Genomic DNA, 288,358 nt, shown 5'->3' on the forward strand with positions numbered 1-288,358 from the left:
AAATTCCTGACCAGAACTCCTGCGGACATGCTGACAGAGAAGCAAAACAAAGCCACGAACACAGCCAGAACAAAAACGACGGATATGGCCCTCAGAAAAGGCTAGCGAGAGGAGTAAATAGCCTCCTGATATTTCAGTCTCACAATGTTCAGGGAAGCAGGACTTCACATACATTCTTTGTAAATAAACAGGTTAACCTGTAGGGGTTAATTGCAGAAGAACTTTGTACGCAAAAGTTTAGGGGTGTTTTGGCAACTCACTCCCCCATATCTGATGAGCCTGGGATATGCCTCAGGAATATCCACCACTTGAGAAAAGCAGTGGCATTGTAGCATAACATGTAGCTAAGGATAAGGGGAAGGGAACAAACATGTCGTGATCTAGTGTAACCAGATGTAACAATCACACATAAGCAAAGAAGGAAATGCATTAAATGCTAATGAGTGACCTAATGGAACTGAATAGCAAGGCAGAAAAAAACTGTATATAAGCAGCACAGAAATCAATGCAATTTGGACTTCACCAATGGTGTCTCAGAACTGTGAGAACTCCCACTCCACCACAGCTGCCTGGGGTCTCCAGCTGCTGAAGGGATGGAAGAAACCACTTTCTTACTATGCTTGAGAAACGGTTAGTTATGGGGTTTGTTTAAACTTGTCAGGCAATAAACTGCCTGTGTTAACAGATATGTGGTCAGCATTTTTGTACTCAGAGAACCCAGGTCAAACCTAAATTACCTGTGCCTGTAACAACTCCATCACCAATTTCTCCTAACAGAAACAACCTTCTAGATCCTGAATTGACCAGAGAGACAAACTGCAAAATGCTCACATCAAAAAGAGGTAATATTAAATGTATTTGAAACCTCATGAAACAACCTAATTTCTCTTTTATATTCATACTTGTTGTCTTTTGCCAGTGCCTAAGGCCCTGAATGATTTAAATCCCCAAATATGAACATGAGAAATGAAAAAACCACAAAGGAAAAGCAAAGTCTATGCCCTAATAATAAACAAGAAACTGATGAACTATCAAATTCTCTGTTCTGAAATTATATGCTGTCAAGCAAAAAAGATGATGCCTATTGGGATTATAATCATGACTTCTGGTCCTTGAAAGAATGATGTGTCTCATATGGTATCTTTCTCAGATAAGCAACGAAAACCAACAGGAATATGTAATCACTAAAATGAGCGGACTGTAGCAACAAGCCATTTGTTACATAGGACAGCCCTCAAACAGGAATGCACTCTGGCATTCAGAGAATGCACTGGATTGTTAAAGTTTGGATGGAGTATGTTCATCTTCTGAGTTCTAAATATGCAATTTTCAGTGTACTCTCCTGGCAGCCGCTCTGTCGTTCTCTTTTGGCAATGGAAATAAATATATTAATCTAATAATCTTTTCCCAAAGGTCAAATGTGTTAAATCTTTTTAAAGCAAATCTGGTAAGGCGATTACAAATGATTCCTAGATTTATGTTTATGGAACATTCCACCTGACCTCAGAGTTCAGCTAATCAGTTACTCTGAGGCCACTTCAAAGCTGAAACACAGCAGGGTTCAGATTGCAGAGACCTGGAATGAGATATTCTTCATTCATTGTATTTTATTTGATTCTACTTATATTATAAAAAGTAAAAGTCCCTCTACTTACTATCTATAAACAACAGTATTGGGTTAAGAACATTTCTCCAAAATATATCTAGATTAATATGAATGTAATTCTGGTGAACAGTGACAGATAGAGTGTACTGGAGAATGAAGCATTCTTCACTCACGTGAGGCACAGGACTGCCAATGGCAGACAGAGAACTTCAGCTTCTCATAATCTCAGTCACAAAACAGACTGAATCAAGACCCCAGAGATTCTAGAATTCTGATCCAGGCTGATCACAGTGTAACCCCAGTGCTCTCCATGTCTCTGGTGTTAAAGCAGAACAACTTACCTCAGGTCAGAGAGAGTCCTTGTTCCTCACTGAACCCTGATAGAAAACAAAACAGCACAACTGTCCCAAAAAAGCCCAAAGGGGTGCTTCCTTGGATAAATAATTTCCTTTAAAAAAGAACTTTGATCTGAGCATGACAATGCTGGTACAACTCTAATAGATCTATACACAGGAATTGTGTAGTTATACTGAAGTCATCAGAAAGATACATTCTTTTTGGAAGATTTTGTTCTGTGCACAGTACAGTAAATAAATCCATTTAAAGTACTGCTCATTCAAAAGCAACTGTTTTATTGTTTTGTGGACCCAGGAGTCTACCTATAGGCTGCACAAACCTTAGTATGGGTTAGCTGACAAGTGTCAGTAGAGTCAAGGCAATATTCAAAACATTTTCTGTGCAACCATTGCATCACTTGAGAACATGCCTGAACATTTGGCGGCTATGTCTATACAGAAGTGTTATTGTGAAAGAAGCTATTCTAGGAGAGATTTTGCAGAATTGTTCATTTTGAAATAACACAGCTACACACAAAATGCATTTGAAAATAGAGCTCAGCTATTTCAAAATAGTGTCTACAAACAAGAGCCTTTTTCAAAGTAGAGCCATTGGATGCACTGTCGAAATAGGCTCTATTCCCTGGCTACACAGTCCCTGTTTTGAAACATCTATTTCCCCCTCTACACAGCCTCTATTTCAAAATAGGTGCTATTTCTCTTACAATAAGGTTTATCAATTTTGAAATCAGATGCCTGCTTTTTCACATTTATTTTGAAATAGTGGTTTCATTGAGTATATGATTACAAAGTTATTTTGGAATAGCAGCTGTTATTCTGAAATAACTTTGCTGCGTAGACATACCCTATGTGGTCTACTTGAAATGTCAGCACATGATTGAGGATTCATATCTGGTTTCCCACTGCTGCAGCAGATTGAGAAAACTCATGATAAATTTGCAAAACTGAATTCAGACCATTTATGTGGGAATTTACTACGGTGTTTGGGTAACAAATAACTTACCTTAGCAACCTCTGCATCCTACAATGCACAGCCCCGAAAAACATCTTTACATCATTTAAAATGAAAGGTAGCCATTTCTCAGAACACAGTGATTGCTTTAAAATGGGTTAAACAAAATGGAGAGGAAGGAGAGCATAAATTACACCTTATCTTGGATTCATCCATCCACACATTTGTCTTTATGGCAGTTGACAGCGCACATATTTATGCAGCAAGTAACACGTAAAACCCTTCACCCACACGCAGTACAGATAACTGCTTGAGTTAATGCTTTTCTACAGCAGCAGCTGACAAGCAACTCAGTCACAAATTGAACAAAAGTAACACATCCTGTAATCTACGATTAACCTAGGATTCTATGATTAATCTGATAACTGTACTCACAATAAGTCCCAGGTGGAAAAGGGGAAGATGAGACAAAAAGGGTTTAATACTGATATATCCACATGGTCTGAACATGCTCAACCATTCCTTATTACAAGAATGAATCATTTTTAGGCCTTGAGTTTCATCCTTTTCTCCAGAGATATGGTATTTCACTTTGTATCACTATAAATTGAGATCAGAAATGGAAAAAATGTGCTGATATTTAAATATATGTTGAAGAAATCATTACAATTTTTGAAGAATCTTTAGGTTTTGCCCATTTTGGATCTCTTACAAACACTAAAAAGCACACATTTGGGTCCTCCCAGCTCCTTTATAAATCTGTAGTTTTCTATTCCCAGTGGAAACTTGTGCACCCATCACTATAAATCACTACAGCATACGAACGGTTTCTTCCCACAGTGTCCCAGGTAGTTTTCTAGATAAAAACCTCAAAGGTAAACATTTCTTCCAAAAATTTTAGTTACACAAAGGAGTAAATACAAATCATTTTACTTCTCTCCTTTAAAGTTTATACACATAACCTTTCAAAATGTACATGAAACGGGATTTTAAAGGGCTATTGTTAATATTGGAAGATGAAAAAAAAAAAAAACCCTCGAACTTGGACCTTGTCCTAAAGAAAAATGCAAATAAACTTTTAGTCAAGTTTATATGATACAATTAGTCCTCCCTTTGTACTGCATAAACTTATGAATGCCTCAAAAAGAGACGATAATGAGCCCATTGCAATTGACAGTGAAAGAAGGTCTCTTTCGCCCAGCCAAGGGAGACCCACGGTTATGGAATTAGTTTCATGAGTTCTGTTTTTCACATACTTTACATGCAAAGGTAAGTTTGTCCACAGACAGCTCCTGACTGGCTGTTAAGACTGAACTCATGCAAATTATAGATTATGCAAGGACAAATTTGGCCTTTACACAGGGAACAGAAGGAAGAACAAATACGCAGTGCTATGGTTCTTATGGACAGCAGTAGACATACATGCCTGAGTTTTTTAAGAAGTGTCAGACCTACTGAAGAATACTTTTTATTATTATCCTCTTGAGCAACAGATAAGCTGTTCTTCCATTTCCATCCTCTTATACATCCCAAAATACTGTTTTGAAAGAATTTTCCATGTCTTTTGTACATCACCTTATATTGCTTCCTTATGCACCATCTTTGAACAGAATAAAATCTACTAGAGAATCAGTGGATGAATACATAGCATTAGCTCACCAACTATCAGTTCTTTCTTAAATCATTTTACTGTTACTTTTCAACCTGTTTCACTGATTTTCTCTAGCTTCATATTTTCCCTCTTTAAAATTATTTTAAATTATATCATAAACCACATTTTGGAACATGAAATCTGCCACTTTAAAATGAAACATGTTAACCTTCTGCAGCAATAATATTCAATGATTACATCCATGACATAGACCTGTTTAAAAAAAAAAAAAAAAAAGACAATGCTCTCCAATTAGGTCCTAATTCAGCAAAGTGTAGTCAGATCCTGCGACTGGTGTGGTGCTCTGGCATCTGTTCTGCTCCCTTCAGTATTAACTGTTCAGCTGTGTGCATGTGCTCTCTTTGGAATGCAATGCAGGCTCTGCAGTTAGGCCACACCGCAGACTTCTGAAAGCCCCCAATAACAACAAATCACATAAAGTATGAATGCACTGGAAACAGGTTTATTGTCAGGCAACGTAAGTTCTCTAGCATCCTGGGCATCTGAACCAGAGGTCAACAGTTTACATTAGTACACGCATATGCTGTGACAATGGACGCAGCTCAAAATGATGATATGCCGGCTCCGTCATCCCCTAGGTCACTCAACACAGCCCCTCTGATATACACTTTTCTACACAGGTACAAACAAATTATGTGTCCATTATGTAGTCAGATGCAACCCTTAAACATATTAGGCTAACACCCCTTGAAATCACTGGATACCACCCATTACCTTGTACACGATGGTTCAATCACAACAACGCTACCCATCATGCTGTCATCATGAGCCTGTGCTGAACCTGGTACCAAGCGAGATGTTCTGCTACCTTCCTGGAAGGTTCAAGTACATATTGTCAAGCCCTCTTATTGCTACACAAAGCACTCAAGAATGTGCTCAAATTTCACTGACTTCAATGGGACTTAAGAAAACAAGTAAGCATACACTTATGAGGTTTGCTGAATTATGGATTGCTATGCTAACACCACTGGTCGAATACATTTATTTTATTTATTACAGGCACTAATATCTGACAGAAGGACTATTCACAGAGGCTAACTTCCATGTGTAACACCCATTTCATTTCTGTCCATTTTCAAATGTCTCATCTTATATTTCCCTGATCAGCCAGTTTTGACCATTTGCAGTGATGATATCAGAAAAGTGGGACAGATGTATGAGTAATTTTTTGCACAGCACAGATGACTGTTGCTAACTGGAAGATACATACACACATAAATTAAACTCAAGAAGAAGCTAACAGATTGGTATTTGAAAACAGTAGAAGGTTCCTATGACAAAGGCCTATTATTTGGTACAGACATGTTTTTGGTGATTAAGTGTGATTGGCTTGTTGTGGCCATAGGTAACAAAGAAATCAAAACCTCCACGTTTAAAAATTAATTGATGTTCTACTCCATGAGTTGACCTTGCCAAGAGGAGGGGGATGTTAGTCTTTGACACACTCAAGAAAATAATTATATTCTGCATGTATCTACTACATTCATTGCAAATGGGTATCTTCTGAAAGATCAAATGCAATGCCGACAAGCAAATATTCCAGATAAGAATCTTACTAACATAATAGAGTATTATAATGTAAAACTATCTCTCTCATTAAAAAGCTTCATTCAATGTATACACAACTGCAACTCTTAAGAAGAAACACTGAAGCTATGTCTACGCTACAGGCTTTTCTTGACAAAACTGGAGTTTTATTGACAAAACCCAGGGAGCGTCCAGATTCCCAAGGTGTTCTGTTGACAGCAAATTGACAGAATACAGCACTTTTGTCAACAGTCTTCTCCTGCTCCCCACAAGGCACAACGCCTCTGTTTACAGATCTCTATCGACAGAAAGGTGGTCTGGACAATCTGTGGGGCCCTCTGTCAAAAGACAGGGCTTCCAGGACACCAAGCAGCCCTGTCTGCTGTGCTTCCGGTTAGCCATTTTGTCAAGATAGCACCCATGCAGTCTGGCGACTCTCTGTCGATACAGCAGATCGCTCTTGCAATCCACGTGGCAGTTTGGCTGCAATCTGTTGACAGAAACTTCTGTTGATAAATCGCTGTAATCTAGACCTAGCCCGAATGCTTAGGATGTACAATGGAGTTTCAGGAGGAGAATGATCTCAGCTAATGAAAGATAAGCCAAAGATACACCGTACACCTCAAATGCTGGTTTTCATTGTTTTCATATTGTTTACTTCATTAGTGAATCTATCGCTCCTTTTCTCTGAGCTCTAGGCTTTCCTTCCTCCCAAATGAGATGTTCAGTGGCCACAAGAGAGCCTGCAGCACTGCTTTGTTTGAAAACAAATGCTAGTTCTTCCTTAGAATTATATTATGGATCAACTCACAATGCTTCAGCATACAAAGTTTGTCATTTTTCCTGCTCAAATGTTGTTGCAAATTGTCTAATAACTAGAGACTGTAAGAGATTGCTTTACACGTGTTGTGCCGCAAGTAAATTGGCTCATAAATCAGCTAACTAATAAAGAATAATATCCTGTCTAATCCCAGCAGACGCTCACCTCCCCTCAGTCAGTTTTTTGTTAATTTCCTTTTGAGTGCATAGTGTGTATCAGTAACAGTCAGGCCACTGCATACAGCTGTACTGGAACACAGTATCATTCCTTCTCATCAAGAATGAAAGTGAGCCAGCTAATTAATATTCCTGGTTTTTCATTACAAAACAGGAAGGACAGCAGAAAATTTGGTAATAAATACAAGATCTATTTTGTTTGGTTTAGGTTTGTTTTAAAGCAAAAAGAAAGGTATAAAAGCGCATGATTTCAAGTATAACACCAATTATAAGTTCCCTATCAATATGTGAAGGCCATGGACTCGGGTCATCAGCAGGAGGGAATGAACCTGCACCCGTAGGGGCTAAAGGCCCGTGTTCTACCACAAGAGCTAAAAGCCAGCTAGCTCCCAGCCAAGGCTGTACAGCAGAGACTTCACTCTCCCTTGTCAGTGGTCACAGTACCTCTGGGGTTACAAATACATGAGGCAGATGACACAGATGCTTCTCTCTCGAGTCTCAGTTAAAGTTACTCCTTCAACAGCTCCTACACAGAGAAGTTAAAAAGAATGCATTGCATGATGGCATTTTTCCTGTACCACCATATTTCCTACACAAAATGTGAAATACTATGAAGAACACAGGTAAACCTCTGAGGGGTGGGAATTATTTTTAAGGCACTCAACATACTAATGTGAGAATATAGTTTACCTTCCCAGGGTAGGGACCCATTTACTACTTTTTCTTCATCACAGTGCTATTTCTGTTAACTCATATCTGTAGTTTAATTTGAGATGGGATTGGGGATGCTGATTCAGCAGTCTATTTTCATACTCACATTCAAACTGTACATGATATAAATATTTCATTTATATTATAGATGCATATAAGCAACCAAATGGCCATCTATCTTGAATTGAACATGAAAGCTAAATGAGGAAATACCCGTAAGCCTGCAGCAGGTGTCTTTGCCATTATGAGTTGGCCCATATTTCAGGTCACCTATCTGTATATATGTAAGGATGGAAATGTTTTCTCTTAACGCCTTTTCAGGGTCTGACTGAACTTATTTCAAACAGCATGCACCACAGAACAGCAGGTAGTGTTGCATAAATGCTCCTTAGAAAACTCATTCATAGATCAGTAATCTTTAGAAGATACTAAAGCTGTGAACTGTCTAACTGGTTAGATAGTGAGGGATCAGAAAACAGACTACAGTATTGCCTAATATCATCCCTGAACCCAGCTCTCAGAGCCTCTGACTCACAAAGTATGATCACTTCACTGAGCAAACATTGTTTTCCTACTCAGTACCCTTGGAGCTCTTGATTTGTGGCTTATTTTTAGGACTATATACGAACCGTCCTAGATTGCATCCTTTGAGAAGAATACATTATTTCTCCCATTACAAGACAATGAATCAGCAAGTACAACACATATTAAACACTACTCCCAACTCCTTCCTCTTTATAGCATGGTGAATTGTTAAGTTACGCTTTCCAAATATTAACGCATGTTTACGCTAACAGTGTATGATTCATTTAGAGAATGCGTTTCAGTGTCCCGCAGGCAAAGTATTGCGCTTTCTGTGAATTACCCCTCACTCTAACAGATGTGCTTAACAATCATCGACATCTGGAGTTCATCCAGAAATTAGACCAACAAGACCTAAAGGCCAGATTCTCCTTCACACCTGCCAGATTTGCATAGACGTTGCTGTACGTAACGCTGCTGAAATCAAAGGTTTATACTGATATACATGAGGAAGAATCAGACCCATAGTTTTGCGTTCTAAATACTAGATACAAGCCTGATTAATATCTTGTTTAACATGGCCACTTCACCCTGCCATTCTCCTCCTTTTTATCACCTCTCTCACCACTGCAAACACACAGAGCAAACACTGGTATTTTTTAGAAAGCTGGATTGGGAATTGGAGAGACTGACTTGCACTATAGTATAGGGGAATAAAAATTGGGGATAAGAAAATGGAAAGACTATAAAGTGTATGAAACACACACTCTGACCATACACAGAAAGGGACTTCTTATGCATGGTCAAACCATGCACCCTATTTAAGAGGTATCCCATTTTCTGTTCAGATTTGTGTGTAATAAACCAAAGGAGACATCTGAAGGCATGCAATGCATAAATAGTACTTTATTAAAGCAAATATATTTCTATTTTATGAATAAATACAAATTATGTGCTAATCACCAGAAGAGTCTGGTTGTCGAGAAAAATATGTATTTCTTTTTACCTGTACACATCTGCAAAAAATAAAACATTTGCATAGATTTCACAGGGCTGCCCTTCTAAGCTGTCTGGAAGAGCCCTACAATACACAGCTCTTGAATATTATTTTGAATGCTTTGGTGTTTGTGCTAACTACAGTAAACAAGACAACATGAATTAAATAGTGAGTGCATTTATTCCAAACCACATTACCCTACTGGTATATTCTGCTTTCTACAGTTTGGACTAACACAAAATGGCCCATAAACAATAATGCCCTTTGCTCGAAACAAGAATGTTACAGTTTGAAAAATCTGCATGTTCCACCAAAAGCTTTGTCTAGCTGTCTTGTTTATATCTCCCAATTTTTCAATTAGAAAAATTCTGAAAGACATCTGCCACCTCAAGCCAGTTTCGGAAGCAGGTGAGCCCTCTTTCTCTGATCTGTTTTCTTCCCTTGTCAGTAATGACTTCTCCAGTTTGTTTCACAATCACCAGTTTGGGGATGGCTGTTATATTGTATTTCTTCTTCAAATCACTGGAAACAAAACACAAAGGTAAACATACCGTTAGAAACATTTCAGAAAGCCCTCCCCTATTTTTGAAGGAGTGGTCTATGCCAGTGTTTCCTAAACTTAAAAGAGTCATGTACCCTTTTCAGAGCTTTGGCCTTACTGGCGTACCCCCATCTTCCAGGGCTTAGCTCCTGATTTTTAGTAATTTATTTTCTGCTGCATACCCCTTGAAATCCTTTTGCATACCACCAGTGGCATGCGTACTGCACTTTGGGAAACACTGGTCTATGCAATCCAAACTGAACTCACACAAGTAGTGAGATTCTGCACTGGATCTTTCAGAGGCACAAACAGGTAGAGCTGAGAAGATGAAAGGGCTACGTCTACACTAGCCCAAAACTTCGAAATGGCCATTTGCATTTCGAAATGGCCATTTCAAAGTTTACTAATGAAGCATTGAAATACATATTCAGTGCCTCATTAGCATGCTGGCAGCCGCAGCACTTTGAAATTGCTGCGGCTTGCGGCCACGTGGCTTGCCCAGACGGGGCTCCTTTTCGAAAGGACCCCAGCAAGGCAGCTCGGCTGTTTAGGTCATTGACCTAAAGTTATATGTTATTGAAGAAGAATTATTGCACTGTTCTGGAAAGGGAAACAGCTGAGCTGGCTTTTATATTCAAATTCGGCACATTAACACATGGTTTAAATCGTGATGGGAACTTTCTGAGACACTATTGGGGCTCGTCTACATACTTGGCTCAATCTAATTCTTGACCTTCCCCCCCACTCTCTGATTTGCTCACCTTGATTATCTTTTTCTGATTTGTCCTCCTTGCTTACTGTTTTTGGTTCTCTGTGCCTTAAATATTGAGTCTGTTCTGGTCTGGCTATGGTCTGAAGAAGTGGGTCTGTCCCACGAACGCTCACCTAATAAACCATTGTGCTAGTCTTTAAAGTGCTACTTGACTGCTTTTTGTTTTGATAGTGTATAGACTAGTACGGCTTCCTCTCTGTTACAATAACCTGTGAGTAAGACTTGTTTCTCCTGTAAGCCTGAACTGTGTTTCGTCCTGCCAGGACACGTGGCCAGGCCATTTGGATCTTGTATTTTTCCTCTCACAAAGAACTCCCACCGTGGGCAGAGGGGATACAAAAAGTGGGAAACCAAACAATAAGGACAGGTGGCATAGACCAGTAGACCCAGCAACTTACTACTCAAGATGCTTGTGGAAAAATCTAACACTGAATGGGAGAAGGATTGGGCCTCAGCTCAGAGGTTGCCTAGCTTGTGAAAAAGGGATTAGAACAACTCTTAAGAATTTGCACCTAACTTTTTTCTGGGTAGATTAGTTGGTGTGTTTTGTTTTTCATTTGGCTGTTTTCACTTGCCATTGCTTTTCATTCTTAATAAAAAGCACCTGTACTATTGAACACAGTCAACAGCTATAACCTGGGATGGGAAGAAGCCAAGATGTGTCTCTCTCTCATTGACAAAGAAATTGTATCCTCCGAGCTTTCTCTATGTAAAACTTTCATAAAGAGTAGGATGGATTGATCTGGGTTTCTGTTCTCTGGGAGGCTGGTTTCCTGGGTGCTGACAAGTACCCATAGCTAAGCCTCCCAGAGCTGAACTAGTTCAGCATCTATGTTGCTCTGCTGAGGAGACAGTTATCCCAATTCTGTGCCTTTCCTGGGGGACAAGGGCGCCATTTATGGGAGAGTATAGAGGTCTATAGTCCCTGCCCCTGAAGTCTGAATCCCTGGATTTCATACTTGAGTTTGCCTAAAGAACATGCTCTAGCTCCAGAGACAGCTCTTACCTGCAACAGCGCTTAGAAAGTCAGCAATTCTTAGCACTCATTATGCTCTTTCACTAAGTGTGATGTGGCTGGAATCGCGGTGAGGATCTCACCTCAGGAGTTGTCTTTTAAATTCCTCATTGAAACAAGTTTCATAGTCGATCATAAAGAAAGGCTGTACTCTAACCACTACCTTAAAATTAACCCGAAATGACACTGTTGCTCAGCTTACACATGAATGTAAATTACACAAAGGCACAGGCTGATGGCAACTGACCAAACCTGAGGAAATTCAGATCTAGTTATTCTGGTGTCCTTTTAACAAACAAAAAGCAAACAAACAAACTGAAAACCACATTTTTAATATTTAGAGACAGATGCAGGGGTCCGCATGAATGTATGTGTTTTCAGACAGGTACCATTAAACTTCAGGAATAAACCTGGACTTGAGTGGGCATTTTCTGATGGGACGCACTAACAACCATAACGACTGTGGCTGCCTCTCAACCCAAATGAGGCTGAACATGCCAACCCCCTCATAAAATCAATACTGATTCCTTCCCCTGTGTAATTAACGTTGGTCCCCTCTTTTCCCTCAATACAGTCAGTGTTGGCTTGGCTCTTTCCTATTACTGGCACGCGACAAAACTTTGCTTTGTTTTCTTTAAAGGAATGGCAAGATGAAAGGGAGGGAACAGACTAGCCCAGGAGCCAATGGCTGTTTGTAGGGAGTGGGGAGGCAAGGCAAGTTGTGAGAACTGCAGAGCAGTGCAGGAACCCACTTTACTTTTGGGAACTTGGAAGTTCTGCAGAAATTGAGAGCAAGGGTTGGGTCCACCTTGCAGAAAGAGAGACAGGGACAGAGTTCGGAAGCCTGGAGAGACTAGATATGGAAGAGATATTGTGAAGATCCAAAGCTCCTCAACAGCCCCACAAATTTAAAATCACAAAAACTAAGACAAAGACTGCGTTAACTAGAAAACTTAACTTGAAACCAAGGTAACTGTAAGGTTGAAACTTATCGGGATACTACGGAACATCACAGTTAAAAAACATAGCTAAGCATCTGATATATGGCAGTGAACAGTTAAGTGAAGGGAAAGAAACTTTCAGGTACTTTCCCAGAGAGTACCATCACTTAGGTAACAGTATGCATGTAAGATGCCACTTTACATGCTCAAGGAAGAAACATTTCTGCCAGTACCTGCCTACCTTCTGTCTGCTGGACATGCTTATCATAGCTACACATTTCTAACCTCTGACACGAAATGAAAATGTACAACATTCCACAGATGTCAACTTTCCTCTCTCCTTGGTAAAATGAATACGTAAGATTTAAAACATGATAATCTAGGATGATTAGCTCACAGGGTACTTTGAAGTCCGTGACCTAGCTATTTACAGTGTACTGTGTTGAGGTATGTATGTGGTCTGCTTCTAGAGGATGGGGTCCCCAGCTCAAGCTGGGGAAGTAAATAAGGAAGAGAAAAATGAGATTTTCAACCTTTATAGAAAGGGAAGTTGGGACTGATTGGGATATCTACCCTGAACTTGGATATCAGTGTGCCATCAGAGGTAACAACCAATCATCAACCTTATTCTACACCTAATTTGCAAGAAACAACATCACTGATCATGAGAGAGACTGCAGATATGGTGTATTACTTGGCCTAAATAGCACACTTTCTGCAACAAACATGGGCTTTCAGCTGCTAAGAAGATATAATGTGCCATTTGGTCAATGATTCCAACCACTACAACAACTGTACAAACTTACAGCATGTACACTTGACTGGACTGCAGGCCGACAACACATTTTACTAAGTTGGCTTTAGCTGTTTCTGACGATGATTCATTACAAAAACTGCTTTTACTGTATAACATGTTTTACTCAACTATCTGCCTTTGTGTTTTCCAAAGTTTCTTCCATTATATCAAAGTCTTCAGCAGATACATCTGATTAAAATGAACTACAATGAAAAATGAGCTCAGTTTAATTCACTAAAAGCAAAAAGGACTTCACAGCCACTAGTTATTTTTCAGTTCTCCTAAAATATATAATTCGTGCATTCATGGAAAACACAATGTTAGTGGAAGCAATAGCATGCTATATACTACAATTCGTAAAGAGAAGAAGTTACTCACCTGTGTAGTAACGATGGTTCTTCAAGATGTGTCCCCGTGGGTGCTCCACCATAGGTATCGGGTTCGCCCCGGCGCCGCAGCTTGGAAAATCTTCAGCAGTCTCCATCGGGTCGCACATGCGCCGATGTGCGTCGGTCCTTTGCGCGCTTATGGTCACGTGCGCGATCCGGTTCCCGCCAGTTCCTGATCAACTGCTCTGGATGCCCCTAAAAAATACGAAAACAGAGCTCCGAAGTGGGGAGGAATGGGTGGGTAGCGGAGCACCCATGGGGACACATCTCGAAGAACCATCGTTACTACACAGGTGAGTAACTTCTCTTTCTTCTTCAAGTGCTCCCCGTAGGTGCTCCACCGTAGATGACTACCCAGCAGTAACCCCCACCAAAAAAGGAGGTGGGTACCTGATTTATGTGCAGCTTGCCCTTGAAAGGACTGCTGTCGACAGGCGTGTATCCTCATCAAACATCCGGTGCATGGTGTAGTGCTTGGCAAAAGTGTCGTAGGATGACCAAGTCGCCGCTCTGCAGATGTCTCTCAGCGCGATTCCCTTGAAGAAGGCTGTCGATGCCGCCATCGCTCTAGTGGAGTGAGCCCTGGGCAGAACTGGTAGAGGAGTCTAGCGAAGCTCATAGCACAGTCTTATGCATGACACAATGTGGCTTGAAATCCTTTGTGAAGATAGGCCTTCCCCTTTCGAGCTGGGTGCAAGGGACACCAGGAGTCTGTCCGTTTTCCGGAAAGGTTGAGTTCTATCTATGTAAAAGGCCAACGCCCTTCTCACATCTAATAAGTGTAGCCGTGCCTCTTTGCTTGAGTTGTGAGGCTTAGGATAAAACGAGGGTAGTACTATCGGTTCGTTAATGTGGAAGTCTGAAGAGACCTTTGGAAAGAAGGCTGGGTGTAATCGCAAGACCACCGCTTCCTTTGAGAACACTGCAGGGCGGTGTGGTCATTATTGCTGCAAGCTCACTCACCCGACGAGCTGACGTAATTGCAAGAAGGAAGGTTGTCTTCATGGTAAGTAACCGGAGGGGGACCGTGGCCAATGGCTCAAAGGGCGGTCCCGACAGCGTGTGGAGGACCAAGTCCAAACTCCATGACGGCGGTATCGGTTTCCGAGGGGGATACACATTTGTCAACCCCTTTAAGAAGCGTGTGACAACAGGATGGGCAAATATGGTTGATCCCTCCTCTTCGTGTCGAAAAGCTGATATAGCCGCGAGATGAACCTTTATTGAGGATAGAGAGAGCCCCTTTTGTTTGAGTTCTAGTAGGTAGTCCAGAATTGTGGTTATAGGGGTGTCCAGAGGCGTCAACTGCTTGGAAGAGCACCAGGAGGTAACTCGTGTCTGCTTGTGCTCGTAAGTCCTTCTGGTGGAAGTCCTCTGACTGCACTCCAGGACTTGCTTCACTCCCTCTGAACATGTACTCTCTAGGGCACTGAGCCATGGATTAGCCATGCCTGTAGGCGGAGTCCCTGCGCGTGCGGGTGCAGTATTGAGCCTCAAGCGTGTGTGAGAAGGTCCGGTACTGCTGGTAGGGAAAACAGCCAGTGATGTGCCATGCGTAGAAGCAGTGGGAACCATTGTTGTCGATCCCAGGTTGGAACTATGAGTATCATGCGTGCTCTCTCCCTTTTGGCTTTCTCCAAAACCTTGTGTATGAGTGCTGTGGGAGGGAACGCATAGAGTAGAGGGACCTTCCATGGGATCATGAAGGTGTCCCCCAAGGATCCCTGTCCTGTGCCCGCTCTGGAGCAGTACTGGGGAGATTTCTTGTTGTTGTGAGTGGCGAACAAATCGATTTGGGGAAACTCCCATTTGTGAAACACTCGGTGGAGCAGGTCGGAACGGATCTGCCACTTGTGCGTGGGTGCAAAGTGTCTGCTGAGTTGGTCCGCCTTTACGTTGTGGACACCCGGCAAGTATGAAGCTCTTAGGGTTATGTTGTTGGCAATGCACCAGTTCCACAACCGGACAGCCTCCGCACAGAGTGCACGAGATCTAGCCCCTCCTTGTAGGTTTATATAAAACATGGTGGAGGTGTTGTCGGTATTTACCCCAACTACTTTCCCGTGCAGGTAATTCCGAAAATGTCTGCACGCATTGAACACTGCTCTGAGCTCTAGTATGTTTATATGCAGTGTCTTCTCCACGGGGGACCATAAACCTTGAGTGGCTTTGTTGCCCATGTGCGCTCCCCATCCCATATGGGATGCATCTGTTGTGAGAAAAACGGTAATTTGTGGTTGGCGGAAAGGAACCCCCTACTAGTAGGTTCTTGGGGTTTGCCCACCATGCTAGTGACCTTCGCACCTCCGTTGTGGGTGATACCATCCTGTGAACGGTATGGGCTGATGGTTTGTACACGGTCGCCAGCCAATGCTGCAAGCCTCACATGTGCAGTCTGGCAGTTTGCACCACAAATGTGGTGGTGGCCATGTGCCCCAGTAACTGTAAGCATGTTAGGATTGGCACAGTGGGGCTGTATGTTGTTAGTTGTACTGGAGATTCGATGGCGCGAAAACAGGCATCGGGCAAGTATACCCTTGATGTGGCAGAGTCTATCCGGGCTCCTATAAATTCTATATTTTGTGTGGGCTCGGTTTTTGACTTTGAGAAGTTGATGATGAGGCCCAGGGAGGCAAATGTGCTTGTGGTGATGCGTATCATCTGCAAGACCTCCGTTTTGGAAGTTCCTTTCAGCAGGCAATCGTCCAAGTACGGAAAAATGAAGACGCCCTGTCTGTGCAGGTACGCTGACACAACCGCCAGGGTTTTGGTGAAAACTCTGGATGCCAAAGAGAGACCGAATGGAAGGACTCTGTATTGGAAATGATCTTTGCCTACTGTGAACCAGAGGAGATGCCTGTGCGCCGGATGAATTGTGATATGGAAATACGCATCCTGTAAGTCGAGGGCTGCAAACCAGTCTCCATCGTCTAGTGCCGTGATTATGGAAGCCATTGTAGTCATTTTGAAGCGTTGTTTGCGCAGATACTGGTTGAGGGCCCGTAAATCCAGGATGGGCCTCCAACCTCCTGTCGTCTTCTCTGTCAAGAAGTACCGGGAGTAGAAGCCTTTGCCTTGGAATTGTTCCGGTACTCTCTCCACCGCCCCTATCAACAAGAGGTGGGCCACCTCCTGTTTTAGTTTCATGTGGTGAGAGGGATCCCTGAGAAGGGGCGTGGTGGGAGGATTCGGTGGTGGTAACGATTGAAAACGGATTGTGTACCCCATGGCTATAATCTCCAACACCCATTTGTCCGTGGTGATGCTTTTCCATTGAGAGTAGAACGGCTTGAGTCGATGATGAAACATGTGTTGAGATTGGCACTGAGAGATGGTCTTGGGTTTTGCAATCGCCGACACACCCATCAAACCTGCTGTCTTATGTTTTGTCAGGAGGGGGCGCGGCCCTGCTGTGGTCGACGTTTAGGGGCCTTGTACTGTTGTGGCTGTTGTTGGCGCCCCTGATCGTACCTCCATTGAAAATGGGTGCGCTGTGGTTGATAACTATAACGCCATTGCTGAGGGTAGAACTTCTTTCTCCTGTATGGTGGGGTATATATACCCAGGGTCCTAAGTGTAGCTCTCGAGTCCTTACTAGAGTGTAGAACTGAGTCAGTTGATTCTGCAAATAATTTCAGTCTGTCAAAAGGAAGATCTGCGATTTTTACTTGCAGATCTTTGGGAATGCCCGACGTCTGGAGCCACGATTCTCTGCGCATTACCACCGCGGTGGCTGCGCAACAAGCTGCTGTGTCCACTACGTCTAAGGCAATCTGGACTCCTGCTCGTGAAGCTGTGTATCCTTCTTGGACGATTGCCTTGAGGACCAGCTTTTTATCCTCCGGGAGGAAGTCCATGAGGGAGGTAAGTTTAGAATAGTTGTCGAAATTGTGGTTCGACAAATGGGCAGCGTAGTTCGCCATCTGTAGCAGTAAGGTAGATGATGAATAAACCTTTCTGCCGAGGAGGTCCAACTTCTTTATATCCTTGTCTGATCCCCCGGATTTGAACTGGGACGTTTTGGCTCTGTGTTGGGAGGACTCAACCACTAGTGAATTAGGCTGTGGGTGACTGAACAGAAATTCCATGCCTTTGGCAGGGACAAAGTACTTCTTATCCGCCCTCTTGTTAGTAGGAGGGATGGAGGCTGGAGTCTGCCATATGTTAGTGGCTGACTCCATAATTGCATCGTCCAGTGGTATGGCTATCTTAGATGAAGCCGGAGGTCTGAGGTTTTTGAGGAGCTTATGGTGTTTCTCCTGTACCTCTGCCACTTGAATGTCTTGTGATTGAGCCACCCTTTTGAACAGTTCTTGAAATTGCTTTAGGTCATCTGGGGGAGAGATGTCTCCAGGAACGACAGCTTCGTCTGGGGAGGATGAGGAGGCATCGCTGTGATACCTCTCCTCCAAGTCCTCGGACTCCGGACTATGTTCATATGGTTGCACTTTTGAGGTTTCTAAATGAGGTTCCAAATCCTTTGAACCAGTCTCTGACTGTGAAACCTGTGGTGTTCCCCCAGGTTGAGGCTGTGTGCTGTGATGCTGACGAGGTGTTGATGGGGATCTACATTGGGATGCAGAACTCCTGTGTCGATGTCCCGTGTAATAATGATGGCCATAGCAACAAGGGCAAGGTCCCGGTGATGGGGACCTGAACCACGACCTGAAAGCGTAGGGATGATGTGAAGAATGACGTGACCATCGAGATGACACTGACATAGGCGGAGATCCTCTGCGATAATATTCATAGGGATCCCTGCTTGAAGTTGGTGAAAAATGTCCAAGTCCAGGAAATGGCTGTTGAAGAAATGGAGATGGAAGCCTGAGGCAGGCTGATGGAGTTGCTGCCTGCTGAATCTCTGGGGGAGAGCGAGGTGATAATGGCAGCGCAATTACCTCAGGGGAGGGGCTGCGATGCCGAGTCTTTGCTTTGGCTTTCCCCCGCTCGGGCGCCGCAGGTAGTCTGATCAGTGCCGGGGGGCTCGGCACCGTAGTCTGTGCCGTGCTGGGTTCTATTGCCCCCGGTGCCGCGGTCCTCGGTGCCGCTCGGGGAGTCTCGTCCGGCACCGTTGGGCTCCGTGCTGGCTGCTCTCGCTCCGGTGCCGTCGGAGCCGCAAGGCTCGGTGCCGCAGAAGCTGGTGCTGACCTTTCCGGTGCCTGCACGGCCCTTGGTGCCGCCTCCTTAAGAGCCAGAGGCCCCTGCACAGATACATGCGCTGCGGCCTTCCCAGCAGAAGAGGCCAGCGGGCCCGGGCCCCGTGTGCCACTCGTCCCGCTCATAGGAGGTAACTGGCAGGGATCGAGCTGGTGAAGTCTTTTTCTTCTTCTGCACAGAGGAGGTCAGAGAGGCCGCCTTCCTCTTGTGCAAACCTGAGGAGCCCTTCTTATGGGGCTTTTCCGATGTCGCAGGCTGAAGGGCCTTGTCAAAAAGGAACATTTTGAGCCTCATCTCCCTATCTTTTCGAGCTCTAGTTGTTAACTTAGAGCAATGAGAGCACTTCTGGGGGACATGGGCTTCCCTGAGGCATCGAATGCATTTACTGTGCCCATCTGAGGCAGGCATGGCCTCCCGGCACGACTCACACTTTTTAAAACCCAGAGAGGACATTGTTAATCTTTAAGTCTTTAAAGTTCTTAAGTGATAACAGGGCACTTAGCAGTCTATTAACGTGGCAATCGGCAACCGTTAACAGTTGAAGGTTTTCAAATAGCGGGCCCGCCCGAAGGCGGCCGCCTCGGTCGTTTTTCTCACTCTCTTCCCTTTAAAAACTATATACACGGTAAAACTAATATACTATAATAACTAAATAACAATTAACTATAACTACAACTATTATCAACTAATAAAACAGAGTTTATCAGTCTCAGGCGTTGGAGCCGGAGAGGATTCCGTCTGCAGCCGTTGGCGGTTGAGAATGAACTGGCGGGGACCGGATCGCGCACGTGACCGTAAGCGCACGAAGGACCGACGCACATCGGCGCATGCGCGACCCGACGGAGACTGCTGAAGATTTTCCGAGCTGCGGCGCCGGGGCGAACCCGACATCCACGGTGGAGCACCCACGGGGACCACTCGAAGAAGAACATGCAATTTCTCTCCAACTGGGAGAACAGGACTCATTACTCAAATAATACCTATCCATGTATCTGGTGGCAATCTTGCTAACCTTTATTAGCAGAGGTATATAAATAGGAGTTCGGCATTATTCTATTCTTACCACTCACTGCATGTTTCTAACAAGTTTAAGAACTGTCTACATTATTAAGCATTACAGATCTATCCTCCAGAGTATCACAAGTTAGGAGTCTGATTTTGTCCAGTAGGGCCTGGACCGGTGTTCCCTCGAATTTATATCCTTCTGCAGAATGAATTTTGTTATAGGCACCAATATGGAGGTGAAATGTCATACTCCATCTCCATATAGACGCACATAATAGAATTCATTCTGCATATGGATGGTCTGTGGCAGGGGTGGGAATGATGGCTCTGGCTGAATGTGCAAGCTCTGGGGTGGGGCTGGAGATAAGGGGGCCGAGGGAAGAGGGTGAGGGGGCTGGATGACAGGTTTGCAGTGTGGCAGGGGGCTCAGGACAGTGCAGAGTTTTGAGGCTGGGGGTATGGGCTCTGGGGTGGCAGAGGGGATGAGCGGTTTCACTTACAGGCTTCCCCCGGAGAAAAGTGCTGCCCCCCACAGTCCCGCCCTCACTCACCTCAGCCGCTGTGGCCGAGATAAGAGGCATCTCTCCTGCAGCCGCAGCCATGCCCCTGGCCACTGCAGCTCCGTGCTGTGACCAGAAGGGTTCCTCCCTGCCACAGGTGTGTCATCTCCATGCTGGGGTGACAGAAAGAAAGGTTACTCACCGTAGTAACGGTGGTTCTTCGAGATGTGTCCCCGTGGGTGCTCCACATTAGGTGTCGGGCTCGCCTGGCGCCGCAGATCGGATCTTCCAAGCAGTTTTTGCCGGACCGCGCATGCGCCGGTGCGCGCCGCTCCCTTGAGTGCTCCTGGCCACATGCGCGATCCGGTCCCCGCCAGTTCCTTGACCAACCGCCTCGGATGCTCCTGCAAAACACTAAACAGAGATCCGAAGTGGGGAGGATGGGCGGGTAGTGGAGCACCCACAGGGACACATCTCGAAGAACCACCGTTACTACGGTGAGAAACCTTGCTTTCTTCTTCGAGTGTCCCCGTGGGTGCTCCACATTAGGTGACTACCCAGCAGTAACCCAAGATAGGAGGTGGGTAATCGGATCACGTGCAGCTTGTCCCCGAGAGGACTGCTGTCGAGAGACAGGTATCCTCTTGGAATACCCTGTGAAGGGCGTAGTGCTTGGCGAAGGTGTCATAGGATGACCAGGTCGCCGCTCTGCAAATGTCTTTTAGCGCAACGCCCTTGAAAAAGGCTGTTGATGCCGCCACCGCCCTAGTGGAGTGAGCCCTGGGCGTGGCCAGTAAAGGAGTCTTTTTGAGTTCGTAGCACATTTTTATGCAGGATACGACGTGCTTCGAGATTCTCTGCGAAGAGAGACCTTCTCCTTTCGATTTGGGAGCGAGAGAGACTAGGAGTCTATCCATTTTGCAGAAGGACTTGGTCCTGTCTATATGGAAGGATAGCGCCCTCCTCACGTCCAGGAGGTGTAGGCGCGCCTCTTTGTTAGAGTTATGAGGCTTTGGATGAAACGAGGGTAAAACAATAGGTTTGTAAATATGAAACTCAGAAGAAACTTTAGGAACAAAGGCTGGATGCAGCCGTATGGTTACCGCCTCCTTGGAAAATACTGTGCAAGGTGGCGTTGCCATAACTGCCGCAAGCTCGCTCACCCTGCGAGCTGACGTGATTGTGAGAAGGAAGGTCGTCTTTATCGTAAGGAGGCGGAGGGAAACCGTGGCCAAAGGCTCGAACAGTGGTCCCGCTGGCACATTAAGCACCAGGTCCAAGTTCCATGAAGGTGGAAGCGGTTTCCGAGGGGGGTATAGGTTTACCAACCCTTTGAGGAAGCTGGTAACCATGGGATGGGCGAACACCGTGCCCCCTTCCTCTTCGTGTCTGAACGCCGAAATGGCGACAAGGTGGACCTTTAACGAGGATAGTGAGAGTCCTCCTCTCTTGAGGTCCAGTAAATACTCTAATATTACAGGTATAGGCACCGAAAGAGGGGCTAGCTGTTTGGTAGAACACCATGCTGTGAAGCGAGTCCATTTCTGCTTGTAGGTCTTCCTGGTGGAAGTCCTTCTGCTACTTTCTAGGACTTGTTGCACTTCCTCCGTACATGTGCTCTCTAGGGAGCTGAGCCATGGATTAACCACGCTTGTAGTCGCAGGCCTTGGGGGTGCAGATGCACTATGGACCCCTGGGCTTGCGTGAGCAGATCCGGCGCCACCGGAAGGGGCACTGGTGGACGGTCCGACATGCGCAGGAGTAGGGGGAACCATTGCTGTCGATCCCACTTTGGGACTATCAGGATCATTCGGGCTCCTTCCCTCCTGGCTTTCTGCAAGACTTTGTGGATGAGCACTGTGGGAGGAAAAGTGTAAAGCAGGGGGCCCCTCCAGGAGATCGCGAATGCGTCCCCCAGGGACCCCCGTCCCAGTCCTGCCCTGGAGCAGTATCGTGGGCACTTCTTGTTGTGTTGAGTGGCAAACAGGTCTATCTGGGGAAAGCCCCATGCGTGAAAAATCGGTCGTAGCACATCGGGACGGATCTGCCACTTGTGCGTGAGTGCGAAACGCCTGCTCAGCTGGTCTGCCTTCACATTATGAGTGCCTGGTAAGTACGAGGCTTTCAAGATTATATTGTTGGCGATGCACCAGTTCCATAACCGGACTGCTTCCGCACATAAGGCACGGGACCGAGCTCCTCCTTGCCGATTAATATAAAACATGGTGGAGGTATTGTCTGTACTGATCCTGACTACTTTCCCTTGTACATGGTCTCGAAAGTGTCTGCAGGCGTTGAACACTGCTCTGAGCTCCAGTATATTTATGTGCAGTGACTGCTCCGTGGAGGACCACAGTCCTTGCGTCACCTCTTCGCCCATATGTGCTCCCCACCCTATGAGGGAGGCATCTGTAGTAAGAAAAAACGATATTTGTGGTTGGTGGAACGGTACCCCTGTTAGTAAGTTCTTGGGGTTTACCCACCATTGCAGGGATTTGCGCACCTCTGTTGTGGGCGACACCACCCTGTAAACGGTGTGTGCTGCCGGTTTGTATACGCTCGCCAGCCAGTGCTGCATGCTGCGCATATGCAACCTGGCGTTCTGTACTACGAACGTCGCCGCTGCCATGTGGCCCAGCAGCTGTAAGCACGTCAGAACCGGCACCGTAGGGCTGAAGGTGATGACTTGCATGAGGGAGCCGATGGCCCGAAAGCGTGTCTCTGGTAGATACACTCTCGCTGTAATAGAATTTATGTGTGCCCCTATGAACTCTATGTCCTGTGTGGGGTCTATCTTTGATTTTCCCAGATTGATAACCAGGCCGAGCGAAGAGAACGTGCCTGCTGTGACGCATATCATGCGTAGTACCTCTTCCTTCGAGGCCCCTTTGAGTAGGCAGTTGTCCAGATACAGGAATATAAATACCCCCTGTCTGTGCAGGTAGGCTGACACCACTGCCAAGGTCTTGGTGAAGACTCTGGGGGCCGAGGAGAGGCCAAACGGTAGGACCTTGTATTGAAAATGTTCTTTGCCTACCATGAACCGGAGGAATCGTCGGTGAGCCGGATGGATAGTTATGTGAAAATACGCGTCTTGTAACTCGAGGGCTGCGAACCAATCTCCATCGTCTAGTGCCGTAAGGATGGAGGCGATTGTGATCATCCGAAAGTGTTGCTTGCGCAGGTACCGGTTGAGGCCTCGAAGATCTAAAATGGGCCTCCAGCCTCCTGTCTTTTTCTCCGTGAGGAAGTACCTCGAGTAGAACCCTTTCCCTTGCAGTTGCTCCGGCACTCTTTCCACTGCCCCTATGAGCATGAGATGGTCTACCTCGTGCTTGAGCCTCGCTATGTGGGAGGCCTCCTGGAGGTGGGGCCTGGGTGGAGGTCGTGGCGGTGGGAGCGACTGGAAGGGGATGGCGTACCCCGTGGCTATGATCTCCAGCACCCATTTGTCTGTGGTGATCCTTTGCCACTGGTCGTAGAATGGTCGGAGGCGATGGTGGAATAACAGCTTCGGATGACCTTGTGCGATGGTAGTGATGGCGCAGCCCTGGATCTGTGTGTCAAACTTGTGGCCTTTGGCCCTGCCCCGAGGACGCACGGCTCTGTTGGGAACGTCGCCTGGAAGTTCTGTACTGCTGGTGCTGTTGATGTCGCCCTTGCTCGTAACCCCTGTGGTACTGGGGACGCTGTGGCTGGTACTGGTACCGTCTTTGTTGAGGGTAGTATTTTTTCTTTCTGTACGGAGGGGTGTAAATCCCCAGGGTCCTAAGTGTGGCTCTTGAATCTTTACTGGAATGAAGGACCGGGTCAGTTGATTCAGCAAACAGCTTCTGCATGTCGAAGGGAAGATCGACGATCTTTGCCTGCAGATCCTTCGGTATACCCGAAGTCTGGAGCCAGGACTCCCTTCGCATCACCACTGCCGTAGTTGTGGAGCGTGCTGCTGTGTCCGCAACATCCAGGGCGATCTGAACTCCCGTCCTCGAGGCCGCATAGCCTTCTTGCATGATGGCCTTGAGCACCGGTTTCTTGTCCTCTGGAAGCGAGTCCATGAGGGAGGTTAACCTACTGTAGTTGTCGAAATTGTGGTTCGGTAGATGCGCTGCGTAATTTGCCATTCGCAACAGTAGTATGGAGGAGGAGTAGACCTTTCTGCCGAACAGCTCTAGCTTCTTGGCATCTTTGTCTGTTCCCCGTCTTGAATTGAGATGTCTTTGATCTTTGTTGCGATGACTCTACCACCAAGGAATTTGGTTGTGGGTGGCTGAACAGGAACTCCATGCCCTTCACCGGCACGAAGTATTTCTTGTCCGCTCTCTTGTGGACAGGCGGAATAGTCGCAGGTGTCTGCCATATCGTAGTGGCGGACTCCAAGATTGCTTTGTCAAGCGGTATTGCTATTTTGGAGGAGGCCGGAGGTCTCAGATTTTTGAGGAGCTTATGGTGTTTCTCTTGCACCTCCGCTGTCTGGATGCCTTGCGTGAAGGCCACCCTTTTAAACAGCCCTTGAAACTGTTTGAGATTGTCCGGAGGATGGACGTCCCCCGGGGCCGTAGCCTCGTCTGGGGAGGAGAGCGAGGAACCACTAGGATACGCCTCTCTGGACCCTTCCGGTTCCTGTTGGCAATGGTACATCCGCTTGCTGGAAGCTTGCGAGGGAAAATCTCGGGGTTCCATAACCAGTTCCCCCTGAGATACTCGAGTCTCTGTCCCCGTTCACGATTGCCCTCGGGGATACGGGACCGTCTGTGGGGATCTTTCCCTGGTAGAATGCCGGTGGTGTCTATGCCCCGCGTGATAGGGGCGACCATGGCAGCATGGGCACTGTTCTTGGGAAGGTGACCTGGACCACGCCCTTGGTGCCCCTGCGTCTGGGGGAGCGAGATCGTCGAGAGACATGGGACACTGGAGAGAGCGATTTGTGATAGTACTCCAGCGGCTCAAACCCCGAGAAGGGCGAGGGTGCTCCCAGCCAAGGCAAGGCTGGTTGTAAAAATGGAGACGGGGGCTCCGGGTAGGCTAGGGGGGGACCCTGCCTTCTAGTTGGAGTCCGCAGCATGAGCGGAGGGCTGAGAGAAAGCAACTCTGCAGCCCTGTCTGGAGAGGGGCTGCGGTGCCTTGTTTTCTGTGCAGCCTTCCCCCTCCCTTGAGGGGGTGGCACCGCCCCCCGACGTGCAGGGGATCTCGACCCTGTCCGCGCCGCGCTCGGCACGCTCTTGGGCGGTGCCGCGCGGGCGGTGTCCTCCAGTGCCTGCAGGCTGCATGCCTGCGCACTCTGCACCGCCGGTTCCCCGGGGGTCGGTGCCGCCGGTACCGGTGCTTGTTCAGCCGCTGCCCTGCCTGCGGTGCAGGGTGGCTGTTTGATCATCAGAGGGTGAGCCGCCTCCACGTGGCTCTCCGTGCCGTCGCCAATCAGCTGTTGCTGCTGGCAGGGATCGGGTTGGGGAGACCTTCCTCTGTTTTTGCGCTGATGGGGTGAGGGAGACAGCTTTCCTTTTATGGGCCCCGGAGGGTCCCTCCTGCTGTGGCCGCTCCGGCACGTCTGGCTGGAGGGCCTTGTCGAATAGCAGCATTTTAAGCCGCATCTCCCTGTCCTTCCTTGCTCTGGCTGTTAATTTTGCACAGAAGGAGCATTTGTGCGTGACATGGGACTCCCCAAGGCACCTTATACAGTGACTGTGCCCATCAGACGTTGGCATTGCCTCTCGGCAAGACTCACATTTCTTGAATCCTGAAGAGGACATTGTTGGTGAGTCTTTTAGTTGTTAATGGGGTACTTAGCACCTTCTCTGTGCTGTTTTCCCCCTCTCCGATAGCCTGCCGCGGCAGGAGGGCTAATGGCCCTAGGCTCCTGGCCTCCGGTGCTCCGCTTGTTACTAGGACTGGGCTGAATTCCGTCCCGCTTGTTGTTTCTTGTTTTTTTTTTTTTTGTTGAAAATAACAACTGGCTAACTTAACAACAGACTAAGAACTTGAAAACTTTAAAGAAAACAGCTAAAAACCATTGAATATGCTAACTTGGCCATAGCCTAGTCAGATTCCGTCTGCAGCCGATGGCGGTTAAGAGGAACTGGCGGGGACCGGATCGCGCACGTGGCCAGGAGCGCACAAGGGAGCGGCGCGCACCGGTGCATGCGCGGTCCGGCAGAAACTGCTTGGAAGATCTGATCTGCGGCGCCAGGCGAGCCCGACACCTAATGTGGAGCACCCACGGGGACACTCGAAGAAGAAGTGCCCCTTCCCTGGTGCCAGCAGCTTGCGTTGGGGCTGGTGGGAAGACGCGGCACTCTGTACTAGGGAAGAGGTATCTTCTCTGTAGCAGCCCAGAGCCAGGCAGCTTATAGGGAATTTAGAGCTTGGCTCAAAAATTCAAAGGAAGGAATGGAAAAGCTTTATTTCCGAGTTTCCTTCAACTGTCACTCAATCACTTGCACAAAGGTAAGCAAAGCCCTCTGCCCCTTTCCCATGCAATCCTCCACCTTCCCTGTCATGTGCACTTCTTGCCTCATTCATACCTCCTCATACGCCACTCTCTTCCCAGATCCATACACCTCAGACCGCAGGGAGGAGCTCAGCATAAAGACATAGCTAGGGTTGGTCCTTCCACCGTTCTGGCTCCTACCTACCTTCCATCTTCCTTTTTAGACAGTTTTTAGGGATCCCGCTCTCCCTGCCCCAAAGGCTTCGACTTGTAAGACTTCACTCCAATTAAGCTGGACTGAACATGGAGTCTGTTGAAGCTGGTCTGCCTTTTTTCTAGAGGCAATTGCCAAAGCGTGATACAAACAGCCCCATCTCTCTAGGGGCAGAATAAGCTGCTTCTACAGGGGTTTCAGGCCAGCTGGCAAGTGATAATAGACTCCTGCCTATTAAAGCCTTAGTCCTGTACTGCGGTACAGATGGATGAACTGCTGTGCCCATGTGGAGTCTGTGGGGGTGCAGAACAGGCATAGCCACATGCCTGTACAGATCATGATGCTAAAACTGGGGCTAATTTGACTCTAGCAGAGTGCCTGTTTGTGCCTCTTCCTACCTGTTAAACCAAGTGGGGGGCAAACTCTGGCCCTTAAGCCTTTGGATCCAGCTCACATCCCACTAAGCCTTTGGATCCAGCTTGCTGGGACTCTCAAGCAGGCTCCCTGCATGCCACAGACCCAGGCCACTCAAAGCAGATGACTGCTGAGGCACCACACATCCCTGACAAGGAGAGAGGGATCTTGCATGCTGTCCTCGACTCCCAGCAAATTCCTTGCAGTTCCCATTAGCTAGAACAAATGAGAGCCACCTGGGCCGTGAATGTGGCTGTGTACAGTATGTGGCGTTCCTCTCCTCCCACCTGAGGGCCACATGCTGAAGAGAGACACGTTTCCAGCAGCCAGCCTCTGAGTGGTGTGCAGAGAATCAGCAGGCATAGACTCATAGAATACTAGGACTGGAAGGGACCTCAAGAGGCCATTGAGCCCAGCCTCCTGTCCTAATGGCAGGACCAAGTACTGTCTAAACCATCCCTGATAGACATTTATCTAACCTGTTCTTAAATATCTCCAATAATGGAGATTCCACAGCCTCCCTAAGCAATTTATTCCACTGTTTGACCACCCTGACATCTAGGAACTTTTTCCTAATGTCCAACCTAAACCTCCCTTGCTGCAGTTTAAGTCCATTGCCTCTTGTTCTATCCTCAGAGGCCAAGAAGAACAAATTTTCTCCCTCCTCCTCATGACACCCTTTCAGATACCTGAAAACCGCTATCATGTCGCCCCACAATCTTCTCTTTTCCAAACTAAACATGTCACATTCTTTCAGCCTCTCTTCATAGGCCACATTCTCTTGACCTTTAATCATTGTTGTTGCTCTTTTCTGGACCCTCTCTAATTTCTCCGCATCCCAGAACTGGACACAACACTCCATCTGAGGCCTAACCAGCGCAGAGTAGAGAAGAAGAATGACTTCTCGTGTCTTGTTCACAACACACCTGTTAATGCACCCCAGAATCATGTTTGCTTTTTTTGCAACAGCATCACACTGTTGACTCATATTTAGCTTGTGGTCCACTATAACCCCTAGATCCCTTTCTGCTGTAGTCGTTCCTAGACAGTCTCTCCCCATTCTGCATGTGTGAAACTGATTGTTCCTTCCCAGCTGGAGTGCTTTGCATTTGTCCTTATTAAACTTCATCCTATTTACCTAGATCATTTCTCCAAATCATTTTGAATTATGACCCTATCCTCCAAAGTAGTTGCAACTCCTTCCAGCTTGGTATCATCTGCAAACATAAGCAGCGTACTTTCTATGCCAATATCTAAATCGTTGATTAAGATATTGAATAGAATCGGTCCTAAAACAGACCCCTGTGGAACCCCACTTGTTATACTTTTCCACCAGGATTGAGAACCATTAAGAAGTACTCTCTGAGTACAGTTATCCAGCCAATTATGCACCCATCTTATAGTAGCCTCATCTAAATTGTATTTGCCTTGTTTTTTTTATAAGAATATCATGCGAGACTGCATCAAATGCTTTACTAAAGTCTGGGTATACCACATCTATTGCCTCTCGCCTATCCACAAGGCTCATTATCCTATCAAAGAAAGCTGTCAAGACTGGTTTGACATGATCTGTACTTTACAAATCCATGCTCACTGCTCCCTATCACCTTACCACCTTCCAAGTGCTTGCAGGTGATTTCTTTTATTACCTGCTCCATTATCTTTCCTGGCACAGAAGTTAAACTGACTGGCCTATAGTTTCCTGGGTTATTCTTATTCCCCTTTTTATAGATGGGCACTATATTTGCCCTTCTCCAGGCTTCTGGAATCTCTCCTGTCTCCCACGATTTTCCAAAGGTGACAGATAAAGGCTCAGATACCTCTTCCGTCAGCTCCTTGAGTATTCTAGGATGCATTTCTTCAGGCCCTGGTGACTTGCAAACATCTAATTTTGTAAGTGATTTTTAACTTGTTCTTTTTTTATTTCAACTTCTAACCCTTCCCCTTTCCCACTAGCATTCACTATGTTGGGCATTCCTTCATCAGACTTCTCAGTGAAGACCAAAACAAAGAAGTCATTAAGCATCTCTGCCATTTCCAAGTCCCCTGTTACTTTTTCTCCCTTCTCACTGAGCAATGACCCTACCCTGTCCCTGGTCTTCCTCTTGTTTCTAATGTATTTATAAAAAGCCTTCTTGTTTCCCTTTATGCCTGCAGCTAGTTTGAGCTCATTTTGTGCCTTTGCCTTTCTAATCTTGCTCCTGCATTCTTGTGTTGTTTGCCTATATTCATCCTTTGTAATTTGTCCTTGTTCCCATTTCTCATGATTCCTTTTTATATTTTGAGATCATACAAGATCTCCTGGTTAAGCCAAAGCGGTCTTTTGCCATATTTTCTATCCTTCCTATGCAGTGGGATAGCTTGCTTTAGGGCCCTTAATAATGTCCCTTTGAAAAACTGCCAGCTCTCCTCAGCTGTTTTTCCCCTCAGTTTTGCTTCCCATGGGACCTTACCTACCAGCTCTCTGATTTTACCAAAATCTGTCCTCCTGAAATCCATTATCTCTGTTTTGCTGTTTTCCCTTCTACCCTTCCTTAGAATTGTGAACTCTATGATTTCATGATCACTTTCACCCAACCTGCCTTCCACTTTCAAGTTCTCTACCAATTCCTCCCTATTTGTTAAAATCAAATCTAGAACAGCTTCCCCCTGGTAGCTTTTTCAACCTTTCAGAATAAAAAATTGTCTCCAATGCAATCCAAGAACTTACTGGATAGTCTGTGCCCCGCTGTACTAGTTTCCCAACATATATCTGGATAGTTGAATTCCCCCATCACCACCAAATCCGGGGCCCTGCATGACTGTGGTAGTTGTTTAAAGAAAGCCTCTTCCACCTGGGTAGGTGGCCTGTAGTAGACTCCTAGCATGACATCACCCTTGTTTTTTACCCCTATTAGTCTAACCCAGAGACTCTCAACACTTCCATCTCCACCCTCAGTCCAAGTGTGTACATTTTTAATATATAAGGTAACACCTCCCCCCTTTCTTCCCTGTCTGTCCTTCCTAAGCAGGCTGTACCCTTCAATACCAACATGCCAATCATATGTATTATCCCACCAGGTTTCCATGATGCCAACGATGTCATCGTTGTATTTATTTATTAGCACTTCCAGTTCTTCCTGCTTATTACCCATACTTCTTGCATTTGTATATAGGCATCTAAGATACTGATTTGATCTTGTCTCTGTTTTGCCCTGACACTCTTTTTACTCTGACATTGTTGCTCATGTTCCCTCCCATTTCTGACCCATCTCCCAGGTTTTCATGTTCTCCACTTACCCATGGGCTTTGCTCCCCTGCCCCCGTTGAACCTAGTTTAAAGCCCTCCTCACTAGGTTGCTGGCCAGAAACCACTTAGATAAGGACCTGCACACCAGTGCCTGCACCTGGCATCCCACAACCTCCTGCATCCCAACAATCTGTCCAAGTTCACCACCCAAACACTCTGTACTCCCACACCTCCTGCCTCAGGTCACAACTCCCCGCCAGGTCCTGCATCCACTACTTACTCTGCTCCCCCAGATCAGAGTCTGTTCTCACCACCCCCTCCTTTCACCCAACTCCTACTCAGGTCCCACACCCTCTCCTGCACCCCATTTCTCTACCCAGAGCTCCCTTCTGAACCCAACCTCCATCCCACACCTGGCACCCCTTCATAGAAAAGTGTGGCCCCGAACCACTTTCCAAAATCTTGGCATGTCCACCATGTGTTAATTACTTATTTTTCTTCTATTTACTTCATCTCCTGCCATTTTGTTCCCACACCCTCCTGCTGTACCAGGACCAGAAGGTTTCCACTAGCAACTGCAACACAAAGCCAATAAGCACAAGTCCTGAGGGAATGCTGCACCAAAAAATTGGAAAAAAAATTCTCCAAATTTTATTTGTCAAAATAACACAATCATGCCAGTTTCCACTATTTGGTAATTTATTTCCAACTACTTGACAGTCAGTATACCCATAACAATACAAACATACAAATTCTCCCAGGAATAGAGTTAAGGAAACCCCTACAACAACTGTTTCTCCCTGTCTTCCCCCGAGCCTAACTCAGGGCCAGACACTCATACCCACTTCTGCATAGAGCCCAGCCATAGTTCTCCACCTCCACTGCAGACCTCCTACTCCCAGAGGCCAGCCCTGAGGCCCACCCAGCCCAGACACACCACCTATTCCCAGTACTCAGCCGTCCTCCCTGGCCAGCCCAGTCACTCATATCTGCTACCAACCAGAGCCCAGGCATCCAGAAGAAATAACCTGATGCTGTGTCCTGGACTTGCAGAGTTTCTTGGACACTACCACCTCCTTCCTACAGGGTGTAAGTGAGAAGTGCAGCTGTTGGTGACACTCCAGTTCCCTTCCCCTTGCCTTGTCTTCTACTTGTGAGCTGGATTCTGCCAGGTCCAGTAGCCCCCTAGTGGCAGCTAACATCTCTGTAGCCCATGGGTGTCCAACCTTTTGGCTTGCCTGGGCCGCACTGAGTGAAGAGGAATTGTCTTGGGCCGCATATAAAATATATAATATAGTTAATGTATATAAATCACATAATAATGTTAAAGGTTTACGATCTTGTGGGGCCGCATTACTAGCTGTCCAGGGCCGCATGTGGCCTGCAGGTTGGACACACCTGCTGTAGCCCATTTCTGTGGGTGGAAAAAGGAAACTCTGTGTATGTCAGTTTAGTTTCTGCAAAATTCTGCACTGTGCAGTGGCACAGAACTCCCTCGGGAGGAAAACGCATGATCAAGAATTATATTTTGCTGTTGCCTACACCCCTAACCATGGCCTAACTCAGAGACAAGTTTAAGATGCACAGCCCTGAGAGACCACAGCTACTGGAACTAGTGGTACGTCTTAAAGTGGTTTCTATACGAATTGTTTCAGCACCCCTGTAAGGGATGAGGGGGCAGTGGAAAGTCCCACCACTGTGACCTCACTTTGAATTTAAATTCTTGCATCTATGCGAATACAGTAAATATTGAGCTCACCAGCTAAACCAGTTTAAGATATTATAGCATCTGGTTGTACGCTCCAAAAACAAGCGGCTATGTTATTTAGCATTAATTTCCAAACACCCACAATGAGCCACATGATTTACTAACACTTAACACTTTTTCTTTATTGCTTTTAATATTTTCTTACAATACACTCATGGCATTATTTGACATTTCATTTGAGGATTCCTGAAAATATGACAAAACATCAGCCTTCCCAGTTCTTCCATGAGAAAGAAGTAAATGTAATTCTCTACCTCAATTTCTGGATGATGGGCACAGATAAAGTGGCTTGCCAATATCAAGAGAGCAAGACACCTGGTTTCAGGAACAGAACCCTGGTCTCATAACTGAGACTGGAACTTTAATCACTAGAGTTACTCCTTCCCATGATGCATGCTGAATGACCTGTGCAGTATAAAATCTTTCCTCTTTAGGTCACTTGCCTGAGTCCTGGTAATGATGGTAGTGACCAGATATTGTTAGTACTTGGGGGCTGTTCAATAAATTGCATAAAATTATTCTGACACTTCAATCTAGATCTAAGTAGAAACAAGTCAATGATATAAAACCATCACCAGAATTAGCATCACTTGTCAGTGGTCTCAAACAGATAGATCTAGCACTGAATAGGCAAACTTCAAAGCACCTTCACCACTGTAGAATGTCTCCTTCTAGGTCAACATCAAAGTACATTGGTGAAGCAGTGTGGGGAAATTTACTATATGAGATGTAATAGCATATTGGTCTGTGCAGGAGCATCATAAATCTAGCAAATTCACATGAAGTTCATTCACTTTATCAAAGCTGGTCCTAAGTATCAGAGTGGTAGCTGTGTCCATCTGTATTTTCAAAAACAACAAGAAGTCCTGTGGCACCTTATAGACTAACAGATATTTTGGAGCATAAGCTTTTGTGGGCAAAGACCTGCTTCATCAGATGCATGAGTGTGGGGGGGGGGGTTTCAGAGGAGGAGTTAAAGATACGGTCTCAATAAAGGAGAGGGCTAGAGCTGACAAGGTCTATTCAGTTAGGGTGGAAAAAGCCCACTATCAGCAGTTAATGTGGAGTTGTGAACATCAAGAGAGGAGAAAACAAGTCAGTTCATTGGGGGGATGTGAAGGTGTGAACATCAAGAGCAAAGAAACTGCTTTTGTAATGGGCCAACCACTCCCAGTCTCTGTTCAATCCTTGGTTGATGGAGTCAAATTTGCAAATGAATTGCAGCTCAGAAATTTCTCTTTCCATTTTATTTTTGAAATATTTTTGTTGTAGGACTGCCACATTTAAGTCTGTTACTGAGTGTCCAGGGAGACTGAAATGTTCTCCTACAGGTTTTTGTATGTTACCCTCCCCTAAAACCCCCTCCCACCCCCACTCATGTATCTGACGAAGCAGGTCTTTGCCCACAAAAGCTTATGCTCCAAAGTATATGTTAACCTGGTCCTAGTTATATCATTATATAGCATAGGATTGGTATTGAATTGTGCTGGAAAGTGTATTAACATGGAGAAAGATAGTCCCTGACTCAAAGTCTAATTTAGAAGAGGACACTACAAGTGACGATAACAAAGGCATGAGAGTGAAATGACAGATACAGTTCCCTCTAACCATAGACTAGCTATGCAATAAAATCTCCCACTTTTGCACACAGAGTTGGCAACTAAAATATCGTTCACCAACAATGCAGATACTGTGTTTAATAAAGGATATGTCTACACTAGGAACTAACTTTAGCGTTAACTTAGAAGTTATGTGCTACTTTGAAGTAGTCGGTAGAGAGTTTACACACGTTCTCCCTTACTTCGAAGTTAAGGGAGCCCACCTTCGAAGTCCTTACTCCATTCCCGGGAATGGAGTAGTGCCCTAATTCAAAGTTTAACTGCCACGTAGGGTGTGTGCAGACACTCAACTTTAAAGTTGTACTTAGGACTAAGCAACTTCGAAGTTAGTTTTGTAGCATAGACATGGCCAAACAGAATGGAACTTATTCTTTGTATGAATATCAAATCTCGACCTACAGTTCCAAATCATTCAATTAATTTCAAATACTTTTGATTCACTCTGCTTACAATGACCATTGGGTTCTCTAGAAAAAGGTTCCACTGTGTGAATGCTATTGGAATGCCACAAATAATTTACCAGATCCGTTTCGACGTTATATTCGTAAGATAGTACCATTGACCCCTTCCCCCTATTCTGAGAGACCAAATGAGGAAAAGGAGAAAAGAAGTCACCACTACCCACTGAGAAAGGGGTGAAGAGGGTCCTTCTGCGGCTACTCTATAGGAACTGTGTTTTTTATAGTGTAGGCCTTGTACGAATAATGGAAGAAAGGAAATAGGAATGTACAAAGCATGAATTCAGAAGTGCCCTCTTAAATAATGTGTGCCTAGTAGAAAAAGAAATAATAAGAAGGGGAGTACTGTGTGATGAGCTTGCAGCTTTGCTTACTAGCACACTGCAGAGTATGGATGGCTCATGATCTACACAGTTGTTGGTTCATAAAATAAGTAAGCCAATCAAAGCATGCAATGCATGTGTGAAGTCTACTTCAGAATGATCCGTGTTAAGTTCTGGTTTATAATTATGTACTCTGAAAGTTGTGGTGCACCTTAAAACACACCCCTAACACCCGAGCCTGATCACGGCAGGTGTAGCTTTACAAAACATCACTAAAAACCTCAGAAATAGGCCACATTGGAACCTAGGTTTTGGATGATAGGGAACTTGATCAAGTTTTCTCCCAGAACTGGATAAGGAGTTCTGAAAGAGGTCTTAAGAGAGAATCCCAAGAAGGCTTTTTACAGGTGGTCTTTTATATTTTAGAAATGTCTCTCTCCATCCCATTATTGACACTCATTGTTCACAATGTTGTGAACCTTCATAGGCATAACCCACCAGCTGTCAACAGAGTTTTAGGCACTAGCCCAATTAGACCTAGTGAGAGCAAAACCCACAAAGAAGTCTGCCATTGACTTTAACGGAGTCTGGATTTCAGTCCAGGGGTGTAAAGGCTGCTAAAAATCACCTTTGGCTCCTGTTCACTAGCCTTGTGCAGGTTCACCATCCAACCTGGCTGTCTAGTCAGCATTCATAAAATCAGGACTAGACAGACTATTAAAATTAACAGAAATTTTTCCTATCAGAAGTCCTAGCAGAGGAAGTCTCAGTCATTTCTGTTTTTCAAAACTGCTAATGATTAAAATCTCTCTTTTGTATAATACTTTACATAATTTCAGCGTTCAGAATTCACTCCAACATAAAATTCAATCATCTGTTATCCATGCCTTTCTGAAAAAAAAAGAGGAGCCAGTGCTCAGCTGGCTCCCTGCCTCCCACCCACAGCCGATCTCATGGCTGGTGCTGGTACCCTCACACTCACACACACAACCCCTCCCCCCCACTGCACCACTGCTTGTTATGTTTAAACACTTCTAAATGTGGTATTGCTGGCTTTAATACAGAAACATTAAAGCTGTTTGGAACTTTTAAAGAGAAAGACCTCGATTAGCCATGAGAGAGGTTACTAGTTCTATAATCTGGAAGAAAATTGTTACTTAAAACAATCAGATCAATTAACTAACTGCAGCAAATACTCACTTGGTTTAATAAGTCAGCTACTTTTAAATGCAAAACATGTTTTGATACATGTTTTAAAAAGTTTATCAGGAATTTTAAAGTAGTTTAATCACAAATTTTAAATGCTGTTCTGTGAATTAAATTTCCATCCAAATAGATCTTGACACAAATCACAAGTTAAATATTAACCTAGTAAATAAGAAACGCATTGGTCACCATTTTCTGACATAATAAAAAATTAATAACTTGAATAAATTAAGCCATATAACTGCTTAAATAAATATGTACAGCTGTAGTGTATCCTCCTGGCTAGCAAAAAGCAAATTTAGCATAAATGCTATGTTCAGTTTAAATAATATGCTTTAATGGTTAGCAACTAATAAGAATGAACAATATAAAACTGACTATATCAATGTTTTTGCTTTCTGATTTAAATTGATTAAAACTGATTAAATTGCTTTGACTAAAATCATTGCACAGTTAGTCCTGATAGCAGTAAGCCAACTAAGCAAAATATCATCATCAGACTCACAAGCTAACTTTAAAAGATCACTGTCATATCCAGCAAACCTGTTACAACAGCGATATTTCTGAATTTCCTTTCCCTTTGTAATTAAAAAGCTTAGTGCACCCACAGTCCCACTTGGTGGAAAACTGCTACACCATGAGGCAGCCAAGACAGACATTTCCAGTGTCTATTATTCCCGAAAGTCTGTTAAATGCAAGGATTTACTGCTCCCAGGCTCTCCCAGCTCCTGTTTCCTTCCCACCCAAAAACAAAACAAATAAAAACAAAAATAAATAAAAAGACACTCCAAAAAAAAAACACAACACCCCCCCCCCCCCCCTGCCACCCACCAAAGCTGCTGCTGAAGGAGCCCACGGACCCTGCTCAGGCTCAGATCCCACCATGCATCTGGGAACCCGCTGTTGTGTGCTACTGGAGGGGCCACCTTGTGGCCTGCAAGAGCTGGAGCTGGCCAGGGGTGGGGAACATATGGAGTGCAGTCTGTGGCAGTGGTAAGTCCTAGCTTTCTTTTTTTTTTTTTGGTGGGTGGGGATTTAGTATTTTACAGACCCCAGCATACTTCAGGAACAACGGGGCAGGGAGGGGAGGAGACACACCACACCTCTGTTGTTCCTGAAGTCCACTAAATCAGGGTGCATAAAATTGAGAGTTTACTGTATTCTTCATAGGAAATTTTGTTTTGTTTACACTGAGCAGGCTACAGGGATACCTGGGTGGCTTTCTTGAGATGATACAATTAGTTTAGAACCCTGTAAAACATACATACTAATAGTTCAAACTTTTCCCTGCAATATGCATTACCTTATTTTGTTTATATTGAACTTCATGTTGCCCATTTGCCTAGCTTGTTTCTGTCTTTTTTCCATTCCTCTGGCTCTCCTCTGGACTTGAGTCAGGTTAGTAACTTTTATGTTACCAGCAGAGTGTTTCTTTGCTCCCCTTTCCACACGGTGAATAAATATATAAAACAATACAAGCCCTTAGGCACTGGCCATGAAGAAAAGGGCATTATTCCCCTAGAGACAAGGTAATATCTTTCAGTGCACCAAGTGCCCTAGCAACAGAGAGAAAGCCCTGCTAGTTTATATACTATCAAAACAAAAAAGCAGTCAAGTAGCACTTTCAAGACTAACAAAATAATTTATTAGGTGAGCTTTCCCGGGACAGACCCACCAAGTACCCTAGCGAGGGCGACAAGTTCCCCTGCAGGGGACCTGGTACAACGGGAGGGCTATTTGGTCGCTATTTAGGTGGAAGCATGTGCCTGTCCCAGCCAGATCCGGGTACAGGATGTGAGGTGCGGGGGCGCCGGGGTGCCGTGGGCTCACTGGGTGCAAGAAAGAGGGGAGATTTCTTCTAGGCTCTTGGGCCCGGCGCTCTTGGGCCCGGCTCCCGCCAGACCCATACGCCCAGGCGGGGGTTTGGGCCCGGCTGAAGTCGGGGACTTGGCTGCCAACCTGGCAGGTTCTAGCTCCGATTGGAGCCCAGCCTGAAGCACCCGCCCGGCCCGGACCGCGGCGCACTCACTGCTTGTAGGGGTCGTGGAAGGGCAGCGCCAGCCAGTCCCCGTGCATCTCGTGCATGTAGGCGGCCATCTCCTCCGGGCTGCGGTCGGACGAGATGAAGACGATCTCGAAGGGGGCGGGCGCGGCGCCGCCCTCCAGCAGCTCCGTGTAGAAGTCGCACAGGAGCGGGGTGAAGTCGCGGCACGGGGAGCACCAGCCGGCCGAGAAGTACAAGCCCACGAGCTTGTTCTGCAGCGCCTCCTCGGGGTCCACGGCCTGGCCCTCCCTGGTGAGCAGCGCCCGCCCGCTGAACACGTCCACCATCCTGCCCGCGGCCGAGGCGCGAGCGGTGCTGCCGGACCGCGGGGCGGGGCGGGGCGGGGCGCGCTGGCAGAGGGCTCGCCGGCGCGTGTGGGGCGGCGGGGCAGCTAAGCAGAGCAGCCCTGAGGTTCCTTCGGCCCATGGAAGGTAAAGCGAGGTCCAGCCCAGCCCGCGTCCCACCACAGCGCCTCGCTTCCCGCTGGCCGCACCGGCACAGCGCCGTCCCCGGGCGGACCCTCCCTCGCCACGACGGCCCGTGGCAGCCCCGGCTCCTGCCAGCCCCCACTGACAGCTGCAGTTGCCAGGCGGCGCTCGGGGCGGGACTGGCCTCAGGTCCCGTTGGCGGGAAGACACTGAATTCCCAAACGAGTAGCGCTGGAAAAACAAACAGGTCCAGTCGTGTCCTGCCCCGTCTGAGCCGCCTCCCTCGGCTGGCCAGGCAGCCCGGGCGGGGTAGAGCTGCACAGCGCGCCAGGCGGGATTTTCATGGGGGACACCTGTGAATGTTGTCTTCAAAAATCCTGTCAGACCCAACCAAACCCCAACAGTCACACACCCAGCAACCCTCCCCCGAGGGAACTTAATCAGGGGCCATAGCAGTGACGTAGGAGCATTGTAGCTGGCTTCAACAACAGAAAGGCCGGGTCTCCCCTAGGAGCGTCTGTCTACTGCAGTTACTGGCGGAAGAGATGGTCTGACAAAACTTCTGTCCACCCATCACTTTTACGCATAACAGCAGATTGAGCTTTTGATCTGCTCTGTCGACAAAAGACCCCAGCAGTGTCTACCCAGCTTTTTTGTCAACAGTTTCTGTTGACAAGAGGCATTTGGGGTGTAGATGCACCACAAGACTTGTTGTCTACAAAACTATCTGGTATAAACATAGCCAGAATATCTACCATTAGTGTATTTTCCCCAAATACTCCCAGCCCAGCTGAGAGCTGTTCATGGAACACCTGTGTTCCATGGAACATGGCTTGAGAAACACTGGTATAGAAAATGCAGCCAGTGGACTAACCCTGGCACTGGATTATGGAGAAATTGAAAACTTTGATGAAAGAACCAATGACTCGTTCCCCCATGCTTGCAGTAATGAATGATTTTAATTAGGCTAACCTGACAGACAGAGTGCAACCCCCACCCCCCCCCCAATCTAGAGTAAAAGCAAATGGTTTAAACAAGAGCCACAGAGATATTTGTGCATGCCAATTCTAGATGTATTCATGTAAATTAGGTATTAACACATGACCTTTCAAATAACCATACACGTGCAATTACATTATTTTGCAGCAAACACCTCTACTGCTTGTGCATACACCAGTCCCTAAGCACTTTGGAAAAACGAGAAAGCCTGTAGCACCTTATAGATTAACAGATTTATTGAACCATAAACTTTCTTGGGCAAACACCTACTTCTTCAGACGCAACTGACGATGCAGCTGATAAAGTGGGTCTTTACCCATGAAAGCTTATGCACCAATCAATCAGTTAGTCTACAAGGTGCCACAGGACTTCTCGTTGTTTTTGCAGATACAGACTAACATGGCCACCCCTCTGATAACTTCATAAAACAACTTGCAAGAATGTTCAATTCCTGCACAATGCACTATTTTCTTTCTAGTGGAATTATTAACAAGAGAGGTGGCAAAAGATCACATTTGCACCTCTGAAGCATCTCCCAATTAAACAAAATTCCCTTGGCTCCTGTTCAGTTATTACATACCCCAGTTTTGAATCCCACACCACACAGTAAAGTACAAACTAGAGAAGAGGTGTCCATATTGAGATGGCCGGATCCATACCTGGACACCCAAAGAGAGGAGTGACTTTGGATCCAGTCCAGGGCTTTTACTACCATGCTCACTCAACCACTCTTTTCATCTCCTCTTTCCTCCAGCCAAAAACAAATGGAAGTTATGCCTCAAAATTTCAAACCCAACTGGGTTCCTAAAGATAGGTGGCTAATTCTGGATTTGGGCACCTACTCAAAAATAACATAATATTCATGAAAAGTTAACCAGTAAAACAAACCTGTTAATAGGAACAACACAGTCCTATTGCTAAAAGGCCAGCTTGTATGAATGCTGTTTGTCGATGAAATATTTCCGCTTGCAGCAAGGGGTGGGGGTTGCATTGTTGACAGCAGAACACTCCTAGAGACAAAACAGAATTCACGCTTTAACTTGCCACAGCTGAACTTTGCTGAAGGGCAGAAGAGTTTAAGCATCTGTGAAGGAGAAAGTTGTCCTTTGTCCTCACCCACAACTGTTTCAGATGTGAGGACAAATTATACCTTCAAATCAGTGGCACTGTTATGGGCACCCGCATGGCCCCACAGTATGCCAACATTTTTATGGCTGACCTGGAACAACCATTTCTCAGTTCTCATCTCCTAGTGCCCCTCCTCTACCTGCATTACACTGATGACATCTTCATCATCTGGACCCATGGGAAGGAGGCTCTTGAAGAGTTCCACCGTGATTTCAACAGTTTCCACCCCACCATCAGCCTTAGCCTGGACCAGTCCCCACAAGAGATTCACTTTCTGAACACTACTGTGCAGATAAGCGATGGTCACATAAATACCACCCTATACCGAAAAGCCACGGACCGCTATGTTTATCTACACACCTCCAACATCCACCCAGGGCATACTACACAATCTGCTGTTTACAGCCAGGCACTAAGGTATAAACATATTTGCTCTGATCCATCAGACAGAGACAAACATCTACAAGACATTTGCCAAGCTTTCCTCAAACTACAATACTTCCCTAAGGAAGTGAGGAAACAGGTTGACAGAGCCAGATGGGTACCCAGAAGCCACCTGCTACAAGACAGGCCTCGCAAGGAAAACAAGAGAACACCACTGACCATCACATACAGCCCCCACCTAAGGCCTCTCCAACGCATCATTGGTGATCTGCGACCCATCCTGAATAATGATCTTTCACTCTCACAGACCTTGGGAGGCAGGCCTGTCCTTGCCTACAGACAACCTGCCAACCTTAAACAAATCCTCACCAGCCACTACAAATGGCAAACCAGTGGCTCTAGGTCTGGAACCAGCCCTTGCAATGGTCCTCGCTGCCAACTCTGCTCACATATCTACACCAGTGACATCATCACAGGACCTAACATGAACCAAACCATCAGGGGCTCCTTTACCTGCACATCTACTAATATAATGTATGCCATCATGTGCCAGCAATGCCCTACTGCAATTATATTGGCCAGATTGGACAGTCTCTACGTAAAAGAATAAATTGACATAAATCAGACATCAGGAACTGTATTGTACAGAAGCCTGTGGGGGAACATTTAATCTCCCTGGACACTCAGTAGCAGATTTAAGGGTGGCAGTCCTGAAACAAAGAAATTTCAAAAATCAAATGGAGAGAGAAATCTCTGAGCTGCAATTTATTTGCAATTTGACTCCATTAACCAAGGATTAAACAGACTAGGAGTGGCTCACAGCTTCCAAAGGCAGCTTCTCTGCCCTGGGTGTTAAGGTCTCCCCATTAAACTCTGACAATGGCTCATATCCCACTTGTTTTTTCCTCTTTTGATACCTACTATTGACACTGGGCCATTTCTACCTTGCTGAATAGACCTTGTCTAGCCCTCCCTTTTTCTGGGACCACATTCTTTAAATACCCCTCTGAAACCACCCCACCCCACTCCACTCATGCATCTGATGAAGTGGGTCTTTGCCTACGAAAGCTTATGCTCCAAAATATCTGTTAGTCTATAAGGTGCCACAAGCCTTCTTGTTGTTGACAAAAGTTGTGTTGCTCAAGAGCAAGTGTAGAGATAGATATCCTCAGAAGAAAAACTTCCAACCTGTAAGAATAGTAGGACAACATAACAGGCTGCCTGGAGAGGTTGTAGAAACTACTTCACTAGAGGTTATTAAAAGAAGGCTGGATAATCATTTGTCTTGGCTGGTTTAGAGGCACTTGGCAGTTGGTTAGACTTGGGCTATACATACTCAGCGGCCTAAACTTGAAATAAGCGATGCAATTGCACTATGCAAATTGAGTAGCTTATTTCAATTGTAGTTTGAAATAGGCTATTTTGTCTAAACAGCACCAAATGTTGAAATAATGCGCTATTTCCAGACATCCCTGTTAGCCAACACAAAAGGGGTGGCTGATCAGGATAGTACCTAGTGTCAGAAGGAGTCCCTTTTACATCCGAGTCTTCAACTGCCTGGACAGACTGTCCCTTCACAGTGGGCAGCCAGGGTGGCTGATGGATGCCCCAGGAGTTTGCCGCTTGGCGGGTGGCCAAACTCAACACCCAGTTTCCAGTACACTAGCACCACCGACCCTAAGGGGTTAATTAGCCAAAAGCCAGCTAGGGTTCTTTGGTTGTGTATGGTTTGATGCAATCACTGGAGGAGTCAGGCTTAGCGTAGTGGTTACTATGATTTATTACAGTGAAAAGTTTAGCATTTAAGAGACGTAAACTTACACGTAATTTAGATTGTTAAACTTAAACTTAACTTTAGTTACAACAACAACGACACAACCTATTAAATGCATGCAAAATAATACATAGCAGGTATAATTCTCACCCCTGCATCATCTGACTCCAGCGTTGCCAGCGTCTGTCACTCAATCCCTCGAGAAGAAGAGTACGAGGAGGGCATCCCCTTATCTCGGGAGGCAAAGGCCTGTTCTGACCAGCAGGTCAGGCAATTGGAACTCAGCTCATGTCTGCTGGTAGGCCCTACTTTATACCCCTTGGGTCACGCACACATCTTCTTTAACACTGGTTGTGCTAGTATGTCTCAGTGACGCCATTCTCAAAAGATGGTTACTAGATTAATTTGCATTTGTTAGGTGAAGATAGCTGAATGTTAGCCAAATCATTAAGACAGAACATTCTTTTCACATGGGCGTAGGATTCCTCTCCTGGAACGTTATGTGGGCATATCACTATCAGTACTGTTCAAGGGTAGCCCGAGGCCCCCAGTTCCAGGAACAGTCTGCTTGTCCCCTTTGTCTATTCTTCTGTGCTTCCCATTATTTCAACAACTCAGCACATCCGTGCTTTGAAGCAGTTACAGTGAGAGGAGAAGGGGAGGGGGGTTGTCTGGCTACAATCCCTTACTCCTGCAACAAGGAGTACAGGGAGGCAGAAATAGTGTGCCCAGTATTTTGAAAACTATTTTGAAATGACAGGCATGTATCAAAGACCCAGAGTAGTTATTTCAGGATACCTCCAGTACCCTGAAAGAGCTCTGCCATGCAGACATAGCCTAGATGACCCACATGGTCTCTTCTATGCCTATGAATCTATAAGGGCATTGAGTTGCAATTGCTGAATTTCTGTCATTTTCACAGAAAATTTGTGTCATCCAGAATCTCAGCTGTTTTTCATTGAGATTGTTTTTGCATTTTGCACATATAAGTTTACAACAATAGCGTTGCTGGTGCGAGTTCACCTTCCTAGATCAACAGGGCATATCAAGGAAGTAGTTGAAAATGATTGACTAGTGTTATCTCTCAGAGGGGCCGACAGCTACCATGTGCCCTGGGACAAAGCTAGAGGGGCAGTGCCAAGGATAGAAGGGGCATAGCCTTCAGCAGTAAGCTCTCAGCACCACCTAGACTGGGGTGGTCCCCCTCCTCTCCATCCTACCCCTTGACAGCTGTGAACAGCAGAGCTGCTGCAGCACTTCAAAGGGGTCCAGAGCTCCTGCTGCCACCACTGCTAAAATAGAGGCCACAAGCCCCTTTGAAAGGCTGGGTCCCAAGGCAACTGCTCCTTTGCCTCTTCCTGTCAGCAGGTCTTATATTTCCTCTGCATCACTTCCTATCCGAGGGAACACATACAGATTTATTCAGCATTGTTTTGTTTTGAGTGTAGTGGCTGTTTTATCATTGTTACTAAATTTTTAGATGCAGGATGAATCTGTTTTCACAAAACAAAAACAAACACACACAAAAAAAACAACCCAGTGGATCCTAGGAGGTAATTATTCTCATAGGGACCCCGGCCAAGTTAAGTGATTTTAAAATCGGGGGAGGGGGAAGGTGCAATGATGCAAGGGAACACCTGATGGTTAATTTCTGTTTAGACTAACATGTGGAGGAGGATGGGCTTGCTTTGTATTCTTTCAACACAGGATGTTAAAGTGTATTTATTGGAAAGAGGTTTTATCCTCCTGAACCTTTCCAGACAAATACAAGTAAAACATAAGCAACAGTGAAATCAGGATGGCTGTATCACATAGACATAGCAGGAGGTTACCACAAGAACAGCAAAGTATTCATGGGTCAGCAAAATATGCAGGGACTATATTCCGTGAAGGTTATACGTTTTCTAGTTGCCTAGAACACTAAAAACTCTGAAGCCAGTCCTGAATACTTACACAAAGAATTAAGTATGCTTGTGTTTATAGAAGGCTTATGCTAAACAATACAAACCGCAAACTGAAATGCAAGCTGTTTTGTTTCCCCTCCAGTAAAATATACAAAAATCCTTTATACATACAATGAATAGTTTGATTATACCATTTGGATAACATCCAACAAATAAATGCCTCATGTACACTGTACAATTACTTCACAGCTTGCACTTCTCAATCTTTTTCTCTGTTTGTTCATTCTATAAATGTACATCATACTCTTTCAGATGCTTGATTTACCTTTTTTTTTTTTTTTTTTTTTTTTAAAAGCTGTAGGACTCAATCCTGACCTCAGTGCTCAGACACCCCGACCCCCACAATATCTGGTGTGGTTGTAACATGCACTCTCTGCCCCCCACTCATTCAATGGATGTCCTATCTTAAGGCTCAGTGACTATTAAAGTCTCTGAATGTGGAGTGCAAATATTTATCAGACACAATCCAATACTTTTGCTTTAAAAACATATTGGACTTGTCTACACTACCTCCCTATTATTTATTTATGAAGTTCTGTGCTGCATATAATTGGAGATACTCATCTCCTAGAACTGGAAGGGACCTCGGGAGATCATCTAGTCCAGGCCCCTGCCCTCTTGGCAGGACTACGCACCATCCCTGACATCTATTTGCCCTAATTCCTAAATGGCCTCCTAAAGGATTGAACTCACAGCCCTGGGTTTAGCAGGCCAATGTGATATGCAGCACTTCACTAATCAAATTCACCCCCCATGCAGTGCCAGCTCGTGTCTAGCCATGGCTCACCCGCTGGTACTTCGAAGTGCCTGGGCAACTTCGAAGTCCCTTTACTTCTCAAAATTCTGAGGAGTAAAGGGACTTCAAAGTACCCTGGGCACGTCAAAGTACCCGCAGGTGAGCCACGGCTAGACACGAGCCGGCACTTTGAAATTTAAAACTTCAAAGTTGCTGCTGGGGTGGGAATTTGCTTAATGAAGTGCTGCATATGCAACGCAGCACTTCATTAATAAACTCCCAACACCCTACTTACCATACTGCCTTCGAAGTAGGGAGGTAGTGTAGACACAGCCATTGTGTAGTAATAGAACATGCATTTTCTAGAGCTTTCTAAACATTTAGAGGCAATTTTTGAGCATCAACTATACATTCAGAGTTATGCAAACTACAAAGCTAGGTACCTGTTGAAGAGTAAATATTGATGGTACAGTAGAACCTAAGGAGAAAAACTGGAATTGGAAGGATGCAATCTGGAAACAAGGTCAGAAGAAGCCAAGATGGTACAGTGCAGTAGGGTTTCAACATTCACAAGGGTTCCGTGTTTAGAACCCTCGCAAATATTGAATTTTGTGAATATGGCAGCCACTCTGCCTGGAGCCCGGCTGCCAGCGCTCCCTGCCCTGGACCTTGGGGGAAGCAGTGGCCACTGGTGCTCCCTGCCCCAGACCTTGGGGGAGGCAGCGGCCAACAGCTTGGGGGCAGCTGCTCAGGGCTGCTCATGAATAATTGAATTTGCGAACTCTAAGTTCGCAAATGTTGAGACCCTACTGTACTATGTTGAATGTAAGCTACTAAAACCAGGAAAGTGTGAAAAAAAAAGATTTGACAATAGAAGGAAACTGTTTCTGTGCTTGTTTTGTTTAAATTAGGTTGATTAAACACAGCATTTTTCTCCTAGACAGAAGTTTCAAAGTTGTATTAAGTCATTGTTCAGTTGTAAAGCTTTGAATTAACAATATTTTGTCTAGCCTTACAAGCAACATTCATGGGGTATTCATTACTCTTAGATTCTATTGCATGCGCAAATTGAGTTGAGCCTAGATTGTACTTCAGATATTTCTGGAGAGATCTTCCAGGCATCCCACCCCTTTTAGTTCTCTCAAAGGTCTTTTATTGGGCTGATCCAACATTCTAGCTGAGAAAAGGCAGACACTTTCTTCTGGTGGCTACCACCACCACTTTTGGGTGGAAGAGAAAAACAAGGTAGTCTCTTTCAAAGCTTGAGAATGTCAGGCACTCAGAGACATAGTTTTGGTTATTACCATGGCAATATACTGATAAGAGGTTTTAGATGCACAAATTAGTCATCAGTGTAGTTCCTTTCCAAGACTTATGACTAATCGTTAATTTCTGTGCTGATACTCTGCTATAGCCACTCAGGAATTCATTAGGTGGTTAGAAATGTTTCGGGTTCAAGTATGATAGTTCTCTATTTTTTTCCAGATTCTTGACAACTAGGCATCCTACTTTTCTTAACCTAAACCTCTAATCCTGTAGGTATTACTGTGAAGTTCCAGTTGGAAACGGTGATTTTAAAAAGAGAACTTGATAGTACAAAGAAGTAACTCTCCCGTGCTATGGATGCTTCACTTCTCTGGACTTCTCACTATTCTCTATGGTTTTTTTTGTTTTTATCTCCCTGGCCCCCATCCCTCTACTGCTTTTTGCATTCTAAAAAACAAGCAGTCCTATAGCATCTTAAAGACCAACATTTTTATTTATATGGTAATAAGCTTTCATGGGTAAGACCCACTTCTTCAGATTTTCAGAATTATGTTTCATTGTCATGAGAGGGGAGTACACATTGTAGACTAACTATTTTAACTCTTCGTTCCTTTCTTCTGATCATGCAGGTAGAATTCCCACATATGTGGGCAGGGAGGAGAGGTTTCAGTTGTCATGCTACAAAGATTGCTTTAAAGATAGCTAGTCTGTACAAAAGTACCCACACCAAGCTAGCTGGTAAATAAGACACGATAAGCAGTAGGAGGAATTCTAAAGTGTGTCGTGTATAGTAGCTAAGACACTTTGAGACTTTTGTTTTCTGAGTCCTACGCCTTTAAATTGCTGGAAATCTGCATACAAGGGTAGCAACCAGTTTGTTCTGAGAGTTCAGCAGCGTGGACACAGAAGACACATCCATGAACAACTGGCCATATTTTCTTTCATCTAAAATAAAAGTCCATTTGGGCTGAACTTGCATGGCCACTTTGTATGGAAAACAAAGAGAATAATAAAGGCAATTTTTAGACACAGTCTGGTAGCTGTGACACGGTCTTGTAGCTCCACCTTGTTCTTGGTTAAATTTAAAGTGAAAATAGTTAGATCCTTGTTGGCTGACTAATACTCCAGTTCGTAAATCTCAGCCTTTTAAAAGAGGTTGTGGTGAACCTCAGTGCTTGGGCAGGGACTGACAACACAGTACTGGGTATGTCTACACTAGGAGCTAACTTTGAAATTAACTTTGAAGTTAGGCACTACTTCGAAGTAGCCAACAGAGAGTCTACACACATTTTCCCTTACTTTGAAATTAACTTCAAACTAGGGAACCCAACTTCGAAGTCCTTACTCCATTCCCGGGAGTGGAATAGTGCCCTACTTTAAAGTTTAACTTCAAAGTAGCGTGTGTGTAAATGCTTAATTTCAAAGTTGCTTACTTCTAAGTTGTACTTCAAAGTAAGTAACTTCAAACTTATTTTTGTAGTGTAGACACAGCCACTGTCTCACAAAAACTTAGCTTGTAAGGTACCTTTGAGCACAGCTGTCCATGACATTAACCTAAGTTTTGTTTCCATTTACAACCAAAACAAGGAGACTGCCGTATTTATTGAATGATATTAACCTTTATTCATGGCAGATATTGTCTGGCATTCTTCCCTTCTATTTTCATTAAGGGCATTAACATTATCGCTTTACTTAGTTCTCTAATCCTTTCTCAGATTCATAATCATGGAGCTAAATATAGAGTGCCCCTGCGCTTTCCTCACCAGAGCATATTAGCTTTGGACAGAGATTACATTGCCACTTGAAAGCTTGTAAACAATATCTGGTTAATGAAATCCTCTGACAAATATCAAATTTTAACACAATTCAGCATAAGACACTTTCCATCCTAAAACGTGCCCTGAATATCAGGTTGACCATATTATTTTAATATGTTGGTAGATAGTTTTGATTTGTTTATTTTAACATAGTGACAAGTTTAAAATTTTCAGCTAATGCATGCCACAGTGGGCCTGATCCCACTCCCTTGCACATCAAAGGGAGTCATCCTATTAATTTCAGTGGGAGCAGGAACAGGCCCTGGACTTGGGGAATAGAATGGGAACATGCAAGATGTGCTAACAGTTGGCCTGAGTAACACCTTATACTAAATCACATCTAAGATAGCAGTTCCAAGTCAAAGCACCCCTCAGCTTGAACACAGAAGAAATGAAAATGCAATCAAATACCAGCCAAAACTGACTAAAATGTTCTTTTTACAATGCACTTAAGTAGTTTCCTTCCCAAGCCCTTACATTTAAAATTACTGGTCTGATAAGCTACATGCACAAATTAAAAGAACTGAGACGAAATATGTAATCAAACTATATTATATTTTACTCATAGTCCTTGTGGTTTCTAAACATATTCTGCACTCTATTCTCTGTCACCTCTTGCTGTGTCCCATGTAATGCTTCTACCTCCATTTTCAGTGTGTGCCTCTGTGAATAGTCCCACTGAAGTCAACAGGACAGCTCACAGTAGTAAGCACTGTGTCTGATCATGAACACTTCTTGCTTACCTGTCAGGCCATACTGTAAGCTTCTCAGAACATGGATGCATCTTTTTAATTTACATTTGTAATGCTGACCGGGAGGATGGACCTTGGGACCTCTGTAGCGTAGACCATGTCTGTCTACCATATGACCTAAAAGCCAACTGGCTGCTAACAAAGGCTGTAGAGAAGATACATTCTCTCCCTCTGTAAGTGGTCTAAGTGCCACTAGATGGAAGAAAGAGCCATACCCAGTAGGTGTGTATGTTACCCTTGCAAAGAAGCATGCAGGAACACAGAATCTGGGTCTACACTTGAGCACCCTTTCGAAAGGGTGAAAATCAACATTCGGTGGTTGAAATAGCGGCCGTCAGGAGGGAGCACCCGACGCCATTACCGGATTGGCATTTCAATCTGCTCTTTCGAAGTGCTGCTTCAGTCTTTCAAAAGAGAGCATCCACATGGCTCCAAGCCCTCTTTCAAAAGAAGGGAGGCAGGAAACGCTGTGGATGGGATCCCATGGCCGACAAGCCCTTCTGGGGCCACAGCCAGCCGCTCCCTTTAAAGGGTCCCTCCCTCCACTCAACTTGAGCCAGGTGCTGCCCAGCTTTTCCCAGCCCAGCAGAGCCTGCTCGTGCCCAAGAGGGAGGCACAACAACAGCTCCTGCAAGAGGACACTCATTATGGACACCCTGCTGGCAGTTCTGAGCACCATTGCCACAGCTGCACCTGATCTCATTGGATGGCTGGGCGGTCCCCCTGGGGCCACGGGGCTGCCCACCCAGGACACTGCCAGGTGCCCTGATGCCTCTGGACCCACCCCAGCAGCACTGACTGGTGGGAGTGCCTGGTGCTGGGGAGTGGGACGAGGAAAGGTGGCTGCAGAACTTCTGCACATCAAGGCAGACCTTTGAGGAGATCTGCCACCAGCTCACCCCCACACTCCGGCACTGGGACACCTGCATGCGGCCAGCCCTCACCCTGGAGAAGTGGGTCGTAATCGCCATCTGGAAGCTGGCCACCCCGGACTCCTACCGCCCCGTGGGACAACAGTTTGGGGTGGGCCAGGCCACCGTCAGGGCTGTACTTATGGAGGTAAGGTAGGGGTGGGTCACACATCCCCCACGGGTGGGTAGGGGGGCTGGGGCAAAGGGAACCCACCACTGCAAGGGTCCAGATGGGAGATGGGGTGGGGGCCGGACGGGAGGGGGCAGAATGGGCCCAAGGCGGGAGGGGAGATAGCCTCCAGACCTGCACAAGAGCACGTGTCCCCCCTCCCCCACATGCAGGTTGTCAGAGCCATCAACGCTATGCTGCTCCATAGGGACGTCCGCCTGGGGATCTGGACAAAACTGTTGCCAGCTTCCAGGACCTGGGCTGTTCGAACTGCATAAGTGCTTTGGATGGCATGCACATCCCCATCCGCGCCCCGCCACACAGTGCCAGCCAGCATGTCAACAGGAAGGGCTACAATTCGGTGGTGCTCCAGGCCCTGGTGGACGTGAGGATCCGGTTCACTGACATCTATGTGGGCTGGGCTGACTGCACCCATGATGCCCGGGTCTTCTGGAACTCCAGCCTCTGCTGGCGCATGGGGGCCAGCACGTTCATACCCCAGCAGAAGATTCCGGTGGCAGAGGATGTCACCATGACACTCTGCATGGTGGCAGATGCAGCATACCCCCTGCAGCCGTGGCTCATGAGGCCATACACAGTACACCTCGACCCCACCCTGGAGGCATTCAATCATCACTGCAACCATGCCCACAATGTTGTGGAGTGGGCCTTTGGGCGCCTAAAGGGGCGGTGGAGGTGCCTCCACATGTGGCTGGAGGTGGGGGTCCTGAATGTGCCCCAGGTGGTGGGCACCTCTTGCATCCTCCACAATGTTGTGGAGGAAAAGGGGGATGCCTATGTCCCCAAGGGAATCCTCCAGCTGGTGCGACTATGAGCAACCAGGCACCGCGCCCATCTGCCAGGCCCACCGGGACGGCCACTGCATATGGGAGGCCTTCAGGCAGGCCTTTGCCAACGGCCACCTCAGACTCGCATGCACACCCACCTGCCACCCCGTCCCCGCCACTCCCACCCATCATCCCCCTGAGGAACACAGGACGGAGTGTTGAACATTAAAATAAACATTTATCGAGACCATTGTCGGTAACTGTACGGCGGAGGGGAACCTAACTTGGAAGGGGGTGGGGTGCTTATTCCGGGGCAAGGGTGGTGGGCCGCGAGCCCCATCAGCCCCTGGAGCCCCGGCCTCTCCAGGTGTGGGGTCCCCAGTGGGTAGGAGAGGATGTGGGGAGCACCGGCAGGTGAGGCCGAAGGGGGCAGGCTTGGCGGGGGGGGCTCAGCAGGGGGAGCTGCCGGGGGGACCAGGAGGCGGGCAGTGTAGGCCGCATGGTCACAGAGGGTGTGGCCAATGCCCTCCAGAGTGATCAGCAGCCTCTCCCAGGCTGCCGTCCACCACTCCATCTCCATCTCGGTGAGCCTCAGGTGCTGCTCGGCCGCCTCGGCCTGGCACTGGCTGGCTGGGTCCTCCTTGGCCCAGCGGGGGCCCTCCAGCCCCGACGGCGCACTGTGTGGTGTGGCGTCCAGGCACGTTCGAGGGGTGTGGGGGGCGGCTCTCGAGGACAAGGGATGGCTCAGGGCTCTCCTGGACCACAGATGGTGTGGCTGTATGGAGATGGGAACAGCATGTCAGCAATGTGCCCTGGATGGAGGGGACCTGGCTGTGGCCTGTCCACCGACCCGAGCCCACTCCATGGGGCCCCTGCCCCCTCAAAGGACACTGACTCCCCAAGGGGCACTGACCCAACCCCCACAGTCTGGGCCTCCCAGCCTGGGGGTGCGTCCAGGGGTGTCTCATGCAGGTGGCCCTTCCTGGCCTGTGGTACGGAGGCCCCAGGTGCTGTCCAGCACTGATCAGCTGCCACCCTGCGCAGCTTGCAACTCTGTCCACTGAAGGGGGGTGCTGGGTATCACTGGTGGGCCACCGCAGGGTGCTACATACCATGTGGGTGCTAGCCTGTGTGGGCCCAGGACCACCAGTCCTGTGTGTGGGTGACTAGCCGTTGTGTCGCTCCCACCCTGTGAAGCAGGTGTGCACCCCTCCATGTACGTACCAGAGGGTCCTTCAATGACATATGAGGATGGCCGGCTCCCAGTCGCCTAGCTGGAGGAGCGGGAGGGGATGATGATGGTGAGGTCCCCCTCCTCACTCGACCACTCCATGGTTCCCTCGCCCTCCCAGGTCCCCGGTCCAGGCTGCTTCTCCTCCTCCAGCTGCAGGTCCTTGGCTGAGGTGTCCAGGAATGCTGAGGGTGGGGAGCTGTCCTGGAGCCCCAGGATGCCTTGGAGCTCGCGGAAGAAGGGGCATGTGGCTGTAGCTGCCGTGGAGCGGCCAGCCTGGTCCCTGGCCTGGGCATAGCCCTGATGCAGCTCTTCTACCTTGGAGCTTACCTGCTCTGTGGTACGCTCCAGGTGGCCCCTGGTCTGGAGGCCCTGAGCCAGGCAGCTGAAGGCAGCGGCATTGCGCCGCTTGACCCCCATCTCATGCAGGACCTTCTCCTCCTTCCACAGGCCAAGGAGGTCCCGCAGCTCCTGCTCTGTCCAGGAGGGGGCCCTTTTTTTCCTCCCCCTGGGAGCCCTGCGGGGGCTTGGAAGGGGGACCATGGGGCTCGCAGGTGGGTGGGTTGGCTACTGGCCATGCTGCGGTGCTGGAGCGTGGGGCAGGAGTACATGCAGAGGCTGCTCCTAGCACTCTCTCAGCTTCCTGCCATGGGTTTCCTGCATGCGTGTAGCTTTAAGGCAGCTGGACACAGGGACCATAGAGCCCTGCTGCTGCTGGCTGGACTGGCCTCGTACTCCAGCTGACTGGCACCGTAGCGGACCTGTATTTCGAAAAAGCTGACTGTGGAGTGTCTACACATATACTCTTTCGATTTAATATTTCAAAAGGGGCTGATCTTTGTGATCTGGAATCGGGGTTCGGATTTTGATGTCTGCGCCCCATTCTTTCAATTTCCTGTCGAAAGACGGCGTTACGCATGTGGATGCTCCTCCCGCTCTTTCGAAAGAGAGCCTCTTATTTCGATGTTTTGTGCACGTGTAGACACAGCTAGAGTTGGGTAGTACAAATGAGTGAGCATATTATGCATGAATGGTGAAGCCATCCTCAAATGAGTGCCAATATGTTTTTTATGCCAGGCCTCACTATAATATATTTTGCATGCCACGAGTATTACAAAAATGGGGTTTAGGATGATTTAAGAGAGAATTAATGCACTAGCCCAATGCTCTCCAATTTACAAAAAAATTCTGCAGGAGTTTCATGAATTATGTCCCTTTCACTCTTTTTCAAACAAGAGTGTATCAAACAAAGCGTATCCATAAAAGGCTAACAGCAAGTTAACTGGGAGCAAATTCCCTTCCCTTGGAAATGATAGCTCTTTGGCCACATTGTGTAATTCTTACTCAAAAGGGATAAAGTTAATGTCAAATAAGGAATGAGTAAGGACTGTAGGATTTGGCCCTTTACTAAAGTACTTCAAGATGGTAGGGCTCTTTGCGCAAATGAAATCCATTCCTTTTGAACAACAGATTTTCTGCAAGTGTGACAGCTCTATCCAATTTATTGCTTGCGTACTAAATTTTAGCCCCAAAACGCTGTTGAACTCAATAACTGAGAGGAAGATAGATGCAAGGAAAGGGAGAAAAGGCAGCCATTACAGTAAACCCACAATTTAATGGACTGCTGGGGGATAGGGTGTCCATTAATGCCGAAAGTCTCTTACATCCGAATCTGCAGGACTGGAGGCACCTTGCAAGGCACACTAGGGAACGCTCCGTCTGAGACTGTTCCAGTGATTCCTCCAGCCCCCATGGCCCCAGATGCTCCACAACTAGCACCTCCAGCCTCGGCAGCTTGGGCCCAAGAAGCTCTGGTGAGTTACCCACATTTATTTGGGGGACAAGCGGGGGCAGTCTGCATCTCTTATATCCAAGTCCGTTAAATTGGGGTTCATTACATCGAGGGTTTACTGTATAAACATTTACAAGCCATCTGGATTTGACACAGAAGGAACAATTTGTTTAAATACAGAAGTACACACAGAGGATAAATAAGCATATTGCACATTTTATAAAGCATAGCTAGACTCAGGATTGAATTTCCAGCAGTGCTAATTAGCGCTGGAAATTACAGAAGTGACTTTGAGCCTCAAGATAGCCTTGGGAAATGAGGTGATCATAGCACTTTCTCTCTGGAGAAAAGTGAGGCTAGTTAAGGGCGTTTTGATAACCATGTCCTGCATTAATAGACATGAAGCTGCCAATTACTGGCAGATATTCTAGACTTCAGAAGTCAAGAATGCTGATGCAATGAGCAGGTATGATTAGGGAGCAACTCTGCATGATTTAATGCAGCCTTAGCCTCACAATAAGCATCAACAATGTTAGTGCCTGCAGGAACGGAAAAACAGTAGTATAAAACTCTTCACAAGTTAATTTGCCTTCAGTCATTCTCTTATACCCCCTCCTCTCTTTGCCCTTATAGAAATTTAACATAATTATGTTAAATGATCCTTTCTCTGCAATGCCATCCTGTGAGTGCTTCTATCTCTTCTCCAAGTCAGACACAGGAGCTCGCACTTCTAACGCTATTTCTTTGCTGGGACTTTGGAAAACGGTATGGTCTGGGGGCATCTACTGTTTGGGGAGGACCGAAGATAGATATTTTGATGAGGAATATTCTAGGTGTTTTGGAGATGACGTTTTTCATGGGGTTTGCTGCTGGTTCCTGTTGCCTGGTATCTTTAAATAATACCGCAGGCACCCAGAGTGACAGATGGGCTCCTTTTTAAAGGTTGCCTATATAGCTTTATATCTAGCAGCTGAGAGTTTTGTCTGAGAAAGGATATCTGGATTGACATGGGTGAGACCTTAATGTAGATTCGTCCTTTCCTCCGTGCCGGGGGACTAAATTTCATTTTTCCACATGGCTCATATTCTACTTAGATGAACTTAAGCATTCTAATTAGATGAATTTAAATTATGCTGAATAGGACCATTTTGCTGGATAATCCTCAACTCTTAAGAAATGTGCCTCCTATCAATTTAAAAAGCCTTTTGTTCTGTATAATATATTCAAATTATGGCACTCCTTCCTATAATTTTAAATAAGGCAATTTATCTGACCATTTTCACTATGTATCATGTTTCTTAATTATATAGACTTCAGTAATAATCTCCAAGTTTTGCCTAACATTTCATCATTTGTAATTTCTGCATTTGGTGAACAATTAGACTGGATCAGACAACTCAGTCCTCTCAGTAGGTCCTCGCAAATTAAAAACTACAGGAAACATAGACAAGAAAATATCTTGATAACCTGCTGGAGAGCAGTGCTTTCATATGAAGGTTAATGTGCTCGAATAGGGCTATGTAGAGAAGTCTGCTTGACTCCTTCCTAAGAGACATAGACCTTTTAGCTCAAGAGGTGGTCTATTAGGTCTTTAAAAAAAGAATTTTGGTAAAGTGATAAAAAATAGGAGATGTCACTAATTTCAGTAGATGAGGTGATTACATTATAGAACAAAAATGTGCACAGTGAAGATTACTTTAATTATAGTTAACATGACTGAAATAGTCAAGACTGATCAACGTCAACATTTTTTCAACCCCACTATTAAATAAAAGGTTCATTTAACTTCAATTCTATATCTTCACATTTGTTAGATGTGTTCATTAGAAAAAAATTTGCAGTTTTGGGCAAGAAGAGAATGAGTCACAATGCTTCCATATAGTCAGTTCAGAGGTGACCAGATCCCTTCAAGTCTTCAAAGAAAAAAGGGGGATAATTTGCATTTAAGAATTTTCTTTAAAGAAATGTTTTCCTTAAGAACAGTTTGCGTATATATGCATAGATAATTTAGTATGGTCCATGGATGCTGAGGGTTGAGATTGCCCAATGATTAAACAATGCAGAAATCTGTTATTTCTCCATGGAGAGGTGAAATTTATAGAGCAAAGGCCATTTACTCAATTATTTGAGAGAACTAATCCTGCTGAGAGAACACAATTCATGCAAAACAATCTTCACCAGATTTTAGGAGTGTGATTAAGCTCTGGCTTCAAAGCAATATCAGATAAAGTACTAAATCTATACCAAATAAATATGACCTTAAGTATGAAAAATTAAAATAAGATTGTCACCAGATATACTTATTGAATCCGTTAAATGGATTCTGCACATCATTTGCTCTTGTGGTGGACAGTTGGTAATAAATCCTCTCAAGGAATCACACATTGTACCCCAGAGCAGTATGTTCAGAACATCTCCATTGGCTCTATACGTACCCAAGGGGATGGGAGAAGGAAAACTGTGCAGTAAAACTCTAAGGTCAGTTTATAATATTATAGTCAGTATTTTAGAAGATTGAAGATTATTTAATGGGTACCTCTAACAATACATTCTTAATAATACACTCACATCTCTTAAAAAAATACATAGGTTTGTGAACTGCCCCCATCACTGGGGTATAGTTCAAATGCAGAAGAATACTACAGGTTGAACCTCTCTTGTCCAGCGCCAAGCCAGAGAATTTCCCAGACCTTGGGAGGTCAATACTGTCTAGCAGCATTACCAAAACTTCCACTACTTACTGGGCTTTTACAAGACATTTAGGGGTAAATTAGATAAGTGCTCAGCAGCCTTTATCACCTTGTGGCATACTTCATCACTCGTTACAATTTAATGGCATACCCAATATATATAACCAGATCCCCCTCCCCTCCTCCAGAAAGCAAAGCTACTCACCTCAGTGGCATAACTATCATTTTTTGAGACATTTGTCCCCCTGGGTGCTCTATGGTAGGTGCTGGACTTCTCCCAGTGCTGCAGATTGGAGACTCTTCCAGCTGGTCTGCACGTGTGCTGCCACTGCACCTCTCTCTTCATGCTTTGATCACATGCACAGACCAGCTCAAGCCCTTTCCTCAAAACCGATCTGGAATCTGTAAAACATGCAGACAAGGCGTACTTCAAAGTGGGCAGGAGGGTGGGTAATGGAGCACCCACAGGGGCACACATCTCAAAAAATGATAGTTTGCTTTCTTCTTTGAGTGATGTCCCCATGGGTGCTCCACTGTAGGTGACTGACAAGCAGTTTCCCACTGATTAGGAGGAGGGTGAAGGAGTCACCATGTAATTGATTTGGAGAGGACTTCTGAGACCAGCAAAGTGTCTGCAGTCCATTGGTTCTGGATTGTGTAATGCCTCATTAAAGTGTCATGGGATGACCATGTAGCCGTCCTGCAGATGTCTCTGAGGGCGACTCCCTGCAGGAAGGCCATAGAAGCTGCCAGTGTTCTCATGGAATGACCTCACGGCTGAGTTGGAAGAGGCACCCCACTGGAAATATAGCACTGGACAGTGCACGCCATGATGATGCGCACTATGCATTTGAATGAGGGGGATTCACCCTTGGAGCATTCTGCTACAGAAACTAACAGTCAGTCTGTTTTCCATAAGGATTTGGTTTGGTACACATCCAAAGATGGCGCTGTTTCCTACAGCAAAGCATGTGGCTTGGGGTAAAACCAAGGTAGGACTATTGGTTCATTAACATGAAAATCTGAACAACCTTATGGGATAAAAGCCAGATGATCTCCGAGGGTTCCTCCCTCCTTAGCAAAGATAGCATATGGAGACTCCTCCATGAGTGCCGACATCTTGCTAACTCTGTGTGCAGATGTGATAGTTAGGAGGAATGCCACCTTCATAGTAAGTAACCGGAGGGAAGTTGTAGCCGGGGTTCAAAAGGCAGTTTCATTAATGCCATCCAGATTCCAAGGAGGAGGAGTTGGTTTACGTGGGGGATACATATTTGTAAGCCCCTTAAGAAATCTTTTGGTGATTGGGTAGGCGAATACCAAGAACACTTCAATGTATCCTCTAAATGCCATAATGGCCACCAGATGCACTTAAAGGGAGGTTAGCACCAGTCCTGAATCTTTTAGATGCACTATATAGTCTAGAGTAGTCTGAAGAGGAGAAGACAGTGGGTCCACGTGATACCTTTCCAAGTGGCACAGATTTGTGGTCTGGTGCTCAGGGTAAGTAGTCCTGGTAGTTCATCTTCTACTGCACATTAAGATGTCCCTGACTTGCACAGAGCAAGTGAGTTCAGAGTCATGGAACCAATTAGGAGCCAAGCCATGAGGCATAATGTCTGCACCTGTGGATGTTGCAGGTTTCCCATGGTTCTGAGTAAGGTCTGGCAGAAAGGGCAGGGGAAAGGGTGGGTATGGCAACATTCACTGTAGAAGAGGAAACCAATGTTGTTGAGACCACATGGGGGCCACTAGTATCATAGTGGTGCCGTCCACCCTGACTTTATGAAGTACCTTGGGAATTAGCATCTGGGGAGGAAAGGCATAGAATAGGGGCCCTTCCGCATTAGCAAGAATGTGTCGCCCAACAGTCTGCGCCCCACTTCCTTTCTGGAGCAATACTGATGACACTTCCTGTTGTGACAGGTGGCCAATAGATTGACAAGGGGTGCACCCCAGTGATGGAACAAGGAACAAACCACTCTGTCGTGGAGTTCCCATTAGCGGTCCAGTGTGAATTGTCTTCTCAACGAGTCTGCAGCTACATTGTTGAGCCCAGGTAAGTTAAGATGACACAATTCTGGTATCATTTCGAATGCACCAGTTCCAAAGTCAGATTGACTCTGCACAGAGGGAGCTTGAGCAAACTCCTCCCTGGCAGTTGATATAATACACTGTTGCAACAGTGTCTGTTGGTACTTTGCCTGTGAAACCCTGTATGCGCTGTTGGAAATGTTGGCAAGCCCCATGGGCACCTCTGAGTTCCAACAGGTTGAAGTGTAGGAGTCACTCCTGAGGGATGCAGCATCCCTGAATAGAAAGATTGTCCATGAGGGCTCCCCAGCCCAGTAAGGAAGTGTCCATAGTGATGAGCCAGGAGGGTTGCTTGGGATGGAACATGACCCCGGATAATAGGTTCTTCCTGCTCTGCCACCACTGAAGAGAAGAGAGGACTACGGGTGGAGGCACCACAAAGCAGTGGAGACTGCTGTGCACAATGTTGCAAATCGTTATCACCCAATGTTGCAGTGATCCGAGATGGAACCTCGCATATTGCGCAACAACTGAGGTGTCTGCCATATGGCCCAGAAGCTTTAGGCATGTGGCCACTTGAACTGTAGGGCTGCCCCTGAGGACATCAATAAGATCCTGGATAGCTTGAAACCTAGAAAGGGGCAGGTAGGCTCCTGCCATAGTTGCACTGAGGCAAGTCCCAATAAATTCCAGTTCCTGTCTGGGTTGGAGAGTAGACTTCTTGTTGACAGGAGACCTACAGAGTGGAACACAGCCCTTGTGGTATGTATCCTCAGTGCTGTCTCCCCTTTACTGAGACCGCCTCTTTAAATCCTTCTCTGAAACCCTCCAACTCATGCATCTGACAGACCAGGCCTTTGCCCATGAAAGCTTATGCTGCAAAAGATCTGTTAGTCTGTAAGGTGCCACAGGACTTCTTGTTTTTATAGATAGGAGTGCAACTGGTGAGAGCACGGCTGATTGTAAGGCCTGGCAGGTTGTTGGAAGTTTCATAGCATCTCTGGTATGAGTGGTAGCACTGCTTACTATAAGGAGAGGCATACATGCCCAGAGTATGTAGTGTCATTCCTGAGTCCTTGCTAGAGTGGAGGACCTCATCTGTGTTCTTGGCAAAAGTTTCTTTTTATCGAAGGGCAGAGCTTTGACTTTCATCTGTAACTCTTTGGGTGTGGTGGAACCTTGGAAGTATGAAGCTCACCGCATTACTGTGGTGGTGGCTGGGGCCATTGCCACCATATCCGCTACATCCAGGGCCAGCTGAACCACTGTCCTGGCCATGGTATAGCCTTCCTTCACTATCGACTTCAGAATTGGTCTCTCAGACACAGGTAGATAGTCTGAAAGAGGCATCAAATTAACGTAGCCGCCGAAATCATGATTAGAGTGTAGGGCCACATAGTTTGCTATGTGGAGAAGCAAGGTCACTGAGGAGTACAACTTCCTGCCAAAAAGATATCTAAGTGTTTGGCTTTTTTGTCTGATGTCATCCTCCTGAACTGCAGTGTGCATGACCTATGCAACTCAGCATCCACCACTAGTGAATTGGGCTGTAAATGTGTGAACAAGAACCCCTTAGGAGGGACGAAGTATTTTTTTGTCGAGCTTCTTGTTGGTAGGCGGAACCAAGACAGGGGTCTGCCATATGTCATTGACCACCTCCATGATGTCTTCTTCCATGGGGATGGCCACTTTGGAAGAAAGAGTTGGTTGTAAATTCTTTAGAAGCCTATGTTGCTTTTCCTGCACTTCAGCCAGCAGAATGTCCTGGCTGATAGCCACTCTTCTGAATAGATCATGGAAGTATTTCAAATCATCCAGGGCGGGGAGGGGGGGAGCATCCCTGGGGATAACGGCCTCGTCAGGTGTTGAGGACCAGTCCATACGAGATACAGGAGGCCCTTGTTCCTCTGCATCTGATGCTAGTGCAACTTCCAATTCCAGCCACTGAAGTGTTGGAAATTGTGGCAGCGGAGACAGGACCATAAGCAGGGAGAGGCATAGCCTGCAGTAGAAGGGACCCATGATCGAGATCTGCCAACTTCCTTCTAGGGGAGTACCTGCAGGAAGAGTATTAACAATGATGGTCTCAATGGCAAGAACTGCTAGGGTGGAGAGAACATGGCAAGTCTACAGTCACCTGTGCCAGTTCCAGAACAAATCTCCATGGTGGGAAGAGAACACTGACATCCTGGACGATGGTGACAGGGAGGGCGATCTGTATCTGTGGTGTGCCCTCTGCTCATGCTTTGGGGTCAGGAAAGGGATGGTATCCTGCCCAGCTCATAATATCTAAGGCTACAACTTTGCCATCTGCCAGAGCACCACCACCACCACTATAACTCGATGCTGACAAGTCACCAGTTGCTGCTGCCATTGCCCCAGAGTCATCGCCACTGCCGCCATGCACTTCTCCCACCAGTGGGGCTCATGCACAGAGTAGCAGACAGCACTCCCTTCTGCAGCTCTGAGGCATACTCAGTGCTGCTTTGTGGCATGCCAGTGTGCCATGGCACACCAGTTGCAGCAACCAAATTAGATGACAGCACAGAACACAGAGTCAGTACTGATAACGGGGAACAAACTTTATGGGACCAAGAGAAACTTGGCCACACCTGTAAGTGGACATCTGGCTAACTAAAATCATGCTGGCTCATGGGATGTTGCCAGCTGAAAGCGTTTCAGACTGGAGGGGTTCAACCTATACTTAAATTTTTCTCCCTCAACTATGCGAACTCTTTAAATATCAAACCTGTTTACATTCTGCTCTGCCAAACATGCACTTAAGTAGATGATCAGATCTCAGCCCTCTCACTTCAAGACACAACTGACAGTTTTCCATAAATATAGGGAGTCTATACAAAAATTATATCAAGTAAGTGTCAAAGTCAGACTCAGGACTCAAATTTGTCAGACCACTCTGTTTATTAGCAAAGCTGCTCTGCTAAGGCACCCAGAAAATGTGAGTGCCATATAGGGCTCAAACCCCTTGATTTATACAGATGAAAGAAAGCAAAATTAACAAGATTACAAAAGGGAATTCCCATGAGACTAGTCACATATCTTCATTTCCATATCAAGCCTCAGCAATCTCCTGTCCATATCTCCCTGGTTATCTCAATTACTTTCTGTCTAACACCTAATGTTCCTTTTTCTGTTATCCCAGACACACCTGGCTCCACTCTGATCCATCCTGCATACCTACAAACAACATTAACATAATCTTCTCTCTCCTGTTCTTGAATTTATACTATTATTACAGTATAATTCATCTATCTCTTACAATATAATTCTTTCTACTTTCACACAAGTATGTTCATCAGCAGGTTCCACTGTAACGAACAATTCAGAAAGCTCTGTAGAGATGAACGTAATGCATCTGAAGTCCATACATAGAAACTAGTATCTTGTGTATAGGGCTTAGAATTGTGTGTGTACCTACACATAGAAAAACCGGGGTGTTGTGTGACCCTACTGCCCTTCATTAAAAAAGTTTTTAGCCTGTATGACTAAAACAAACCTAGCATGTCTGCCGCAGTGATATTCACTTGAGTCTGCAGATATCATGAAATGGATCAAAATAAAATGCCCCTTCATCCTAGTGGTTAACTCTGAATCCTGCTACTTTTACAGTCCTAGGCCAAGATCATCCCAGCAGAGAAATAAGAAGGGTAACCTCAGGGAGATTGGGGCTGGAAATAATCATTAAGGCTTTGCTGGTGTGACCATTGCAACAACCACAGTCTCTGAGCAGGTGAACCCTCTCTTGCCAGAAGGCAGAGGGAAATAGGATGGGATAGGGTAAGCCTCATCTTGCCCAAATAGGAGTTGTGATGACTTTCTGTGGGTCACTGTCACCCCAAGCAGGAAGAACGCCATGATTTGGAGCCCAGCTTGACCACATCCAGACAGGGATTACGGGGGACTGTTGTGTTCTGATCAGGTGTTCCACCTATTACTACTGAGGTGTAGATGGGGCCTAACATACCTACTCCTTTATTCTGTCACTGTTCCTGAATCATCAAAGTTTTGAGCATGAGCTTTCGTGAGCACAGACTCACTTCATCAGATGCTGGTGATGTCCAGCATCTGATGAAATGAGTCTGTGCTCACGAAAGCTCATGCTCAAAACTTTTCTGTTAGTCTATAAGGTGCCACAGGACCCTTCGTTGCTGTTACAGATCCAGACTAACACGGCTACCACTCCAATACTTGAATCATCAGAGTTGCCCATCAGGCAGTTTAGAATTTGAGAGAACTCTGGTCCTGTGACACTTCTATTCCATTTCCTGTTCTCTGCTCTCCCACAGAAATCCATTAGAACACCTTGTTTAATTCCATTTGTATTGAAGACTGTTTCCACTCCATAACACAAAACAAGAAAATAGTATTGCATTGTTCATTTTGCTTTTTTCTAAATTTGACTTAGTTTGTGTGTTACATATTTGCATGATATTTAACCTAACAGGTTTATGGTAAACCTTGGCAGAAATTTCAGTAACAGCTCACCCCTTACAGGACTTAAACCTTTGTTTTATGATCCACACCCTCCATTCACATCAGGAATGCAAGATGTTTCACAACAGGAGATGCAAGATGTTTTGCTGGAAGATGTTAATGGCTGCCACAGTCGCAAACCAAATTATAGCTAGAGGGCATACTGAGCAAGCACTCTTCATTCAGGATAAAAGGAAGGCGCAATTAAATATCACTTGATATAATGATAGCTGAAGTAGAAGCTACCAGCCAAGGTAATGACTTGCTTGGCAAGGCCAGAGCAGCATAGCCAAGCCATATGGAAATAGTGTTAATATAGTTAAGACTGAGAATTCAACAAGGCAATTCAACAAATCTGTTCCATTACATGTCTCTCTGCACCTGGTCACAATGCCAAGCAATATCACATCCCATTTGATAAAAAATGATCATCAAACATTTTACCATCAAGCTCCACTTTTATCAAAGTCAATGAACTTGCCTCTTTACTTCCCTGTTGTGTGCATCTCCACATGTGAAACGTCTCACCAGTGACAAAATCACACCTGAGGTGGGCATCTGTATTGTTGCCTGTGCTTAGCTTATAGTGCTAGAACTAGGGTAGATATAAGGAAGCCATGATAGTTTGGCTAATTGAGGCCTAGAAGAATCTATGCTTATCTTCTTTCCTGTCAGCAGAAACACAAGGGGCCTGCCCAGTGAGTAGGGCATGAGGGGGAAAAGCTTGGGCAAATTATCTTTTTATAAGTAGGTTTAAGGTCAGGTCAGTAATGGTGCATCATTTCAGTCTGTGCCATCTAAAAACACCTCTCAAATAGCAAAATACGCCCAAACCTTCTCTCACTTACGGGAAAGAATAAAAGGTCATCCAATATATTCAGGTAAAAGGACTAAGATGGGAATTTCCCTTTTAAACTCTGTTTCAAGAAAAACAGGATGAATAGAATAGGTCATCATACATACGGGGGTCTCCGTAGGTATTCAAGATTTGATTAGGTCAGACCCTAATTTAGTCAACATGAGGGAAAAGGGTATAAAACAATCCTTTGGGAAAACAGAAGGGCGCGTAATGAACACCCAGCGCAATGCATGTGAAGCTGTGCCAGACAGATCCGCACCAACAGGGTGCCTATCACCCCAACTCTTTCTCTGTCTCTCTCTCTCTTCTTGTTATATTCTACTCTTGTTATTTCTTAGAACTCTTAACTAACTTCCTCCTTTTTCTGAACCACTGCAGTAACTCCCTTTTGACAGGTAGAAGCAAGCTGGTCTCTGCTTCTAAAGAGTTCAAAAGAAGTCAGTGAGTACTTCATCCTGTTTGCTAGACATAGGATAAAACCATAAGATTAATCAGTAAAACAATAGGTATTGCTTAGTAATATTAAGTAAGATCTTTGATTGTAATCTAAGTACTAACCGCGATATATTTTTATCGTAGTGTCTTGGCTAAGTGCTGCATATGTATTATTGTACTATTAAATAAAGCATAGGTATTGTTAAGATCATTGTCTGTGTTGTGACTGGGAATCCTGAAAACTCACCTCCGGCTTTGGCCTAAGGCTTTGCCTCAGATCTCACCGTTAACTTGGTGGAGGGGGTGTATGCGAACCTATAATCTTTAACTTTAAGTCAGACTGGCGAGCCTTCCCAAATTTATATACCTACATATCTTGCTACCTTTCACCCAGGTCAACAGGTTTGGTGAGCCAGGCAGGAGTTTTCGTGGAGTTCCCAGGTCCCTAGGAATTTTTGGAAGTCTAATTGGCTTTAATTACATCCTTAGGCCTTAATTGCAGCACTGTAAGGGTTAAAATTCAAAGAACTAGGACACTAATAAGTGACTTGTGCTTTTCATTTTGTCAGTTCCTGCCCCCACAGTACTAGCAGGCATAGGTGCTTGTTGGCACTACGCCCAGACCTTGTGGCTTACCTCTCCTGGGGTTGAGCACTCTATGAGCTAGGGTGTGGAAACAGGTGGTTCCCCTTCTTTAGAGAGAGAAGAACAATTTTGTTTAGGCACACTTAACGTCTTAACCCTCTTTTGGGGGAGTATATGTACGTTTTGGGGTACTGTTGTATCTTAGTGCACTTGTCCAGTTGTCTAGCTGATTGCATGTGGATCCTGTGGCCGCATACGGCTGCAGGGAGACTGTTTTGCCCCACCAACTGGTAGGGAGCCTTTTGTCCTCGCAGTCTCTACTGGGTCAGCGGCCGTAAGCCAACTGAAGTGGCTCCCCACCACTTCCGGACCACATTGTATAGGGTTTTGACACCCCTCGGTCAGTCTCTTGAGACAGAGACAAGGGAAGAGAAGGATTGTTAGCCCTCATCCTTCTAGTGGGACTTTTCTTTTCTCCAGAGTTATTTGTGACTGGTCCGGGGTAGTGTGTGTGTGTGTCTTTAAGACTAGCACAGTGTCATAAGTGGCATGGAGTGGCCTGTTAGGCTGCTAGATTGTTTCTGCCATATATTTTGTCACAAGGGGGGGACACCTTCCTAGGTAGACGAACCATGGCGGAATGGTTCAAGAAACTGAGGAGAACAGACATAGAAAAAGAACAGTTAGAGGCGTATGTAGACCAATATTTCCAGCAGCACGCCCCTGACCCCACCTCTTTGAAGGTAGTAAGGATATTAACAGATAACAAGGATCCTTGGGGTCTAGTCAGCCAAGTCTTTAAAATGGAGGTAAAGAAGAGAGCTGAGAGTGGTAGTTCCACAGGAAAAGCTAGGGAGCCCAAAGGAACTGCTATGCAGTGTCTCAGAACTGCTGTCACCCGTGTCGAGACTAGCATTAAGGAGCAGGAGGAGGAGATGGATAGGAAAAGTGTAAGGTTGCAGGAGAAAGAGGAAGAGATTCAGCGTTTGAAGGAATATAATGATATCCTAATGGAAGAGAACAAGGCATTGGCTGTGAAAGCAGGGAGACTAAAAGAATAGCCAAGAAAAGAGCTCGACGGACAGGCAACGACTGTAGGGTCTGGAACTTGGATTGGCATCTCTGCGGGGGAAACCAGCTGAGCCCTGACCTGGACCTGCAACTCCCCTCTCCCAGTCGGGATGGTGGAACCGCAAGAGGTTCAAGGGCCAGTTACTAGATCACAGACAAGGAAGCTAGAGGCAGCCCTGGAAAGGGAATCAGGGAGCGAGTCAGACGGGGACTCCGATGACGAGCCTAAGACACTCGAAGTAAGGGGTTTAGATGAGGAAGAAGTGGAAGAACCAGAATATGTGGTGGCTGGATTGGAAAGATCTTTTCTGCGGCGGTTATCTGAGGAAGTGGAGAGAGTGGTAACTGAGACCCTGAGGACTTTGGAAGCTTGCTCTTCTATTTTGAGTCACCTACAACATCCGGGATTGCAGGTAGGACCCCCAGAAGGGGTATCTTCAGTTGCACCCCCTACCGTTCTCCTCTCACCTGCCCCCTCTAGCGAGAGGAGTCACCCTGCTGGCCGTTGGGGGGAAACTTCAGCTCGCTGGAGCTTTGAGGTTTCTTTGCCCCTCTCTATGGGGTCCCTTTGATTAGCCCTTCAAGGGGTAGCGTACTGGGACGACCATCCAAGGGAGAGACTCTCGAGAGTCAGACATTCTCTCAGCCTACCTCTGAGGCTTAATGAGAACAGTGAAGGGGACAATGTAAGGCTTAGTGAGAACAGTGAAGGGGAAAGTGAAGACCCCCAACCAATACCAGAGTCAGACACAAACGGGTCTGAATTGGCCTCCGGAGAGCAGGAGCCCAGCCCATCCATTCTGGTAGCAGTGGTGGATATTAAAACTCTTGACTTAGTTGCTAAACAGGTGGGAAAGATGGAGGATGTGTTGGTTGCTGTGCATGCCCAGAGGGTGCAAGAAGTTGCACAGATCTTTGGATTGGATGATGGAGGAGACTGGGTAAGAGTTCTATGGCTCACCGTAAATAAAGCTTGTGGAGCACTTTACCAACTGATTTCCGAACAGGTCAGAAAACTTTCAAAGAGACGGTGGCCCAACTGGAAGAAAATCAATATCCGGGAAGAGCCGGAGCGGCCATTCTGTCAAAAATGGTTCAGAAACCGCATGAAACCCCTCATCAGTTCCATCTGCGATTGAGTGCTACTTGGAAGAACCACATGGGAAATAACCCCGCGGGGCCTCAGTATGTAAGTCTGCTTGTTAATAATTCTCTTCCCCGCATACAGGAAAGAGTTAACATGCATATAAACAAGGAGACCACCATCAGTGACACTCTAGACCTGCTGGCTAAGGCTTATCTGCAGGTACAACTGAAAGGAGGTAAGAAGGCACCTGTGGCAGCATTGCAGGACCCCAAGAAAGGGTTAAAAGGAATAGCCCAGCCCTGAAATGCCCAAGAGCACAAATCCACGGTCTTTGAAGCTCTGGAGCAAAGCTGATAAGAACAATGGGCTAATTAACAACCGGCCTCGGACTGTCCTTGGCTGATTACCATCAGTTGATTCGCTGGCACACTTGGTCCCAGACAAGAGGAAAATCTCCGGCCCATTAAGAAACAAATGCTCTCAATTGTCTCTGCCTCGCAGGTGTGAACTAAGCCCTTGAACTCCCTGTGAGAACCAGCATCAGACAGTTTAATTGGATTGAAACAAGGAAGAAGCCTACGTGACCCAATCGGTATAAAAGAGGGGTCCGGCAGACCCCCTATTTTAGCTCCAATCATCTTTCCTGCCAGACAGGAGGGTGTGGTCTCCCCAGGTCCCCAGGGACATCCGACTCCTGGAGAAAAAGGGAAAAAGGACTTCTTCCCAAGGGATTGAGAAAAACTGGCCAAGCCACGTTGGTAACGCAGGGGTGAGAATAAGACCTGCTAGGTATTTTACGTTTTGTTTTTGCGCGCATTTAACAAGTATAGATCTATGAATTAGAGTGTATGATAGCTATTTCCAATCAAAGTATAAACCTTGTAACAATTGTAACCACAAGAGCTTAACTCACTAGGTAAACAAACAAAGCAACATTGTAACCACAAGAGCTTAACTTGTTAGAGAAATAAACAAAATAGTTGATTAAGTGGTAACCTGACTCCTCCTGTTACTGTGCAAGCCGAACACAAAGAAAGAACGCCTCTGCTTTCATCTGCTGTAAGCCTGGTCACCGGTGGGCTCTGCCATAGCAGTTGAAATCTCGTATTAATACAAGGGCATAAGTGGCATCTCACCTGACCATCGGCTAACACCATCATTGCAGAAATGTGATCTCTGAAAATAATGCATGGGCCTAGAATTTTCTTAAATTAAGAAGAACGTAGGAAGAAAGAATTTTTGGTTTCCCCATACATTATATTGGTATAGGCAAAGTTGGGAAGGATACAGTGGGGGGCCAGATGAAGTAGTCCTTCCCTGGCCTCAGCAACAAGCCCCTTAGCTGCTGGTGAAGACTTTTCCCTGGTAGCAGCAAGCCCTGGTATGGACCAAATAGGGGTGGGGTCAGCAGAGGACCAGTTGAGGTGTTCCTTCCGTGGCGTTAGCAAACCCTTTAGCTGCTGGGGGAGCCTTTTCCCTGGTGGCAGCAAGCCCAGGTATAGGCCAAGGATGGGATGGGGGGTTCAATGTAGGACCAGTTGAAGTGGTCCTTCCTCAGTGGCAGCAAGCCCCTTAGCCACCAGGGGAAAATTTTCTTTGGTGGCAGTGAGGCCTGGTATGGGTGGGGGGGGGGGGTGGTCAGTAGTTGGAGGGCTAGTTGAAGTGGTCCTTCCCCACAGTGACAGCAAAGCCCCCAGTGTCTTAACTGCTGGGGGGTGAGACTTTCCCCACAGCACCAGCAAAGCCCAGAATATCTTTCCCATGCTTAGAGCCCTAAACACACAACTGGCAGCATGGTCAGCACCAAATGGCAGGGACATCCTTTTATTGGGTGGGTTGGGTGTTACCACATGATATGGCGCAGCGTGGGAAAGACCCAGACTTTGTGGCACCTGTGGGGGAGGAAGGAGGTTCACACACAAATGCAGACTGCTGAGAAGTTTCTCAGTGTTGTGCAAGCACGACCCCCAGCACAACCTTGTTACGTGGTATGGTGGGTCAGGGCTGGCACCAGGCAGCACAGAAAAAAAATATCAACCATATGGACAGAGCCCCCTGCAGGGGTGCTTTGAATGGGTAGATGCACTCACACTGCTAACAGCATAGAAAGAAAGAAGCCATTTCTCAGGCTGTCATACTAACATGAGCCCACAGCTAAAGGCTCGCTGCTCCCGCTTGGAAATTTAGGCTCTTCCTGTTACTGGAGAGCAGCGGCCAGAGTGTAGCAGTGACAGGGTCATTATGGGTTATATACAGGGCATCTCTGGAGGTTAATACATTCAGTTTTAAGATGTGTGCTTCCACACAGGCCTTTAATCTAACTTCTGAATTTGAGCTTGACGTTATACCCATCAGGTAACTGCGATTTTGTAATCTTAATATTAGTTCTCTCTAAATCGAGCTAATGGTATTTATAGTGAAGACAGACATGAGGTAAAATAAAAATAACAATAAAATTTGAATTTCTCTCACTGTAGACACAGCTCTAGCTTATGTCACACAGGCAGCCAAGTCACTTGGTACTTCCCCTTCAGGGTGTTGAGAGCAAAAATACATTATAAGTTGTGAGGCATTACAGCAATGGGGCCGTAGACGAGTTTATCTTCAGTGTTTATAAGTTCTGACACTGCAGTAGCATTATTTTAAACTGAATTAATAAGCTTGTATGCCTCATTGTAGCTTTCGCATATATCCCAGACTATTCAGATTCATCTCTAAATTATTGTATGTATGGTTTCCCAGTATTGCAGTGTGCAAGTGACATTTGTGGAATGGTTAAGAATCAAGATGCCATCTTCATTGTTGATTTCTCCTTAATATCAAGGCATTTAAATCCAGTGTTAGGCACATACAACCTAAATGGTGGGCGTTTTCAGTTTAAGACTTTTTCATACAATTTTTTTAACGTAAGGAGCAAAATGAATTATGTACCATGACTTGTTATAAACAGTTTTTCTGAAGTGACTTTTGCTGCACATCAGTAAGCTGTCAGTTATAATTTTCTCTAACATAATGCAATTCTTTTTTGTTAAAAAAAATTCTACAGTCAATCTTTCTATATCTAGCTCGATAAGGAAATCCAAATTTCCTTTCCCCACTCCTAAGCAGGTCTAATAGTTAGAAAATCACTGTACTTAGTTTTTTTTATTTAAAAAAACAAAACAAAAACAAAAGGGATTCTAATTAGGTGAACAGTGAGGTTACTGCAATGTGTGAGGCCATTTAAACTTACTTTCAAGGACTGAGTGCCTTCACAATCTGATCTTTTTCTATTAGCTGCTGGAGGAGGCTGTTCTGTATCAGAATTGTTGCCTTCCTAGAAACCAATGCAGGAGTTTTTGTAACCTGAAACATCTCATCCCCTTCTTCCCCTCATTTCGTTTTTTAACATGGTAAGTGAGATGTGCTTTCCGAAAGACGGCAACATTAACATATGCAATTAAGAGCCAGAAGGACGCTGGTTTGCTTTCTGGCAGTGATTCTCAAACACTTTCTGCTTTCTAGAATTACAAAGTCCATTACATTCCAGGAAATATTTAAATATTTAAAAACTTGCATTAATCCTAACATTTCTCTTTATGTTTTTGTTTCATCCATCCTCTTACCCCCTACCTGGATTTAGGATAATTGTTCTTGCTGTCAGCATTGCAGATGAGTCACTAACTTGTTTCAGTCACAACATCAACCATGCCGCATGAAGACGATCTCCCCATGCTAGGTGATATACAGTGACAATACTGTCCCATGTGCCTTATCTCATCCCTGCTTTATTAGCCATACCTTAAAAACCTCATTTTAGGAGCATTGGGAGCCGCGGCAGCGACATAAGGATATGCTGAAGGCACACATTAAAAACTGCAGCATCAGTGTCAACAACTGTGAGAACATTGCCCAAGACTGTCCCCAGTGGAGAGTGGTAATCTGTGAGGGGGTAGTGCAATTTGAGAGGTCTTGCTGCAGCAGACAAATAGAGGCAGAGAAGAAAAGAGCCTCAAAAACTGCCTTGTGCACTTCCAGCAGCTACCAACACCTGCCTCTTCTGTGATAAGACCTATGGCTCCAGAATCAGGCTGATCAGCCATCAACAGATCCACAAATAGGAGAATGACATGAAGGTGTCTTATGCATTATTGAGTGACAGCCAAAACATTTTGTACACAGCTGTCTGTCTCCTCCGTATCAAAAGAGAAAAAGGAGGGATAAACGGCTAATTGGTCAGCACCAGACAGTGTTTTTAGAAAAAAAACAAAATAAAAAGGTTTACGTTTCCCCTCGTTCTTGCTTCCCTCACATCATACTTGTTTAAAAAAACCCAAAAACAAAACATAGACCCTTCCTCCTGACCCCTCCAATTCTTTTTTCTAAGCTGTACGTCTCTGCATGCTACTTTGCCACACTAATATTTTTTCTTTCCACTTTCTTGTAAAAATAAGTCTCCATATTCTTCTAAACTGAAGCTTTGATAGAAGGCGATATGTAATTACACTAAAACATTGTCAATATTCATTTAGTGGGGAGAAACTGATTAATGGGACTAAGTAAACAATTAGCTTATTTCCATGGTGTTCAGTACATTCACCACTTGCCACACATGGTGAACAGGACGCTGCGGTGTGGCAAATCTCGCTCTGGAGTTGCATGTGGCTCTTGGAGCCTTTAAATGCAGCTCGTCTTAGAGTTGCACACACAGTGCTCTCCACCTGCTCCGTGAGAGAAGTGTGTGGTGGCAGTGGTGGCAGATCCAGTGGTGGTTCTGGTGAGTCACTGGCAATTAGAATGGGAGGCCTGGGAGAACAGGAAGGCATTTGAGTGGGGGGGCTGGGGCTGTGGTGAATATGGAAGGACAATCACCACAAGTGTGGTCATCTTTGAATTCCTTTTGGGCACTGCTGGCTTATCTGGACCTAGAAGCAGCAGCAGCTAAAGGAGAGGCGCTTTCTAGAAATTATTTTGTTAGGATCCAGGAAGTTTCAGGGCTTCTCAACAGAAACATGCAGGACTATACACTCTGGCTTGGTCCCAATTTTTGAAGTAAACAGCTTTGCTACTTTTAAACCTCCCTACAGGCTGCCTTTCCACTCACTGTAACATGAGTAGACACTTGTCACATGGTTTACTCACTGCTAGTGGACCTTCCCCACATGACTCTGGAGAATAGCTCCATCCTGCCCCCAGCCCCATTCTGTTGTTCATTTGCACACCCTTGTTCTGTGACTCAGTGCTCTCTTTGTGCTCTGGTCACTGTAGTCCTCCCCTTTGTGGATATCAGAGTTTTTCCATACAGTCTTCCCTTTGCTCGCCAGACCATATTACTTTCCCCATTGGTGGCAGGAGAACCTGAGACTGCCCTCTACTTCAGGTTCCTGTGCAGAGATCCTGTGTCTAAGTAACTGCAGTCTGCTTTCTTCCAGACATGGTTATTTTTCTTGACTCCTTGTGCCTTCTGGCTCCCCACATTTTGAGTTTACCAGCCCAAACTCCTTCCTTTCAGGAAGTAAATGAAGACTTAACTCCATACCCCAAAACACACCTCCCTTCTCCCCAAGGGGAGCTGCAGACTACTCCCCTTGCAGCCTTTTTACCACTGCCAACATCTTGCCTTTCAATCAACCCCTCATATTCCATTTTATATGGGATCCATCATCAGTCTTTTCCCATCCCTCTCTCTTTTGCCATGGGTGCAGGCTATCAGATTAATTTAAATTTAACCTGCTCTGCCCCGTGGGGAGTGACTACTCCACATATGAACTGAATTACGTTATTGTAACAATTATGCTACTGATCTGAATGAATTCTTGGCAGGCACAGAATACACATACCTGGGAAAAGGTGCAAGGCCAGAGAATAGATGAAAAAAATCTCAGAGACAGAATCAGTAATTGAAAACAGTATTCCTCAATCCAGTGCAATGGCATCTTGGGATTTTTTGATGGTGAAGTACAAATAATGAGATGTATTTCCACACCCATCTAAATAGAAAAAAATACAGCAAAATCTCACATGCAGTAGAGAAAAATGATTAACTAGATCAGCGTAGAATGGGAGCTACTAACTGGCATATCAGCTTATTTTGGCACTGCTTAGTGCAGGGATGGGCAAAAATCACATCCAGGGGTCAGATCCAGCCCACCCATCTGACTAACAGAGCATGCATACCTACAGCCAGCAGCACAAGTTCAGCTGCCCCTCCGCACTCCTTGTTCTGTCCGCAGCGAAGCTGCTCCTAGGATTCTCCTGGTAGCTGAGCAGAGGAGGAGTGGCAGAAGGGAGAGGGTAGTGCTGAAATTAGGGTGGTCCCCGACCCTGTACTCCCTTCTCTGCAGTGCAGGTGTCGGGGAGAGGGAGATACACAGTGAAGCTACTCCAGTTACAAACATGGATAGTAAGTGACTCAGGAGTGAAGAGCAGATGAGTGAGGTGTCAGAGCAGGACATATTTCAGGATGGGGTGGTTTACCAGGCAGCAGCCAGTACATGCACTGTCGCTGTCACACATACCCAGTCTGTGCCACACACAATCATTATCACATACACTGCAGCACACAATCTGTGTCACAAAGTCTCTGTCTCAGTTTCTCTTTTACACTCACACTATTGGTCTCTCTCTAGCCCCTAGCTCCACCCCTCCTGTAGCCTGTGACTAGTACCAACATTTGTGGAGTTGCCCCTCTGCGAAAATTATTTCCCCTGCCCCGCCACTGGGTTAGTGCTTTAACTGCAGTACATGATATTTAGATTGTTTTTATACACCAAATGTGGGAGAGAAATTAATGAAAATTCGAGAGCAAAACCATTAATAAAACAAAAATAGAACCTAAAGAATGCTTTCAGGACTTTCAGCATCTCAAGTAACAAAGAAGACAACTTCACAAAATAGAAAATGGGATATTAAAATGGACAGGGGTAATTCATTCTTATTTAGTCATCCAAATCAAATTGCAGTTATGAGTATCAGCAAGAGAAACAAATAGAATTGGCAGTTTGTCACACCCCTGGAGATTACAGAATCACCATCCCTGGAAAAGCCTGAAATAGACACTTCTGTTAGATATGATTGAAGAATTGAAATCTAGCCTTTGAAAACAAAGTAGACTTTCTCCCCTCAACTCCAAATGATTCATCATTACTCCTCAAAACAAAGCAACCCCACACAGGGGAACAGCACAAAACTTAACAACCAGCTACGCCAATTCACTCCTCCCAAATATGCATCCTGCATCAGCAACAGTGGTATTTTTGCTGAAGTAATCAGTAAGGTAATTGTCAACAATAATGCCATTTAAATGGCTTTTTGGAGTTAAGTAAACACCTCAGAACTAAACAGGAACAAATGATTCCTTTGAGAGATACCGTTTTAGAATGTTTGCAGACAAATGAAGATAATGCATTAGTTTGAAGTCTGTTCATACTTAGAAGGTTATCATTCCAGGCGTAACAGGTCTAAAAAGATCTTTAGACACAGTTGAGCAGTTTTAGCTTCTGTAGTCAGAACCCAGAGCCCTACACAATATAAAAGGACTGTGATATCTTAACTTTAATGTTTACGCAGATTAAGCAATTTATTGCTAGCCTCATATATATTGCCCTCAGGTAGGTTAGCACCTCTCTTTCCTCCCACTCCCAAGTCTCCATTATTCAGTTGTGTATGGATGGCTGAAGGGACCTAGTACCATGAGAAGGGTTAACACTTCTGCGGAGGTGGCAAGGGGGATACACAATACACCAAGAGCTCTCCGCTATTAACTATCCACAGAGGAAGAAATTAAAGTTAGTTACATGTGGTGTAAAAGGTACAGAGTATTCAACATACCATTTTAGTTCTATGACTGGCTGCTTGCTTGTAAATATAATCCAAGGGTTGCAATGGAACAGGTAGCAAAGATAAGGCAAAGTTAAAGTACCTTTCACTCAGACTTGTTTCTCATACATCATAATGCAGTCAATAAGAGTAAAGGACTGAAATCAGGCACATCTGGGTTCAATTCCCAGGGCTGCAACTCATTTGCTATGTGTGACTTAAGATTTTCTTAGGTTGGTATGTAAAGTTCCTTTTGAAAATCAAGTCACATATTTGGACGCCTAAAGTGCTGAGTACCCAATAGCCATTGCCCACTTCAAAAGGTGTTCCTGTATGCTCAGCACATATGAAAAAAGCATTGGATTGCTTATTTTAGATTTCTAAAGATGGGTTTAGGAGCTTACCTTTAAACACTCCATTCTTTTAAAAAATATTGGTTTCACTTATACAGTGGGAATAAAACTTACCCATCTCTGTAAAGCTCTGAGTCGAAACATATTATGCCTATAATTTAAGCAGTTTCAAAACTTCAATTTTCAGTCTTGGGTGAAATAAAAATCCAAGTTTTGTTATTTAATTATGAATGTTGATTCAAAGTAGGCATGGAAGTGTCTACAAGCTGATAAATGGTTCTAGAGTTCACAATTGCTGAGTCACTGCTTTTAAGAGTGGAAACTAAAAGGTGCACTGAAAATACACTAAATTACAGGCTCCTTCAAACATATGCAAAACTTCCTTACAGTTTTTTGTTGTGTTTTGAGAAAGTAAATTTAAACACTACGGTTAACCTCAATCCTATTTTACCCACTTTAAATGTATTCTTATCAAGATTCATACCAAATTGTCAGAAGAGAGCATAAAGATTTGTTTTAACAAGCAGAGATGTTTCCATTGGCAAATTATTATATCAGCATAAATGTCTCAAGATTAAAATAAGTCCTTTTAATTAGAAAACTGAAGAAACTGCTTCTTCACAATTTTAGAACACAATACATTTTGCTTGTGAGAACAAAATTTACAGTCATAAGTTGCACATAAAGGGTTTATTTTAAATGTTTTAAGGATAGAGTTACATCATAATTATAAAAATTACTTACAGAATTAAGTAACAGATTTAAAGTGTTTATACTTCTAAATGCAGAGAACAGGGAACTGTCTACATTGTTCAAAATAAAATAAAAATAATGAAACCAAGCTCTAAAGATGAAGTCATTACCCAATTTTAAAATGTGAACACGAAGACCTTTGAACTATACACATACCAAGAACCATCCAAATTGCACTAATGTTGTAAAATACAAAAGCACAGCATTTTAAAGGAACCAGAAACTGTTTTAGCTATAATTCTTTTTCACTGAATTGGTTATAATTGCTGATGTCCTCAGAAAAACCTTTCATTTTTAAAATGAATCAACTGTAAAAGGCTTTTATGTATTGCAATTTATGAAATTTAAGGGAGTTTCCCCAGTGTATAGGTCTTTATGTATTCTACTCTGAATTAATTTAGAGTTTGGCACTCAAAAGAAAAAAAAAGTGTAGTGTTTTAATATAGCTATGATTTTATTTACTTGTGAACAGAATACATGGTTTCTTCAAATGCTGTGATGCATACAACTGGAACATCACCTTCCGTTGGCACTATGCTCGCCTCACCGGTGCATTTAGTCCTACTAACAACCATTAAAACAGCACAATAAGCAAATTCACAAAAACTGAACACAAAATAAAACAAAAACAAAAACAAAAAACCTAAACATTTTAACATGCAACTTTAGTTTGTTACATTGAACGTTCTACCTTCTAAGCATGCAAAAAAGGATGGTCTGCATTTAAGATTTTTCTTTTTTAAAATTTTACATGGCAGCCTGACATCATACACACACACACACGCACACACACAATATACAACAATACTACAGCAGGTAAATGAGAAAGGCCAATAACTTTTATACACAGATCCTAGCTTGTGCTGTCACAAGCCCCATGATAATTTTGTAAAATAATGTTGAACCCCTAGAACAAGGAACCAACATTTAGTTACCAGGGTAACGCAAGCACTGCATGCAGATCTGAAACATGAGCCTAAAACAAAGCCCAAAGCAGAAGGGCAGGGAGTGGTATTAGTCTCAAGCCTCAAAAAAGGTGATTTAAGGTAACCAAAACCAAAAAATTAAAATTGTTTAAAAAAAAAAAAAAGACAGTAAAAGACATTTAAAAAGCCATAAAAGTTTACAGATTATACTCCACTAATTGGCAGATTACATGGTATATTAAACTGGCTTGCAGAAAACCCACAAACGCAAGCCTTTAATGCTAAAAATGTTTCAGTAGACCTAAATCTCAACTATTTCAAAACAAACCTTGTTTTCCTCAGATGTATAGCCCAAAATTCACTGTACTACGTTATGCACGTATCCTGTGTATAATCAATACACTCACTCATTCTTGTGCCACAAATATCAACTTGGGCTCATGGAGCCAGGCTCAGCTTTGAGATTTACATGCAGGACTCTTAAGAGTCAATAGAACACACAACAGATCTGCATGATGAAAAACACTGGTGTTGCAAATCTGCTCACTTTGTTCAAAAACACAAGGAACATTTATGATTCAGGTACTTGGTACTTAAGGACTGCATTGAGAAGCTATTCACTGAAAGATAACAGCCTGCCTTTGGTTGCCCAGGATGAAATACTGGACATAATGAGATAGTGGCCATGGACAAAGAATTAAGGTACTGTACTGTATTTATGTGTTGAGTATTTGTTACCATTCAACAGCATAATGAGGCACAAGCCTTAAGGCTAAAATATGAAATCAGGCAAAAATGAATAAAAAAGGGCTTAAACCACTGAACCTTCAGTATCAAGAACATCCATAGTAGAGGTCATCCGGGCCTCATATCTGATTAACAGTACCTCTTTTTCTAGCCTTCTAACTGCATAAGATTGGGTATCTAAATATTCCTCCTCTGAACCATTAAAACTGGATTCACATTCTAGCTTTCTGTGAAGCACTGCTAACTTGCAAAGTTCTGCCTTAATATGACATAGCAATTTTGTTGCTAACTGACCATTTTTGCAATTCTGATTACTTCTAAAGAAAAAGTGCCATTATTTTAAAATCTGTGTTGGTTTACCACTATCTTGCAAGATTAAAACTGTGGAAAGATTCTGCTGCTGTGAGCTGCTATTTACATCCACAATCTATGCAGATGACCAAACCACTGAGGCTGCCTATAGCTTTCATTAGTTAGTACACCACTGGCATGCAGAACTCTAGTGTTCATTGAATGAAGTTCACGTCACAGCATACCTCAAAGCGAGTACAACGTACACCACAAAAGGCGACAACAGGTTTAAGCGGCAGATGATTTGTCCGGACATTTATTGAAAAGCCAGAAAGAAGAGTTAAGTGTTTTTTTTTAAATTTATTTATTTATTTATTTATTTTAGGGGGAGCAGGAGGGGGGAAGGAATGCAGCAGACTGAGCAGAGGCAACAAATGCTTCTCCTTCTCCAAGTAAGTATTTAATGTAAGAAGACTTTTTTCCATGAGGCTTTTGTTTTTACATGTAACAGATAAACTACTGTTAGGCTTTTAAGTCCACATAAACATCCAGGTTCTTAGTTTTGATATTGAGACTACTGATTGCCAATGTGTAGTCTAATGATCTTTCTGAAGTAACATGACTGTTGTGGCACCAAGCACTTGGGTTTGTTAAAAAGTGTGTACAACAAAAATATAACATTTAAAATTGAAGGCAGCCTTGTTGGGTATAATTTTACTGGTTCCTACAACTTGAAAATGTGGGCCACTAACCTGCACTTTCTAATCAATAGTTTAAATAGCTGATTAAACCTTTTATAGCTTAAAGACTTTTTACTGAAAGGTGCAAGTCAAACACTTGATGGTGTACTGTCTTGTGACTACCAAGAGGCACAAATAGTCCCATGTACTGCTACTTCTTAAAAAGCTACTTTGAAAAAAGGTGTAGAAACACAGTATAGATTGATCTTACTTGGGTTAGGCACTCTTTAACACTGCACAAACCAACTTTTTTTTTTAATCGCAGCCCCAACCCTGAAAACAAGGACTGCCAGTAGCCAAGAAATTAAATTTAATGTTACATAAGAAGGCAATATTGAAAATATCAAACTACACTTGCATGTGGCAGTTGAACAGGTGAGTGCGAGGTTGAAGAAAAAGTTAAAGTCTATGAAAAAAATTTAGATTAACGATTACAATACTAGATTGACTTTACACAGCTTGAATTTGCTGCTGTTCACTTTAACTCCCTCTTCCCCAAAATAGTGACTTCCTTTAAGAAAAGGAGTTGCCTTACACAAAATGTGTCATATTCACACAAATTTGTTTGTATTAGTCAGAACAAACAGTTTTGCTGGCAGAGATTGTGGGTTCGCAGGGCCATTTAAGCTTTCATTAAACTGGAAAGCAGTCAAGTCTTTGTGTCTACAAATTTTACATTTAATAGTTCCACAAGTTTGGCAAAAGTTCACGATGTCTAAGATGTTTTCACCAAATCGTAGACATAAATATGGAAATCATCATCAAACTTGATGAAATAGACAGAAGGTTTGGCTTCAACTTGATGAATGACCATGCCAGTCCTTTTAGAGCCATCTTCTTTGGCATATTCCACTTGTTTGCCTACCAGGCTGTCCACAACTTCACCTGGTTCCCGTTCTGCTGGAGGCGAATCATCTGTAACAAAAATTATATGGTTAGTTTCGAGTTTAAGGATTTTCAATCCATGTAACAACTGCAAAGATGTTGCAGGATACCTAAAACATCAGAAGTGAATGGTGAGAAGACAGTACAGTATTTGAGAAGAACACTTTAAAAGTTTGTTGTTTATTCAGTCAAACCGAGTTCACCTGTTCCACAGTTTACAATTAGAGGGGAAAATACAGTTCGGTAACACTGCATCCAGAATTTTATGAAATCCAAAATCTTATACTAGCCTCCTAATCTTCCGGACTCTATTAGCACCTATGGAGTCATATGCACATAAAGCTAAGTAACAAATGAGGAAGTTCAAGATATGTGGTCTCTGTACTCCACTGTGGGTTACAGGTGTACACCATGTGCCTGCAGCCAATTTGAAAGTAGTATCCCTGTATGTGCCTTGGCTCACCTTTCCAGTTGCTTCCGAACCACAACTCAGATAAAGTCTCAAGTAGTGGGGAAAGAGGCTGGCCAGTGGGATACAGATAAGGACCACACACCTTGAGGAACCTCCAGTAACACTAAGTCACCATCTCATGTGAGCAATGGTCCCTATTGTGGGTGATGACAAACAGCACCTAAGCAGGAAACAGATGCAAGGATGTGAATGGTAGGTCTGAACAAACCATTGCTGTCCTACTGACCAATCCTGCATCAGGATGGAACGCCAAGTAGCAGCTTCACAGATGTCCAGGAGGGTATGCCCTGAAGAGATGCTACAGTTGTTTGCACTCTGACTGAATGATCTTTTAGCCACTGGGAGAAGAAGAGGGGATCTGAGAGCTGACAGAATACAATGCACCCAGATACCCTTTCGCAGAGTCTCTGGGTAGAGGTGGCCTGCCCCTCTGATTGTTGTTGTTACAGAGGTAAATAGTGACAATTTCCTGATTGGTTTAGCATTCTGCAAGTAGAAAGCCAGGGCTCATTGAATACGGAGGGAATGGAATACTTGAGACACGCTTTCAGAAGCAAGATCATATCTAGCTGACAGTTTCTGATAATTGGAATAGAAGAGGATAAATTTTTTAGTTTTAATTTTGTTTGGCAATTAAAAACCTTAAGCCTAAATGCTTCTAATATTACAAGATTATTAAAAGTTTTAAAAAGTTAGTAGTCATTATAACCAATGTTTTGTCAGTTAATTATAAAAATAACTATCTAATAAAATGAATGTTAAAGCCATCATCTAAAGCCATCTTAAAAGACATTTTTCCCAATACCTTTTTCCACAGAAGGGGAGCAACTGCCCGCTGCAAACCTGTTAATTAGCCAGTGCTGTTTTAAATGGTAGGTGAATATCCAGAATGTTCTAAAAGTATTCCTTATGTTTGTGTGTGCTTAAATGTAATAAACTGCAGTTTTAAGGAAAGCATGGCTTGCTTGCATTAATCTGATCAGAGGGATCAGCTATATTCCTATTCATTTATTCCTTGCACCATGTAAGGCAAAACAGACACAAGGAAACCTTAGCCTTATGGAATGTGGTGTATGCCACGTCTACCATCATTGCTACAAATCTACAAACCCTTCTCACTAATGTGATGGCTACAAGAAAGGTAAAATTCATAGAAAGGAGAGACATGGAGAAAGTAGCTGAAGACTCAAAAGGGGATCATGTTGGCACTGAGAGAATGAGATTCAGGTTCTGCTGAGGTGCAAGCTTCTCAGTAGGCAGGAAACTTCTTAATAAGCCTTTCCAGAATTATCAGTAGGTGTGCAAAACCTAAACAGTCTTGAGGGTTGAATTGTATGAACTGATGGCTGCCAAAGGGACTCATGCTTTCATCTATTAGAGCTTAGATATGAGCTGTCAAACTTCACAAACTTGCCATAATTCAGGAAATTGTATGTAGTCAGCATTAACACATGGTGGTTTGCTATCCTGAATTGATAGCTGGAGGACTAGCAGAACGTTCTTCCTAGTAGTTCCAGGAGTTCATCCTCCTTTTCTGCAGACGACCTGGATGTTGCTGTCTGGTCCTTTCAGAGATGGCCTCAACCAACAATGAATCAGGAGCTGACACACACAAAAATTCTGCACCCTTGGCTGGAACATAGTAATGCTTCTCTTTCAGGGTAGCCACACAGCAAAGGTGGCCAAATTGTTGTAGCTGGCTTCACTGCATTTCTGTTAAGAGAGAGATGCATTATCTTGGATCCAGAGAGGTGCAGCATAATTAAGAGTACTGGATCTGAAGCTCTCCAAAGACTGTGTAAAGAAAAGTTATGGAACTGCCTGGAACAACTTAATAGGTGTGTGTGCGTGCATGTGTATGGCACATAAAAGAGCCACCACTTCACCGGAGAATGGTGATGGCAGTCTTGCTTGTTCTAATGGAACAAGTACATAGTATTTTTTCCTCCTCTGCTGGGTTCAGAGATTGATTCAAGCAAATAGGTGCTAGAACAAGGAGTGAAGGGTGTGCTACTATGTATCCCCTGGCCTGACCAGGTTTCCATCATATGCAGAGTTACAGTTTGGTTCAATGCTCTCAGAAGCCCAGCTTTACAAACTGTTCCTGTGCCCCTGAACAGAGCTTTCCCTTAAAGGAGAGAAAATGGAGGCTGGGGGAGGGGTCACAGGGGGAAGAAGAGTCCCTAGTTAATTGGATTGACTGTAAGGTGGTACTGCTGCCAAGCAAGTCCTCCCAATATAGAAAACCTGAAGGGTCAGTTGGTGGTCACAGGGAGCCCCACGGTATGGGGTACCGACAGTTCCAAGTCAGATGAGGTGGAGGTTGTTTTTGAGCCTGTGCAAGTCGTCTTGGTAGTGGAGGATAAATACAACAGGGGAAGAACAGTGACAGAGAGATAGATGTGTTAGTCTGTACTCTATCGAAACAGAGAGAAGAACAGCTCATCAGCTGGCTCCTAATCTCCTCAGAAGGCTTGTTCTGGTTTCTGTGGTGGTACCATTGGTGTCACCGGAGAGGAAATGTATTCTGCATCTGGTGGGGCCTGGGGCTGATAAAGTCTATCCCTGAAGTGCGTTCTCTCACAGGAGCTATCATCTCCCAAGAAACTGAGTGATGGATGAGGGGATTCTGGATATGAGAAAGTGAAGATATCCTGAAGGTGACAACAAATTCATTCCTCTGTGGTGTGATGGGGACTCTGCTTATTTGGACCCTCAGTGCTAGCGAGAACGGTGGTGTCCACCAGTGATTGAGCATTAACAATATCAACTCTTTGGGAGCAACTGGTACCAACACAGGACCATCCAGAACTGATGAAATCCAATACTTATTAGCTTTCTTGTTGTGCCTCTGGGATTTAGGACATGCTACATCCTCATTGGCTGAGCTGGTAGTTTTGCTTACAGTTGCATCTGACTTTGAAGTAATGCTTAAAGTGTTTCCTATCTTCTTGAAAAAGCCTTGGCATAGGATAGATGGACATGTACTTCTGGTTGAATTAGACTGATACACAAAGAGGGTTTTCCAACCTGGGCCTGACTGAAGTGTCATGACAATCAGCCTGACGTATTATACAGAGATGAATTTCCTGTCTTCTCAGATATGGCTGGGGAATGACTGGCAGATACTGCACTTCACTAACATATGAGTTTCCTCCAAGCAGTGCAGACAACAGTGATAGTCTTCACTGACTGAGAACTGTGTGCAGAAAGCACAGAATTTGAAGCTGCAGGTCCAGGGCATTGTCCAGTACCCAAATGAGGCACAGTGGGTTATTCTGCCCTTTGTCCCATCCAGCAACAACTGTAAGGCTAAGGTGTAAGAAATGTTAAAACTGCTAAAACTACAAACTATTAGGACTGTTATCTATTTAAAATGAAGTTATTTATTGTTTATAGGACAGAATTAAAGCCATGGTTGTTAATATGCAAGAAACTTGTGTGATTTTCTCAGGCTTAATGCCAAACTTAACATTGAATGTATTTAGCTTAGTTTCCTGTAGCAGAGAGAGTGTGGCTTACAACAAAGAAAACTGGTGAAGTCCAATTCAAAAAGAACTCAAATTTATGGGAAAAATTACTGTCAGAACCAAAAAGAAAAGAAAAAAAGATCTTTTCCTCATAAAATTCAGTAAAAGGCCAGACATAAAAAGCAGCTTACCAGTTCGGTTATTCTCTTTGCAGATCTAATAGAAAAAATTTGTCTTGTGGACAGGCAGTAAAGCACTCCTCCAAAAGTTTTAATGGAAGCTTCATCAATTTAAGTGCTGAGTTTCAAGCCCACACAGAAAATCTTATTGGTTTTTAAATGATACATAAAAATAATGTTCTGAACAACCTTGAAAACACTGAATTTCTGTACTCAGGAGCAACATTTAGGCCACCAGCTGAAAGGCTTCCCAAACCAGGGAAGACCACTGTCTGGAAACAGGGACAAGTAGGAGAGACTCCAGCATCAATCCCAAGAGATCAGAGTACCAGAACTGATACCCCAATTTGTAACTATGAAAAGCATGTACATCTTGTCCCTTCATCTATGTTACGGAGAAAAAAGGGGGAAGATAAAGAAATAAAACAATGGTCTTAGTCCAATAAAAAGCCATTTGTCAGAGCTGGGATTATTTCTTCTCTTTAAACAGAAAAAAGGACTAGGGACATTTCACATTACTTTTGGTAGAAGACAGGTTTATTGATTTATGGCCCATTTCATAAAGAGCTTGAACCATTGACATCTTTACAAAAACGTATAACTACAGCTTCTATCATCTGTGATTCATGCTGTTTGCACACAAGCTTTTCTCCACTGCCAGACGGAGAAGCTGGACTGATCTGACAATTAACACATCTCTCCAAAAAGCCATTACTCACAACATAGGCTGTGCTTCTACGTGTATCCTGGTAGTTCAGGTACAGTGACATTGGTGTGATACTGTCTGCTAATCAATGTACCACATAGTTCTGTATCTGAATGAAGAGAAACTTTAGAACCCAGCGAATGGCTTCAAGCTCTATGCTATATGGAAAGCTTCACAGTCGTCCAGTCAGGAGTGGGGCTCTACCCACCAGGGCTCAGGGAATGGCTCTTCTCCCTCTGGGTCAGGGAGGGGCCACTCCACCTCACTACATTCACCTATCAAGGACTCCAAATAAACAATCCATTACAAAGCCAAAGCATCTGTCATCATCCATTCACCTAAGTAGAAGAGAAAAGCATTACATTCTTGAAAATGTTTTAATTTTATTATTAAAGGTGTTTGCTGGTTTGTTTTCTATATTGGCATCACTATTTTCTACAGTGAAAGACACTGAATATCTGGAGATCTACTATTAAGGAAATAGCACCAGGAACAAGTAACCAAAACGTCATTCACTGAACGTGGGGGCATATAACTTTTATTCAAAACTACAGGTTGCACCTCCCTGGTCTGGCACAGTCGGGAGAGTCTCTTGCCATGGGCCCCCTAACCCCCAGAGGTACCCTGCCTTCCCCGTTCCCACACTGGGCTGCTTGCCCAGCTGCTGCTAGGCTCTGGCCCTGCAAGGCTGGGGTGGGGTGGGGGTAGAGGGAAGGAAGAGCACTCTAGCCCCACAATGCCCCTCACAGGGTGTGATGGGGTTCAGGGGTCCCCCTGCACTGCACCCCGTCCGCTGGCAGGAGTGACTCTCACTCAGCAGGTACAACAGGAGGTTTATTAGGCAACAGATGCCCAGTTTCTCACAGAAGCGACAGTACAGCAGCCAGAGACAGTCCTTCCAACCCGTCCTGGGGAGACGACCCCGAGGGGTGCCCCTCTGGGCTGTAGCTTTCCCCCTCCTCAGGCTGGCTGCCTTCCAGCTCTCCCTTCCCCAAGCCTCTAACTGCCGCCCCCCGATTCAAAACCCAGCTCGGCTCCTCCCTCCTCTTTGTTCAGGCAGAGGTGTTACCTGCCAGTTGTAGCCCCAGGGTCATCCTTAGCCACTGGGAGCTGCTGCTTGCCTCAGACATCCAGCCTGACTCACACATGCACTCCCCCCACTCCATCACATCTCTCCCCCCCTTCCAGACCGAACTGAGCGGGGTCACTTAGCCAGTGACCTGGGGAAGTTCGGGGCCCTCCCTGCGTGACAGGGCATCGGCTATGGTGTTGTTGTTCCCCTTGACGTGGACCACCTCCATGTCGTAGTCCTGCAGGAGCAGACTCCACCGCAGGAGCTTGGTGTTGGCCCCTTTCATGTGATGCAGCCAGGTCAGGGGTGAGTGATCGGTGTACACGGTGAAACGCCGTCCAAACAGGTACGGCTGCAGCTTCCCCAGCGCCCACACCATAGCCAGACATTCCTTCTCTATAGCTGCGTAGTTCTGCTCCCGGGGCAGCAGCTTGTTACTCAGGTACACAATGGGGTGTTTCTCCCCTTTGTCATTCACCTGCATTAGCACCGCCCCCAGCCCCAAGTCTGAAGCATCGCTGAACACCAGGAAAGGTTTGTCAAAGTCTGGATTTGCCAGCACTGGGGCCCTGACCAGAGCCTCCTTCAGCACGCAGAGGGCCTCCTGGCACTGCTCGGTCCAGACCACCTTGTCAGGTTTTCCCTTTTTACATAGCTCCATGAGGGGGGCTGCGATGGAGCTAAAGTGGGGCACAAACCTCCAGTAGTACCCCGCCATCCCAATGAAGGCCTGTACCTGTTTCTTAGTCTGGGGTGTGGGCCAATCTCTGACAGCCTCCACTTAAGCCGGCTCTGGCTTTAAGCAGCCGCTGCCCACCTTGTGGCCCAGGTAGGTCACCTCAGCCATTCCCACCTTGCATTTCCCTGCCTTGATAGTCAAACCAGCCTTCTGGAGTCAGTCCAGCACCTGCTTGACTTGGGACACATGGTCCTCCCACGTCTGGCTGAAGATGCAAATGTCGTCCATGTAAGCCAGGGCAAAGCTCTCCATCCCTTTCAGTAGCTGGTCCACCAGACGCTGGAAGGTAGCAGGTGCCCCCTTGAGGCCAAAGGGCAGGACCAGGAACTCGTAGAGCCCCACAGGGGTGATGAAAGCCGACTTGAGCCAGGCATCTTGGTCTAATGGCACTTGCCAGTACCCCTTGGTGAGGTCTATGGTGGTGAGGTAACAGGCTCCCCCCAGCTTGTCTAAAAGGTCATCAGGCCTAGGCATGGGGTAGGCGTCCGATACAGTGATGGCATTAAGCTTGCGATAGTCCACACAAAACCGAACAGACCCATCTTTTTTAGGGACTAACACCACGGGAGAGGCCCAGGGGCTGGACGAGGGTTGGATCACCCCCAGAGCCAGCATGTCTTCAACCTCCCGCTCTATGTCCTGAGCCGTCCTCCCTGTGGCTCTGAATGGCACACACTTGATAGGGGCATGGGTGCCTGTCTCTATTTGGTGGACAGCTAGGTCAGTGCGTCCGGGTCTATCAGAGAACAGCTGTTGGTGTGAATGCAGCACCTCCTTGATCTCCGTCTGCTGGGCAGGGGTCAGCTGGTCCGATAGGGGAATAGACTCCAGCAAGGAGCCAGCTCCAGTCCCTGTGAGCAAATCCACCAAGGGATCATCCCCCTGCCCCTCCCAGTGTCTGCACACGGCCAGCGCCAAGTTCTCTGTGTCCCAGTAAGGTTTCATCATGTTCACATGATAGACCCGGTGGCTGTGGGCCCAGTTCGACAGTTCCACCACATAGTTCACCTCATTTAGCTGTTTGATGACCTTGAAGGGCCCATCCCAGGCCGCTTGCAGCTTGTTCCGCCGCACAGGTACAAGGACCATCACTTGGTCCCCGGTGGCATAGGCTCGGGCCCTGGCGTTACGGTCATACTAGACCTTTTGCTTCCTTTGGGCCATGGAGAGGTTCTCCCTGGCCAGGCCCATGAGCTCGGTGAGTTTCTCCCGGAAGGTCAGTACATACTGTACCACTGACTCCCCTTCAGGAGAGGCAGTCCCCTCCCACTCTTCTCTGAGCAAGTCCAAGGGTCCCCGTACCCTCCTTCCGTACAGCAGCTCAAACGGGGAGAACCCCGTGGATTCCTGGGGCACCTCCCTGTATGCAAACAGCAGGTGGGGTAAGTACTTGTCCCAGTCATGGGGGTGCTGATTCATGAAGGTTCTCAGCATCTGCTTCAGAGTCCCACTGAACCTCTCCACCAGCCCACTGGTCTGTGGGTGGTAGGCTGTGGCCCAGGTGTGCCGGACCCCACACTTGTTCCACAAGCTTTGCAGTAGGGCCGACATGAAGTTGGACCCCTGATCTGTGAGGACCTCCTTGGGGAACCCCACTCTGCTGAAAATGGACAGCAGTGCATCCGCCACAGTGTCAGCGTTGATAGAGGTCAAGGCCACTGCTTCTGGGTATCGCGTGGCAAAATCTACCACCACCAAAATATATTTCTTCCCCGAACACATTGCCTTGCTGAAGGGTCCCACTATGTCTATAGCCACTTTCTGGAAAGGCTCCTCTATGATGGGCAGTGGCCTCAGGGCAGCTTTCCCCTTGTTCCGGGTCTTCCCCACCCTCTGGCAGGGATCGCAGGACAGGCAATACAGACGGACAACTGCAAAGATCCCAGGCCAAAAAAAGTTCTGTAACGACCTTCTCCTGGTGCGGTGGATCCCCTGGTGTCCTGCGAGCGGGATATCATGGGCTAGGTACAGCAACCTGTGCCGGTACTTTTGGGGGGACCACCAGTTGCCTCTGTACCTTCCATGGCTCCGCTTTGCATCTGGGAGCCCATTCCCAGTACAGGAATCCCTTTTCCCATAGGAATCTCTCCCTGCAGCCCGCCCCCAGCTGTGGAGCTGGGCTGAGACTGGCCAGTTCCCTCAGCTTCTGCAAGGAGGGGTGTCTCTGCTGCTCTGCCTGGAATTCTTCGGCTGGGGCAGGGGCGGATGCTACTTCCCCATCCCTGCCTGGCTCCAGCGCCCTTGGCCTGTGAGATCTGGTTTTTTGGGGCCCCCTTTCTCTCAGGGTTGGCCCCTGTGGCTCCTGTGACTTTGGCTGGGCCTGTACCCCTGAATCTGGGGAGCACACCCCTTGTTTTCTTTGGCTACGGGTCAGGACCAGGGCACGAGGGCGTTCACCTGGCCAGTCCTCCAGGTCAGCCCCCATCAGTACATCCGCCGGCAAATGGCTGTGCACGCCCACTTCCTTGGGGCCTTCCTTCTTCCCCCATTTCAGGTGCACCCTCGCTATGGGCACCTTGAAAGGGGTCCCATCAATTCCTGTTATCGTCAGGTGGGAATTGGGTATCATGCAGCCCGGTGCCACCACCCCGGGTCGGGCCAGCGTCACGTCAGCGCCTGTGTCCCAGAACCCCGTGACCTTTTTCCCGTCTACCTCGAGGTGTTTGAGAAGCTTGCTCCACAGAGGTAGTGCCGCCCCCACTCTGTAAACTGACCTCTGAGCATTTGGTCCCCCTGAGGAGCTGGTCTGTGGGGCGGACTTGGCCCAATCCGAGTGCCCATTGTCAGCACCACCCGCCTTGGCCGCCAGCCTCTCTGGCTTCTGGGACTCCACCCAGTTGACTCCATGACCCCCCTGCCAGCTAAACCTGTCTGGGAGCTTGGGGCACTGCGCTGCTTTATGCCCCTTTCGCCCACAGCGATAACAGCCTGGGTCTTGTTGTGTCCCTCGGGCCGGCTGCTCTGTCCAGGCTCTGCTTGGTTCTCTGGGGGGTAGGTGGCTGGCCCCTTTCCTGGGCTCGCCCAAGAGGTGGTCCCCTCTGTCGTACAGTCAGGGACCGGTCTCTCTGAGATTCTCGGTCTCTCCGGGACTCCCTCTCCCTCCGGGACTCCCTTTCTCTCTGGGACTCCCTCTCTTTGTGGGGCTCACTTTCAAACCTGGCCCGGCTGTTTGTGAAGTCATCTGCCAGTTTCCCTCCATTGGGTGAATCCCCTGGCTTCCGGTCCACGAGCCACACCCTCAGGTCAGGTGAGCACATCTCGTAGAATCGCTCCAGGACCGCCAGCTCGATCAGGTCCTCTACGGACTGGACTCCCATTCCGAAGGCCCACTTCCGGTAGTATTGCTTCAGGCGGGCGGTTGTATCTACATGGGTTTCCTCTGGCCTCTTCTGCGCCTCCTGGAACTTCTTCTTGTACATCTCCGGAGTCAGCCCGAACTTATGCAGCAGGGCCTGTTCGAACCGTTCATAGTCCCCAGGCTGTAGCACCTCCAGCTGGCTGAGCACTGCTGTGGCCTTCTGGCCCAGCAAGGGGGTGAGGTGCCAGAGCCACTCAGCTGGGGGAACCTCATGCAACTCACAGGCTCGCTCAAAGGCGGCAAGGAACTCGTCCATGTCCCCTGGGTCCTGACACTGGGCCAGCACGCGCGCCTCCAAGTGACTGGCCACCCCGAGCCGTCTGGCCCTCTCCCCGCTTACTGCAGCTGGGGTCTCTTGGCGTCTCACCTCTGCCATGGCCCGCTCGTGCTCACGCTCTCACTCTCTCTCCTTCCATTCTCGTTCTTTCTCCTCCCGCTGTCTCTCTTGTAACTGGCGCTCGTGCTCACGCTCTCTTTCCCGTTCCTGGCGCTCATGTTCCCTCTGCCGTTCCTGGGCTTCCAGTTCCTTTAATTTCACCTCGAGCTCCAGCCGTCGCAGCTCTGTGGCGGGGGACTTTGCCCGTGATGGACCACCGCTAGCTGAGCGCGACCTGGCGGGCACCGCGTCTGTCTGACAGCGTCGAGCCCCTGCTCCTGTCAGAGAATCCGAAACGCTTCCCGAGGCTGACCGGCCACTTTCTGCCGGGACAGGCTCTGCCCCCTACATCGGTCACTCTCTTCCAGCTGGGCAATCAGCTGGGCCTTGGTTGCCTTCCCCACGGTCAGGCCCCTCTCTCTGCACAGCCCCGCTAGCTCTGCCTTTAGGAGTCGGGTATAATCCATCTCCCTGCTGTCTCCCGGGGTATCCACTCACCAGCAGCAGCTGCAAGAATTGCTCTGTTCCCCCTCTGGCTCTTGTGAGGCTCCTTCCTTCTCCTGCGCTCAGTCAGCCACTGCTGGGAGCTCACCCGTGGGTGCAGTGCATCCCACTTCTCACACCAGTGTGATGGGGTTCAGGGGTCCCCCTGCACTGCACCCCGTCCCCTGGCAGGAGTGACTCTCACTCAGCAGGTACAACAGGAGGTTTATTAGGCAACAGATGCCCAGTTTCTCACAGAAGCGACAGTACAGCAGCCAGAGACAGTCCTTCCAACCCGTCCTGGGGAGACGACCCCGAGGGGTGCCCCTCTGGGGTGTAGCTTTCCCCCTCCTCAGGCTGGCTGCCTTCCAGCTCTCCCTTTCCCAAGCCTCTAACTGCCGCCCCCCGATTCAAAACCCAGCTCGGCTCCTCCCTCCTCTTTGTTCAGGGCAGAGGTGTTACCTGCCAGTTGTAGCCCCAGGGTCATCCTTAGCCACTGGGAGCTGCTGCTTGCCTCAGACATCCAGCCTGACTCACACATGCACTCCCCCCACTCCATCACACAGGGTTGCCAGGGAATCCTGGCCCAGTGCAGTTGCCAAAGCTGTTGTGCTTGGCGCCCGCTGGTCCTCTTGCCCTTAGGCTCCCAGACTCTGATTCAAGAACATCTGTTGTCCAGGCAGACCAGAACGTGCCAGTTTAAGGAGGTGCAACCTGTATTTAAAACAGTGTTTTTAACTCTGTTAACATGTATTTACACACAATTGGTAGAAAAGCACATTCCTAAAAGATTCGTCACTTCTCTGCTTGTGTTAATGGAAAAGAAATATTCTAGTATTCATCTGGTAATCCTTCCCCATCTCAAATCCACAAAGCAACTGGGAGGGGTGGGGGGACAGGGAGAACACATCAAACTACTAGTTTCACTGTTAATCATTTTAGTAGAAATGTTGAGCTATTGTGCTTAATAATTGCAGCTGGATTTAGGATACAGAGGTGACTGGTGAGGGGAGACCAGGAAGTGGGGAGCATCAGTCACCCCCCGCCATCAGCCCGGGGAAGAGCCAGGACAACCACCCTGTCCCAGACCCCAGCCTTGCTCTGTCTCACCTTTTCCCACAACCAAGCAGACCAGTGGACAGCAGGGGTCTGCACCCCACGACTGCTCTCATCAACAGCAGTGGGGGAAAGCAGAGCAAGGCAGCCTCAGTTTGCTTTGCTCCCCCAACTGTGTCACTCAGCTTCCGGGTAGGGAATGAAGGGGAGGTACCAGCCCTGGAGGAACACGGCTGGAGAGCACCTTGTCGTGCTTTCCTTACCACTGCCAGACAATATTTGTGGGATTAGGGAGGAAGGAAGGGAAGAACAGTATGGATTCCTGCTATCAGCACTAGCATTGCTAGTCCCCAACTGGCCACTTGCTGGCCCCTCCTGCCCACAGTGTTTGAAGAGTGCATGACCCCTTGTGCCTCTCCCAACACTGGGAGTATTTATGCTACAGGAAAGTGGGCAAGAACCTGTTTCTTCCTCAACCTCTATTCCTGGCCGGGAAGGAAACAAAAGATGGAGCCACCCCCAGTATCAAAAGCATCAATGAGGCTGGACTCCCTGCCTGAGCAACACTGAATGTTGAAATTTGACCACATGTTGGACAACTCTGCATAGCATAGTGAGAAACCAAAAATCTTCTAACTTTTTAAGTCCTTCTCTTTCTTCAGTGCTTTCAGGGATGATGTTTCTGGAATCGGAGGGGGGTAGGGGAGAGACAGTGGCTGGAGGGCCAGTTGAAAAGACATCGATACCTGCTGCTTTTTGGAAAAATCTTTGATAATTCAGTTATAAAAGGAAGAGACTTCAGTTAATTTGGTGATCTTTGTAGATGCTTTCTTTCCAACCTTCATTACTTCTCACAAATTCCTTATTAAATGGTTTCCTTAAGACAGGTCACACGATACCGTGCTTTCAAGAGGGGGAGAAAGTGCTGAAGGACCATTTGACATGGCATAATCATCTGGGTGATCCCAGACTACTGTATCATTATGATTTCCTACTTTTCCATCTTCCCTTATGGAAAAATGGCCATTTGCTTTCCATGGGAGGGGAATGAGGGCAATGCAATGGAGGAAGATGACATCACATCCCGCAAGTTGTTGTGAGGTGTTTCCCCCGCCACATAGTGCACCAATGAAAATACCCAAAATGCTACAGGGCTGACAGAACTGTGGGATAGGTTCCCACAACGCACTGGTGCAAGAGTCATTGTTTGGTGCAAGTGCTGAAGGAACCAACCAGGGGCCGTGCGCAACTTGACCTGCTGCTCACAAACAGGGAAGACCTAGTGGGAGAAACAGAAGTGGGAGGAAACCTGGGCTGCAGCAACCATGAGATCGTAGATTTCAGGATCCGGACAAAAGGAAGAAAGGTGAGCAGTATCATACAGACCCTTGATTTCAGAAGAGCAGACTTCGACTCCCTGAGAAAATGGATGAGCAGGTTCCCTTGGGAAATGAAGATGAAGGGGAAGAGAGTTCGAGAGAACTGGAAGTATTTTAATGAAGTCTCACTGAAGGCATAGGAACAAACCAATCCCACTGGATAGTAAGAAATGCAAACATGTCAGGCAACCAGTTTGGCTTAACAGGGAAATCCTTAGTCAGCTTAAACTCAAAAAGGATGTATACAAGAAATGGAAATGTGGACAGCTGACTAAGGAGGAGTATAAACATATGGCTGGAGAATGCTGGGCAGTAATAAGGAAAGTGAAAGCACAATTGGAAATGCAGCTGGCAAGGGATGTGAAGAGTAACAAGAAGGGTTTCTACAGGCATGTTAACAACAAACAGACTATCAGAGAAGGTGTGGGTCCATTACTGGATGAGGGAGGTAACCTAGTGACAGATGATGTAGGAAAAGGTGAAGTACTCAATGCTTTTTTTGCCTCAGTCTTCACAGACAAAAGAGAAGTTACTCACCATAGTAATGGTGGTTCTTCAAGATGTGTCCCCGTGGGTGCTCCACAATAGGTGTCGGGCTTGCCCGGCGCCGCAGATCGGAACTCTTCCAGCAGTTTCTCCTGGATCGCGCATGCGCCAGCGTGTGCTGCTCCCTTGCGCGCCCCCGGCCACACGCGCGATCCGGTCCCCGCCAGTTCCTTGACCAACCACCTCGGATGCTTCTGAAAAACACTAAACAGAGATCCGAAGCGGGGAGGATGGGCGGGTGGTGAAGCACCCACGGGGACACATCTCGAAGAACCACCGTTACTACGGTGAGTAACTTCTCTTTCTTCTACGAGTGTCCCTGTGGGTGCTCCACAATAGGCGACTACCCAGCAGTAACCCAAGTAAGGAGGTGGGTAATCGGTTTATGTGCAGCTTGCCGCCGAAAGGACTGCTGCCGACAGACGGTTGTCCTCTTGGTATACCCGATGTAGTGCATAATGCTTGGTGAAGGTGTCGTAGGATGACCAAGTCGCCGCTCTACAGATGTCTTTTAACGCGATGACCTTGAAAAAGGCTGTTGACGCCGCCACCGCCCTGGTGGAGTGAGCCCTGGGCGGGGCCAGCAAAGGAGTCTTTCGAAGTTCGTAGCACATTTTTATGCAGGACACAATGTGCTTTGAGATTCTCTGTGAAGAGAGACCTTCTCCTTTTGACCTGGGAGCGAGAGATACTAGAAGCCTGTCCGTTTTCCGGAAGGACTTAGTTCTGTCTATGTAGAAGGCCAACGCCCTCCTCACGTCCAGGAGATGTAGGCGTGCCTCCCTGATGGAGCTGTGAGGCTTCGGATAAAACGAAGGTAAAACTATTGGTTCATTAAGGTGGAACTCTGAAGAAACTTTCGGAACAAAAGCTGGGTGCAACCGTAAGGTTACCGCCTCCTTTGAGAATACTGTGCAGGGCGGCATTGCCATAACTGCTGCGAGCTCACTCACCCTGCGAGCTGATGTAATTGCAAGGAGGAAGACTGTTTTTATCGTAAGGAGACGCAGGGGAACTGCGGCTAATGGTTCAAAGGGTGGACCAGTTAGCGTGCTGAGCACCAAGTCCACGTTCAACGATGGTGGAAGCGGTTTCCGAGAGGGGGGGTACAGGTTTACCAACCCCTTCAGGAACCTGGGCTACGTCTACACGTGCAGCCAACATCGAAATAGCTTATTTCGATGTTGCGACATCGAAATAGTCTATTTCGATGAATAACGTCTACACGTCCTCCAGGGCTGGCAACGTCGATGTTCAACTTCGACGTTGCTCAGCCCAACATCGAAATAGGCGCAGCGAGGAAACGTCTACACGTCAAAGTAGCACACATCGAAATAGGGATGCCAGGCACAGCTGCAGACAGGGTCACAGGGCGGACTCAACAGCAAGCCGCTCCCTTAAAGGGCCCCTCCCAGACACAGTTGCACTAAACAACACAAGATACACAGAGCTGACAACTGGTTGCAGACCCTGTGCCTGCAGCATAGATCCCCAGCTGCCGCAGAAGCAGCCAGAAGCCCTGGGCTAAGGGCTGCTGCCCACAGTGACCATAGAGCCCCGCAGGGGCTGGAGAGAGAGCATCTCTCAACCCCCCAGCTGATGGCCGCCATGGAGGACCCAGCAATTTCGACGTTGCGGGACGCGGATCGTCTACACTGTCCCTACTTCGACGTTGAACGTCGAAGTAGGGCGCTATTCCTATCTCCTCATGAGGTTAGCGGCTTCGACGTCTCGCCGCCTAACGTCGAAGTTGGTGCCGCTACTTCGAAGTAGCGTGCACGTGTAGACGCAGCCCTCGTAACAATAGGATGGGCAAATACCGTGGGCCCCTCCTCTGTATGCCGGAAAGCAGATATAGCTGAGAGGTGGACTTTTATCAAGGATAGGGAAAGCCCACCCCTCTTGAGGTCCAATAAGTATTCTAGTATTACAGGTATAGGAACGTCAAGTGGAGCTAACTACTTGGCGGAACACCAGGCTGTAAATCGAGTCCATTTCTGCTCATAAGTCTTCCTGGAGGAGATCCTTCGGCTACTTTCCAGGACTTGTTGTACTCCCTCCGTACATGTGCTTTCTAAGGAGCTGAGCCATAGATTAGCCATGCTTGTAGGCACAGACCCTGAGGGTGCGGGTACACTATGGACCCCCGGGCCTCTGTGAGTAGGTCTGGCGCCACTGGAAGAGGGAGCAGTGGGCGATCCGACATGCGCAGAAGCAAGGGAAACCATTGCTGCCGGTCCCACGTTGGGACTACTAGAATCATGCGGGCTCTCTCCCTTTTGGCTTTCTGCAAGACCTTGTGGATAAGTGCTGTGGGGGAAAACACGTAAAGTAGGGGGCCCTTCCATGAAATCATGAATGCGTCCCCTAGGGAGCCCCGCCCCAATCCTGCTGTGGAGCAGTACTGGGGACACTTCTTGTTGTGCTGGGTGGCAAACAGGTCGATCTGGGGAAACCCCCACGTATGAAAGATCGGTCGTAGCAGATTGGAGCGGATCTGCCATTCATGCGTGAGTGCGAAGCGCCTGCTCAGCTGATCCGCTTTCACATTTTGAGCGCCCGGCAAGTACGAGGCTTTCAACGTTATGTTGTTGGCAATGCACCAGTTCCACAGTCGGACTGCTTCCGCACATAGGGCACGGGATCGGGCTCTTCCTTGTCGATTTATATAAAACATAGTGGAGGTATTGTCTGTATTGATCCCGACTACTTTGCCATATATGTGGTCTTGAAAATGTTTGCAGGCGTTGAACACTGCTCTGAGCTCCAGTATGTTTACGTGCAGTGACTGTTCCGCACGGGACCATAGCCCTTGCGTCACCTTGTCGCTGATATGTGCTCCCCATCCTATGTGGAAGGCGTTGGTAGTAAGAAACAGAGATTTGTGGTTGGTGAAAGGCTACCCCTGCTAGCAGGTTTTTGGGGTTTACCCACCACTGCAGGGATTTGCACACCTCTGTCGTGGGCGACACCACCCTGCGGACAGTGTGGGATGTCGGTTTGTAGATGCTCGCCAGCCAATGTTGCAGGCTGCGCATGTGCAATCTGGCATTCTGCACCACAAACGTCGCTGCCGCCATGTGGCCCAGCAGCTGCAAGCACGTTAAGACCGGCACCGTGGGGCTGTATGTAATGACTTGCACCAGCGAACTGATGGCGCGAAAGCGGGCGTCGGGAAGGTACACCCTTGCTGTAATAGAGTTTATACATGCCCCTATGAACTCTATGTCTTGTGTGGAGTCGGTCTTTGACTTCGCGAAACTGATGACTAGACCCAGCAACGAAAACGTGTCCGCTGTGATGCGTATCATGCGTAGAACCTCTGCCTTCAAGGCCCCTTTCAGTAGGCAGTAGTCCAGGTATGGGAATATAAATATCCCCCGTCTGTGCAGGTAGGCTGACACCACTGCCAGGGTTTTGGTAAAGACTCTGGGGGCCGAGGAGAGGCCGAACAGAAGAACTCTGTACTGGAAGTGTTCCTTGCCGACCGTAAAGCGGAGGAAGCGTCTGTGTGCCGGATGGATCGTTATATGAAAGTAAGCATCTTGTAAGTCGAGGGCTGCAAACCAATCTCCATCGTCCAGTGCCGTGAGTATGGAGGCGACTGTAATCATCCGAAAACGCTGTTTGCGTAAGTATCGGTTGAGGCCCCAAAGATCTAAGATGGGCCTCCAGCCTCCTGTTTTCTTCTCTGTGAGGAAATAGCGTGAATAAAAGCCTTTCCCCTGGAATTGTTCCGGCACTCTTTCCACCGCCCTTATGAACATAAGGTGGTCCACCTCCTGCTTGAGCCTTGCCTCGTCGGTAGTGTCCCTGAGGTGGGGCCTGGAGGGAGGTTTCGGCGGTGGGAGTGACAAAGGGGATCGCGTAACCCGTGGCTATGATCTTCAACACCCATTTCTCTGCGGTGATCTTTTGCCATTGGGAGTGAAACGGTCTGAGGCGATGATGGAACAAGAGATGGGAGTGGCATTGTGCGATGGTGGTGATAGTGCAGCCCTTGACATGCCCATCAAACTTGTTGCCTTTGGGCCTGCCCCAAGGATGTACGGCTTTGTTGACAACGTCGCCTGGGAGTTCTGTACTGTTGCTGCTGTTGATGTCGCCCTTGGTCGTAGCCCCGTTGATACTGCGCACGCTGTGGTTGGTATGGGTAGCGTCTTTGCTGAGGGTAAAGAGAAGTTACTCACCGTAGTAACGGTGGTTCTTCGAGATGTGTCCCCGTGGGTGCTCCACCATAGGTGACGGCTTGGCCGGAGCCGCAGATCGGATCTTCCAAGCAGTTTCTGCCGGACCGCGCATGCGCCGGCGCGCGCCGCTCCCTGGCGCGCTCCTGGCCATGTGCGCGATCCGGTCCCCGCCAGTTCCTCGACCAACCGCCTCGGTTGCCCCTGCAAAACACTAACAGAGATCCGAAGCGGGGAGGATGGGCGGGAAGTGGAGCACCCACGGGGACACATCTCGAAGAACCACCGTTACTACGGTGAGTAACTTCTCTTTCTTCTTCGAGTGTCCCCGTGGGTGCTCCACCATAGGTGACTACCCAGCAGTAACCCAGATAGGTGGTGGGTAATCGGATTATGTGCAGCTGGTCCCCGAGAGGACCGCTGCAGAGAGACGGGTATCCTCTTGGAATACCCTGTGAAGGGCGTAATGTTTGGCGAATGTGTCGTAGGATGACCAGGTCGCCGCTCTGCAAATGTCTTTCAATGCAACGCCCTTGAAAAAGGCTGTTGATGCTGCCACCGCCCTGGTGGAATGAGCCCTGGGAGTAGCCGACAAAGGAGTCTTTCTGAGCTCGTAGCACATTTTTATGCAGGATACAATGTGCTTTGAGATTCTCCGCGATGAGAGACCTTCTCCTTTAGATTTGGGAGCGAGGGAGACCAGGAGTCTATCCGTTTTTCGGAAGGACTTGGTCCTGTCTACGTAGAAGGCTAGCGCCCTCCTCACATCCAGGAGGTGTAGGCGCGCCTCTTCGCTGGAGTTATGAGGCTTTGGATAGAACGAGGGTAGAACAATAGGTTCATTGATGTGAAACTCGGAAGAAACTTTGGGAACAAAGGTTGGATGCAGCCGTATGGTTACCGCCTCCTTGGAAAAGACAGTGCAGGGTGGCGTTGCCATGACTGCCGCAAGCTCGCTCACCCGACGGGCTGACGTAATTGCAAGAAGAAAGGTTGTCTTTACTGTAAGGAGGCGAAGGGGAACCGTGGCCAAGGGCTCGAACGGTGGTCCCATGAGTGTGGTAAGCACCAGGTCCAAGCTCCACGAAGGTGGAATCGGTTTCCGAGGGGGGTATAGGTTTACCAACCCTTTGAGGAACCTGGTAACCATAGGGTGGGCGAACACCGTGTGCCCTCCCTCCTCATGTCTGAACGCCGAGATGGCGGCAAGGTGGACCTTTAACGAGGATAGCGAGAGTCCTGCTCTCTTGAGGTCCAGTAAATACTCTAGAATTGTAGGTATAGGCACCGAAAGGGGGACCAGCTGCTTGGTAGAACACCAAGCCATGAAGCGAGTCCATTTTTGTTTGTAGGTTTTCCTAGTGGAAGTCCTCCTGCTACTTTCTAGGACTTGCTGTACTTCCACTGTGCATGTGCTCTCTAGGGAGCTGAGCCATGGATTAGCCACGCTTGCAGTCGCAGGCTTTGGGGGTGCGGATGCACTATGGACCCCTGGGCTTGCGTGAGCAGATCCGGCGCCACCGGAAGAGGCATCGGTGGGCGGTCCGACAGGCGCAGGAGTAGGGGGAACCATGGTTGGCGATCCCATGTTGGGACTATCAGGATCATCCAAGCCTTGTCTCTCCTGGCTTTTTGCAGAACCTTGTGGATCAGCACTGCGGGGGGAAACGCGTAAAGCAGGGAGCCTCCCCACGGGATCGCGAACGCGTCCCCCAGGGACCCCCGGCCCAGCCCTGATCTGGAGGAGAATCGTGGGCACTGTTTGTTGTGCTGAGTGGCAAACAGATCTATTTGGGGAAACCCCCATGCGTGGAAAATCGGCCGTAGTAGATCGGGACGGATCTGCCACTCGTGGGTGAGCGCAAAACGTCTGCTCAACTGGTCTGCCTTCACGTTGTGCGTGCCCGGCAAGTAGGAGGCTCTCAGGATTATATCGTGGGCGATGCACCAGTTCCATAGGCGGATTGCTTCCGCGCATAAGGTACGGGATCGAGCTCCTCCTTGCCTGTTTATGTAAAACATGGTGGAGGTATTGTCTGTACTGATCCCGACGACTTTGCCTTGTATACGGTCTCGAAAGTGTTTGCAGGCGTTGAACACTGCTCTGAGCTCTAAAACATTGATATGTAGAGACTGTTCCGTGGGTGACCACAGTCCTTGAGCCACCTCTTCGCCCATGTGCGCTCCCCACCCTATGAGGGAGGCATCCGTAGTGAGGAAAACCGATATTTGCGGCTGATGGAAGGGTACCCCTGTTAGCAAGTTCCCGGGGTTTACCCACCATTGCAGGGATTCGTGCACCCCAGGTGGGGGCGACACCACCCTGCGAACGGTGTGTACTGCCGGCTTGTATACACTTGCCAGCCAATGTTGCATGCTGCGCATGTGCAACCTGGCGTTCTGTTGGGCCACAAACGTAGCCGCTGCCATGTGGCCCAGCAGCTGCAAGCACGTCAAGACCGGCACCGTAGGGCTGAAGGTGATGACCTGCACGAGGGAACCGATGGCTCGAAAGCGAGCCTCTGGTAGGTATACTCTCGCTGAGACCGAGTTTATGCGAGCCCCTATGAACTCTATGTCCTGTGAGGGGTCTATCTTTGATTTTGCCAGATTGATAACCAGGCCAAGTGAGGAGAACGTGTTTGCTGTGATGCGTATCATGCGGAGAACCTCCCTTTTCGAGGTCCCTTTGAGCAGGCAGTCGTCCAGATACGGGAAAATAAACACCCCCTGTCTGTGCAGGTAGGCTGACACCACTGCCAAGGTCTTGGTGAAGACTCTGGGGGCCGAGGAAAGGCCAAACGGTAGGACCTTGTATTGGAAGTGTTCGTTGCCCACCATGAACCGGAGAAAACGTCGGTGAGCCGGATGAATGGTTATGTGGAAGTACGCGTCTTGTAGATCGAGGGCTGCGAACCAGTCTCCATCGTCCAGTGCTGTAAGGATGGACGCAATAGTGATCATCCGAAAACGTTGCTTGCGCAGATACCTGTTGAGGCCACGAAGGTCTAAGATGGGCCTCCAGCCTCCTGTCTTTTTCTCCGTCAGGAAATACCGAGAGTAGAACCCTTTCCCTTGCAGTTGCTCCGGCACCTTTTCCACCGCCCCTATGAACTCTAGGTGGGCCACCTCCTGCCTGAGCCTGGCTACATGGGAGGCCTCCTGGGGGTGGGGCTTGGGCGGGGGTCGCGGCAGCGGGAGCGACTGGAAGGGGATGGCGTACCCCATGGCTATGATCTCCAGCACCCATTTGTCTGTGGTGATCCTTTGCCACTGGTCGTAGAATGGTCGGAGGCGATGGTGAAAAAGTCGTTTCGGATGATCTTATGCAATGGTGGTGATGGCGCAGCCCTGGATTTGTATGTCAAACTTGTGGCCTTTGGCCCCGCCCCGAGGACGGCCGGCCCTGTTGTGAGCGTCGCCTGGGGGTTCTGTACTGCTGGTGCTGCTGATGCCGCCCTTGCTCGTAACCCCTGTGATACTGGGGGCGCTGTTGCTGGTATTGGTACCGCCTTTGCTGTGGGTAGTACCTTTTCTTTGAGTATGGAGGGGTGTAAATCCCCAGGGTCCTGAGTGTGGCTCTTGAATCTTTACTGGAATGAAGGACCGAGTCAGTTGATTCAGCAAACAGCTTCTGCAAGTCGAAGGGAAGGTCGATTATCTTCGCCTGCAGATCTCTCGGTATGCCCGAGGTCTGGAGCCAGGACTCCCGTCGCATCACCACTGCAGTTGCTGTGGAACGTGCTGCCGTGTCCGCAACGTCCAAAGCAATCTGAACTTCCATCCTCGCAGCCGCGTAGCCCTCTTGCACTATGGCCTTGAGGACCGGCTTTTTGTCCTCTGGAAGCGAGTCCATGAGGGAAGTTAATCTGGCATAGTTGTCGAAATTATGGTTCGCCAAGTGCGCTGCATAATTTGCCATTCGCAAGGTTAAAGTGGAGGAGGAGTAGACCTTTCTGCCGAACAGCTCTAGCTTCTTGGCATCTTTGTCCGTTCCCCCTGTTTTAAATTGAGATGTTTTTAATCTTTGCTGCGAGGACTCCACCACCAAGGAGTTTGGCTGGGGGTGGCTAAACAAGAACTCCATGCCCTTCGCCGGCACGAAGTATTTCTTATCCGCTCTCTTTTGGACAGGCGGAATAGTTGCCGGGGTCTGCCATATGGTAGTGGCGGACTCCAAGATCGCTTCATCAAGCGGGATTGCTACTCTGGAGGAGGCCGGGGAGCTCAAATTTTTAAGGAGCTTATGATGTTTCTCTTGCACTTGTGCTGTCTGGATGCCTTGCGTGAAAGCTACCCTCTTAAACAGCTCCTGAAACTGTTTGAGATCGTCCTTGGGATGGACGTCCCCTAAGGCCGTGGCCTCATCCGGAGAGGAAAACGAGGAACCGCTGGGGTACATTTCTTTGGACCCTTCCGGTTCTTGATGGTGATGGTGCGCCCTCTCGCTGGAGGTTTGCGAGGGAAAAATCTCGTGGGTCCACGGCCAGTCCCCCCTGGGATGCTTGAGTCTCCGTCCCCGATCGCGATTGCCCTCGGGAGTACGAGGTAATATGTGGGGATCTCTCCCTGGTAGATTGCCGATGGTGTCCATGCCCCACGTGGTAGGGACGACCATGGCAGTATAGGCACTGTTCCTGGGAAGGTGACCTTGACCATTCCCTTTGCACGTACCCTGTGTGTCTGGGAGAGGGGGATCGTCGAGACACTGGAGAGAGCGATTTTGCATAATAGTCCAGCGATTCAAATCCCAGGAAGGGCGAGGGTGGTGCCAGCCATGGGGAGGCTGATTGCAGGAAAGGAGAAGGGGGCTCCAGGTAGGCTAGGGGGGGCCCCTGCCTTCTGGTTGGAGTCTGCAACATGAGCGGAGGGCTGTGAGAAAAGAGCTCCACAGCCCTGTCTGGAGAGGGGCTGCAGTGCCTCCTCTTGTGTGCCGCCTTCCCCCTCCCTTGAGGAGGTAACTCCGCCCCCTGATGGGCGGGGGATCCCGGCCCCGTCGGCACCGTGCTAGGCACGCTCGAGGGCGGTGCCGCACGTGCGGAGTCCTTCTGCGCCTGCAGGCTACGTGCCTGCGCGCTCTGCACCGCCGGTTCCCCGGGGGTCGGTGCCGCTGCCTGCGGTGCCGCTGGTACCGGCGCTTGCTTAGCCACCGCCCTGCCTGCAGTGCGGGGCGGCTGGCTGATCATCGGAGGCTGAGCCGCTTCCACGTGGCTCTCCGTGCCGCCGCCGATCAGCTGTTGCTGCGGCTGGGGGCTGCTCGCTCCTCCCGTCCCGCTCACAGTTGCTGCCGGCAGGGATCGGGTTGGAGAAACTTTCCTCCGTTTTTGCGCTGATGGAGTGAGGGAGGCAGCTTTCCTTCTAAGGGCCCCGGAGGGCCCTCCTGCTGCGGCCGCTCCGGCACGTCTGGCTGGAGGGCCTTGTCAAGAAGCAGCACTTTAATTCTCATCTCCCTGTCTCTCCGTGCTCTGGTCGTTAATTTTGCACAGAAGGCGCATTTTTGTGCCACATGGGACTCCCCCAGGCACCTTATGCATAGACTGTGCCCATCGGACACTGGCATCGCCTCTCGGCAGGACTCACATTTTTTAAAGCCTGAGGAGGACATTGTTGGTGAGTCTTTGAGTTTGTTTGTGGGTACTTAGCACTTCTTTGTGCTGTTTCCCCGTCGGATGGCCTGCCTCCGCAGGAGGGTGATGGCCCTAGCTCCCGGCCTCCGGCGCTTGTTACTGGGACTGGCTTGAGCTGTCCCTCCGTAGCTTGTTTGTTGGTTGTTTTTTTTGTTTTTTTTTTTTTTACAAAATAACAACCGGTTATTTATGGTATCCTAAAGAACTGAAAAACTTTAAAGAGAAAACAAATAAAGTCGTTGAATACGCTATGTGGCTTTAGCCTAGTCGGATTCCGTCTGCAGCCGACGGCGGTTGAGAGGAACTGGCGGGGACCGGATCGCGCACATGGCCAGGAGCGCGCCAGGGAGCGGCGCGCGCCGGCGCATGCGCGGTCCGGCAGAAACTGCTTGGAAGATCCGATCTGCGGCGCCGGCCAAGCCGTCACCTATGGTGGAGCACCCACGGGGACACTCGAAGAAGAATATTTTTTCTTCCTATACGGAGGGGTATAAATACCCAGGGTTCTAAGTGTAGCTCTCGAGTCCTTACTGGAGTGGAGGACCGAGTCGGTTGAGTCTGCAAACAACTTTTGCGTGTCAAAGGGAAGATCCACAATCTTCGCCTGTAGGTCCCTCAGGATACCTGATGTCTGGAGCCAGGATTCTCTACGCATGACTACTGCTGTAGCCGTTGAGTGTGCTGCCGTATCCGCCACGTCCAGTGCGATCTGGACTCCCGTCCTTGAAGCTGCGTAGCCCTCTTGCACAATTGCCTTTAACACTGGCTTCTTATCTTCCGGAAGTGAGTCCATGAGAGAAGTAAGCCTGGAGTAATTAACAAAATTATGGTTTGCTAGGTGTGCCACATAATTTGCCATTCTCAATAGCAGGGTGGAAGAGGAATATACCTTCCTGCCAAACAGCTCTAGCTTCTTGGCATCTTTGTCTGATCCCCCCCGATTTGTACTGAGAAGTCTCTGACCTCTGCTGGGATGATTCGACCACCAGTGAGTTTGGTTGTGGGTGACTGAAGAGGAACTCCATGCCCTTTGCCGGGACAAAGTACTTCTTATCCGCTCTCTTGTTCATAGGCGGAGCGGAGGCTGGGGTCTGCCATATGGTAGTGGCTGACTCCATAATGGCTTCGTCCAGCAGGATAGCAATTTTGGATGAAGCCGGGGGTCTCAAATTTTTCAGGAGTTTGTGATGTTTCTCCTGCACTTCTGCCGTTTGGATGCCTTGTGTGAAAGCCACCCTTTGAAACAGCTCCTGAAACTGTTTGAGGTCATCTGGGGAAGCAACATCCCCAGGGGCAGTGGCCTCATCTGGGGACGATGAGGAGGAACCACTAGGGTAAACCTCCCTCGAACTCTCAGGTTCCTGCGGCCGATGATACACCCGCTCGCTGGAGGATTGCGAAGGGAAGTCTCGGGGTTCTAAAATTAACTCCCCTTGAGATCGCTGTGTTTCCATCCCCGGCCGGGAGTGTCCCCGGGGGTATTGGACAGCAGGAGGGGACCTGCCCCTGGGTGTATGCCCAGGGTGTCTGTGTCCAGCATGATAAGGACGACCATGGCAGCACGGGCACGGGTCTGGGGATGGAGACCTGGACCACTCCTGGGGTGTGTACCCCCGATGTCTGGGAGAGCGAGATCTCCACGACGAAACAGATAGCGGTGAAACTGGTTTGTGATAGTACTCCAAGGGATCCAGTCCCAGGAAGGGCGAAGGTGGCCCAACCCATGGTGACATTGGCTGGAGGAACGGAGAAGGGGGTTCTGGATAGGCCGGTGGAGAGCCCGACCTTCTGGGTGGCGTGTGCAGCATAAGGGTAGGGCTTGTTGATAGCAGCAGTGCAGCCCTATCCGGAGAAGGGCTGCGGTGCTGGGTTTTTCCTTTTACCTTTCTCCTCCCCTGCGGGGCTGGCGCCGCTCCCTCCCGCGCCGGGGATCTTGGCCCCGCTGTCGGCGCTGCGCTCGGCCCGCTCAGCTGTGGTGCCATGCGGATAACGTCCTCTGGTGCCTGCAGGCTCCTTGCCTGTTGACCCTGCACCATTGGTGCCGCGGGAGTCAGTGCCGCCTGTGGCGGTACCACTGGTTCCGGTGCTTGCCTGGCCGCTGCTCTAGGTGCCGCGCGTGCCGGCTGTTTTGTAATCGGAGGCTCAACCTCTGCCACATGCGCTGCTGCGCTGCCACTTGTCTCAGTATGCGGCTGGGGGCTGTGTGCTCCGCCCGTCCTGCTCGCTGAACCCACCGGCAGGGATCAGGCTGGGGAGACCTTCCTCCGTTTCTGCACCGAGGGGGTGAGAGAAGCCGCCTTCCTCTTGTGGAGCCCAGAGGGCCCTTCTGGTTGAGGCCTCTCCAGCAAGTCCAGCTGGAGAGCCTTATCAAACAGGAGCATTTTAAGCCGCATTTCTCTGTCTTTCCTGGCCCTGGCTGTGAGCTTAGCACAGTGGGAACACTTCTGGGTAACATGTGATTCCCCCAGGCACCGGATGCATTCACTATGCCCATCAGAGGCCGGCATAGCTTCATGGCAAGACTCACACTTTTTAAAGCCTGAAGAGGACATCGCGGTGAGTCTTTTTACTGTTAATAGGGTACTTGACACTTAATTCGTGCCTGTTTACCCGAGTCGCGGACACCAGCCTGCAAGGGGAGGCCTACTGGCCTTCATGTCCACTCGTCTTCTCCGCTCCGCTCCTCTCTCTCTCTCTCTCTCTCTCTCTCTATGTATATATTTTTGATATTCTCTTGCTCTCTCTCTCTTTTTTTTTTTTTTTTTTTTACCAGAAAAAAACAACAATTTACACATAGAAACACTATCTAATCTGACTCTGGCCATAGCCTCAGCGGATTTCGTCTGCAGCTGATGGCGGTTGAGAAGGAACTGGCGGGGACCGGATCGCGCATGTGACCGGGGGCATGCACGGGAGCAGCGTGCACCGGCACATGCGCGATCCAGGAGAAACTGCTGGAAGAGTTCCGATCTGCGGTGCTGGGCGAGCCCGACACCTATTGTGGAGCACCCACAGGGACACTCATAGAAGAAGTCAACTTCCACATGACAGTCCTAGACAATGCAGCATGGGAAGGTGGAGGGCAGCCATCTGTGGGGAAGGTACAAGTTCTCAGCTATCCTCGAAAAACTAGATGTACACAAATCCATGGGTCTAGATTTAATGCACCTGAGCGTACTGAGGGAATTGGCAGAGGTCATTGCTGAACCTTTGGCCATTATCTTTGAAGACTCTTGGAGATCAGGAGAGATACTGGATGACTAGAAAAAGGCAAACGTAGTGCCCATCTTTAAAAAAGGAAAGAAGGACAATCCAGGGAACTATAGACAGGTCAGCCTTACCTCAATCCCTGGGAAAATAATGGAGGGAATCCTCAAGGCATCCATTCTGGAGCACTTGGAAGAGGGGAAGTGATCAAAAGTAGCCAACATGGATTCACCAGGGGCAAATATTGACCCACCAATCTGATTAGCTTCAATGACAAGGTAACAGGCTCTGTGGACATGGGGAAGTCAGTGGATGTGATATACCCTGACTTCAGCAAAGCTTTTGATATGGTCTCCCACAAAATCCTTGCCCATAAGTTAAGGAAGTATGAATTGGATCCACGGATGGACAGAAAGCTGGCTTGGCAGGTCAAGCCCAACAGATAGTGGTCAATGGCTCAATGTCTGGATGGAGGTCGGTTTCAAGCAGAGTGCTGCAAGGTTCGGTGCTGGGGCCAGTGTTATTCAACATGTTTATTAATGACCTGGATGAGGGACTGGATTGCACCCTCAGCAAGTTTGCAGGTGACACAAAACTAGGGGGAGAGGTAGATACGTTGGAGGGTAGAGAGCAAATCCAGAATGACCTGGATAAATTGGAGGACTGGGCCAAAAGAAATCTGATGGGGTTCAACATGGAGAAGTATAGAGTCCTGCACCTGGGGCGGAAGAATCTCAAGCATTGTTATAGGCTGGGGACCCACTGGTTCAGCAGCAGTACGATGGAAAGGGACCTAGGGGTTATGGTGGATGAAAGGCTGGATATGAGTAAACAGTGTGCCCTTGTAGCCAAGATGGCTAATGGCATACTAGGGTACATTAGGAGGAGCATTTCAAGCCAAATCTAGAGAAGTAGTTATTCCTCTCTATTCAGCACTGTGAGGCCAAGTTTTAAAAGGATGTGGATGTGCTGGAGCAGGATCAGCGGAGGACAACAAAAATGATTTAAGGGGCTGGAGCACAAGACCTATGAGGAGAGGCTGAGGGATTTGGGCGTGTTTAATTTACAGAAGAGAAGACTTAAGGGTGATTTAATACCAGCCTTCAACTTATGGAAGAGGAGCACTAAAGAGGAGGGTGAGAAACTGTTCTCAGTGGTGTCAGAGGGCAGAACAAGAGTAATGGTCTAAAGCTGAAGAGGGAGAGGTGAGGATAGATATTAGGAAAAACTACTTCACCAGGAGGATGGTGAAACATTGGACTTTGTTGGTTAGAGAGGAGGTGGATTCTCCATCTGTAACCAACCAGGCTTGGGTTCCCCAGAAACGAGGCTGCACCCAGAAGGCAAGTGCTATATTTGGTTTATCGAAAGCGCATGACACCCGCAACGGGAGCCCCGGAGACACTGCAGTCACCGGTGGGGGAAAACCCGACGCGTTGGAGCTTCGCTCGGGGAGAGGCTCTGTAACAGGCCTCCTAACACTAGCTGATAAAGCTCAACTCATTAACATAAGATTGCCTAAAATTGCCTATGCATTCCTATCAGTATCTCTTGTGGCCTACTGCCAGCGTAGCCTTGAAGTCTTGGCAAGCGCGTCTTGTTCTGCAGTAGTTCCCATGGCAGGGTTAGTTATTTTGCAGCTTTTCACCTTGCACAGACTGGTCTGTTTAGATTCTCCTGAGGATTCACAGAGGGGTCGGACTGCACTCTCGACCGTTACAATGTCTTCTTGCACCCTACACCATCCTTCAAGGTTTTTAAGTCCCAGGTTGACACGGTCCTGGCTGGGATGACTTAGTGGGGGTTGATCCTGCTTGAAGCAGGGGACTGGACTAGATGACCTCCTGAGGTTCCTTCCAGCCCTATGATTCTGTGTCTGTCAATTTAATGTGGCAGCAATAAGTTGACTTTGTGGGGAGGTGAGGCTACTCACTCAAATTTATAAAATCCAGTGTTACAAAATCAATTTTAATAAATTTGAATTTATCTCACAGTGTCGACGTAGCTGGGTGTATGTGAATTCATCTAGTGTCATTTTAGCTCCTGTGATCTGTTATATTTAGTCAAACTATTACACAAAGGAATTAAAAAAACCTTAATTTTGCTTTCCCATCAAACTTGTGCTCTGTTTAAAACAATATTTTACAGAAGAAAACCTGTGTATATAGAGAGAATGGGTGGTGTTAGTATAAATTAATACAGTAGTCTTTTTATCCTTGTTTCAAATTGTATCATTTATGAAACATCCCTAACATTAAAATTAGGGCTGTCAACTAATTGCAGTTAACTCACATAATTAACTAAAAAAATTAATCAGTTTTAATACCACTGCTAAACAGAATACCCATTAAATTGTATTAAATATTGTAGATGTTCTTCTATATTTTCAAATATAGAAATTTCAATTACAAAACAGAAGACAACCTGTACAGTACTCCCCTTGTATTATTTGTATTACAGTAGAAGTAAACATAGTATTTTTCAACTCACCTCTTACAAATGTCACATTGCAATCTATCCTGAAAGTGCAACGTACGAATTTTTTTTTTTTGTTATATGACTGAACTCAAAAACAAAACAATTAAAATCGCCACAGAGTGCGATTAGCCATTTAAGTCTGTATATTCACAAAACAAAAAACAGTTCTGGAGCACTTTGAAGACTAACAAAATAATTTATTAGGTGATTCTCCAGATCTGAAGAAGTGGGTCTGTCCAATAAAAGCTCATCACCTAATAAATTATCATTAGTCTTTAAAGTGCTATAGGACTGCTTTTGTGTTTCGAAAAAAATTTGAAGTGCTACAGCAAGAATGGGGAGACTTTTCTGTGTTGCAGGCCACTGACCTAAGCAAATATTAGTTGGAGGCCACAAAAGGTGAGAAACAAAGAAGGAAACCAAACCTCCACTGATGTTGCCTCCCACTTAGATACCTCATTCTCCTCACAGTTCTGGCCCCATTGTGTGTGGATGGGGCTGGGTGAGGGGAATAGAAGGGGCAAGGTTTCCAGGACTACAGGTTGAACCTCTTTAGTCTGGTGCCCTTTGGACTGGATTGGTACTGAACCAGAGAATATGCAGAATCATTAGCAGTAAATAGTGTCTAGCACAGTGGTTCCCAAATTTTTCAGCATCACATCCCACCTTTGATTTTTGAGAAACCCTCAAACCCCTCAGCCTCTACTTTACCATCATCCAACCTTTTTAATAAAAAATTAAATTCATTATTTAAGATAAACACAAAAATTTGATATAAAAATATTACTGAAATTAAAAATAAGCACAAATAGGTTTTCTTGGCCCCTTGCGGGTTCCTGGTGCAACCCAAGCTGACCAGCTGCCTGAGCCCTATGCCAGCTGCCAAAGCTGCCCACCTGCCCAACACCTGTGCTGCCACGGACACCACCTGAGTCACCCGGGCCCCACATTGCTGGGGCCAGCTACGAACTGGGGCCAGCTGCCCAAGCCCCACGAGTTCCGCAAGCCAGCCACCTGAGGCCCTTAAAATGGCCACACAAACCCCTCCCCTCCCACAAAGCCAGGCACCAACCCCCTGCTCTCACCCCATCCCCCTCACCAAAGAGAGACAGCCCATAGGCCCCATCTAACACTGTCTTCCCCCTCAACTCACACTCACTCACCTTTACAGGAGGCAGCTGGAGCCCCATGGGTCTTTGCTGACTGCCAGTTTTATAGCGGCTGCGCTGGTCACCCACGTAAAATGGCAGGAACTGACAGCTGGAAGCAAAGGCCAGCTCTTTCTTTGGGTGAAGGGAATGAGGAGGAGCTGGGTCACCTCCTGCCCCCTCCCCCACCAAATTTCTTCATGCCCCCCCAGGGGGACACAAAACCATGCTCTGTACTTTGTGTTACTTGGCAGCAGGGGCAAAAGGGTTAACAACAGAGCAGAACATGAGATGACAGCGTCACCTGGCCAGTTGGGTCGCCATGAATTGGTCTTTGAAGAAACTGGTTGAAACTCACCCAGATGGCTGAGGGGTTAGCAGGCAGCTGGGGAAACTCCAGGGGGTGTGGTTGTGAACTCATTGCAGCCCTACCTGGAGACCCAGGACAATGTGCAGGCTTCTGGAAGATACTGGATGTTTGAACTGGGGGCTGCCCAAGGAACCCGGGAGAGACACAAAATAGACACCCCTGGACTTGTGGAGTGCTCTGGCTCGACCAGATGGACTATGTTCAATCTTTAGTTTTCCATGCTAACCTCAGCATTCTCAATGCCAAGTTTTGAGTGTTGAATGCTGCTCCATTCTCAAAGCGCCACTGTAGTGTCAATAAAAAACGTGTGGGGCTGCATTTGTACAGGTCTCTGCACAGGAGTTTGTCTCAGCCTGCACTTCCACGGCAGAGCTAATGGTGCGAGGCAGGAGTGCTTGAGTCCAGAGGTTCCCTTTTGGAGGCGTTGAGACCATGTGGCTACCAAGAAGGAAGGGTGAGTCGCTGGGTGCTAGAACACTGGTGGCGTTTCTCCAGGATGTTCTTCAAAAGCTGGGATGCAGTACCACCCTCCTGTGGATTTGTGACACTAGGTGATTGGCAGGGCCCAGCTTAGAATTGAGATATTCCTGGTTCCTACCCCTGTGCTCCTCCCACTGACCAGCACAGGCTCTGGCTGTTGTAATTGTATACGGGGTAATGAAACAGAGGCGGCCAGGGGGCCACAAGGGTAAGAAGTGGGAGAGAGGGAGCAGAAAGGAGTGAGTGGGGGGTGGGGCTTTAGAGACAGAAGTGATGCTGGGGAGCTCAGGGAAAGGGTGCAGCATGGGAAGCGTGGCCAGCAGCTCCTACATATTTTAAAGGGATCCTCTGTTGCCCTGACTGCATAATGCACTTTGTATTTGCAATGGACTCATCTGGCTTCTGCAGTTTTGATGTAAGCAATGGGCACTTAACTTATATTCACCAGGGGCATTGCACTAAATTTCTGCTGCGATTGGACAGACAAAAGACTTCAGCTAGCTCTTTCAAGTGGCTATCTTCTAAGCTGTCTCCAAGGGGTAGAAGATCTGAGCCTTTCCTCTACGTTTTGGTGAAGGTGCAGAATAAAGGATCACTGCTCTCAAGAGGCCCTAAGGCTATTGTGCTCTTGGCCAAAGCTATCTATGCAACCACTGGTGTTTTTTAATGAGTGAGATTTCCCATCTTCGGTCCAGGGATATGAAATCATGCAAGGTACCGGTGTACAGCAGACCAGGGATCACATTTGGTGATTTGTGCAGCACTCTTGGTAGCCTGTTACAATGTGCGCATGTTGGCAGTGTTGCACATCATGAGCAGTTTTTGGTACCAGGATTTTGTTTTGTGGGCAGGTCCCCTAGGCCAGTTTCAATCACTGAGATAATCACACTGGGGAATCTCGTCTCTTACTCATACCCTCATTGTTCACACTGATGCTTCCCATCTGGGCAGACTGCAGGGAACTTAACAGCTCAGCACTCAACTACCTCTCTTCATCCATGGGAAGGGGAAAGCTGCAGTGCTCAAAGACCGATCTCTGGAAGACCTCTGAACTGCTTCCCCGGGACTCTTGCTGGTGGTAGCACGTTTCCAAGCTGCACTGCTCCTGCCACACTCCAACTAATCACACACAGTACTTTGCATTTCTACAGTGCCTTTCACCCAGGTGTCTCCAATACTCACAAACTCAGCTCAGAACAATGCTGGGAGGTAGCAAGTGTTATCTTCATTTTACAGATGGGGAAACTGAGATACCAAGCTGCTAAGAAACTTGCTCAAGGCCACACAAAGCAAGTCAGTGGCAGAGTCGGGAATTGAGCTGGGGTGTCCTAACTCCCTCTCTCCTTCTCCAAACCAATAAGCTATGCTGCCTGCAGGCGTACTTTCTTCATGTCCCACAGTGCACGTTTCATGTGGGAAAGTGATGTGGTGCTGGAGTAGATTAGAATCTCCTTCCCCTTTAGCAGTCTTACCAACACTTACACTACTTACTAGGCTCTTAGAAGACATTTGGGGTAAATCAGAGAGAGATATGTAACAGCACAGAACACTGAAAGTCATACTGGTGGCTGCAAACAAACTTTATCACACCATGGGAAACTTGGTCACACCCGTGATAAGTGGACACCCGGACAACTATAATCATGCCAGACCATGGATGTTGCCTGATCAAAGAGGTTCAACCTGTAGTAGATTGCGTGCCCCCACTCCCAAGCTCAGGGGTGGGGCAAAAATTAAGGGATTCCGTGTGGGAGGTGGCTGCCGGAGAGCAGGATGGAGTAGCCTGGGCGGTCTATGAGGAAGATAGGGCACTTACCGCACAGCTCCGAGGGCCACATGTGGCTCTGTGCCCCCCCGCACTAATCCCACTGGCCACAATTCTGACCAATTGAAGCAGTCAGGGGCAGGGGAAAGCTTTCAAGTGAGTGCTTCTCTGTGCTGGCACCCCCAGCTCTGGGAAGTGGGAATGCCCATGCACAAAACCACTGCTTCCTAACATTAGGCAGAGCCAGCAGGCCTGACCAAGTCCTGGCTTGCCTGGGTCTGGCCCATACGGCTTGGGGCTCCACTCAGCCTGCTGCAGGGAGCCAACACTGGTGCTTCAACCATGCGGTGGGGGAGGGGAGTGGAGGGAAGAGGCTGGAGCTCACGTAGGCTCCTCACTGCAGGGAGTGGGGTGGGGTGGGGTGGAAGCCTCATGGGCTGGATCCAGGCAAGCTGTACATAGGATCCAGCCCACAAGCCATAGGTTCCCCACCCCTAAATTATAGCCTACAAGTCCACTCAGTCCTACTTTTTGTTCAGCCAAATCACTAAGACACACAAGTGTGTTTACATTTATGGATAACACTGCCTGCTTCTTATTTACAACGTAACCTGACATTCACAAGATGCTTTTGTAGCTGGCATTGCGAAGTATTTACAGGCCAGATATGCTAAATATTCGTATGCACCTTCATGTTTTGGGTCACCATTCCAGAGGACATGCTTGCAAGCTGATGATGTTCATTTAAAAAGAACATGTTAATTAAGTTTGTGGCTCAACTCCCTGGGGAGGAAGAATTGTATGTCTCTTGCTCTCTGTTCTACCCACATTCTGCATATATCTCACATTATAGCAATGTCAGATGATGACCCAGTATGTTTGTTTTCAGAACAGTTTCACAGATGACAGAATGCACAGAAGGTACCAATGTGAGATATCTAAAGACAGCTACAGCACTCAACCTAAGGTTTAAGACTCTGAAATGCCATCAAAAAACATCTGAGGATGGGGTGTCAAGCATGCTTTCACAGAAGTCTTAAAAGAGCAACACTCTGGAGCAGAAACTTCAGAACCCAAACTACCAAAAAAGAAAAGCAGACTTCTGCTAGCAGCTTCTGGCTCAAATGATGAAAAACAAACGTGTTTATCTGCACTGCTTTGGATTGGTATCAGGAAAACCATTATTATCAGCATAAATGCATGTCCTCCAGAACAGTGATTGAAGCACTGCACAAGAAGATGGCAACATTATCTCCTGCAAATGTAACCAAACTTGTTTGTCTGAGCAACTGGCTGAACAAGCAGCAGAACTGAGTGGACTCCTAGGCTCTAAAGTTTTACAGAGTTTCATTTCTGAATGCTGTTTCTTATACATAACCCTAGGAGTAGTAAGTTCAACTTGCACTGTAAAGAGATTTCACCACAATACTTGTATTAAGTTACCTGAAAATAATATTTCTTTTGTTATGGTGCAAATATTTATAATAACTATAAGCGCTATACATTGTACAGTCTGTTGTAATTGAAATATATTTGAAAAATGTAGAACACATCCAAAATATTTACATAAATGGTATTCTGTTATCATTTAACAGCACACGTAATCACAATTCATTTTTTAAACACTGACAGGCCTAATTAAGGTCATATGAAAGTTCTACAGAGTTTCTTCGCTCTTTCATTTTAGTAAACGAACAAACCCAATGTCCTTGGAAAATGGAGTTATTTTGTAGTTGAGAAGGAAAAAAAACCACACTGGAGTACTTACTGGAATCAGGCATAATGCGGAGATCACCTTCTTTATAGTCATCTAAGAGCTGATACATGTACAATACAGGATCCTTCTCATAGGTAATATAAAACCATGTGTTCATTATAGGAGCTCGAGCCAACACCATACCCCTCCACTCATCTTTTGAGCCATCCTCTGTTTCAAACATATGTTCCACAGCTTTGCCAATCATTGTATCTGCAAGGTGGGCATCACTGATTCGAGATGAAGCTGAAATATATATACAACATTGCATAAAATTCAAGACCGCTCAGAAGGATGCATACTGTATCTCCCATAGAAATCATAAAAAAGATTTCATTGAAATTGTTCTCAGGAAATAGACAAAACAATTACATGTTTTCATTTTCTGGGTATCTTTAGATTACAAAGATACAGAAATCTAGCAATGATTATTAAATAAGGGCTTTTCTACTCTGTCATTTAAAATAGTTATTTTTGATTAAATTCCACCAGTGGAAACACTTATTCTGGAACAAGAGCATCTACACATTAAGATAATCAGGTAATTCATCCACTTTAAATTCACACTACTATATTCCAGTAGAAACCGTAACTCATTGAACTTGCACTACAGAAAAGGAGAATTAGAAACACTACAGAAAACTAATTGAGCAGGTGCTACAACAACTTAGCTTCTATTAAAAATAAAGTTTTTGAAAAACGGGTAAGGGCTAATCAGAAAATAGCACTTGGGAAAAAAAAATTGACTGGAGTAAGTGCCTTCTGAAGCACTGATGACTTTTTGCAGCCAATAAAAAGCTGATCCAGTTTGAAAGTCAGTGATAACTGGCATGAATTCTGATTTTTTTTTTTTTGGTAAGTGTTTCAGGCATCCTCTAGGTTTTTAAAATTCAGAACTAGTACTGAAAACAAAACACAATTCAATTATCTCATTTTAAAAGAAATTTCTATTTTTATTACTTCTCACGAAAGGAACAAGAGAAAAACCTAATACAGGACCAGAGAAGATAGAATACAGTAAGGAAAATTCTCATGCAATTGAACTGTAAAATGTGATGTCTCACTACACATCAATGAAGTCACATTTAACAAAGATCAATCTAAGCACTATGTAAGCTTATTAGAGAGAAATCCTGGCTACGAAGAAGGTTGATCAGTAATATATAAACATTCCAATTAGATGACAGTTAGGAGTAAAATTCCCTTCTTGTTGCATAATAAGGAATACATACATATACGAATGAAAGTCCACAGATATGACAAACTACAATACAGCAGCTTGATCCAGCAACCCATTCACAGCAAGTCATATACGTATATGCAACCAAAACGCACTTACCAACTCTGTCTGGAAGGACTTCAAGTGCTGACACTCTTTCATCTTTGTGTAATTCTAGTCCATAAACACAATCAAATCCATCATACTTAATAAGGTAGAGAGAAGGATTTACAGGAACCTGATCAAGAACTGTCCCCTTCCATTGTGTTACAGGTCCACTCCCTTCTTTCCATCCATGCTGTATTCTGCACCCTACGATATTTCTTCGGGGCTGAGAAATGGGTTTGCTGGGTCCCACGTTGTTTCGATGCTTTCTGTATATAGATATAAACAGGTTTACTCAAGTATACAGAAAAAATGTTTTCATTCTATTTATAAGCCAGTGTAATTAAATGTTTTGTTTTAATACAGAAGTATTCGGTATTTCTCAATCCCTTTATGTTCATTTAACAATGCTGGACAAATTCTAATGCATCTTGTGTTACAGTGCACCCTCTACTTGAAAAGGCCCAAATACCGTTCTAATTATCTAGCAAACACGCTACTACCATGTCAAAAAGAAAAACTCTAGCTCTGTGACTTCTTGCTATTCTGTCAAATAATTTGCAACTAAGAGCTCAAATAATTTGCAATTAAGAGATCAAATTTCTGCCGAAACAAAAATTGCAGTTTTATCAGAATAAGTGTTTCAGAGAAATACACACATTTTTAACTTACTTGACAGGAAAAATCCAAAAGCTGCATTTCAATAGTTCTGGTTCAAATAATTTAATTTTTACTTTATTAAAATACTAAACTATATTCTGCATTACATGTGTCTGGAATGGTTTAGGTATACTTGGGTCTGCCTCAGCATGGGGAGCAGACGTAGGATTCTGGTTGGCCTTTTGAAGTCTCCTCCAGTCCCACATTTCCATGATCCTACACATGCAAGTTTATACTTTTCCTGAATCAAAACTGTGAAGTCATGTTTCTCTGACATTCAGTTTGTGGGAAATTTTGAAATTTCAGATTTTTGTTCAGATTTGGAATGATTTTTTGTAACATTAAAATTTTGTGTGGAATGAAAATTAAGTGCCAATGGCTAATTTAACCTCCTGACAGCACAACTCACCTGTCTGGGAAGCTCATTCAGTCATGAAAAAGGAAGTTTAATTAGAGCCATGCCTATATCTCCTATTACCAGGGCATCAATATTTGTCATATGCTTAACTTAACAGAGACCAATATAAAGGATCCCTCTTGCAACCCACAAGTAGAGTAAAAAATAGCCATGAGCATTTGTTGGTCAATAGGTGTTTTTTTGTAGTAGAGTATTTTATGCTTCTCTAACTCCAGTGTAGGCATGGAGAGAAAAGTAATTTTTCAAACAACCAGTAAAGGAAGCATTGCTTGAGAAGTGCTTATCAAACATGGGTGTAGCATGCAAACAAGAAAAATACTTTTGATGTTCCTTTTCAACACAATGTCACCAAAATCAGGTGTAAATGACAAAGTAGTATGGAAGATTCTCAGAAGCCGTGTCTACACGTGCACACTACTTCGAAGTAGCGGCACTAACTTCGAAATAGCGCCTGTCACGGCTACACGCGTCGGGCGCTATTTCGAAGTTAACTTCGACGTTAGGCGGCGAGACGTCGAAGTCGCTAACCCCATGAGGGGATAGGAATAGTGCCCTCCTTCGACGTTCAACGTCGAAGTAGGGACCGTGTAGTCGTTGCGCGTCCCGCAACGTCGAAATTGCCGGGTCCTCCATGGCGGCCATCAGCTGAGGCGTTGAGAGACGCTCTCTCCAGCCCCTCAGCTCAATGGTGGCCGCATGGAGCGGCCCCTTAAAGGTCCCCTCCCCCTCCCTTCCTGTACAGGAAGCTGAGGGAACGCGCAGGCGGCAGCCCACACACGCGGCCAGCCTGCACGTCCCTCAGCCACCCAACCAGCTGCGATGGCTGCCCAGCAGCCCCCCCAGCACCCCCAGGGGACCCCCTGCAAGGGGAGCCAGGGCAGCCAGCCCAGCCAGTCGGGCAGCCAGGCTGGCAAGCGGCAGCGGGGCCCCTCCTGGACGGAGGCCGAGCTGCAGGACCTGCTGGGGCTTTAGAGCGAGGAGGAGGTGCTCCAGGTAACGGGGAGCAAGAGGCGGAACGCGGATGCGTTCGCTCGGCTGGCCGACGGCCTGGCTGCCCGGGGTCACCCTGCCCGCACTCCTGATCACGTCAGGAGTAAGGTGAAAGAGCTGCGGCAGGGTTGCTCCCGGGCCCGGGATGCGGCCAGCTGATCTGGGGCCGCCCCCATCACTTGCCCCTTTTACAGGGAGCTCAGGAACATCCTGGGCCCCCGGCACACCTCCTCCCCTCCGGCCACCCTTGATACCTCGGCCGACGAGCCCCAGCAGGCCCTGCAGCCGAAGTCCGCCCCGGAAGTAAGCCCCGCACCCTGGGGGCCCCCCCCCGGAGCCCATCCCCGGGACATCGCGGCAGGAGGAGGAGGAGGAGGGGGGCTCCTCCTCTGCAGAATCCGGGCTGCAGAACCTCCTCCTGCCATCCCGGAGCAGCAGCCGGGCCTCCGCCCCCCGGGGATCTCCGGACCGTGGGAGCGGACCAACAGGTAGGTACCCCCCTCTGGTGTACACCCCTGGGCTTGAGGGGCAGGGGGTAATAGATATGTGTCCAGGGCCCCCCACAAGCTCACATGGCCATAGCCACAAGGACAGCAGGGCCATGGCCCTCACAGCACTGCATCAGCCCCTGCCCCCCCCCCCCCCCCCCGCACAACAGTGCCATGCCCCATCCCCGGGCCAGGGGGGAGCGGAACCTCGAGGGGCCCCCGCAGCAGCAGCATGTGATGGAGTGGGGGGAGTGCCAAAGGGAGACTCAGGCTACATATGAGCAACAAGAGCCGAATAGCTCCCAGGGGCAAAGGAGGATCCTGGGGCTACAGCTGGCAGGTGACACCTCTGCCCTGAACAAACAGGAGGGAGGAGCCGAGCTGGCTTGGAATTGGGGGGGAGGGCGGGGTCCACAGGTAGAGGCTAGGGGAAAGGAGAGCTGAAGGCAGCCAGCCTGAGGAGGGGGAAAGCTGCATCCCAGAGGAGCCCCCCTTGGGGTCTTCTCCCCACGACGGGTTGGAAGGACTGTCTCTTCCGACAGCTGGTGCTGTCACTCCTGGCAGGAACTGGGCATCTGTGGCCTAAGAAACCTCTCCTGCTCTCAGACCCTGAGGGGTGAAGTGAGAGTTGCTCCCACCAGGGGACGGGGTGCAGGGCAGGGGGACCCCTGAACCCCATCCATCACAGCAGCATCTCCCGGGGACGGGGATGGGGAACCTGCAGCACAGGGCTGGGGGGACAAAGGCCACAGCTCGGGGCCCACACTAATGCCTGTCTCCATTCTTCTTCCCCGCTCCTCTCCTGTGTCCCGCACCTGCACCATCGGAAGGACCGGAAGAGAGCGCCAGCGAGGCCTCAGTGGTCCCGGAGAGCCCTCCGGGACCATCGCTCCAGGCCAGCCCCTCGGCCGAGGACCGACCGGCCCCACGGCGGGCTAGACGGCGGACCCCACACCACCACCACCCGACGGCGATGGACCCCCAGCTGCTGGCCATCCACCGACGGCAGCTGGAGGTCGCGGAGCAGCAGCTGCAGCTGCAGGAGCGGGCGCTGGCCTGGCGCCAGGAGGCATGGGGGGCCCACATGGAGACTTAACCGCCTGGTGGACTACCTGGCGCCCCATGCCGCGCCGGCCGCCGCAGCGCCCGCCCTGCCTGCTCCACCAGCCCCACCACCAGCTGCTCCGCCCGTCGCCGTCCCGTCCGCCGTCGCCCCGCCACCCACCGCCGAGGGACACCTGGAGCCACCTGAGACTCGCCGGGCATCATATCTTCCGGTCCAGCCCGCCCCCAGCCAGCCCCGGACAGGGCTGCAACTGCGGCAGGGCTCCCGGCCGGCCACACCCAGTGCTGGGCTATAGGGGCGAGGGTGGCCCCCACCCTTGTATATAGTTTAAAGTTATTATTTGGTGCCCCCCGTTTGCCCCGTCCCCCCCATGTAAATAGTTCTCCCCTTTATCCTCCCTGGTTTTCTTTTTATTCATGAGGACACTTGCTTCTTAGTATTGTTTTATTTTTGTACATATTAGTTTGTTTCCACGTTTGTATATAGTTTGTTCTTGTTTCATATATTTACAGTTAAAAAAAAAAGTTCTGAAAGAAAAAGAAGTTTAAGTTCAGCCACAAGTGCATGCTGTCATTTGTCCAGGAAAAGTGGGAGGGGGGTGCGGTGGGGTGCTCCATGGTGTGGGCGTTGGGGCAAGAGTGTGGTGGAGGAAGGGGCGGGCAGTGGGGGGCCTGGGCAGAGTTCACCCCACGGCCTCATCATTGAAGTGGGCCTGCAGGGCCTCCCGGACCCGGGTCCCTTCGGGGTCCACCTGCCGACTGGGGGCAGCAGGTGGCTGGACGTCTGCCCTGCTGGCCTCCGCAGCCCAGCCTTTGAAAAAGGTCTCCCCCTTGCTCTCCACCAAATTGTGCAGGGCGCAGCAGGCACACACAATCTGGGGGATGTTGTTGGGGCCCGCATCCAAGCGGGTCAGGAGACATCTCCAGCGCCCTTTGAGGCGGCCAAATGAGCGCTCCACCACCTGGCGCGCGTGGTTCAGGCGCTCGTTGAAGCGCTCCTGGCTAGTGGAGAGATGGCCCATGTACAGGTGCATGAGCCACGGCCGGAGGGGGTATGCCGCATCTGCGATGACGCAGAAGGGCATGGTGGTGTCCCCCAGAGGGATCTCCCGCTGGGGGATGTAGGTCCCCACCTCCAGCCGGCGGCACAGGCCCGAGTTCCGGAAAACCCGGGCGTCGTGGGTGCTGCCAGGCCAGCCCACATAAATGTCCTGGAAACGTCCCCGGCTGTCCACCAAAGCCTGGAGGACGACAGAATGGTAGCCCTTGTGATTCAGGTATCGTCCTCCACTGTGATGCGGGGCGCGGATGGGGATGTGAGTCCCATCCAGAGCCCCGAAGCAGTTGGGGAAGCCCAGGGTGGCAAAGGCCGCGATGGTGGCATCTGGGTCCCCCAGCCTCAAGAGCCTGTGCAGGAGCATGGCGTTGATGGCACGCACAACCTGCAGAGAAAGCACATGGGACAGCACCAATGAGGGGTGAGCAGGGTGTGCGTGGTCCTGCCCTGCCCTCCTCTGCCCGGGCCCCCCTCCCCTGCCCTGCCCTCCTCCCGTGGGTTCTCTTACCTCCATGAGGACAGCCCTGACGGTGGCCTTGCCGACACCAAACTGCTGCCCCACAGATCGGTAGCTGTCAGGAGTGGCCAGCTTCCAGACAGTCATGCCGACCCGTTTCTGCACTGTGAGGGCATGCCGCACGGCCGTGTCTTGGTGCCTGAATGCGGGGGTGAGCCACTGGCACAGCTCCAGAAATGTCTGCTGGCTCATCCTGAAGTTCCTGAGCCAGCGGTCGTCGTCCCACTCCCCAAGCACCAGCCGCTCCCACCAGTCGGTGCTGGTGGGGTAGCTCCACAGCCGCCGGCGTGTGAGGCGGGGGGTGGGGCGGGGTGCTGCAGGGGTAGGGGTTGAGCCCTGCTGCCCTGGGGGCATCTCCTCCCCTGGGGCAAGGAGGTGCTCAGCTGCCTCCTGCATGGCATGGGTCAGGGCAAGCCCTGCTCCTGCCGGGAGGGCTGGGTGGACCTCTAGCTGCTGCTGCTGCTGGGGGTCCATGACTGCGGCGCCCGGGGTCTGTGTGCCTATGGCTCCTCAGACCGCGTGCTGTGCAGGCTGAGTGTGTCTGGGAGGGGCCCTTTAAGGGAGCGGCTAGCTGTTGCCCCGGAAGCGCTAGTCTGCCCTGTGACCCTGTGTGCAGCTGTGCCTGGCATCCCTATTTCGATGTGTGCTACTTGGGCGTGTAGACGTTCCCTCGCTGCGCCTATTTCGATGTTGGGCTGCGCAACGTCGAAGTTGAACATCGACGTTGCCGGCCCTGGAGGACGTGTAGACACTATTCATCGAAATAGCCTATTTCGATGTCGCTACATCGAAATTAGCTATTTCGATGTAGCGTGCACGTGTAGATGTAGCCAGAGACAGCAGTGAGGATTAGTAATCCACTTCTGCTCCTCTCTCTTCAGTGGTTTAGTCTTTCTTTATGGAACCTGCCATTAAAAATAAATAATTTCCAGCAAAAGCCACCTGCCACTGGTTAATATCGTCAATTCTTCATCAATTATAGATGTGACTGATATTACTTTTGTTATCTGACAAGGTACCAAACTGGCTAATAAAAGTCTTATTTTTGTAAGTCAAATGACAACGTATAGCATCTATACAGAAACTATACAGTTACCAGTATACTGTAGCAATTTTAAAGATCTATATATAATTTTATATATTACTTATTTTAGCTTGCAATAACATGCACCATTAACAGAATATTCATATACCTGTCCAATTAAGATAAATCATATTTTCTCATGATAAACAGATAATTTCAGTGTAGTTTTAGAATAAGTATTTACTGTCAACCTCATTTAACCTGGTGCAAATTTCTACACACAATTATTAGAAACAACGACACAAACAATGTGCATCATGCTCCAAAGATGGCAAATTTCTCAGCAGTAGCAAGCAGCCTCTCAGAAAGAAAGGTTACTTACTTTACAATACTGAAGCTTGACATGCATAGTCCTTAATGGTATTCATGTTACCCATGCACCTGAGACTCGAAGACTTTTCAGTAGCAAGATCCATTGACGTGTGTCTGTACCTTATCCACCTCATTCTCCAAATAAAGGGCATTAAGGAATGATGTGGTCTGAACATCTCTACAGTTTCTAACTCTACGCTGAATCAAGAGATGAAGATAATCTAACCTCACTTTGTGTACTAATCCCTATGAGCATCCTCACTGTAGCTGACTTCAAAACCAACACTCACAGAAAGAGGGTGTAAGAAAGTATGCTGTACCATAGACTGAAGGTCAAAAGGCGGCTTCCAAGGCTGAAGCTTGAGCAAAGACATGATGTCCAATAAATATGTGATTTGAGCCCCAGGGTAATAGCCTACAAATTTTTGAGGTGATTTTCTTCCAGGGAGGACAATGAGGTAGCTTGTGCACTGGCTGGGCTGACCTAGACACACTGTAGATAAGAGCTTTCATAACCTGATAGCCTAAGAAGACGCAATCTAAGCTTCACTTACAGTCTTTGCAAAGAGACTGCTTCTCATTTCAGCCTCTGAGATGGAAAACAATTTCAGCAACTTCCTAAACGAGTTTGTCCTTTGTGAGTAGGCAAAACTCTGCAGACGTACCTGTTTATCATCAGGTTTGAGGAGAAAATAGGCAAATCTGATTTATGAAAAACTGACAGGGAACTAATGGGCGCACCTGAGATACAATCTCAAGGATAACATATTTCTAAGGCTATGTCTATACTATGAGATAGATTTGACTTCTAATAAATTTGTTTTTTTAACTCATTCTTATGAATTCAACTTTAAGTATCCTCAAACCTAGAAATTCAGCCCACCATTTCTCCGTGTCAACTTACCACATCCTCATTGCCTTATCCAAGTTTGACTGTGTTAGCAATGCATTGTGGGTACCTATCCCATGATGCCTTAGCCCTATTGCTTTCTGGGGGGTTTGTACCAATGAGTTGTGGGGAAAAAACAATTGCTGTGGTTATTTGTGGGCGTTTCATGTTACTATCCCAGGATTCACAGCATCCACTAACAGCACAAAAACAAACCGGAGACTGCACCATTTTCTCCAGCACATTGCTAGCGCAAGCATGAATCCTCACATGCTTCAAGTCATTGCACACACCATTATGGCATCTTGGGAACAGCTTCCTCAGGCCCCTGCTGGTTGCCCCCTTCCTGCTGGCACCGCAGCTCTTCTTGGTTCACCCCGGACTTCAGATCAGGGCACCCAGAACTAGACACAATACTCCATTTGAGCTCTAAACAGTGTAGAGTTGAGTCCTACAGAAAACTAGATCACTGAAAACCTGCAACTCACAAGACTGTCTAGTTCACGAGGGAAAAGAATGACCGTTCTCCCATTTGGAAGGAATGCATTATTTCCCAAGACAGTACAGGTAGATCTTATAAAGACCTGCACGGCAGGTGACCCCGTTCAAAAAAGGCATGGAATGTTACTGAAAAAAACTTCCTGCCACAGGTGTATGGAGAACTTCCTGGACACTACAGTACTAATCAAGGATGGCCTGATCAGTACCACACTGTACCGAAAACCTACTGATCGCTATACTTATCTACACCCTTCTAGTTTCCATCCTGCACACGTAACTAGATCCATTGTTTACAGTCAAGCTCTTAGGTACAATCGCATTTGCTCTGATCCAACTGACATAGACCAAAAACTACAAGAACTTTACCAAATATTCATAAACCTGAATTATCCACCAGGAGAAGTAAAAAAACAAATCGACAGGGCCAGACGCATACTCAGAGATCAACTACTCCAAGATTGGCCCAAAAAAGCCAAGAACAGAACACCACTGGTCATCACCTACAGCCCCCAACTCAGACCACTGCAACAAATTATTAAAGACCTACAACCTATTCTTAATCAGGATGCTACACTCCAGAAAGCCCTGGGTGACATGCCTGTTCTCTCCTACAGACAACCTCCCAACCTCATGAGGATCCTTACTAACAGCCACAGTCTATACCCCAGGAACACCAGTCCTGAAACCTTTCCCTGCAACAAAGCCCACTGCCAGCTTTGTCCACATATCTTCTCTGGAAATACCATCACTGGACCTAACCAGGTTACTCACAGAATCACAGGCACTTTCTCATGCTCCTCTACTAACATCATATATGCCATCATGTGCCAACAATGCCCAGATGCTTTGTATATTGGACAGACTTCTAACTCCCCTAGACAAAGGGTCAACGGGCACAGACAGACATCAAAACACTCCAGATCCACAAACCAGTTAGTCAACATTTTAATGGAATGGGACAGTCTGTCAATGACCTCAAGGTATGTGTGTTACTGAAGAGAAATTATAGCACCGTTTTAGAGAGAGAAGTGGACGAGCTGACTTTTATATTCAAATTCGGCACATTAACACATGGTTTAAATCGTGATGGGAACTTTCTGAGTCACTATAGGGGCTCGTCTGCATACTTGGCTCAATCTAATTCTTGATCTTTCCCCCAACCCCTCCACTCTCTGATTTGCTTACCTTGATTATCTTTTTTTGATTTGTCCTCCTTGCTTCCTGTTTTTGGTTCTCTGTGTCTTAAATATTGAGTCTGTTCTGGTCTGGCTATGGTCTGAAGAACTGGGTCTGTCCCACAAAAGCTCACCTAATAAACTATTTTGCTAGTCTTTAAAGTGCTACTTGACTGCTTTTTGTTTTGATATGCTCACCCACAGTGTATATCAACAGGGACTTGCAGTTTTTTTTAACTCAAAACAAAAGCACACACAGAGCTTGGCAGAAATCCAAGAAATGGCCAAGAGTGAAATCTGGGGAAAAAATGACAATAGAGTGTTTCCATCCTTCTATAAGTTGCTGACATAGGAAGTCTACAGATCCACCAGATCTAATTACATTTATATATCCACTGGGGTTTCTAATGAGGGAATGAAATTCCTCTGCAGTTTAGTTCAGCTGCAGACCTACATTCCCCATGAAGAACTTCTTGGTGGGCAGTTCAGTGTTTTAATTTTCAGATTTCACTTGCCAAAATTACATGCAATCATCAGCAGTATCTTCTAAAAAGGCATTGCTTGGCCACCTTGGCACCACAGATAAGCTTTTCCAATTAAATACAGCAGAAACATTGAGTTCAGTGTTTGTTTTTAATAGGCAGCTTCTGTTAAGTACATTTTCAAAACATGCCTGTTTAAGATATAACAGGCCTCTACTAATTACTCTTAACTTTTCTTACTGAATATATCCACTGTGATATCAGCAATATTCCATTTGCAAAGAATCTATAAGATGAAATTTGTTCCTGAACATTGAAAATAATCTGATTTGGTGTTCGATAAATTTACTTCAACAGAGTCTCATGCTAAAGACATCTTTTAATTAACTGTTTGGAGAAGAAGCCTCATTCCTTTTTGCATGCTGATAAAAAAAAATCTATTAGAACAAGTGGTCAAAGAGACACGGCCAAGTTAAAACAATTTTAAACAAGTTTTTGAACATGTTACTAATACCTTAGAATTAAATTTAAGTTTATAAAAATGCCCCCCACTATAAATAATATTTATGCTTTACATTTCACTATTTTTAGACATCATAAACTTTTCTGTTTCAATTTTGTTTATGCGCCGTTTTACTTTCTAATTATAGTGCATATAGTTATTCAATATTGGGACTGCAATGTTTAAATAAAACCATTATTTTCAGCAAAAGCAAATGCCATAATCTTTGCAGCTTATATTTTGCACCTTAGCTACTTTTAAAATAGTCCAAAGATTTAGAGCTGATAGCTTCCTTCAAAACACAGCACTACTAAAAGAAAGCATCAGGAACACAAAGTTACATGGTTAAAAGCAAACCAGTATCTCTTCCAAAAGATACAGAATTTAAGGATAACTGCTTGCAAGAAGTGTTTTACAGTCAAGGAGATGTCAACCAGCTTTTTACTGTACTGAGATTTACAACTTCAAATTAAGGTTATACAAGATATGAGTTATTTGGAAGGTGCAAAACCAATCTGACAAAAGTGAGATTTCTTCTTAAGGGTTTAGTATTTATACTAAAAATTAATTAAAATTAAATATGCAGTTTAGTTGAAAACCCCAAGTTAAATCTCCATATGATCCCCCATATGCTTTATAAAACAATGATGTTTACTCTTGCAGTCCAAAAATGCAACTTTTACAAAAGGTGCTACCATCCCTTATAAGTACTGCAGAGTTAAAAGTTATGCAGAGAATAAGCTGCCCCCTTAGTCAGAGATGTTCCTTGAAAAACACAAAACCAGTTCTTTGAGTTACTGAAGTGAAATGTGAGTTTGCCACCACGATTGCACTCTACAACAACTACTATACTTGCATTTCCTGACGCAGAGGGAAATATTTTAAGGGCAACTGAGGTTGCATGAAAACAGCTGAAACACTGTGTGCTTTTTATATTCTGTTTCCAAATAATATTCATGTCCACTTATACCTAAGCTACCACCAATTTTTAGTTCTGTGATCCATTCCTTTGCTGGTCAAAATGAGGTCTAATATAGAATTCCTCCAAGTTGGATGGAGTACTGAGGAACATTACTTGAACATATTTAAGATATTACTAATAGTGACCAAGAGCTTTGGATTGTCTCACACTGTTTTGAAGAAGAGCATACATTGAAAAAGAATAGGTTTTTGCACTTTGAAAGAAATTTTAACAGTGACACAATGCACGTGCACTCAAGCTAGTCGGACCCAACCAATTTAGCTGATAAAAATGAGATCAAACATATCCTGAAGATCGTATCTTCTCCTTCAGACTAGCTCTTTCCATCATCTTTACTTCTTAAACTCACAAGATGAACAAACTAATTCCTTTTGGGGAGGTGGGGGAGAAAGGAACTGTTGCGAGTGCAAAGAGATATTCTTACAAAAATATAAAGGCATCCTGTCGTAACGAGAGGCTTGGTGTAAGGCTAAAGGCCTAGAACAACAGTCAATGCTTTGTTAACATACAGCAAAGCTAAAGGCCTCAAGCCTGAACAGTAGGTTAAAGCAAAAACTGTGCTAGGCAGATCCTGCACACAGGAATGCAGCAAGAGACAGAGCTGATAAGTCACAGGGCCTAAACACACATAAAAACACCTAAAAGCACCAAGAGCCAGGCACTTACTGACACAAACACATCCTGCTTAGTACTATGCACTACTGATAGATAACAGCTTAGCACCAGGTACATTCTGACCCACGTTCAGGAACAGGTCGTAATGACAGCAGGATGGATAGTGTTGTTTTGATGGTACCTCCATTATTCCCCAAGTTAATGGGTAGATCTAGTTACGTTAAGGGGTGTCAATGTACTACAATGAGGGGGTTGCACCTGGATACGTAACTTGTTTATACCTGTGTATAAAAGTGTGTGTAACAGGTGTCAAACAATCTACAGGATGACAGAGCCCCCTTGCCGTCAACTGAGTTGTGTCCATTATAATGGCATACGCACGTACCAATATAAACTGTGGAGTCATATTGGAGACTCACGAGGGTGTTGGAGACCATACGTGAACAATAATCCTGGCTTCACTGCTTTTGTACCTCACTTGCTTTGTGGATCTTGGGGGCTCTCTGAGGTCTGCAGTGTTGGCTAACCACAGAGTCTACACACTGCGGTCCAAAGAGAGCGCACACACGCGGCCAAAGTGATTAACATCAAAGGGAGCAGACTGGGTATCCGAGCACCGTTCCAGTAGAGATGCCCAATCACACATCCATATAAAAACGTTGCTGTATTCCCAGTCAGCCCCTTTGAAAAACTAAGCCTGAGCAAGCTCCATAGCAAAGATGTGTTTGAAAGTAAACTACTGAAACACAAGTAATAGTAAGAAATCTATTGATGTCGGCAACTATTTTCCAGTAAAAATACTTGATGAGAATAACTTAATACTGACCTTGTCATTATGCACCCTTCAGGGCATGGCTATACTTATTGTGGATTGATGCATCAGAGGTCCATCTTTTGGGGTTTGATTAAGTATAACAGGGGGGATGTACTAAACTGAATGTTGAGGATGCTCCCATTGACCTCACCCTGCAGAGACTGTGCCGAAGTTCTAATCAAGGTACTTCGACTAGAGCTATGCAATTAGCATAGGTGGAGTCGAGTATCTTAATTCGAACTTATCCCCTAGTGTAGACCTGGCTGCTGGCAATGAAGTTTTCCTTCACCACTTCCTCTCCCTGAAGTCTTGAAGCAAGTTACAGCAAACCATTCCCATATGTCTGTTTTTCACATGATGGCACTATTCAAACATCAGTGAAAAAAACAGCATGTAAACAAAAAGCAGTGTAGAAAACAAGTGTGTATATAATAGCGGAACACGATCCCACACTTTTCCTTGAACAAAAAGTAAAGGCTGGAGCAGCAGTTATAAAAACACAAACACATACTTTCACAATAACTCGGTGACAACACGGAGAAGTACAAACAGCAGAAATTCACTGAAAATAAGTTTTAGAAATTGCTTACTTGTGAGCGGTTCTCTTCTTCATCATGCTGGCAGACACTCCTGCATGCCCTGTAGAAGAGAAAGCAGTACATAAGTGACTGAGATATTAGCTGATTATGTTCATGCAGACAGCTAAGAAAGGCTGCTGTTTTTTTGACATCAAGATGTAAATGAAGTTCTGCAATTGTACAAGGAGTTAAATACCTAACACTAAAAAACAAGAATGTGAGTATCATGAGTTAAAACATTAAAATGTGTCAGGAGGTAAACTTGTGCTAAATACATTTTTACTCGGGTATGAGATTAAAACATTTTACAGAAAAAAAGTGAATAGCACTAACTTAAAAAACACCACAATTTTATATGGCCATTTTTGTTAATCAGAAGTTCAAATGAAAGATATGATAAAAAAACCCGAAACTTCACTGCTACCATAATTGCTAAGGAACAAATACTGTAAAATGTAAAATTAAGGAATCAAGTTTGCTTCTTACTCTGAATACCTACCACTGACTAGTTCAACACTTAATTTTTGTCTATTCAGCCCAAGGATTAAGAACAATACAAACATTAATCTATTTCAATGATGATTAAATAAAATTTTGTGGCATATAATGAAGTTATTTCACATGTCTATGGTAACCTAAAAAACCTACACTCCTCATTCATTCCATTTTTCTGTAAATGTACTAAAATTACTAAAGTAAACATGACTAGACAAAATGCACACAGTACATAGCAGGTGGTAAACTTGATTTTAAAAAAAATAAAACTATATTGGTTAAATTTAATTTGGATAAATTACTAAAATTTCTCAATAAAAATAACAGTTACAATGAAATCTCATCACTAACATGGCTACATATACACAGACAGTCTCAAAAATGAATTTATGATTCTAGTCTTTCCAGCCTATCTACCAGCTCTTGCCTCTTGAACGTTTTGGGCTTTCAATTTCATAATTTACAATTTCAAAATTACATGTGCAAAGAAGGGCAAGCTGGATAGGATTGTTTTAGTTCTGTGCTTATGTTGTGGTGGATCTTGGCCAAGCAAGGCAGGCAGAGGACTTAGTTAATAAATTGTCTTTAAGACCATGGGACAATGTACAGAAAAGGACATATAGGCAGAATAGAAAGGAACAGTGGAGTGCTCTGGAAAGAAAAAATGAAGACATTATTCAGCACACACAGCTTCCCATATTCCCCCACACTTTTGTGAAAGAAAAACTGTCATAGCTTCTGGGCACAAGAGAGACCTGATCTAGGAATATTTTGAAGAAATCCATTCCCTCAATAAAAAAGAAAAACAAGTCAAGTGCAAGCAGTGCAAAAAGATGATATAAGGTCTAGATTCAAGCATGAAACACAATAAGGAAAACTGCTTACGGGGTGAAAATGATGTGGAGGAAGATATGGATCTGGCAGAGTAGATCAAATGGTCAGTAACTTAAACAATTCACTTAGCAATGCATCATTTTTCAGAACTCTCTGTTCTTTTTAGTGTAAGTGTGATTTGACAAGAAAATTCCCAAGCTGTTTGCTGTGTTGGATATTGCTAGAAAAAAAAATTCAGCTCAGCTAATCCTTATAATTTGTTTAATTAGCTAACTAGATATAAAATCTATCACCCAAGTATACAGTACAGAAAGCTGCAATAAGAGAAATTTAGAGTTGCCAATTCCCACTGAGTGTCATTTTCTTATGCTAATGTTATGTAATACATACCCTATAGTTTTGGAACATAACGGCAACAGACCATAATGGTGATGCCATTAACGTATTCCCTGCTTTACTTCAGCATAACTCAAACTTGTTTTCTCAAAAAACAAAAGTCCCAGTGAATTCAATGGTGCTTACTCCAAGATTACGTGCATTCTAAGCACAGTTAGTCTTAGCTTTTTTTGGTAACTTAATTTATATCAAGGATTTTGGCACATGATTTAAATAATAATTTAAAGCAATTATTTAAATTAATCCATCCTGCTGCTCTAACAATACAAACAGTTTTAAGAAGACTGGAAATGACCAATTAAGGTAGATGACGTACAATACTGCATTATCTTTTCAGTTCACTTCAATTAAAAATCCTGACAGTTCAAAATTAACTGTAGTTCAAAGTTAACTGTATAATATGATGCATACAGTTAATCAACTGACAAAACTAAATTCTCCTGCCAATATTCTCATTCACTAAATGAAGGATAAGAAAATATTAGGTACCTCAATTAGTTACCTTCACACATCTGCAGTTAAGTATTTTGTACCAGGATAAGCTACTCATTTTTAAACAAATGAAACAACTTTAAAGCTCAATATTTAAAAAAAGACCAGCGACATCTGGTTGGCATAGGAAAAGTGTTACATATCTCAGAATAACTGGTTTTTGAGATGTGTTGTCTATGTATTCCACTCTTGGTGTGCATGAAGCAGAAGTCAGAACCTTGGCCCCTGCCTGCACCTAAGCCAGGGGCGATGCATGTAAAATGCAGAAGGGGTCACATGCACTCCAAGCGCCCATTGCATCCCACTCGGAACTCACTGTCAGCACCAAGAGTGGGGGCGGCACTCTCATTCCTTTGGAGTGGTACAACCCAAGAGCAGCGCAAGCTAGTGCAGCTCATGCTGCTCCTGCCATGCCACTCAGGGATGGATATGATCATCCTCGTGCTCACCAGAAGCAGCTGGTTGGGACAGAGTAGAGGCACGGAGGGCTGGAACAGGAGGCACGTGGCTGGTACTCCCCCCTCTGGATCATCTTCATGAGGTACAACTGACCTCAACCATCTCTCCACCCCAAGGCTTAAAAGACTAACTAGTGCTTTTGAGAACCAGAACCCAATTATGGATTCAGACATAGCAGGGTAAAAATGGCAGACCATGAAATACATAACCATACACCTTGCACTACAGCCAGTGCAGACTTTCCTTCACGGGCCCATACAAATTGTGCTCACTCAAATATTTGTGCTGTTTCCTAAACACACTGCACATACACTGCAAGAGAAGAATCTTCCATCATTTCCACTTATCTAGCCACCAGATCTAGAGTTTTAATGCCTGTAACCACTGCCAAGCGGCAGCTGGAATCTGGGGACCCCAGCATGCTATCATTGGAATCAATGTTCCAAATGTCAATTTCTTAACTGAGACCTTGGGTTCCTCTTCTGCCTAACTCAGCACTTCCTTTGCCAGAGCTGTCCACATTTCCCTTCAATGAAACTCTGGAAATAAATGGTTAGTGCAGCATTCTGGATAATTCCATGTCTCCTATTAAGGGCACTCTCATACTAGAGAATGTGACCTCTCTCGCTCGCTCTCTCTCCACTGAAAGGTATGTTTAGAAGTTTTACTGGCATATGAGGTTACAACAGTACATACCAAGTGGATGTTGGGACACACTGAAATTCTAGTGTGCTACGTAGCCTTGGTACTTAGCCCAGTTGGAACACTAGCCAAGGACCTCCCCGCTCAGGAAATCCTGAGAAGCCTGCTCCTCCATAACCAGACAGCACAACCGTGTTAGCGGGGAGTGCTGGCATCTCTCGCGTGTTCTCTCATGGTCTCCTGGACCACAGGGATGACTACAGTACATGCATTAGATGCCTGAACCTCTTCTAATACAACACTATATTTCCTGTGCAGTTTGAGCCTCAACTGCACTTCCGCTGTGTGGTGAGCAGAAGCTAAGAGAGAAGAGCAGGGCATCTTCCTCTCTGAATCCTCTTTATGATTCTCCGTGCTGTCAGATTCTTCTTCCTCTAGGTGGTTATGGTCCTGCTCATTAAAATCTTCCTCTGACACTATGGCTGAAGCAATTCCCTTTTCTTCTGGCAGACTGGTTGCCACTGACCCTCTGTCAAATTCCTCTCAGGCACACTAGATTGTTCCTGAGATTCTGCCCCTGCATCTTCAGGAGTCAAGTCTGCCATAGCCAGCTCTCTTAGGGTATGTCTACACAGCAAAGTTATTTTGAAATAACTTTGTAAGTGTCTACACAATGCAACCGTTATTTTGAAATAATTTCAAAATAATTTCAGAGTAGTGGTTGGTTTATTTTGAAATAGGTAAACCCCATTCCACAATGAACAACACCAATTTTGAAAGAAACCACAGTGCATGCAACAGCTCTATTTCAAAATAGGCACTATTGTGTGTAGATGCTAGGTGCTACTTTGAAATGCATTTTGTGTGTAGCAGTGTTATTTCAAAATAAGATATTCTAAAAAGTCTCTTCCGGAACAGCTTATTTTGAAATAACGCTGCTGTGTAGACCTAGCCTTGCAGATCAGGGCCATAGCCCAGATGACCTGAGGGAACCAAAAAGGGGTAACAAACTATATGAGCTGCTATGGCCTCTCAACAGCAATTAAAACAAAAATCAATTCCCCTGGCACCTCTTTTGTGAGACATTGGGCACAAAGCTGTTGCTTTATTAATACTCAAAATATTCAATAATCAACCCAGAAGCCCATTCTTGCACATACATGCCAAAATTACTAACAAGGTTACATTCCCAATATCTGTCCACATACACAAAACAGTTCAAACAGTTAAGTACAAAAACTGCTAAGGAAAGAAAAGGTTCCCTCTATGTTTTTCCAACCATGTGTGGAATAAATCTTGTTGTGGGCACTAAGGCATCTGTGGATATGCGCCACAAACAGAAACACATGCTGCCGGCACTGGATGCTTCACTGATCAGCTGGGCAGCTGCCCAAGCTCTCAGCTTACAGGGAACACTCCTTGTAACCATGCTGCTCACACATTCTCTCCTCCTTTCTCCACTATCAAAAAAGAGAATTTTCATTACTACCACCATAAACTATAGCAGGAGTCAGCAACCCTTCTGAGATGGGATGCCAAAATTTGACTTTTTGACTTCTGAGTGCCAGTGATACTTTTTAAGGTCACTAATAGTCCTACTCACAACAACTTCATTAACAAATAAAGATGCAGAAATTTACCATGTGGTGGTTAGTAGCACTAGCTGGTCTTTTCTTAACCAACGGGCAGCTCTCCCTGGCTTCCTGGGGCCTTATAACAACCAATTTACATCCTTCATAAAAGCTCTTCCTCATTACAAAGTCTGGCATTTTTGGAACAGCACCAAAATTGCTGCTTGGTGTTTGGTGGTAGAAGTGGGTGAAAGTTCAGAGGAGCCAGCAAGGTCAAGAGGAAAGAGCTCCTAAAATCTGACCTACAACTAAATCCTCTCTCTGCCACAGATTCTTTGCATCTACTGGCCAGTCAGTGAGAGCTAGAACCCCTGCCTTCAAAAATCTTCAGGTACCTAACATCCTTTGAAACTTAATGGGAGCTGGGCAGAGAACTCCTGTCAGTGCTTCTGAGAACCTCACACTTGGCTGCTCTGTGCCTCAGTTTCCCTTTCAGAAGGGGAGGATAATTGGTTCTCTCACATTCCTTGCCAGTGAGCTATGACAAAATCCAGTCAATATCCCTGAATTCAAGGGCACATAAGCAGGTGGTGAAAGTTGAGCACGTGGTTGAAGCGTTCTGTGGAATCAGGCTTCTGTTCTGAGATTGTTGTGGGGAGGACAGCCAAATATTTTAATACGAAGTAACCATTACAAATCAGTAGGGGGCATAGGTAGATTCACATGTCACCAAGGAGAAGAGACCACCATCCTGTTGGTGAGTGCGTCCCTGCGTATAAAGGGAGCTGGAGATAGGGTGGCCTGAGTATGCACAGCCAGGGAGTAGCTGGCTGTGGGCACCTGTTTGCCTTCCATAAAGCGAATGGCCCCAGTGAATGGGAGTCAGTTGAGGGGAATCTGCTCTGCTCGCCTCTCTGCACGAGTGCCAGGCCAGGAAAGTGTCCAGTGTCCTACAGGGTACAACTTGCTGAGGAACTTATCTGACAGGCGCAGAGGAGCCCAGATGCTGGCTGGGGGCAAACTTCCCCCCCCTGCCCAAGATTAAAGCCATCCAGCTGACAGCACCACATCTGGAACTACTGTAAGTGCTCCCCTGCCTGTGGGCAGCCACTCCCCAGGCCCTTCTGCCACCCTCAAAAAAGCAGGGGTCGGTGGGAGGGACAGCTCCTTGCAACTTCTATCAGGCTGCCCCGGTGCACTGCACAACACACTGTCGCAGCATGGCACCTCCAGGATGGGCCCAGTTCTCCTGCACCCCTTGTTCCCTTGCCGGCCCCTGGGGGTGGTGCCTGAGCATCCACCTGGGAATGGCTGGATCAGGCCTCGGCATTCCAGCGTTGGAAAACAGACAGTCAGGCTACAAGTTTGCTTAATACGGCTGGTGGCAGCGCAGCGCCTTCCATAGGGGTTGCTGCGGTTCGCAGGCCTGTGGGGAGCCAGGATGAGCCCCAGCACCCTCTCTCAAAGCTCTAGATAGGCTATTATGACCTGGCTCATGGAGTGCCATTTCTGCAGCCTTGCTGGCCTCTCGTCCCACCTGTGCTACTCAGCCTGCCATCCTTTGTAAACTTAGTTATTTTCCATTCAGCCCAGAGAGAGATGTTGGGCTATAGTAGTTGCAGTAACTACTGACATATGAGGTGGCCAGAGCACCTGGCTGCAGAGCTCAGGGGAGAGGTTTGGGGAAGCCAAGGCAGGCAGCCACCTGGGAAGAAGAAAGCAGATTGACAGCTTTTGGACATGGGAGAGGAGGGGCTGCCACATGGCTTGGGGGGGGTGGGGGGATGCTGACTCCTGACTCACATGCTTGTGGACTAGCCATTTATGATGGACTGACACTTGGGTGAACTGGGAGAGAGATGAGTAGAGCCCTGTGCAGATACAAAGTCTGTATCTGCACCCACAACTGTGGACTATTGAAAGCTCTCCTGGCACAGTAGCCTGGAAGAGGAGAAGACTCTGAGAATGAGGTAGAGATTCAAATGGTTCTCCGCATAGACAAGCCTGGGCAAGAAGACACTGATCAAGCAAGACTGTATAGACAGGGACATCAACCTTTACACAACCCTGCCAACCTAAAATCCCTTATATGGAGAAGGGGTGGGAATATCTGATCAGGTGCACCAGGTCTTCCAAAGACCCCTACTGGAGGCACAACATTCCCATCTCCCCTCCTTCTGTAGGAATTAGCAGTGAAAGCTGATCCTCCAAGCCTGCCTAGAAAGGCCACACAGAAGCAATAAATCAGAGCACAGCAGGCTAAAACATAAAAGAAGTGGCACAGCCTAAGCCGGTCAGTTTCTGGGTGGGACCAGAGGAGCAAGGAAGGGTGTTCCACTATGGCCAAAGTCACGTAACAGGACACATTTACTGGTTCTGAACATGGGGACAGGAAATCATCGTAGAAGTAATCAGTGAAAGGAATGGGAACATGTGGGGGTAAAGCCACGGAAATAGCAGTACCAAACTGAGAGCAGTGGTACACAGCTGCTGTTTACAGGATTTCTGGATTGTCAGTCAGTAGTGGGCAAGCCTGGGTTCCTCCCACCCATCACAGGTAAAGTGACCTATGCCCCCACCTTGGCTGTCGGACCAACCCTCTGCACACTTGCCAAGCAAGGTAGGTATCAACCTACAGGGAGCACCAGAACCAGGGAAAGTTACGGTATCCCACTCCACTGACAGTAAAAACTCACAAGAGCTATCACAATATGCTTTCATTAATTTTGCTGAGTGTTTGTTTTGTAAAATGATACTTGATATATAATAAATAACTGGGAGATTTTTTTCCTAGGCTTTCCAGTTGCAAAGTAAATTGTAAAAGCTTCTGTAGGTGGCCAGAGGAAGCTTATCCTGAAAGCAGTGTCTCATGTGGAACAGTGGTACTCTGTTTTGTGGAATTATCAAAGTAGTACAGAAACTGCAGAAAGTGACTGCAAGTAATGTGAATATAAACCTTTTCACATTTAATGGAATAACATTCATGCGTTGTGAAACGTGTCAGCAACATTGTGACAAATTCATTTGTTTTGGTTGCTTTAATACCAATTACTGCCTGAGACCAAAATTTACTTATACCAGAAACACACACTGATCCACTTATTAAAATGTCAGACCCGCTTTGTCTGATGCATGCAGAAGTTGGTCTTTGCCCATGAAAGCTTATGCTCCAAAATATGTTAGTCTATAAGGTGCCACAGGACTTCTTGTTGTTTCTAAAATTTCTAGATGTGGAGTTGTATGTCCAAAAGTATGCTCTCCCCAAACCACAGAAATTATTCTTGGGCCTTGACTATGCTTCTAAACTCAGATTACAGTAGGTGAAAATTAGAAGTACGACAGCTACCTCTGTATTGCTCTATGTGTACACAAGCCCTTACAGACATCCCTCTTTACCACCCAATGCAAGGGAAAGGGGCAACCTAAATTTAGTTAGCTTTTGTTCACAGACAACCAGGCACTTAATTTGTTTAAACCTTGTCACAGTTTATCCTGGTTATTGTCAAATTCTTCTTGAATACATGGAATAAGTGTTTGTCTGCAAAACAAAGTTGTACTGTTTAATTATATGTGCAATTTTAAACAGCTTTACTTAAATGGATGAATAAGGTTGTGTGAACACTTATTTTATTGCATGATTTTAAATTAGCCTGGAAGTGGTTTAAACAACTTAAATAAGACATTCAAACCAAGATAAGGACTGCCCACATAAGAGTTTGCAGCGGTGATATGTTCCCAGGTTCTCTTAACTAGCACTTTTGTGGGGATCACTGATAAAGTGCTTAGGGTCTGAAAATGACACACTTTGTTGTGAAGCATTTTCTTCTCCCTTTCAAAATTTCACAGGTCTGTATGCAACATGAAAGCATGAACAAAACTAAAATACAAGATCTCTTTACTTACACGTTTCCACTGTATTTCTGACATGTTGATGTCATACTTCAACAAAATAAATGCAAGGAAGTTGACAGAAGCAGAACGTGCCAAATTTCAATATCAAGATGCAAAAGAACTGAAAGTTACTAAAAACCTCATAAAACCATAACAGACGTTTGTGTTTTAATTCAGTATTGCACCAATATTTAAAAAAGATTGCCTACCTGCATCAGCTCTGGATCGCTGACCTGGTGTCTTTCCGAATGGGGTCTTCATTCATCTGTGTTTAAGTGAGCAGCAAAGCTGCTGAACTAGGGTGAAAATCCAGTTCTCTCCAACTCTTAAAGTTTCTTCTTAGCTTTAGAATGATAATTACTTGTTAATCCACCATTCAAACAAGAATTTGCTTATCCAAAGATTAGCTGAAGTAGTATTTTCAATTATAGTGGTCTGCAAAACAAAAAGGTATTTTCATATAAGCAGTCAAATTTGAAAAGTTTGGTCAAGATGAACAGTGTGAAAATTAAAAACTGTATTAGCAAAGGTATTAATTATAATGTTCAGGGAAGCTACTTTTTATTTTGCTGTTTTGGCACTGTGTGAAGTAAAAAACAATCACCTAACATCTGCCCCACAAAATCACATAGGACTACCACTATCTCAGAGTTTATCCCTTAAGCGTACTATACAGTGTCACTCTATATGCGAGTATTTAAATATATGGATCACAATCATACAAAATCGAAACAAAATAAAATGATTAAGTATCAATAATCCAACAGTTTTCTGATCGGGTAATACCTTGTGTTAATTTTCAGTTCTTCAAACATAGACACATCCTGCCTCCCAAAATCATCACTCTCTGGTCTGGCAACATCCATGGTCCAGCAGGACCACAGATGTTATTGGACCAGAGAACCTTTGGCTCTGAGGACATTATGGCCCTGGGGCCAGAGCCATAATGACAGCCCAGCCAGGGCTGAAGCCAATGCCCCGGGACATAGCTTGGCTATGTATAAAGCTGGTGCCTCAGGTCTAAAGCTGTGCTGACACCTCCACAGAGGCTGAAGCCAGTGCCCTGGGGCTGGAACCTGCCTCTGCACCACCATCAGCTGGGACCATGGCCGGCAGCTGGGGCCATGGCCAGGAGCCCAGCTGCATCTGGAATGAGGGCCAGCACACGGCAGGATAGAAATAAGGGAGTAATAAGGGCTCAAAATGGGGGTGAGTTGGGAGGGGGAAGGCAGAGGGGCCAGAGAGGTGCAGAGCTACCAGAAGCGGAGGCAGGGATAGCCCCTTGTCCAGCAAATTCCCTCATTCATGATGGGTCAGATCCTGAGGGTGCTGGAGAGTGGAGGTGCAACCTGTATTTGTATTAAAGTCTTTGCTTTGAAAAAAGCGTACCACTATCTGAACAGCAGGAGGTATAGGCAGTATAAAAATACTTCTCTTAGCTAATAAAATACCAGATTTACTTCTCAGTAGAAGAAACAAGTTGTATAGGGAACTGTTGATCCAAGATTTTAGAAAAAACAGTACTACAAATAATTCAACTATGACAAAAGGAATAGAAGAGTTCTGCATGATGTAAAATTAATCACAAACTTGAAGACATTCCCAATATAGGAGGTATTTGAGCACAGTAATATGGATCAACAGTGAAGGGTCTTCAAACTTCTCAAATACTTAATCTCACTACATTTATCTAGCTCAGTTGCCATGAGCTCTTAGCTCAGTGGTTGCAGCAGTAGTCTGTTAAAGCAACGGATGTGAGTTGAAGCCAGGGTTGTGAGTTCAATCCTTGAATGCACCTCTGGTTAGACCATAGATTAACAAAATCTGCAAGGGATGGTGCTTGGTCTTCTGTGAGTGCAGGAAAATAGGCTCAATGACCCCTTGTGATGGAGTGGGGGATACCTGTGTGTGTGTGTGTGTGTGTGAGTGGTTCACAGAGGGTGTGGGGCTCCTGCTGAGGGTAACCTTGATGACCAGGTAACACCTTTGTACTGCAGACAAAGGAGGAGGTGGAGCCTGAGGGGTTTAAATTGGAACTGGGAGTTGAAAGCAGTGAGTCTGGGCTGAGGGAGAGAGAGACAAAGGAGGGGGCAAGGCCCCAGCTCTGGGGGCCTCCTCTCCCCAACATGGATTGGACTGGCTGTCTCTGCCTGCTGTACTGACTCCTCTGTACGATGCTGTGTCCTGTCAGCTAATAAACCTGCTGTTTTCCTGCTGAGTGAGAGTCACTCCTGCCTGCAGACAGGGTGCAGAGCTTGGGGGACCCCAGAACCCCATCACACTGGTGTCAGGAGTGGGATGTTCTGCACCCCGAGGATGAAGCATCCAGTAGTAAGTGACGGGCGCCACGGAAGAAGAAGAGGGGCCTGTGAGACCCAGGTGTGCTGACGGGCAGTGAGGTGCAGTTTCCCAAGGCAGAGGGGCCTGCGGCCGAACCCGAGCAACTGTGGTCGTGGTCCTTGAGAGGGGGTGTCACACCCGAGGAGGGGTTACTCCTGGGAATCTGTTGGAGTCGGTCCCAGAAGGTGGAGGGGCCGAGAGCCCAACCCCCAGGAACAAGTGACCCACAAGGAAGCGGATGCTGAAGGAGTTTGTCCCGAGACAGGGTGCTCATGGCCCTTGAGAGCGGGTGTCACACCGAAGAAGGGGTTCCTCTGAGAGTCTGTTGGAGTCGGTCCCAGAGGGCAGAGGGGCCTATGGCCTAACCCCAGGGAGCCTGTGACCCGCAAGGAGCCTGGCACACTGAAGGGATTCTTCCAGGAATCGTGGGGTGCAGAGGGCATCAGCCTGAGAGCCTGCAACCACGCTGAGCAACTCCACTGTGAAGTGGCAGCACCTGGAAACCGAATCGAGATTAAAGAAGCTGGACAAGGCAGCGTGGATGTGCAGTGGCGGAGCTAAGGGCTGGGGAGAATCCTGCAGGGGTGAGCCCGGATCGGGGCAGGGAACCCTGGACTGCATGGAGTTCTGAACCGAGTGGCCTGCCACAGCTCAAGGAGGGAAGGAGCGATTCCAACCCATCATCTACTAGTGGCCAAGACAGACCTGCGAAGAGTTTTCCAGGCCTGGGCCAAGGAAGGTGCCTGTGTGTCTGTGCAGGAAAGCAGCTTGTCCACTGGGAATGGCAAGTTGTCTGTGAGAGAAGCTGCTCCACCTTCTGTGTGTGTGTGGAGACCAGCTGGGGGGCTGGGACAAAGGAGAGAGTGTCTCCCATTGTCTGTCTGTGTTGAACAGCAGCAGCAGCAGCCTGGGGAGAGAGCAGAGCCTGCATTTGGAAAAAGGTGCCAATGAGGAAACTAGCCCATTGTCTGAGGAAGATTCACCAGCCTGGGGTGGCTGGAGAAGGAACCGCCAGGAAAGAGCATTCCAGGTGTGCCTAAACCCAGCCATGGGGGCTGGAACAGAGGGAATGGCTCTGGGATGGGCAGTGGTGTCCCGGCTAAGGACACTGGTCGTTGGTGCAAGAAAAGTGCTTCTGCTTCTGGGGAAGTGAATCCTTTGCCTGAGCCTGTGGGGGCTCGAGATGGAGCCAAGATCCCAGAGCTGGATCTGAGGGCAGCTGAAGCCCAGATGGGAAGTGGGCCTGCCTCTGTGTCTCTCAGGGGGAATGATGCTTTAATTTGGTCTGATCCAGTTAGTATCACCAGGGAATCCCAGAGACCAGACGATTGTGGTACTTGTTCTTTGCCTGATGCTGAGGTGTTACTGGGAGGGGGTGAGAGGACTCTGTCCTACCAGAGTCATCCTCTCGCCAGGACACGAGAACAGACGGGCAATGAAGTTACGCTGACTGATGAAGATAAAGGAGCTGGTAGCAGAAGGGAGGAAACGGACCCTGACCTTCTGTCCGGTGGTACTGGCTGTCTGCCTGGAGGGGGATTACGTGGGAATCTGCCTAATGGGCCAGAAGTGATCCTGGGTGTAGGTGAAACCCGGGAGCTGGTTGTGGCTCAAGGGAGCAGTGCCCCCGTGGAGGCAGACAGGGGTGGGTTATTGTTTGGGGAAGCTCTTAAGGAAGAGAATTTCCCTGAAACTTTTCCTGACCCGTCTGTGGGGACTGCAGAAAATGGGAGTGAACAGGAAAGGTGCTTGTCTGTAAGAGCCAGAGCAGCCCTTTGCCTGGGGAGAAGTTTGTTTCAGCTCCTGATGGCCAGGACCTGCCTGAGTGTGAAACCACTGGCTGTGCTCTGCAAGGGTCCAAAGCAGGCAGTGTAAAAGTTTCTCAAGAATTGGAAGCTGGTGCAAGTAAAGTAAAAACTATCAGGGAATGTGAGCAGCCCTGTGAGAACCAAGTAAAACAGCTGCACAGCCAATCTCTGTAGGATGCAGGAGAGCGCCAGCAATTCCCCATCTCCAGATGGTGGAAACACTTATATTCTCATACTGGATTCAACTTCTGGTTCCATGGGGAGGCAGTAGTTGGAGGTGGAAGGACGAAGGAGCTGTGGGCCTGGTGGACCAGTAAGGGATAAACAGGGATTCCTTCATGTGGATTCTGCGTCTGGGACTCACAAAACAACTCTCAGAAAGCAGTTTGGTTTGCAAATTTCCAGACTGGCAGGAAGTGGGCCGTCTCCCTGAGATCATCAATGGCCCAGCTCTTGTTAGAAGGGAGGGCACAGCCAGAGAGATCAAATTTCCACCCCAGGGGGCAAGGGAGAAGATTAGAACTTGATGGTGCTAAGAAAGGCCTCAGCCATTTATCCCCAAAATACCAGATTCTCAAGGAGGTTACACAAAAGTTGTGGTCTACCAAAGAGCAACGTAAATGTACAGTTGCAATGGGTTTGTTCTGTTACTCACACTGACTGCTGTAACCAAGGGGTGCTGCTACCAAAAGCTGTAGAATTGTACCATGCACTGAATGTTTGAAAAGAGCCATATGACATGATGACATTGATGTAGAAGCATGAATTGTATGTTGAAGGAGTCTGTAACTCTGAAATGTCACCATCGTTCCCTGTAACTAGTCTTGCAACCTCTGACATGAGAAGGAACATCCAAACCTATTGTGTGGCATGGAAGGGGAAACTGAGGCACACAGCCATTGTGGTGGTCTGGCTAAATGCCAAGGATGGAAGCATTTGTACCTTCCGTCACTGGACTGTAACTGAATTCCAGACATTGGCTGGAGCAGCTGTATGGGCTGGTGGTCAGACGGGGCAGGACCCAGACCACAAAAGACCTGTTTGATCTGTTGGTGCTGCAGCATCTGTATGGGCTCTGCACGCCCGACTTGAGAACGTGGCTGACGGACCGGGGCCGAAGCAGCGAGACCAACCAACCCAAGGGAACTAAAGGGACTTGCCCGGCTGCATCACATGAAAAGGGCCAAGACCAAGCTCCTGATTTGGAGCCTCCCCCAGCAGGACTATGATGTGGAGGTGGTGCACATCGAGGGGAGAACAGAGGGTACAGCTGATGCCCTGTCACAAGGGGAGAGCCCCAAACTTCCCCAGGTCACCAGTTGAGTGACCCCGCTCAGTTCGGTCTGGAAGCGGGGAGAGATGTGATGGAGTGGGGGATACCTGTGTGTGTGTGTGTGTGTGTGTGTGTGTGTGTGTGTGAGTGGTTCACAGAGGGTGTGGGGCTCCTGCTGAGGGTAACCTTGATGACCAGGTAACACCTTTGTACTGCAGACAAAGGAGGAGGTGGAGCCTGAGGGGTTTAAATTGGAACTGGGAGTTGAAAGCAGTGAGTCTGGGCTGAGGGAGAGAGAGACAAAGGAGGGGGCAAGGCCCCAGCTCTGGGGGCCCCCTCTCCCCAACATGGATTGGACTGGCTGTCTCTGCCTGCTGTACTGACTCCTCTGTACGATGCTGTGTCCTGTCGGCTAATAAACCTGCTGTTTTCCTGCTGAGTGAGAGTCACTCCTGCCTGCGGACAGGGTGCAGAGCTTGGGGGACCCCAGAACCCCATCACACCCCTCAAGGTCCCTTCCAGCTCTATGAGATACATATATCTTCGTGTTTCAGAAATCTGCATAAAGCACTCTTATCAAGCAGTTTTTCCTGTGAGCAACAACATATTTGCTAAAACAGGTCCTGCTAACCAAATAGAACAAGGAACATCACAGTAACTGATCTGAAACAAAGTTTTGCTTTAGTTTTTTAAACCACAAACATATTGCATCCTGGCTTAATTAGTGTTGACTAAAGCTCTACAATTTCACAAGGTCATAGAAAATTGAGACAAGTTAAATATAGGAAAAATAAAAAGCTTATTGAACTGGCTTGTTCAATCAAAAAAAAGGTTGGTGGGGGGCGTAACTTTTTAGAGCACCTGATTTCTTGCATTTTTACTTCTGGAGGAATTCTGTGAGAGGAATTCTGCATGTGCAGAATCCAGGGCTCCTGAAGATTTCTTTGCTTCCACACAGAAAAATGACATCTGATGGGAAAGTAAAGGGAAGCCACAAGAGCAGGTTTCAGTCCCTCCCCAGCAGGGTAAGCAAGTCAGTTTTGGTGCTCAGAGCAGTTGACAGAGATGAAAAAAATCAATGAGGGGTTGGGAAGGGCTGGGCAGTCATGTATGAAAGAGACACACATACTCCATGCTCATGGCATGCCTGGCATGGAGAGAAAGGCCTTTGAACGTTTCTGAGCAGGTAACAGACTCTGTATTTTCAGGCAGAGCAGAATATAACAGCCTGCATGCTTAGTGAATTTTTCCCATTGTTCTTAATGAATACCCTCAGGATTATAAAACAAATTTAAAGGTTCCTTCACAATGCGAGAGCAGTGTGAAGGAATCTTACTGCAAAGGGCAGTATGGCAACATAAATGTTATGCTAAGTTAATGATTAGTAACAGTCTTAATTTTTGGACTGAAAAAAAAGTTCTATCAAAATATGACTCACAAACTGTTTGCTATTGATGTTTCTGAGAATGATCAGTAGTTAATATAAATTGTGAGTGAGTCCCCAGTTCTCAACTTGCTCTTCGATTACTTATGATGTAATACAGAGCATTTCTATCTGTACATATTTATTGACTAGTAACTAGAAGTAAAGGGTCATTACTACCTACTTTACTATTAGGTCAAGGGGATTGTGGGATTTCCTGCAATGTTCCCCAATCCCATTATTTTTCCACAGTACTGTACCTTAAATTGAATTAGCAAAATAGTTGAAACTAGTGTGATTATATTGTGTTATTCTAAGAAAAGCAGAATTTTGCAAACTTTTAAAATATTGTATGCAGAATTCCTTCAGAAGTACACTGTTCAGCTAAATGAGCAATGGAAACACAAAATTGGTGGGTAAGATGTCAAACATTTTAATTAAGAAATGCAGACCTCTCAGATCACCTGACATCCTTGGGATTCCATGATTTCCACTCTTCAGACATCAAAATCCCACCCAGTACATTAAAACTGTGTTGTACTCTATTAAAACAGCTTTCCATTAGCTCAGAAGATCTAACATGGCATATCGATTGACGCTTGCTGAAAAAGGAAGCTCTCTTTCTTTAGAAGAGCATTTAGCAGGAAAAAAAAATCTAGAGGTTGAACCTCTCTAGTCTGGCATCTATTGGACTAATGGGTGTTAAATAAAAGAATCTGCCAAACCACGTGACATCAGTATTGTCTATCAACATTAGTAACACTCCCACTGTTTACTGGGCTCTTAGAAGATGTTTAAAGGTAAACTACAGCTAAATAACAGCACAGAATGCAGAGTCTGGACTGGTGGCTGTAAACAAAACTTTATGGGACCACAGGAAACTTGGCCACACCCATGATTAATTAGCCAGGCGACCACTTAAATCATGCTAGATTATTGATGTTGCTGGACTAGAGAAATTTAACCTGTTTCAAGATAAATTCTTTTTTCATTAGCTTGTTCTGATGTTACTTGTGGATACAGGAAAAAAATTAACAGCAACATTAAAGTGAACAAAATTAAAATCTAGATGGATCAGTATAGTCCTACAAATCTAAATAGCTATCTCCCAGGCCAGTGACACCTAAGCAGGGCTGGATTATGACACTGAGACCCTAAATTGTGTCAAATGTAAGAAGTCTCTTACCATAAAAAAATGAATTTATTTTCACAGAAAGGACACCAAATATACAAACATGAGAGCTTTCTGAGCATACCGTGATATTTATATTTTTATACTGTGAAAAGGGGATTACCCTTTTCATGTGAAAAACTTTTTAAATAATTGATTAATTTTGTTAGGCTAGAGCAAGTTATTCATCTTGTACAGTAACAATGGTTCTTTGAGATGCCTGTTCCCATGGATGCTCCACTCGGTCTTGGTGCATCCTTGCGTTGGCACTCAGAGATTCTTCGATAGCTGTGGTTTCCTGCGTTGCGTTTGCACAGTAGCGCCTCCTCATGCTACCTGGGACACGCGGCACAGATCCCTCCATTCCTTCTCTACCCTAGCAAACAGGGTGGGACAACCCAAAGCAGGGGAAGGAGGAAGTGAAGTGGAGCACCCCCGGAAACACACATCTCCAAAAACCATCCTTACTGCACAAGGTGAGTAACTTCCCCTTCTTCTGTGAGAAGTGTCCCCATGGATGCTCCACTCTGGGTGACTAAAAAGCAGTAGTTGCACTTTGGAGTTGGGTTTGGAGCCCAGTAATGATTACAGTCGACAGAACTGCTTGACCCACTGGAATGGAGGAAGTCATGGAAGATGAGAGCACATAGTGCTGTGCAAAGTTGTTGCTGGAAGACCACGTCACTACTTTGACTATCTCCATAAGGGGTATATTCTTTACAAAGGCGGTGATGGAAGACACAGCCCTGATAGAATAGGTGGTGACAACACCAGAAGCTCCCTTCAGTGAAGTGTACAGCAAGTGTGGACACAGTGGAAACTCACTTGGACAGTCATTGAGACGAAATGGGCAGGCCCTTGGATCCAAAAAGGATAGGAAGAGCCTAGGAGACTTGTGCCAAGGCTTTGTGTGGTTGATGCAGAAGGCCACCACCGACAGATGTCCAGGGTGTGCCACGCCCTATGCACTGGATCAGAGTGCAGCTTCGGAAAGAACACAGGTAAGTGGATAGGTTCACTGATGTGATTTGGAGAGGAAACCTTAGGGAGAAACTTAGGATGAGGGCAAAGAGTGATTTTCTCCTTGGTAAACACCATATAAGGCATTTCATCCAGGAGAGCAGCAAGATCCCCAACCTTCGAGGCTGACATGATGGCAACTAAAAGCGAGACCTTCCTCAACAGATAGAGCCAAAAACACAATGCTGGGGTTCAGGGGCAGCACCATGTGGCAGCTGAGTACATGGTTAAGGTCCCAAATAGGGACCAGAGGAAGTACTGATGGGAAGGTGTTTTCCAGACCCATCGGAAAACATTCGGTGATGGGATGAGTGAGGAAAGAGGTCCCATCTTCCATTCGGTGGAACGCTGCCACTGCTGCAGCTTGCACCCAGACAGTACTGAAGGCTAGACCTGACTCACACAGGTTCAGCAGGTAGTTGAGAACAGGAAGGGGCACAGTGTGAGAAGTGATAGGATGATTAGCACCCAACCATCACAGAGGTAGTCCACTTTGTAGAGGAAGTACTTACATGTAGACTCCCATCTACTGTTAATGAAAACCCTTTTTACCCCTACAGACCATGTGATTTCAGCATTCTGGAACCATGAAGGAGCCAGGCATGGAGGCACAGTCTGAACAGATCAGAGTAAAGGTTGTGGCAAGGAAGAAAGAGTTATGGTGTCACCACTGACAGCTGATACAGGTAAGGATACCAAGTTGGTCTTGGCCATGCCAGGGCTATCAGGATGAGGTGAGCCCAATCCAATTTGACCTTGACCAGAACCTTGTGAACCAAGGGAAGGGGAGGAAACATGTAGAGAAGGCATCCCTGAGGGAGTGTCTCCAGAGACCTGCTCTGGAGCAATACTAGTGCCAGTTTCTGTTGACTCAGGGCACAAACATGTTTATGGCATGGTTGGCCCAAAGCTAAAACACATGATTGAGGACCACTGTGTCAACTTCCCACTTGTGGTGATTACTGAACAAGCAGCCGAGGGTGTCTGTATTCACATTCAGTACCCGGGGAGATATGTGGCCATCAGGGTAATGTTGGGCGGAAAGGACCAAATCCACAGTTTTATGGCCCCTGTACATAGGGATGGTGACTGAACCCCACCCTGACTGTTGATATAATAGATGTAGGTGAGGATGTCCATGACAATGTTGACTCATCTGTCTGTGAGGTGCTGACAGAAATGCCAGCAGGTGTAGTTGTCTGCTTTTATGTGGAGCACTTACTTGGTGAAGGATCATTTGCCCTGGACCATATGAGACCCAGAAGGGCCTCCCATCCCATAATGACTGCATCCACAGCGAGGGTAGTAGACGGGGACAAGTGATGGAATGGCAACCCAGTGTGAATGCTGTCCAGACATGTCCACCACTGTAGAGAGGCGAGAATGCACGGCGGTATGGCCATGGCTTTGGACAATGAGTCCCTGCCTGGGGCACATGCATGTGGCCAGCTAGGACTGAAGGCACCATATGTGAAGTCTGGCCAGCTTGATCATATACATCTTGACCCAGCATCTTGAGACAAACGCGCACTGTGATGGAGAGAGGCAGTCACGCAAACAGGATGAAATTGTGCAGGTCCTGGAATCTTTCCTGCTTCAAAGTGGCCCTTGGTGGTGGTAGTGTTTATATAACTCCTCCAACCCCTGGATGAACTCTAGGACTAAGTGGGTTGAAGTGTGGACTTCTCAAAAGGTCTGTGGTGGCCGTCACCATGAGAAGGGTCTCCAGGAATGATGGCCCTTTAATGAGACAGTTGTCCAGACAGGGGAAGGTGATGACCCTGTGATGGCGCAGACAGCTGGCCACAACTACCAGCATTTTGGAGAACACCCTGGGCACAGTGGAGAGCCCAAATGGGAAGACCTGGTACTGATAATGGTGGGACCCCACTGTAAAGCAAAGGAAATGCCTGTGAGCCAAGGACAATGATGTGGAAATAGGCATCTTGTAGGTTGAAAACTGAGAGCCAGTTGCTTCTGTCCAGTGCCAGAGTAATGGTTGCAAGAGTCACCATCTTGAACTGTTCACACAGAACACATTTGTTGTGGTCATTTGTTGTTCTGAGGTTGAGGATGGGACTCCACCCCACCACCCTACTTTTCTTCTGGGTTAGGAATTACATGGAATAAACCTACTTACCCCAAAACTCTGCAGAGACCAGCTCAACAGCCCAGACAGACAAGGTGCTGTACCTCTTGCTGAAGGAGATACTTGTGAGGGAGGTCCCTGAAGAGGGAGGGGGGATGATGTAGACATAAACACGATAGAGTACCCCGGGCCACTAGCTCCAGAATCTACTTGTCCAAAATAATGGAGGCCCAATGGTGAAAAAAGGGCAGAGGTGGTGGTGGAATGGATGGCACCCATACTGTGGAATGGGTGGAGCAGCAACATCTTTCAGGCTCCCAACCACATCCTCAAAACTGCTGGGCAGGCTGTGGATGGTGAGATGCTGCAGGTTGTTGGTGCAGTTGCCAATGAGGTTTTCGTGGCTGGAATCTGTGCCATTGGTGAGATTCAAAGCATTGCAGTTGCAGCTGGAAGTGCTCTTGGGGTCTCTGATAGGGAGATTATCAGGCGCACTTGAAGCTGGAGAGTTGGGGGTGGAGTGGGGGAGAGAGTGTGCATCTTCAGTGTAGTGCAAGAACCCTTCATAGAGTGAAGGGCCTGATCCATTTCCTCCACAGATGAGTTTTGTTAAAGGGAAGTTCCTCTACCTTCTGTTGCACATCTTTAGGGACCCCCCGACAGCTGGAACCACAATGTGCACCCATGACCACAGCGGAGGCCATAACCCTAGCCGCCATGTCTTGCCACATGCATTGAGGACTGAAGTGCTGTGTGGGTGACAACGTGCGCTTCGTGAATTATATTCATGGGCTGGGCGTTGCTGTTCGGGCAAGGCAGGAACCAACCCCTGAAATCTGCAGTAGTCCAGGTGGTCAGTCATGGATGTGTAGCTCTCCACCCACAGGAGCAACGTGCTGGAGGAATAAACTAAGTGCTATGCTGTCCCACTTCTTGCTCATTTTTTCCTGAGGGGTAGAATGAAAGGATTTGGTTTTACTTCAGACAGCATCCACCACTAATAAATCTGGCTGCGGATGGGTAAACAGAAATTCCACAAAGTACCATTTGCTGGCCCTCTTATTAGTGGCAGAAATGGATGCTGGTGTCTGCAAGATGACAGTGGAAGGGTCCATAATGACCTTATCCATTGGGCACTGCAATTGTGGAGGAAGAGGGAAGCTGCAGGGTGCAGAGAAGTCTGTATTGTTTAACTGGCACCTCCAGCAGGTTCTTTTCCAGGTCTGAGTCACCAGCCAAAATAGCTCCTGGAAAACCCCTGAGTCATCTCCAGGGGGAGGCAAAACAGAAAGCTCTGCATCTTTTGGTGAAGACAAGGAGTACAGCAGGGAATCTAGCCTCACCTTCTGAAAGGGAATCCTCAGCCCCAGAGTGCTGTGATGGTGGACACGCTGCCGATGTTGTCGCCACAGCCCATCAAATGGGGCAGTCCCTGGACTCCATGGACGGTGCCAGCAGAGCATCGGAGTGGGACGACCATGTCTGCCAAGGTGATCATTGAGGAGCTGATTCTTCAGTAGTGCAAGCCACGGTGGGGGAAGCTGGTGGTAAGCCACGATAGGTGGTACATCTTCCCATTTGGAGTGCATGGGGCTGGAGTGCTAAGAGGAGAAGATACTCCTGCAGTCAGAATAGCCACCTCCTGGGGTATGCGATTTGGCCCCTGGCCCCTGATCCCTGCAAGAACCCCAAGCATCTAGATAGGCAGAGGGATGTGGGCAGCATCACAGACACATGGTGCAGTGAGCTGGGCAGTGGCGTGTGCATTCTTGGTGGCAGAGTCTTCACAGAGCTGCTTAGGTGTGATGACGTGCTCTGGTGCCAGGGCTTGCATGAAGTGGTGTCTTAGTGCCACTTTGGTGCCTTCTCTGGCGCTGCACAAGAGTGGAGTGGTGCTGTGTCCTGTGTGTCATGTGAGCAGTACAGAGACTTGGAACAGTGCCACTTGTGCTATGGGGCACAGAGGCAGGGTCTCGGTTTTTGAGAACCTCATGCTCAGGGGTAGAGGTGGCCAAAGCCAGCGGTGCTGATGGTGCTGAAGGTGTCAAAGGCACGGAATGTTGGCAGCTTGGCTCTGAGTGCACCTACTTCAGCAGTGTCAGCTGTGACTGTGCTGGGGATATCATGGCAGCCTTTTCAACTGGCACAGTGCACAAGGTTGGTGCCAGAGGCCAAGAACATGCCTTTTCTGCATGTTGTGCATTGCTTAAAGCCTGGTGAGCCCAGCATGGTAATGACACAGCAACTATTTCTAGTGCTAACTTTTTTAAACTTTATTTATTGTTATTAGAACGTCTAACAATAGAAATAACTTGAACAAAGACAGAAGAATGCTAAATTCTTTTTGACTTTCAGAGAGAAAAAGCAAAGCTCCATCTGCAGCTGAGGATCATACTGAGGAAGGAACTAAGGGACCCACACTGCGTGCAAATGCCAGATAGCACAAGGCGGCACTACTGCACATGTGTGAGAAACCATGGCTATAGAACAATTTCCAAGCACTGGTGTGACACACCAATGCCCACACTGGGGCACCAACGGGGACATAACTTGAGGAAGAAAGTTTAACCACCGTATACATAAACCATTCACACGTTTACTCTAATTTAATTTTGTTATGAAACCATAAAATGTTTAGATTTTAATTTTGTTATACTCTAAAAATACAGTGATGGTTCCCAAAACTGACAGACGAAAACTAAAACAAAATCTATCTTTCAAGACTCACTTGACCTTATTATATTGTAAAATAATCACCAGCAAACTGAATCATGTGAAGCAAAGAGCAGCACATGAATCAAAAATATACCACATTATACTTATGAACGGATAAGAAGAAAGAACACTAACACTTAAGGGTGGGAAGGAGTGAAGGCACTGCAGATCTGAGTGTACTGAGCTGTAAACTGGAAGGATACCATCTTTTGTTAACACCAGCCAAGGGGGATGTTATACATAACATCACATAATGAAAGAGTCCCATGTGCGTACGAGCTAAGCAAGATTACATCAAAACTCTGCCATCTCAGACCTCACACTATTCCTGATTTTTATCAGCAATGAGATTATTTTAAAAATTACAAGGCATGGTCAGACTTTTGCCAGTAGCAGCTGGCCAACAAAATGCAGTCTTAGGAGAAAGACAGACTTACTCATAGAAATAACTTTAGAAGTGTATTTACTTTTCTCAACTCTGGGCTTTCGCTTGTCAACAATAAACAATTATTGAAGGGCTGGGTAGCCAGATGTGTATGTCAAATTTGACCAAAACTGTGTTTAGAGAGAATCTCCTTCTCCCCGTATCTTCTCTTTTTATTAAATGATTCTGATACAAATTTGAATTTGGGTCAGTTTTTTCTTTTTTAGAGGCTCCAGATACTGGGACACCCTTAACTCTAGCTTAGATATTTTGTGTCTTAATCCAGCACTGGACTTAAAGTCTGTCTTGCACAGTTAATTTGTAATACCTGCTCTAAGTAAGGCTGTTCAGAAGTCCTTGCAGTGAGGCTCTGTACTTGTCTACCACAAATATTCTCTGCTATTCCTTCCTAAGCACTGAGATTGGACCAACAAAATCACCTCATGACTTCTGTATTGTGGCATCAAGACCCCAGTATGTCAGCACTGGAGAAACACATGGCATGTATTTAAAACTGAAATTATAAATCAGTGAACTATAAAGCCATGAGCAAATTAAAGGATTCTGAGATTCAAAAGCGCACTACACTATGTACCTTTCAGGATTTAACTGATACCACATTTAGATAATGGAAATAATACAAAAAGGCAAAAACACAGCAAAGGGGCAGGGAATAGCTTACTACTTAGATAAATGGAACAAATAGGTGATACAGTAAACTCCTTCTTATCCAGTATTTGTTAAAGCAAAATCTCAATCATTCATAAGTGATCAGGAGAAAGGGGTAAACTGTGAGATGGCAAAGTCAGCAGACGATACTGAACTGTTCAAGACAGTTAAGACCACAGCAGACTGTGAAGAACTTCAAAAAGATCTCACCAAACTGAGTGACTGGGCAATAAAATGGCAAATGAAATTTAATGTGGATAAACATAACGTAATGCACGTCGCAAAAAATAACCCCAACTATATATACAGTATGATGGGGGCTAATTTAGCTACAATTAATCAGGAGAGATCTTGGGAGTCATTGTGGATAGTTCTCTGAAAACATCCATGCACTGTGCAGCTGCAGTCCAAAAAAAAAAAAAAAAAAAAGCTAACAGGATGTTAGGAATCATTAAAAAGGAATAGAGAATAAGACAGAGAATATCTTATACTACTTCGAGTGTCCCCGTGGGTGCTCCACATTAGGTGTCGGGCTCGCCCAGAGCCGCAGATCAGATCTTCCAAGCAGTTTCTGCCAGACCACGCATACGCCAGTGCGCACCGCTCACTTGCGCGCTCCGGTCCCCGCCAGATCCTCTTAACCGCCGTCGGCTGCAGACAGAATCCGACTAGGCTACGGCCAAGTTAGCGTATTCAATGGTTTTAACTGTTTTCTTTAAAGCTTTCAAGTTCTTAGTCTATTGTTAAGTTAGCCAGTTGTTATTTTCAAAAAAACCAAGAAACGACAAGCGGGATGGAATTCAGTCCAGTCCTAGTAACAAGCGGAGCACCAGAGGCCAGGAGCCTAGGGCCATTAGCCCTCCTGCCGCGGCAGGCTATCCGAGAGGGGGAAAACACCACAGAGAAGGTGCTAAGTACCCCATTAACAACTAAAAGACTCACCAACAATGTCCTCTTCAGGAGACAGGGCTGCAGAGTTGCTTTCTCTCAGCCCTCCGCTCATGCTGCAGACTCCAACTAGAAGGCAGGGGTCCCCCCTAGCCTATCCGGAGCCCCCATCTCCATTTTTACAACCAGCCTCGCCCTGGCTGGGACCACCTTCACCCTTCTTGGGGTTTGAGCCACTGGAATACTATCACAAACCGCTCTCTCCAGTGTCCCAGGTCTCTCGACGATCTCACTCCCCCAGACGCAGAGGGTATGCACCAAGGGAGTGGTCCAGGTCACCTTCCCAAGAACAGTGCCCATGCTGCCATGGTCGTCCCTATCACGCGGGGCATAGACACCACCGGCAGTCTACCAGAGAAAGATCCCCACAGACGGTCCCGTATCCCCGAGGGCAATCGCAAACGGGGACAGAGACTCAAGTATCTCAGGGGGAACTGGTTATGGAACCCTGAGATTTTCCCTTGCAAGCTTCCAGCGAGTGGATGTACCATCACCAACAGGAACCAGAAGGGTCCACAGAGGCATATCCTAGTGGTTCCTCGCTCTCCTCCCCGGACGAGGCTACGGCCCCGGGGGACGTCCATCCTCTGGACGATCTCAAACAGTTTCAAGAGCTGTTTAAAAGGGTGGCCTTCACGCAAGGCATCCAGACAGCAGAGGTGCAAGAGAAACACCATAAGCTCCTCAAAAATCTGAGACCTCCGGCCTCCTCCAAAATAGCAATACCGCTTGACGAAGCAATCTTGGAGTCCGTCACTATGATATGGCAGACCCCTGCGACTATTCCGCCTATCCACAAGAGAGCGGATAAGAAATGGCCATCCTCAAGGCCAAATTGAAGAATACTAATGAGGTGCTGAAATCAACATTCAGTGCCTCATTGGCATGGCGCCAGCCATAGCACTTCGCTTGCCCACAACTTGTCTACATGGGGGTCCTTTTCCAAAGGACCCTGCCAACATCGAAATCCCCTTATTCCTATCATTTGACCCCCATGTAGACGAGCCGTGGGTGAGCAAACCACACCACGCCCAGTGGCATGCTAATGAGGCACTGAATATTCATTTCAGTGCCTCATTAGTATTCTATGATTTGGCCATTAGCATGGCCATCAGCATAGCCACTTCCAAGTTTTCTGTAAGTGTAGACATGGCCTATGAGTGATGTGGGGAAAGTGAACAAGGAAAAATTATTTACTTGTTCCCGTAACATCCGAACTAGAGGACACCAAATTAAATTAACGGGCTGCAGGTTTAAAACAAATAAAAGGAAGTTTTTTGCACAGCACACAGTCAACCTGTGGAACTCCTTGCTAGAAGAGGCTGTGAGGGCAAGGACTATAACGTGGTTTAAAAATATCTAGATAAATTCATGGAGATTAGGCCCATTAATGGCTATTTGCCAGGATGCGTAAGCAATGGCATCCCTGGCCTCTTGTTTCTCCGAAGCTGGATATGGATGGCAGGAGAGAGATCACTTGATCATTGCCTCTTCGGTTCACTCCCTCTAGGGGCACCTGGCATTAGCTGCTGTTAGCAGACATAATACTGGGCTGGATGGACTTTTGGTCTGACCCATTATGGCTGTTCTTACGTTCACCTAACAGGCACCAGCCTCTGCCCAGGTTCTTGGGGCTGGAGCTGCTGGCTCTCAGCCCCTGGGCTGCCAGAATTCCCATGCCACAAGTGTAGCTCCGCTCCCCCGCCCAGCTGCCAGTAGAGCTCTGCTCCCATTGGAGTGCTGCCAGCAGATTTCCACATCCAAGACCACAGGCAGTTCCCTGTACTGAAGCAAAACCAGAATCCCTGTGCCCCCAGCAAAACCCCCCATTCCCCAGCTGCTGGGAGAAGACTCATGCGTTGCCATTGCGCCGCACTGCGACAGATCCTGGGGCTGTCAGCAAAGCCCTGCACCATGGCAGAGCCCAGGTTGCCAAGAGATCCCCGTAGTCCCAGATACGGCAGACCCCATGGCCCCCGAGTCTTCCTAGCCCTTGAGCTGCCAGAGTTCCCTCAAATACAGAGTGCCGGCCAGCTCCCAACCGTGGGGCTTGTGGGGTTCTCTGCCCCTCTGCTGGGGATCCTACAGCTGCCTCTCTGTTAAGCAGCATTTAATAATATCCAGCAAGCTCCCAGTCCCAGGGTTTCCCAATATGAAAGAGTTTACTGTGTATGTTCTGAACATATGAAGTTTTCACACTTTGCATTCCTGCTGCTTGTTTTTGTCTTGTTCTTTGGAGCAGCTGTGACATCTTTCCTACTTCTTAGATGCTGGATCAGTACTATGCACATTAGATGCTTCTTCTCTAGAGCCCTGAGACAACGTTTCAACCCCCCTTTGCTGTATTTGGTTTCATCATTTCTGTACCCAGGTCCCTGAGACACATCCATTTCTTACTCAAAGATTATACTATATGTAGTTCAGTAACAATCCAAATAATACGCATTCAGCCAACATACACGTGCAATGCAATAGCCAGTCTGTGTCCCAACAACAGAATCTGTCAAGTATGGACTGCTAACAATTGCATGTGACGAATTCTGGTTTTACCAGAATCTTCCCCTGCCAAGCACAAGCTTCCCAGAAAATCAAATTGACAGTTAGCTTTAAAAAAATAAAATAAAAATCCATACGAAACAGTGAATTTTTCTGAAAAATAAAGTCAGAAACTACAATTAAAATGCTCATAACTGCAGCCTCAAAATAAAAATCTGATGGCGGAACACCTGCATAACTGACAGGAGGTCTAAGTAACCTCAACACCTTTTACTTTGTTAAACTGCCACTTAATGTTTACGAGAAAAAGAAAATTTCCATTGTAAGCCATTCAGAATTTCCCTTTCCCCAGATCAAACACAATATGCATGAAATTAGAGATACACCAATGACTAAGTACTCTGGAAAGTAACCAAAACAATATAGAATTACAACATTTTGCTATACCAGGAATACTCATGTCTGTGTCTTATGTACAAAAGGTTAGGCTTTGCAACCTCTTCAAAATGTGCTCCTTACTAGAGAGCCAGTGTCAGTTAGTGTTAGCTGATTATTTTTCTTTGAAAACTAGCAGTTCCCTACAAACAGTAATAGAATTCTGAACAGAGTTTTGGGAGACATAAGAAAAAGGATTCTGGAAGAAACGTGTGAAAAGAGCAAGTGATTATTATTGTGCTTTCAGCAGAATTCCCAGAATGGCTGTTCTAGGCCTTATCCCTACAGGTTGAGCCTGGCTTGTCCAACACCCTCAGGATCTGACCAGTGCCAAATGAGAGAATTTGCCAGACCATAAGAGAGTAATGTTGCTAGGCAATAGTACCAACACTTTCACTGTTTAACGGGCTCTTCACCCATTAAACAGTAAAATTAGAGCTAAATAACAGCACAGGACACAGAGCCAGGACTGGTGGCTGTACACAAACTGTATGGGACCACAGGAAACCACACCACACCCATAAGTGGTCATCCAGCTAACTAAGAACATGTTGGATTACAGATGTTGCCAGACGAGAAAGTGCCAGACCACAGAGGTTCAACCTGTATTACAAAATTCTGCTGTCCCTAATCTGAGTCCTATCCATGCACAAACGCCTCTCACTTAACACTTTGGTGTAAAGCACAACCAGACAACTAGCTTCTCAGGGGTACTGATCAAGAGTGGTCAAATTTAAATGAGCCTTTTGAGCCACAAAGAATGATCTTCAGAAGTTTGAGAGCTGCAAGCCAAACAATCTTTGCACATTCATTTTTAAAAATATTAACATCCTTTGAACTATATCATGACTAATTATTGCTTGAGGCCTTGTTGGTCTCCATCATGGTTCTAAGTCTTTGGAAACATGGTTGGAATATTGGCAGTATTCAGGAGGTCAGGCAGATAATGATTTGTAAGGACTACATGATGTTTTGATTTTACAGGCTCCATCATGGACTATATCAAGTCACAGTAGTGTGTAATGTCAAAAAAGAGAAGTCACTCACCTGTAGTAACAATGGTTCTTCGAGATGTGTCCCCGTGGGTGCTCCACAATAGGTGTCGGGCTTGCCCGGTGGCGCAGATCGGAAATCTTCTAGCAGTTTCTCCTGGATTGCGCATGCGCCAGCGCGCACCGCCCCCTCCCGCGCGCCCCCGGCTGCGTGCACGATCCGGTCCCCACCAGTTCCTTGACCAACTGCCTCGGATGCTCCTGAAAAACACTAGACAGAGATCCGAAGCGGGGAGGATGGGCGGGTGGTGGAGCACCCACGGGGACACATCTCGAAGAACCATCGTTACTACAGGTGAGTAACTTCTCTTTCTTCTTCGAGTGGTCCCCGTGGGTGCTCCACAATAGGTGACTACCCAGCAGTAACCCAAGTAAGGAGGTGGGTAATCGGTTTATGTGCAGCTTGTCCCCGAGAGGACTGCTGTCGACAGATGGGTATCCTCTTGGAATACACAAGGCAGGGCATAATGCTTGGCGAAGGTGTCATATGATGACCAGGTCGCCGCTCTACAGATGTCTGTTAACGCGATGCCCTTGAAGAAGGCTGTTGATGCCGCCACCGCCCTGGTGGAGTGAGCCCTGGGCGGGGCCAGCAAAGGAGCTGCTCGAAGCACATTTTTATACAGGACGCAATGTGCTTTGAGATTCTTCGTGAAGAGAGACCTTCTCCCTTTGACCCGGGAGCGAGAGAGACTAGAAGCCTGTCCGTTTTCCGGAAGGACTTAGTTCTGTCTGTGTAGAAGGCCAACGCCCTCCTCACATCTAGGAGATGCACGCATGCCTCCTTGCTGGAGCTGTGAGGCTTCGGGTAAAACGAGGGTAAAACTATTGGGTCGTTTAAGATTGGACTCCGAAGAGACTTTTAGAACAAAGGCTGGGTGCAGCCTTAAGGTTACCGCCTCCTTTGAGAATACTGTGCAGTGCGGCGTTGCCATCACTGCCGCAAGCTCACGCACCTTGCGGGCTGACATAGTTGCAAGGAGGAAGGTTGTTTTTATCGTAAGGACATGTATGGGAACTGTGGCTAACGGTGCAAAAGGTGGACCCGATAGCGTGCTGAGCGCCAAGTCCAAATTCCACGATGGTGGAAGCGGTTTCCAAGGGGGGTTGCAGGTTTACCAGCCCCTTCAAGGACCTGGTAACGATAGGATGGGCAAATACCATGGGCCCTTCCTCTGTATGCCGAAAGGTTGATATAGCGGCAAGGTGGACCTTTAGCGAGGATAGAGAAAAACCCGCCTCTCTTGAGGTCCAATAAGTATTCTAGTATTACAGGTATAGTGACGTCAAGGGGAGCTAACTGCTTGGCGGAACACCAGGCTGTGAATCGAGTCCATTTCTGGTTGCAAGTCCTCCTGGTGGAGGTCCTTCGGCTACATTCCAGGACTTGTTGTGCTCCCTCCGTACGTGTGCTCTTTAAGGAGCTGAGCCATGGATTAGCCATGCTTGTAGGTGCAGATCCTGAGGGTGCGGGTGCACTAAGAACCCTTGAGCCCGCGTGAGTAAGTCCGGCGCCACCAGTAGAGGAAGCGGTGGGCGGTCCGACATGCGCAGAAGCAAGGGAAAACACTGCTGCCTATCCCAAGCGGGACTATGAGTATCATGCAAGCTCTCTCCCTTCTGGCTATGTGCAAGACCTTGCGGATAAGCGCTGCGGGGGAAACGTGTAAGGTAGGGAGCCCTTCCATGAAAACATGAATGCGTCTCCCAGGGACCCCCGCCTCACTCCTGGCCTGGAGCAGTACTGGGGACGCTTTTTTTTTTTTTTAACTGGGTGGCAAACAAATCGATCTGGGGAAACCCCCATGTACGAAAAGCGTGCTGTAGCAGATCAGAGCGGGTCTGCCATTCATGCGTGATTGTGCAGCGCCTGCTTGGCTGATCTGCATTCACGTTGTGAGCGCCCGGCAAGTGCGAGGCTTTCAACATTATGTTGTTGGTGATGCACCGATTCCACAATCGGAGTGCTTCCGCACATAGGGCACGGGATCGTGCTCCTCCTTGTTGATTGATGTAGAACATAATGGAGGTATTGTCGGTATTGAATCCCGACTACTTTGCCAGGTAGGTAATCTCAAAAATGTTTGCAGGCATTGAACACTGCTCTGAGCTCCAGTATGAGTATGTGCAGTGCCTGTTCCGCAGGGGACCATAGCCCTTGCGTTACCTTGTCGCCGATGTGCGCTCCCCATCCCATGTGGGAGGCGTCGGTGGTAAGAAAAATAGAAATTTGTGGTTGGTGAAAAGGCACCCCCACTAGCAGATTCTCGGGGCTTTCCCACCACGCCAGGGATCTGCGCACCTCTGTTGTGGGCAACACCACTCCGTGGACAATGTGGGATGCTGGTTTGTAAACGCTCACCAGCCAATGCTACAGGCTTGACATGTGCAACCTGGCATTCTGTACCACAAACATCGCTGCCGCCATATGGCCCAGCAGCTGTAGGCACGTTAAGACCGGCACCGTGGGGCTGTATGTAATGACTTTCACCAGCAAACTGATTGCGTGGAAGCGGGCGTCGGGTAGGTACACCCTTGCTGTGATAGAGTTTCTGCGTGCCCCTATAAACTCTATATGTTGTGTGGGTTCAGACTTTGACTTTGCGAGGTTGATGACTAGACCCAGCGAAAAAACATGTCCGCTGTGACGCGTATCATGTGTGAGACCTCTGCCTTCGAGGTCCCCTTTCGGCAGGCAGTCGCCCAGATCTGGGAAAATAAACTCCCCCTGTCTGTGCAGGTAGGCTGACACCACTGCCAAGGTTTTGGTGAAGACTCTGGGGGCCGAGGAGAGACCAAACGGAAGAACCCTGTGCTGGAAGCACTCCTGGCCGACCGTGAAGCGGAGGAAGCGTCTGTGTGCCGGGTGGATTGTTATATGAAAGTAAGCATCTCATAAGTCGAGTGCTGCAACCCAGTCTCCATCGTCCGGTGCCATGAGTATCAAAGCAACTGTGATCATCCGAAACCGTTGCTTGCGCAAGTAACGGTTGAGGCCCCGAAGATCTAAGATGGGCCTCCAGTGTCCTGTTTTCTTCTCTGGTAGGAAGTAGTGGGAATAAAAACCTTCCCCTGGAATTATTCTGGCACTCTTTTTACCGCCCTTATGAACATAAGGTGAGTCACCTTCTGCTTGAGCTTCGCCTTGTGGCAGCGTCCCTGAGGTGAGGCCTGGTGGGAGGCTTCGTTGGTGGAAGCGACTGGGAGGGGATCGTGTAACCCGTGGCTATGATCTCCAGCACCCATATGTCTGTGGTGATCTTTTGCCATTGGGAGTGGAACGGTCTGAGGCGATGATGGAACATGAGATGAGAGTGGCATTGAGCGAGGGTATTGATAGTGCAGCCCCCGACATACCCATCAAACTTGTTGCCTTTGAGGCCTGACCTGAAGGCGTACGGCTTTGTTGAGAACATTGCCTAGGAGTTCTGTACTGTTGCCGCTATTGATAGCGCCCTTGGCCGCAGCCCCGTTGATATTGAGCACGCTGTGCTTGTAAGCGTAGTGTCTTTGCTGAGGATAAAATTTTTTTCCCCCCCTCCTGTACGGGGGAGTATAAATGTCAGAGGTTCTAAGTGTAGCTCTCGAGTCCTTACTGGAGTGAGGGACCGAGTCGGTTGAGTCTGCAAACAGCTTTTGTGTATCAAAGGGAAGGTCCATGATCTTTGCCTGTAGGTCCCTCGAGATACCCGACGTCTGGGGCCAGGATTCTCTACGCATGACCACTGCTGTAGCCGTTGAACGTACCGCCGTGTCCGCCACGTCCAGGGCAATCTGGGCTCCCGTCTGTGATGCTGCGTAGCCCTCTTGAACAATCGCCTTTAACACTGGCTTTTTGTCTTCCGGAAGTGAATCCATGAGGGGAGTAAGCCCGGAGTAATTAACAAAATTATGGTTTGCTAGGTGTGCCCATAATTTGCCATTCTCAATCGCAGGATAGGAGAGGAATATACCTTCCTGCCAAACAGCTCTAACTTCTTAGCATCTTTGTCTGATCCCCCGATTTGTACTGAGAAGCCTTTGTCCTCTGCTGGAACAACCCGACCACCAAAGAATTTGGTTGTGGGTGACTGAAGAGGAACTCCATGCCCTTTGCCGGGACGAAGTATTTTTTTTTTTATCCGCTCTCTCATTCGTAGGCGGAACAGAGGCCGGAGTCTGTCATATAGTAATGGCTGACTCCAGAATGGCTTCATCCAGCAGAATAGAAATTTTGGATGAAGCCAGGGGTCTCAAATTTTTCAGGAGTTTGTGATGTTTCTCCTGCACCTCTGCCGTTTGAATGTCATGCGTGAAAGCCACCCTTTAAAACAGCTCCTGAAACTGTTTAAGGTCATCCCGGGGAGAGACATCCCCGGGAGCCATGGCCTCGTCTGGGGAGGATGAGGAGGAACCCCTAAGGTAAACCTCCCTCGAACCCTCGGGTTCCCGCGGGCGATGACACACTTGCTCGCTGGAGGATTGTGAAGGAAAGTCTCGGGGTTCTAAAATTAACTCCCCTTGAGACAACTGTGTTTCCGTCCCCGATCGGAAGCGCCCACGGGGGTATTGAGCGGCCGGGTGGGGGGAGCCTGCCCCTGGGTGCAGGCCTGTGCTTTGTCTGTGTCCAGCATAATAAGGATGACCATGGCAGCATGGGCAAGGGTCCGGAGATGGAGACCTGGACCACTCACGGGGTGTGTACCCCCGATGTCTGGGAGAGTGAGACCTCCGCGACGACACCGGTAAAGGTGAAACTGGGTTGTGATAGTACTCCAGGGGATCCAATCCCAGAAAATGGTGAACGTGGCCCAAGCCATGGTGACATTGGTTGGAGGAACGGAGAAGGAGTTTTGTTTTTGTTTTTTCCCCTTGATGGGCCGTTGGAGACACAATCCTTCAGTGCAGCGTGTGTATCACAGGGGGAGGGCTTGGTGCTAACAGCAGCGCAGCCCTGTCCAGAGATGGACTGCGGTGCCGAGTTTTTGATGTTGCCTTGCCCCTCCACTGCGGGGCCGGCACCGCCCCCTTCCTTGCCGGGGATCTCGGCCCCTCTGTCAGAGCTGCGCTCAGCACCGTCAGCTGAGGTGCTGCGCGGGTATCCCGCTCCGGTGCCTGCAGGCTCCATGCCTGGCACCCCTGCACCGCTGGTGCCGCGGGGGTCTGTGCCGCCTGTGACGGTGCCGCTGCCTGAGTATGCGGCCAGTAGCTGTGTGCTCTGCTCGTCCTGCTCACTGCAGATGCACGGCAAGGATCGAGCCAGGGAAAGTTCCCTCCGTTTCTGCACTGAAGGGGAGGGGGGCAGGCGTCAGAGCACAGTGAGAACGCGGCCGGGAAGCCTGTAATTCCCCCAGATGTCGGATGCCTTCGCTATGCCCCACAGAGGCCAGCATAGCTTCATGGCATGACTCACACTGTGTAAAACCTGAAGAGGCCATTGTGGTGAGTCCTTTATTGTTAAGAGGGTACTTAGCACTTAATCCGTTCCTTTCCACCCCAAAGAGTGATAACCGGCCTGCGGCAGCGGGTGGCCTAACGGCCTTCACGTCCGCTCTTTTCTTCTCCGCTCCTCTCTTTTTCCTTTTTTTTTTTTTGCTGGTATTCTCTTTGTCTTTGCTTTCTCTCTTTTCTTTTCTTTTTTTGTTTGTTTGTTTAATAACCGAAAAACAAATCACATGTGGAAAAGAAAAACCACTAAGTAATCTGACTCTGGCCTTAGCCTGAGCAGATTCCGTCTGCAGCCGATGGCGGTTGAGAAGGAACTGGCGGGGACCGGATCGTGCACGCGGCCGGGGGCGCGCGGGGCGGAGGGGGTGGCGCGCGCCGGCACATGCGCGATCCAGGAGAAACTGCTAGAAGATTTCCGATCTGCGGCGCCAGGCGAGCCCAACACCTATTGTGGAGCACCCATGGGGACCACTCGAAGAAGAACTGAAGTGAGGCATACTCAGTCTTTTTGAATTGAGGATACTTTATTCCTTACCATTTTTTTCCAGAACATGACTTATGCATCTTTGGAGCCTGGTCTTCCATTTCTACAGGAAATATTTATGTAAATCATACTTTTGGGGCTCAGACAGCCATCACTGATCATATCAAACATGAACAAGTTTACAAGAAGAGAGAAGCAGGATCTCGGCTTCTGCAAATCTTCAAACCAGGTCTGAAAGTCATCAAGCAATCCTAGTAATTCCTCTCTACACTTCTAGAATTTCTATTTCAAGGAATGTGTTTTCTTTTGAGATGGAAAAATTGGTCAGAATCTCTTAACAGTATGTGTCTTTGCAGAAGCTTTAACTTGCTCTGGAAGTTGAAGACTGAGTAAGTCAGAAACCTTATCTTTCCCATGGAGTAGCATGTTGAGTTGGCAAATGCTGCGTAATAGTAAAAATCATCAGATTCTGCATCCATTGCTCATCTTTTAATTGTAGCAGGGGTGTTTCCCTTTTCTTCCAGAAAAGCACTGACAGACTCCAACAGTTCCATAAGTCTATTTAAGGCACGGATGACTGAGGTCTCTCAATACAGTAGAAAGAGGCATTGTTAGGTTTGTTTTAACTCCCTCTCTTCAATGTAATTTTTGAACTGTTGATTAATCTTCTCATTTGAGCATCCAAAATTAGATAAGAACAGCCATGCTGTGTCAGATCAAATGTCCATCTAGCCCAATATCTTGTCTTCTGACAGAGGCCAACGCAGATGCCCCAGAGGAGGTGAACAGAACAGGGAATCAAAGTGATCCTTCTCCTGTCATCCATTTCTAGCCTCTCACAGAGGCTAGGGACACCATTCCTACCTATCCTGGCTAATAGCCATTGATGGACTTAACCTTCATGAATTTATATAGTTCTTTTCCGAACCCTGTTGAAGTCCTGGTCTTCACAACATCCTCTGTCATGGAGTTCCACAGGCCACCCATGCATTACATGAAGAAAAACTTCCTTGTTAGTTTTAAACCTGCTATCTATTAGTTTAATTTAGTGACCCCTAGTTCTTATGTTATGGGAACAAATTACTTGCCCTTATTCACTGTTGCCATCCTAGTCATGATTTTGTAGACATCTTTCCTATCACCCCGTTAGCCTTTTCTTTTCTAAACTGAAGAATGCTGGTTTTTTTAATTTTTCTTCATACGGCACCTGTTCCAAACCCCTAATCATTTTTGTTGCTAATTGTTGCCAGTGTTGACAATTTCCACGATATTCATAACCAAAGTATCAACCTGAGAGAGATTAATTACAGGTGATGAAATGAAGAGAGAGAAACTCCAGAAATCTGCAGTTGGTTTTCCAAAGTCTGAAAAGGCATTCTGCTGCTACCTCCCCTCCCCAACAGTACAAACACACCATTGCAGATGGTCTACATCTGTTGCAAGACTGACAAATTTATCCAAGTCTGGCTTTGCAGAATACTTTTTTAAAGTGTTCTTTATCGTCAGCATTGTGGGCTTTTACTTTCAGTGCTATTGAGTCCAAACATTTCTTTTGTTCCACAATTACATCTGCAGAAACAAAGTGAACAAGTATCAGTAGCTGGCAACATCAATACTGATCTGGGAGATCCACGTCTCTGTAGTATGGTATGAAATTAGAATTTGCTGCATTAGTCACGTCACTTGGAACTAAATTGCAACTACTTCTGCAATATTTTTAACAAAGTCCTCCATCACAATAGAGATGTTTTGTACAAGTGACGTTCCATGCCATAACAAAACCAGCTTCAGTTGTTGTGTCAGCTTCCTTACTGAATGCTGAAAGAAGCTATTGACTGCTGAGGTGTAAATTTTAATGCTCTTAGCTTGCTTTTTCTTAATTCTGATCCAAAATGGTATTTAGAGGAAACGTTACTGAGATTCATTTTTAGTGACATTTCAAGCGACCAGTACAATGCACTGAAGATAAGGGGGTTTGCCACCTTGCTAGTGAATACAAAATCTTCCTCCCATTCCCCTGAGAACTTTGGCTTTCCTCGTATGTACTTTTTAAAATTTTAAGATGTCATCAACCAATGAAATGAATGTAAGGTTAACAATTACATCAAACTATTCAACTGTGATTTATGATTATTAATAACAGACTCTAGTGTGCAGCATGCAAGCAAATCATAACACACAGGGTCTACATAGCACAACAGTGATGAAATTTGCTGTTATTATAAGTGTGTGCTGCTGGAACCTAGGTGCTACCTAGAGGGCTGAAGCCCCAGCAACAGCCTGCCCCCTCCTCAGGATGGAAGTCCAAGCAGCAGCACCCCTCCTTTTGCAGGACTGAAGTCCAGACTTACATTCCCCAACCAGGGTTGAAGACAAGGGAATCAGCTCACCCCACTGCAGAATGCTGAGCTCCTCCTTCTTCCCAAGCTCCAAAGGGTCTAGACTCTTCAGTGCTCGCTACACCCCACCTTCACGGAGCAAAGTCCTAAGCTCTGCAAGTCGCAGTTGGCTGATTAAGACCTACATGCAGCTCATGAACTGCAGTTAAGCAACATGTGATACAGATTATACTTAAGCTGCAATCCTGACAACTTTGGGTTTGTCTCCACTACCGGGTGGACTGATGGTATGGCGAGCAATCCACGTGGAGTCTAAATCAACTGTTAAATGCAATATGAAATACATCTGGTTTGTTCTAATGAGGTTCTGACCTCACTTTCTGGTAAACTGAATTCATTTATGTACATACCATCCAAAGAAAAGACAAAATTAAAAAAGAGGGAAGAGGTTAGAAATGTGGTGAAATGAGAGAGACAGGAACACTTCCACGTAGAAAAGATCTGAAATGTTTCATTAGCACATGGTAAGAGATACACAGTAAACTCTTTCGTAACCAGCAGCCCCAGGACCAGGAGGTTGCCGGACAGACAGACATTCTGGATAATAGAGAGGCATACCTAGTAATGCATAACAAATAATTCTGTTCCGCTTTGAATGAATGACTTGTTTGTTTCTCTTTATATTTACACACTCGTTAAAATTTGAATCAAAAGTTATATATTTAAAGAAATTTAACATCTAATTACAGTATATTGGGAACATGGGAGAAAAATTATTAATACAGCAGAAAAGAAAAATTACTAAACTTCCCAGAAAAAATATTTTCAGTAGTTTTCTAGGACACTGCAGCAGAGAAGGTTGGAAGAGGAGGCATGGCAGAACGAGTCATCACTTCCAAACATGAAACAGATTACAAGATTTTTTTTTTCCTTTTCAGCTAAATAATTTAATTTCATCCATAAACCCTTTTTCTTTTCTACAAAACTGTCAATACTTTCCTTCTGATTTTAAAAAAGGTCCTATCTAAATAAATGTGCATTATTTAAATTACATACGTAGATTAACTTATTTGATTAATACACATACCTACCCACAGCCCCACTAACAATTCAATAACAGCACAGTACAGAAAGAGTTCCTTATGGCATTCCAATTTCTGCACTTTAGTAAATGTCAAGGTGGAATTAAATATTATTCATGAGTATGTTTTGGTACCCTCTAGTGGCTTCCTCACTCTGAACTTCAAGTTTGGTTTTCCAAAACCTCCCCACTTTCTAGAAGAGCTTAGAGTTGACTATAATTTAAAAATACAGATGTTAGATGTAAACTGGAACTTCTAATGAGACAAATGTCTAGATACCATAATATTAGTTTATATATGTCTGAACTGAAATATGCCTGAAACAGCATATGAAGTTTTATCCATGCCTTACTCCAAGAAGTGAAGTTTACAGTAGACCCCCACGTAAATCAAATTTCACCTAACGTGGGCGAGCCAGGAAGCTCACCAGTGCAGTTGCGCTAGTCAGTTTCCTGTCTCCTGTAAGTGGCAGGCAGCTGAAAAAGCCTGGCTTTGGGCTGCCCATTGCTCACAGGAGAGGGGAAACTGACCAGTGCTGCTGCACTGGTCAGTTTCTCAGTTCCTGTCGGTGGGGGCGCAACCTGACTCTCACCACTCCGACAGGAGCGGTTTCCCCACTCCTGTCAGGAGAGCAAGAGTTAGGCTGCTGCTCCTGTCAGGGGCAGTAGCTGAGAGTCAGGCTCTTGTCTGCTGCCCCTGACAGGAGCAAGGAAACTGAAGAACACAGCAGCGCTGGTCAGTTTCCCCGCTCCTGAGAGTGGCACAGAGCTGGCACCTGGCTCCCAGCCACTCACAGGAGCCAGGAACTGACCAGAGCTGCTGCACTGGTCAGTTTCCTGGCTCCCCTGAGTGCTGGGCAGCCCAGAGCCAAGTGCTAGCTCCCCGCCACTCAGAGTTGCATTAACCCGAGATGCACGCAACATCAATGCATGTATCTCGGGGTTCTACCATATAGTAAATGAGTTATGGCTTTAGATCTCTGCTCCATGCAACCTTGGGAACAAACTAGAGCTGTTATTCCATGGCAAGGGAAACACCGTACTTCTACACCAGCAACTGAAAACACCTCCATACTCCAGGATGAAAAACTAACTATATCAGCAAGCACTGAAACCAAATAGAACAATCACCCAGAAGAACATGAAATTCAACTTAAAAAAAACCACAACACTAAGTGACAATAATCCCGTATTTTTCCCCAAATGACAGCCTATTTGCGGTAGGTTAGATCTGTGGACTTCTTTTTTCTGAAAAAAATATTTGTGCTCTACTCCAAGTCACACTATAATGAGGTCATACATCCAAGACATCATAATTTTTATAGCAGTGTCCACTTGAAGCAAGAAGGAGTATACTATACACAGTTATTTGAAAGGGGATATATAACCTCTTTCTAAAAATTGCTAGAATACCACAATGAGGATTACCCACTTACCAAAAGTTAGCATCAGATGATGATTATTCTTGTGGTTCCGAGACAGTATTTAGCCCTCTGAAATGGAAGATTATGAAGCCTTCTTTCTTCTTGAAACTGGATAATAAAGCACAAAGAAAGCATTTGGCTTTCTGAATTGAGCTGTGCAATGAGTATATGTTTTGGGAACTACAGAAATCCAACAAATGCCACAAGTGCTCTTCAGAGTACTGGAGTTATTCTTTGGTACATGGCTGTCTCAGAGTATCACTTAAAGAGGAAAGATGGGTGTCAAAGTGGAAAGCACTCAGATTCCAGGTAAGGTACTCCCAATTCTGACACCTTGTAAACCACTACAATTGTTAACAAAAAAAGCCACTTCACTAGTTAGAAAGTGATGAACCACTTTCACAAGCATCTTAAATGGAGGGCCTGTGAGGAAACGGTTAACTAGTTAAAATCCCATGAAACAACTCTGTATTTTGGGAGAATGCAGAAGTCACATTATTCTCAAAAAAAGGTGCACTAGACATCTAGGAAAGATGAAACCCAAGAATTCTGTTCCATAACTAAGCAGCTGCCAGATGAACCAGCATCTTGACTTTCAAATGTCTGACCTACCAGGGCCCAATCTGAATCCTTCTTGAAGAAATCAAAAAATCCATAGTACTGATGCAGATGTAAGAGTGCAGCTCTCATGTTGGTACCAATAGGTGAAAGTGACAAGGGTCTCGAGTATGTTGTGTTAAATTTCTTTCTGGAACCTTAAAACATGGATATTATCTCCTCTAAATAACCTCTTTGGCCGAAGAGGCTTTGTTCAAAAACTAGACAATAGGGCTCAGGCTGTCTGGATTCTGATGTATGGCTGGACTTTGTAATGCAGATCCATTCTGGGTGGACTGGTCTTTGTACCACATTAAGGAGGTCTTCACGGCCAGAACAGGGCCACCAGAATTACCAAATCTGCTTTTCTTCTGAAGTTTTCTGACAAAAGAAAAGTCTTATCAGTTCCTTTCAGACATATTTGCAACAAGGCATCTTGTTGCCCTGGTTTTATAATCTTACTGGCAAGAATGGAACACTGAATTTTTGTGATTCAAATAGACCTATTGCTAGGATACCAAAATTCCTTTTACCAATAGATGTACAGACTCTGGATGTAGTCGTCATTCTGTATATTCTACCTTTTGCCTTCTCAGTGAATGAGCTGTAACCTTCATCTTCCAGTGGACACAAAGGAAGCAGAATGACTGCAGACTCTCCTCAGCTCAAATCATAAGGCATGGGTTTCTCTTTGAGGTATATAAATCTTGGGTTTTTTTGTCTGCTGACATGACTGACGTGTTTATCAACATGAGGGAAGTCTAGATATGAGAGCAGGGTCTCATGACATATTGGACTGACCTGATTTCTCACCAGTCTATACTGTGTTGTTTTTGTTTGACTGGCTCCATAGGAGGAGGGGTGGACCCCATTTCTCCAGCCTTGTGGTGGTAAGTGTCCTGATGAGATTGCTTAATGGAAAGTGTACTTGAATCCTCACAGTCCGTGCTCCCATCCACCATCATAATAACTTTAGAATCCTCCTTGGGGGGAAGATATTTTTACTAAAAGGAAAAAGCAGTCAAGTAGCAGTTTAAAGACTAGCAAAATAGTTTATTAGGTGAGCTTTCACTTCTGAAAAAGTGGGTCCATCCCACGAAAGCTCACCTAATAAACTATTTTGCTAGTCTTTAAAGTGCTACTTGACTGCTTTTTGTTTTGATAGTGTATACACTAGCACGGCTTCCTCTCTGTTACTAAGAAGAGAGTAAGAGCAAGTTCCATAATAGCTTCACGTGAGCACAGGTTAGCTGAAAATTTCAGCAAAGGAGATGATTGATGTAGACAGAAGTGTTTGACTGGGTCACAGCTGCAGACAGTCAACTCAATATTTTCACAATCTTTCAGAAGTGGCAGGAATTCTGTAGCCTTCTGTTACCCCGTTCCACAGTTCATGAGGCATATATAGCTATAGCTTTTCCAGGGCACCTGCAGACCTCAATCAATTTACGATATTCAGTTCACTTTCATCTGAAAGTATCTTCTGTGTTTATTTTTTTAAAGTGTTTTATTCTTTGATTCCCTTACTCTAATCTGGAGTGCTGACCTTCCTCCTTTGAACACACATTTCCTCTTTGTGGAAGCATAAGAGTTACACTGTAATGTAAGAAGTATAAGAGTTACATTATAAAAATCACACTATGATACTATGTTGCTTCTGAGCTCAAGAAGGGAAAGTTATGTTGATGCTGTGTAGGAATGTAGGGTGGGTTTGGATGGAGCCAGGTGTGCCTGAGAAAACAGGCACCAGAGCAGTAGGTGCTAGATGGTAATTAATTAAGGTAACCAGAGAGTCATTAACAGCAGATTGCTGAAGGTGATATGGAAATGAAGGCACGTGACTGGTCTCAGGGGCTACATGAGATGAGTGAGAGTCTGGCTTTTTCTTTGTTTATGGAATCACTTTCTTGTGCTGTATAAATTAAGAGACCCAAGCCCCAGGTGGGGGGAGGGGAACCTCACGTTTCTGGATGTATTAGCAGAGCGGCTTTGCTAATAAACAGAGTGGTCTGACAAATTGTGAGTCTTGAGTCTAACTTTGACATCTTGCAGTGCTGTGAGTTTGCATCTCTAAGTTTGCATGTCTAGAACATTCAGTGTTTATTTGGTCTGGTCATTTTGCACTGACTGCTTGCAGCCCACCACAAAGAGGAGGGGAGCTTGAGACTGATATTTACTTGCCCTACTGAACTCCGCAGATTTACGTGGCTTAAGATACACAGATTCCACTTAGTGACATTAGAAACACCTCCTGAAGCAATTCTGAATATCCAATAGATCTTTCCTTGAACTCCCTCCTCAAATGCAAGAATGAAAATTCAGACAGAGAGTCTCTTAGAAAAAACAGTCATGGTGATGGTTTAAAATAAATCAATCAATCTGTGGCTGTGTCTACACTACGAGAAATTCAAATTTAAGGCAGTTAGATCAATATTACCACGTGACTGTCTTCACTGTAAATACCATTAGCTTGATTTAGGGAACACTAATATTAAGATTACAAAATAACAGTTACCTGACAGGTATAGTGTCAACCTTGGATTCAGAAGTTCGATTACAAGCTAGTGTGGAAGCACCATGTCTTAAAAATCGAAGTTATTAACCTCCAGAGGTGTCCCGTATGTAACCCACAATGTCCATCACTGCTCCACTCTAGCAGCTGCTATCCAGTAACAGAGAGACCATGAATTTGAAAGTGGGAGCAGCAAGCCTTCGGCTGTAGGCTCATGTTTGTATGAGAGCCTGAGAAAATGTCTTACTTTGCTATTAGTGCTGTGAGAACATCTACCCGTTTCAAATAGCCCCTGAATGGAGTTTGTGGCTGTCTCAACACTTGTTATTTTTTTCTGCACTGCCTGGCGCCAGCAGCTGCCCCACTTCACCCACGCGGCAACAAGGCTGTGCTGGAGGTCATGCTTGTATAAGACACCAAGAAACTTCTTCACAGCAATTTACATTTGTGAGAACCTCCTTCCCTCCCCCACATGCACCACACAGTCTACGTCTTTCCCACACTCTCCCACATCACATGGGTAGCCCCTAACCCAACAAAATGATGTGCTTCCAGGCAGCACCTTGTCATAGATTGCGTGCATTTAGGGTTCCAAGAACGAGAAAGACATTTGGGGGTTTCCTGCCACCAGGGGAAGTCTCATGAACTGGGGGGAGCTGATTCCCCACTAAGGGACCACGTCAATTGGGCCCTCAGCACTTGCCTCCACTCAGACAAATGAAATTTGGGGCTTCCCCCAATCACCTTACTATATCTACAGTGACATTCTTTCTGCATTCTTCTGTTTTGTTCCAAAACTACCTTAGCACAGGTTCTTCTGGAGACATCTTTTACAGAACATACATTACCGAAATCTCTCTCACACTCTATATTACTTTCTCTCTTATGTAAACATTTTGCCAGTGGGCCTAATTTGATAACAATATAGTGAGGGGAGAAACCAAAAATTCTTTTTTCCTAGACTTTTCTATCCTCTTTCTTTGAGCTTTGAGAATACTATCAGAGTCCCTGTATTATGGCCAGTTGAGAATTCAGCTACAGAAGAAAAACATTTCTGTAAACTTTTTTGCAGCCTGTGTGGATACCCTAACTTTTCCTTCCTTTCAATGGGAAAAATGGACATTTGCTTAGCAAAAGAGGGGCATGAGGAACATGCAATGTGGGAAGATAATGTCAAAGACCAGTGAGCATACCCAGAATGCTACAGGGATGAAGGAACTGTAGGATAGGTTCCCACAATGCACGACTGCAACAGTCGATGTTTGCCATTTGAGTGAGGCAGCAATGAGTTGACTTTGGGAGGAGCACATGGGAAGCGAGGATGGTCAAATTCAAAGTTAGAAATTCCAGAATTACAAAAATCGATATTAAATTCAAGTTTATCTCATAGGGTAGACACAGCCTGTGATTACTTTTTCAAGTAGTTTTATTGCCATGAACAAAAGTGGTTCAAATTGAAGGCTTGTGCTAGACTGAGTGAAGAAGTCTTCCCATGGTCCCTTTCTCCATTCAATGGAGAAACTCAGCTGCAGACTGGACACAGGGTGACCACACCCTATGAGCACCAAATTACAACTTTGGAAGGTCAGATGGATTCTTTAGTTTGCTTGCTGCACTGATGACAGCTGATGCTGCCAACAAAAAGTAGCCATTTACTAGTGTAGAGCTAGACATGCTGTGAAACAGAGGAATGGGTTCAGCCCAAGTTTCATTTACCAGACTCTCCATGTGTTGACTGCTCTGAACCCGTTAATAGCTCCCTGCCAACACAGTAAAGTGGCTAAGTGGCCTCTCCACAGTCAGTCATAACTGAGCACAGCCTCCAAGGGGGTGGGCATTTCCTGGGCCCTTTGATGTTGCGCTCTGTTGTATCTTGCTCCACTCTCTCACATACGGGAGAGAAGAGGGACAAGCCACTTGTGGAACTCTGGGAGCTGTGGCTAATGCCAAGCTGAGATTTTGCTGCTGAGGTACTGCCAGTGCTTTCAGGGACTCTTGATACTGACTTTTGACCTGCCAGCACTTGGTTGGAGAGTCTGAATCACCTCTAGGTTGATACATTTTTCTCTGCACCTGCAGGAAGGCATTCAGTAATGCTGATATGCATTTTGATATCAAATATTTCTAGCTGTTTGGTACACAAACATTTCAGTCCTGTGACCACTGGTGATTTTTTGTATGCTGTTCCAATATGGTCAGGGTGTTTTTTTCTGCTATTTCAGCTGGCTAACCACCAGAACTAACAGGAACTTAGTAACAATATTTCAGCTACAAAATATCATGGATTGGGTACAAGGGGAAAGAGAAGGGGAAGATAATAGCTGTGAAGCCAGAACCTGGTGGAAAAGGATCTTAGTTTTCCATGGGGGTGACCCCAAAACTGCAACTAAAAATCAGAGAATCATAGAACACTATAACTGGAAGGGACCTCAAGAAGTCATTAAGTCAAGACCCCTGCACTCATGGCAGGGCCACGCAGCATCTAGACAGGGATCTGCAACCAAAACAGCAAGAAGAGCCATTCAAATTTGGTTACAAAATCAATACTTCAAGAGCCACAATGCATGTGAATTCAAGATGGTCCTCAAAAGTAACATCAAACCATACTTTTTTGTAACCACTATTCTAAGACCAGCACCTGCAATAATTCGTTATGCAATACATGTAAATATTTAATCCTTTTCTGAGTCCTACTAAAGCCCAAGATCAGTCCTATCTAGTGGCAATGAGTACCAGAAATTAATTGGTGACCCAAATGAGGTCAAATTAGGACCACACAGTATAGCAGTGGTCAGCAAACTTTACACTGGGCCCCACTTTTTGTCCCAGCAATTAGCAGAACCCCTCACCTAGCTTGTCCAAGGCCTCAAAAGTGAGCATCGGTCTCCCACAAGTTACGTGCCATGCCCCCCTGGCAATGGTGGGGATAAGGAGAGGAGCCAACAGAGGCCATGGGAGCACGCTGATTGCACTGACTGAAATTTCATGCCCCCTGCCCAGGGCTTAGAGCAGAAGATGAGGCATCTGGAGATGAATTTTTTCCAGTATTTCTATTGGGTCAACTTAAGCACAAGTCCATCAATGGCACACCAAGATTAAGTGCAGCTTTCAAAGCAGACTGGCAGCAAAACAGTTAGCTGAGGAATGTTTTTCAAACACAGGTTTACAGAGATTGTGAGGCCTGGCTCTCTCTCAGCCTTAGCTGTCCATCTGTGAAATAGGTTTCATAATAAATTCCTGTCTCAGAGAGCTATTGGGAGAACAAACCAAAACATAGTCAGTTGACCCCCACAAGCAGCCTATGGCAAACTTGCTCTTGAAGCACCCTAGTTGCCAGGACCTACAGCCCAGAGCACAAAGGGAAGTGAAAGCCCATCAGTGGTGGGCGGACCCTGAGCCCTAGATCACCACAGACCTAGGGGAAGCAGGTGGAAGAGAACCAAATAGCCCCTAGTGAATGTGAGCACCCTTTTGCCATCCAACCTGAACACTTTCTTCCCTCCCAATCCCTGAGTCCATAGCTTGGGAAAATCTCAGTATTAGAGTACAATGTTCAAAACCCTGACAGTAACTGTTCAGCAATGGCCAAGGCAGCTCTATGTGGTAACTGTAGCAATGCAGCCTCCCTGGAGCTGCTTTCTCACAACCATTCATAACTGGGTTGCAAGCACTCTGTCTGCTGGGCTGTGCTCCCAGCCTGCCCCTGCCCCTGCCCCCACAAGGAGAGTGCTTACCTTGTCGGAGAGTGGCAATGCCTGGGCTGGCCCAGGCTGCAAACATGCTGCTGGCTGGAGAGACTGAGCTCCCAGCCTGAATCTGTCTCCTCCCAAAAGGAGGATGTTTACCATACCAGAGAGTGCAGCGGCCGCCCCATTCACAGCTGGATTTCAAACATGGTGCTGGCTAGAGAGGCTGAGCTCTCAGCCTGACCCACTCCCATAGATCTAATTTCCCTAAATAAAAAGGAGGCGGGAACCCTCCTACCATTTCCTAACACAACTCCGCTCCTGCTGACTCCATTTCTGACTTTGCTTCCTGACAACTAGCTAGAGCAGCTGTAACTTGAGCCAAGGCAAACACAACCCAGGAAAAACTCCCAGCTGCAGAAAGAGTTTGAAGGGGCAGAGCAAAATCCCAGCCATTTTCAGATTTTGTAAAAACCCAGCCGGACAAAGAGTTAACCAGATGTACGGTAAACCTAATTCCAGCATCCAGAACCGCAGAGGAGTTGGCACTCGGAGCTGCAAGTCAATCCTTAAAGAGGCACATGCCCTGTTCTAGACCATCTGTGATGTCTATCTAACCTGCTCTTGAATATCTCCAGCAACGGAGAAATGAAACAGTGAACTTTAAGCATATAGAAATATCAACTGAATACTATGTTTTACTAGTATTCAATCCTTATGCAAGCCTCCATTTTCTGGCTCTTTGTGTTAAGCCATGGGCTGACCAGGCTGCTGCTGGTGATTTGGTTAATGTGGAAGCCCAGACAACAGATGCCTGGATGAACACAATTCTACTGTATGTACATTACAAATGCATTTGACAAAAAAAAAAAAAAAAAAAAGGTGAATCAGTGAGGCTGGTACCTTTAGTAAAAACAGCTATTTTTCCCCCCACATAACGTGAAAGCTGAACGCTCTCTGTAAAAATGTGCATTCCATTTTTTTTGCTGGCAAATGGATTTTTAGGATCCCTGCTAGTCAGTAGAGAAGCAAAAAGTCCATTCTAAAGCAATTCTTCTCCATGGGCCCCCTTCTTTCTCCCTAGAAGTCTTGCCAAAAACTTGGCCAAAACTAAACAAAAATTGCTTACGGTTCTCAGTCTAGATTAAAGATGCTCTGTATCATGATCTGCATGTTAATATTTAGAATCCATTTAGCAACCAAAGGTTTATGGGGAGCGATGTTAGATGTTTATGAACAACAATCTGTGTGCCCACAGAGCTCTTACTCTTTTCTACAGTATGGTATTTGCAAGTGACAAAAGGCACAGATCTTTACATTTCAATTGTAGATTCATTGGTTCATAGGCCTCATACTTCAGCATCAGTTGTCTCTCCTCCCTCTCCCACTCCTACTTCGGATTTGTCCATGTAATATTTTCCTGGATTGTTTAGAAGCCTGACAAAACAAGCCATGCAGCTATAAACACTTCAGTCATTAGAGCTACAGCCACGTGAGGGATAACACCAATTAAACTGCATAAATTGCTAAATGAAAATATCTGTGTACAGTTGACCCGACTTATGTGTGTGGTTGCCCAGGCACGCAATCTATGCATAAGTCAACTTTTCCAAAAGTTGGGACCAGGTCGGGAAGGGGCCCGCCCGTCTTCGGGTTCCCCAGTCCTGGCTGCACCTAGTTTCATGCCCCTGTGCACAGTGCGGAGCCCAGAGCCAGGTGCAGAAGCACTGGTCAGCTTCATTGCTTCTGGGAGTGGTGGGGACCCAGGAACAAGGCATTGATTTCAGCTGCAGCAGTATGGCATGAGCCCAGATGAAATTAGATTCAAAACACCACCTTTAATTTTACACAGATGCTTTTTGGCAGTTAGTTATAGATCATGAGCATTATGGGCTTCTGAAACTCCACTCAACAAGCCACGTAGATTTAGTTTCCAAGGTCTTAACTGTAACCCTATGAGAGGGCATCAGTGATCCAATGCGAAGATTACAAAGAAACCATGACTGGCAAAGTGCACATTATAAAGGAAATGACATTTCTCACAAGGTGCATGTTCCCACAAGCAATTCCAAACAGTCTACAGTCTTGCAACACATTTCATTACAAACATATTATTGTTCAGAAATGTTAATATAATACTTATGAGCTGGCAGTTTCCCTACACCTACAAATGTTCCCAATCTCAATGGCATTAAATCACAGTAAGGTACCCCTTATCAAAATCCTACATTCATCTAGGCAGTGAATAATTTCTTCCACTACAGCAGCCCAAACTATACGTGGCAGAGTTAGACATCAACATATGACCTCCATCACAGCCCACGATTCCTAATTAACTTTGTGTCCTCATGTGCGATGACAGATATCCTTATGTACTGTAAGAGGAGGAGCCCCTGCAACAGAGGAGCAACTGTCCATTTTTATCTCAGAATGGAACACTCAAGAGCACCCATCCACCTCTAAGTTCTGCAGGCAAGACAACAAAAATCACACAGCCAATAGTATGGCCTCAGATTTAAAAGAATGAACACTAACTGCTCGGTGTCTGCATTAGTTTCCATCTTAAACCGAGTTTTATGACCCAAAAGATAATGTCTGAAACCCCTGGACTTCCTCACCCCAGTAAGAGAATTCTCTAAATGACCCTTTCAAACCCTTTCCCAGCTTTCAAGGAGAACCTCTCCTGGGTTGTTGCCCAAGCTGTCAGCTTTCAGGAAAAACTGCTGGAGAGCCAGGCACACTCTTCTCCAGCTGGGACAGCCTGCACAGGGATGGGTGGGAGACAAGTCCTTTCTTCTATCTGAAGATAACCAAAATAAAATACAGAAGAAAACAGCAGGCAAAAAAACAGCAATTCTAAAAGTGTTAATCCACAGACAGCTATTGCTTCATTACTCGCCTATGGTAGTTGAGAAGGCCGGACAAACACTGCTACCACACTTGAACAGTACAGAGATTCAGATACCTACAGTGATGCAACCACAGGGTCATTACTCAAAGAAGATCCTGACTCTCACTGGGGCCGTGGCTACATTAGCACCTGGCTTTCGAAAGGGGAATGCAAATGAGCCACTTCGGCAGATGCTAATGAGGCGCTGTCATGCCAAATGCCCAAAACCATATGGGAAGAAGGGGTTTTCGAAGTCTGGGGGGGCGGTCCTTTTGAAAGGCCTCTGTCTCTACACCAGCAGCCTGCATTTCGAAAGCAGCACTTTCGAAATGTGCATGGCCACCATTATGTTAATGAGACACTGCATATGCATAGCAGCACTTCATTAGCATCTGCCAAAGTGGTTCATTAGCATCCCCCTTTCGAAAGGGGGGAGTGTGTTAGTGTGGCCACAGCCTCGGAATTCCCCTCACCCACAAAGTAATTTAACTTTGGAAACCAACATTGTAAGCATGATCACTACAATATCAGCTGCTGAATACCCCTCCAGCTCTTGTGCTGTTGTTCCATCAAAATCTATCCCAGCATTACTGAAGAAATTTACACCTAAAATAGACTAACCTCACCATGAAGCAAGTGTTTGGGCAATTTGCATATTCTGTCTGTCTTTCTCATACCAAATGCATTGCTACCCTTAGCTGTATTCAGATTAAAAATAAATCAAATAATCTTTTGTGACTAATTTTTTAAAGATACACAGAAAGCTGCAAGTCATGAAACTTAATTTTTCAAAATTATGGTATGTATCACAAGATTGGATTTTTAAAGTGAACTTATTTGTGCTTGTTAGCCTCTAATGTGCAAACATCACCATGAAAATCTAATCTTAAAATATTTCCATTAGCTTTTCTTGACACACATACAGAATGCTCACATTTGAGCCGACAGGGTAGACAATGTAAAATCAAAAAGTAAATAATTAGCTTTATGTATCAACAGAGGTTTTATTTACATAGCAGAGACAATTTAAAGAAAATGCGAATAGGGATGATCTGTGTCTCAGACAGTTTCCACATTTAATTCACTCTGATGGCAACAATAAGACCATCATTACAATAAACAAACATTATGAAGACATCACAGTACTATGAAATGGAGCGATTTAGTGTACTTGTTCAAACGTCAAGGTCCAAGAACTTCTGACTGATAAGCTCCATGACAGCTGGTATCAACAAATACGTACAAGACTGCAATTTATGTATACTAAAAAGACTGTATGTGGTTCTGCATCTTAAGCCCACAGTGTCCAATATGCATTGTAGCAAATGCCGCTTGGTGAGCTTGCACAGCTCTGGCAGTGGCTCTGATGAGTCATGAGGCACAAGGTGCCTGGTTGAAGTGGTGGGAGTGGGGGCTGGGGGGAGAGAATGTGGCAATTGGGTGTCTTACTTTTGGAAGCCATTGTCTTAAACCTTTCATAGCTCATATGCACTCTGTCCAATGTGTCTCTTCAAGACTAGCATCTGAAACCTCCACCCATCTTTGTAAGAAGCTTAGATTTTTTAAAATGGTGTTAAAACACTTTGAGAGGTTTGTTTCTTTTCCTAAAACGTACAGGATTTCCCACTGAGATGCTGCACTGGTTCAACTTGTCAGTGAGGTTTTTATATGATGCATGTGCCATACTATATTGCTGTTGCTTCATACATCTAGGATTTCTATCAGGAATCAAGTGCTTGAAGAACTGAAAATCCACATATATATAATTAACTTAGTTCTTCTAGAAGATGAAGGCACAAGAATTTTGTGAATGAAGGCTTTGCTTTAATTGACAGAATCCATTCATCATTTGCTACTGCAGTTCAGGTTGCAATAAAAACAAAAAACCACAAAAATGTGTAGGATTATTATCATCTCTGAAGAGCAAAAATACAGAATGATTACATTCCAGACTGCCTGCCACAGAGGATTACAAAAACTTTAAAAAACAATTTTGAACGTAGAATTTTGACTGCATTTCACTAAAGATTTAATAACTAAGATAACCCAGAGCTAGGAAATCAGTCTCTTCTAAGGAAATAAATGTTCTATGTGCCCTGGCAGCAAGAAGCTTTTCTCCAAAATACCACTGAAAATAGTATCCACCTTGTTGTAAAATGACTCCCCAGAAGAAAAGGTCATAAACCCGTGATTACCCAGGTATTCTCCAGACCAAAAACATAGTTTTAACTAGCAAGCAAATGTCACTTAAGTCATTTGACCAAGTTGCCATCCATACATATCAAACTCAGGTATCCTTTCAGTCTTCCTTGTAATTTTTTCCATTTATGGTCAAAATACATTGTTATGTGCACCACCAGCAGAAATACATGTAGGAGCTATGGGCACCCTGCTAATCTGAGCACAACCTGAATTTCTCTTGGGTCAATCCCAAGCACTCAGGCTGTGTCTACACCATATGATGAATTTAGTAAATGCCAAATTTAGATTTTAAAACCTGTTCTCCTGAATTTGAAATTAAGTGTCTACAAACCTTCGGGAAATTCGAGCCATGGTTTCTCTGTGTTGAGTCTCAGCATCCCCATAGCCTTATCCAAATTTGACTGTGTGAATGATGCAGTGTGGGTACCTATCCCACAGCACCTTAGCCCTGATTGTTTGCAAGTGTTTCATGTCAGAATCCCAGAATGCAAAGTCCCAGAATTCAGAGCAAAAACAAATGGGAGATTGTGCCATTTTCTCTGACATTTTCTACCGCACAGCGCTAGCACAAGCATGGATCCCCGCTTGCTTCAAGTCACTGCACAGACCGTTGCAGCAACTTCCCTGACTACCCAGCACTTGGTAGCAGCAGCCCATTCTTGTTTGCCTGCAGGTTTAACGGCCAGCAACTGGGCAGCCAGCAATTAGGGATCAGACATTGGGAATTTCTCATCCCCTACAGTTACTGCCTCAGCAGACTTTCCATTTGGCTTTGTGATTTTTAATTCATATTTTGACACAAAGCAATGTCTCGGTGTCTGATGTTTTGACCAGACACAGTGTCTGGGTCCCATGAAATCACTGTCCCTGGGCAACCCTGCTTTTTGGCAGGGGTGAATGTCTTTCCGTCGGTAGTTGATTTCTAAAGGTCATGACAGTGCCAGGTTCCAAAAATTTCTCCCTTATGCCAACCCAATATGACTTGCTTCTGTTCTGGCAATACCCAGGTCACAGATAGACAGGAGAGTCCATTTTCATGCTTATTCAGCTACTGGTCTGTGTGCTTGTCATGGTAGCCATAGAGGAGCTGGCTGAGATCAAACTCCTTTTTCTAGGCTACATACACACTAGCTTGGAAAATCCAGGGTCAACTTTTCCAGTTTGACTTGATGTGTTTAGTGGGGACATACAAAATCTTCCTCTCAGGGGGTCACAATCAACCTCTGTACTCTGCACAAGACATAAGTAATAAGGGAGGGTGATAGGAGAAACCCTCCCATCGATCTTGCTCAGTGTGAACAGACAAGTAAGCCAAGTGCAGGTAAGTCAATTCTAGCTGCACAACTACTGCAGTTAGAATTGCGTATCTCTGGCTGACTTACTTTGCCTCGCGTAGACATAGCCTACGTGTCTCCAGACAGCCATGCATATGACTGTTCAGTCATTACTTACCAAGCCTTAATCTGAATGAGGGACTCACACCCAACACACCATACCTCCATATCTCCCCACTTAACATCTCAGTCACAGCCACTACTCCCCCTGCCTTTTCAAAGGGCCTCTTGGTGACACTGTGTCAAGTGGAAAATGCTTGATTACTATAGAGTTTTCCTCCTTTAATTAGTGTGTAATCTGTGTGTCAACTGGGGAGACAAGGTTATGAAGCAAATAGTCAACAGTGTGATCTAATGTCAAGAGCACCATATTGGCACTTAGACAACCCAAGTTCCATTCCCATCTCTGCCACTCACCTGCTGGATGACCTTGGGCAAGTCACCTCCTCGCTCCAGGCCTCGCTTTTCCCATCCGTAAAATGGGGGTTATGATTCTGCCCACTGCAGTAAAGTGCTTCGAGAGCTGCTAAAAGCACTGTGAAAGAGTGAGTTACTTTTGACACTGACTTTAATTTCCCCTTTGAAGGCATTGAGTTGCACACATGTTCCTCTAGTCTCTTCTAAGATGGGGCGGGGGGGTAAACACTCATTCAGATATATTTGCCCATGTGAATTACATGATTCGTCAGTTAAAGACAGCCTCTAGCTCATCCAGCTCCCTGACAGCGGTAATAAACTCAGTGGTCATTGCCATTACCATTCAGTACGTGAGGGGAGCGGTAGGATGACAAGCTTTTTCACTTCATTGATCCTTCTTCCTGAAGTCACAGACAAACTGGAGAAGGTACAGCATTCATTTGGATGGGAAACAAAAGAAACTTGATTATTCGCTTAGAACCAAAGGCAGGGTTTGAACTGTTATTCTTTGGATTAAGTATCCTTATGCTGGACAAAACACTGGCTGCAAAGCATGCCATTGTGGCTGTGTTTAAGCTCTTTGTGTCGCTGGTGCTGTACAAATTTAAAAGTGAGCACATAAAGCTGTATCCCTCCCCAATCGAGTGCACATTGCTTTATCATTAGGAAAACAAGGGCCCTAATGGGCTGTGGCCCACTCAGCCTCTATCAGAGAGGAGTTGAACACCGGTGGATCAGCTGTAGAAAGAGTTCCATTTCTTGTGTTCATGATACCTGAGCTGGCATCTCTGGTGTGGAGCCCAGACTGCCCCTAGTTCCCATAACAGCCATCTCTGAGATGCAGGAAGGCTGGCCACTGGCTCTCTCTCCCCACCACCAACACATGGGTTGAGGGTTAATGATAGCTAATTATTACTACAAAATGTTTTAGAGAACAATTCACACCAATTAGACAAAAAAAAATTTCTTATCTTCTCCTAACAGAGTGCTGCAGTCCAGACTCTGGGACAGTGAACAGTAGTGTACTCTGACTGAAGGGGGTGGGCGGAGGGCGGGGAGGAGAGGGGCCTCTGGGCACATAAAATCAGAGCAATACAAAGAGAGGCCAGACTGATTAAAGACTTGTTCAAAACAAAGCAGATAGCACACTTATGGGAAGTCACTGCCGTCTTGTTATCCTCACTAAAGCAGTCATGAGATTTCAAATTCTCTTCATTGTATTCTGGTTGCTGAGGTTTTTCCGGTGCACTAGGGTCACCACTATTTGATCTCTTCTCTACAACTGTATTTTAGAATGGAAGCTGAGATTCTCCTATAATCACCTGACTCCAGGAGCTCAGGGCTTCCAGAAAGACGCTTGATTTTAAATTAGGAGTCTGAATGTTTGGCAAGACAGCAACAGTGTTATCCCACTTCGTGATGTGGTCCCCTTTGGCTAGGCTGGGCCAATCCTATGCAGGTTTGGGGACTGGTGCCTGGAGTAGATGCTAGCTGTCTCAGAAATCTGTTTGTACTGCTCAAGAGACGTTTTCATTATAAAATTGATGACAAATTATGGTCCTTACAGAGAGGCTGTACTGTTTCTGCTCTAATTCCAGGTGGTTTAAAATAAATAAAAATTGGATGCATGTATCTTTATTATTAAACTAAATTTATGAGCCTGCTCCGTCTTCCTTGTAGACTATGAAGTATTATGCCCTAAGGTGCATGTTTTCTTATAGGGCTCATCTATACTTTCTAGAAGATCAGTGGTTAAAGCACTAGACCTTTTAAACCATGGGCTGTGAGTTCAGTTCTTGAGGGGGCCTTTCAAATGGTCTGGGGCAAGCAGGTTAGAACTGTCAGGGATGGCAATAGGTCCTGCTGTGAGGGTACAGACTGGACTGGAAAACCTCTTGACGTCCCTTCCAGGTCTATGAGATGTGCAATTTTGCTTTCTATTACAAAGTACAGTGATAGTTCAGTATGACGACGATGATGATGATGGTTTTGAAGAGCAAATCTTTCAACTAAGGTCCAAGAACTCACAAATGCTGGCTGCCCTGCTCACATTGCTGTCAGTGGGGCAGTGGTTTTGGACTTGCGAGACCAGCACACACTGATGGGACCATATTGCCTTGGAGTCCTAGGACAACCAGCAGTGGCTGCAGAACTTTTGCATGCACGAGTCCACTTTTATGGACCTTGGTCATGTGCTGGCCCCTGTACTGAAGCACAATAACACAAGGATGAGGCCAGCTTTAACAGTTCAGAAGCTGGTGACAATTGCTCTGCGGAAGTTTGCAATGCCCAACAGTTACTGGTCAGTGGCAAATCAATTCAGGGTGAGCAGATCTACAGTGAGGTCTGTGGTGATGCAGGTGGCCCATGCAATCTGTCGGTGTCTCCTCAGTAAGACCACAATCCCAGGAAGTGGAGAGGACACAACGGATGGCTTTGCTTCCATGGGGTTTCCTAACTGCAATCAGACAATAGATGGCACGTACATCCCCACCATGTCCCCAGAACACCTGGCCTCTGAGTATATAAACCAAAAGGGATACTTCTCCATGGTTTTGCAGGTGTTGCTAGACCACAAATGTCATTTCACTGACTTCAATGTGGGGTGTCAGGGAGGGTTCACGATGTGTACATCTGGAATGCACAGAAAACCCATATATGGGACTTCTTTCCCAGACTGGAAAATCTGGATTGGCAAAGTGGAGATTCTTACTGTAATACTGGGTGACTCTGCTTACCTCTGCTCCCTTGACTTATGAAACCCTACACTGAAGCTGTGGACCACAGCAAGGAAGACTTAAAACCAGAGACTTAGAATGTGCTGCATGGTGGGTGGAACAAGCCTTTGGCCATTGAAAGTGCTGTTCAGATGCCTACTGACCCGTTTGGACCTTTCTGAAACTAATGTGCCCACCATGATTACAGCGTGCATTATCTTGCACAATATTTCTGAGTCCAGGCGGGAGAATTTCCCACTTCAAAGATGATGCCATGAGCAGGGCTTACTCGCAGCCACCTACAAGGCCATTCACCAATAACCATGTGCAGGCAGCAGCACTAGGGGACACTTTACAGCATAGCTTCATGAATGATCTGTCATGCATATGATAGCAGTGTATTTCTCTGTTGTAACAGCAACCAAGCCCCACCCCCCAAGCAACTTGTGCTCCCCATCAAAACTGAACCAATAAATCAGACTGTGTCTTACTTAAAGAATGCTTTTACTTGGTGGTTGGGGGCCAAGTAGCAGGAAGCAGAATGGATGTGAAGGGAGGATTATTCTCCTATAAAAGGGCACTCGTGCTTTCATCTCTCCACCCACCCCAACCCAGATCCATTTGCCACCAGTCCTCTGCCGACCTTGGCTTAGCGGTACACACCTGTGCTTTCAGCCCTCTCCCCTCTCAAAAAGGTTCCCTGCAATGATTTGTGTATCCAACCACTCGTGCATGCCAAAAAACAAACACAAACTGAGCTCAAAAGAATAAGTTTATTTTGGGGGATGAGAGGTTTAAGCAGCAGGGAAAAGAAGCCTTGTTAAGGGTAGTGGAATAGCATTTTGCAGTGGCCACTGGGGTTAGAGCACGAGGCTGTCCTTGACCTCCAGACCTAGAATCCCAGCAAGTTTCCTGCTTGCTAGGAGAATCTGGGATGTTACAGAGTCTCGGCCAAAAATCATTAAACCTGTAGACTGTTACACCTTCCTACTTCTCCATGTAGGAACCAATGATACAGCCAAGAGCCATCCCTTGACAAGACCACAGCAAATTACATAACCCTAGGAAGAAAAATCAAGGAATATGGAGCACAATGGATTTCTCATCCATCCTCCTTGGGCAAGGAAGGGATCCAGGTAGGGATTGCTCAATTACAGAAGTAAGTGCGTCATTGCGTAGGTGATGTTGCAAAAGAAGTATCTGGTTTCCTTGACCATGGGATTCTCTTTTGTAAACAGGGATACTGGGAAGAGATGGGATCCACCCAATGAAGAAAGGAGAAAGCATCTCTGTGAGCAGGTTTGCAAACCTAGCGAGGAGGGCTTTAAAATAGGTTCCTTGGAGGATGGTGGCACAAGCCCTGAAGTTAAGTGTGAAGACGGACAGAACAATCAAGTAGGTTTCCTGGGCGAAGAGGAGAAAGCGGGCCAATCAGCCACTTCTCTAAGATGCTTCTACACAAAAGCCAGAAACCTAGGGAACAAATAGGAAGAATTAGAGGCCATGGTACAGTCAAAGTAGTATGAGTTGGTTGGAATAACAGACTTAGTGGGATGATTCACATAACTGGAGCACAGTCGTGGAAGGTTATAAACTGTTTAGAAAGGACAGATGGGAGAAAAGGAGGAGGAGTTGTGTTCTATGTGAGGGAACAGTATGATAGCTAAGAACTCGAATATAAGGAGGGAGAAAAACCAGTTGAGTGTCTCTGGGTTAAGCTTAGAGGTGGGAGTAACAGAGGTGATGTTGTAGTTCATGTCTACCATAGACCGCCAGATGAGGGCGATGAGGCAGATGGGGATGTCTTCAGACAGCTAAGTGAAGCTTCCAAACCTCAGGCCCTGGTTCTCATGGGAAACTTTAATCATCTGGACATTAGCTGGGAGACCAACAGACAATTCCGAAAGTTTTCTGAGAACGTTGGGGATAACTTCTTGGTACAAGTGCTGAAGGAACTGACCAGGGGCCATGCACAACTTGACCTGCTGCTCACAAACAGGGAAGAACTAGTAGGAGAAATAGAAGTGCATGGAAACCCAGGCTGCAGCAACCATGAGATAGTAGATATCAGGATAATGGCAAAACGAAGAAAAAACGAGCAGTAACATACAGACCCTTGATTTCAAAAGGGCAGACTTCAACTCCCTGAGAGAACTGATTAGCAGGATCCCCTGGGAAATGAAGATGAAGGGGAAGAGAGTTCAAGAGAACTGGCAGTATTTTATAAAAGTCTTACTGGAGGCACAGGAACAAACCATCCCGCTGCATAGTAAGAAATGCAAACATGGCAGGAAACAAGTTTTGCTTAACAGGGAAATCCTTGGTCATCAAACTCAAAAAGGATGTGTACAAGAAATGGAAATGGGGACAGTTGACTGAGGAGGAGTATAAACATATGGCTGGAGAATGACAGGGAGTAATCAGGAAAGTAAAAGCACAATTGGAATTGAAACTGGCAAGGGATGTGAAGAGTAACAAAAAGGGTTTCTATAGGCATGTTAACAACAAGCAGGTTATCAGAGAAGACATGGGGGTACTACTGGATGACACAGAGGTAACCTAGTGACAGATAATGTAAGAACAGCTGAAGTACTCAATGCTTTGTTTGCCTCCATTTTCACGAACAAAGACAGCTCCCACACTACAGTACTAGATAACGTTAGTATGGGAAGGTGGAGGGCAGCCATCTGTGGGGAAGGAATAAGTTCTGAGCTATCTAGAAAAACTAGATGCATACAGATCCTTGGGTCTGGATTTAACGTACCCAAGGGTACTGAGGGAATTGACAGACATCATTACTGAGCCTTTAGCAATTATCTTTGAAGACTCTTGGAGATCGGGGAAGATACTGGATGACTAGAAAAAGGCAAATGTAGTGCCCATCTTTAAAAAAGGAAAGGACAACAATCCAGGGAGCTATAGACCGGTCAGCCTTACCTCAATCCCTGGGAAAATAATGGAGGGGATCCTCAAGAAATCCATTTTGGAGCACCTGGAAGAGGGGAAGTGATCAAAAGTAGCCAACATGGATTCACCAGGGGCAAATATTGACCCACCAATCTGATTAGCTTCAATGACAAGGTAACAGGCTCTGTGGACATGGGGAAGTCAGTGGATGTGATATACCCTGACTTCAGCAAAGCTTTTGATATGGTCTCCCACAAAATCCTTGCCCATAAGTTAAGGAAGTATGAATTGGATCCACGGATGGACAGAAAGCTGGCTTGGCAGGTCAAGCCCAACAGATAGTGGTCAATGGCTCAATGTCTGGATGGAGGTCGGTTTCAAGCAGAGTGCTGCAAGGTTCGGTGCTGGGGCCAGTGTTATTCAACATGTTTATTAATGACCTGGATGAGGGACTGGATTGCACCCTCAGCAAGTTTGCAGGTGACACAAAACTAGGGGGAGAGGTAGATACGTTGGAGGGTAGAGAGCAAATCCAGAATGACCTGGATAAATTGGAGGACTGGGCCAAAAGAAATCTGATGGGGTTCAACATGGAGAAGTATAGAGTCCTGCACCTGGGGCGGAAGAATCTCAAGCATTGTTATAGGCTGGGGACCCACTGGTTCAGCAGCAGTACGATGGAAAGGGACCTAGGGGTTATGGTGGATGAAAGGCTGGATATGAGTAAACAGTGTGCCCTTGTAGCCAAGATGGCTAATGGCATACTAGGGTACATTAGGAGGAGCATTTCAAGCCAAATCTAGAGAAGTAGTTATTCCTCTCTATTCAGCACTGTGAGGCCAAGTTTTAAAAGGATGTGGATGTGCTGGAGCAGGATCAGCGGAGGACAACAAAAATGATTTAAGGGGCTGGAGCACAAGACCTATGAGGAGAGGCTGAGGGATTTGGGCGTGTTTAATTTACAGAAGAGAAGACTTAAGGGTGATTTAATACCAGCCTTCAACTTATGAACGAGGAGCACTAAAGAGGAGGGTGAGAAACTGTTCTCAGTGGTGTCAGAGGGCAGAACAAGAGTAATGGTCTAAAGCTGAAGAGGGAGAGGTGAGGATAGATATTAGGAAAAACTACTTCACCAGAAGGATGGTGAAACATTGGACTTTGTTGGTTAGAGAGGAGGTGGATTCTCCATCTGTAACCAACCAGGCTTGGGTTCCCCAGAAACGAGGCTGCACCCAGAAGGCAAGTGCTATATTTGGTTTATCGAAAGCGCATGACACCCGCAACGGGAGCCCCGGAGACACTGCAGTCACCCGTGGGGGAAAACCCGACGCGTTGGAGCTTCGCTCGGGGAGAGGCTCTGTAACAGGCCTCCTAACACTAGCTGATAAAGCTCAACTCATTAACATAAGATTGCCTAAAACTGCCTATGCATTCCTATCAGTATCTCTTGTGGCCTACTGCCAGCGTAGCCTTGAAGTCTTGGCAAGCGCGTCTTGTTCTGCAGTAGTTCCCACGGCAGGGTTAGTTATTTTGCAGCTTTTCACCTTGCACAGACTGGTCTGTTTAGATTCTCCTGAGGATTCACAGAGGGGTCGGACTGCACTCTCGACCGTTACAATGTCTTCTTGCACCCTACACCATCCTTCAAGGTTTTTAAGTCCCAGGTTGACACGGTCCTGGCTGGGATGACTTAGTGGGGGTTGATCCTGCTTGAAGCAGGGGACTGGACTAGATGACCTCCTGAGGTTCCTTCCGGCCCTATGATTCTGTGTCTGTCAATTTAATGTGGCAGCAATAAGTTGACTTTGTGGGGAGGTGAGGCTACTCACTCAAATTTATAAAATCCAGTGTTACAAAATCAATTTTAATAAATTTGAATTTATCTCACAGTGTCGACGTAGCTGGGTGTATGTGAATTCATCTAGTGTCATTTTAGCTCCTGTGATCTGTTATATTTAGTCAAACTATTACACAAAGGAATTAAAAAAACCTTAATTTTGCTTTCCCATCAAACTTGTGCTCTGTTTAAAACAATATTTTACAGAAGAAAACCTGTGTATATAGAGAGAATGGGTGGTGTTAGTATAAATTAATACAGTAGTCTTTTTATCCTTGTTTCAAATTGTATCATTTATGAAACATCCCTAACATTAAAATTAGGGCTGTCAACTAATTGCAGTTAACTCACATAATTAACTAAAAAAATTAATCAGTTTTAATACCACTGCTAAACAGAATACCCATTAAATTTTATTAAATATTGTAGATGTTCTTCTATATTTTCAAATATAGAAATTTCAATTACAAAACAGAAGACAACCTGTACAGTACTCCCCTTGTATTATTTGTATTACAGTAGAAGTAAACATAGTATTTTTCAACTCACCTCTTACAAATGTCACATTGCAATCTATCCTGAAAGTGCAACGTACGAATTTTTTTTTTTTGTTATATGACTGAACTCAAAAACAAAACAATTAAAATCACCACAGAGTGCGATTAGCCATTTAAGTCTGTATATTCACAAAACAAAAAACAGTTCTGGAGCACTTTGAAGACTAACAAAATAATTTATTAGGTGATTCTCCAGATCTGAAGAAGTGGGTCTGTCCAATAAAAGCTCATCACCTAATAAATTATCATTAGTCTTTAAAGTGCTATAGGACTGCTTTTGTGTTTCGAAAAAAATTTGAAGTGCTACAGCAAGAATGGGGAGACTTTTCTGTGTTGCAGGCCACTGACCTAAGCAAATATTAGTTGGAGGCCACAAAAGGTGAGAAACAAAGAAGGAAACCAAACCTCCACTGATGTTGCCTCCCACTTAGATACCTCATTCTCCTCACAGTTCTGGCCCCATTGTGTGTGGATGGGGGTGGGTGAGGGGAATAGGAGGGGCAAGGTTTCCAGGACTACAGGTTGAACCTCTTTAGTCTGGTGCCCTTTGGACTGGATTGGTACTGAACCAGAGAATATGCAGAATCATTAGCAGTAAATAGTGTCTAGCACAGTGGTTCCCAAACTTTTCAGCATCACATCCCACCTTTGATTTTTGAGAAACCCTCAAACCCCTCAGCCTCTTCTTTACCATCATCCAACCTTTTTAATAAAAAATTAAATTCATTATTTAAGATAAACACAAAAATTTGATATAAAAATATTACTGAAATTAAAAATAAGCACAAATAGGTTTTCTTGGCCCCTTGCGGGTTCCTGGTGCAACCCAAGCTGACCAGCTGCATGAGCCCTATGCCAGCTGCCAAAGCTGCCCACCTGCCCAACACCTGTGCTGCCACGGACACCACCTGAGTCACCCGGGCCCCACATTGCTGGGGCCAGCTACGAACTGGGGCCAGCTGCCCAAGCCCCACGAGTTCCGCAAGCCAGCCACCTGAGGCCCTTAAAATGGCCACACAAACCCCTCCCCTCCCACAAAGCCAGGCACCAACCCCCTGCTCTCACCCCATCCCCCTCACCAAAGAGAGACAGCCCATAGGCCCCATCTAACACCGTCTTCCCCCTCAACTCACACTCACTCACCTTTACAGGAGGCAGCTGGAGCCCCATGGGTCTTTGCTGACTGCCAGTTTTATAGCGGCTGCGCTGGTCACCCACGTAAAATGGCAGGAACTGACAGCTGGAAGCAAAGGCCAGCTCTTTCTTTGGGTGAAGGGAATGAGGAGGAGCTGGGTCACCTCCTGCCCCCTCCCCCACCAAATTTCTTCATGCCCCCCCAGGGGGACACAAAACCATGCTCTGTACTTTGTGTTACTTGGCAGCAGGGGCAAAAGGGTTAACAACAGAGCAGAACATGAGATGACAGCGTCACCTGGCCAGTTGGGTCGCCATGAATTGGTCTTTGAAGAAACTGGTTGAAACTCACCCAGATGGCTGAGGGGTTAGCAGGCAGCTGGGGAAACTCCAGGGGGTGTGGTTGTGAACTCATTGCAGCCCTACCTGGAGACCCAGGACAATGTGCAGGCTTCTGGAAGATACTGGATGTTTGAACTGGGGGCTGCCCAAGGAACCCGGGAGAGACACAAAATAGACACCCCTGGACTTGTGGAGTGCTCTGGCTCGACCAGATGGACTATGTTCAATCTTTAGTTTTCCATGCTAACCTCAGCATTCTCAATGCCAAGTTTTGAGTGTTGAATGCTGCTCCATTCTCAAAGCGCCACTGTAGTGTCAATAAAAAACGTGTGGGGCTGCATTTGTACAGGTCTCTGCACAGGAGTTTGTCTCAGCCTGCACTTCCACGGCAGAGCTAATGGTGCGAGGCAGGAGTGCTTGAGTCCAGAGGTTCCCTTTTGGAGGCGTTGAGACCATGTGGCTACCAAGAAGGAAGGGTGAGTCGCTGGGTGCTAGAACACTGGTGGCGTTTCTCCAGGATGTTCTTTAAAAGCTGGGATGCAGTACCACCCTCCTGTGGATTTGTGACACTAGGTGATTGGCAGGGCCCAGCTTAGAATTGAGATATTCCTGGTTCCTACCCCTGTGCTCCTCCCACTGACCAGCACAGGCTCTGGCTGTTGTAATTGTATACGGGGTAATGAAACAGAGGCGGCCAGGGGGCCACAAGGGTAAGAAGTGGGAGAGAGGGAGCAGAAAGGAGTGAGTGGGGGGTGGGGCTTTAGAGACAGAAGTGATGCTGGGGAGCTCAGGGAAAGGGTGCAGCATGGGAAGCGTGGCCAGCAGCTCCTACATATTTTAAAGGGATCCTCTGTTGCCCTGACTGCATAATGCACTTTGTATTTGCAATGGACTCATCTGGCTTCTGCAGTTTTGATGTAAGCAATGGGCACTTAACTTATATTCACCAGGGGCATTGCACTAAATTTCTGCTGCGATTGGACAGACAAAAGACTTCAGCTAGCTCTTTCAAGTGGCTATCTTCTAAGCTGTCTCCAAGGGGTAGAAGATCTGAGCCTTTCCTCTACGTTTTGGTGAAGGTGCAGAATAAAGGATCACTGCTCTCAAGAGGCCCTAAGGCTATTGTGCTCTTGGCCAAAGCTATCTATGCAACCACTGGTGTTTTTTAATGAGTGAGATTTCCCATCTTCGGTCCAGGGATATGAAATCATGCAAGGTACCGGTGTACAGCTTACAAACGATGCAAAGCTAGGGGGTGAGGTAGACATGTTGGAGGGTAGAGAGAGAATCCAGAATGACCTGGATAAATTGGAGGATTGGGCCAAAAGAAACCTGATGTAGTTCAACAAGGAGAAGTGTAGAGTCCTGCACATGGGATAGAAGAATCCCAAGCTCTGTTACAAGCTGGAGACTAACTGGCTAAGCAGCAGTACAGCGGAAAGGGAACTAGGGGTTACAACGGATGAACCGCTGGAGATGAGCAAACACTGTACCCTTGTAGACAAAAAGGTTAAAGAGAAGTTACTCACCGTAGTAATGGTGGTTCTTCGAGATGTGTCCCCGTGGGTGCTCCACATTAGGTGTCGGGCTCGCAGGTCAGATCTTCCGAGCAGTTTCTGCTGGACCGCGCATGAAGCCGGCGCGCATTGCTCCCTTGCGCGCTCCTGGCCACGTGCACAATCCGGTCCCTCCCAGTTCCTTGACCAACCGCCTCAGATGCTCCTGCAAAACACTAAACAGAGATCCGAAGCGGGGAGGATGGGCAGGTGGTGGAGCACCCACGGGGACACATCTCGAAGAACCACTGTTACCGCGGTGAGTAACTTCTCTTTCTTCTTCGAATGTCCCCGTGGGTGCTCCACGTTAGGTGACTACCCAGCAGTAACCCAAAATAGGAGGTGGGTAATCGGATTATGTGCAGCTTCTCCCCGAGAGGACAGCTGTCGAGAGCTGGGTATCCTCTTGGAACACCCTGTGAAGGGCGTAGTGCTTGGCGAAGGTGTCATAGGATGACCAGGTCGCCGCTCTGCAAATGTCTTTTAGCGCAACGCCCTTGAAAAAGGCTGTTGATGTCGCCACCGCCCTAGTGGAGTGAGCCCCGGGCGTGGCCAGTAAAGGAGTCTTTTTGAGTTCGTAGCACATTTTTATGCACGATACGATGTGCTTCCAGATTCTCTGCGAAGAGAGACCTTCTCCTTTCGATTTGAGAGCGAGAGAGACTAGGAGTCTATCCGTTTTCCAGGACTTGGTCCTGTCTATATAGAAGGCTAGCGCCCTCCTCACGTCCAGGAGGTGTAGGCGCACCTCTTTGTTAGAGTTATGAGGCTTTGGATAAAACGAGGGTAAAACAATAGGTTCGTTAATATGAAACTCAGAAGAAGCTTTAGGAACAAAGGCTGGATGCAGCCGTATGGCTACCGCCTCCTTGGAAAATACTGTGCAAGGTGGCGTTGCCATAACTGCCGCAAGCTCGCTCACCCTGCGAGCTGACGTGATTGTGAGAAGGAAGGTCGTCTTCATCGTAAGAAGGCGGAGGGAAACCGTGGCTAAAGGCTCGAACGGTGGTCCCGTTAGCGCGCTAAGCACCAGGTCCAAGTTCCACGAAGGTGGAAGCGGTTTCTGAGGGGGGTATAGGTTTACCAACCCTTTGAGGAACCTGGTAACCATGGGATGGGCGAACACCGTGTGCCCTTACTCTTCGTGTCTGAACGCCGAAATGGCGGCAAGGTGGACCTTTAACGAGGATAGTGAGAGTCCTCCTCTCTTGAGGTCCAGTAAAATACTCTAATATTACAGGTATAGGCACCGAAAGAGGGGCTAACTGTTTGGTAGAACACCATGCCGTAAAGCGAGTCCACTTCTGCTTGTAGGTCTTCCTGATGGAAGCCCTCCTGCTACTTTCTAGGACTTGTTGCATTTCCTTCGTACATGTGCTCTCTAGGGAGCTGAGCCATGGATTAACCACGCTTGTAGTCGCAGGCCTTGGGGGTGCGGATGCACTATGGACCCCTGGGCTTGCGTGAGCAGATCCGGCGCCACCGGAAGGGGCACTGGTGGACGGTCCGACATGCGCAGGAGTAGGGGGAACCACTGATGTCGATCCCACGTTGGGACTATCAGGATCATTCGGGCTCCTTCTCTCCTGTCCTTCTGCAAGACTTGGTGGATCAGCACTGTGGGAGGAAAAGCGTAAAGCAGGGGGCCCCTCCAGGAGATCACGAATGCGTCCCCCAGGGACCCCCGTCCCAGTCCTGCCCTGGAGCAGTATCGTGGGCACTTCTGGTTGTGTTGAGTGGCAAACAGGTCTATCTGGGGAAAACCCCATGCGTGAAACATTGTTCGTAGCAGATCGGGACGGATCTGCCACTCGTGCGTGAGTGCGAAACGCCTGGTCAGCTGGTCTGCCTTCACATTGTGAGCGCCTGGTAAGTACGAGGCTTTCAAGGTTATATTGTTGGCGATGCACCAGTTCCACAACCGGACTGCTTCCGCACAAAAGGCACGGGACCGCGCTCCTCCTTGCCGATTTATATAAAACATGGTGGAGGTATTGTCTGTACTGATCCCGACTACTTTGCCTTGTACTTGGTCTCGAAAGTGTCTGCAGGCATTGAACACCGCTCTGAGCTCCAGTATATTTATGTGCAGAGACTGTTCCGTGGAGGACCACAGTCCTTGCGTCACCTCTTCACCCATGTGTGCTCCCCACCCTATGAGGGAGGCATCTGTAGTAAGAAAAACCGATATTTGTGGTTGGTGGAAGGGTACCCCTGTTAGCAAGTTCTTGGGGTTTACCCACCATTGCAGGGATTCGCGCACCTCTGTCGTGGGCGACACCACCCTGCGAACGGAGTGTGCTGCCGGTTTGTATACGCTCGCCAGCCAGTGCTGCATGCTGCGCATGCGTAACCTGGCGTTCTGTACTACGAACGTCGCTGCTGCCATGTGGCCCAGCAGCTGTAAGCACATCAGAACCGGCACCATAGGGCTGAAGGTGATGACTTGCACGAGGGAGCCGATGGCCCGAAAGAGTGTGTCTGGTAGATACACTCTCGCTGTAATAGAATTTATGCGTGCCTCTATGAACTCTATGTCCTGTGTGGGGTCTATCTTTGATTTTCCCAGATTGATAACCAGGCCGAGCGAAGAGAACGTGCCTGCTGTGACGCGTATCATGCGTAGTACCTCCTCCTTCGAGGCCCCTTTGAGTAGGCAGTCATCCAGATACGGGAATATAAATACCCCCTGTCTGTGCAGGTAGGCTGACACCACTGCCACGGTCTTTGTGAAGACTCTGGGGGCCGAGGAGAGGCCAAACGGTAGGACCTTGTTTTGAAAATGTTCTTTGCCTACCATGAACCGGAGGAATCGTCGGTGAGCCGGATGGATAGTTATGTGAAAATACGCGTCTTGTAAGTCGAGGGCTGCGAACCAATCTCCATCGTCCAGTGCCGTAAGGATGGAGGTGATTGTGATCATCCGAAAGCGTTGCTTGCGCAAGTACCGGTTGAGGCCTCGAAGATCTAAGATGGGCCTCCAGCCTCCTGTCTTTTTCTCCATGAGGAAGTAACTCGAGTAGAAACCTTTCCCTTGCAGTTCCTCCGGCACTCTTTCCACTGCCCCTATGAGCATAAGATGGTCCACCTCCTGCTTGAGTCTCGCTTCGTGGGAGGCATCCTGCAGGTGGGGCCTGGGTGGAGGTCGTGGCGGTGGGAGCGACTGTAAGGGGATGGCATACCCCATGGCTATGATCTTCAGCACCCATTTGTCTGTGGTGATCCTTTGCCACTGGTCGTAGAATGGTCGGAGGCGATGGTGGAATAACAGCTTCGGATGACATTGTGCGATGGTAGTGATGGCACAGCCCTGGATCTGTGTGTCAAAATTGTGGCCTTTGGCCCTGCCCCGAGGACGCACGGCTCTGTTGGGAACATCGCCTGGAAGTTCTATATTGTTGATGCTGTTGATGTCGCCCTTGCTCATAACCCCTGTGGTACTGGGGACGCTGTGGCTGATACTGGTACCGTCTTTGTTGAGGGTAGTACTTTTTCTTTCTGTATGGAGGGGTGTAGATCCCTAAAGATCCTAAGAGTGGCTCTTGAATCTTTACTGGAATGAAGGACCGAGTCAGTTGATTCAGCAAACAGCTTCTGCCTGTCGAAGGGGAGATCGATGATCTTCGCCTGCAGATCCCTCGATATACCTGATGTTTGGAGCCAGGACTCCCTTTCGCATTACCACTGCCGTAGCTGTTGAGCGTGCTGCTGTGTCCGCAACATCCAGGGCGATCTGAACTCCCGTCCTCGAGGCCGCGTAGCCTTCTTGCACGATAGCCTTGAGCACCGGTTTCTTGTCCTCTGGAAGCGAGTCCATGAGGGAGGTTAACCTAGAGTAGTTGTCGAATCTGTGGTTCGCTAGATGCGCTGCATAATTCGCCACTCTCAACAGTAGGGTGGAGGAGGAGTAGACCTTTCTGCCAAAAAGCTCTAGTTTCTTGGCATCTTTGTCCGTTCCCCCTGTTTTGAACTGAGACGTTTTTGATCTCTGTTGAGACGATTCTACCACCAGAGAATTTGGTTGTGGGTGGCTGAATAGGAACTCCATGCCCTTCGCCGGCACGAAGTATTTCTTGTCCGCTCTCTTGTGGACAGGCGGAATAGTTGCAGTGGTCTGCCATATCGTGGTGGCGGACTCCAAGATTGCTTCGTCAAGAGATATGGCTATTTTAGAGGAGGCCCGAGGTCTCAGATTTTTGAGGAGCTTATGGTGCTTCTCTTGCACCTCTGCTGTCTGGATGCCTTGCGTGAAGGCCACCCTTTTAAACAGCTCTTGGAACTGTTTGAGATCGTCCGGAGGATGGACGACCCCCGGGGCCGTAGCCTCCTCCGGGGAGGACAGCGAGGAACCGCTAGGGTACGCCTCTCTGGACCCCTCCAGGTCCTGTTGACAGTAGTACATCCGCTCGCTAGAAGCTTGCGAGGGAAAATCCCGGGGTTCCAGAACCAACTCCCCCTGAGATATCTGAGTCTCTGTCCCCGTTCGCGATTGCCCTTGGGGATACGGAACCGTCTGTGAGGATCTGTCCCTGGTAGTATGCCTATGGTGTCTATGCCCCGCATGATAGGGGCGACCATGGCAACACGGGCACTGCTCCTGGGACGGTGACCTGGACCACTCCCTTGGTGCATACTCCCTACGTCTAGGGGAGCGAGATCTTCTGGAGACATGGGACACTGGAAAGACCGATTTGTGATAGTACTCAAGTGGCTTGAAGCCCAAGAAGGGCAAAGGTGGTCCAAGCCATGGGGAGGCTGGCTGTAGAAATGGAGATGGGGGCTCCGGATAGGATAGGGGTGACCCCTGCCTTCTTGTTGGAGTCCGCAGCACGAGTGGAGGGCTCAGAGAAAGCAGCTCTGCAGCCCTGTCTGGATAGGGACTGCGGTGCAATGTTTTCTGTGCTGCCTTTCCCCTCCCCTGTGGGGGTGGCTCCGCCCCCTGACGCGTCGGGGATCTCGGCCCCGTAGTCTGCACCGCGCTCAGCACGCTCCTCAGGGGTGCCGCGCGGGCGGTCTCCCCTGGTGCCTGCAGGCCGCATACCTGCGCGCTCTGCGCCGCCGGTTCCCCGGGGGTTGGTGCCGCTGTTTGCGGAGCCGCCGGTTCCGGCGCTTGCTTGGCCGCCGCCCTGCCTGCGGTGCGGGGCAGCTGTTTGATCATCGGAGGCTGAACCTCCGCCACGTGCGTCTCCGCGCCGCCGCCGATCAGCTGTAGCTGCGGCTAGGGGCTGTGCGCTCCTCCCGTCCTGCTCGCTGTTGCTGCCGGCAGGGATCGGGTTGGGGAGATTTTCCTCCATTTTTGCGCTGATGGGGTTAGGGACGCGGCTTTCTTTTTATGGGCCCCGGAGGGTCCCTCCTGCTGCGGCTGCTTCGGCACGTCTGGCTGGAGGGCCTTGTCGAACAGCAGCATTTTCAGCCGCATTTCCTTGTCCTTCCTTGCTCTGGCTGTTAACTTGGCACAGAAGGAACATTTCTGAGTGACATGGGATTCCTCCAAACACCTTATACACTGACTGTGCCCATCAGACGCTAGCATTGCCTCGCGGCACAACTTACACTTCTTGAATCCTGAAGAGGACATTGTGGTGAGTCTTTGAGTTGTTAATAGGGTACTTAGCACCTTCTCTGTGCTTGTTCCCCCCTCGGATAAAGCCTGCCGCGGCAGGAGGGCTAATGGCCCTAGGCTCCTGGCCTCCGATGCTCCGCTTGTTACTAGGATTGGAAGCTTTGAATTCCTTCCCTTTCTTTGTGTGTTTTTTTTTTTTAATTGAAAACAAACAACCGACTAACTTAATCTAAGACTGAAGAAACAATTAAAAACGTTAAATACACTAACTCTGGCCGTAGCCTGAGCGGATTCTGTCTGCAGCCGATGGCGGTTAAAGAGGAACTGGCGGGGACCGGATCGCGCACATGGCCAGGAGCACACAAGGGAGCGGTGTGCACCGGCGCATGCGCGGTCCGGCAGAAACTGCTTGGAAGATCTGACCTGCGGCACCGGGGCGAGCCCAACACCTAACGTGGAGCACCCACGGGGACACTCGAAGAAGAACAGCATATTAGGGTGCATTAGGAGGAGCATTTTGAGCACATCTAGAGAAGTGGTTGTTCCCCTATATTCGGCACTGGTGAGGCCACATCTAGAATACTGTGTCCAGTTTTGGGCCCTCCAGTATAAAAAGGATGTCGATGTGCTGGAGTAGGTTCAGCAGAGGGCAACAAAAATGATTAAAGGGCTGGAGCATACAACCTATGAGGAGAGTCTGAAGGATTTGGGTTTGTTTAGCTTACAGAAGAGAAGACTGAGAGTGATTTAATAGCAGCTTTCAATTTCCTGAAGGGGAGCTCTGAAGTGGCTGCTGGTGTCATACAGGAGAACAAAAACCAATGGTCTGAAGTTGCAGAGGGAGAGGTGTAGGTTGGGTATCAGGAAAAACTACTTCACCAGGAGGGTGGTGAAGCACTGGAATGCACTGCCTAGAGAGGTGGGGGAGTCACCATCCCTAGAGGTTTTTAAGTCCTGGCTTGACGAGGTCCAGGCTGGTATGACTTAGTTGGGGTTGATCCTGCTTGAAGCAGGGAGCTGGACTAGATGACCTCCTGAGGTCCCTTCCAGCCCTATGATTCCCTCCCCACATTCAGGCACTGTGATGGCGGGGGGGGGGGCAAGCTGGTTTCAGGGGACTACAGGCAGCAGAGCCTGCCGTGCTGCATTGGGATTCCATCTGCAGCTACAGCATGGGACCTCCATTTGGCTGCTCACTGCCATTACGAGCTTCGCCGCTTGCTCTTGCATTTTGTGCTGCCACTCAGCTGTAGCATGATGCCACTAAGCTGTACTCTGCCACCACTGAGCTGTGTCCCCTGTCATCTTACTGCCTTCTGACTCAGATTGTTCCATGTGCTGCAGGATCAGATCCTGCTCGCACCTTTTTCGCTTCCTTGCCCTATCTCCCATGCTGGAGATGGCAAAAGTAAGTGAAGGTCAAAATTTAGACGGAATTCAGAAAAAAATGCTTCCCCAATAGAATGAATGGGTCTCAGTCTCTCTTATCAAGGAAAGTTTGTTTTTGCAAGGCCACTTAAGACCTATTACAGGGGGCACTGAAGCGTGCATTGCACAAATCATATATCTAGAACATTTCATTTTGGACATGGTAAACAATTGTCTCCTTTTGGGAGAAGGGGGAAGACTGCAAAGCAGGGGAAGCTGACCCTTGTCCTGGGGCAGGGGAAAAAATTTTTTTCCAGACATTTCTGCAGCAATCCTCCCCAATAAGCAAGGCCCGCATAGTCTGGCAGCCGCATGACAAGAGGTGATGGTAGGAAAGGATTGAATTCCAGCCAACATGGAGGGTGGGGTGGGGGGAATCCCTATAAAGTTAAAAAAAAAAAAAAAGCCACGGGTGGAAGGGGTTTTCAAGCCATCCGCTGATTTGGTGGAAAAAAAGGTTTCTCAGAGCTCACTGGAGTGGCCCTCAGCTGGGAAAAAAGGCCATGTAAAGGAGGGTAAAACGACCTGAGCTGCACCTACCAGTTTGGGGGCCGTGGGGGGAAGGGTTTGATTCCAGCCACAGACAGGTGGAAGAGGAGGGACCCCTAAAAAGCAAAAAGAAAGAAAGAAATGCCAGAGGAAAAAGGACATGTGAGGGGAGAAGGCCCAGAGAGCCTTCAACCAACACGCAGTGGGGGTGGGGGAAGAAGAAGAGAGCGCCCACCAGCCACGTAGCATGGCAATGCACTCCAGGGAAACGTAAAAGGCAGGAAGCATGGGAAAACAATCTGATGCAAATTCCTGTGCTTCTTTAGTTTGCTCTCCTAAAACTAACAGATACCAACAAGGAACAGCTATTCATCCTGTGTGACCACAAGCCTGGAAAATTCGCCAAATTGCTGTGTGGTGCTATGACACCAGCTGGCTACCTGGTTGACTGGCATGGCAGGGTGTGCTACCGTGGAATCCGTAATAAGTCAGGCCAGCCAAAAACCTCATTCAAAAAAAATAGAGTGCCTGCATGAGGCCTTCAAGGAGCTCTCCAAAAACGAGCAGCACTCCACCCCCAGAAATATTAACATGATATTCTGAGGGGCACAGATCCATAGAAGACCTGTACCCACACCTATTCCTATACCCACCCACAACCCACTTCTAGCATTCAGAAAAAAATACTCACCAGAACAGCTTGATCCCCAGGGCTAAGGGACCAGTGTAGAGTGGACCAGCTTCAGATCTTGGGCAAAGAGATCTGAACTGTCAAGAGTAACTTCCCTGGATCCCTGCTTGTTGACCCCTTCCTCCTCTCCACTGGCCTCTTCCTCTTGGGCCTCCGGCTACTCTTGGATCACCCCTGACTCCAGACCACGGCCTCCACAAATGCTGTAATTAATACCAGGTTCCATGGTGGGGGTAAGCCCCAATAAGCATGGGCAGCTGTTCGTAACAGTGGCTGGTTTGTGGAGATGACCCTGACCGCTGGTTGGCTTCCCGGACTTTGTGATAGGCCTGCCTCAGTTCTTTCACCTTCACATGGCATTGCGTAGAGTCCCAGGAGTAACCTCTAGCTGTCATCTTGTAGGACATGCAATCAGAGGTCCGCACTTCTCTTGGCCACCCAAAGTCTCCTCACCACTGATTCCTCTCTGCAAGCTACAAGAAGATCCAGAATCTCCTGATGGGTTCACACTGGAGCTCTCTTGTGAGCCTGAGAACTCCTAGTTAGATCACTGCACTGAGAGTTCATAATTACAGGAGATGGCTGCTGATACAGTACAACAGTAATGGGCAAAAGTTTGTTTTCCATTGTGGGAGCCCTTCATATTTTCATGCTTGGGTGCTGATGAATTCAAATTCAAATAAAAAATTCACATGCTTCCTGTGACATTCTTCCTGAGTACCTAGATGGAGAGCAGTGAAGGAGGAAGCAGCCATACTGGGCAGGTAACTATGTAGCTATATGTGATACATACAGGACACCTATGAAGACTAATAAATTTGATTTAAAGACATGGTGCTTCCACACCGGCCTTTATTCAAGGCTGTAAATTCAAACTTGACACTACACCCACCTGGCTCCAACGATATTATGATTGATATATCTATATTAGTGCTCCCTCAATAGAGCAAATGGTATTTAAAGTGAAAACAGTTCCTTGGTACAATTTAGCTAACCGCCTTAAATTTGAATTCCTCTTCATGTAGACGCAGTCTCAGGGAACACCGGGTCCAAGCCATTATTTTTGGAAAGACTCTCATATTCCCTCTGAAGTGGAAATTCAGTCTAAACTTCACAACTCTGAGTAGGGCTAGAATTAGACTCATACGTACGAAGCCATAGGCACTTAAAAGTTGCTGGGTTTTCGAGCACAGCGCTCTCACAAATTGCACAGAGATCAATGGGAGCTGCAGGTGCTCTGCCTTACTAAATTAGGCAAGTCGGAAGATTACAACCATCTTTACCTTAGGCTTTGTCTACACTGACAGCTGAACTACAAAACATTTGACTTTCACAGCTCCTTTCAAAATTCCCTTCTCCCCCAAAGTAAAAGTTTTGCACACCAAGTGTCAATTAAAAGAGTCCTTTGTCCACAGAAGAGCATTCCTCCTGAGTGGGAGGAGATGGAAGTATTCCGCCAGCAAAAGTGCTAAAAACAGTGCTTACACTAAAAGCTTCCAAGAATAGCTTAACATATCTCCATGTGACTGGTTAGCCATTACAATGTAGCCCTGAAAGTGTAGAAAGGATACATTATAGCACCTAAGATAGTTATAGAAAGTTCTGCTTCAATGAAAGGGGCCCTTTCTCTGCAGTCCAAAACATTTTCCAGAGTCACCTTCACTACACATTGAAGAGTTCATGCAATTATTAGGCAATATAGATGGACCTACAGAGGGAGGAGTTAACTAGATATCCTTACCCAACTTGTCAAGTCTGAATTTTTCTAGAGTACCACAGCAGCTACCCACTAGTCAGAGGGGGAAATCTTTGGTCTGACTCCTTTTGAGTCTGCTATGTAGATAGCTACATAATATCGTTACCCTATTTGATTACAGGTTAAATTTTGAAGCGTTCCTGGTACAAGTTTAATTGGGTTCTCCTATTTCCCTTTGGTGTTGCAGGTAATGCCATAGTTTTGTACACATCCAAAAATTCTGTTTTTTATCTCCAGTCAGGTAAAATAAAGATTTCTGCATAAGTTCAACTTCAGACTTACAGACCACAAGATCAGAAAAAGTGCTAGTCCATCAGCGATACCCAGATATCCTCTTAGGTTTCAGAGGGAAGATCCAAACAAAGTAAGAAATATTCTCTCAAGGTAACCACCTTCCTAAAGAAACCTTGTTGACATCACATTTTGATCCTGGCTACAAGACCCTGAGATTTACTGTGCCACTGCTAAACTGATGGGAATCTGCATTAGTCGTGTCTCTATTCCCTGTTCCTCAGAAAAAGTTCTTTTACACTCCTTACACAGCAAGAAAGGCCCCACATAATGAACTAAAGAGCAGACGCTGTCCTCTGCTACTTTGAAGTGATTATGAAAAGATGCTGAACCAAAAAAACCCCACCTGTTATAAAATCCTACAAATCAACTGAAGATCAACATGTACAACCCTTTTTCTGTTGTTTCTTTTTACTAGGCACTTTTTTTCACCTGGAGAGTTCCCTTTCAACATCGCATTAAGAACCATGCAATCAATGTACAAAGTTGACAGACTGCTGACTAAATGGTGCACATGTGCACACACATGCACAAAACCTTTGCTAATGCACTAGTAAGTTTCCCAGTGCACTTACACAGACTATAAAATTCAGAGAACAAGAAAATTTAGAGTTAAGGTATATACCCATCTATTCTTGATCTGACCCCCTAAGTTGACAGAAGTCACTAGGAACTTATTACCATGTACTGTAGCTGTGTTCATTGAAAGAGCTCTAAAAGAACTGAAAGATTTGAATAATGGAGGCAATAGGTGGGGACAGGCTGGAAAATGTGTGCTCGTGAGCTGAAAGAAATGGGGATTAATTTGAGGAGTGTCACAGAAATGAGACTGATATGAGGCGATCTGGTGTGTGCCTACCCAGTACATAAAAATAAAACACAGCATGCACACCCTGAAGAGCCATTCTAACATATTAAAATATTGTGTAGCCACTGAGCAATGCCTGAGGGCACCTTACCACAGGAACTGTTAGTAATGAAACAGTATACAAAAGCAGTATTTGAAATTACTGATGGTTATGGGAAAGGATAGGTTTAGGGGGCATCCTATGTGAAGTGGCTGTTAAATTTCACAAGTACCGAATTCTGACAGGAAACTAAATTAAGTGCTCAAGAGAAGAGTCAGTCAAGTACAGCCATGAAGTACTGTACATGAAGAGACAAAAGACATGCAATACTTATTTTCATCCTGATATGACAGATGTATTTAAATATATACCAAAAAAACTACACTAAAAGAACATTCAAGTTGCAAAGTTAAGTGCTCGGTACTCTGGAAGGACCAGAATTAAGACAATCTGTGCATAGGCAACCCTTATTCTGCCTTTTTCTAACTACTGTGTGCTTCAATTTGCCACCTTAGCTGTTGTTTAAAAAAACAAACAAAAACCATAGCTTAAATCTCTTGGATTCTTAAGAAAGAAACTGAAAAAACCAGATGTGGCATCACAAACCAACATGGTTTACCAGGGACAGAATGCCTTTCACTCCAAAGCATAGCTCTCTACTGCTTGAGGAGCTGAATAAGTGATAGCTGTCATTGTGAGAGCCCTAGAAGGGCCTGAGACTTTCACAAGTAGCTGCCAACACACTGAGATCTTTGCTTCAATTTGAAGTTTGTAATGTAGCGAGGCTGTCAGGGACTTACAGATCCTTTCTGCTCTGACCCTTCTGCAGTATCTTCAACAAATGCCTCAGTTATCTGCCAGCTCCCATACTCAGTAACTCCCCCTTCGTGCTCCTCATCTGAAACCTTATAGCCCAGTCTCTTAGCCCACCCAGTCCCACTGTCACACAACTCTGACTGCCAGTCTTCCCATAAAGGCTCCTTGTCTGAAAACTAGTCTCAGAGGTCAATGAAACTTGCATGGACATACACTGACTGCAGTCTTCTCTCGAAGGCTGTTAAGAATCACAACTTTTTTCTTCCTGCATGGTAGGATCCTTTTCCACACCATCTGGCAACAAGTTTGGCAAGCACCACTACAGTACACAGGCTAGTAGCCTACAGGCCTGGGTGGCTTCTGTACAGCTGTATTCTTCGTTAACCTTAGGAAAATGGTCAAACCCATCACCTTTGGAAAATGGTGCCGATACCCAGTTTCACTGCTCTACACTCAATTCCATGCAACCAAGTAACTCCCTCCTGATTTCCCTCACCCCTCGCAGGCCACACACATCATGACTGGTGCCGTGAGTGGTACAGCACACAAGCACTCCAAAGAAGTTGCAAACAGCTTCAAAACTTAAGAGGAGCGATGGAAGGGAGTTCAGAATCTTAACTTCCACTGTCTGCTGGGACTATATTACTTTGTGTTTTATCTGTAGCTGCTGTCATTTCAGCCTTGAGACGTTCTCCCCAAATACACATGCCCAATCCCTAAGATAGATAAGAAAGAGAAAGAAAATCAGTTGGGATACGTTCAGTGAAATCCAGCAAATGAGTACTACACAACGACCATGTGCCAAAAGGCCTTGGAGGGTATGCACCACAGACAGACTAGAGAAGGAAAGAATGGACGGAGGAAGGTCCAAGAGTCCAAGCACAAAATAAAGGAGACAAAGATGCACCAGAATATAATGAGACTGCTGCAGCAGTAAACACAGATAGCTCCAGTGTCTTGTTAACCTAATGGTTCAATGAACATGGATTCATTTCCTTCAGCAGATCATGGAGAACTCCATTACAGCACTTCTCTGCAAGCCCCTCAGCATTCTAAGAAGCATCAGCGGCTGCATGTCTCTTTCTACCATTACAGCCCTGGGAACATCAAAGACAAACATACATACATTGATCCACATGTGAAAGACGTCTTCAAGTATAGGTAAAGCAGACAAGAATGTTCTTTCCCATTGAAAATATTAATAGACCAGAAGTTTAAGTATTTAATGTATTTGATTTCAAATAGCAGATTTTGTTTTTACAGAGCCTACATAATAAAATTCTATTATTTGGAAAATGAGTCATCTTTAATAATTTACCACATATACCGCAGACAGCAGCCTCTTGTTACTATATTATAGGGCTAAGCTTCTTGTTTGCATATATGAGGTATATTTTCCTAGATTTCTTATTTCCTTATGGTTTTTATTACTTTTATTACTTTATTATAACAGATTTATAGTTTGGCTGTAACACAAGGGAGTTATAGGCCACATTCTATATACTGAGTTAAGGCAAAATTATATCTGGGACTTTCTACCTAGACAGCAAGGTCAACATGCATATATTTGGGACCTCTCAACTAGACAGACAGTGATACGATAAAACAAACTTTGACAGCATAAGGGCTTTCCAAGAATGCCCTCAAATTTAACAGTTACACCACAACTTGGATTAAACAAAAAGTAACCAGTTAAGACAAGACCAAAATAACTGGTTAGGAAAGAAATAACTAATGTGATACCCTAACCCAGGGTCTCCCAAACTATGGGTCAGGACCCAAACATGGGTTGTGATCCCATTTCAAAAGGGTCGCCAGCTGGGCTGGGTGGCTCCACAGATGACTATTAAGAAGCCATTCATGCTCCTGAAGTGGTTCTCAACTTCTTAATTGAATTAACAGCAATCAGGCAGTTAATCCAAACAATTAAATTGAGAACCATTTCAGCTGCAGGGCAGACAACTGCATTCGTGAGGAGTAGTGCCCAGCCAAGGTAAAGTGGGGACCTGAGTCCAAGGTTGGGAGGGAAGGCAGAACTGATCAGCTCCCTGGCTTCCAGACTCAGCAGGAAATAGTCCCCCCAGACCCCAGCAGACTTCCCACAGGCTGGCTTCCAGCTGCAATGATCAGGGGTCTCCCCCCACTCCCCCGAGCCCCAGCAGGGTTCCCACAGTTGGTTCTGCTGGCCCCGGCTCTGCCCCAGCCAGCTTCCAGCTGCGGGGATGGGGGTTCTCCCCCCATACTGGCCACAGTTCCTGCAGCAGATTCTGTCGGCAGGAGCTCCATGCCCCAGCTGACTCCCAGCCGCAGGGGTCCCTATGCCTCCCCTAGCTCCCTCCAGCCTGTGAGTGACTCCTAGTCCAAGTGTGACTCCCTTAGCCCCTGAGTGAGACACCCTTAGCCCCCTTCAGCTTGAGTGACTTCTAGCACCCGAGTGCAACTCCCCTAGTCCCTTCCAGACCCTGAGTGACTCCTAGCCCCTCAACATGACTCCCCTACCCCAAGTGTGACTACCCTAGCCCCTGATTCTGGGGTTTGATCCATGGGGGGAACAGTTTGGGGATGAGTGTATTTCTACCACCACAACTCTGATTAACCGTAGTAAATGTAGTGTAATTGTTTCATTAATACTTCCCCTTTTCTATGAAGTAACTTATAAATATATAAACATGAGGGGGCACAATTTTATATTCTTGCCTGAGGCGCAAAGTTAGATAGTTATGGCTCTGCCACTAACCCCACCGTTTCTGAACTGCCTTGGGTCACCAAGTCTTCCTGAATTGTCAAAATGGGCCCCCGTCTGGAAAAGGTTGAGAACCGCTGCCCTAACCATAAAAGGGCCATGGTAACAAATTGACATATATGATAATATAAGCTGAGTTCAATGATCTCCAGATCTACAAGAGAGATCCCTCACTATTAATAAGGAGAAAGGAAAACCTCTCTTTATGAATATACATACATAACCTCAGTGAAACATAAACAAGAGTCATATCAGCATAGGTGCAGTAGGATAAAGAGATGTAGTCTTTCAGAGGTGCCACAATGGTCACTGATGATGATAGAGATGGTGATGAGGAAGAAGATAGACAATACTTCAGGTTGTTCTAGAACAAATTATGTAAGCATACGAAAATATAGAGGGACCTTCCCAATCTATCTTAACCTGGGGTGTTTACAATGGTCTTAAATAAACTACATTATTGTAAATTTACACGAGTTCCTGTAGTATGATTATTCCAACTGGACACATCAGGGTACCCAAGTACAGAGTAATTTCAATATAGGGCCTGATCCTGGGACAAGAACCTGTCAACCTGAAAAATAATAACTGGAAACACAAAAGTAATCTATATAATATACAATCTAAAGTTCAAGCAACAAGTGTAACAACACACATGACCCGTGACAATCATTTCAAGTGTACAACAAGCACTACAAAGGTTATAAATGCCTTGACAAATAGTGTTGCAATCAAATCTCCATCAGCACTACACAAATCCCCAATACACCACAGTACACCACATTATGTGACAAGATGTTGAATTGGGAATCTATTGCCTGCAGGCTAGAATATGCACCCAGCTTGCCTTGATCCAGCCTTCAACAAAGCTCAGTGCTCCCAACTCCCACAGAGGAGAAAGCCAGTGCGAGTGCTCTAGCCCCATGGTGATTCTCTGAGCCTTGGTACCCTTGACTTGATTGAAATATAACAGCTGACCCCTTGCTCCAGGTAAAAAAAGCAGGGAGTTCACACTAAAGCCCAAGTGGCCAGCTCTATCTGGTGGGGGAAGGGCCGTGGTGTACTGAAAGAAAGGTTACTCACCATAGTAACGGTGGTTCTTCGAGATGTGTCCCCGTGGGTGCTCCACATTAGGTGTCGGGCTCGCCCGGCGCCACAGATCGGATCTTCCAAGCAGTTTCTGCCGGACCGCGCATGCGCCGGTGCGCGCTGCTCCCTTGCGCGCTCCTGGCCACGTGCGCGATCCGGTCCCTGCCAGTTCCTTGACCAACCGCCTCGGATGCTCCTGCAAAACACTAAACAGAGATCCAAAGCGGGGAGGATGGGCGGGTAGTGGAGCACCCACGGGGACACAACCCGAAGAACCACCGTTATTACGGTGAGTAAACTTTCTTTCTTCTTCCAGTGTCCCCGTGGGTGCTCCACATTAGGTGACTACCCAGCAGTAACCCAAAATAGGAGGTGGGTAATCGGATTATGTGCAGCTTGTCCCCGAGAGGGCCGCTGTCGAGAGACAGGTATCCTCTTGGAATACCCTGTGAAGGGCGTAATCTTTGGCGAAGGTGTCACAGGACAACCAGGTCGCCGCTCTGCAAATGTCTTTTAGCGCAACGCCCTTGAAAAAGGCTGTTGATGCTGCCACCGCCCTAGTGGAGTGAGCCCTGGGCGTGGCCAGTAAAGGAGTCTTTTTGAGTTCGTAGCACATTTTTATGCACGATACGATGTGCTTCGAGATTCTCTGTGAAGAGAGACCTTCTCCTTTCGATTTGGGAGCGAGAGAGACTAGGAGTCTATCCGTTTTCCGGAAGGACTTGGTCCTGACTACAGAGAAGGCTAGCGCCCTCCTCACGTCCAGGAGGTGTAGGCGCGCCTCTTTGTTAGAGTTATGAGGCTTTGGATAAAACGAGGGTAAAACAATAGGTTCGTTAATATGAAACTCAGAAGAAACTTTAGGAACAAAGGCTGGATGCAGCCGTATGGTTACCGCCTCCTTGGAAAAAACAGTGCAGGGTGGTGTTGCCATAACTGCCGCAAGCTCGCTCACCCTGCGAGCTGACGTGATTGCGAGAAGAAAGGTCGTCTTTATCCTAAGGATGTGGAGGGAAACCGTGGCCAAAGGCTCCAACGGTGGTCCCGTTAGCGCATTAAGCACCAGGTCCAAGTTCCACGAAGGTGGAAGCGGTTTCCGAGGGGGGTATAGGTTTACCAACCCTTTGAGGAACCTGGTAACCATGGGATGGGCGAACACCGTGTGCCCTTACTCTTCGTGTCTGAACGCCGAAATGGCGGCAAGGTGGACCTCTAACGAGGATAGTGAGAGTCCTCCTCTCTTGAGGTCATGTAAATACTCTAATATTACACGTATAGGCAGCGAAAGGGGGGCTAACTGTTTGGTAGAACACCATGCCGTAAAGCGAGTCCACTTCTGCTTGTAGGTCTTCCTGGTGGAAGCCCTCCTGCTACTTTCTAGGACTTGTTGCACTTCCTTCGTACATGTGCTCTCTAGGGAGCTGAGCCATGGATTAACCACGCTTGTAGTCGTAGGCCTTGGGGGTGCGGATGCACTATGGACCCCTGGGCTTGCGTGAGTAGATCCGGCGCCACCGGAAGGGTCGTCGGTGGACGGTCCGACATGCGCAGGAGTAGGGGGAACCATTGATGTCGATCCCACGTTGGGACTATCAGGATCATTCGGGCTCCCTCCCTCCTGGCTTTCTGCAACCCTTTGTGGATCAGCACTGTGGGAGGAAAAGCGTAAAGCAGGGGGCCCCTCCAGGAGATCGCGAATGTGTCCCCCAGGAACCCCCGTCCCAGTCCTGCCCTGGAGCAGTATCGTGGGCACTTCTTGTTGTGTTGAGTGGCAAACAGGTCTATCTGGGGAAAACCCCATGCGTGAAAAATTGGTCGTAGCAGATCGGGACGGATCTGCCACTTGTGCGTGAGTGCGAAACGCCTGCTCAGCTGGTCTGCCTTCACATTCTGAGCGCCTGGTAAGTACGAGGCTTTCAAGGTTATATTGTTGGCGATGCACCAGTTCCATAACCGGACTGCTTCCGCACATAAGGCACGGGACCGAGCTCCTCCTTGCCAATTTATATAAAACATGGTGGAGGTATTGTCTGTACTGATCCCGACTACTGTGCCTTCTATATGGTCTCGAAAGTGTCTGCAGGCGTTGAGCACTGCTCTGAGCTCCAGTATATTTATGTGCAGTGACTGCTCCGTGGAGGACCACAGTCCTTGCGTCACCTCTTCACCCATGTGTGCTCCCCACCCTATGAGGGAGGCATCTGTAGTAAGAAAAACCAATACTTGTGGTTGGTGGAAGGGTACCCCTGTTAGCAAGTTCTTGGGGTTTACCCACCATTGCAGGGATGTGCGCACCTCTGTTGTGGGTGACACCACCCTGTGAACGGTGTGTGCTGCCAGTTTGTATACGCTCGCCAGCCAGTGCTGCATGCTGCGCTTGTGTAACCTGGCGTTCTGTACTACGAACGTCGCCGCTGCCATGTGGCCCAGCAGCTGTAAGCACGTCAGAACCGGCACCATAGCGCTGAAGGTGATGACTTGCACGAGGGAGCCGATGGCCCGAAAGCGAGTCTCTGGTAGATATACTCTCGCTGTAATAGAATTTATGCGTGCCTCTATGAACTCTATGTCCTGTGTGGGGTCTATCTTTGATTTTCCCAGATTGATAACCAGGCCGAGCGAAGAGAACGTGCCTGCTGTGACGCGTATCATGCGTAGTACCTCCTCCTTCGAGGCCCCTTTGAGTAGGCAGTCATCCAGATACGGGAATATAAATACCCCGTCTGTGCAGGTAGGCTGACACCACTGCCAAGGTCTTCGTGAAGACTCTGGGGGCCGAGGAGAGGCCAAACGGTAGGACCTTGTATTGAAAATGTTCTTTGCCTACCATGAACCGGAGGAGTCGCCGGTGAGCCGGACGGATAGTTATGTGAAAATACGCGTCTTGTAAACCGAGGGCTGCGAACCAATCTCCATCGTCTAGTGCCGTAAGGATGGAGGCGATTGTGATCATCCGAAAGCGTTGCTTGCACAGGTACCGGTTGAGGCCTCGAAGATCTAAGATGGGCCTCCAACCTCCTGTCTTTTTCTCCATGAGGAAGTACCTCGAGTAGAACCCTTTTCCTTGCAGTTGCTCTGGCACTCTTTCCACTGCCCCTATGAGCATGAGATGGTCTACCTCCTGCTTGAGCCTCGCTACGTGGGAGGCCTCCTGGAGGTGGGGCCTGGGTGGAGGTCGTGGCGGTGGGAGCGACTGGAAGGGGATGGCGTACCCCATGGCTATGATCTCCAGCACCCATTTGGTCTGTGGTGATCCTTTGCCACCAGTCGTAGAATGGTCGGAGGCGATGGTGGAATAGCCGCTTCGGATGACCTTGTGCGATGGTAGTGATGGCGCAGCCCTGGATCTGTGTGTCAAAATTGTGGCCTTTGGCCCTGCCCCGAGGACACACGGCTTTGTTGTGAACGTCGCCTGGGAGTTCTGTACTGCTGGTGCTGTTGATGTCGCCCTTGCTCGTAACCCCTGTGGTACTGGGGACGTTGTGGCTGGTACTGGTACCGTCTTTGTTGAGGGTAGTACTTTTTCTTTCTGTATGGAGGGGTGTAAATCTCCTGGGTCCTAAGTGCGGCTCTTGAATCTTTACTGGAATGAAGGACCAAGTCAGTTGATTCAGCAAACAGCTTCTGCGAGTCGAAGGGAAGATCGACGATCTTTGCCTGCAGATCCCTCCGTATACCCGAAGTCTGGAGCCAGGACTCCCTTCGCATCACCACTGCCGTAGTTGTGGAATGTGCTGCTGTGTCTGCAACATCCAGGGCGATCTGAACTCCCGCCCTCGAGGTCGCGTAGCCTTCTTGCACGATAGCCTTGAGCACCGGTTTCTTGTCCTCTGGAAGCGAGTCCATGAGGGAGGTTAACCTACTGTAGTTGTCGAAATTGTGGTTCGCTAAATGCGCTGTGTAATTTGCCATTCGCAACAGTAGGGTGGAGGAGGAGTAGACCTTTCTGCCGAACAGCTCTAGCTTCTTGGCATCTTTGCCTGTTCCCCCTGTCTTGAATTGAGATGTCTTTGATCTTTGTTGCGACGACTCTACCACCAAGGAATTTGGTTGTGGGTGGCTGAATAGGAACTCCATGCCCTTCGCCGGCACGAAGTATTTCTTATCCGCTCTCTTGTGGACAGGCGGAATAGTCGCAGGGGTCTGCCATATCCTAGTGGCGGACTCCAAGATTGCTTCATCAAGCGGTATTGCTATTTTGGAGGAGGCCGGAGGTCTGAGATTTTTGAGGAACTTATGGTGTTTCTCCTGTACCTCTGCTGTCTGGATGCCTTGCGTGAAGGCCACCCTTTTAAACAGCTCTTGAAACTGTTTGAGATCGTCCAGAGGATGGACGTTCCCCGGGGCCGTAGCCTCGTCCGGGAAGGAAAGCGAGGAACCACTGGGGTATGCCTCTCTGGACCCTTCCGGTTCCTGTTGGTGATGGTACACCCTCTCGCTAGAGGCTTGCGAGGGAAAATCTCGGGGCTCCATAACCAGTCCCCCCTGAGATACTTGAGTCTCTGTCCCCGTTCGCGATTGCCCTCGGGGATACGAGATCGTCTGTGGGGATCTTTCCCTGGTAGATTGCCGGTGGTGCCTATGCCCCGCGTGATAGGGGCGACCATGGCAGTATAGGCACTGTTCTTGGGAAGGTGACCTAGACCACTCCCTTGGTGCATACCCTCTGCGTCTGGGGGAGCGAGATCGTCGAGAGACCTGGGACACTGGAGAGAGCGATTTGTGATAGTACTCCAGCGACTCAAACCCCAGGAAGGGTGAAGGTGGTCCCAGCCAGGGCGAGGCTGGTTGTAAAACTGGAAACGGGGGCTCCGGGAAGGCTTGGGGGGACCCCTGCCTTCTAGCTGGAGTCTGCAGCATGAGCGGAGGGCTGAGAGAAGGCAACTCTGCAGCCCTGTCTGGAGAGGGGCTGCGGTGCCTTGTTTTCTGTGCAGCCTTCCCCCTCCCTTGAGGGGGTGGCTCCGCCCCCTGACGTGCAGGGGATCTCAGCCCCGTCCACGGCGCGCTCAGCACGCTCATGGGTGGTGCCGCACGGGCGGTGTCCTCCGGTGCCTGCAGGCTGCGTGCCTGCACGCTCTGCACCGCCGGTTCCCCAGGGGTCGGTGCCACTGCCTGCGGTGCCGCCACTTGTTTAGCCGCCGCCCTGCCTGCGGTGCGGGGCGGCTGTTTGATTATTGGAGGCTGAGCCACCTCCATGTGGCTCTCCGTGCTGCCGCCGATCAGCTGTTGCTGCGGCTGGGGGCTGTGCACTCCTCCCGTCCCGCTCGCTGTTGCTGCCGGCAGGGATCTGGTTGGGGAGACTTTCCTCCGTTATTGCGCTGATGGGGTGAGGGAGGCGGCTTTCCTTTTATGGGCCCCCGAAGGGTCCCTCCTGCTGCGGCCGCTCCGGCACGTCTGGCTGGAGGGCCTTGTCGAATAGCAGCATTTTAAGCCTCATCTCCCTGTCCTTCCTTGCTCTGGCTGTTAATTTTGCACAGAAGGATCATTTCTGTGTGACATGGGACTCCCCAAGGCACCTTATGCAGTGACTGTGCCCATCAGACGCTGGCATTGGCTCTCGGCAAGACTCACATTTCTTGAATCCTGAAGAGGACATTGTTGGTGAGTCTTTTAGTTGTTAATGGGGTACTTAGCACCTTCTCTGTGCTGTTTTCCCCCTCTCCGATAGCCTGCCGCGGCAGGAGGGCTAATGGCCCTAGGCTCCTGGCCTCCGGTGCTCCGCTTGTTACTAGGACTGGACTGAATGCTGTCCCGCTTGTTGTTTCTTGTTATTTTCAAAAAAAAAAAAAAAAACAAAAAAAAAAAAACACCCAACAACTGGCTAACTTAACAATAGACTAAGAACTTGAAAACTTTAAAAAAAACAGTTAAAACCATTGAATACGCTAACTCGGCCGTAGCCTAGTCGGATTCCGTCTCCAGCCGGCGGCGGCGAAGAGGAACTGGCGGGGACCGTATCGCGCACGTGGCCAGGAGCGCGCAAGGGAGCGGCGCGCACCGGCACATGCGCGGTCCGGCAGAAACTGCTTGGAAGATCCGATCTGCGGCGCCGGGCGAGCCCGACACCTAATGTGGAGCACCCACGGGGACACTCGAAGAAGAAGTTCACTCTCCCCCTCAGAAGCTAGGGGAATGGCAGTGCAGGGAAGCTGTGTTCCTGTGCTCACCTGCAGGTTCTAACCCCATTGCTTCCACTGGCAGGGAACTGCAGACAATGGGAGTGACAGGGTGCGCTGCCTCCAAACACAGGGTGGCGTGGAGCCATCTGTGCCCTGCTGCCAAATAGGAACTGTGCCAGGTAAGCCCCTCAATCTCCTGCTCCCTCCTACAGCCAACCTACCAGCTAGACCCCGCACCCCTCCTTCAGCTCACTTTTAAACCCTACCTGCCACCCAGATCCCATATGCCCTGCCAGCTCCACAGCAGCCCTCTCCTGCACACCAAATCCCTCATCTCTGGGCCAACCACATAGTCCGTGGGAGCTCAAAAAAAAAAAAAAAAATCTAGCAGCCCCAGGCTCAAAGTAGAGTTAAACCAGCCTGGGGGTGAGGGTCCAAAGAAGAACTCTGTCCAGCTGGATGTTCTATCCAGAAATCAGCTTGTCCCAGAACAAAGGTATGCATCTCAATCACAAATTGCTGGTCCATTTCTGCCACAACTGTCAAAATACCCACCACTAATTCACTGTAGCCACCTAGAAAACAGGATGGATAAAAAAAAATTTGTTTAAATTTGTTTAAAATGAAATGTGAATTTACACAAAATATACTAAGGTCTAAACTGACTAAATACTTTAAGATATTGTAATACACCAGCTGAATCCATAAGCCTATCAAAAAGTCAATGGCTGCTTTTCTACATAAACAAATATTCAGGGAAAACCATATAACTTTTGAGGGAAAGCCAGGGGGAAGTTAACCAAGAGGAAACAGGTTACAATAGGCCAATATTGCAGTGTCATATCTGACCAGACCAGATGTGAATATATTAGGGATGTAAAATCCTGTTTAATTAGTTAACCGGTTAAACTAAGGTTAACTTAAACAGGGGAGGGGTGGCCAGGAGGCCTATCCAGCCCCCCTACCACAGACAAGAGCTGTTTCAACCGGGCCAGTGCATCCAGAACCACCATAGATGGGGATTGCTCCAGCCAGGTCAGCACATCCCTGCCCACAGTGCTCCTGAACCAGGCCCACTGTGGATGGGGGATGCTCTGGCCACACTGGAGTGCCTCCCAGCTGTGGCAGGCCACATGAGGCTGGAGTAACCCTCTGCCTGCAGCAGGTGGGGAACTGCTCCAGTTTCAGTACTCATTAACCAGTAAGCCTCATCCATTCAGGGAGAGGCTTACCAATTAACCAGTTAAACATTAATATACCTAGAACGTATTCCACATAAGTAAAATATGAAAACTGAACAGATTTGTACTGTAAAATATAGTAAATGTAAATATATATGTAATTAACAGATTTTCTGTTATTAATGCAGTTTTATTCCCATATGCAGGTGTGGAGAGACTTAGCACTGGGGGCTGAGGGTGTACGAGGCAGGTGGCAGGGGCTCAGGAAGGGTAGAGGGAAGGTGCAGGGGTGTGGAATGGGGGTGGAGAGAAGAGTGTTGGGGCCTGGAAACCTTACCTGGCCACAAGGGAGCTGTGGTGAGAGACCCCTGGTTTCTTCCCAGGGGGTGCTGGCCACAGCGTACACCAGGAATGGGACATAACCTGCCTGCTTCCTCACCTGGCTGCCCATACCTCGTCCCCACAGCCAGCCAGAAGTTGCAAGCTGTGTCCCAGTCAGCTCTTTAAACCGTGCCCGGCCAACTTTTGCTAGAGTGATAGGGCGCACCATCTTACTTCCAGCTTCTGGTCACGCTTTATAAAAATGGCACAAGAGGTTATATACCATATTATGGGGTTGAGCATGTTGAGGATTCCTGGGCTACACTACTGGATGGTGCAAGAGATTGGCAAAGGGGACCTGGCCTCTGACTCCAGACTCCAACCACCATGTGTCTTGTCTGGACAATCCACTGAGACCACATGGGGGGGGGTGTCCTCATACTTTGTTATGGTTTTATACTGACCTAACACTGGTTGGCTCAGTTCTCAAAATTATGAATATTTATGACTTCACCTACCATCAACAATCTCCGGCTCATGAAAAAACACAAAACCTACTCATTTGACCAGCCTTTGCTTTTGAGATAAGTCTGAGTTTTTAGGTGAATGACTCTGCTGCCTACTTGCATTGGTACACAGATCAATCTGCCTGTCCTACCCTGATGTCTCTTAATTGTGTAACTGTCTCCCACTGTCTCAATAAAATACTGAGCTGCAAAAGATGCGTAGGTTACACAAGCAGAAGTTTGACTTGTTGGCTCCTCTGTTTGTCAGGGTATGACTGAAGATGTGGTGGGGCACAATATGTCACAACATTGGTTGCAAAGCAGGATATTGTGCGAAGATGGGACAACATTCTCCAGAATGCAACTTCCATTGTTCACTTCAACCCTTTAAAATTTGCCAAGGCTACTGTGACAGACTACTGGCCGGAAAGCCTGAGCCAGAGCTGTCACAGCAGACCCACCCTAAAAAGACAATGAGAGTCAGCTCAGCAAACCCAGGCCTGATGTCTGGCAGCTGTGAGCCCCTGGAGCAGAGAGATTATATAAGGCAGCTGGCAGAATGTAAAAGAGGGAGTGCAGGAATGTTAGAGAGAGGTAGGAGAGAAGCCAAGGAGTGAAAAACTCTGCTCCCCATAGCTAGGTAACCAAAGGGTTTACCATCATCAATTGTACATAGGAGCTGGTGGGACTTTCATGCATAATAAAAGCACAGGTGCCTGGGACTGGACTGGTTGCACAAAATAAGGGACCAGGAAAGACCCTGTCACACCATGGATCATAAAAAGGGTCTTATTTGGGAATATTTGTAGGAATTCCCATATCTCAGGATCTTTTTAAAAAGGAACATTTGACAAATGGCTGCCCTGAGCTAACAGTCCAAACCCAGTCACCCAGTTCCATTACTACAGAGAACTAGATAATGGAGACTTTCATATTCAGGGTTCTACCATACTTAGCACCTTAGTTTCTTGTGGAAGTATTTATCAATTACGTTTTCACTATTAGTGCTGGACTTTTGAACTTTTTTTAAAATTGCTCAATAAAATTAAATGATATGGTGAAAATTTCGTGTTTAAAAAGTTTGAAAAGGCACCTGTGAATTGACATTTATTATATCCCCTATAAAAATGGGTATAAAAACAAAATTTGTTTCAACAGTGTTAACAACTGCACTTGGAGTAATCTCATTTACCATTTCATTTTTAAAAGCAATGTACTAAGTAACATATTTGGCAAGTGAAAAAGACTTTTTGAACAAAATTATTTTGTTTCAGGGCAAATTTAGATACCAGGTGTTAAGAATATCCATCATCTGCAACACCTACAATTTCAAAGTCATCTGCTGATACCACCAGCAATAGTCGATATGTTGCTGTAAGAGTCCCGAAACGCCCAGCCCTCGGCTTAGGGCGGGCGGCACCCAAAAAAAGGGGTTAGAACACCAGCCCCGCACTCAGTTCGGGGCGGTCAGCAGTTCACTGTTACAATACACCACCGGCCCAGCCCTCAGTTCAGGGCGAGCAGCAGTTCACAGTTGCAACACACTTCCAGCCCAGCCCTCAGTCCAGGGCGGGGCAGCAGTTCACAATAGCAATACAGTACCGGCCCAGCCCTCAGTTCAAGGCAGGCAGCAGTTCACAATAGTAGTACAATTCTGGCCCAGCCCTCAGTTTGGGGCGGGGCAACAGCACAGGGGGTTAGCACAGGCCCCAGCCCTCAGTTTGGGGCGGGGCAACAGCACAAGGGTTTAAGCACAGGCCTAGCGCAGGCTGGCCCTGTCAAGGAGGGGGTAGGGGGTCGCAGGCCCTCCCACTCCACTGCGACCCGGCCCGGGGGGTCGCTCACACACGACCACGGCAGTGGGGATCCAGGCCGCAACACACTGCCATGGGTTCGGGAGCGTCGTTCCCCGAGCCACTTCCTACCTCTACCTCCACTGGCAGAAGGTCCCAGTCCATCTGGTCGGGGGGTCCCTCTGGGTCGGTCTCCTCCAGATCGTTCACCTTCGGGGGCTCCGGCCAGTCACTCATCTCAATGTCATTGGGATAGTCGGGCGGCGGTAGCACGGGGTACCCGAGGCAATCCTGGGCCTGAGGGCTGTAGGGATCCGCCGGGGCTCTGGGGCAGACCGCTCCTGGGGCTTCTTCCAAGGCGGGGGGGTCTCCGCCAGCGTGAGGGTCCTGGCAGGTCTGGGAAGTCCAGGTAGTCCCCTTGGGGCATCTGGATCTGGGGTTGTTCGGAGCCACTGGGGGCTTGCTCCTCCGGCCCGGCCGGGCGGCGACAAGCCCTCTGCCCTTGGCGCCAGGGAGCTCGAGCAGGCGTGTCCTCCCTGCCCAGAGACCCAGGCTTTAATGGGTCCCGAGCCCTGCTCTTGGCCTTTCTAGCCCTGGGCCCCGCCCTCTGAGGGGTGGGCCTCTGGTATTCTGGCTCCGGACCCACCCACCAGGGCCTCTGCGCAGCCTCCTCTGCCTCTGAGTCAGCAGGAGGCCATACTGACTCACTACAGTTGCACAGTAAACTACCTTTATAAAATAAAACAAACCCTTTTCCATCATCCCATAAAATCATGAATGAGTTCATAAATCAGGACCAGCAAATTCCAGCAAGATTCCACATGAGTGGACTGCTTGGTCCATTTATTCAACAAATTCTTCCTCTCTCTAGTTCAGGTCAAAGATTTTATAAACATGGTCAATCACTACAGCAGTGCAGACAGTGCTGGACACAGTATATTAGAAGGAAATTGAAGAACATGGGAAAATTCTTTAATCTGAGTCTTCCTGCGAAGACCATTGTACACTACCAAAACACAACACAAAGTCTTGTGACACTTACAGATTAACAGATATTTTGGAGCATAAGATTTCGTGGGTAAAGACCCGCTTCATCGGATGCATGACTCATAAGATACAGACTAACACGGCTATCTCTCTGAAAATTGTACACTAAGATTTTGTAATGTGCATGTGCGTGACCAAGGATGCGGTTGTCTATATGGGAAAAAAACCCTGAAACATCAAGAAATGCCCATACAGGGGAATACTTACAAGTACCAATAAACATTGTAAAACAAAAATTAAAGTGTGAAGCACATAGTTTTGACAGAGATGCTGCTGCAAATGTAGCAAAGATTAAAAGAAATCTACAAAAAGATAATGACGCTTTTGACACACATGAAGTTCTCATTTAATGCATCTTTTAGCCAAAGAGAACGCCAGTAATTAAGGAAAATGTTGAAACTAACATACAGTTTCATAGCAACCACCTTTCTTAAGCTACACATAAATATTCCAAGATATACAGTGGAATTCACTTGACTCTTTTGAGCTATTTATTAAGATGTGGCCTAGTCTGATAATCTTGGAAGTTCATCATAAAGTAGATGGAACTATCACAACCAAAGTAATCAATATCAGACTGAAGAGAAACATAGAAGACATACGCTGAATATAGTGAAGCCTCTTTCCATAGCCCTGGACAAACTGCACAGTTTGCTTCATTATAGCCAATGCTGTTGAAATTTGGAGAGAACTTCAAAAAGCCACTGAACAACGAAATACCAGCAATAAAAAGTTAAATTACAAGCAGTAAAGTTGTATATGGATCAAGCACTTATTCTACCTTATTCTCATGCCCTTATTGTCAAGCCAAAGTACCAGAAAAGATACCCAACTGCTGAAAAAGAGGCTGATGCTATGATATAGATATGTAACAATTACCAACCAATCATGCCAATCATAATAAACGTAGGGCCGAAGTTAATCATCTAGTAAATAAGTGTCTCATTCATCATTCTCTAACACAAAAATTAATAAGAACATGGAAAACATTCAGCCACTTAGAATGATTTAAGCAAAATTATAGTGCATCTTCCAAGACAGCAAAAAATGTACCAATTCTAGCGTACAGGCTCTAATTAATCAACATATTTTAATGATTAAATAACTGCCAATGACAATGCATCTCTCTAAAAAATTAAGAAACCAAAATGGAAACATTGATTAAAGGATGATTTAATTAGTGGCTTTCCACCTGATGATTTACATAATTGATTTAAAGCATTTCACTGCCACAATTCAGACTACTCCTGCTGAGCAAGGATCAATTTACCCTAGTTTGTTATCAATAGTTTAATTCTGTAGTATAGACAGTCAGTGAGTGCCACATAAAGCCCAATCTGAAAGGAAAAAACTGGATGCCAGCACAAAAAAAGCAGATGAGGACCAACAAGGTGACAGTGGGGGAAATAGGAAAGAGGATAACATGGATGAGGATGTAAAAGATGACATACAGGTCCAAACATGGGAGGGAAAAAGCAAACCGCTTAATTTCGGCATGAGAAATACAGCCTCTCGACACCTGTCACCCCCCAAGGCAGACATATAAAACTTAACCATTAATTTTCAGGAATGCACTCCACCTGGGTGGGAAAGAGACTGAAGTGTATGCAACCAAAAAAAACACTAATGAAATTCCCACACAGAGTGTTTCTCCAAAAGTGAACCTCTCTAATCCAGCACTCTCTCGTCCAGCTACATCTGTAATCCGGTATGATTTTAGTTAGCCAGACAACCACTTAGAAGTGTAACCAAGTTTCCAGTCGTCCCATAAAGTTTACAGCCACCAGTCCTGGCTCTCAGTATTCTATGCGGTTATTTAGCTGTAATTTACTCTGAACTGTCTAAGAGCCCAGATAAGCAGTGGAAACTTTGGTAATGCTGCTAGACCAGTTTCTCAAACTAATTTGGCCACAGAACACTTTTGGGTTTGCATGCTGGTTGGGGGGTTCATACTGAAAAACTGCCACATGTAATGCTCAAAATTTGATTTAAAAGACTTTTTTCATTGTCTTATTTTACAAAGAAAAATGACAAGAAAATCATCTGAATGACCTCCTGATAGAAGCATGGTTAGCAACCCTAAATTGAGTAAAATTAAAAATTAAGTACAAACCCACAATAACAGCCAAAGAAGGATGGTTAGTGTTCTTTTGTTCAAAAATAAAAAGGATAATATTATTTACAAAAGGACTACCCTTCCTTAAAGCTTACAAATATTTTTATGAAAAATGTAAAACAAATTAGATATAAAATACTTTTCAATTTGTATTTTTATACATTTTTTAGTTTTTTGTAAAAAAAAATCGGATAACAAACCTCAGTAATATTTTACAGGGGTTTTTTTTCCATGTGGACAATGTTTTTGCATCTTTTGATCACAAAACTGCTTATTAGGAATGATGCTGGAGAGCTGGAGCCTCATATCAGGTGTAACATCATGTGGTTTCTTTGAACACGACTTGTGCCCAAACAATCTGAATCAACTGTTTCAGCATCATTCACGTAACGATACCATTATGAATGTGTTACAAATATTAATATACCTACAATCTAAATATTAGTCAATGCCTTAGTATTTTTGATGCACACAATTTCATATTTAATCTTTTAGAAGGAAAAAAATATGAGCATCAATTCCCCATGTTGGCAGGGGGAACGTTGTTATATTCTGTTCTCACAGAAACATTGTTTTGTAAATGAATGCCTACTGATGTTCCCATGAAGTTCAATATTGTATTCAGCATTGTTAGTGAATCCTCCTTAATATTTTCATGAAATTCAGCATTGTTTTGTTAATGAAATCCTGTTCTATATGACTGAATAACTCTACCTCCCTGTAACTTACATTCTGTTAATAATCTATAGGAACTTTACCTCCTGCTCAATAGGGAATTACCAGAGCGGAATGTCATATGAGCAGTAGGAATTCAGTTTGAGCTGGAGGAGTACATAAGGGAATTATGAGAAACTCTCCCCTGGTTTGTTGGGAGGGGGGTGAACAAAGGAGGACAGAAGGTATAAGTATTGCTCACTTCTTGTTGTAAGGTGGGCAGGCTTTGTGGAATATATCCCCCTGCACCCTATTTTGGTATACCAAATAAAGAACTTAGGTTAATCTCTTCCACTCTCGGTATGTTATTGGGCCAGCGCTGCACACCGGGCACGAACTGCCACTGTGCCACCTCGAGGAGGATGCAAACACCCACCTCCAGAACACCTATTCACATCATGCAGAACACAGTCTGGGAAACGCTGTGCTACACAACAGCAACCGTCTGTGCTCTGGCAAATTCTTAGTCAGCACCATAATCCCTCAAAATGGACAATTTCAAGTCGTGCTTCACTTGCATTAACACAAGTTAAGATCAACTAAAATCCCACAACCCTGGATCATCTCCCCGCTGCGGCCCCGGTTCAACACCTGTCCCACCCACACCACACCAGCTCACCACCCCTGCAAGGCTACGTGGCCCCAGCTCAACTCTACCCCCACTTCCCCTGCGGTCCCAACCCACCGCCAGTCTTAACCTTCCCCAACTGCCTCCCCAACCCCAGAACTTAGCTTTCGAAAGGAGCTTCACATGCTCCTGCTGCTTCCCCAGCTGCAGACTGTGCATTCCACCAGGGGAAAAAGTTTATGCAAAATTCACGTTATGCAAGAGTGCACGAGAACACAAACTTCCTTCTTAGTAACATGACAGGCAAATTCAAGATCTGACTACAGCATCAGACAATCTCCCTTCTGCTATCCCTATGCAGATTTTTTTGCTCCCAGATCAATCCAGGGATTACATCTGAAGAGAGGGATCCAAAGGAAGTCAATCTGAGTTTTAATATTTACAAAAACCTCAATGGGACAACCCACTGTCTAAGAGTCAGCTATAGGAGAACTAAAGAACAAACTACTGCCAAACAAAGCTGGATAAAGTTTCAAAGTCAGCTTTCTTTAAAGTACACTGGTATCAACAAGTATAAATATTGATATTACGGATGTACCTATACACACAAACGCCAAAAGAAATTCACTCAAGCTTCCAATCTATTTCAAACTGATAATCATGAGGCTGTCTGGAAATATACATCTACATAATCGCATATTTAGAACAAAGAAGAGGAAAGACTTTTTGTAAATTATAACTGAATAATTATTCACCTTAGCTATTAGCACGCTAAAGACATGTTTAAAAGGGCACTTAATTAACATTTAATGGTGGTACAGTCCCTTTACAGATATCATACACAGCAGTTTACCACAAAGTTGCCCATAAATATCTATTTATCCACACAACAGCCTTGAAAAGTGGGCAAGCAGCTTCCTATTGGTAAAATTAGTTCAGTAAGAAAGAACCCTTAAATGTTCCTTTGTCTTTACATCATGCTATTGCTATGCTGCCTCCTATAGTTTTATGGCAGACTTCTGCCAGCATTTCCACACCTCTCAATATTATACTAAATCATTTTCTCTCTCCACGAAAAAAAACTTACTGAAATGCTTATCGGATCTACAGTGTTTTGTATTAAAGCCTATGGCTGGGTCTACACAGAGCTCTACTCAGCACCGCTACCAGCAGACCTATGCAAAGTGAGCTTCTCAGGATTGCAAATGGCTGTTTATTTGTATACTCCTGAAGCTCATTACCATAGCCACGTGAGCTGGGTGCCAGCAGAAGGGAGCGCTGGCACTGCAGAGGCCATGTGGACATGCCTCTTTTGGCTAAACCACCCCCATCACCAGTCCCTTATGCCTGAGTCACATCCACACAACCTCCACAGTGCCAGCACCAACTCTCACATAGCTATGGTAATGAGCTTCAGGAGTATGCAAATAAGCAGCAATTTGCAATCCAGAGAAGCTCACTTTGCATAGCTTTACAAGCAGCAGCACTGAACAGAGCTCCAGACCCAGCCTATTTGGTTATTAAGGGATCTAGTTTCTCACAGAACCTTACAGGCATAGAGCTGGAAGGGGACCTCAATAAATCACCAAATGCAGCCCACTGCACTGAGGCAGGACCATGTAAATGTACGCCATCCTTGCCTTTTCAGTCCAATCTGTTTTTAAAATCCTCCAATGATGGGGTTTCCACAATGCTCCTCGGAAACTATTCCAATGATTACTCACCTTTATAGCTAGAGTCTCCTGCCCCCCACCCCCCACCTTATTTAATCTGAAGCTCCCTTGCAACAGATTAAGGTTGTTACTTTTTGTCCTAACCTCACTGGACTAGGAAATCATTTAATCACTATCCTCTCTAAAATAGTTCTTAAAGTAAGACTTACGTGGTCTCCCCTCAGTCTCTTTTTCTAAAACCTAAACATGCCTAGTGTTTTAACCTTTTACTATACATCACATTTTCTAAACCTTTCAGCATTTTGTTGCTGTCCTCTAGACTCTCCTCAGTTTGTCCACATCTTTCCTAAACTGTGGTGCCCAGAACTGGTCACAGTTCTGCTGAAGTCTCTCAGTGCCAACAAGAACAAGTCAGTCACCTCCCATGTCTTCAATTTGATACACCTGTTAATTCATCATACTGTCTGCTCATACTCACTTTGTGACCCACCACAACTACCACATCCTTTTCAGCAGCACTAATATCCAGCCAGTTATTCCCATGTTGTGGTAGCACATTCGATTTTTTCCTCCCATTTTAAAATGAAGGAAAGCACACTTGTCTTAATTAAATTTCATCTTGCTGAATGCAGACCAATTCTCTAATTCAGGGATGGGGACCCTTTTTTAGATTGGGACAGAAAATTCAGTTCACCACAGGCTAATGAGTGCGCCCCCCTCCAAGGAGGGGGGGAACCAAGACTCAGTCTGCCTGCCCCCCCCAACAACTGGATTATTTTCTGGGGATGGGGGAGGGCTAGTAGATGTTGTGGGGTCCCCCTAGACTCTAGAGTGGGGCCAAAATGAGGGGTTCAGTATGTGGGAGGGGGCTGCCAGGGGGCAGGCTACGGCTATGGATACCAGGTCTGGACTGATGGTAGGCTGCAGCAGCAGGCTGGGGGTGTGGAGTCTGGGCAGGAGGTAGGCTGATGATCCGGGCAGGAAATAAACTGGAGGAGCAGGGTGAGGAAGCAGGGAGAAAGCCAAAGGCTGGATCCATCTTGCAAGTCATAAGTTCCTTCATCCTTGCTCTAAATTGTCATGGTCCTTTTTAATTCTAATAATCCTGTCTTATAAAATGCCTCCAATCCCTACCAGGTTGGAGTCACCTGCCAGTTTTATGAGCATAGTTTCTATTTCATTATCCAAGTCAGTAATGAAAATATTTGACTAACACTGGACCTAGGACTGACTCCTATGGAACCTTCTTCGATATATGTCATCCCCTGTGACACTGAAGCACTGATAACTACTCTTAATGCAATCTTTCAACTAGCTGTGCGCACACTTACTGGAATTTATCTCGAGTATACTTCTTTAGTTTAATTAGAAGACCATCATCTTGTGGGATTGTATCAAAAACCTTAAAAAAATTATCAATCTGCTGCCTCTTCACATCCACTAGACCAGAAACCCTCTCAGAAAAGAAAGCTTCAGTATGTTGACAAGAATAATTGGAGAAACAGCAGAATTCCATTGCAGGTTATACCTCACACCTCCAGTACTCTCAAGACCTGAGTGGTTCCAAACAAGGTGATGTGCTAGATGAGGCAAATCTGCTTGGAGGGAGGGCCCCAATCCTGCTGTACTCCCCCAGTCCAGCTCTGTGCCCCTGACAGCTGCCTGTGACTGCAGGGCTCCCCAACCACAACCAGACTCTGGAAATGGGGCTCCCCAACCTGGCTCCCTGTCCTGGGGCTCCCCAGAGCTGACTACCAGCGGGGCTCCCTGCCACCAGTAGGGCTACACTGAGCCCGAATAGCTGGAGTTCTCTGGTCCAGCCATCCTTTGCCCTGTACTTTGGCTCAAGAAGGAGTTTAAAAATAAGTTCCCTTCCAGCACCATAATAACCACTCAACCTCAAATTCTTATATTTAGCTATGTCAAGTCCACCTAGTATTTGGATATTAGGCCACTAGTAAAAAAGATTCTTCATTTTCTAAAGGACACTATGTGCTGCATCCAGTAGGAATCTCCTTCTTAGAATCCGAAGGATATATTAATATCACTATCTTTCAGATCAAATAAAATTGTAAGCGATAATCACTCAATCACAGGAGAGCACAGTCTAATCAAATTTCAAGTTGGCTACTCATGATTTACCTACTGAAATGAATCCTGTCATTTAAAGTAAAGACATTAAGTTCAATTCCTCATCAAATTTGTGTGCTGCTGCCATGTTCGTTTTCTAGCCTGCTTGAATGCTTTTGGATCACAGGTCCTACATAAATATAAGCTATTATTAATGAGCTACAATTCCCTTTTTATATCCCATTAATATTTGGCTGATCAATTTATAGTCTAACTGGTAACACATTTATCATTATTGACTGTAAATTAAAATCCTATCTTGAATGTTTTAAGAATTCTATAGTCCATTACAAGCAGTACTGAGCAGACAAAGATATTCTAAAAACAAGGTTGAACTGTCTGTACCCATCCCCTCTCATTCTCCCCAAAAATCAAATAAAGATAACACTTCCAACAAGGAAGAAGTCTCCTTCAATTGTTAGAGGCTAATCAAAGTTATAGTGTTAAGCACAATCAGTAGCAAAAGGGCAGACATTTTTATTATGCAATTCAATTTATAACTGAACTAAAATTCTAAAGACTGTCCAAAGGCAAAGGGCAAGCTGTCATTACCATCTGCTTTCTTAATCCTATTTACACATATACTTAGCTACAGTTTGGAACCACCTGGTCTGGCATCCTTGGGACCCGACTCATCCCGAATGAGGTAGTTTTTCGGACCAGGGCAGGTCAACTCCAAGCTCTCTGCTGCCAGCCTCTCCTGGCTAGGCTCCCATCATAGCCATCATCCCTGTTGCCAGACCAGCCCCCAGCCTCCAAGACACCTGGCCTCCAGCCCTCACTCCTAACCACCAGGGCTCTTTGCTCCAACATTGGTTGTGCTGCTGGGACATGGTTGTTACTGAACCAGAGAGATTTAAGCTGTAACATAAAAGGTTTTTTAGGATCAGGCCCCATAAAAAGAAAAATAAAAAACCAACATGGAAAAGAACTCTCTCTCTCACTTTAATTATGTCTTTGCAGAGACCAAAAGGAGCAAACCATCATTAACTTGTGTATTTTTTGATAGTCTATGATGTCTTCGCTCACTATTTGATTAAGCTTAAGTAATTTAGATAATCAGTTTTGTCATGAAAACAACCCCAATTTTAAAAATGTTTTACTTGACATATCTGAATAAAACATTTATAAAATATTAAATGTCAGGGTTACAAGCAACATATGTTACGTAACCTATGTTTCTGTATAATGTAGAAAAAAAAGCACACTATTCCTCTCACTGTAATAATATTTAACACTGCTGCGAAGGCTTACCTGTGAAAATAATTAAGCACCCACAAAGCCACAACTTAGCATGTACTTAAATTTTTGCAGGATAAAGGGACAGAAAATGAAACCTTGAACTGAAAGATTATGTTGGTATTTTCAGGATCAGTAACATGAAAACATCTAGCTTCAGTTTAAAAATAGTTTACAGGATAAACAGGCTGAATGGAATAAATTTTTTGAACAAATTGCATACTAAGAATAGAAAAATAAAACTCAACTATTAACCAGTATTATAATCCATGAAGGATTAAGAAAATGAACATTTAAAAACTAGTTACTAATTAAACTTTGAACACTCCATAAGACTGTCTTTTTCCTCAGAAAATGAGAAGCAGCAATAACGTAGGGTTTCTTATTGTGACAAGTTACCACATTTGCTCAGTTTACAAGTTTTCCCTTAGGATTTTAAAAAAAGTCAATGTGTCCAGGATGAGTAAATATCTGACTAAGAATGTCAAGCTGCTCCTCTTTGGAAGGAAGGAACAGACTGGCCCAAGTGTTGCTATTTTTATTAAGGAGTGAGGGGGAAAAAAGCAGCAAAAAACTTCAAAGCTAGACAGTGGAGGATGCATGCACTCAGGAAGACAGTGGCAGCAACACTGCACAAAGATGGTAGGTCATGAGCATAGTGCGAAAATAATTAAAAGTATTTTGGGGAAAATGAAGTGTGAGAAGGAAAGAAATGATAATATAATACTGAAGTACGAATGGCATCACTAATACACGTCAGAGAATTCCTTCAAGGTTGTCGGGGGTGCATGTGGGGAGAAATAAGGTGAGAGCGCAAACAAACACCAACCCCACTTGTGATGAGAGGCCCAATCCTGTACTAAAACTTCTGATTCTGAATGAGGATGTACGACCAGAAGGGACCCACAGAGCACTAGTTTATCAACCATTCAGCAGCCCTTCACACCACTAAACCTACAACTGAAGCTGAAGCGAAATATTACAGCACACAGAAGACTAATACATGCCATACGAAGAGAAGTAGTAGGATAAAAAGCACAAATGCCTATGACCCTTGCAATGGCAAGGAAACAAAATAAGATATACACAGATAATCCTGACAAAGGACATATTCACATGCTGCAGAAGACAGTTGTGGAAGCCATCTTGTATAAAAGCCATTTCACATCCCTTACTTCTGCACGCACACAAGAGCCTGTCCTTTCCTTGACCTGTTTGGGAATGGCTGGGAGGATGAGCTCAATGGAATGCATTAATGAACTGTTTGGCGTTGGGGATCCAGCTCCCTTGTACCTGTTTTTCCTTGCTGATAACAGTTTCTCTTTGGAAAGTGATTTATGATTCTCTCACTAACTGCCTGTGACACTGAGCTTGTTTGTGTAAGCGTATAAAATACTAGAGTTAGCTGCATCAAGCAGCCTTGCTGGGCCTGGTTTTACTAGCGTCCAGTTTGGCTCATCCGTTGCCTTATTGAATTCAATGAAGCTGAATGTTAGCCAACTAAACTCAGAGAAGTCTTGTGCTTCAAACACAGTGAAAACCCCACAAGCCTGACCAGAGAGAATACTCCTTCCCAGTCTCATACACATCATCAGTCAGACCCTGCATACACGAGTAAGAACCAGACAGCCACACGGCTGAAAGAATGCGCACAGAAAAAGTGAGCTTTTCAAAATGCATCTGACGAAGGGAGTCTTTGCCCACAAAAGCTATGTTCCAATATATCCATTAGTCTATAAGTTGCCACATGACTTCTTGTTTTATCAAAAAGGAAGATACCAACTTTCAAGGGATTAATCTTTATGAAATTGAAGATCATAGCCTACACCAACCAAAGAATTCTTTATAAAATGCTTGACAAGGCTACTTGTTAGCTTGCTTTTTTGTATTCTTAAAAAGAGTGTGTGAATAAAGTGGCTACAGAAACAGCTCTTCAAGGGCAAACAGAGTAAGGAGGAACCTGCCTGCAGTGAAATAAATTAAAACATTAAGAAGATGGGCTGAAAAGGAAAAGAATGAATTCATGGACTCAACAATGGGATGGGGAGGTCCATTCTAACTGCATGGTTTTCTGGGAACATTTTTCTGGGCAAGGTCAGAAAAAAGGGGAAACAAGCATTACCCTTCCTCTTACATTTGTAGGATTTTTTTTTCCTCCTTCCTGCTTCCGTGTAAGACTATGCCTTCACTACAAAAAAAGCTAACAATGTGAAAAAGGCACCTATCTTAATGTAAAATCCTAGAGGAAGCAAAAGGCACAGATAGCTTTTACCTCACCATTAAGTAGCTGAGGTCAGTCTTGTACTCCCCAGCTGGGATTGACCTCAGATAGGTCAAAATTATCTGTGCCATGCCTCATCTAGATTTTTACATCAAGATAACTATCTTGATTTAAAAAGAACCAAATACTTTTTTTCCTGTAATAATGATCAAACTTAAGACACTTTTAGGCATTTCAAACAAACAAAACATGTCCTACAAATTCCTAGATTGGTTCTGAACTAGTTCTGAAACAGCAGCCACTGTAGCAAACTAGCCACATTATTCAATCAGCCAAAGAGCCACATGTGATTTGTGCATTGGATAACACACTACTAAATCATGGAATACTGGAGGAAATGGGGAGAGCACAACAGTCTTTCAAGAAAAACAGCACTTAAAAAAACCTAGTTGGTTCCTTTCAGACAGATTTCCCTTTCCCCTCTTCTCTCAGGGTTCTCCAGACTCAGCCTGAGAATGCAAAAGCACAACCACCCACTCCACCAGTCTCCTGTACCCACTGCTACCCCAACAAAGTCTACTGCTTAATTATTTACATTACAATAGTCCCTACAGGCCCCAAATTGAGATGGTTCTGCTCATTCTCTTGAACATCAGCCACAGGCATACCCTTGCTGTTGCTCTTGGATACATCACTCTGCATATCTCACAATGCTGAAGGAGGAAGGTGAGTCCTCTACAGGAGAGGGAGAGGGGCTTAAGGGCTTGGATTTTGGCCCTGGGGTTGTTAGGGGCGAGAACTTCAGGAGTCTGGCTGAAGACCAAGACTACAGCCATGGCACTTCGAACCTTAACACCCAGTCCTGGCCATGGGGTTTCAGGCACAGATGATATCTCCCCATCCCCCCTGCCACCCACCCCCAAAAGCACAAAGCAGTCCTGGCCTTCAGTCACAGGACTTCAGATTCCAAGTCCTGGCCCTGTGACAGAGGGCTGATCCCCAGCTCTTGCCCATGATGGTGAACCCCAATCAGTGTTGGCTCCCACCCACATGCTCTGAGTCCCAGCCCTGACTGCAGATCCCCAGACTGCTGGTTTTGGATGCTGACCCCTGGCTGTGCAGCAGCAAGTGACAACCCTAAGTACTAGCTCCAAACTCTCGTGATGGCTGACCCACAGCTGTGTACCCCCAGCCCCAGCCACTGAGTCCTGATTTCAACCCTGGGTTCTGATAGGTGCTTGTCATTAGTGCCAATACCCAACCCTGGTCACATGGCAGCAGGTGTTAACTCCAGACTCTAGCAGGAGCTGGCCCTGGACACCAGTGCCCTGGTGAAACAGAACAAGACTCCAGTAAGGGCTGGGCCCAGGACACTGACTTCCAGCCCTGGCCATACAGTAGCAAGCACAGACCTGAAACACCAATGCTGGATGTTGCTCCCTAATCACGCAGCAGTGGGTGCCAGCTCTGGAGGCCAACTCCCAGCTGCACAGCAGTGAGTGCCGATTACAAGGCCTGGATGTAATCCCTGATTATGCAGTTGAAGTGACTCACCCTAGGCTCCTGTGGGCTCCTACTGACCCTCCCCCCAGCTACAAAAACCAACCCAGACTCCCAAACATACAGTGGCAGAGCCTCCACATTCATCACCCCTGATTATTCTGCCTCATACCCACCACTCCTCCATCCAGGACTTGTTGTGAAAAGTGGTATTACACACATAGATCACTTTTCACATCATTATAATTTATAGATTATACAAAAAATTAGAAAGATCTGGAGCTGTATACACTTTTTTTCTTAAAGTTTATTATTTTTGGAAAAAAAGTAAGCATGGCCACCAGGAAAAGCTGGTAGCAGCATGTTGAGATCACCATAACATTTTTTGTGAGAATCCCTGCTCTAGGTAAAGTTACAAGGTGATTTGCCAAGGCTGAGAAATTCAAAGATAAAAATGTCACTAAATGGTTGGGAGGAGGGAGGAAGAGAAGGAGGGCAAAGGAAGGGAGAATTGTCAATGAGGTTACAATAGGGACATATCCAGCAACAAGGTTTTTGACTTAAGAGTGACTTAAGCAATCTGCAGCCTTCCCAAAATTCGAAGGAATGGCAAGTTTTAAAGGAACCTAGACACATATATGATCTGCTTTATTGTGTGAAGAGGTTTTCTCTGTAATGTTTTGATTATAAATAAAATAATATTTTGCTTTAAAGATGCTGGCTGGTCACTGGGTACCACAGCTGTCACTTCTTCTGAGGAGCAGGACTATAGGTACAGAAAACAACTCCTATCTACCGATACAGTTCAAGCTCTTATTCAGGACAAGGACAACCCAGAGTGTGATAAAAATCACGTGCTTCTATGCACAGAGACTCAATAAAAGAAACTATGAAAGAGCAGAGGTGCAGATAGCCCAGTATCTGTGATAACACACTCGTCCCTGAAATAAGTGTAATGATGTCAGATGGCACAAGTGTGAAATCACTATCAGAAAAGACTACTTCATAAAAGAAAAAAAAAAAATGCCAGCATGACTCTCTGCTTCAGGAGTAAAGGGGGATGGGGGGGACAAAGTGAGTCCTATCTCCAATCAGACCACAGTCTAAGTGCCTCAGCTTTCACACATCTGCGATAGAACACGGTGCTTAACTGCACTGAAGTGGAGGAACTTCTCATGGCAATAAGTACCAAACTAAACAGTAAACATTTACAGAATTGGGATCTAAACAGTACACACTTCATTCAGCAACAAAGGATCATATAGAAAAGTTACAGGGCATTTTATGTTAGCTTATATTTAGATGTTGGCAAAATACTGTCCATGGTTCTTGACTTTAGCTTCTTGAACAGCAAGCTTTAAAATCTACTTAATGTATAAATAATTTCCCACAAAGTAACAGTTCAGGTAGTTGAAAAACATGTAACTGAAAACTCAGGTTTCTTGTCTTGCCACCTTCCTCCTCAACTCCAAAAAATGTGATGTATAATGGCTCAAACAGTGCTTCAGGAAATAAATACTGTAGAGTGAAAAATTTTAGTTTAAAGCACAGTTGCTCATTTTAGAGTTCACTTAAAACATCCCATGTGTTTACTCATCTTGATGTAAAATGGTTCTATTCTGTAACTGCCTTGCTAAAATTTGCAGACACTGGGAACTCATGTTGAATGAATAAGATATTTTAAAATGCAAGCTTTTGCCATCATCCGTACCTGTGATTAATGCATTGTAGGAGTTGAAGGTATCACTACACTAAAAAAAATAGTTCAAGATTGAAGGAAATATGTTTGATCTCACTTTGAATTATAGCTTACCTAACTGAACAAGCATATAAGCAGTCTCCGTAGAAATAAATTTCAACAGTTATCAATTACATTTTTAGGACAGACAATTGCATTCTTAAATTCAGAGTTACCCGGGCTTAAATTTGGCTTCCTGCTTTATTTTAATATGCAATACTCATCTGTATGGTAAAAGAGTTCAGATAATGCTAAAAATTCAAGTAAATGCCTTGACTGAGATTTTCAAAGTAGTGGTTACAGACATCTTCTATTAAGTTTAAATGGAGCATGTGACAAATCCCTAGACTTCTTTAAAAAAAGAAAGACCACCTCATTCTTCACTGTATGTTAGTGAAGGAATAGACTAGAGACATCTACTCATAAATGAATTCTGATTAATGATTTTGTTATACAATATGTTGATGTTTAGATAGGCTTCTCGAGTTAGAAAATGGACCACACCTTGATGTGAAAAACTACCAGCTAGCAACTAAGAAATAAGAAACAGGACTACCACAGAGCCATAACTAGACAACTTTTAAATCATATCAAAGAGCAAGTTGCATGATTAACATTTTCCTTATAGAAAACAAAGCAGCAGAAATGTAGCACTTCAAAGACTAAAAAAAATGATTTATTCAGTAATGAGCTTTCTTGGGACAGACCCACCCCTTCAGATCAATTTCATTTCCAATACAGACTGACATTTATAAGTAGAGGACCAAAAAGAAAAAAAAGTTGCAATAAAAACTAACAAATCAAATAGGATTGAAGGAAGGGGGTGGGAGGTGGGGGGATGTTAATTGTCTTGAACGAAATAATTAGGAGCACCAAAGGAAGGGAAGCTGTCCTTCTAATGCATGAGGTAGTTGATGCCTCTGTTCATACCACGTGTTAGTGACAAATTTGAATATGTATTCTAACTCACAAATTTCTTGCTCTAGTCTGTTGTGAAATTCTCTAAGTTGCAGGACACAGATTCCCAAGGTCTTTAACAGAAAGGCCTACTCCACTTACGTGTTCACTGACAGGCTTACACGTATTGAGTTTCTTGATGTCCGCTCTGTGTCCACTTACTCTTCGGCAAAGGTTTTGCCCAGTCTGTCCAATGTACATAGTGTCAGGGCATTGTTGACACATAACAGTATATATAAAGGTTGCTGGAAGTGCACCAGAATGTGCCTTTGATCTTGAAACTAACATGGTTAGGTCCAGTGAAGGTATTCCCAGAATAAATATGTAGACAGAGCTGGCAGCAGGGTTAGTTGCAAGGAAAAGTTCCAAGATTCATACTGCTGTGATGTAGCCTGAGATTGCTGGTGACAATCTCTCACACATGAGGAAGTTGTCTATAGGAAAGTACAGATCTGTCACCTATAGCCTTCTGGAGTGTAGCATCCTGGTCCACAATAGGTTGTAGATTTTTAATGATGCATTTCAGGGATTTGAGTTGGGGGCTAGAGGTGATGACAATTGGTGGTCTGTTGTTGATCTTCTTGGGCCTATCGTGAAGTAGCGGGTTTCTGGGCATTTGTCTGGTGCTATCAATTTTTTTTTAAACTCTCAGTAGGTAATTCAGTTTTATAAATGCTTGGTAGAGGTCTTGTAGTTTTCGGTCTCTGTCAGCAGAATCAGAGCAGATGCAATTGTATCTGAGGGCTTGACTGTAAACCATGGAAATGAAATTGGTCTGAAGAATTGGGCCTGTCCCACAAAAGCTCATCATCCAATAATTCATTTTGTTCATCTTTAAAGTGCAACATTTTTGCTGCTTCATTTTCTTGGAGTACAGACTAACATGCCTACTTCTGTTACTAATTGTCCTTCTAGGTGTAAGCTACTTGTCTATGCCAACTACTTAATGGAAAGAAGAAAATTAAAAAAATAATTCAACTTAACATTATTTTTTACAGAGGATTTCATTCACATCCAATATAGTAATTGGTTTAATGACCCAAAGTGACAGTGAAAATACAGGAATATTTCAAAAATAAAAGATGAATCCTTTACATGAAGTATGAAAAGTCGGTCATATTTTATTGCCATTTTGATCTGAAATTGTACTTCCTCTCAGGTATTCTGAATCATCACCACTTAATACACAGTCAACCAGAAACCAAATAAGCGCCTATGTCAAGGGTCAGCAATCCCTGGCATGTGTGCCAAGAGTGGCATGTGAGGTGGAAGCTCAGTCCTGCCCCTCCTCCCCCCATGCAGCTGGGAGCTTGATCAAAGTCATGCCGCCTGTGGACTAAGACCAAACAGTAAAGCTCTGCATCTTATTTATTACTGAAGCTGTTCTAAGTAGGACTATTGGTGATTTCAAAAAGTAGCAGCAGGACTCCCAGGTACATAGAGGTCAAAAGTTCAAATTTTGGCACTCAGCCTGGAAAGGTTGCTGACTCCTGCCCTCTCAAGCATTTTTTTTAAAAAAAAAAGATAACACCCTTTAGACATATCAACATTAAGATGTCTCAGCACTGATCTAAAAACTGTGTTTTAAACCACATCATCACAGTAAGTTTCCACAGGATTACATGCAAAATGCCTTCCTGCCCATACTAGCAAATAGAATCAGTTTGACCTTCCTAATATGTTTGCATGTAAAACCAAAAGCATAGCTTGTTTCTAACTACAGACCTTTAACAGCAAAGATGTCCTGTCTTGCACATCAAAAACCTTAATCCTATTTGGTAAAACAAGTTGGAATTTAATGAAGTTATCTATAATGCATTAAAATATTTTAAAGCAAGTTTGACAGACATTGCATCAGCAAGATATTCACATATTTCAATATGGCAAGAAGGATTTGGCAGCTGCTACTAGGGGAAGGTACAGAATAATACGAACAATGGAAGAGTATTATTCACACAATCATATTAACAGCTAAGACAGAAGAGGTGTAGGAGTTCAAGTGTACAAGAATTAAAACAATCTTCAGAATCCACGTAATCATTTATGAAGCTCTATACTAAAACAAAGAACTGTACTCAATTATGACTGCTGTCTGCACTCAAATCCACTGATTAAAAATGTTATTAGCAGGTCAAACAGTTTATCATTTCCCACTTTTTACCCCCCTTCAGCTTGCCTAGCTGTACACATTCTTCCCTTTTCAGTTTTGTTTTCTAATAATTACGTTAATGAGTAATTTATGTTAACTCTTGATGAACATTGTTCTGTTCTCTGTTTCTCTACTACCATCATACTTTGCATTTGAGGCACAATAACCTTGACAGGTTCCTGAATTTTGTATTTTAGTATCCTCCAACATGCAAGAAGTGGCCTTCCAATGGCACCCATCTGCTTTATCTTGGAAAAGAAGAAAAATTGGGATGAAAATCTAGTGAGTTCCCTTTGAGAATTAGTGAGAAAGATCAATGACTTCTATTCTGAGGTAGGACTCTTCTGTACAACACACCATTACAAATGTTGTAAAGCAAAATTACAAAAATATGAAATTACTTACAGGATACCTACAACAGTACCAAGCAAACAATGAACTGCATTTACTCAACTGCAAGAAAATTTAGTTTCTAGCTTTACAGAGCAAGATCCAGTTCCAACATAAATGACAGTTTTCATTAGTGAATTATATGAGTAAAATCTGACTTTACATTATCTTGAAAGTTATTACATATACGTCCATCATTGAAGTTTGTTTTACTTCTGCAATGAGATGGCAGATGTGTATCAACATGACAGAGAGGGGACCATGACATGCATAGTACTGGAAAAGTTTAATATGAAAATTTTTTTTAAAAATAATGGTAGTTTTGAAGCGTGATTAACATTAAAATGCACCGTCTACTGCTACAAGAATATTTTAATGGTTCCAAAGACATTACTGAAGAACCTTGTGAGGTTAAACGTATAACTGAATACTGCAGTACATCCATTGAATGAAGTACAGAAGATATGGGAGATATACATTCCAAAATGATCTCATCTGGACCTCAGTTCTACTCAACTGACATTTTGTAACAGATATACAAATGGTAGAATATACACACATCAGATTAACTCCACTTAACTGTCTCTCAAACTTACAAAACACAAACACATCAGTCTATTTCATCTAGAAACTACTAGACACTTCCAAAGCAAAGCAGGCTATCAAAAACTACAAAAGTTAAAATGTCACCTTGGAGCACAACTCAGGTATTCGTTAATAGGAGTTAGGCCTATCGATAAAGTTACTGCAATGATTCCACAAAAATCTGAAACGTTACATAAGTCAGCAAAAATTTCAGTTTCAATTAAGTTAGAAGTATTGTAAACAATACACCAGCAGAATTGTACTGTAAATTTAAAGCTCTTAAAATGAAATGTTTTCTACTAAAGTCACAAAAACTGGCAGCAAGACATCCAGGAAACACTAAAAGGTATTAAAAGGCCTTTCCTAGGTTACAACTAACCTAAGAAAAGATATTCAGCTTTACTCCTGAACACTTTAGAATGTGGAAAATGCATAAAGAAATTGCTTTCAAACAATATTAGCTTGGCATCTAATTTACGAAGTCATTCTTACACTGAGATCAGAAAATTCTTCTGGAAGCCAACAGGAGGTGCTGTGGACAACTGAGCTGTGTGGGTGAGAGTCTGATCATTAGCCCAGTGCTAGGACTCCACAGTCCTAGAACCAGTAGGCAGGAAACGTGCTTTCTTGTTGCAGTTCAACACAACATGCTGAACTTCACAATGCTTTTCACATTTCTGGTATAACCACCATCATGTTTCTTTTATAACAAAAACATCCTTCAAACATGAAATGGTCATCACAAGGGCAAACAGGTTTGTAAAACAAAGCTGGTGTTACAGAAGAGGATTCAGCAAAATGTTCCATTCCCGTTTTGGATGTTATTGTATGAAAGCTCCTCAAGATATTGACACTGTATTGGAGAACATACAGATAAAATTCCAAAAAGCCCACATTTTTTATTTGTATTTATCTAACACCAATTCTGACCTATGTGATCCAGTTCTTTTTCAAGTGACTGTGTTGGGTTGATGCCTTTCTAGTGAGCCACATTCTTAAGAAACAAACAAAAAACTGCTCTAGAGCATTCTGCAAGTGCAACACAGAGTATTTCATCTCTGCCAACATTTTGGTGCATCAGTTCCTCCCCCACCCCCACCACCTCCCTAAGAGAAAAAGACACGCACATTCCAATCAAGCCTCGCTCAGCAGGGCTCACCCCACTCACCTCCCGCCCCCTCCGCCCGAGGCCTTGCAAGGCTTCCTCCGATTTTAGGTTTCATTTTGTTGTAAACAGCAAAGCGAAAGGAGAAAGCTTCCAAAGCGAGGATCCTTACCCTTGAAATCCCGCCATGCGCGCAAGAAGGAGGGTGAACTGCTTTTCCTCCTCCTGGGAGGGGGAGGAAGAGGGAAGGAGATTAGGGATGGGTGGAGAGACAGAAAAGCATGGACGAATGAAACATTAAGAAACGGAGAGAGCCAGAGGAGACCCTGGTGGAAGAGCAGGGCGAGCGTCAGCCATGTTGTGTGTTGGTCCAGTATTTACAAACCTGCAGCTGCAGCAGCGCTTGGAGTCTGGGAGAGAAGGGAAGGCAGAGAGAGGGAAGGGCGAGGGGCGGGAGGGAGAGAGGTACCGAGGAGGGAGGCGGGGAGCGCGGTGGCGGCAGCAGCAGCAGCAGACAAAGGAAGCCCAAGCCAGGCGCGCTCACACACACGCGCACACGGAATGTCTGACAGCGGCAGCGCCGCGTCGCTCCGGGACTGGGGGCCGGGCGCAGTCCCACCGCCCCAACAGTGCTCCAAGCCCCGCTACCCCCATGTACTTCAGTCGGGCCCGGGCCCTGTACCCGCACCCCGGGGGAAGACACACACACAGGCTGCCGCGGGGCTGGACTCTGGGGCTTTGCCAGCGAGGGCCCCGACCCGGGCTCCCGCCTGCAGCCCAGCGGGGCTGGGGACGGTGCCCACAGGCACCCGAGCCCGGCGGGGCGCACTGGGGCCCTCCCCGGCACGCCTCAGGAGGGAGCTGGGCCGAGCCGCTGGTGGCGGCCGGGAGGGGGCCCTGGGGCGGGGCCAGCCAAGAGCGAATAAATAACTAATGGCAGCGCCAGGGGAGGCTGGGAGCGGTGGTGGCTCCGGCTCCCCCCACAGCGACTCCCTCCGGCTCGGCCTGGTACTGGGCCAGGCCACGGGCGGCACGACAAGCTCCCCTCCCCCCCACTTCGCCTCCCTGCGGGCCCTCGCTCCCACCTGCTGGCCGGCCGGCCGGGGCCCGCGGGTGCCAGGCGGGCGGCCTGGGGGTGCCAGCGCTGCAGCTGCCGAAACCCCCCCGCCTCGCCAGGCCGTTCAGCTCCGCCGCGGGAACGGCTGCGCCCCTTCTCTCGTGTGAGCCCCGCCGCTGCCTGCTGCTCTTCTCTGCCACATTTGGAGCCACCACTCCCTGCGCTGACTGTGCTGCCAGGGTAGAGGCCTCCTCACCTTCCTGCCAAATAGTGAGCCACCCGCATCCAGGCGTTCAAAATACAGCCCCGCCCGCCTCCCCATCGCGCGTGCGCACTCCGCCTGCCTAACTGCGACAGGAGAGTAGAAGCCTCCCTTCCACAGCCGCTTGCTGCTGCGCGGGGCAACAGTGCGCCTGCGCGGACTGAGTCGTCTCGCCCAGCGGCTGCAGGAGCAGCCCGGTGTGGAGACGCTGCGCAGGTGGGCTGGGATGGGCAACACCGCGTCCCCCGGCGCCTGCTTGGTGTTGCCCTCTCCGGCCCGTCGTAGCGGCTTTTGTAGGGCGGTGGCACGTGTGGGCTTCGTGCCCACCTTTGGCGGGCGTTGTGCCGCGGAGCTCTCCCCTGGTCCCGTTCAGCCAGTACAGCTCCGGCTGGGGCCGCTGTGCCCTCTGCAGAGCGGCAGGACGGGGGGTTGCACATAAAGAAGGCACCCGAGAGGGATTGTCTTTGTATCCCAGTAACCCCTCCATTTAAGGGGCTGGTGGGGGAGGGGTGTTCGTTAGTGCCCGAAGTCCCTGACATCCGAATTTGCAGGACCGCACGCACCTTGCAAGACGCACTAGGGAGCGCCCCGTCCCATAGCCGGGGTCGCGGGGGGAGGCAGCCGGTTCGTTGCAGAGCAGAGCCTTTCGGCTTGCCTGCCACGATCTGCTCATCACCAACTGCTGAAGAGGTGTCTCTGCGTCACGAAAACTCATCACCTAATAAATTATTTTGTTAGTCTTTAAGGTGCTACATGATCGCTCTGTATTTTGTTAGAATACAGACTAACAGGGCTACCTCTCCTATGAATCTCTTGTAGTTTATTAACGCTTTAATTCCACTCAAATTACCAGTTAATAGAATCAGTGGCACAAGGAGAGAAGAACAACCCTTCTATAAAAACCCAGAATTCCCTGCACCCCTATTCCTCCTCCTTATAAAGGCAATGTGTCAGTATTCCTGTTCATTAATCTCTAGGATACAAGTGTGACTATTAAGATTTGCGGCTGATGGCAGTTCAAACAAAATGAACTGGCCTGTAATGTTCACATCATACAAATAGATCTAATTGACTGTTTTAAACTTGTAAAATATCACTGTTTAATTATACAGACACACTTACTGATTCTCAAGATCTATAAAAGCAACAGATTTATTTCTGGTTAAAGAACTCCTCCCCATGCATACTTTTGAAGTATATTGATGTTGGCTAGTTATTTCTAGTTCCCTGTTTTCACTTCTTGATCCTAATGCAGCTGCATACGTTGCATTCCAATGCAGTGAGTGATGTAATAGTATCCTAGGAGTGCTGGACACAAGAAGCCAAGAATTATGTTGTGAATATGAAAATCTAAGTTTATAACTTTTTTCATATACATTATTGCATTGAAATGAAGAGTTTTACATAGAAGTTGCTCAGCTGGGAAAAATGAGAGAGCAGAAATGTAAGTGCATTCCTCACCAAAAATCTTTATCAAAACAAAGTGAAGGTTCTGAATTCATTGACATTTAAAATAACAGCAAAATGTTGTTTGTTTTTGTTTTAAAATAAATCTGTAGGGTAGAAACTCAGCAAACTGGCAGGTTAGTTTCTTTTATATCTCTTCTCATCTTCCACAAAGGGGTTGCAGACCTTCAACCAACACCACATAGTCCTATTCATGTCATTCAACTGAACCCTGGGCTAGTCTAGTAAAGTCATGTGCAGTGAATCAAAGTAGTCCAAGGTTCACCTAAGAGGGGATCCTAACTTTCAAACTCAGATGTTACAAGCTGAAAAGGGGGAGTGCTAAACAGTCAACATTGAGTTTGGTTTGGTCTCTGCATGAGCACCAGAAGAGAAGCTCTTGGGATATAGAAGTGGCTTCTTACCTGGAATCCGTTCAAAAGCGAGTTTGTTTATGTGCAGTTTCTTCCTATCAATATCCAAAAGAACAGGGCTTGTGTAAAATTTTAAAATAAATTAACTATGAATTTTCTGACTCCACATTGCCAGTTATAGCTTCAAGTGGGAAATTTCCATGTGAATACCTTGAATTTCACCTATAATTCAGCCAAAGAGGCAACAACTCTTGTGGAACATGACATGTAATCCAATGGATAGAATCATTGTTTTACATTTCTCTAGACTCACGGGGGAAAAGGTTGCCTTTTGCATCATTAGCATCACTTCCTGCAGCACCTCTGAGTTCCTGAAAAATCACTCCAAACATTATGACCCATGTGCCTCATTTACGAGATCTGCACAAGGTAATCAGGTAAAGGCATGGTGAAAGGTTAAAACAAAAAGTTTTGAACAGAACAAAATTAAAAAACATTTCCTATTCTAGAAAAAATACTCAGAATAAAACAGCGTGAAAACAGAATCCCCATGCAGCCAGAAATGCAAACAAAGATTTCAGATGGAACCATATAAAAACAAGAACACATAATCTAATTATGTAGTAATTCACCCAAGCCTTTTTCACAGCTTTACAAATGCAAGCAATACATGAAAAACATCATCCAGTCAAACACCCTTCTCTGTCAAACAACCATTGCTCTGATGATGATGAAAACTGGGTGAATGGTTGAGACAGTAATCTGTACCAGCCACTGTGCTGGGCTCCTAACCAGGAACCATTGTGCCCTCTTAATCCTCCAATCTCTCACAATGTTTTGCTAGTGACAAACAGCATATCCCTCCAGACACTGTTACCACTCAGACATTAACATGCAGATGCAGGACAGGGGGTGTGTAGTCCTAGGGGTGGGGGTTCAATGACCACCACCCCCAGAAGAAAAAGACGGGGGGTGCTGGTGGTTGGGGACTCCCTCCTAAGAGGGACTGAACCATCCATCTGCCGACCGGACCTGCAATATCGTGAGGTGTGCTGTTTACCGGGAGCTCGAATTCAGGATGTGACTGAGAGCCTTACAAAACTGCTCAAGCCTTCGGAATATTACCCAGTTATGTGGCACTGTGAAGAAGGGTCAAAGAATTTGGAGCGCAAGTGGTGTTCTCGTCCATCCTTCCTGTCTAAGGGAAAGGGCTAAGTAGGGACCTTCGAATTGAGGAAGCAAATGCATGGTTACACAGGTGGTGTCGGAGAGATGGCTTTGGATTCTTTGATCATGGCACACTGTTCCAGGCACAAGGATTATTGGGAAGAGTTGGGGTCTGCCTAACCAAGAGAAGAAGGAGCATTTTCGCAAGTAGGCTTCCAAACTTAATGAGGAGAGCTTTAAACTAGGTTCGCTGGGGGAAGGTGACTGAAACCCAGTGGGTAGAAAGGATTTTGGAGGCCAGGAAGAAATACAAAGAGGAATGTACAACAAAAGTGGACCCTAGGTTTGAGTAGTGAGAGTGGGGAGATCGACTGGTTATCTAAGGTGTTTGTACACCAATGACAGAAGCCTGGGTAACAAGCAGGAGGAATTAGAAGCCCTGGCTCAGTCGAAGAACTATGGCTTGACTGGAATAACAGAGACTTGGTGGGATGACTCGCATGACTGGAGCACTGCCATGAAAGGGTATAAATTGTTCAGGAAGAACAGGCAAGGGAGAAAAGGAGGAGGGGTTGCACTGTATGTAAGAGAGCACTATGATTGCTTGGAACTCCAGTACATAGAGGGAGAAAAGCCTGTCAAGAATCTATGGGTCAAGCTTACTGGTGTAGGCAGCACTGGAGATATGGTGGTTGGAGGCTGGAGAGAGGCTGTTCACAGTGGTCACGGATGGCAGAACACGGAATAATGGTCTCAAGTTGTGGTTGGAAAGGTCCGGATTGAACACTAGGAAAAACTTTTTCACTAGGAGGGTGGTGAAGCATTGGAATGGTCTACCCAGGGAAGTAATGGAGTCTCCATCCCTGGAGGTGTTTAAGTCTCGCCTTGACAAATCCCTGGCGAGGCTGATCTGATGGGTTTGGTCCTGCTTAGAGCAGGGGGCTGTACTCGATGGCTTTTTTAGGTCTCTTCTAGCTCTATTGTTCTATGATTCTGTGCACAACCAGATACGTTGTCTGAATGTCTTCCAAGAACCATTCTCCTTGCACTCACAAATATACTGTCTTGCAAAGCTCAAGAAGACCAAACTTATTAATTATTTTGAAACTTCATCAAAAGGCAGCACTTTCCAACCTGAGTAGATTCCCCAAGCACTTCAGACAAACTCACCGTTAAGGATAAAATATTAAAATAAGATAATTAGCAATAGAAAGATTTTAGTGATTATGATCATAATTATGACATAAAGATCAGAGATACTAAGCAAAGAAAAGGAACAGAAAGTATACAATCGAAACTTTGAACCTTATTAGACTAACCAGTGTTTGGATCTGACAATTTTTCTGTCCCCACAGGATGTTGCAGGCAGGCTACAGCACTTAATACAAAGACTGACTTTCCTTTTCAGCTTCAGACCAGTCTCCTCAGTTCAACTCTTCATCCTCCCAGCAGTGTTCGTGTTGCCATAAGCGCAGGTGAAAAAGAAAAGGTAATCTCATGGTGCCCCCCCTTTCTTTTTTTTTTCTTAATATACCCTCAGACCTGGAAAGTGCTAGTCCAGACATGTCCTGGCAGACCTTGCTAAGTTACAGAGGTGAGACATCCCCATTGGACGATTCTTGCACAATTGTCTTACAGAATAGTAAATCTCTTGTTTACAACTCTCCTGTTGATTAATGGTCATTTAACGCCCTTCTGGACGTGGGTTACTTCCTTTGTGCTCACTGAAGAGCTAGCAACAAGCAGCTCCCAAATTCACAGCACGTTCCCAGAACACTCACACAACTGCTCATAACTTCATACGCAGACTTCTGTGCCCTGTTAATTCTCCAGCCTGAGCTGTCTAGAGACAAGCAACAAGTGCTGCTGTTGTGGAGTACAACCTCATGGGGAGTCCCCACACCCAGATATATTGAATGAATGATTCCATGAATCAAGCAGAGAAAGGACCAGCCAACTGCCCAGCCAACAGCAACCTCCCTCCCTCTACACAATTGACCAGCTCCCAGCTCTTTAACCCAAGGAATAAATTGCCCTCCATTGCTCAAGATGAGCAGTGCAGATTTATCCATTGGTTCACTACCTCATCAATGGGAAGTGGACATACAACAGTTTTTATAGACCTTGAGCAGTGGGTCTTTGCCCATGAAACCTTATGCTCCAAAATACCTGTTAGTCCATTAGGTGCCACTGGACTCGTTGTTTGAGCAGACTAGTCCTTAATTTCTTACAAACTTACTGGGAACAATAAACAGTAGAAGAAGTGTATCAACTACAAAGATAGAATTTAGGTGACTACAAGCATTGGGCAAAATGTCAGAGTACTTACCAAAAGAAAAAATATGTGCAATCTAAACTGTCAACCCTATTAGACTCGACAACTAGCTCACACAGTTTTTGCTTACCCCACTAGATACTGCAGTCCATGTTATGCAGATTTCACCCTTTAAATCTGAGCCAATCCCCTCAGTTGGAATCTTCAGTCTTCTCAGTGTCCTGTTTGCTTGCAGCATAAGTAGGAGAAAGGCACGACGTGTGGTCAGTATATTGTGTTTTACACCCTCAGTCACATGCTTGGAGCATATACATCGAGACATGCCTGGCAGGGCTTCCTGTCCCAGGCAAAGTTGAGCAATCTCATGGTGTGGCTCACACTGGTGAATCATCAAGTTGAAGATCCCTGCTGGACAGTGACTGGGGTGGCTGCCTGACACCCTTACAGGGTGTTGGCCACAGTCCTTGCTGTTGTCTTTAGGTAACTAATATCTGTCTGGTTCTCCAACCTACAGAAGGCTTTAGTGACCATACAACAGATTCTCACAACTTCATATGCATTATTAAAATCCATATCTAGAGAGAGAAATGACTTTCATCTGTTCGTAATCTTTCCCCAGATACCTTACCAGACATGTTGTATATGAAAGATTACAATCATACGTAAATGAGGAATATAGGGGTTACAAAGTGCTCCCCTAAAGTTCAGAATGTTACATTTATTACCAGCGTGGACATTGGAGCCATGTCTACACTAGCCATCTATTTCGAAATAGCTGTGCCAACTTCGAAATAGTGCCCGCCGCATCTACACATGCCGAGCGCTATTTCGAAGTTGAAATTGACGTAAGGTGGCAAGATGTCGAAGTCGCTATCCTCATCAGGAGATGGGAATAGTGCCCTACTTCAACGTTGAACATTGAAGTAGGGCACGTGTAGACGATCCGCATCCCACAACATCGAAATAGCAGGGTCCTCCATGGCGGCCATCAGCAGAGGGGTTGAGAGACGCTCTCTCCAGCCCCTGAGCTCTATGGTCACCATGTGCAGAAGCCCCTTAAAGCTCCCCGCCCCCTGAGTTCCTGTGCAGGAAGCTGAGAGTGCGTGCAGGCAGCAGCACAGCCACGTGCCCAGCCTGCACATCCTCCCAGAGCCCCAACCCACCACCCTGCACCCAGGGCATCCAGCCAGCCCCCCAAGTGCCCACAGGGCACTCCCCGCAATGGGACCCAGGGCTCCCAGCCTGCCAGCCGGGGGGGAAAAGGCAGCGGGGCCCCTCCTGGCTGGAGGCCGAGATCTGGGACCTGCTGGGGCTCTGGGGCAAGGACGAGGTGCTCCAGGTAATGTGGAACAAGAGGCGGAACGCGGATGCATTCGCTCGGCTGGCCGAGGGCCTGGCTGCCCGGGGCACCCTGCCCGCACTCCTGACCATGTCAGGAGTAAGGTTAAGGAGCTGCGACAGGGTTACGCCCGGGCCTGGAATGCGGCCAGCTGATCTGGGGCCACCCCCGCCACTTGCCCCTTTTACAGGGAGCTCAGGGCCATCCTGGGCCCCCGGTACACCTCCTCCCCCCCAGCCACCCTTGACACCTCGGGTGATGAGCCCCAGCAGGCCCCGGAGATGGAGTCCTCCCTGGAGGCCAGCCCTGCACCCCAGGGCCCCCCCCAGGAGCCCCCCCCGGGACACCGGAGGAGGAGGAGGAGTCCTCCAGCGATGGAGGGCTCCAAATTGCCCTACCCTCCCGCAGCTCCAGCAGGGCATCTGCCCGATGGGTGTCCCCCGACCGTGGGAGCGGACTGTCAGGTATGTACCCCCCTGGTGCACACCCCCAAGGTTAAGGGGCAGGGACAAGAGACATGACCAGGGACCTCCACACACCCAGATGACCATGGCCCTGAGGACAGCAGCGGCATGTCCCTCAGAAGAGTCCATCAGCCTCTGCCCCCCAGAAGGACAGCGCCATGCCCCATCCCTGGGGATGGGGGGAGCGGAATCTAGGGTCCCCTGGTCGGGGGGAGGGTTGGACACCCAGCATCATCATCAGCATCTCCGGGGGACGGGGATGGGGAACCAGCAGCAGAGCGGTGGGGGGACAAGGGCCACGGGTCAGGGCCCAGACTAACGGCTGTCTCCACTCTTCTTCCCCCCTGTGTTCCGCAGCTGCACCATCGGAGGGCCTGGAGAGCACCGGTGTGGCGTCAATGGTCCCGGACAGCCCACTGGGGCCATCCCACCATGCCAGCCCCTCGGCGGAGCACAGACCAGCCCCAGGATGAGCCCGACAGCGGCGGAGGTGTCCGAGCGGCACCTGCAGGTGGAGGAGCAGTGGCTCGATCTCCAGGAGCAAGCGCTGACCTGGCACCAGGAGGCTTGGGGGGCCTTCATGTGCACCTTCAAGGACATAACGCAGCACTTGGCCCCTCCTGCTGCTCAGTCTGCCGCTCCGCCTGCCATCCCTCCGCCATCCGCCATCCTGGGGCCTGCCACCAAGGGGGACCATGGGCCTCCGGACACCGCCTGGCCCTATCTGCCGGTTCTCCTGGCCCCCGTTCAGCCTCGACAGGGCCTCCAGCTGAGATGTGGATCGCACCCCCCCCACACCAGGCTAAGGACAATAGGGGGTGCATGGCCAAGGATGTTGCCCACCAAGGCCCCCTCTTTTGGACATATTCCCACCATCCTTGTAAATAGTTTTTGTTCTACCCCTGTTTTGTACCTGCTCCCCATGTACATAGTTCCCACCTTCTTCTTTTAATAATTAATACAGATTTCACGGTTTTGTTTAAAAAAAAAATTCCACTTATTGCACAGAAGTGTGGGGAGGGGTGTGCTCTCGGGTTCTCTGTGGTGTGGGCATGGGAGCAGGGAGTGTTGTGGAGGATGGGGGGGTGCAGTGGGTGGCTCACCCGCAGCTGGCCCTGCCAGCGTTCACCCCGCAGCCTGGTTAAAATGGGCCTGCAGGGCCTCCCGGACCTGGATCCCCTCAGGGTCGACCTGGCGACTGGGAGCAGCGGGTGGCTGCACGTCGGCCCTGCCAACCTCCACAGCCCAGCCCTGGAAGAAGGCCTCTCCCTTGCTCTCCACCAGGTTGTGGAGTGCGCTGCACACGCCCACAACCTGGGGGATGTTAGTGAGCCCTGCATCCAGGCGGGTGAGGAGACACCTCCAGCACCCTTTGAGGCGGCCGAAAGTACGCTTGACCACCTGGTGCGCATGGTTCAAGTGCGTGTTGAACCGCTCCTGGCTGGCTGTGACATGGCCCGTGTAGGGGTGCATGAGCCAGGACCAGAGGGGGTACGCAGCATCTGCGACGAGGCAGAGGGGCATGGTGGTATCCCCCACAGGGATCTCCCGCTGGGGGATGTAGGTCCCCGCCTCCAGCCGGCGGCACAGGCCCAAATATCTGAATACCCGGGCTTCATGGGTGCTGCCAGGCCAGCCAACATAAATGTCCAAGAGGCGGTCCCGGCTGTCCACCAAGGCCTGGAGGACCACCGAATGGTATCCCTTCCTATTGAGGAAGCGTCCTCCACTGTGCTCCGGGGCACGGATGGGGATGTGGGTCCCATCCAGAGCCCCAAAGCAATTTGGGAAGCCCAGGCTCACAAACCCCGCAATGGCAGCATCCGGATCCCCAAGCCGCACGAGCCTGTGGAGCAGCAGGGCATTGATTGAACGGACGACCTGCAGGGGAAGGACATGAGAGAGCGCTGGTGAGGGTTGTGCAGGGTGTGTCTGGCCCTCCCTCCTGGGCTCCCCCTTCCCCCCAAAGGGCTCCCCCTCCCCGGGTCCTCTTACCTCCATGAGGACAGCCCCGACGGTGGCCTTGCCCATGCCGAACTGCTGCCCTACGGATCGGTAGCTGTCTGGAGGGGCCAGCTTCCAGGTAGTGATGCTGACCCATTTCTCTACAGTGAGGGCACATCGCGTGGGGGTGTTCTGGTGCCGTAAGGCAGGGGTGAGCCACTGACAGAGCTCCAGGAATGTCTGCCGGCTCATTCGGAAGTTCCGGAGCCAGCGGTCGTTGTCCCACTTGCCGAGCGCCAGCCGCTCCCACCAGTCTGTGCTCATGGGATACCTCCACAGCCGGCAGCGTGTGCGGCGGGGGAGGGCTGGGAGGGCAGCAAGGTCTGGGTCTGCTTCCTCATCCCCTGGGAGCAGCTCATCTTCCTCAAATAAAAGATGGTCAGCCCCCTCCTGCATGGCACTGAGCAGGGCAGGCACTGGTCCTCCAGGGCCACGTGTGTGTGGGCCTCTGGTGGCTGCTCCTGCTGCTGCTGCTGCTGCTGGGGGTACATGGTGCTTCACGGGGTGTGTGCTTGTGGCTCTGCAGACCGTGTGCTGTGCAGGCTGAGTGTGTCTGGGAGGGGCCCTCTAAGGGAGCGGCTTGCTGTTGCCGCAGAAGTGCTAGTCCGCCCTGTGAGCCTGTCTGCAGCTGTTCCTGGCACCCTTATTTCAATTTGGGCCACTTTTGTGTGTAGACGGTCCCCTGCAGTGCCTATTTTGATGTAGTGCTGTCCAACATCGACGTTGAACGTCGATGGCACCAGCCCTGAAGGACGTGTAGATGCTATTCATCAAAATAGCTTATTTCAATTTCGCTACATCGAAATAAGCTATGCCGATGTGGCATCCCAGTGTAGACGTATCTTACATGACCTGGCTGCAACATGGTTAAGATATGTCATGTAGATTGAGCATAACTGTGCTATACCAATTGTGATGGTCTCCCCGAGGGTACCATATGAAATTGCAGTACCATTGAACCCTCTTACTCATCACCCTCAGATACCTCTCACAGGCTATGTCTAGACTAGAGGGTTTTGTTGGCAAGATGGCTATTTTGTCAAAAAAAATCCATGGAGCATCCAGATTCCCACCGTGTTCTGTTGACAGTGAGTCAACAGAACACAGCACTTAGGTGGGCAGCTGTACCTGCTCTCCACGAGGAAGAACGCCTCTGTCAACAGAGATCTGTGGACAAAAGCCGGTCTGGATGTTCCAGGGGCCTTACGTTGACAGGAAAGGTTTCCGGGGTACCGGGCAACCCTGTCTTCTGTTTTTGTGCTTGTCTGTTTAGCCAATAGAGCAGCCAGGCAGTCAGATCTGTACCAACATGCCATGATCAAAAACCCCACGAGTATGAATTTATTACCCAGTTTGCCCCTCCCTCAATGTGGAGAGGAATATGCACACTTGTAGTATCCATCAAAACAAAAATACAATCATGCAGCACTTTAAAGACAAACAAAATAATGTATTAGGTGATGAACTTTCAGGGGACAGACCCACTTCTTCAGATCTGCAGCCCTACCAGAACGGACTCAATATATAAAGCACAGAGGTACAAAAATTGTTATCAAGGTTGACAAATTAGAAAAATTGTTATCATTTTGGCAAATCAGAGCAAGAGAGGAGGGCGAGGGTGGGGAAGTAAGTGTTAGATCAAACATCAAAGTATGTAAAAGAGTCCTTGTAATGGGTCAGGTAATTGCTGTCCCTGTTCAAATCACGTGTTAATGTATCAAATTTGAATATGAATGTTTGTTCCTAACATTCCCTCTGCAGAGCATTGTTAAAGTCTTTTTTCTGTACAAAACAAACTCTCAGGTCTTTAACAGAATGGCCCACTCCAGTAAAGGGCTGGCTGACAAGCTTGTGTATTTGGAGATTTTTTTGTGTCTGTTCATTCTTTGGTGAAGAGTGTTTTCAGTCTGTCTTATATACAAAGGCATGTGGGCATTGTTGGCACATGGTGTTACTTGAGGAACAGCAGAATGTGCCAATGAGTCTGAAATTAATGTGGTTAGGTCCAGTGATGGTGTCTCCAGAATAGATATGTGGACAAAGTTGGCAATGGGACTTGTTGCAAGAAAAAGTTCCAGGATTAGTATTATTGTGGTTATTAATGAGAATTAATGAGCCTGTGGTTATTAATGAGAATCATCCTAAGGTTAGGAGGTTGTCTATAGGAGAGAACAGGCCTGTCACCTTGGGCCTTCTTGAGTGTGGCATCATGATTTAGGGTAGGTTGTAGGTTTTTAATGATGTGTTGCAGTGGTTTCATTAAAGACCTACAACCTATCCTAAATCATGATGTCACACTCCAGAAGGTGACAGGCCTGTTATCTCCTATAGACAACCTCCTAACCTTATCCTTTTTTGTTTTGATAGATTAGAGACTAACATGGCTATCTTTCTGGTACTGCTGTAGTATCCAAACTGAGATTACGTTCCCTGGTAGAACAACAAGAAGTCCTGTGGCACCTTATTGACTAACAGATATTTTGGAGCATAAGCTTTCGTGGGCAAAGACCCACTTTCCCTGGCATTTCACTTAAAGGCACGCTGGTTTGGGATAAAACAAGATAAATTTATTAACTACAAAAAGAGATTGTAAGTGATTACAAGGCACAGCAAACAGATCAAAGCAGATTACTTGGTAAGTAAAGAAAACCGTATACAAATCCTAGACTACTAGAGAGATTACATATGAATTTGCAACTTGAGCTCCCCAACACCATTCCAAGTCCTTTTCCATGAGAACTTCTCTTAGCTGTTGAGTGCGGGGGAGGTGAAAATCAACAGGTGGTGTCACTCCCTGCCTTATATAGCTCTAGCATATGGCAAAATCCCTTTGATCCAAAACCAGTTCCCAGACCAATTTGTGGAAAAACATGGGTACCCACAGTGGAGTCCAGAGACATATAGTTTGATCACCTGCCCTTGCAGAATTATTGCAGCCATTTCTTAAAGGCTGTCAGAAACATCCACAGGAAGGCTATGCTACTCCACTGTCTATAGTCTTTGCTGATGAGCCATTAGCATGGTTTGGCTTCTTCATTGTACTGGAAAAGCTGCCTATGGGTGTTTTCCAGAATGAGCCCATATAATTGGGACACAGGCAATGGCTGATTTCTTAGAAAGCACATGGGCAGGTGACCTGCTGATATGACAGGCTCCATCTCAGATGTGCTTTCACAAAGCGAGAACAATGGAATTCCCTCCACATGGGCAAGGATATAAAGAGGATCCTGAGGTTCCTCCATCTTTGTCTTCAATACAGCTCATCACTTCAGCAGCGTCTCTGCTATGAACTGAGCTTGGAATTATTGCTGACCCATCCTAAAAAAGGATATATTCCAGAAACTTTTAAAATAGCAGCTTCTTCCACCACAGCTGCACACCTGCATCAAGAAGTATGTGATTGGTATATGTAATTTGACTGCTTTAACAATTTTACTCTCACCCTATTCTTTCTTTTGTTTTATTAATAAACCTTTAGATGCAAAAGGATTGGCACAGCATGCTTTTTGGGGTAAGATCTAAGGTCTACATTGACCTGGGAATGTGGCTGGTCCTTTGGAACTGGAAGAACATGTTCAGATTTGAAGAGATTGGTTTACATAACCTCTCATCTGTGTAATGAGGGATACTAGTTGTGGCACAAGGGAAGCTGAAATGTCTGAAGGAATTGCTTCTTTGACTTCTTGCTGGCCAGTGCGGTGACAGAAGTGCTCTGTGTGACTGGTTTGTTGTGCCTTATGGTGGAGGACCGCCAGTCTTGGAATGTAAGAAGCCCTGTTTAAGCAATTTGCCTTGATTTAGCTCTCTAAGATGTACCTAGAGAAACCTCCAATATTACAAATCCTTTGAAACATAAGTGACTGTTCATCATAGAAGGAGGCAGTCCTGAATGAGTGACACTTGCAATGCAGGTATACTATATGCTATTTTCTTGCTGGCAGAAAAATATTGGCTTTTTTCTTGTGGTACCTTCTGCACTCTGTGCTTTACTGCGCCCCTGGGGCAACTAAGTGATATTACAGAAGCAATATCACGGGGAAAAAAAAAACCTGTTAAAAATCTCAGCAGGAAAGAGATGACCTCTCTCTGTCACCTCCTAATAGCTCCAAAAGCAAATATGAAGATTCTTTTCTTTCAGGAACAATACTGGTGATGGAGAAGAGTCTAAAATACTTGACACAAGTTTCTTAAAAAAATTGAAAGTGGATTTTTTTCTTCTATAAGGGTACAGCAGAAAACATCTTTATAGATAAAGCTTGCATGGTTTTGCCTTCAGTGACTTTTAATTAGTTTGTAACTATTTCAGAGCACTTTAAAATGATAATAAAACTTACCTCACCTCATCAAATTTTACTTTAATCATGCATGTGCGTGTTAAACAATGTTATCATTTATTACTCATTGGCTGGTCCTGTTATAGTCTCCTCTTTACACATTATTAAGTTCGTGCAGTTATTTCATGCTACTATAATTAAGATAATTATAATTAGGTGCCTGCACAGCCTCTTATATCTGCAGGCCTGGGCAATCCAATACCTCCTGTCTATTCCACATAGGGGCACGTCTAGTGCATGGATCTAGAATGTCAGTTGGGAAGATGCACACAACAAACACGTGCTGCAACATGTGCTTGCCAATGTTATTTACTTGTTGGCAGACAAATACTGGATTTTTTTTGGTAGTTTCCGTGCAAATAGGGCAAATTTGGTAAAAGCAAAGTAGGAGAATAGTTCAGATACGAGTGTCCTCTTCCTTATTTCTTTTAACATAATCTTTGTAATCTTAACAACTTAATTTTTGAACAGGTGAACCTTGAGGAGTGTTTTTGAACACCAGGCTAGGAAACATTTGAGAGATATGGAATCTCCCTCCCTAGAGGTTTTTAAGTCCTGGCTTGACAAAGTCCTGGCTGGGATGATTTAGTTGGGGTTGATTCTGATTGTGCAGTGGCATGTGTGACTCCTTGGCAATGGTGTCTGGTCTGTCAGATCTGGGAGATTTGGCAATTCTAGGTGTGACTCCAGCCAGGGCAGTGAGAGGTACAAACAGGTTTGTAGAAGGTACAGCTCAGCTCCCACACTCTAAAAATAGTTCCAACACCACAGACTGTGGCAGGGGCACCATTTCAAATTTAGTTGCCCCCGGGGGTGTCGGTGGGAACCTGTGCATGCTGTGACAGATTGGGGGAAGAGAACACAGGGGGAAGACTGAAGACAACTGCTTCAGCAGTGTTATTGAGCATGCTCAGTACAAGCCAAGCAGAAAATTGAGGGGGACTGATCCCACCTGCCTTCCCCCCAACCCCATTACCCCTTTCCAGTGGCTACTAAGGCACTAGAAAACTCTAGTTTTATGACAGGTAACTTAGTAATTAGCTGACAGGAGGAATTAGATACAGTCCTCCTGTCAGCTAATTAAAATTAAATACATATAAGACCAGGGGTGCCCAACACATGACCCACATTCCAGAATCCAGCTCACGGAGCCTTTTTATCTGGCCCACTGAGCCAGCAGTGGCACATGTGGCTCTTTAAAGAGACACTTGTGGCTCCTGCCTTGGCCTTCTCTGGCTCCCATACAGTGCAGCAGTGCAGTGTTTATATATTATTTAATTTGTTTATTGCAGATTGATTTTCTGCTCTGTCGCCTTAGCCAATAAAGTTCTATTTTTGGATAATCAAATTATCTTTATTAGTTCACAACAAATAGCAAAATGGACTCCTGAAAGCACAGCAAGCACCATATAATTTATTCCTTATGGAAAACACACACATTCAAAAATGCACAGCAAGCACTACAGTTCTTAGCAGCACTCAACATTCCAGGTCTAGAGAATACTTCAACCAAGAATGCTACTATGACTGACTGCTGATGGGCTCTGCATAAATCCACACTGAGCACCTGTAGTAGCCATTGTATCTGGCTGTTCAAAGTCAGCAGACAGCCACTCCATCTTCACCATCCATTCTGTATCTTGAAGTGCTGGTGCTACCTTTTCAAGTCACTAATAGTCCTACTTTGAACAGCTTCAGTAATAAATAAGATGCAGAGCTTTACTGTTTGGGTGGTGGTTGCTGGTTGCATTAGTTGGTCTTAGTCCACAGGTGGCATGACTTTGATCAAGCTCCCAGCTGCATGGGGAAGGAGGGGCAAGTCTGAGCTTCCACCTCACATGCGACTCTTGGCACACACACCAGGGATTGCCGACCCTTGACATAGGGGCTTTTTGGTTTCTGGTTGACTGTGTATTAAGTGACGATGCTTCAGAATACCTGAGAGGAAGTACAATTTCAGATCAAAATGGCAATAAAACATGACCGACTTTTCATACTTCATGTAAAGGATTCATCTTTATTTTTGAAATATTCTTGTATTTTCACTGTCACTTTGGGTCCTTAAACCAATTACTATATTGGATGTGAATGAAATCCTCTGTAAAAATAAAGTTAAGTTGACTTATTTTTTCATTTTCTTCTTTCCATTAAGTAGTTGGCATAGACAAGTAGCTGACACCTAGAAGGAAAATAGTAACAGAGAGGTAGCCATGTTAGTCTGTACTCCAACAGAACAAAGCAGCAAAAATATTGCACTTTAAAGACTAACAAAATAATTTATTGGGGGATGAGCTTTTGTGGGACAGACCCATTTCTTCAGATCAGTTTCATTTCCATGGTTTACAGTGAAGCCCTTAAATGCAATTTCATCTCCTCTGATCCAACTGACAGAGACCGAAAACTACAAGACCTCTACCAAGCATTTATAAAACTGAATTACCCACTGAGAGAAGTAAAAAAACAAATTGACAGACTCAGACAAATATCCAGAAACCAGCTACTTCAAGATAGGTCCAGGACGATCAACAACAGAACACCCTTGTCATCACTAATAGCCCCCAACTCAAACCCCTGCAGTGCATCATTACAAATCTGCAACCTATTGTGGATCAGGATGCTACACTCCAGAAGGCTCTAGGTGACAGGTCTGTCCTTTCCTATAGACAACCTCCTCACGTGAGAAAGATTCTCACCAGCAGTCACAGGCTACAGCACGGTAATACCCCCATCCTTCAATCCTATTTGATTTGCCAGTTTTTATTGCAATTTTTTTGGTCTTCTGTACTTATAAATATCAGTTTGTATTGGAAATGAAATTGATCTGATAAAGTGGGTCTGTCCCACGAAAGCTCATTACTGAATAAATCAGTTTTTTAGTTTTTAAAGTGCTCCGTTTCTGCTGCTTTGTTTTGTTGGAGTACAGACTAACACAGCTACCTCTCCTTCTCAGAGCAGCCTTTCCCTTAACACATTGTCTTGAATGCCACAAATGATTCTATCACTGACCAAAATCACAGGTTTTACTGAGCTTCCTTAATTCTGTGATAAATTACTTGATGGTCTCATAGGTTTTTTGCACTCACATAAAAATGCATGTGTCTCAAAGATTTCATTCTTTTCTGGCATGCAAAGTTCTTCAACTTAGTCAACTTTTATTTTAACTTCTTTCAACTTTTATTTTAACTTCACTGTAGTAAGTACAGGCCCAGTATGAGGCCTTAGGCCTGAACTAAAGTAATGGTCAAGACTTTGCTAACAGAAAGCAAAGTTCAGCTGTGAGCTAAAGGAATTCATTGCTCACAGAAGTTGGCAAGAAGAGGGTTGATGGTGCATAAACATATCTACCTAGCATACTGAAGTATGAACATGGTACCAGACCACCCTACCCTGGAACATTCCACAGATAAGAAAGAACAGGCCGACCCATCCCAATGACAGGGGCAAAAGGGTAATATGATGGATAGAATTGTTTTGTTCGAACCAACATGTACAAGGTGAGAGGTGGCACCTGACTACGTAGAAGGGTTGTACCTCAATACGTCAGGAGTGATGTGTAAATTGTTTGTACTTGTGTATAAGAATTTACTCCTGGGGTGTGGTCTGGGTCCGGCCGAGGGGGCAGTGGAGAGTCCTGCCACTTGACGGGACTCTCTTGGCGGACAGGTTATCAATATGGATGTTTAAATGAGTCCCTGAACAAGGAGGGCGTGAACCTCCTGTTCACAGATCCCAGGACCCGAACTGAACCCTGCTATAACCCCAGGCAGGAGAGCACCACCCCAGTGCGCACTAGGCCTCACCTAAGCCACCCAGAGGGAAGAGGCTGGCACAGAAGATGAGACCAAGGACAAGACAGTGAGGGTTGAAACAAAATAACTATATTTATTAAAACTACACTATTAAAATAACAATCTATCTATGCTAAAACTAACAATAACTACAAACTTACTTTAAACATTGTTTCTATGAGATGTCTCCTGGATGAAGTTATAACATTTTATTTGACCAGAAGGCAAAAAGTTGTTATTAAGTTATTAATAAAGGATAGATAAAAAGGGTGAGGGTATTTTAAATCCCTTCTGCCAACTTAATAGGCGGAGTGCGGTTGCTAATCCCCACCACCAGCCGGGGGCAGGGTGCTAGACCTGCCCCAGAAGATTGGCCCTGGAGGCGGTCAAGGCTCATCCCTTTTACTTTTGTGGGAGGCCTTCCGTTTCTCCTATATGGGTACCAATTATAGTGTGTTCCCGGGAGGCCTTGGCTCTTCCACGAGACACATGAGGTTGGTAGAATACGGGAGGCGAGGAGGCTTATACCTTCACCTGCAATTATTTATATAGAAGGATAGGTATATGGATAAAAAGGTATGGGGTTAAACCTTCCCAGTAAAACAAACTTCTACTAAAAATATATACTAATTAATAATAATAATAATAATAATAATAATATTTACTAATTAATAAAATTAATAATTAAATGTGCTGTGTTATTGAAGCCTGGGCTTATAGGCCTGGCCCTCGGGTCCTGTGCTGACCCCGTCAGGTCAACACACCGTAGGGGCGCGACCTCTACTCCCACAATGGGGGTCCCAATGTCCCAGGTTAACTTGTGTGTATCTGTAAATAGGTAAATTTTACGTGTCCTGAAGAAAGGTCTTGTTCGGTTAGAAGTCAAGTCCGGTAAATGTCGTGTACAGATAAGTGAAGAAGTAGACTGTGATAATGTCATTCAAAATGGCGGCGCCGCAGGTGTGGTGATGGCGGAGATGTTAAAGATGGCGGCCTCAGGATTTAGCAGCCAGATGCGCAGTACCCGCCTTGTGGCGGGCCAGTTCATCGTCTGGCCACCGCCCCACAGAGGCCACTTGCCACTCACCACTGGCGCCGCTTGGGAGTGCTGCTTGGGTGCATTGGTGCCGCCCAGGCCCGTTAGCGCCGCGGTGTTGCGGTGACGCTTTAGTGATTTCTCAGCTCAGGTGACTCAGCTCTTGGCCCCTTAGGGCTGGCCTAAGGGCGTGGCGGACGCCACTTAAAAGCAGCCAGTGCCTCCCTGTGCAGGGTAACAGAAGCAAGTCTGTGTCCCCCAGGGCCACAGAATGCCCGGAGACACCTGCTTATGTGCAGGGGCCTCATACATAATCATCATTCTATTTGAATATTCATTATTTGTTTCATAGTTTTCAATTAGGTCCTCCTGGGCTCAGAAGGTGCTAGAAGGTCTCACTTTCACCCAATCAGAGGCCTAGAATTCAAATACTTGATCATGAATAATTCATGAGTTCAGGTTACCGGGGAAGCTAATTGACAAAAAGTGACTATTGGTAATGCTGCTAAATGGCAGCCTGTGACACTTTAGAATTTCATGTGTCTGCACTGATTTTACCTAGCCAAAGGCATGTATTCCCTGGCCCATGGGGACGATTATGTCCAAGGTGTTATAAAATCCTGACACCACTGACTGAGGTGAGTCCATTGATCGTGGGTGCACATTTGTAGTATGCCCTGACTTAGACTAAGAAGTCTACAGGGAACTACTATTGTATCCAACATGGCAATAAACCTGGCCGCCGTGCCTTCGCACCTTACTAGACTCTGTGGTCATTGGGGGTTCTCTTCGGGTCTGCTGTATTGGCTATCTGCAGAGCTGGGGCAGCGCACAGAGGGAACACACGCACGTAGCTGAGTGATACCAACATTGGAGAGAGCAGAGCACCACGCTGGTAGCATCTGACAACATTCACATTCTTCATATTTAAAGTTGTTATAAATATCCAGTGTTTCTTCCCCAACAGCGTGCACAGAGATTGATTATTTCACTTCATAATTTTTCTCCTCTGCCTTATGTCTGGTAAATACAGTTCAAATCTTCGACTGAAATTTTTCCTGTTCTCTGAAAAATTACCTAACAATTGCAGACTGGAACAAGGTTACAACACATCCATTTTGCGCTTGCACACCTCCTCACACCTCTTAAGCTAATCAAGCTATCACGTGAATTAAAAACATGTAAAAGCCTCTGCGCCTGGTGCTCCGTGTGCTTCTCCAGTGACTTCCTTTGTCTTTGCTTTCAGTTGCAAACACAGGAGTTAACTTCAAAGTGACATCTCGGAATAATCTGGGGGTTTATGAAACAGCAAATCAATGAATGATAAAGAAATAAAACTTTAAAATAAAATAAAAATAATAATAACCAAGAGAGGCTCTCTAGTGAACTGCTACATACAGCTCTGCATTTTCCCAACCACTGCCTTAAGGGCACATCTCCAAATTCCTTTGTTCATATTACATATTTATTACTGTCTCTTAGGAGATAGCATCTCTAAATTATCATTTTATACAAATGTATCTCTTTCATTGGCAATAAGTGTAATCTGCTGACTGGGAAAGAAAGTTCCTGCTTGCGGCTTTCTGAATACTGTGTTCTTAAACATGTGTCATACACCTTCCCTAAAGCAACCCTCATTCATCCACCAGTACTTGCATAACCATAGAAAAGTAGCCCTTTCTGTTCATATGTTCTATAGTGAAGTGGCCTGATACTAAAATAAGGGAGTATACCATCAGTCATCCCAGCATTGATAGTTCGGACATATCAATGCTGAAAATCTATTCACTATTGCCTGCACACTGTCAAGAGTCATGAACCTGCACAGCCAGAGATTATTAATGGCCTTGCACACTTCCATGATCATGGGCCCAACTATCAATTTTCCAACCCCAAAATTTCCCATTGACCAGTAGCAATCCAGCTTTCCAAAGTACAGTTGTCATTCACTTCTATACTGTGATCTCTGGCTATGCAGGTTCATGACTCTGAATTATTCAGAAAGCCGCAAGCAGGAACTTTCTTTCCCAGTCAGCAGATTACACTTATTGCCAATGAAAGAGATACATTTGTATAAAGAAAAAGCAGTCAAGCAGCACTTTAAAGACTAGCAAAATAGTTTATTAGGTGAGCTTCCATGGGACAGACCCACTTCTTCAGACCATAGCCAGACCAGAACAGACTCAATATTTAAGGCACAGAGAACCAAAAACAGTAAACAAGGAGGACAAATCAGAAAAAGATAATCCTCCCCCTGACCCCTCCACTCTCTGATTTGCTCACCTTGATTATCTTTTTCTGATTTGTCCTCCTTGCTTACTGTTTTTGGTTCTCTGTGTCTTAAATATTGAGTCTGTTCTGGTCTGGCTATGGTCTGAAGAAGTGGGTCTGTCCCACGAAAGCTCACCTAATAAACTATTTTGCTAGTCTTTAAAGTGCTACTTGACTGCTTTTTGTTTTGATAGTGTATAGACTAGCACGGCTTCCTCTCTGTTACTATTGTACAAAGAAGTGGGTCTGTCCCACAAAAGCTCACCTAATAAACTATTTTACTAGTCTTTAAAGTGCGGCTTGACTGCTTTTTGTTTTGATTCTATACTGTCAGTGTAGCTTTCATTTAGGTGTCCCTCTGCTGAAGGGCTGGGGTGAGGTTAACACACAGGTCCAAGAGGGAATATACAGTCTAACCAAACCCAGAATTTGCTTTGGGATTCCTTGAATTCTTAAAATTGATCTGTAATTTTTTTCAAAAACATTTAGCTATATTTTAGGAGTTAATACAAGTTTTCAACCCACTAGCAGAAAGGAGTCCCTGGTCTCAAGAAAGCATGGCTGTAATTATGGTCTGCACTAGAAGATATAGACAGAAGCTCCTTGCATACCTTTACAGCTTGCTGTTTCCATCCCATGATGCGTGCTAGCCACAATCAGGCTCTGCATCTTTAATGTTATGAAAACAAGCACATAGTTGGGTTGATAAGAATTTGTAAGAAATACACTAATATAATGCAAAGTGAGAACTAGAAAAGTGAATTGAAAGAAAATCAAAGAACTGTTTGCTAATGCACTTCATTCCCAGATGTTAAAATGACTACTGTTATTTCGCTACTGGCAGCCTGTCACATCCAAATCACTAGAGAACTTTGTTGAAAAGTCTATATCTAAGCAAACAGGAGAATAAGTTTGGTGTTTATAAAATTCAGTCATATCTTACTAATATTTGTATATTATATTATCTAGATGACCTCCTGGACCAGAAATCAGGATAACACTGTTGTCAGCAGTTGTAGGACTCAAGCCTGAATCCTGCTAGGATGTCACAGCATATATGCTACAGGTAGGGAACCCATGGCCCACAGTCTGGATCTGGCCCATAGCTTGCCTGGATCTGGCCCTGAGACTCAAGGATCCCTTCTCAAGCATCAAGCCTGCAGCAGATGGGGAGCCCCAAGCCTCACAGGCTGGAGTCAGGCAAGCAAGGGCTGAATCCAGCCCACTGACTCTCCCTGGCAAGGGCAGGAAGTCACGCCACCACTGGGAGAGTGGCAGTGACCCACTGCCTGAAGGAGCTTCCACCACTGCTCTGACTGGCCAGAATTCAGGCCAATTAGAGCAGTGTGGGGGAGGAGGGGTGCCCAGGAGCAGCAGGAGAAAAGCCTCTTCAGGAGCACTTCTGCATGCTGCTGCCAGCTGTGGGGTGGGGGGTATGTATGTGCAGCAGCAGAGCTCAGAGGTAAGTACCCTCCTGTCACCCAGACCTGCCTACCCCCAGCTCACTCCTGCCCCCCACCTGCTCAGGCCCCCCACTCTCAGCCTGCTCCTGCACCTTTCCTTACTCCTGCCCAAACCCCCACCCTCAGCCTGTTCCTGTGCTCTCCTCCTGTCCAGCCCACTCCAGAGCTCTCTCACCACTGCCCCAGCCCACTTGTGCACCTTACCACCCACCCATATCTCCCACGCTCAGCTCACTCATGCACCCTCCCTCCTATCCAGGTCTCACATCCCAAGCATGCTCCTGTAGCTCCCTCTCACCCAGACCCCACATCTGCTCCCTGGCAATCCTCTCCTGCACACTGAATCCCTTATTTTAGGTTCCATCCCGGGCCCCTAGAAGAGTTAATCTGGCCTGGGAGAAGCCCTGAATCTTGCCCTGGTGGTGGAGCATGAGGGGAGTGAGGTGTCTCAGTCAGGAGCCACATAAGTGTGTGTGGGTGGCTGCGTCAACACTGAGATAAATGCTAACTTAAGGCAGTTTGCTCAACTGTACCAAGTGACTGTCTTCACTGTAAATACCACTAGCTCGATTTAGGGAGACCTAAAATCGATTTAATACCGATATCATAATATCGTCGGAACTGGGTGGGTGTAGTGTCAAGTTCAAATTTACAATCTTGAACAGAGGCCAGTGTGGAAGTGCCATGTCTTTAAATCAAATTCATTAGCCTCCAGAAGTGTCCCATATGTGCCCCACAATGCCCCACAGTGCTCCACTCTGGCTTTTTCCATCACCAATGCTCTCCAGATGTGCAGGAATTAGGTAACAGGAAGAATCTTTCAATTCCCTGTGGCTTGTGTGGTCATGCTTGTATGAGAGACTGTGAAACTTCTTTCTTTCTTTGCTATTAATGCTGTGAGCGCATCTACCCATTACAATTATCCCCAACAGGGATTTCATGGTTCTGTTCCTACCTCTGATAGCTGTCTTTTTTCTATACTGTCTGGCACCAGCCACTACCCAGCCACATCACGTGGCAGCTAGGCCGTGGGTGGGGGTCATGGTGGTATGAGAGGCCGAGAAACTTCTTTTCAGCTGTTCATATTTGCTGTAAACCACCCCCCCACTCCGTTCCCCCAGAGGTACCATGCAGTCTGGAACTTTCCCCCGCCCAACTGCATCACTTGGCTTGCCCCCGAGCCAATAAAAGGACATGCCTGCCATTCATTGTGACCATGCTACCAGGCAGCTTGTGCGCAATGAGGAACATGCAGCCACCTGGGGAAAGTCTCCCTCAACAGCTAAGATATTCGGGGGCCTTGTAGTCATTTAGAGGAAGTCTCCCTTGGTGGCTAACATATTCGGAGTCCTTGCAGTCACCCAGAGGAAGTCTCCCTTGGCAGCTAAGATATTTGGGGGCCTTGCAGCCACCCAGCAGAAGCATCTGCCCAGGCGAAGTCTCCATGGTAACTGAGAGCTAGCTGTCGCCAGGTGGAAGTTAGCTTTAGTTGTTATAGTTTGCACTTTCCTCAACTTTGCCCAAAATCCCCCCTTTCAAAAACTGCGCTCTTTCTTCATGCTTTCCATTGTCCGTGCTAGGGTACAGAGAAGAGTAATGCACTGGAAGGCCAAAAACCCTTTGCACTGTCTCATGAGGCTTTCCATTGTCCCTGCTGGGGCACCCAAGACCTCTCTTTCAAAACCTGCACTATCTCCTGTCTCTTCATGCTTTACATTTTCTTGCCTGCAAAAATCCCTCCCTCACAAAATCCTGGCGGCTAAGATGGTAGGAGAACATTTCAACTGGCTCTGCAGCCACAGGCCCTATGCCAAAAATCTTTCCAGGGGCTTGCTGCACATGTCAGACACCTGCTGCTTTTTGTAAAATCTTTGATCATTGTGTCGGGAGGCAGGGGTGGGGAGGGGAGATATCTCTTCAATTGGCCTTTGACTCCAAAAACCCCAATTTAATGGGGTGGGCCATTCTGTTAATGAGCTAAGAGTCTGCATTTTATTGAAGAAGAATTTCCAGTCTGCTTTACAAAGAGAAGCTTCTGAACTCTCTTTCATATTCAAATTTGACACATTAACACGTGGTTTGAACCGGGATGCAATTTTTTTGGGACATTATAGGGGCTCTTTGGCATACTTGGCTTAATCTAATTCTTGACTCTCCCCACCCCTCCTGCCCCTCTGCTCTCTGATTTGCTCACCTTGATAATTTTTTCTGATTTGTCAACTTTGATTACTGTTTTTGGTTCTCTATGTCTTAAATATTGAGTCTGTTCTGGTCTGGCTATGGTCTGAAGAAGTGGGTCTGTCCCACAAAAGCTCACCTAATAAATTATTTTGTTAGTCTTTAAAGTGCTACTTGACTGCTTTTTTGTTTTGAAAGTTAATACAGTTCTGTGGGGATCTGGAAAACTACTTTCACCATCTTCGACTCAAGGAATACTTCCAACATGACACTGAACAGTGCACTGTCCACAAGTACCCTCCTACCTACAGTACAAGAAAAAGAATTCTTCTTGGACTCCCCCGATGGTTGAAATGACAAACTGGACCTATACATAGAATGCTTCTGCTGACGTGCACAGGCAGAAATTATGGAAAAGCGGCATCACTTACTCCATAACCTCATCCATGCAGAACACAACGCCATCAACAGCCTCAGAAACAACTTTGACATTGTCATCCAAGAGGCCAACAAAGGAGGTGCTATTGTCATCATGAATAGGACAGACTACCAAAAGGAGGCTGCCAGGCAACTCTCCAATACCACATTCTACAAGCCACTGTCCCAGGATCCCATTGAGGAATACACCAAGAGAGTACAGCATCTGCTTAAGAACCTCCCTATAAAAACACAGGAACAAATCTACACAGACACACCCCTAGAACCCCAACCAGGTTTATTCTACCTACTATCCAAGATCTATAGACCTGGGAATCCCGGAAGCCCCAGCATCTTAGGCATTGGCACTCTCACTACATGATTATCTGGATATGTGGACTCTCTACTCAGACCTTATGCTACCAGCACTCCCATCTTTCTTCAAGTACCACCAACTTCCTTAGGAAACTACAATTCATTGGTGATCTTCCTGAAAACACCATCCTGGCCACCGGGGTGTAGAGGCCCTTTACACCAATATACCACATGAAGATGGACTCCAAGCTGTTAGGAATATTATTCCTGATGAGGTGGAGGCGGAGCTTTGTGACTTTGTCCTCACCGACAACTATTTCAGATTTGAGGACAATTTATACCTTCAAATCAGTGGCACTGTTATGGGCACCCACATGGCCCCACAGTGCCAACATTTTTATGGCTGACCTGGAATGACACTTTCTCAATTCTCGTCCCCTAGCGCCCTTCTCTACTTGTGCTACATTGATGACATCTCCACCATCTGGACCCATGGGAAAGAGGCTCTTGAAGAGTTCCACCGTGATTTCAACAGTTTCCACTATCAGCCTCAGCCTGGACCAGTCCTCACACGAGATCCACTTCCAGGACTCTACTGTGAAAATAAGTGATAGTTACATAAATACCACCTATACCGTAAACCCACGGACTGCTAAGCTTACCTACATGCCTCCAGCTTCCATCCAGAGCACACTACACAATCCATTGTTTACAGCCAGGCACTAAGGTACAACCACATTTGCTCCAGTTCCTCAGACAGAGACAAACATCTACAAGACCTTTACCAAGCTTTCCTGAAACTACAATACCCACATAAGGAAGTGAAGAAATAGATTGACAGAGCCAGATATGTATCCAGAAGCCACCTGCTACAAGACAGGCCCAAAAAGGAAAACAAAAGAACACCACTGGCCATCACATACAGCCCCCAGCTAAAGCCTCTCCAGTGCATCATCACTGGTCTACAACCCATCCTGGACAACGATCCTTCACTCTCACAGACCTTGGGAGGCAGGTCTGTCCTCTCCTACAGACAGGCTGCCAACCTTGAACAAATTCTAATCAGCAACTATAGATCACAACATAGTAACTCTAAACCTGGAACCAGTCCCTGCAAGAAACCTCACGGTCAACTCTGATCACATATCTATACCAGTGATATCATCACAAGACCTAACACCCACCACTCCATCAGGGGCTCTTTCACTTGCACATCTACTAATATAATATATGCCATCATATGTCAGCAATGCCCCACAGCAATTTACATTGGCCAAATTGGACAGTCTCTACTGGACATAAATCAGATATCAGGAACAGTAACGTACAAAAATCTGTAGGAGAACACTTTAATCTCCCTGGACACTCAGTAACAGATTTAAAAGTAGCAGTCCTACAACAACAACAACAACAACAAAATTGCAAAGAGAAATTTCACAGCTGCAATTTATTTGCAAATTTGACTCCATCAACCAAGGATTGAACAGAGATGGGGACTGGTTGGTTCATTATAAAAGCAGTTTATCTGCTCTTGATGTTCATACCTCCACATTAGCAACTGATAATGGGCCCCCCCGCCCCGACTGAACTGACTTGATTTCTGCTCTCTTGGGCTATGTCTACACGTGCAGCCAACATCGAAATAGTCTATTTCGATGAATAACGTCTACACGTCCTCCAGGGCCGGCAACGTCGATGTTCAACTTCGACGTTGCTCAGCCCAACATCGAAATAGGCGCAGCGAGGGAACGTCTACACGTCAAAGTAGCACACATCGAAATAGGGATGCCAGGCACAGCTGCAGACAGGGTCACAGGGCGGACTCAACAGCCAGCCGCTCCCTTAAAGGGCCCCTCCCAGACACAGTTGCACTAAACAACACAAGATCCACAGAGCTGACAACTGGTTGCAGACCCTGTGCCTGCAGCATAGATCCCCAGCTGCCGCAGAAGCAGCCAGAAGCCCTGGGCTAAGGGCTGCTGCACACGGTGACCATAGAGCCCCGCAGGGGCTGGAGAGAGAGCATCTCTCAACCCCCCAGCTGATGGCCGCCATGGAGGACCCAGCAATTTCGACGTTGCGGGACGCGGATCGTCTACACGGTCCCTACTTCGACGTTGAACGTCGAAGTAGGGCGCTATTCCTATCTCCTCATGAGGTTAGCGACTTCGACGTCTCGCCGCCTAACGTCGAAGTTGGTGCCGCTACTTCGAAGTAGCTTACACGTGTAGACGCAGCTTTGATGTTCACAACTCTACATGAACTGCTGATAATAGGCCACATCCACCCTGACTGAACAGACCTTGCCAGCTCTGGCCCTCTCCTTTACAGAGACTCCCTCTTTAAATTCTCCTCTGAAACACCCCCGCAAACCCCCACCATGCATCTGATGAAGTGGGTCTTTACCCACGAAAGCTTATGCTCCAAATATCTGTTAGTCTATAAGGTGCTACAGGACTTCTTGTTGTTTTTGAAGATGCAGACTAACTTGGTAACCTCTCTCATACATTTCAGAGAGGAGCACCAGAAAAGGCAATTTTATTTATTTTTTCTTGTTTTTACTAACTCACCAAAATGTTTCCCTTCTTCTTGAGGAAGATCTTCAAAACCTTATAGAGATAAAAGTAACGCTAAGAAAACAGAGAGTAGTAATCAGCTCATAAGGAGTTACAGATTATTTTGCTGAAATCCCAGAAGACCTTGAAGCAATAGGTTGCGGAGCAGAGAGTAAAAGAAAACAGACTCATAATGAATATGCAGGAGAGAAGACAAAGATCTTTAGTGTAAATGTTGTGAAAGAAAGATCACAGCTGATGAGAAAAAATTAAAAGCTGTTAAGATGGAAGTCTACTTGGAGAAAATAAATGCTTTCTCCTAATTTAAGGGGAGGTAAAGTGAACACACAATGCAGTCTCTCATAGTGATTACTACTACGAACTGCAAGAACCCTAGCTGTGGATCAAATGGCTTGTCATAACTCTGTGGTTTCTTGACACATAGTGCAGAAACAAAGGCACTTAGGAAGAAAGTGATTCGTTAAAGCTGAATTATAAAGTAAAGAGAGGCAAGAGAGAGGCATCAGAGAGACTAAAATAAAGAAAAGAAATGAGCAAATAAGCAAATCTATATAAAAGGGACATCTTTACAAATCTGAATGTTCAGAAGTGGAAATGGATTGCTTGTGTCACAAAATGAAGAAATAAAAGGTGAGACTCAGTATTTTCCAATTAACCCACCACCAAAAATCAGATTATGTAAAATGCTCCATCTGAAAGATTGTATTCTCCATTTTCCCTTCATGTTATGCCATGAGATGATTTTAAAAATATGTAACATGTTATTTATATCCAGTAAAGTGGTGCCACACAGTTCTTTAGGGCAGTTATTATGCAGAATATGTTGGAAGAGCTGCCAATGAATGAGTTATTATTTCAGAGGTGGGAGGGGTTGAGATCCCACAAGAAAATTTTGTGGTGAACTGGCAGTGAAAGGTCTTTTACTAGCTTGGTGTTGTGGAGGGAGCTGTAGGGGAAGGCTCGTGTGGCTGGGCAGGAGGAAAGAAACTGAAAAAGAGAAGGGGTAAGATTTTCAGAAGCATTGTGACATAGCATTGTCCTGACTTCTTCCATGGATTTCAATTTCTACTGATGTGGAACTGCACTTATGTAATTCAAGTCCATTCCCATCGACTTCATTGGAAGCAGAGATAGGAACAACCCTAAATACTTTGGCTATGTTTATACTACATTGCAATTTCAAAAGGCTCCCTTTGAAAATAAGGCCTTTCGAAATTGCACGTCCAAAGGCAGATCAAGGTCACAATCCGCTTTTTCGAAAAATCAGCCCAGAATTTTGAAAGGGAGCATCTACACAGCCACAGCTCCTCTTTTGAAATAATGGGCCAGGAAATACCACAGATGGGGTCTCAGGGTACCAAGCCCTTCTGGGGCCTGTAGCGAGACACTCCTTTATAGGGTGCCTCCCAACACCCTCACCCTGCACTTGCTGAGGGCTGCCAAGCTGTCTACAGCACAGCAGACTCTGTGCAGTGACCCAATATCCTTTAGGGACAGCATGCATCCCCACCAGCTCCCAGAGGGGGAGTTCCTCTGGGCTGTGGCCAGCCTGTTGGCCACACTGCTTGTGGCTGTGCTTCAGCAGCACTCAAGGTCCAACTGGACAGGCCCCCTCCTGCGCCCCTGCACCCTGTTGATTGGGCGACACTGATGCCATGCCACTCGCAGCGAATAGTGGGACCGCCTCATTTTGGGGGACTGGGAAGACAACCCGTGGCTATGAAACATCCTGATGACTAGGCAGACCTTCCCGGAAGTCTACCACTGGCTCGCCCCAGCCTTCCAGCACCAGGATGCAGCCTGCGCTCCCTCTGCAGAAAAGGGTGGTGATTGCGGTTTGGAAACTGGCCACTCCAGAGAGCCACCAGTTAGTCGGACATCAGTTGGGGTGGGCAAGGCCATTGTTATGTCCGTCCTGATGGAGGTAAGCCAGACTTGGGCCACACACCCACCAGGGGGAGTGAGGAAGAGGTCTGGGGATGTAACAGTATAACCAATATGGTTTCTCTAGCCATATTGAGAGGCCTATAGCTTGTCTACAGCCAGACTACAGAGCAGCAGTCATTAACTGTGAAGCTAGTCACATACTCACATTCTATCTACTTTCCAGTACAGGAGAGCCACATCAGGCTGCAGAGAAGAAGATCACATCCTAATGTCACCCACTGTTAAGCAGATCTGAAGATGGGTGAAGAAAACTTAGTTAACAGAATTTCATCTCACAGGCAACGACCTATCAATAGCTGAGGTTGTGGAGCCAGCATTCTCTGATGATTGTCTTCATTTTTCTACTGTTTTCTGTATTATCTCTGTCTGGTTTGTAATTGCTCCCATCTGCTGTATAATTAATTTTGTTAGGTGTAAATCAGTTAAGGTGGTGAGTTATGATTGGTTAGGCAATTCTGTTACCGTAGGTTATGATTGGTTAGTAGAATAGCACTAAAATTATTGGTCAAGGTATAGCTAAGCAGGTCTCAAGTTTCACTACTTAAACTGGAGTCCAAGAAGGAAAAAGGAGGGAGGAAAAAGAACATAATATCAGGCAGGAAGGAAAGGAACAGAACATCAAGCAGGAGGGAAGAAGGAGTGCCTTAAGGAGGACTCACCCCACAAGACCCTGAGGTGCAGCAACCAGCATCCAGAAGCCGCGTCTACACGAGCCGGCTACTTCGAAGTAGCCACGCCAACTTCGAAATAGTGCCCGCCATGTCTACACGTGGCGAGCGCTATTTCAAAGTTGAAATTGACGTAAGGCGGTGAGACGTCGAAGTCGCTATCCCCATCAGGAGATGGGAATAGCGCCATACTTCGACATTGAATGTCGAAGTAGGGTACGTGTAGACGATCCGTGTCCCACAACATCGAAATAGCGGGGTCTGCATGGTGGCCATCAGCTGAGGGGTTGAGAGACGCTCTCTCCAGCCCCTGAGCTCTATGGTCACCGTGTGCAGCAGCCCCGTAAAGCTCCCCGCCCCCTGCGTTCCTGTGCAGGAAGCTGAGAGCGCGTGCAGGCAGCAGCATTCCCACACGGTCAGCCTGCATGTCCCTCAGAAGCCCCAACCCACCACCCTTCACTGATGGCTGCTAGCCAGCCCCACAAGCGCCCCCAGGGCACCCCCCCCACCAAGGGGAGCTAAGGCTCCCAGGCTGGCAGCCAGCCAGGGAAGAGGCAGCGGGGCCCCTCCTGGATGGAGGCCGAGATCCGGGACCTGGTGGGGTTCTGGGGTGAGGAGGAGGTGCTCTAGGTAATGGGGAGCAAGAGGCAGAATGCGGATGCGTTCGCTCGACTGGCCGAGGGCCTGGCTGCCCGGGGTCACCCTGTCTGCACTCCTGACCATGTCAGGAGTAAGGTTAAGGAGCTGCGACAGGGTTACGCCCAGGCCTGGGATGCAGCCAGCTGATCTGGGGCCACCCCCGCCGCTTGCCCCTTTTACAGGGAGCTCAGGGCCATCCTGGGCCCCCGGTACACCTCCTCCCCCCCAGCCACTCTTGACACCTCAGCCGACGAGCCCCAGCAGGCCCCGGAGATGGAGTCCGCCCCGGAGGCAAGCCCTGCACTCCAGGGGCCCCCACAGAAGCCCACCCCTGGGATGCCAGAGGAGGAGGAGGGGGACTCCTCCAGTGACGGGGGGGGCTCCGCATCACCCTCCCATCCCGGAGCTCCAGCAGGGCGTCCGCCCAGTGGGTGTCCCCCGACCGTGGGAGTGGACCGTCAGGTATGTACCTCCCGGTGCACACCCCCGGGGCTAAGGGGTGGGGACAAGAGACTTGACCAGGGCCCTTCACATACCCAGATGACCATGGCCCCAAGGACAGCAGTGGCATGTCCTTCAGAAGAGTGCATCAGCCCCTGCCTCTCAGCAGGACAGCGCCATGCCCCATCCCTGGGGATGCGGGGAGCGGAACCTAGGGTCCCCGGGGTGCGGGGGGTGGGACACCCAGCATCATCATCAGCATCTCCTGGGGACAGGGATGGGGAATCAGCAGGAGAGCGGTGGAGGGACAAGGGCCACGGGTCAGGGCCCAGACTAACGGCTGTCTCCACTCTTCTTCTCCCCTGTGTTCCGCAGCTGCACCATCGGAGGGCCCGGAGAGCACCAGCAAGGTGTCCGTGGTTCCAGAGAGCCCACTGGGGCCATCCCAGCAGGCCAGCCCCTCGGCGGAGCACCGACCAGCCCCAGGACGGGGCCGACGGCAGAGCCACCAGAGGACGGCCACGAACCCCCAGCTGCTCGCAACTCTCTGGTGTCAGCTGGAGGTGCCGGAGCGGCGCCTGCGGGTGGAGGAGCGGCGGCTGGAGCTCCAACAGCAAGCACTGACCTGGCGCCAGGAGGCTTGGGGGGGCCTTCATGTGGACCTTCGAGCGCATAGTGGAACACCTGGCCCCCCTATGCCGCGCCGCCTGCCGCTCCGACCACTGCTCCGACCGCCGTCCCTCCACTGTCCGCCACCCTGGGGCCTGCCGCCGAGGGGGACCTGGGGCTTGCGGACACCGGCCGGCTGTATTTGCCGGTTCACCTGGCCCCCACCCAGCCTCAGCCAGGGCTCTGGCCGAAGCAAGGGTTGCACCCTCCAACCCCAGGCGCCGGACATTAGGGGTGCGGGGCCGAGGACGTGACCCCCCCTCCTTTGTCCATATCCCCCATTTGTATATAGTTTGTGTTGGACCCCTGTTCTGTTCTGCTACCTGCCCCCCCATGTAAATAGTTCCCCCCTTTTATATATTATTAATAAGAGATTGCACTGTTTGGTTTCAAACAACATGTCCATTTATTTGCAAGAAAAGTGGGGAGGTGTGTGCTCTTAGGTGCTCTGTGGTGTGGGCGTGGGGGCAGGGAGTGTTGTGGAGGATGTGGGGGTGCAGTGGGTGGCCTGCCAGAGTTCACTCCACAGCCTGGTCAAAATGGGCATGCAGGGCCTCCCGGACCCGGATCCCCTCGGGGTTGACCTGGCGACTGGGGGCAGCGGGTGGCTGCACGTCGGCCCTGCCAGCCTCCACAGCCCAGCCCTGGAAGAAGGCCTCTCCCTTGCTCTCCACCAGGTTGTGGAGTGCGCTGCACGCACCCACAACCTGGGGGATGTTGGTGAGCCCTGCATCCAGGCGGGTGAGGAGACACCTCCAGCGCCCTTTGAGGCGGCTGAAAGTACGCTGAACCACCTGGTGCGCATGGTTCAACCATGTGTTGAACCGCTCCTGGCTGGCTGTGAGATGGCCCGTGTAAGGGTGCATGAGCCAGGGCCGGAGGGGGTATACCGCATCAGCAGAGGGGCATGGTGGTGTCGCCCACAGAGATCTCCCACTGGGGGATGTAGGTCCCCACCTCCAGCCGTCGGCACAGGCCCGAATTTCTGAATACCTGGGCGTCGTGGGTGCTGCCAGGCCAGCCAACATAAATGTCCAGGAAGCGGCCCTGGCTGTCCACCAAGGCCTGGAGGACCACCGAATGGTAGCCCTTCCTGTTGAGGAAGCGTCCTCCGCTGTGCTCCAGGGCACGGATGGGGATATGGGTCCCATCCAGAGCCCCAAAGCAATTTGGGAAGCCGAGGCTGGCAAACCCCATGATGGCGGCATCCGGGTCCCCAAGCTGCACGAGCCTGTGGAGGAGCAGGGCACTGATGGTGCGGACGACCTGCAGGGGAAGGACATGAGAGAGCACCAGTGAGGGGTGTGCAGGGTGTGTCTGGCCCTCCACCCCAGGGCTCCCCCTGCAGGGCTCCCCCCCGGCCCCCCCTCTCCCAGGCTCCCCCCCCGGACTCCCCCCCAGGGTCCTCTTACCTCCATGAGGACAGTCCTGATGGTGGCCTTGCCCACGCCAAACTGCTGCCCTATGGCTCGGTAGCTGTCTGGAGTGGCCAGCTTCCAGACAGCAATGCCGACCCATTTCTCAACTGTGAGGGCACGTCGCATGGAGGTGTCCTGGTGCTGTAAGGCAGGGGTGAGCCACTGGCAGAGCTCCAGGAATGTCTGCCGGCTCATGCAGAAATTCTGGAGCCAGCGCTAATTGTCCCACTCTCCGAGCACCTGCCGCTCCCACCAGTCGGTGCTCATGGGGTAGCTCCACAGCCGGCGACGTGTGTGGCGGGGGGTGGGGGGGGGCAGAGGGCAGCAAGGTCTGGGGCTGCTTCCTTCTCCCCTGGGGGCGGCTCCTCTTCCATGAATAAAAGGTGATCAGCTGCCTCCTGCACGGCACTGAGCAGGGCAAGCACTGCTCCTGCAGGGGCGGGTGTGTGGACCTCTGGCTGCTGCTGCTGCTGTTGCTGCTGCTGCTGCTGGGGGTCCATACTACTTCGACGGGGTGTGCATGCCTGTGGCTCTACAGACCGCGTGCTGTGCAGGCTGAGTGTGTCTGGGAGGGGCCCTTTAAGGGAGCGGCTTGCTGTTGCCCCAGAAGTGCTAGTACGCCCTGTGACCCTGTCTGCAGCTGTTCCTGGTGCCCTTATTTCGATGTGGGCCGCTTTGGCGTGGAGACGGTCCCCTGCAGTGCCTACTTTGATGTAGTGCTGTCCAATGTCGACGTTGAAGGCACCAGCCCTGGAGGACGTGTAGACACTATTCATTGAAATAGCTTATTTCGATTTTACTACATCGAAATAAGCTATTTCGATGTAGCATGCCCGTGTAGATGTAGCTAGAGTGAGTTTGTCTGTCCCAAAAGTGGAAGTCTGCCTGCCTACATTATCAGGATTGGTGAGCATGATACTGTGTGCTTAGCATGTATTCTGCTTTCTTGGTAATTGTACATAAATAGAGAATGCAAATATTACTGTGTAAGGCTTTTTCGGTGGCACAGATCCTGTGTACACACAGGGAATTACGCTCTGAGCCCTAGGAATCGGGTAAGGGTGGGAATTTAAATTAACAGGGTCATGTCTTGAGCCCTACGGATTGGGCAAGGGTGTGTATGTCCCTGAGCATGGAAGGGATGAGAAATTTTTGTGGGTAAGAGGAAGGAGGGTCAAGAGATAGAGGTCCAGGAAGGGGGCCCTGCAGGGGTCTGGGGACCACCCGGCCACACACTCACAGACATGCCTGCCTTCCATCCCATGCAGGTACTCCAGGTGATCAACACCCTGCTCCTTCACTGGGTCATCACTGTTGGGAACCTGGATGTTGCCCTTGCCGGATTTGCGGACCTGGGCTTCCCAAACTGTTTGGGTTCACTGGATGGAATGTACATAGCCATCTGGGCCCCAGACCACAGCACAGGTGCTTTTATAAATAGCATAGGGCTGGTTCATGGACGTGTTCATTGGCTGATCAGACAGGGCCCATGATGCCCAGGTGTTCAGGAGCTTGTGTCTGGGTTGAAGGATGCAGGAGTGGACCTACCTTCCGTCACAGGAGCTCCCAGTGGGAGACCTCATAATTCCCCCTGGCTTCATGACTGATGCTGTCTACCCCCCCTGCACCCATGGCTCATGCAGCCCCACACAGGATGCATGGACCAGTCCCAGGATGTTTTCAAACACACACCTGAACCATGTGTGGAACAGTGTTGAGCGGGTGTTTGGGTGCCCCAACTGATGCTTTCACTGCCTCTTGCAAAGGTTGGAGGTCAGCCTGCCTAATGTGTCTGCCGTGGTTGCGGTCTGCTGGTCTCTCTGAAAGGAAACAGCAGCCCTTTGACCAAGGGTGGACTGCAGAGACCGGCACCAGGTAGGAGCAGTCACCTGCTGCCCCAGGCCAGCAGGTGCAAAGGGGCAGGGTGCAAATAAGAGAGGCCCTGGATGAGGCTTTTGCCCGGGACCCACAGTGACCCTCCCTCAGCCACCCCTCCACCACAAACACCCTCCCACACCACCGCCCTTCACCACACCCGCACCATACAAGAGGGACATGGGAGGAGCGGGGAAAGTTCAACCATTTACTACAACCTAATAAACGTTACACAAAGCAATAAAAAAGAACTTTCAGCTATTTACATGGGGAAATGTGGAGGGGGAGAACTATATACAACAGGGATCCTGGGGTGACATTGAGGGAGGAACCACACTTGGGGGAAGATGATGGGGTGGACGGTCTCACTCACCCACTGGGGTGGGGGGCCGGGAGCCGCAGGAGCCCCTACCTCCCTGGGTCCAGGGTCCCCATCAGGGCTGAGATGGGGCTGGGACAAAGAGGAGGTAGGGGACTGGGAGGGGTATGGTGGGCTCAGGGTTGTTGAGGTGCATGGAGGCGAGGGAGAGTCTGGCTCGCCCTAGTTGCCACTGGCCACCTGGCACTGCCCCAATGCCACCTGGGCAGTGGGTGGGAGTGGGAACATGAGCAGGGCCCCAAGCTTGGGAACTCTGGGAGGAACTGCAGAGAGAGATGTGGGGTGGGGGGAAGCGTGGGGTGAGCTGGCGAGGGAGGAGAAGGCAGCTGGATGAGGCAGGTGGCCACAGACTGGGTGAGGGTGTCTAGGCTGTCAGCCACCAGCAACCAAACCTCCCGCTCCATCACCAGCCAGTCCCAGAGTATGGCTGTCATGTCCCTCAAGGGCTGCCAAGTTGGTGGCTGCCGCCTCCTCCTCCCCGTCAGCAATGGTGGCTGGCCCAGCAATGGCTCTGTGGAGGCAAGGGTGGAGTTGATTCATGGTCTCCTGGCCTGCAGCTCCAGGGTGCTGGTCTTAGATGAGTCTTAGCCAGCCCCTGGACAACAGATCTGGAGAGACAGAAGGGAACAGGAGGATGGCCCATGAGTCCTGCCTCCTGACCTGGGGGGAGGGGGCTTCTTCTGCCATGCTTCCCACCCTGCCCCCCATTGTCTGATGACCAAGAGGCCCATGGGATACTGTTTGGGAAGCAGTCTGTGCATTGTGGGGCTTGCCCTGGGTTTGGTCGCCCCCTCTCCAGGCATGCAGGATGTGGGGCTGCATGGGGTGAGGGGGCTGAGTGTCATGCATGTGCATTGCTTCCACCGGCTGTGGCAGTGGTGGGGGTCCTCCTCCCCAGGCCCCAGGACATTCCGAATGGCTGCTACCTACCTGCAGGTCCCTCTATGAACTCGGGGAAAGCCCAGCTGGAGGGTTCCTGGCTGGATGACCCAAAGAGGATGCTGATGATGAGGGTCACATTGCTGGAACCTTCATCTTCGCCGCTGGCCTCGGTGTCCTGGTTCCTTGGGCAGGGTATGGTGTCTCCCAACAGTCCTGGGTCCTCCTCCGATGCCTCTATCTCCAGCTCAGGGTCTGGGAGCAAATCCAAGGCATCCACCAAACGCTCTGGTGGTGCCACCTGCTTTGGCCCAAGGAGCCGGTCCAGTTGTTCATAATGGGGGCACAGAGTGGCTGGTGCCCCTGACCGGCTGGATGCATCACAGGTGTGGCAGTATGCCTGCTGGAGTTCTTTAAGTTTGGACAGCACCTGGTCGGGTGTGCGGCTGGGGTGGCCCCAGGTGGTGAGTCCCTTGGACAAGTGGACAAAGATAGCTGCATTCCAGTGCCACACCTCGGTTTGTAGTAGGACCTCCTCTTCCCCTCAAAAGCCGAGGAGGTACTTGAGCTCAGCCTCAGCCCAGCATGGGCCCCTTTTTTTGGGGTGGGGGGGTGGCTCAACTCCTGGGACCCCGGCTGGACTCACCAGAGGGCCCCTGGGGGGCAAGGAGCTCCTGGCTGCTTGCCATTGGCATCTGGGGGTGGCTGTTGCCACGGTGTTGTCAAGAGGAGGGCGTGCTGCAGGGAGCTCATGCTTTGCCTGCTGCTAGCATGGTCTCAGCTTCCTGCCATGGGTTGCTGGGTGGCTATGTCTTTACACATGGCCTGCAGTAACCATAGAGCCCTGCCTGGGCTGGCCAGAGAGTCTCCACGCTCCCACAGGCCGGCATCATGGCGGACCACTCTTTCGAAAGGGCGGATGGCGGAGCATCTACACACACAGAATCACAGAATCACAGGGCTGGAAGGGACCTCAGGAGGTCATCTAGTCCAGCCCCCTTCTTCAAGCAGGATCAAACCCTACTGTCATCATAGCCAGGACCTTGTCCAGCCGGGACTTAAAAACCTCAAGGGATGGAGAATCCACCACCTCCCTAGGCAACGCATTCCAACGCTTCACTACCCGCCTGGTGAAGTAGTTTTTCCTAATATGTAACCTACACCTTTCCCTCTTCAACTTCTGGCTATTACTCCTTGTTTTGCCGTCTGACACCACTGAGAACAGTTTCTCAACCTCCTTTTTAGAGATCCCCTTCAGGAAGTTGAAGGCTGCTATTAAATTATCCCTTGAAATAGGGTGTTCTCTCTCATATGGGAATGGAAGAAGGACTTTGAAATGTGGGCCCCATTGCCTCAGTGACAATTTCGAAATAGGGCATAACGTGTAGATGCTCTGCTGTTTTTTTGAAAGGGGACCTTATTTCAAAATTAATTTCAAAATACATTGCTAGTGTAGACACGGCCTTTCAGAAAATCCCATCCAAAAGCTATTAGTACGGCAGGCATAAACAGACAGAGAAAGGCAAATGAGACAGAGAATATTAAGGAAGAGATTGACATGAAAGTGTACAAGAGTCATGGGCTTTTATTTACATGAGTGTGAGTCCCACTAAATCAAGAGGGAAAGATGCACAAGAGAGAACAAAATTTTCCCCTTTTTTTCTCTTTTCTCAGAAATGAACATGGAACAAAACTATAAAAATAAACACCAACATATACAACTGCACTGGATTAATATCACTACTGCAGTTGCTGGAATTTGGAGGCTTTCGTACGTTATTTTTAAATTTATATATATTATATTTAAAAGGGGGATAATTTATTTTATCCCCAAAGGGAAAACAGGCTTCAAAACAGTCAAGAAATAGTTACGTGCATTGCTTTTTAAGAATACTTTAGGATTCTGCTTTTCTCCTATTAGCCACAGAAATGTTTCAGACAGAATACTTATAATTAATTGACCCATATGGCTGAGAAATAACTTTGACAGACACCACAATTTAAAAATGGCAATTGAAAAGAAAGGCATTATATACACATGAAAGGGAAGACACATTTTGATCTAGTTTTTGTATGGGGCAATTAGAACACAATTCACAAACCACAAGAACAAACAGTGGAAGCAGTGCGTGTATGTGTGTGCGGGCACACGCATGCGGGGATGGAGGTGGAAACGTTGCCTGGAAGGAAGGCATACTCTGTGACTTTCACCAGTCCTTGATTTCCAAGAACAGCTATTCCTCTTTTACTTGATACTCTCTGTTGCTCCAGTTTAATCGGATGGCAGTGAGTATATGTACTCCTTCAGTCTACATTATCAGTTTTGCAGAGTTGCACAGAGAACAACAGGATGAAGCAGTCGTGTCACCAAGCTACCATCTCCTCATAAGATAGCAGAGAGTGTGCAATAATGAAAGGCATACAAATGCAAAGACTTGGTTAAGTAGCCTGCTACTGAAGTCTGTTTTACAAGCCATTTCAACCACTGCTCCTCTCGTCCTAGAAGAGATATAGGATACGTGTTTGCAAATTTGAGGCCATTCTTAATGCATGTGAATAATTCCTCTGTCATGGATGTCTCATGTAATACCAACAGACCTGGATCGCCAGCAGACAGGACTGAACCTGGGACATGAGGAGCTAAAGCTGTGAACCTCTATCACTTTAGTTAAAAAAACACCTGCTTCTTAGCTAATGTTGCAGAACAGACTTCATTCACCCGCTCAGTGCCTCTGGGTTACATACAGTTCCCTCATCCCTATAGCATTCTGGGTATGTCCGCTGATATTTGACGTCATCTTCTCCCATTGCATTGCCCTCATTCCCCTCCCATGGTAAGCAGATGTCCATTTTTCCAGTCAGAAGGAAGGAAAAGTAGGACTTCAAAGATGGCAAAGTCAACAGAACAGAAATCTCTTTCTTCTGTAACTGAATTATCAAGGATTTTATAAAAATCAGCAGGTGTGTGTCTTCTCAACTGGCCATCCACTGAGTGTCCCTGCTCCCTTGATTGCATCTGATCACTGAAAACAACAGAGGGACCAAGAAAAGCATGAAGAAAGTGTTGATAGTAAAGTTTTTGAAAAAGGAGAGTTGCTGAGGGGAGGGTATTTGGCTTCCCAGTTCATTATACAGCTTCTGTGCACAGTCTGTTTTCTCAAATGGCTGTCCACCCACTCTTCCATGCATGAAGGGGTCCAAAGTTAGAAGAAAGAGGATGGAAAAGGCTAGAAATATTTTTGTCTTCCCCCTTTACTACCCAGAAATTGCCAACACAGGGGAGGGCAGCAATACCCCGAAAATCTTAGGCTGTGTCTACACTTGCATTCCTCTTTTGAAAGAGGTATGCAAACGAGGTAAATCAAAAATGCAAATGAGGTACACATTTGCATATCAGACACCTCCTCTGCATATTCTTATTTCAAAATAGGTTCTTTCGAAAGAAGAAAACCAGTGTGGACACTGCTCTTTTGAAAGTAAACCCCATCTTCGAAAGAATCCTTCTTCCCATAAAAAAAGGGAAGGAGGATTCTTCTGGAGATGGGGTTTACTTTCAAAAGAGCAGTGTCTACACTGGTTTTCTTCTTTCAAAAGAAGCTATTTCAAAATAAGCATATGCAGAGGAGGCGTCCGATATGCAAATGCATACCTCATTTGCATTTTTGATTTCCCTCATTTGCATACCTCTTTTGAAAGAGGAATACAAGTGTAGACACAGCCTTAGTCACTGAGGGAGACTTCCCCCTGGTGGCAGCTAGCCCCCAGAGTCCATGTTGGGGAAGGGAGTGGGTGGGTTTCAGTGGAGGCAGGGGCATTTCAAGTAGTCACTTTGCTTTTTGCATAATTTGTACCTTGGCTATGTCTACACTAGCCAAAAAATTCGAAATGGCCACGCAAATGGCCATTTTGAAGTTTACTAATGAAGTGCTGAAATACATATTTAGCACCTCATTAGCATGCGGGCGGCCGTGGCACTTCGAAATTGATGCCACTCGCCACCGCGTGGCTCGTCCAGACGGGGCTCCTTTTCGAAAGGACCCTGCCTACTTCGAAGTCCCCTTATTCCCCTCTGCTCATAGGAATAAGGGGACTTCGAAGTAGCCGGGGTCCTTTTGAAAAGGAGCCCCGTCTGGACGAGCCGTGAGGCGGCGAGCTGCGTCAATTTCAAAGTGCCGCAGCCGCCCGCATGCTAATGGGGTGCTGAATATGTATTACAGCGCTTCATTAGTAAACTTCAAAATGGGCATTTGCATGGCCATTTCGAAGTTTTTGGCTAGTGTAGACATGGCCCTTCTGTGGTACTTTGAACCCAAGAAAAACGGCGGTTAGCTGGTGCACAAGACTCAGTCTTTGCAGTTTCATGTTATCCAAGATTCCCTTAAGGTAAAAAGTATAAACACAAATTCAATACCACTCCATCCTCAAGACTAGACATATTACTGGGTTTGTCTGAACTAGACCATTTATTTGGTTTTTTACCTTGAGCGGTTGGATTTCTAGTCAACTCAAAAAAGTTAGCATGGTTATAAAGGGTAGTGCGGATACACCATAGGTGTTTATTCCAGGGTACAAACATTTACTTTAGGTTGAAATCAGTTTTTTGTAGAAGTTCTAGGCAGTGTAAGGCAACTTCAGTGGAAGGGTCACTGCTACTCACCTGTAATAGTGTGTGTAATATTATCAACTTGTATTAAAAATTATCCTGCTTCTTTCAAGACTTCAGATTGTCCTACTGATTGACAACTACATGGAGTTAATTATGTGTGCTTGGAAAACATAAGGGAAAGTTCACAACATAATTTAATTGGAAAAACTATCACTGTTACAGTTTTATATTGAGGACAATTCATACATTTTTCAGTAACAGTCAATTAAGAACCCAAGACAATTACATGGAGATATAATTTAGATTTTTTTCCACTTATCAGAAACCTTCTGCTCATATTTTGCCAGCTCAAATTATTTAAACTTTCAAAGTGGAGTGATTCTGACACTTTTCAAAATATTGATGAGGAGGGTGGAGTAATGTGTATGATTTTTTATAACTAGCATGTGTACCTCCATTTACTTATATTATCCCCAGAGCCTAAACACACAGAGGAGATTGAAATGAGGATCAAAAAGGAGAATACTGATACAGTGTAGTGAGAACTTTGGCTATGGGAATTATGAAGTTTCAAATTAGAATATAGTGGGTGCTCCGAGGAGGAAATAGGTGCCAGAATACGTCTCGGATATTAGGCAAGTGACCTCTGCCTTTAATATTGGGGTGATATGGAGGAGGGAATTGTGTGTTTCTGTTTTGTTTTTTTAATGCATGCACCTCAGTTCACCTCTGTGCTATTATCCTGTTTGAATGTTTTTGAGTTAAATTAAAAGGAGGAAACCAACAAGGAACAAAACAAGGGCAAAGATCAGGTGATATTCTAGGGAGTATCAAGGGGGAAGCCATTAAGTGGAAAATGTTCATTGCCCAGCACCCAGGCAAAGTTTATTCTCTCCAGCCCAAATGCAGGATCAGAGGAAGTATTAGAACTGTAAAGATGCTAGCTTGCTTTGAGTGAGGGGTGCGGGGGGTTAGGGAAGGTTGAGTGAGTTGTCAGCCTGCAGACGGAGGCACACAGACTGAGGGAGACACAGTAAGCATGGCGCCACAACACAGTCTGCTTTTTCAGCCCAGATGTGGAGTAACTGGACTGAATGGAACCTACCACAGCTCATAGAAAAGATAAAGGTTTAGGAAAGGGGAAAATAAACAGATAGGCTTTTATTGTTTTAACTTGCTGTGATTGCTAGGTAAAAGAATATATAATGCTTTGTTCTGAAAAAGCTGTTAGAATCACTTTAATCAGCTGCCAGAGGACAAGGGCATACAGGTAACCCAACAGGCTTGTGTTTGGTGACACAGCTGGACAACAGGTGGGCTGCAGGCCAGTACTCCTGTATAAGAGTAAATATATCATGTTGTTCCATGCTCGAAATTAAGTGAAGGAAAGTCTGCCATCTGAGAGGCACCGGCAAGAAAGGATAAAAAGTGCCCAAAATGCAGCTCACCTGGTAACTATGGATTATTTTGACTTTTTGGTAGACTCTTCCTTCTCCCTCTACAAACTGCTTAGGATAATTTATGAGTCAGCAGTAATTCCTACAATCCATGAAATGAGTCAGCCCTACAGTTTGAGCTGCTCTTCATTTTCATTCATTATCCTAAAGTTATTTTTTGTGCGGTACCTTGGCCATTTTGTTGCAGTTGCTGTGATTAACACGCAGCCCTTAGCTTTCCTACTGCAACGCAATAGGGTGTGCACCACTCAGCCTGTGAGGAAGTTAATGCAGGCCCAAGGGACCAGACAGAGTACCTTGTAGCAGATCCAGGCTTAACTGAATAAGAGGACTGGGCTGTATTATAAAGCCAGGAAGTCTGCAGGATAAAGAGTCTGTAGGGAGAGAATCCATGGCAAGGGTGGGCAAAATATGACCTGCAGTCAAACCTGACCTAACATTTCTATGTGGGCCATGGCGAAGCAGGACACTCAGGTAGGCTAGCTACTTGCTGCACCATGGAGCCTGCCAGCCGCAGCCTGAACTCCCATCCCATCTGTACCACCAGTGCCTGTCTCACAGGTCACAACCCCTCCTACACAAACTCCCTTCCAGAGTCCACCCCTCACCATCTCCTGCACCCCAATATCCTGCCTCAGCCTAGGAGTTCCCTCCTGCACCCAAACTCCCTCATCCACTCCTCACCTACCCCTACACTCCACTCCCTTGCCCCAGCCTGGATCTCTTCCTGCATCCAGACTGCCTCTCAGACCACACACCTCCTCCATTAATATAATATGAAAGTGCAGCCCTTGAAGATTTACCAAAATTCATGGAGTGGCCCGTTGGTGAAAATTATTGCCCAGCCCTGGTCTAGTCAGTCAACACTTTAGGAACAAAATGGAGAGTAGGTGAAAAAAATTGAGGCCCTTGGTTTCTATACCTAGAAGAAGGTTCAGCCTCACAGGAACTGTGGGGAAGGAAAAATCAGAGGACTAAATAGAAAAGAACCCAGGAAAACCATACCAAGGCATAGAACTTTGCCAGGTTTGGCTTCTAGTTATTGTATCACTGGAACCCTACCAGCCACTAAGAAGTGGCACAGGAGCCTTGGATATGCTAACCCGGGCAGTAGGTCCAGAGAGATGATTACACTAGAAGAGGAAGACTACTGTGGCTCTCTTGAGGAAATAAAGAGAGAGGGAAAGAAGCTGAGTCCCAGGAAAAGTCACAGACAGAGAAAGAGATGGAGTGCAGCTGCAGGAAGAGACATCAATCCAGCCATGCTAGTCCCCAGGCACAAACAAAAGGAAGGGCTCTAGTAGTAGGTGAACATCCAGTACTAACTAGTGGTTAATAAAAATATATTCTGTCTTCTAGAGGGGTGCAGAGAGATGAGAAATAATGACTATGATGGGCAATAGGCAGCCTATCCTGCTCTGCACTTCATAGTATATTTTCAGTACCTAGACAGTCCAATAAGTGCATAAGCCATTACACCTCTTTTTGGCCTGAGCACTTAGCCAAAGGTCAGGCTGTGTGGATAGCTTCTGTTAGAAGGAGAAAGTGATACAGTCAAATATCTGATATTTACAAATATCTGTTTATTTACAAAGATCGTACAAAGTCCTGGACATGGGAGTGGGAGGGAGACAGCGGGAAGTAAGTAGGAGACTGAAGCAGAGAAATAGCTACAAAGTCCTTCAACCCAGCAGCACTCGAAGCATCAGCTCTCTCCAGGTTTTTCTCAGGGCCCCAGTCTCTGTGCTCACTAAAGGTAGCTGCCTTTCTGCTCCTTCTGAGCTTGTTTCTCCTGCTTCTCCCACTCCTCCCTCCACTAAAAGCTATGCTGGACATTTGCAATGAGGAGCAGGACCCAGTTGCAGCAGCTTCTCTACTGTCAAAAACCAGCTTGTTCTTTGGTTAGGCTGATGTCCACAATGGGCTGAATTTAGGTCAGAATCACCTTGTGGGAAATACTCAAGAGGGAGACTGGATGAACTAGAAGATTAATCTGAGGGGTTTTCAGGCTTTGGGAGGGTACTGTTCTTGACTTCTCGCCACATGCTGAGTATTTCACCAGTTTCCAGGAGGTTATTAAAAAGCTGCCTCCTCCGTCTCTGTGCCAGTAAACCCAGCTTTTCCTTCAGCTTTTTCTGATTTTGTAGCTTCAGTGGCTTCACCTGTCTCCACACTTGCAAATGGTCCAGATCATTGTGACGGAGCACATGGACCCCACTTGACTGGTTGTCCATGAGCTGTTTTGATGTCCATAAAAGTTTAACAGTGATAGCATTGGCTTTCACCCACTATAGCTTATGGGTCTGTGTGAGTTCTGAAACCCCTCAGAGGTCACAGCAGGCTCCAATCACATCTGCTTGGGCCACAATTTCCATCTGGCTGCAGTGACTACTACAGGGAGGTCTTTTCCAATTTCTGAGTCTTTCCCCTTATTAGTGGAGGAGCTCTTGGCTCTCTGCAATCTATCAAGGGTGTACAAGGACATGGATGGGATGCTGTATATGTACAATGGTGGGGATAATCTTCTTTGTGGTGGAGACTTTGTTGGGGGAATGTGGAAGCTTGTATTGTCCAGAGTCCAGTGACAGGATCTGGTCTCTTTTCTTCAAAAAAAAGAAGTTCCAGTGTAGCACAGGGTTTGAGTAGGGAACTGCGATTTGAATGCCAATACTGGTCTGTGCTGGTTTTCCAGGAAGTCATATAGGACACTGTGCTGTCGGCAGTAGTGGGCCTGTATCATCTTTAGATATGAACTTCAGGTGAGGGCAGCATCCTCTGAACAGTCTGCAAGATGGGACAGTGACATGCCGATTCACATGAAAAAGGAGAAGGCTATAATTTGCCAGTGATCAGTACATCAGTTCTTCACCTGCAAGGTAGTTTGCTGCATAAACTCACTGAGTGTGGTGATTATTAGTGTACATGCAAATACAACAAGGTCCTGTGCACTTTGCAGTATTGAGTGAGATCATTGTGCCACAGGTGGTTTGTTTATATTGACCGTAAGCTTGTCAGTGTGTGTGGAGACGACATTCCTGGTTGATGTGATGCTGGAGCTCTTTATGCAAATTGACAACCTTTATTTTGGGATGTATGGGCTGCAGATGAGTTTATAATCATTGATTTTCTAGCAACAGGCCTTTTCTTCATTTGCAACGTGAATCTCCAGGAGGATGAGAATATCTAGGTTGTCTGGTACAAGTGTGACTACCTGAAGAAAATACTGAAGACAGCCAAGAGATGCTTTCAGTATTCAATAGGCAGATCTGCACCTCAGGTCCAATCTGTTTCATACCTTGGTCCTGGGAAGGTAAACATATTTTGTTGCTCATCGTTTTCTCACTTTAGAGGGAAGACTGTGTGGAAGTTGTCATCTTCCACTCCAAAATTGCAAAATAATTGTTCAACAACTCTATTTTCTTAATGTCACCTAATGCTCCTTTACTGCTATATAGAGGACCTATCCTTTTCTCCACTTTCACTTGCTCCTAATGCATTTAAAGAATCTCTTCCAATTGCTGTTCCACTGGAAAGAAGCCCTGCATTCTGCCACCTTTTTTGCTGGTGCTGCCATTTTTCAAATGCAGCAGGCACCACAGCCCAGGGGGCACAGAGAGGATGCCTGTAGTGCCATTTTTAAAAGCCAGCTGGGCAGCTCCTTCTGAGCTGCATGTGGCTCTTTAAGAGACATTTGTAGTGTGTTACACTGCTGCCTCCAGCTGATTCCTCTCCTGCTCCCTCCCTATCCTGCCATGCTGATGGAACTCAATTGAACTGGTTTAACATCTGGCTGTTCAACCAATTAAATTAAGTTCCCTCAGTAGCAGGGCACAGCAGGCAGGGACTCCCCCATGCTGCAGGTGGGGGGCGTATGGAGGAGGTGATGGGAGCGGTGGCAGCCTGGCAAGGAGGGGAATGAATGCACCACTCAGTTTGGCTGCTCATGTGATGTGAGGTGGTGATGGAGCTTAAGCGTGGTGGTAGAGCAGTTTAAGATGGGGGGCAAGGGCCAGCTCAGGCCCCATGCAAGGGGAGCAGCCCAGGCCAAGCAGGGAGGGACTAAGCTGTCTGAGGGGGTGGTTAAGCAGCCCCAGGGACAGCTCAGGCCCTGCTGGGAGGTGGCTCAGGCCCTGCTAGGGGTCCTGCTGGGAGGCTTGGCAGGTGCCCCTGCAGGGAGCAGCTGAGGCCGCCCCAGAGGTGATTAAGCTGCTGGGATAGCATGGACCCCCCCAGGGATGGTTAAAGAACGCAGGGGTGGCTGGGGCCCTACCAGGGCATGGATGAGGCCCCTCAGGGGATGGCTAAGCTGCTGTGGGGTGGTTGGGCCCCCCAGGGGCAGTAGGGGCCTGGCACAGGGGATGGTTTGGGCCCCATGCAGGGAGTGGGGATTAAGCCACCAGGGCAGAGTTGAGTTTGGGATTTGACTTCTGCCACCTTGTTTCCTAGTTTGAAAGAAAGCACTGACTAATTATCTTCATATCCCAGTTTGTGCCTCAGCATGTCTGACTTTATTTCCCACCGCTCGTGTCATTCTTTTGTGTGCCTCCTTAACAATTTGTCCATGTTCCAGTGTTTTTGTAGAACTCTCCATTTGGCTCAAAGAGCTTGTGATGGAACCATACTGGTTGTTGATTATTCTTCTTATTTTTCTTTTTGCATCAAGTTAGTAAAGGCACAACTGCAAATTATTATCCCCTTGAGAATCAACCAGCTCTCCTGAACTCCTTTTTCCATTAGATTTTCTTTCCATGGGACCTTACTTATCAGTTCTGAGTTTTTTTAATTTTTATGCCCCAACCTCCATGCTTTTTAAAAGAGTCCATTGTCCTTATTCCACAAATGTCATTGGCTTCCTTTCCTTAGACTCATAAAAGCCATCATTAATGATCACTTTCACATTTGCTACCAATTCCTCCTGGCTCGTCAGAATCAAATCTCAAATAACTGCCCTCCTACTTCCTCTCCTTCCTGGGAAAAGGCATTATCCCTAATACATTCCAAGGACTTTTTGGACATTTTTGGATTTGTTTTTACAATGAGGGTCTGGGCAATTAAAATCCCTCATTACCTGGTCTTGCATTTTGGTTATTTATTTTTTCTAAAAAATAATGCTTCCCCCTCATCTTCCTGATTTGGCAGACTCTAGGCAGCCCCTGCTATGACACCACACTATTTCCCTCCCATTTTATTTTTACCCAGAGACTCAAAGGGTCTGGCTCCTACCTCATTCTGGACCTCAAAACAAGCGTATATAGGGATGACTACTGCAACCCCTCTTCTTCTACCCTGCCTGAATAAGATATACCAATATTCCATGGTAAAGTGCTACCACATCCCTCCTGCAGCTTCCTGATCAGCTCTTCAGTTCTTAGCCTTTTATTTAATAATTCAGGGGTCTGCAGTCTGTGGCTTTGG

General features: G+C 46.7%; 2 protein-coding genes and 1 long non-coding RNA gene across 14 annotated transcripts; 1 reads left to right on the forward strand and 2 right to left on the reverse strand.

Annotated features, from left to right (window-relative positions):
- Positions 1 to 9,235: 9,235 nt before the first annotated feature.
- Positions 9,236 to 38,656, reverse strand: NXNL2 (nucleoredoxin like 2). Its single transcript, XM_074994159.1, has 2 exons — positions 38,140 to 38,656; positions 9,236 to 9,861 (listed from the first exon to the last, which is right to left on the reverse strand). Exons 1-2 carry the CDS (start codon positions 38,439 to 38,441, stop codon positions 9,693 to 9,695), a joined length of 471 nt encoding a protein of 156 aa, XP_074850260.1. The 5' UTR covers positions 38,442 to 38,656; the 3' UTR covers positions 9,236 to 9,692.
- LOC142013097 (uncharacterized) lies at positions 38,286 to 59,035 on the forward strand. The gene is made up of 3 exons (XR_012645542.1): positions 38,286 to 38,406; positions 54,180 to 54,315; positions 58,910 to 59,035. It is a non-coding gene; the product is annotated as an uncharacterized LOC142013097 (long non-coding RNA).
- A 17,338-nt stretch (positions 59,036 to 76,373) lies between these two features.
- On the reverse strand, positions 76,374 to 240,478 carry SPIN1 (spindlin 1). 12 transcript variants are annotated; one of them, XM_074995084.1, is made up of 8 exons: positions 240,285 to 240,457; positions 182,384 to 182,501; positions 168,758 to 168,853; positions 138,337 to 138,562; positions 129,360 to 129,408; positions 116,234 to 116,487; positions 114,907 to 115,140; positions 76,374 to 80,070 (listed from the first exon to the last, which is right to left on the reverse strand). In XM_074995084.1, exons 4-8 carry the CDS (start codon positions 138,386 to 138,388, stop codon positions 79,871 to 79,873), a joined length of 789 nt encoding a protein of 262 aa, XP_074851185.1. In that variant the 5' UTR covers positions 138,389 to 138,562; positions 168,758 to 168,853; positions 182,384 to 182,501; positions 240,285 to 240,457; the 3' UTR covers positions 76,374 to 79,870. The 12 variants fall into 12 exon arrangements, with proteins under 12 accessions (XP_074851185.1, XP_074851187.1, XP_074851186.1 ...); XM_074995086.1 differs by lacking the exons at positions 182,384 to 182,501; positions 240,285 to 240,457 and adding exons at positions 239,372 to 239,424; positions 239,888 to 240,071; XM_074995085.1 differs by lacking the exon at positions 240,285 to 240,457 and adding an exon at positions 239,585 to 239,849 and having other exon boundaries at positions 182,384 to 182,489.
- Positions 240,479 to 288,358: the final 47,880 nt, after the last annotated feature.

This window comes from Carettochelys insculpta, chromosome 5 (genome assembly GCF_033958435.1).
Source record: "Carettochelys insculpta isolate YL-2023 chromosome 5, ASM3395843v1, whole genome shotgun sequence".
NCBI classification, from domain to species: Eukaryota; Metazoa; Chordata; order Testudines; family Carettochelyidae; genus Carettochelys; species Carettochelys insculpta.

Bases quoted from the DNA above. Each gene is read 5' to 3' on its own strand.
- NXNL2 (XM_074994159.1), bottom strand. From the start codon at position 38,441: ATGGTGGACGTGTTCAGCGGGCGGGCGCTGCTCACCAGGGAGGGCCAG. The intron at 9,862-38,139 runs GTGAGTGCGCCG...TTTTGTTTCCAG, and splicing joins TTCCACGACCCCTACAAGCA to TGATTTGAAGAAGAAATACA.
- SPIN1 (XM_074995081.1), bottom strand. From the start codon at position 138,388: ATGAAGACCCCATTCGGAAAGACACCAGGTCAGCGATCCAGAGCTGAT. The intron at 116,488-129,359 runs GTAAGCAATTTC...ATCTATATACAG, and splicing joins AAGAAGAGAACCGCTCACAA to AAAGCATCGAAACAACGTGG. The intron at 115,141-116,233 runs GTAAGTGCGTTT...TATATATTTCAG, and splicing joins AGTCCTTCCAGACAGAGTTG to CTTCATCTCGAATCAGTGAT.